At 43.6% G+C, this 226,909-nt stretch overlaps 4 protein-coding genes, 1 non-coding gene and 1 pseudogene across 15 annotated transcripts; 4 read left to right on the top strand and 2 right to left on the bottom strand.

Annotated features, from left to right (window-relative positions):
• The first annotated feature begins 1,572 nt into the window (after window positions 1–1,572).
• On the top strand, window positions 1,573–24,642 carry NEK3 (NIMA related kinase 3). The gene is given in 17 exon segments (XM_066234745.1): window positions 1,573–1,709; window positions 3,609–3,779; window positions 5,666–5,759; window positions 5,847–5,944; window positions 8,945–9,028; window positions 9,644–9,711; window positions 9,804–9,847; window positions 9,850–9,889; window positions 14,741–14,795; window positions 15,100–15,300; window positions 15,982–16,054; window positions 18,736–18,785; window positions 21,425–21,527; window positions 22,266–22,379; window positions 22,611–22,745; window positions 23,511–23,640; window positions 24,090–24,642. Coding segments are annotated over 16 exon segments (1,506 nt in total). The 5' UTR covers window positions 1,573–1,709; window positions 3,609–3,662; the 3' UTR covers window positions 24,190–24,642.
• Window positions 24,643–28,065: 3,423 nt separating this feature from the next.
• LOC136309359 (protein YIPF5 pseudogene) lies at window positions 28,066–29,470 on the bottom strand (annotated as a pseudogene).
• Window positions 29,471–29,492: 22 nt separating this feature from the next.
• On the top strand, window positions 29,493–116,315 carry NEK5 (NIMA related kinase 5). Its single transcript, XM_066235401.1, has 23 exons — window positions 29,493–29,559; window positions 30,925–31,063; window positions 36,657–36,753; window positions 43,393–43,490; window positions 45,515–45,598; window positions 45,689–45,759; window positions 46,640–46,726; window positions 51,798–51,852; window positions 60,487–60,687; window positions 60,767–60,848; window positions 64,736–64,869; window positions 77,514–77,698; window positions 82,136–82,202; window positions 83,034–83,147; window positions 84,094–84,180; window positions 85,815–85,907; window positions 88,031–88,111; window positions 88,353–88,421; window positions 98,279–98,405; window positions 105,551–105,661; window positions 107,537–107,683; window positions 108,574–108,685; window positions 115,558–116,315. Exons 2-23 carry the CDS (start codon window positions 30,947–30,949, stop codon window positions 115,664–115,666), a joined length of 2,328 nt encoding a protein of 775 aa, XP_066091498.1. The 5' UTR covers window positions 29,493–29,559; window positions 30,925–30,946; the 3' UTR covers window positions 115,667–116,315.
• TRNAA-AGC (transfer RNA alanine (anticodon AGC)) lies at window positions 107,070–107,145 on the top strand. Its single transcript has one exon. It is a non-coding gene; the product is annotated as a tRNA-Ala (tRNA).
• Window positions 116,316–120,830: 4,515 nt separating the features above from the next.
• On the bottom strand, window positions 120,831–135,022 carry ALG11 (ALG11 alpha-1,2-mannosyltransferase). Of its 2 annotated transcripts, XM_066236019.1 has the most exons (5): window positions 134,916–134,942; window positions 132,741–132,892; window positions 130,443–130,673; window positions 127,858–128,789; window positions 120,831–124,066 (listed from the first exon to the last, which is right to left on the bottom strand). In XM_066236019.1, exons 2-5 carry the CDS (start codon window positions 132,824–132,826, stop codon window positions 123,795–123,797), a joined length of 1,521 nt encoding a protein of 506 aa, XP_066092116.1. In that variant the 5' UTR covers window positions 132,827–132,892; window positions 134,916–134,942; the 3' UTR covers window positions 120,831–123,794. The 2 variants fall into 2 exon arrangements, with proteins under 2 accessions (XP_066092116.1, XP_066092117.1); XM_066236020.1 differs by lacking the exon at window positions 132,741–132,892 and having other exon boundaries at window positions 134,916–135,022.
• A 229-nt stretch (window positions 135,023–135,251) lies between these two features.
• On the top strand, window positions 135,252–222,308 carry ATP7B (ATPase copper transporting beta). Of its 10 annotated transcripts, none has more exons than XM_066234585.1 (23): window positions 135,915–136,023; window positions 138,411–138,552; window positions 139,276–139,325; window positions 180,321–181,548; window positions 187,761–188,018; window positions 189,567–189,730; window positions 192,829–192,990; window positions 194,581–194,657; window positions 196,086–196,260; window positions 197,883–198,116; window positions 198,752–198,843; window positions 206,668–206,795; window positions 206,908–207,062; window positions 207,263–207,343; window positions 209,679–209,873; window positions 211,624–211,806; window positions 213,218–213,383; window positions 214,597–214,740; window positions 216,166–216,308; window positions 218,031–218,234; window positions 218,330–218,447; window positions 220,453–220,555; window positions 221,744–222,308. In XM_066234585.1, the coding sequence occupies exons 2-23, from the start codon at window positions 138,456–138,458 to the stop codon at window positions 222,051–222,053; spliced, it is 4,467 nt and encodes a 1,488-aa protein (XP_066090682.1). In that variant the 5' UTR covers window positions 135,915–136,023; window positions 138,411–138,455; the 3' UTR covers window positions 222,054–222,308. The 10 variants fall into 10 exon arrangements, with proteins under 10 accessions (XP_066090681.1, XP_066090682.1, XP_066090676.1 ...); XM_066234579.1 differs by having other exon boundaries at window positions 216,166–216,374; XM_066234581.1 differs by having other exon boundaries at window positions 207,263–207,397.
• The last annotated feature ends 4,601 nt before the right edge of the window (window positions 222,309–226,909 follow it).

Raw genomic sequence — 226,909 nt, 5'->3', positions numbered from 1 at the left:
CTAGGTTACACTCAACTTTTTAATATGTACACTGTATAACAAGTTTCATTTGGGCCTGACCTGTGGTGGCGCAGTGGATAAAGCATTGACTTAGAACGCTTAGGTTGCCAGTTTAAAACCCTGGACTTGCTCTGGCCAGATAGCTCAATTGGTTAGAGCATCATCCTGAAGCACAGAGGTCGCTGGTTCAATCCCTGGTCAGGGCACATACCAGAACAGATTTATGTTCCTCTCTCACTCTCTCTGTCTCTTTCTCACTAAAGTTGATAAATTAAAAAAAAACAAAAAACCCTTGACTTGCCCAGTCAAGGCACATACAACAAGCAATCAATGAACAACTAAAGTGAAGCAACTATGAGTTAATACTTCTTGTTCTTCCCCCCTTCCTCTCTCTGTAAAAATCAATAAATAAAATCTCACCAACAAAAAAATGTTCATTTGGTCATATAGCACACCTTAAAATACCTCTGAAGGAACTTGAGATGAACTTCTGTATTTGGACAAGTTTCATTGTGTTTTTGCCCCTTCCTTAACTGAAGGAAAATCTATCTTCAGATAGTCCTAGTTCTTTTTTTATTGAATGTATTGGGGTAACACTGGTTAACAAAATTATATAGGTTTCAGGTACACAATTCTATGACACATCTCTACACTGTATTGTGTGTCATCCCCCCAACTCAAGTCTGTGTCCATCAACTGATGAATGAAAAATTGTATGCTATCTCCACACAATAGAGAATAAGAAAATGGAAATAAAGAAAAGGACTGATAAAACAAGATGAATGAATCTCAAAAACACTAAGAAACCAGACAAAATTATATCAAGTATGATTATGTGAAACTTGAAAAGCTAGAACTGATATTGACAAAGGAGATCAGTAGTTGCCTAGGGCATCAGTCTGTTGTGGGGAGGGTGTGCTTTTAGGAATTTTTATGTTCAGACAATCCTATGCAGTTACTCTCACTCTGGGTTTGTAAGGTCACCGTGCAGGCCTCTCCTTGAGCCTGTCAGGTTTAATATATGGCCACTTTTTCCTCCACACAGTGATAACATTGGGCTTACACGATAATGCAAAATAACCACCATTTTAAAGTTGGTTGATAACCTTAATTCTATCGGCAAGTTTAATTCTCCTTTGCCATTTAACACAGGCACAAATTTCAGGGAGCGGGATGTGGACATCTCTAGGGAGCATTTTTCTGCCTCCACACATTCCCCAAACAGCCAGTGAGCTGAGCGCTGCGTCCTTGGCACACGGCTCTTCGCTTGAAGTGGAGACAAAACCGATGTCACGGGGGAACACTTCCCTCAACACTGTTGCCATTGTTCTAGAGCCACGTGGAACTAGTTTGAACCGCTCCTGTCGCGGGCCCGCCCACCTGAAGAACAGCGCCTCCTGCCGGAGCAGCGGAAGCCCCCGCGGCCTGCCCCGCCCCCCGGAAGCGCGGGCCGGGGGCGGAGCAGCTGACTTCGGGCTGGGAGACGGTGAGCAGTCTGGGCCCGCAGGGGGGAAGCGCAGGGGTGGTCGCGGTGTAGGCCCTGCGGGGCAGGGGGGAGTGGGAGACGCGTTCAGGAAGCCCTCTTTCCGCCCCCTGGGGGTCCGCTACGGGAGCAGGGATTTGGTCACGGGTGAGCTACATGGCTGCTGACCATGGTGTGTTCACCTGCTAGCACCTTCTCAATCTCACCTATTCCGCTTCTGGCATTTGTAAGTCGCTTTATTCGTCTTCGCTTACCACGGGCACACGAGGGACACCTTTGTCACATTCTGAGTATATGCAGTCTCCTAGTGATCATGTGGGTGTAATGTTGAGTAGCAGCAAATGTGGGCAGGGAGGAACAAGTGTGACCTCCAGCTAAATGTCAGTGGTTGCTGTATTTATATCAGTTACTGTCCATTACATAGAACAAAGACCCCGAAGAAAAAAGCGTAGGATATGAGGAATCTTGGCTTATTTGGTAAATCGTGTAATACCCAGGGGTCACTTAAATGAGTGGCAATGAACTTTTTTCTGTCAGGTCCCTAGATACACTGAAAGAAAGACCTAACTGTTCTTGAAAAGTTGTCTCGGAGACAATGCCTCTGATTTGGTTATATGGAGAAATTATTTCTAGAGTTTCCTGGTGATTCTAAGATAAACAAGAATGCAAATGAAATTTTACAGGTGGCTATATACTATTAATATATAGGTTTTGGTTTGTGATTTTTGCTTTACCTGCCTTGCTCCCTGTGCCTTATATTTCCTTGTGTGATTTAAAAATAAGTAAGTAAATAAATAAAACACTACAAGTAAGCTTTCTGAAAATGAAATAAATTCATCCAGTAATGAAAAGAAGCATCACCTTTCTAAAGTTTCAATGATAATAGTTGCCGTTTACTGGGACCAGCTGTGTATAAAAGTATAAGGAGTTTTCTATTCATTCTCTCTTATGTGTTAAGCAGTCCAACTAGCTGCTTCATGCTAGAAGTATAGAGGGGGAGACTGAAGTTCAAAGACCATCTTTTTGATATCTCTTAGTCCCAGGCACCTCCAACTCAATATACTTTTCCCCATCCCTGTCACATTCCCACAGAAAAATTAAACAAAAACCACGCATACAACTATTGTGTCTTTCCTCTCTTTGGGGGAAATGGCATTGTTAACTCAGTTTACACCAGGAACCTGGAATCCACCTTTTCCCCTTCTCTCTATTTGTCCTTCCTAAATCCATCATCAAAAATCCTACCACTTCTTTCTACACATTTCCTTTCCATTTTCTTTAGCCCCATTGCCATCAGCCTATCCCATTCTATCATTTCCCTGCCTTTTCTGTGATTGGAGTCTCCTCTCTGGCCCTCCTGCCCCCTCCCCTGTCCAGTTCATTCACTCTGGAGCTGGAGTGAGTGTTCTAATATGCAGATATAATTGTATTGCTGTCATGGGCTCAGTGAATAGAACGTCCTCTCCAGGTGCTGAGGTCACAAATTCGATCCCCAGTCAGAAGAAGCAACCAATGAGTACACAACTAAGTAGAACAATGAGTTGATACCCACCCCTCTCTCAAATTAATACAAAACAAAACAAAACCAAAAGAACCATCATAAACAGCCCGTTAGTTACCCTAAGGGTAAAATCCAGCAACCTGAATTTAGCTTACGATGGCCTTCAGAAAGGCACTCTGTTTTACCAGCCTGTTACAGCTCTCTTTCAATAACTTGAACTGAACACAATCTCTTTGCTTTTAAAATATGTACGTAATTTCCTTTGCCTCTATCATTCTTTTCCCCCTCTTTGCCTAGCCAGTTTCCATTCAGGCTTTAGCTTAAATATCATTTTCCTAACTCCTCTGGATATTTCTGCTTGATGCCAGCCTAACTCTATCTGTAAGACTCACCACCCTACATTTGTTGAGGTCTGCAGTCCCATCTGCATTGAGGCATCTGTGATGGCAGGGGCAATGAAAGATTTGTGAAGGATTATAAAACCTGGCAAAGGTGTTCAGTGTCAAACTGTTAAATGAATAAAGAAATAAATTGCTGTTGTCCTATTGTGGTGATTAGAGCTACTTTGAATTCTGCCTTTTGAAACTGAATGTAATTCTCAAATGTTTTTGTTTTTGAATATAGTTGAGGAGCCCATGGTGACCGTGGGAGTGGAGCCAGGCTGCCTGGGTGCCCAGCATGGATGGCTACACAATCCTGAGAGTGATTGGGGAGGGCTCCTTTGGCAGAGCCCTTTTGGTTCAGCAGGAAAGCAGTGATCAGATGTTTGCCATGAAAGAAATAAGACTTCCAAAGGTCACTGCTAAAGAAATTAGCTCATGTTGCAAGTATACATGCAACTTGTATGAGAGAACAACTCCTTGAGTCAGTGTGAAATTGCTCTTGGTGCAAAAGATGTAATGGGCCTGCCCAGTAGTGGTGCAGCGGATAGAGCATCGACCTGGAACTCTGAGGTCCCAGATTTGAAACCCCAGGGTCCCTGGCTTAAGCACAGGTTCCTTGGCTTGAGGGCTTGAGCACAGATTTGCCAACTTGAGCATGGGGTCACTGGCTTGAGTGTGGGATCATCATCATGACCCCAGGGTTGCTGGTTTGAGCCCAAAGGTCACTGGCTTGAAGCCCAAGATTGCTGACTTGTGCAAGGGGTTACTGGCTTGACTAAAGCCCCCTGGTCAAGGGAGGCTTCATATGAGAAGCAATCAGTGAACAACTAAAGTGAAGCAACTATGAGTTGATGCTTCTCATCTCTCTCCTCCCTCCCTTCCTCTCTCTCTCAAATCAATAAAATTCTGAGAAGCAATCAGTGAACAACTAAAGTGAAGCAACTGAGTTGATGCTTCTCATCTCTCTCCTCCATCCCTTCCTCTCTCTCTCAAATCAATAAAATTTTTAAAAAAAGATTAATGGGTTTCCTCATTAGCTTTGCAAGGTCTTAATATATTCTATGTGGTTCTTAGAATATTATAATTAACAAAAAGGGAGAAAAATAGTCAAAGGCGACTATTGCTATTTATTTCAATGAGAATACTTTGTAATAATTTATGATTTTGTAAACCTAGGGGTGTAGGGGATCTTTGCCAAAAACAACTCAGGTGCAATATTAATGGAAAAGGAACATAAAAATACAATGAAGAGCAAAGACCTAAATTAACCTTTGGTGTATGTGAAGCTATTTTCAGTTTATAGGTTTTATTTCCCTGTGTGATGAGGAAAGTGATGATTTATCACTATTTATGACTGTATCATAGTTGCCATAAACAATAATCCATGCCATGGAGGCTGCTTAATACTGTTTTGGTCAATGTTTTTTTAAGATTCATTTTAGAGAGACAGAGGGAGTGGGGAAGTATGCATTTGTTATTCCACCTGAACCTTGGTGTTTTGGGATGATCTCCGACCAACTGAGCTCTAACCACCTGCCTAGCAGGGCCTCAGTTTTTTAAAAAACTACATTTTAATAAAATCCCAAAGTGCTGTTTTTCCCTCCACTGCATTATTGATCTTAATTAATTAGTGATTCTCAAATTTGAGTGGACATCAGGATTACCTGGAGGGTTTGTTAAAGCACAGATCGCTGAGCCTCACCCCCCAGTTTCTGCTTGAGGAGGTCTGGGTGAGCCTGGGCGTTGGCGTTATTCCAAGTTACCAGTTAGTTGGTGCTGGTGTTGCTGGTCTGAGAACCCTTGTTTTTTAATTGTAAGAAAGTCATTCAGAATTTCATCCTCATAGAATAAGTTAGAGGAGAGACAGTTTTGAAAACTATTTGTATGTGGTCCTTGTTCATCTATGCTGTAGTAATACACCAGTATATTCTTTTTTTATCGGGACCAGTGGACAAACTGATGTAGACAGTTAAACATTAAGTCTCTAGTTTCTCTTTAAGGGTGTACTCTTGTTAATGGCATACTGGTTCTCAAATCAGGCTATGCTTAGGCTGATGTTAAAACTAGTTTACATTCTATACTTGTAAGGATATATCAGTTTAAGCTACAGAATAAAGCAGCAGTTGAAGTGTCACCATATGTTGTCAGTTTGGTGAACTGAAGTTGGGTCAAAGAGCAGTGCCGCAAAACTGCCTCTGGCATTGAGCTATCGTATACATAAACCCTGCAATGTTACTGTGAAGCTATCTACTTTTCAGTGAAGTATTACACTTACACTTACTTAAAATCTTCTTCTAGTCTTTCTCTGCTATACAGGATTCTAGGAAGGAGGCTGTTCTGTTAGCCAAAATGAAACACCCCAACATTGTTGCCTTTAAAGAGTCATTTGAAGGTAAATATGAGTTCTCCCAGATACTTGCATTTCTGAATTTGAATTATGGTCGCTACACTTTTCTAAAGAGTCTCGCATTTGTTTTAGCTGAAGGACATCTCTATATCGTGATGGAGTATTGTGATGGAGGGGACCTAATGCAGAAGATTCAATATCGTAAAGGAAAGTTGTTTCCTGAAAATATGGTAAGAGAGTGACTTTCTTGGTGTTCCTCAAGATTTAGGGGCAACTTTTCTCATAAAATCTGTGTTGAGATAACCACAGTGATACCTGTGATTACTTGCCATACTAGTTAGGAAGGCCTCATTTCCGTATTCATGCTTACTGTTGTCAGGATGTAGCTGCCTGAGATATTCTTAGGAAGTAAAATAGATGTAAGTTTCTATAACACCAAGGAATAAAATTTCTATCTTTAGAACATATTCAAAATTCAAAATTATATTACTCATCAAATTTTGTACTAGAGATTTAAATTTTTTATTTTTGCTGTATTTAAAGTTAGACAGATGAATTTGTTTTGTATTTCTAGATCATGAAAAAAGTGAAGCCCACATTTCTGTTTCTTGGGAGTACCTGTTCTCAGTCTTTTTCCTTCTAAAGTTTGGCATATTTCCTAAAGTCTAGTACCACCGCCTTTTTAATGGAAAATTGTATATTAATGTTATTTGAATGATTCAACTAAGGAAACTAAATAAACAGCTTTAATAGGGTTTTATTTGTTTTAGGGTATAACATGTTATAAAACTGTATTGGTATGGTCCAGTGGTCGGCAAACGGCAGCTCGCGAGCCACATGCGGCTCTTTGGCCCCTTCAATGTGGCTCTTCCACAAAATACCACGTGTGGGTGCTACCTCGATAAGGAATGTACCTACTTATATAGTTTAAGTTTAAAAATTTTGGCTCTCAAAAGAAATTTCAATCGTGCTGTTGATATTTGACTCTGTTGACTAATAAGTTTGCCGAACACTGGTATAGCCTGACCGGGTGATGGTGCAGTGGATAAAGCATCAGACTGGGAAGTGGATGACCCAGGTTTGAGACCCTGAGCCAGCTTGAGCATGGGCTCATCTGGTTTGAGCAAAGCTCACCAGCTTGGACCCATGGTCGCTAACTTGAGCAAGGAGTCACTCAGTCTGCTGTAGCCCCCCAGTCAAAGCACATATAAGAAAGCAATCAATGAACAACTAAGGTGCTGCAACAAAGAATTGATGCTTCTCATCTCTCTCCCTTCCTGTCTGTCTGTCCCTCTCTCTGACTCTCTCTGTCTCAGTCACAAAAACAAAACGAAACAAAAAAACACACAACTGTATTGGTATAAATATTTTTTACTTAAAAGTTGTTTTGTTAAAAATATGGGTTCCATAGGCCCTGGCTGGTTGGCTCAGTGGTAGAGCATTGGCCTGGCGTGCAGGAGTCCCGGGTTCGATTCCCGGCCAGGGCACACAGGAGAAGCACCCATCTGCTTCTCCACCCCTCCCCTCTCTCCTCCCTCTCTGTCTCTCTCTTCCCCTCCCACAGCCAGGGCTCCATTGGAGCAGAGTTGGCCCGGGCGCTGGGGGTGGCTCTATGTCCTCTGCCTCAGGCGCTAGAATGGCTCTGGTTGCAACAGAGCAATGCCCCAGATGGGCAGAGCATCACCCTCTGGTGGGCATGCTGGGTGGATCCCGGCCAGGCACATGCAGGAGTCTGTCTGACTGCCTCCCTGTTTCCAACTTCAGAAAATTACCAAAAAAATAAAAAATTAAAAAAAATATATATATGTATGTATAAGTTTAAAAATTTATATATATATGGGTTCCATAGAAGAAGGTCAACCTTTGCTTCAAATGGATGAATCTCCATAGTAAAAAGAAAAAAATTAGTCTGACATTTAATGGTAGGTATCTGAAAATTCTGGGTGGTATTAACTGGGGATTTATAAACAGAATACTGACCTCAAAGGATTGTTGACAATACAATTAAATCTTTTAATGTTTTATTAAATTAATTTATTGTTTTATTCAGTGAGAGGAGGGGAGGTAGAGACAGACTCCTGCATGTGCCCTGGCTGGGATCCACCTGGCAAGTTCACTAGGGAGCGATGCTCTGCCTATTTGGGGCGTTGCTTCATTGCTCACCAACTAAGCTCTTCTTAGAGCCTGAGGCGGAGGCCATGGAGCCATCCTCAGCACCCAGGGCCAACTTGCTCCAGTGGAGCCATGACTGCAAGAGGGGAAGAGAGAGTGAGAGAGAGAGAGAGAAGCAAGAGGGAAAAGAGTGGAGAAGCAGGTGGGCGCTTCCTCCATGTGTCCTGACTGGAAGTCAAAACTGGGATATCCACATGCCAGGCTGATGCTCTACCACTGAACCAACTGTCCAGGGCCAAATCTTTTAATGTTAATATAAGAATAGTCCAAAAAAGGAAATAAAAATCTGATGTAATGATTGCACTATAAAATCATAGCAGGTTCATTTCTAAGTTGTAAACTACCTTTATCTGTGTGTTTAAGAAATGTTTAATTGATTGAATACAAGAAAAATATAGTGGGAATTTTATTGAAATAAATTGCTGTTTGGATCATACAGAAAATGACGAGCCCTGGCTGGTTGGCTCAGCGGTAGAGCGTCGGCCTGGAGTGCGGGGGACCCGGGTTCGATTCCCGGCCAGGGCACACAGGAGAAGCGCCCATTTGCTTCACCACCCCCCACCCCCTCCTTCCTCTCTGTCTCTCTCTTCCTCTCCCGCAGCCAAGGCTCCATTGGAGCAAAGATGGCCCGGGCGCTGGGGATGGCTCCTTGGCCTCTGCCCCAGGCGCTAGAGTGGCTCTGGTCGCGGCAGAGCGACGCCCCAGAGGGGCAGAGCATCGCCCCCTGGTGGGAAGAGCGTTGCCCCTGGTGGGTGTGCCGGGTGGATCCCGGTCGGGTGCATGCGGGAGTCTGTCTGACTGTCTCTCCCTGTTTCCAGCTTCAGAAAAATACAAAAAAAAAAAAAAAAAAAAAAAAGAAAATGACGAAACATGGAATTCCCAGTTTTTCTGATTTTCTCCAGTCAACACTGAATATTAGTTGAACTATGTCATTTTTAGTTCTGTTTACCTTATGTAAAACCCAAATCAACTGAGGCCTAGAGATGATTCTTTGGAATTTGGGGTTAATGTAAACCAGTTTTTACATTCTTGCAGATTTGCATGCTGTTTTCTTACAGATTCTTAATTGGTTTACACAAATGTGCCTTGGCGTAAATCATATTCATAAGAAACATGTGTTGCACAGAGATATCAAATCCAAGGTAAGTGGAATACATTTTGAGGCCCCCAAACTCCCCCAGAACTATTTTACTTAGTTTCTTTTTCTATTATCATAGCCTTTTTTTCTATTATCATAGTCTTTTTTTCTATTATTGTATTTCCTTTGAGGACATTTTTATTTAGTTTAGAAACACTTGTCAACATAGTACTCATACTAGCCAAATAAGCCACTACCTCAGAAAAAGTCACTCAGTCTGTTCAGTAGTATATATTAATGTGTTTCAAACTCTCTTAGCAACTGCTAACTAAGACTGTATGTCCTCAGATGTAAAATGACTGAGGTCTGGGCTGCCACATGGAGTTATACTGACACAGGCCCCCAATCAGCTGATCAGGGTCCCCTGATACAACCTGAAGCTCGATTGTTAGGTTTCTAAGCAGTCATCCTGAATTCCCCAGCCAGGAGCTGTGTCCTTGTCAAGAGACTATCTTGCCTTTCATGTCCCACTGAGGGACTCAGCTCTCATCGTTTCCTGCAGCACGTCCGCCCTTAATCTCCGTCATCGGCAGGCTTTGAAAGGCAGCATCTCTAGAGATCTCTGCCTTGTGTCTGAATACTGGAAGACATCATCTGAGCTCTTCTTTTTTTAATGCAGAATATCTTTCTCACCCAAAATGGGAAAGTAAAACTGGGAGATTTTGGATCTGCCCGTCTTCTCTCCAGGTGTGTTTATCTGTTCTATAATAGTGACAGTAAACAAAGTGTCTGTTACCCAGGATGCTCTGTGCTCATTCCCTGCCTCTCTGTGGTTTCAGTCCCATGGCATTTGCTTGTACTTACGTGGGAACCCCTTATTACGTACCCCGGAGATTTGGGAAAGCATGCCGTATAACAATAAAAGGTAAGTGATGTATTTATTTGGTGCAAGGGCAACTGTTTGGTGACAAGCATTGTAGCCTACAAATGAAGTGTAGTGTTGTTTTTTTTAAATATACCTGAAAACAGTGTCAATCTGAATTTCCAGGCTTCTAAATGAAATCATAGTTTTCTGACTGCTCTAATCAGAGTTGAGAGGAGCTTAGTGTAAATGCAGAAAGAAAGGTACACATTTCTAGAGACAGTATGAATTATGCCACTGGTTCTTAAACTTTGCTATTCCCATTTTTGAAAATCCCAAAGTGCAGGCTGCAGTCATGCCAGTGAAATCAGAATGTCCGACTTGGGAAGCAGCTAAGTAACTTGCTAGGATCACCAAATTATTCCAATGTGCAGCAAAATCTAGCAACTGCTGGATTATGTCATTGAGTTAACATTTATAGGACTAGATAGTAAGCACTTGACTGATAGGTTAATTGATTGCAAGAAGATAGCATGAAGACCTTATGATTTAAAACTTGAGTTTTGTGAATATAAGTACTATGTGCCCATTGAATGAGTGGGTGAGCAGGGGGCATTGGAAATATGGAGGTGTACAAGAAAGGAAATGGCCATCACCCACTTTTTCACTGCTGTTAATAACATTTTGAGCCCTGGCCCATTGGCTCAGTGGTAGAGCATCGGCCCAATGTGTAGCTGTCTCGGGTTCAATCCTGGTTAGGGCACCCATCCGCTTATCCACCTCTCCCCCTCTCACTTTCTCTCTCTCTTTCTCTCTGTTCCCCTCCTGCAGCCATGGCTCCATTGAATCGGAGTTGGCCTCAGGCGCTGAGGATGGCTCTCATGTGAGGCTCTGCCTCAGACGCTAAAAAATGGCTCTGGTTGCAATGGAGCAAGGGCCCCTGATGGGCAGAGCACCTCCCCCTAGTGGGGTTGCTGGGTGGATCCTGGTTGGGGTGCATGCTGGAGTCTGTCTCTCTGCCTCCCCTCCTCCACTGAATAAAATAATAATAATAATAATAACATTTTGGAGTGTTTTTCATCCATTCATTTTTCCCCACCCCCCCAAACTAGTTTTTTTTTCCAACCTAGTTTTTGTTTACTATATCAACTTTGATATCTCGCTTTTTGTCACTTTATATTATATCACATTCATCCCATATTTAAACTCTTCATAAATATTGTTAGTGGTTGCATAATATTTTACTACATGACTCTTCCAAAATTTACTTCACATTCCTCTGTTTCCAATTTTCAATGTCATGAACAGTGCTGTGATTAATACACCTTTTATGTATAAACATGCCGTTGTTCTTTATCGTTTTCTTGGCATGAGTTCCTAGAAGTGGAAATACCTAAAGGCTCTTGTTGCCTTCTGTCAGGTTGCTTTCTAAAAAGGGGTATGATAATTTGTACTAAATAGGTTCCTTAAGAGTAAAATTGAATGAATTGGTGACAAAACAGCTAGAAAAGGGACTTTGTGAGACAATTGGGAAAATTTCAGTTTTACAGAAGTGTTAGTTATATAATGAACTCAGGCTGCATTTCTTCGCTGTGATACTGGCATTGTGTTTATGAGGGAGAGCACCCTTGCTCGTGTGTTTATGAGGGAGAGCACCCTTGCTCGTGTGTTTATGGGGGAGAGCACCCTTGCTCATTGTGTTTATGAGGGAGAGCACCCTTGCTCGTGTGTTTATGAGGGAGAGCACCCTTGCTCGTGTGTTTATGGGGGAGAGCACCCTTGCTCGTGTGTTTATGGGGGAGAGCACCCTTGCTCGTGTGTTTATGGGGGAGAGCACCCTTGCTCGTGTGTTTATGGGGGAGAGCACCCTTGCTCGTGTGTTTATGGGGGAGAGCACCCTTGCTCGTGTGTTTATGGGGGAGAGCACCCTTGCTCATTGTGTTTATGAGGGAGAGCACCCTTGCTCGTGTGTTTATGGGGGAGAGCACCCTTGCTCGTGTGTTTATGGGGGAGAGCACCCTTGCTCATTGTGTTTATGAGGGAGAGCATCCTTGCTCGTGTGTTTATGGGGGAGAGCACCCTTGCTCGTGTGTTTATGGGGGAGAGCACCCTTGCTCATTGTGTTTATGAGGGAGAGCACCCTTGCTCGTGTGTTTATGGGGGAGAGCACCCTTGCTCGTGTGTTTATGGGGGAGAGCACCCTTGCTCATTGTGTTTATGAGGGAGAGCATCCTTGCTCGTGTGTTTATGGGGGAGAGCACCCTTGCTCGTGTGTTTATGGGGGAGAGCACCCTTGCTCATTGTGTTTATGAGGGAGAGCACCCTTGCTCGTGTGTTTATGGGGGAGAGCACCCTTGCTCGTGTGTTTATGAGGGAGAGCACCCTTGCTCGTGTGTTTATGAGGGAGAGCACCCTTGCTCATTGTGTTTATGAGGGAGAGCACCTTTGCTCGTGTGTTTATGGGGGAGAGCACCCTTGCTCATTGTGTTTATGAGGGAGAGCACCCTTGCTCGTGTGTTTATGAGGGAGAGCACCCTTGCTCGTGTGTTTATGAGGGAGAGCACCCTTGCTCATTGTGTTTATGAGGGAGAGCACCCTTGCTCGTGTGTTTATGGGGGAGAGCACCCTTGCTCGTGTGTTTATGAGGGAGAGCACCCTTGCTCGTGTGTTTATGAGGGAGAGCACCCTTGCTCGTGTGTTTATGAGGGAGAGCACCCTTGCTCGTGTGTTTATGAGGGAGAGCACCCTTGCTCGTGTGTTTATGGGGGAGAGCACCCTTGCTCATTGTGTTCATGGGGGAGAGCACCCTTGCTCATTGTGTTTATGGGGGAGAGCACCCTTGCTCGTGTGTTTATGGGGGAGAGCACCCTTGCTCGTGTGTTTATGGGGGAGAGCACCCTTGCTCGTGTGTTTATGGGGGAGAGCACCCTTGCTCGTGTGTTTATGGGGGAGAGCACCCTTGCTCGTGTGTTTATGGGGGAGAGCACCCTTGCTCGTGTGTTTATGGGGGAGAGCACCCTTGCTCGTGTGTTTATGAGGGAGAGCACCCTTGCTCGTGTGTTTATGAGGGAGAGCACCCTTGCTCGTGTGTTTATGAGGGAGAGCACCCTTGCTCATTGTGTTTATGGGGGAGAGCACCCTTGCTCGTGTGTTTATGGGGGAGAGCACCCTTGCTCATTGTGTTTATGAGGAAGAGCACCCTTGCTCGTGTGTTTATGGGGGAGAGCACCCTTGCTCGTGTGTTTATGGGGGAGAGCACCCTTGCTCGTGTGTTTATGAGGGAGAGCACCCTTGCTCATTGTGTTTATGAGGGAGAGCACCTTTGCTCGTGTGTTTATGGGGGAGAGCACCCTTGTTCATTGTGTTTATGAGGGAGAGCACCCTTGCTCGTGTGTTTATGAGGGAGAGCACCCTTGCTCGTGTGTTTATGAGGGAGAGCACCCTTGCTCATTGTGTTTATGAGGGAGAGCACCCTTGCTCGTGTGTTTATGGGGGAGAGCACCCTTGCTCGTGTGTTTATGGGGGAGAGCACCCTTGCTCGTGTGTTTATGAGGGAGAGCACCCTTGCTCGTGTGTTTATGAGGGAGAGCACCCTTGCTCGTGTGTTTATGGAGGAGAGCACCCTTGCTCGTGTGTTTATGGGGGAGAGCACCCTTGCTCGTGTGTTTATGGGGGAGAGCACCCTTGCTCGTGTGTTTATGGGGGAGAGCACCCTTGCTCGTGTGTTTATGGGGGAGAGCACCCTTGCTCGTGTGTTTATGAGGGAGAGCACCCTTGCTCGTGTGTTTATGAGGGAGAGCACCCTTGCTCGTGTGTTTATGGGGGAGAGCACCCTTGCTCATTGTGTTCATGGGGGAGAGCACCCTTGCTCATTGTGTTTATGGGGGAGAGCACCCTTGCTCGTGTGTTTATGGGGGAGAGCACCCTTGCTCGTGTGTTTATGAGGGAGAGCACCCTTGCTCGTGTGTTTATGGAGGAGAGCACCCTTGCTCATTGTGTTTATGGGGGAGAGCACCCTTGCTCATGTGTTTGGGGTGGAGTGTTTGATGTCTGAAGCTTTTTTCCAAGAGCGTGAGATGTAGATGGAGGAGGGACCCAGCACGCAAACCTGGTGGGTGCTAATGATTGGGGTTAATGACTGGGGAGGCTAGGAAGGAGAGTGTGTGCATTTATAACTTTACTGCAGGTTCCAAACTTTAAAAAGTTAGAATTTGTGGGAAACGGTTGCAAAAAACCATTAGTTAAAATAAAAAATATTATCTATAAAAAGTCTGGAGGATGACAACTAGGAGGTGAGAATGATGAAGAAGAGTGAATGTACAGGGAAAGTTATAGAACCCTTTTTTTTCTGAAGAGCTCTTCTGTGGGAGAGTGAGTAGTCTGGTTCTCCTTGTTTTAGAACGTAGAGCTAACACAGGGTGGAGAGAATCCTCAGAAGACACATGCTGGCTTGTGATGAGGTAGAACCCTGTCCCTTAGAGCCATCCGACAGGGACACACACCGTGCCCGAGGTGCATTGCTGGCCATCAGAGGTGTGATCAAAGGGCTGGTGCTATGCCTGGTGGCCTGGTGTAAGCAGCACTGGATGACTTCTACAGTCCTTTCAACAGTGATAGTTGGAGTCCATAAAGATTCCCTCTTGCACCAAATACTATTGAAACAATACCTGGACCACCCTGATATGGAGGGTTAGATATTGGGGAGCAGAGAGTTTATTGTGAGCATTACTGTGAGTACCTAAGTATTAGACAAAAATTACTAATTTATTTTATAAAATGGTATTTTATTTTAATAGCTAGAAATTACGTACAATTTTGTTCTTATTATAAGTAATCATTTGTCTCTTAATATAGGAAAGTCCATATATTTTCATATGATAACTCATAACCCACATTGCTTCTTTATGTTTCCAGTGACATCTGGTCCTTAGGATGCATTCTGTATGAACTCTGTACCCTGAAGCATCCGGTAAGTATGGTGGACAAAATGGAAAAGGCAGCCTCTTGTCATGACTTGCTAGTCATAAGTCATTGCCGAAGTCCAGTAGACAGTTTGCTTCCCTAGGATGTACTCATTATAAAAGTTTTCACGCTCAGTGGTGGTGGTACAGTGGATAGAGCATTGACATGGAACACCAAGGTCGCTGGCTTGATCGGGCAGCAGATAACGTTTATAAAATTGAAATAACTCGGGAATTCAGTTCGGCTGGTATTTTTTTATTTCCATTCTCCTTCCTTGCACCTACTTTTACTATTCAATTTTACTTTTTTAGTTTCAGGCAAATAGTTGGAAAAGTCTTATCCTTAAAATATGTCAGGGGTCCATGAACCCACTGCCATCTCATTATTCCTACGAGCTTCAGCATCTAATCAAGCAGATATTTAAAAGGAACCCTTCCGATCGTCCCTCAGCTACGACACTTCTCTCTAGAGGCATCTTAAATAGGCTTATCCAGAAGTGCTTACCCCCCGAGGTATGCTACATGTTGGATTGTCAGTATTCAAGTGTATGGTAAAATGGTTTGTTATCTTTTAAACACAATTATATGATATACATGCTTGTAAAAACTCTAATGAAGTATATAAGAAAAACATAAAAGGGCCTGACCTGTGGTGGTGCAGCGGATAGAGCATAGACCTGGAACACTCAGGTCGCTGGTTCAAAATCCCGGGCTTGCCCGGTCAAGGCACATATGAATACTTCTTGCTCCCTCTCTCTCCTCCAAGTAAGTTAGAGTACCATCCTGATACGCCAAAGTTGTGGGTTCCATCCATAATCAGAACAAATGCAAGAATCAACCAATGAATGCATAAATAAGTGGAACAACAAATTGATGTTTCTCTCTCTCTCTAAAATCAATAAATCAAAAATTAAAAAAAAAAAAAACAAAAAGTTAAAACTTCCTTTCCGTCCTCTTCTCCTTTCCACAGTGCTGTTTCCCAAGTGTAATTACAGCTATAGTTTTGTATATCCTATCAGATTTTTTTGTAGACATATATGTATCTGTGTGTCTAAATTATATATTTTTAAATGGCATTTTTTACTTTCAACGTTTAATATTATTGGGGGGAGGAATGTTGATAATTAAATGATATGGCAATGTCTAAAGAAAAGTATATCAGACATCTTTAAATTCTCTGCTTAAAATTTTTAGATCGTCACAGAATACAGTAAGCAGATATTAAAAGAAACCAAAAAATCTAAGCATAGTACACCAAGAAAAAAAGGTAAGAATTTTGGAAAGCTTACTTTTTGTTAAGTTTTTTTTTAAATATAGTATAACAAAAAAGAAAAATGTAATTTTCAAGTTTTAGAGACATTTTTCAGAGATATTCCTTAGATCAAAATTTTCTTTTTGTTAATGGAAGACATAATTCTGAACTGAGTCTTATATTTGGTTTGTCAGGGATCAGAAAGCTTAATCTGGAGATTTTAGTGATGTTCTCTTTTTTATTATTACAAGCAGTCTCTGGGTTATAGACAGGATACGTTCTGTAGGTTTGAAAATGTTAAAATATTTTTATGCACAGAAAGGTAAAAATAAATGCTATAATAAGACAAAGCTCGGTCTTAGTTCTTTCATTAGGTAAGTGTACCTGTCCCAACTTACATACAAATCCAGCAGACCTACAGAACTACCTCGGTCGCAGCCTGAGGACTACCTGACGCACCAGTATTTGCTCTGGCTTGTTACAAGTAAGGTAGAAGGCGTCTGTGGGCTAGCCTGGAAATCTAACCATGAAAATATGTTAAGCTTATTGAAATTGTGTCCCCCAGTTCCCAAAGAACCATCTTGTAAACAAAATTTTTAAAAACAAGCCTTTACAAAAGTTGGCACTGTTCACATAATAGCTGCAGAAAATTTTCATGTATCTCTAGTCAATCCTGAGCACATTTCAAATAAATGGTCTCTTTGGAAGTTGTCATCTCAGTTTTTTCAAAGCTATTTTCGTCCCTTTTTGGTTGTCATTAGTGACTCAGATCTTCCCCCTGGAAAGCTCCCACAAAGACAGTAGGTATGCCCAGAATAAGAGAGCCGAGTTAGGACACGCAGATCATCCACTGTGGGGATGTGCTGAAGTCCTCCATTGTGTGCTGCCCATTATGTTTGTGTTATGTGCTACAAGAGAAACACTTCGAAAATTGTGCTGTTTTCTTAAAGTTAAATTTTAAATGTTATTTTTGTGGAATTTATAAACGCTTCAGTCTTTAAATTCAGCCTTTTCTCCATTATGTAAGAGGCAGTCAGTTAGCTTTGTTTCACCAGTTTGTTTCAGTGTTAATTTTACTGTAGGTACTGCTTTGTAGGTCTTGTTCAGATCCCAGGATACTAGGAAATTAGCTTTCAAATGCTGAGCAACAACCACAACAAAAACAGTCTAAGAAAACTTTCAAGATAGTTTGGGAAATTCCTAGAAAAGAGAAATAAACCAGCCTGACCAGGCGGTGGCACAGTGGATAGAGCGTCGGCCTGGGACGCTGAGGACCCAGGTTGGAAACCCCAAGGTTGCTGGCTTGAGCACAGATTCATCCAGCTTGAGCACGGGGTCACCAGCTTGAGTGTGGGGTCGCTGGCTTGAGTGTGGGATCATAGACATGACCCCTGGTCACTGGATGGTCACTGGCTTGAGCCCAAAGGTTGCTGCTGGCTTGAAGCCCAAGGTCGCTGGCTTGAGCTCAAGGTCACTGGCTTGAGTGAGGGGTCACTCGCTCTGCTGTAGCCGCCCAGTCAAGGCACATAGGAGAAAGCAGTCAGTGAACAGCTAAGGAGACTAAGGAGCTGCAACGAAGAATTGGTGCTTCTCATCTCTCTCCCTTCCTGTCTGTCTGTCTCTGGCTGTCTGTTTGCCTTTATCTTTCTCTCTTAAAAAAAGGAAAGGAAAGGAAAGAAAGGGGAGGGGAGGAGAGGGGTGGGGAAGGAGAGGGGAGGAGAGGGGAAGGAGGAGAAGGGAAAGGGAAGGGAAGGGAGGAGAGGGGAAGGGAAGGGAGGAGAAGGGGAAGGGAAGAGAAAGCAAGGGAAGGGAAGGCAAGGGAAGGGAGGAGAAGGGGAAGGGAAGGAAGGAGAAGGGGAAGGGAAGGGAAGAGGAAGGGGAAGGGAACCAGTGGTGTGGGGCCAGGGCCATCATTCCAGGGCCTTATATCTAGTGATCTCCCCTCTATTCTGTAGACAGAGCAGAACAGTGAAAGCTTTGTGATGGCAGGGTCCGTGTCTCATTTTCTCACACTGTATCCTCAGTACCTGTTATCAGAGTTGCTTAATAGCAAGTTTTGGTTTTTTAAAAATATTTTTAAAGACTTTATTCATTTTAGAGAGGAGAGAGAGAGAGAGAGAGAGAGAGAGAAAGAGAGAAAGAGAAGGGGGAGGAGCAGGAAGCATCAACTCCCATATGTACCTTGACCAGACAAGCTCAGGTGTTTCGAACTGGTGACCTCAGCATTCCAGGTTGTTGCATTATCCACTGCGCCACTACAGGTCAGGCAATAGCAAGTTTTTAAAGTATTGAAAGAATGAGGAACACATACTGCAGACCTCTCCCTGAGGAAAATCAGGCAGGGGCCATCCTTACCAAAGGAATCAGTTGTCATAGTATTTTCCCCCGGCTGCTCAACTGCTCGAGGTGGTAATGACGTAAGTGTAGAAGGTATCTCTTACTGCCTAGTACCTAAATGGGTTGGCATAAGTAAGAGGTTTTGACTTTCAGACTCTAACTTTAGGAATAAAAGAGCAGGAAATAGGTGTGGTATATTACTAGGTGGCTAAAGCTTGATAATCACCAGTGAGGCGGATGCTTTGGTTCTTTGACTCTAAAATATTCCTTTGTCTCTCAAGCTTTATGCAGATTACATGAGAAGCTAACAATGTGTGCCTTTACATACATGCTTTCTCTTTTTCTTTTTACTCTGCAAGCAGACCCCAACAGAATCAGCATTGCTTCAGAAAAGGAAGCAAGCAAAGCAGTAAGTGTTGTAAAACTAAATTTATGAACAACCATTTCCTGAATACCTGTTGCCATTAGGTGTTTTGAGATATTTGAAAGACTGTGACCTGGTCCCTCCAGTTTAATAGTTTGTCATCTTTTGGCATGTGAAGTAATTGGTGGCTATTGTCCTATACTGCCAGCTAAGGCACTTTAGATAACCTTTTATTTTGTTCATTTTTATTTCATTTTTAATTATTGATGACAAGTGGTTTCAATATAGATGTGAAAGGACTTTGTCCAACTTTCAGTCAAGAAAATTTTGTTTTAGCCTGACTAGGCAGTGGCACAGTGGATAGAGCTTTGGCCTGGGAGGCAGAGGACCTAGGTTCAAAACCCCAAGGTCGCTGGCTTGAGCTCGGGCTCATCTGGCTTGAGCACAGGGTCACTGGTTTGAGCGTGGGATCATAGATATGACCCCATTGTTGCTGGCTTGAGCAAGGGGGTCACTGACTTGGCTATAGCCCCCAGTCAAGGCACATATGAGAAAGCAATCAATGAACAACTAAGGTGCTTCAACAAAGAATTGATGCTTCTCATCTCTTTCTCTTCCTGTCTGTCTGGCCCTCTCTCTCACTAAAAAAAAAAAAAAAAAAAAAAAGAAAAAGAAAATTTTGTTTTAGCCTGGCTTTTTGCTTGTTTTTTATATTGGTAAAATATGTAACATAAAATTTACCATGTTAGCCATTTTTATGAATGCAATTCAGTGGCATTAATTGCAGTCACAGAATTGTGTAGTATAACATCACCACTATCTGTTTCCAGTACTTTTTCATCATCTCAAACATGAACTCTGTACCCATTAAACAGTAACTCCCCAATCCCTGGTAGCCTCTATTCTACTTTCTATCTCTGTAACATAATTTGCCTATTCTAGATATTTTGTGTAAAATGGTATTATACAATATGTGTTCTTTTATGTCTGGCTTCTTTTGCTTAGCATAATATTTTCAAGGTTTACCTATGTTATAGCATGTATCAGAATTTCTCTTCTTTTAATTTAGATCCTATTTTCATATAGACATTTTTTTGTTCAAAACCTCTTAGGGCCTCCATTTGTCCCATGAATCAAGTTGTCATTTTTCAGCCTGGCAAACATGGTCCTGTTTGTCTCATTTAGCTCTGGGCAGCTGCTACAGGAAAGCTGCGAGATAAAGTCATGCATAGTAACAGCTGACCCACTTCCTACTGTTGGCAAAGCCCTGAAATTTTTCTGTTTATGGAATATACTAGTAATTAAACTTGTAAATTTTTTGGAATGAACCTTAATTTGTAAACAATAACAATATCCCACTATTATGTTGCTAGTAATGGAATATATCCTGCCTCTGCACTTTTTTTTTTTGCATGGTAATATCTGTGTTTTTGCAGCTTTACTGAGGCATAAGGACTAATAAAATGTACTCATTTTTTGTGTACAGTCATATAATAACCACCATAATCAAGGTAAATAAATCCCATGTCCCAGAAAGCTTTCTTGTGGTTCCTTTGTGGGTGACCCTGCCTCTTGACTCAGGCAGCCACCACTGTGATTTTAATACCACTTAGAATAGGTGTAAGTCAATATGTTTTCACAAAATGATTGTAAACAGAATGGAGAAGGAGGCATAAAGTAAGTCAGGTAGCAGCGGAATTGAGGGAGGATGAGAATCCTGGGCAGACCCACAAGGAGCGATGGGCGTGTAGGCAGAGCTGCGAGGTGCTGGGCCGGGTGGGGGTGGTTTGTTGGATGCTACTGTCTGTTGGGCAGTGACTTTGAGTGGGGATGGAAGATGAGGGTCCCCTATATATATTTCATTTATTCATTTTGAGAGAGAGAGAAAGGGGGTAGAAGACCAGGCAAGCCCAGGGTTTTGAACCAGCGACCTCAGCGTTCCGGGTCCATGCTCTATCCATTGCGCCACCACAGGTCAGGCCTCCCCTGGCATCTTTTAAAAACTGCTCATCACAACCACCTCTCCAAGGTTTTGATTTTTTGTCTGTGGGAGAGACCTTTGAAATCACGTTCTCTAGATGTGCTGGGAGAGAACTTTGAGAACCACTATACAGAAATAAGAAAACGACATGCCAGCTACAGCCTACTGTTTAATTTACTGATTCATTCAAGAAGTCATTGAGAACCTTTGTGTTGGAGACTGTTGAGGCAGTGGATATGTATTTCTCCTCAAAATACATGCAGACTTAAGCTAGGATAGTGTGTTGGTATACTTCATGGAATCAAGAGCTTAGGTAATTTGGAAAAGTACTAAATTAAGTGGGAATATTTTGGCCATAAATAGCAACTTTATAAAATTTCTCACTTTGATATTTCCAGTATGGAAAGCCCAATATAGCAAACCATATTGAAAATTTTTATTACTTATCTTCTTCATATTTGCAGTGATTGAAATTAACAATCAGTAATGTCTGACTGTTAATACATATATGAATATGATTTTAATATATATCATATGTATAATATATATAGCTATTAATACACACTTGTGCATAGGGTTCTATAGTTATTAATATTTTTAATTTACTAATCTTTAAAATTAAAATAGCTGACTTTGTATAGTTGTTTACCTTTTTATAGCAATTCAAGCATTGATTAATCTGTATTTTTTATCTCTTTTAAAGCAAGGGGAAGAACAAGGTAGAATGTGCACCCGCACTGATTGGGAAAGCATTAGTAAAAATTCAGCTGCGAGTGCATTGGGGAGAGTAAACAGAGAAGAGAAAGGTAGGTTCTTCAAATTCTGATCATTGTGTAAGTGAGGGGCTAGGAAATGCAAAAGGAATACCAGTTGTTTGCAATACTAGGTTATAGGTGTCAGAAGCAAGTGGAAATGCAAATTTTTGTTTGTTTATCCAGTAATTTATTTCAACAGTATCTTATTTACCCATAAAAAAAGAGAGAACGGAGTTTATTAATAAGAGCCTTTAGAGAAGCTAGGATTTGTTATGCTCTCCACAATAGAAAGCATGGTCTATCTAAGTCCTCTCAGGGCCTCATTCTTGCACATGTGTAATATGTAAATATATACTTATTATTTTTTTAAATTCCCTTTAATGATTTGTTTTGCCTTGTCATCTGTATTTTTAATTTTTATTTATTAATTTTTAGGCAGGGGGAGGAGGAAGAGAGGGAGAAACATCAGTTTGCTGTTCCACTTATGTATGCATTCATTGGTTGACTCCTGTGTGTGCCCTGACCAGAGACTGGACCCACGACCTTGGCCTGTCTGGATGATACTCTAACCACTGAGATACCTGGCCAGGGCCTGGATTCCCTTTTCATTTCCTTTACTGCTTAGCCTTGAACAACATTGTTGTTAGACCTGAGTTTGAAAGAGAAAAGAAATATTTCTGTATTGTTGTTAGAGAAATACCTGTATGGATATAAAGAAGTAAATAAGAGTATTGGCCTTCTTTATTTACATTTTAAAACCGGATAATAATTGTGTTTACCCGAGAAAAGCCAGTTCAAGTCCTCTCCGGCGACAGTGGGAGAAAGAGGTATCCAGTTCAGTGCTCACAGCTTTGGAAGATGCAACCATCCTCGCCTCCAGTTTAACTTCAGAGGATGATGGAGGTGAGTAGTCAGATGAGTACTATTATCATGGGACATTTTCTAATAGTTCTTTAATGGGCTGGAGGTTTTCTTTTTGTAATGTCACTCTGTGATGGCTATTTGATGTCACTCACGTAAGTGAACTAAAATTTTAGTAGGAGTAAAATATAATTAATTTTGCTTACAATATGACCTGGAAGTTACATGATGAAAATCTTTGTTTGGCCCTCATTTTTATCTTTTCACAACTAGGTGGTTCTGTAATAAAGTACAGTGGAAGTCATCCCCGTAAGCAGTGGCTCAGAGAGACTCCTGAGACCTTGTTGAACATCCTTAAGAATGCTGATCTCAGCTCAGCGTTTCAAACATACACGATATACAGAGCAGGTGATTCGTGTCTGTTACATAATCATTGGAACCTTTGAATTGTTTTTTTTTAATTGTGATATACATAACATAAAATTTACCATTTTGACTATTTTTAAGTGCACTGTTCAGGGGCAGTGAGGACATTCACGCTGTTGTGCGGTCCTCACCATCCATCCCCAGAGTTTTTCGCATCTTCCAGAACTGAAACTCAGGACCCGTTAAACAACAACCTCCCATTCCCACCTCCCAGAAACCTTTTGATTTTCAAGTTATAAAGTGACTCGTAGCATGGTAGTTTTAGGTTTTCTTGAATCTCTGATAGGTAGTCTTAAAATTTCCTAGGGAGCTTTATTACTTCTGTTTACTCATTTGTTTGCTTATTTTAATAATCACATGACAAGTTTCTTTGCAGAGTAGCTCATTTTTCCTATGTAGATATACAGGTGTCTTTATAGTTCAGACTTCATCAGTAAAAAACTGTAATCTAACTATCCAAAGATAACTTTTAATACTTTAAATTTTTATATTTGAGGGTTTTAATTGCATCCTGAATTTTTTTTTTAAGAAAGTAGCATTTTTAAATTTAATACACATACTGCTGTTTCCTGGGCCTGTTTTACAGCAGAAATCAATCTGGCTGATGTGGGGAGGTACCGCAGAAAAAATATAGAACATGAGTTGTCCTCAGTTAGCCAGCAAGCTCTTGGGGATTTTCATCCAAAGTGGAGGAAATCAATAAGTACTATTTAGATTTGCCTGATTTCTATTACTATTCCTCCAAAGGTTCAGAAGGATTCTCCTTGAATGGTCCCCTGTCTGCAGAAACAGCGGCATCAGACACTGTTGATGGAGGTTACAATTCTGTCATTTTGGATCCAGAGAGACTCGAACCTAGACTGGACGAGGAGGACACGTGCGTTGTGATACACTTAGAAAGCTTAAGTTGTCTGTGTGTGTGTGTGTGTGTGTGTGTGTGTGTGTGTAATATACATTATACCTGAATAACTTCAGGTTTAATAGCAGCTGGTTCTATTATTTTACATAATTAATGAATATATCACGATCTTTTGTCTGGGATGGGTATTGCGCAATAGTAATTACTGAATTCCTGACTAAACCATATGTTTGTACTTGTTCAAACTTAGTATTTTTTAATATATTTTTTAATATATCATATTTTATGCTGAAAATATTATTGAAACAGTGAAAGAAGTGATCTTTGGAAGAACTGATAATATTTTCTCTGTTTGATCACAGTATGGAGCTTATTTTTCAAAACTGGAAATATTGTTGCTCTGCTTTGAACAAATACTTACAGAACCCCTAATTCTGACGCGTGACATCCATGTTGCTTTTTCACAGGGACTTTGAGGAGGAAGACGACAACTTTGACTGGGTGTCAGAACTGAAGCTCCGGACTGGATGGCAAGGGGCGTCTGACGCGCCCGAGGAGGTGCCCTGAGTCACATTAAGTAATGTTCACGTGAGGAATTGACCCTGGGTAATGTTGGCTCAAGAATGTATATTTCCCTTAGAAACAGAATAAAGTGGGAGGAGCCTATGAATATTTAAAAATGTCCCTGGTTAGTATTATAAGGTTTAAAAAAATCTATACTTGTGAGTTTTTGAACTCAAAAGAGAAGGTGTAGAGTAATGATGTGAGCTTTGGGCTTTGCAGTTTAGATAGAACAGAAAATCACTGTTATGTGATTATAGGAAACTACTAGACCTCTTTGGGCCCGAATTTCCTCAATTATAACATGAGAATAATAATGCCTGTCTCACAGGGATGCTGACCATAGAGAATGACAGCAGCCCACAGTGTTACTATTACTATTTGTACTGTTATGATGTGTTTATTACTATGTAACTCTTTTTACATTTATAAAGACGTGAGAATCTAAATATATTTAATTATAACATAATAATGTGTGCAATTTTTGAATAAGACCTATCTCTGAGTAGTGATCAATGATCTTCAAAGACCTTCACTAACTACCAGCTGTCCTTAAATCTAGCCCCTCACAGGACACACAAAGAGCCCAGGTCAGAGGATCTACCCTGGAAGAGTCAGGTAGGCTACACATCTTGTCAGAAGTTGTCAGTCCTGTACACGAGAAAAGAATAGGGCCAAAGGTGAGAAGTCAGTATGGAAAATACCAGAAATTATCATATTGTGGAGCTAATGGAGGGGACAGGATCCTGTATGGGTCACCATGACACACTGTGCTGGGTCCTGTCATTTAATTCTGTGCTCCTTGAGTGAGAATAAACAGCCTGTTCCCAGGGGATCCCTCAGGGGCAAGTGTGGAAGCAGCTTAAGCATGACCTGGTAAAGGGAACAATGCTTAAGTAAAGAATAAGAGGAAAACAGTTGTGCAACTATAGTAGGATCACTAATAAGGATCTGCTAAAATATGGAATATGTACATCTTTTAAAGATTTAAATAATTTTTTATCTTAACATACAAAAACTGGTACAGACCTTTACCTCCCCCACACAATATATTTATATTCTAACATGTAGTAGTACTTAGTCTACTCTGGTCTCTGATAGTTTCTCAGTCTTTCCTTATTTTTCAGGACCTTGACATTTTTGAGGAGTACTGGTTAGGTATTTTGTTAGGTATTCCTAAATTTGGGTTTTTAAAGGATATTTGCAGATACTGAGCTTCTATAAGTACTATGTGCTGTATCTGTATCTCTTAGTCGTCTCAAATCTTAGCATTACCCTGGTGTATAAACATTTCCAAACCACCAAACAAAGGGAACTTGAATTATGTATAGTTATTAAGAAACGGAATGAGTATTGGTGAATGACAATGAATGCGAGCAACATTTTGAAAGTCCAATGGTTTGCAGGGTTTTGCTGTTAATAAAATTTCAAGAGATTCAACAGTTAGAACCATATTTAGTGATAAATTACTATATGATTCCTTACATACAACTAGGCAAGAATTGAGGGACTCAACAAAACCTCCAGTTCCTATTTTCTGATATTAATGTGTTTTAGAAACAGAAAAAAAGAAAAACACAAGAAAATCAATGTTGGATCTTGTCTGTTCCAGCAAAAATTGAGCATTCTTCTATAGATGCTAATTAATTAATTAGGAGGGAGGAAGAGGAAAGTCCATTCAGGCCTTTAAGAGCTGAATTTCTGATACAATTTTGCTTTTTATAATTCATAAGCATCAATATAATTTATTTTATTTTGATCAGTTGTGTACTAGTAATTTTTTAATTTTTTTTTTTGCGAGGGAGAAAGAGGGGGGGGACAGACAGACAGACAGGAAGGGATAGAGATGAGAAGCATCAACTTGTTGCAGCAGTTTTAGTTGTTCATTGATTGCTTTCTCATATGTGGCTTGACTGGGAACGTCCAGCTAAGCCAGTGAAACCTTGCTCTAGCCAGAAACCTCTGGGCTCAAGCCAGCAACCATGAAGTCGTCTGTGATCCTACGCTCAAGCCAGTGGCCTCAGAGTTTCAAGCTTGGGTCCTCAGCATCCGAGTTTGATGCTTTATCCACTGTGTCACTGCCTGGTTAGGCACTACTAGCATTTTTAACAATCCAATAAAAAGCCTATGATCAGGAAATAGAAATTTCCATCTTTATAATAAGGTGATCAATAAGACTTTGAAGCATGGAAAAATTACGTATGGAGATGGGAATTCAAAGAAAGAAAGGAATAATATACACTTTCTGATTGTTAAAGAAGAACTTTTTTAATTAATTGGGAAATTTTAAATTAATAAGCATGAAATGCATGCAACATTGATAACCACAATACTGAAACTGTGACATTGAAATTTTTTCTCTAAAAAGGTTAGTGATTTTCTTTTTTCTGGGAAACAGCAATCCAACTTGAGCATTAATGTGGCTAATCCAGGTCACTGTGCCTTATAATGCTCATATGTAAACAGGTATTCACATTTCACATCAACAATAAAGTAGACTGTGAACTTCTGCATTGCTGAATTTTAGCAAAATTTTCATGAGATACTTTAAAGGAATGTCAAATTTTTGAAGTGTAAACTCATAATCTTGACATTAGGATCACTTTTCTTTGCCTGAAGTATATCTAACTTAAAAATACAAGTGATTTTTGCCTGGCCAGGTGGTGAGGCAGTGGATAGAGCATCAGCCTGGGATGCAGAAGACCCATGTTTAAAACCCTGAGGTTGCTGGCTTGAGTCCTAAGATCACTGGCTTGAGACCCAAGGTTGTTGGCTTGAGCAAGGGGTCACTGGTTCAGCTGGAGGCCCCTGGTCAAGGCACATATGAGAAAGCAATCAATGAACAACTAAGGTGTCAAAACGAAGAATTGATGCTTCTCATCTCTCTTCCTTCCTGTCTGTCACTGTCTGTACCTCTCTCTGACTCACTCTCTCTGTCTCTCTGGTAAAAAATAAAAATAAAAAAAAGAATACAAGTGATACTTTTTTCTTAATTCCTTGGAAAAATTTTTTCTGTAATAAGTCTTGTGTCTTCTTTATTATGATTGGGTTGTTTTTAAGAAAGATGATCAGTTCTGTGGTTAATTACCCACAGTTGATAAAAATCTATCACAAAGATAATTTGCAAGGAAAAGGTTATTTTTCAAAGGCTGCAGGAACAGGAAAGAAATAACACTTCTTACTTGTATAAGCACAAACACCTAAAGCTAATTCACTGCAGGTAAGTCCAATATAGTATTAAAAAGTTCTATAGGTCCTGGCCAGTTGGCTCAGTGATAGAGCATTGGCCCGGCATATGGAAGTTCCAGGTTCAATTCCCAGTCAGGGCACATAGGAGAAGCACCCATCTGCTTCTCCACCTATCCCCCTCTCCTTCCTCCTTGTTTCTCTCTTCCCCTCCTGCAGCCAAGGCTCCATGGGAGCAAAGTTGGCCCAGACGCTGAGGACAGCTCTATGGTCTCTGCCTCAGGCACTAGAATGGCTCTGGCCTCAACAGAGCAACGCCCCCTAGTGGGCATGCCGGGTGGATCTCAGTTGAGTGCATGTGGGAATCTGTCTGACTGCCTCCCCGCTTCTAACTTTGGAAAAGTACAGAAAAAGTTCTATAAAAATGAACAAAAGATACATCTTCACTTCCATTGTTCCAGTAGTCAAACATTAGATCTGCGTGGAAGTTGCACTGCAGCAATTTGCTGATCCAATTTGAGTTTGGAGTCCTTCCTGTATATTTGGCCCAATGATGTCCACATCCCAGATAAATTAAGTTAAAAAAAAAGTGAGAATTAGGGCACAGAGTCCATATAACAAAGCACAAGGATATATATGATATATATATATATATATATATATATATATATATATATATATATATAAATAAATTAGAAGTTCCTGTCTTTCCATACCTAATACAGAAATAAAATTTTTGGAGGCAGAAAAACTATACCTCTAATAATTCCAGCATTGAGAAGGATTCCTGCCATTCCTTGCAAAGAAGATATTACCACACAAAGCTAGAAAGTAGGATCATGTGAAGAAAATAGTACCTAAGCACACTTCGAAGCCACACAACCAAATGAAACACCTGCTATACTATTAAGGGTAAGCAAAACATTCCTAGACATCCAATTGTATTGATCTCAGATATACAGCCAAACTAGATTTTGCCAGCCAGTAACAATATAGTTCCAAAGGCAGGGGATAAAACAGGGGTCCCGCCAGATTAGTCTCATGGTGCTGCCATCTATCTACTACTTTTAATGGATGTAACACTGTTAAGTGTTTTATGCCAAATGCGGTAAAAATTGATTCCTGAATCCTCTAGTAAAGGTGGCTCATCCTTAAAGTTGTTTCTGTAGAATGGCTGAGATGTCATTGGAATACATGCTTGAGTGTGTGGCTGTTGGGGCTGCATCGTGTCTGGAGGGACAAGTGGAACTTGCTGTGAGTATTCATAGCCAGTATACGGTTTGCAACAGGGTCCTCCATTCCCTCCATTATTATAGGACTGCTGTGTTTGGTCATCAGTGCTGTAACTTGTCTGGTAGAAATCCGTGTTTTAAGTTATTAAAGCCTGACACTGCAAACAATCAAACGTGGAACAGCAGTAGCTCCAGCAGCCCCAAATGACTGCCCTGCCCAATTCAGTTTTCAACTGGCCCCAATTCTACATATCACAGGCCAAAGAATGGTCAAGATGTTTTGTTTTGTTTTTAAGTAAATGAAGGTGAGTTTCAAATTGCCATGATATTTAGATTCCGTTGGCTGTTTTCTTTGTGTCAGTATTTCTAATTGCTGGAAATTACATCCTTTTCAACTACTAAACATGCATAAAATGTTTTAGACAGCTGCTTGATATGCAATCTGGAATGATGGCTGATGGGGGGAGGGAGAAGAGAGTGTTTGCAGGTCACTGACAGCAGCCAGTTTTGTAAGAGGCTCCCACGGGAGGCCTCCAGGTGTAACCTGAAGAATAGGACTTAGTTCCAAGCTTCTATCCCTTGACAGTATTTTAGACCCTGCACAAAAAACTTAATATCTCAGTTTAGCTCATTTATAAAGCTGGGAGTTTACTACCTTGCTGGGTTGTTGTAAAAAATAGAGATAATGTATGCAAAGCATCTGGTACATGTAAACAAGAACAGGAGCCATATGCTTGCTGAATGTTAGCAAAGGAGTTCCGACCTAAGGCAAAGGGAGGTGACACAGACAGGTCTCCCAACTCCCCTCTTGCAGATGGAGGGTGAGAACCAGTCCTCTCTCGCCCTCGGCCCCGCCCACGTTCCCTCATGGCTCCGCCTTAGTGACCGAGAAGAGCGGTGGCCTCGGGAACCCACGTCCACCGGGGCACTTCTCTTCCCCGTGGAGCCGGTGGAGCAGGTATGCATCGGGCCGGCCACCCTTGTCCTCACCCCGAGCTGCCCCTCCCTCCCCCCGCTTCTGGAGTCCCAGAGAAAGGGAAAGAGCCCACTGTCCGGGAGACTCGAGTTGCAGGGAAGCTGTCTCCCGCGCGTCAGTCTCCATGGCAACGCTTGGAACTCTCAGTTCCCTCGCTGCAGCTAGAGCTGGGCCGCCCACCCGCTGGCCACCCTCAGGAGTGTTAAGGGAGAGGGATTTCCCCAAAAACCGGGGGCTTTCACCCGCTGGTGCCACCTGAGCGGGAGGGTCGGAGTCCATCAGTTTCCGCGCAAATGCCCTTGAGTTTCGATTCCGTCTGCTTCGCTCAAAACTCGGGTGTCCGCAGCCTCTGGGTGCGGAGCTGGTGTCCACCCCATCCCACCCAAGCGTCCCCCCTTCCTACCCTGACACAAATTACTCAAAAAAGTGGCATATGCCTGCTCATGCAATGTTAAAAAGTCAGCATTATGCTGAAACTTAAAGGGGAACTCCAAGAAAACAATATTATAAAGTCGTATTTACATCTGTAAATGCTTGGTGCTGCTACCCTGCAACAAGCACCAAATGAGCCGGTGCTCACGCCCTGGCAGGGAGTCACCTGACCGTGACGGTCCCAGCCACCGGGAGCCGTGTGGCCAGTGGAGGCGTGCCTTCCAAAAACGGTGAACAGTTTTAGGTCAAGTTCCAAACAAAACAAAGTGCTGTCAGTCAAGTCTTGATTTGTGTGTAATTGCATCCCTCAAAAATTCTTAATTAAAACCGTGTAAAAAAATACTTTGTATTTAGATGTAGAGTTGGGTTCTAGCTTTAGGGAGACGGATTTTTCTAGGGACATGAATATGTGGGAGACTTTCTCATGTTGTAGGGCCACGGGGTAACCCTTTATTGTGCGGAACGTCCCTGGCACCTCGGAATCTTGGTATCCTGTGTTCCTGCGGCTTCTAAAGGCCGCGGTGCCTCTTGATCTCTGCAGAGAATAAACGAAAAACCCCCGCAAGTTTCCAAAATGTCTCCCAGGGGGCAGTCCACCGTTGAGAATGGTTGGACTGTAAAACTACACAGGCGTAAGGATATGGCGACTTCATAGAAGTGGCAGTGCTCAAGCTCACAACACTGGAGTGTACTGGAAACTGAACTACAACCCAAATCTGATCTCGGAGACCCCAGAGAAGCTGTCTCACTTTGGTTGTTACCTGTCGCCACCAGGAGAGTTATTTGACTGTCTTTGTTAAGGTTGGAAGGGAAGTTTTAGAAAGAATGAGTTCTTTTACGTTTTAGTAGTCAATTTTCCGACTTTGTTAACATTTATGAAAAGTGTGCGATAAAATTTCATTTCTCTAATTTCAGGAAATTTCATGCATTGGAGACCATGGATAAATACGACGTGATTAAGGCCATTGGGGAAGGCGCTTTTGGGAAAGCATACTTGGCCAAAGGGAAATCAGATAGCAAGCACTGTGTTATGAAAGAGATAGATTTTACAAAGGTAAAATTAAGAAGTTAACATTCCTGCCTGACCAGGCGGTGACAGGGTGAATAGAGCGTTGTACTGGGACGCGACGGACCCAGGTTTGAAACCCCGAGGTCTTCTGCTTGAGCGCGGGCTCACCAACTCGAGCGAGGGATCACTCGCTTGAGCGCAGGATCATAGACATGACCCCATGGTCGCTGGCTTGAACCCAAAGGTAGCTGGCTTGAGCCCAAGGTTGTTGGCTTGATAAGCAAGGGGTCACTAGCTCTGCTATAGCCCCTCCCCCCAAGGCAAATATAGAAAGCAATCAAGGAACAACTAAGGAGACCCAGTGAAGAATTGATGCTTCTCATCTCTCTCCCTTCCTGTTTGTTCCTATCTGTCCCTCTCTCTCTGCCTGTCTTTGTCACACACAAAAAAAGTTCACATTCCTGTTCATATTCAGTGGTATATTCAGCTGGTTTTCTTAATCCAGTATGAAAAGGAAACACACTTTTTTTGTTTTGTTTTTACAAGTATGAAGGAGCTGATCCTTGTTCATATAACCTCCTATATCTATTGTCCAAACAGCAACCAATGCTTTTATTTTAAGGATAAATAAATTAAAGAAAAGAATTCACATCACCCTAGCTCCCGTGGCACTCCATAGGGTGGCCTGCAAAGCCTGAGAGATACCTTGCTCTTCTGTTGCTGAGTTTTTTGTATTGCCCTAGGGTGGTGCACTTTCTCTGACTGTCTTATTTTATTCAGGTCACCTCCACAAGGAGGCCTTCCCCAAAACCCAACTTCAATCACCCCTTATCACACTGCCTAGTTCCTTTTCTTTTCTTTTCTTTTTTCTTCTTTTCTCTCTCTCTCTCTCCTTCCTTCCTTCCTTCCTTCCTTCCTTCCTTCCTTCCTTCCTTCCTTCCTTCCTTCCTTCCTTCCTTCCTTCCTTCCTTCCTTCCTTCTGTCCTTTCCTTTCTTTCTTTTTCTTCCTTCCTTTCTTTTCTTCTTTCTTTCTTTCTTTCTTTCTTTCTTTCTTTCTTTTTCTTTCTTTCTCCTCTTCCTTTTCTTTCTTTCTTCCTTTCTTTTTTCTCTTTTTTTTTTCTCCCCCTCCTTTTTTTATTGTTCAAGGGGTAATTACTAGTCGCATGTAGCCATGAAACACTTGATATATGGTTAATGTGACTGGGAAAATGAATATTTACTGGCTTATTTTCTTAATAGGATTTATAAGGATTTGGAATTGCTTTGCTCATTTCTTGCATGTAACATGCAAGCATGCATGTAGCACAGTAGAATGCTTGCTCTATCTTAATTATAGCCCCTGTATCTCCCATGGCCTCAGGCTAACAGCCCCATCTATACATATGCTATTTAACTAGGGGAATCCTGCTGGAGGCTTGAGATTTTGCAAAATCAGCCCCTTGTCAAAAGGCCCTATGGCCCTCATCACCTCTGGCCTAGCCTGTCCTCCCTTGCTTTGACAAGTAAAAGACTTCTGAATTCAGGCTCTCTTAAGATGGATTTGTAGAAACCATAAAGAAACCCATCTTTTCAAGCTGGACTTTTCCAATCCATAAACCTTTCCTTACTCCAAACTATGATGGTTTTGAATAATGGTATTTTTTTTTTTTTTTTTTTTAAGTATCAAGCACAAGAAACTTGTACCTGAATGTGCAGAACAGTGCTTGGCTTAATTGAATTCAATGAATGAAGGAAGGAAAATCATGTATTATTATTATTAGTCTAATGGTTTTGTAGAATAATTAAATAAGTTTCATTAAAAAGGAATCAGTTTTTGCTACATTTCCCTAGTCAGTGTTTATATCCTCTCTCTAGTGATATGTTCATTTCAAATTATACTCAGACAAGTCCACTGAGTGCTAGAATTCATTTTAAGGCAAGTCTTGTTGGTTGTTTTCTACTGTATTTATAAATGAGAGTAGCAGGAAAAAAATTATATATAATGTGTAAAAAATGAACTACTCAAATTGCTTAATGTGAATATACCACTGATTTATACACCTAAAAATGGTTAAAATGTTATGAATTTTGTAGTATTTATCACAATTTTAAAAACAGCCTGCCCTGGCCGGTTGGCTCAGCGGTAGAGCGTCAGCCTAGCGTGCGGAGGACCCAGGTTCGATTCCCGGCCAGGGCACACAGGAGAAGCGCCCATTTGCTTCTCCACCCCTCCGCCGCGCCTTCCTCTCTGTCTCTCTCTTCCCCTCCTGCAGCCAAGGCTCCATTGGAGCAAAAGATGGCCCGGGCGCTGGGGATGGCTCTGTGGCCTCTGCCTCGGGCGCTGGGGACGGCTCTGTGGCCTCTGCCTCAGGCGCTAGAGTTGCTCTGGTCGCAACATGGCGACGCCCAGGATGGGCAGAGCATCGCCCCCTGGTGGGCAGAGCTTCGCCCCTGGTGGGCGTGCCGGGTGGATCCCGGTCGGGCGCATGCGGGAGTCTGTCTGACTGTCTCTCCCTGTTTCCAGCTTCAGAAAAAAAGAAAAAAAAAATGCAAACAAAACAAAACAAAAAAAACAGCCAAAAGGGCCTGGCAGGTTGTCTCAGTGGTTACAGCATTGGCCTGGTGTGCACACATCCCGGGTTTGATCCCCAGTCAGGGTACCCATGAGAAATGACCATTTGCTTCTCTTCCCCTCCATCTCCCCCTTCCCTCTCTCTTCTCCTCCTGCAGCCAGTGGCTTGGTTGGTTCCAGAGCTGGCCCTGGGTGCTGAGGACAGCCTGATTGGGCTGAGCATCAACCTCAGGTGCTGAGGATAGCTCAGCTGATTGGAACATCAGTCCTAGATGAGGGGTTTCCAGGTGGATCTCGTCCAGGTGCATGCGGAGTTTGTTTCACTATCTCCCCACCTCTCACTTAAAAAAAATACATAAATAAAATAAAATAAAATAACTTTCCTCTAAATGCCTAAATAACTAACACAGTATCATCAACCCAAATGTACTTTTAAAAACATTTTTTATTTTTTAATTACAGTTGACATTTAATGTTATATGAGTTTCAGATGACAGCATAGTGGTTAGAAATTTATATAACTTACAAAATTATAACCTTGATGATAAGTCTTGCACCTGGCACCTTACATACTTATTACAATGTTATTGACTATATTCCCCATTCTGTACTTTACATCCCCATGGCCATTCTGTAATAACCAGTTTGTATTTCTTAATACCTTTCCCTTTTTCACCTAGTCCACCCCCAACCCTGCCCACAGTCTGGCAATCATTAGTCTATTCTCTGTATTGATAAGTTTGCTTCTGTTTTGTTTGTTCAATTAGTTTGTTTTTTTAAATTCCACATAGAAATGAATTCTGTTATTTGCCTTTCTCTGGCTGACTTATTTCACTTAGCATCATACCCTCTCAGTCCATCCATACTGTTGCAACTGATGAGATTTCATTCTTTTTTATGGCTAAACAATTTTTCACTATATGTGTACCACATCTTTATCCATTCTTCTTTTGATTGGATCATTTAATCCATTTACATTTAAAGTAATTATTTATAGATATGTAGTTATTACAATTTTATTGTTTTCTGATTGGTTTTGTAGTTTTCTGCTCCTTTCTTACTCTTTTGCTCTCTTGTATGTTGTTGCTTCCCTTAAGTGTTGTATTTGGATTTCTTTTTCTTCATCTCTTGTATATCTCTTATAGGGTTTTAGTTTGTGTTTACCATGTGCTTCATATATAGCAAACTATGTTTATAGCAGTCTATTTTAAGGTAATAATTGCTTAAGTTTGAACATATTCTAGAATTTTTTTCTTTTTTTGAAAGAGAGGGAGAGGGACAGACAAGAAGGGAGAGAGATGAGAAGCATTAACTTCTTGTTGTGGCACTTCAGTTGTTCATTGATTGCTTTCTCATATGTGCCTTGTGGGGAGGGGAGGCTCCAGCTTAGCCAGTGACTCCTTGCTGAAGACAGCAATTTTGCTCTTAATATAGAGACCTTAGGCTTTAAGCCCACAACCTTTGAGCTCAAGCTGGTGAGCCCATGCTTAAGCCAGCAACCTCAGGGTTTTGAACCTGGGCCACCAGTGTCCCAAGATGTCATTCTATCCACTGTGGCACCACCTGGTCAGGCCATTCTAGAATTTTTTTACTCACCTCTTCACATATATGTTTTTGCCATTATTTCTTACTTCTTTTGTGTGTGTATGTGTATATCCCTTAATTTGTTGTATTTATACCTGATCTTCCTAAATTTCTCTTTTAACCTTTGTACTAGCTTTAGTACTACTTTATTGATTGATGCACTGCTTTTATTATGCAATTGCCTTTGTCAGTGAGAATTTATTTTCTGTCCTGGCTGGTTGGCTCAATGGTAGAGTGTTGGCCTGGCATATGGATGTCCTGGGTTCAATTCCCAGTCAGGGCACACAGGAGAAGTAACTGTCTGCTTCTCCACCCCTCCCCCTCTCCCTTATCTCTCTCTCTTACTTTTTCTCTCTTCCCCTCCCTTAGTCATGACTTGGTTGGAGCAAGTTGACCCTGGGTGCTGAGGATGGCTCCATGGCCTCGCCTTAGGTACTAAAATAGCTTGTTTGCCGAGCAACAGGGCAACAGCCTCAGAAGGGCAGAGCATCACCTGGTAGGGGGCTTGCCAGGTGGATCTCAGTCAGGGCACATGTGGGAGTCTCTCTGCCTCCCTGCCTCCCTGCTTCTCACTTAAGAAAAAGGAAAGAACCTGACCTGTGGTGGTGCAGTGGGTAAAGCATTGACCTGGCACACTGAGGTAGCCGGTTCAAAAGCCCAAGCTTGCCTGGTCAAGGCACATATGGGAGTTGATGCTTTCTTCTCCTCCCCCCTTCTCTCTCTCTGTTTCCTCTCTCTAAAATGAATTAATAAAATCTAAAAAAAAAAGGAAAGAAAAAATGAATTATTTTCTTTGTGATATTTTCTTATTCATAGTTTCTTCTTCTTAAAGAAAACCCTTTAACATTTCTAGTAGTACTGGTTTGGTGGTGATGGACTCCTGCTTTTTCTGGTCCAATTGAACTTTTTTTTTTTTTCAGTTTTTTTTTTTTTACAGAGACAGAGAGTGAGCCAGAGAGAGGGACAGACAGGGACAGAGAGAGATGAGAAGCATCAATCATTAGTTTTTCATTGCGCGTTGCAACACCTTAGTTGTTCATTGATTGCTCCCTCCTATGCGCCCTGACTGCTGGCCTTCAGCAGACCATGTAGCCCCCTGCTGGATCCAGTGACCCTGGGCTCAAGCTGGTGGGCTCTTGCTCAAACCAGATGAGCCCGCGCTCAAGCTAGTGACCTCGGGGTCTCGAACCTGGGTCCTCCGCATCCCAGTCTGACGCTCTATCCACTGTGCCACCGCCTGGTCAGGCTCCAATTGAACTTTTAATACAGAAAAACTTCACTAGAAATATTTATTCTTTTGTTTGTGATTTTCAGTGACAAACCATTGATGTAGGACACTTTGCTAATTCTAGAAATTATGTTTCCTGATGTTGAGAGATTAGTTTCAGAAGTTCCACTAAAAGCCAATGAAACCTTGGAGAACTTTAGATAAGAGTGAGCAGGAAGCATATTCTGGAAAGCAAGTTAACTTTACAGACTATTCTGTCTCTTAATATAATTTAGATGCCCATCCAGGAAAAAGAAGCTTCAGAGAAAGAAGTCATTCTTCTGGCAAAGATGAAACATCCTAACATTGTAACTTTCTTCAGTTCATTTCAAGGTTTGATTTTCTAGCATTCTTAAAGTATTTTAATAAAGTATTGGCATGTAGATGTCTGTAAAAGATATGTTCCTGAGAACTGTGTATAGCTTTTATGAATGGACTCATTTTCCCATTTATTTAAATTGTCATATGAAACATAATCTTTACTTCTTCTCTAGTGAATTTTTGTAGATAGCTTTCCTAAGTTTTACCATCTCTCCTTCATTCTTACTTCCTCAAATAGTTAATAATTAGTTGGTGTATTAGCTTTGCCAAAGTTGGCCAGATTTCTGCGGCCTACAATAATACACAACTATTTCTCACTTGTCCATATTGGCTGTGGGTGGACTGGGGTCTTAAGTCTGGCTGATGGAGCAGCCTAGATATGGAGCACACTGTTCTTTTGAGCAAAAGAAAACAGCAATACCCAAGCACTCACCACACCATCAGTCTCACAGCCCTGCTAGGTGTGGCACGGACCTCATTCTCCTTGTGGGTTCACATTCTTATTGCGAACATCCGTGCATCTCACCTTGATAATGGAGTTGGCGGGGGGATGGAGGGATATACTTTGCCCATGGCAGGCTCTGAAGTTACTGATGCAACAGATGGGGCTGGCTAGTCCTCTCACAGACAGGCAGCTAAGAGGCATTCAAATGGCAAAAACAGAAGGGAAAGCTGTAAGGATGCAATCCCTTCATTTGTACACCTGAATAAAATATAAGACCTGCTCTATCTCCATCTATCACTCTACTCCAAAGGTAGGAACAAAACAAAACAAGCAATCAAACAAGAAAATATCATTAGTCAGAAATCATTTACTCACTTAACAAATATGTATCCAGTGCTTACTACATGTTCTAGGTGCCAAAAATAGAGCTAAGAGCAAGCAGGTGAACATTGCTGTCCTCGTGGAACTTGTGTTCTAGTGGGAAGAGACAGACAATAAACACATACATAGTATGTGAGATGTTTATAGGCTGTAAGAGGGCTGTGTGTGCCAAGTTCACCAAGGGGTATTCCCCATCTCAGCATTCAGCACTGAGGGTACTCAGATCCACAGGCCGTAAGTATATAATGGAACAAGAGTGTCATCTAGTAATCTTCAAGCACCATCAGGGGCTAAAAATCAGTAAATAAATAAACACAGACACTATATTTTGAGCTTTTACACTGTACAGGGCACCATGTTTCTTATAAATTAAAACCACTACATTCAAAACAGTTCCCTGTGTGTAGCACATCTTCAACTACTAGGTACCATATTTCCTCATGTATAAGATGCACCTTAATTTTAGAGCCTGAAATTTGAAAAAAAAATGTATTACATAAAGTTATTGAACTCAAGTTTTATTCATCATAAAATTCATACAACTCCTCATCACTGTCAAAACTCCCAACCCTTCTTACCAATAGTTCTGTTACTTGGGACATCAAATCACAGGAGAACTTTGTCCATATTTGCAATCCGTCCCAACTCAAACTGATGTGTCTTCTGACATTGCATGACAAAACAATGAAATTCAAGTCCTCCTCTGTGACTGATAACAAATCCCCCCCCCTCTCTATATATATATATGTATATATATAGCTATATACCTATATATATATAGCCTCATCCTCAGTTCCATCTATGGCATTTGAAATGCCATACTTCTTAAATGAGTTGACAATTACCTCAATCTTGATATTATCCCAGGATCTTTTCACCCAGGTACAAATTTCTCCTATAGTTTGTTTCTTCACTTTTCCTGCTGGTGTCAAACTGTCCCCAGAAGACTTCATCCATTGGTTCCATTCGTCTCTCTGGCAGATTTGAAGGGTTTGTTAATGCTGACATCAAGCAGTTGGAGCTGGGATGTCGAGCCTCCAGGTATGACGGCAAGTTTTTGTTTTGTTTTTGTTTTTTTTTGCTCTGCAGCAATCTTCTTTGTGTTTTTGTTATGTGTGCCCTGAACTGATCAAGCACCAATAGGGCAGGTTTGCATAAGAGCCCACCTGATCTCCTTCTCCAAACTGTCTCAAACCAGATCTTCATCCCATCCTGATCCATCCAACCCTTGTCATGAATGTGAACAATCACTCCTTGAGGAATGTCTTCTTTTGGCATTGTTTTTCATTTGAAAATCAGCATAGGAGGCAGCTTGGTTCTGTCGGTACAACAAGCTAGAACAAGTGTATAATGGCTCTTTTCATGTCCACTTGTCTTCACAGTTACAGTTTTCACTTCCTTCTTACCAACAGTTCTGATACTTGGGACATCAAATCGAAGGGGGACTTCGTCCATATTTGTAATCTGTCCCAACTCAAACTGATGTGTCTTCTGACACTGAATGACAAGATGATGAAAATCAAGGACCTTCTGCTCATAGCTTTCAGGCGTCTTTTGGGCAAGTCTGGTGCGTGTACGCATGCTTAGTCCATTCTGTTTCATGAACCGGAAGCACCAATTGTGTCCTCCTTTGAAATCAGTAACTTCTTTTTCATCAGCAATTCTTCTTGCCTCATGCTGAACCACTTTTGTGGACACAGGAATTCCAATTGCCCTTCGCTCTTCAATCTGTATCTTCAATTCCCTCTCTAAATCAGGCCATTTTGCTGACTTGCCTCTCCTGGCCTTCTTCTGCCGTGGTGTTTTCAGTAGGGTTTCCTCTTCCTGTAGCCAGCCTTGGATTGATTTTTCAGTTGGAGGAGGACCACACTTACATTCAGCAGCACTATTTCCATTCACTTTTGCAAACTGAATCACTTTTAACTTGAATTCAGCACTGTACAAAAATCTTTTCTGAGCCATTTCTGGGCAGACGTGACAAAATGTAACCTACTGTAATATACTGGTAACAAGTGTGAAACAATGAGCACAAAGACAACAAGCTCGAAAAAGCGGGAAATGCAAGTAAAAAAATCTACAACTGCTGTATAAAACGCACCCAGTATTTAGCCCCCAAATTTTTTGGAAAATGGTGCATCTTACACATGGGGAAATACAGTTTTTAGATCTCTAAAAAAATTTTCTTGATTTTTTTAGAGAAAGTAGAGAGACAGAGAGAAAGGGTCAGGGAGGAGGGGCGGGAAACATCAACTCATAGTAGTTGCTTCTTGTGTGTACCTTGACTGGGCAAGCCTGGGATTTGGAACCTGCGCCCTCAGCGTTCCAGGTCGACACTGTATCCACTGTGCCACTACAGGTCAGGGAACTACGAGGTATTTAAAAGAACTCCTCTGAGGGCTTTCTAGGAGATGAGCTATAGGCATAAATGGAGGATTCAGTTGTATCAGAAACTTTTAAGGGGCAGGCACTAGTAAAGTGACTACATTCCTAGTCATTGATTTCTAATAACAACACCATAAGATGACATTTATTGTCCTCATTCTTTGGGTTATTATTGTGGCTCCCTCCATGTGGCTACCTCTACTTATCCTCAGGGCTTCTCTGAAATCACAATTCAAATTATAACCCCCTCTCCTGATCTTGCCTAGTACTTTGTACTTGTATGCATGTGTCTATTTACATAAGCAATTACAAGTTGGTTTAATAGTTGTTTCCCTTTTAGAGAAAATTTAATGGATTCTTTTGCTCACCATTTGATCCTCAGCATCTAGCACATAATAAGGGTTTAATACATGTTTACTGAATAAGTGCATGGACTGGACCACTTGAATAGATTGGAGTATGTCTTTATACCATGCAAAATGGATATTTATGGGATAGTATTTCCCTGGATACTGTTCTAAAAATAGAAGTCTTTAAAAAAATTTTTTTAAGACCTTATTCATTTTTAGAGAGGAGACAAAGAGAGAGTGAGAGAGACAGAGAGAGAGAAAGAGAAGGGTAAGGAGCAGGTAGCATCAACTCCCATATGTGCCTTGACCAGGCAAGGCTAGGGTTTTGAACCAGCGACCTCAGAGTTCCAGGTCGTTGCTTTATCCACTGTGCCACCACAGGTCAGGCTGAAGGTAATTTTTATAGTATAAAGTACCTCTGCTGAATTTGTTTATATTATAAGCTTAAATTTTCTTAAGACACCTCTTCTTCTTTTTTTTAATTTTTAACTTATTTTTTATTTTTTTGTTAAAGCACCCCTGTGTTTAGAAAAGCTAGAGCTATTGTGATGACTTTGAGTTTGCCTGGAAGATTGTTGAGACTCAAAACACCAAGCTTATCTGAAAGCCCCGAATTCCCTAGAACACCTAAAGCCTTTGCTTATCCTCAACAACTTGTCTCTGAACAAAACTCCAGCTCTAGCTCATTAAATATTTGTCTGTTGAGAGTATGCAAGTTTTACAAGTTTGAAGCAACATACAAAATATAAGGAAAATGTGGTGAGATGTTCCTAAAGCTAAGTTCATTCCATTTAAATTCCTTCAGTAAATATTTATCAAGTACCTATTATATACAGGGCAGGTTTTAGGTCTCAATGAGCAAAACAGGCACAAATCCCTACGCTGTTGTTTTCTGTTGCTGCATAACAGTGACCACAAACTTAGTGCCTAAACCCAACACCCACTTATCAACCAGCTTCTCTAGGTCAGAAGTCTGGGCTTGGCTTAGCTGGATCTCATCTGGGGCCCTTAGTTCTCTTCCATGCTTATCGAGGTTGTTGGTAGAATTTATCTACTTGAAAGTCGGACTGAGGTCTCTGCTTTTTGGCTGGCTGTTAACTGGAGAGTGGTTCTCTGCTTCTAGAAGCCAAGTTCTCTTTCCTGACAGGTGGCCCTTGAGTAGGCCCTCGCCCACTTGTAATCTCTCACTTCCTCTGTTTCTCACACCTATAGACAGATGTAAGTGGCTCCTGTGATTAAGTCAGGCCCATCTGGATAATCTTTTCTGTCAACTCAAAATCAGCTAACTTTCACTGTACCAGCAAAATCCCTTTGCTCACATAACATAATCCTGGGAGTGACATTCCATTATATTTGCAGGTTCTGTCCTCACTCAAAGGAAGGAGTTATACAAGGTGTGTACACAGGGCTATCTTAGAACCTTCTTGTTACAGGTGTGGAGTTTATGTTTTAGGAGGAAAAAGTGGGAAAAGACGACAATAAATGTTAACATAAATGCAATTTTAATGGTAGGTTAGAAGGTGATGAGTGCTATGGGAAAATCAAATAGGATGAGGCAGGACTGGAGGGGACGATTTTAAAGAGGGGGGTCAGAATAGGCCTTATTGGTAAGGTGACATTTGAGCTAAGACTTGAAGAGTCATGTTAATGTCTGGAGAAGAGCTTCCTAGGTAAGAGGAACAGTTACTGCAAGGCATGAGGCAAGAACACATTATAAGTCCTCTAATTGGAACACTGAGTATTATTTTAGGTAGGCTACCCTCATTTATAATCCCCTCATTTATACATTGTAATAATGTATAATTTCCTTTTTTTTAGAGTTGAGTAAGAATTTACAGGTGCTCTATGTACACACAATCCTCACAAAGCTTTCCCAGTTAGTTTCCACTTGTCCCAGCCAATATTCAACTCAATGACTTTTTTAGCTGTCCACTTTTACCAAGTCCTCCAAAGCATTGAATGTATATAGTTTTTGTGGAAATAATCACATCTTTCTTTTCCCATTCACATTTCACCAGTTATGTAATAATTATGATAGCAAGTATAATGGCCATAAACATATTTGGGAACAAGCACAATGATCTTGGTGAGAATCAGTGGGAGCAGAGGTTCCTGGGAATACTATAGTCTCACAGCCACCAGTGGTAACCTTCAGTGGGCAAACAGAGTGGAGCATGCCCACTAATCTAGTGAGTAAGTCAGAGGAGGGTTTATTGTACTCAATAATATGGTTGAAAAAGTGTCATATAAATAAAAGTTTATACACATATTCAAAAAGGGTCTATTTATTCTTTCTGGGGTGTTTGGAAAGACTCACAGCTACTATTTTATAGCAGATTTCTAATCTCTCGAAGGAATGTATTAATAATAATACTTAACACTTATTGAACTGTCATTATGTGCAAGCATTGTTCTAAGCATCTGACATGAATTAACTCAATTAATTATGACAATCCTAAGAGGAGTTTCCATGTTATTATATCCATTTCATAGACAAGGTAATGTGGCACAGAGAAATTAAACTATGTTAGAGTCACAGAGCTAAGAAATGTAAGTGATAAAGTAAGCTTAGAACCCAGTCCATCTTAATTCTACAGCTTGAGATTTTAACTATACAGGATGTCCTCGGGTTATGACAGTCTCGACATAGGACATTTCCTATGCCTATGGTAACAATGCTCACTCCCATAAAAACTTTAAAAAATTGAGACGTGAGTGTTTCGGCTTACACCGTTAGCATGGTATTTATGGACTACGTGGGCGAATAGTTTGGTTGAGCGCTGTGGGAGAATACACAGTAATGTGGCATTTGAGTGAGGGAGTTAGCATCCCTCAGTATACTTACCTGTGCCATTTTCAATTGTTAAAAGCATAAGTGTTCCATTTGTGTTAGGCTAAGGTGTGTTTCAACTTATACCAAAATTCACGTTACGTCACTGTTGTAGAAAATGGAACTGTGTCATAACCCAAAGAGCCCTTGTACATATGCTACTTTTTTTGCGTATTATATTCCCCCTCTTCTAGAACTTGAAAGGCAAATGACTAGTAAATAGCTGAAATGTTTTCAGAACCAAATGTTGCCTTTTCTTACAGAGAACAACAAGCTGTTTATTGTGATGGAGTATTGTGATGGTGGAGATCTCATGAAAAGAATCAATGGACAATGGGGAGTGTTATTTACTGAAGATCAGGTAAAAACACTTCTAATTTGCATTTTAATTTATATGAGGAGTATTAAAACCACAAGTAGTAGACTGTTTAGATGAAGCATGATTTTCTGGTAAAGAATTCGAACTACAAAATAGTGATCAATATTGATAGATTTAGTCCAGAACATGTTTGCAATTGAACTTAAATTGAATCTCCTTTTGAGAGTGAAGTTTGCTTGAGAAAAGATAGTGTCTTATTTTGGCATAATCTCACGTAGGATGACCCTGAGACAAATTTTCATGGCTAAAAAACATCTGAATGTGGATGTTCCTTGGCCATTTTAAATGTGACATATTTATAGGTTCACTCTTCTTCTAACATTTGGGCCTCCGTGTTAAAATAGTCATCCCCATTTGTAAGTGAGCTTCTATAGAAGCTATTCTTAGCAATGGCTTTTCAGTTTTATCGGTAATTAAGAAAGAAGAGCAAAAAGGTAAAGAATAATGGCCTCGCTTCTCATTTTCTCTCTGCACAAAGACATTTTTTCTATACTCTGAGCTTCCTTTGGAAACTTCTTGGGAGTTGTACTCATGATGGACACAAGTATGTGTGTTGGGGAGGAATGCAATCAGGCCTGTGTGATTGTTGGGAAAAGTCACTGTCTCAAGCAGAGCCAGGAACGGCCTAATGTCTTTTTTTTTTTTTTTTTTTTCATTTTTCTGAAGCTGGAAACAGGGAGAGACAGTCAGACAGACTCCCGCATGCGCCCGACCAGGATCCACCCGGCACGCCCACCAGGGGCGATGCTCTGCCCATCCTGGGCGTCGCCATGTTGCGACCAGAGCCACTCTAGCGCCTGGGGCAGAGGCCAAGGGGCCATCCCCAACGCCCGGGCCATCCCTGCTCCAATGGAGCCTTGGCTGCGGGAGGGGAAGAGAGAGACAGAGAGGGAAAGCCCGGCGGAGGGGTGGAGAAGCAAATGGGCTCTTCTCCTGTGTGCCCTGGCCGGGAATCGAACCTGGGTCCTCCACACGCTAGGCCGACGCTCTACCGCTGAGCCAACCGGCCAGGGCCCTAATGTCTTTTTTTAGACCACTGTTTCTTTTTCTTATTGCAGCATTTAAGAGCATCATGCCCATAATAACTTTTTCTTAGAGTTGAAATGTAATATTTTGAAAGTATAAATGATTAAGGAGTCAGCATTTCTAACCTCTGTAAACTTAAGCATTTTTCCTACACTCATTTACATTGTATTTTGAATTCCATATTTGTAGAGGCCCTGTATTCTTCCTATGTATTATTTTGCCATCTTTAATAAAAAATACTTGTCTCTACAAAATTTAGAATCATATTTCCTTTTGTTGGATGAGAACTAAAACTACAACTGAAATTTGGTATCTGGTATATAGCTTTTTTTCTTATTGTTTTCCTCTTTCTGTATAATTTGGTGGACAAAGAATCAATGAAATTTCAGAATAGTTTAAATAAATCTTTATAGGCATAGCACACATTTTGCTAAAAAAGCTCATGGCCAGCTAAGGTGAATAGTCATGACTGAGAAAATTAAGCTTCAAAAAGTTTAAAAATAACATTTTTGTTTTTATATTATATATATTTATATTGATATTTCATTAAAAATTTTAATAATCTCACATGTCCATTCCTTTCTCTTTTTCTCTATCCTCTTGACATCCTGCTTCCACTGGGGGAAATCAAAAACAACCCAAAAGAACAAAAAGCAATGATTCCAGGGTTATCAAGAAACGGCTGCTTGTCTGCTGTCCCGACATAGTTAGCAACGTAATGTTAAGAAAAAAGAAAATTGTCAACTGCCTTCATCTCTCTTGTGCTTTTATTTGTGTTTTATGTATGTGGAGTTAACTGTAATTTCACACATTTGGATCACTTTTAGCACATCCATTTTTATGGGTGATATATCTATTAGCTTCATTCATATAAACACACATACTTAAATATGTTGTTTTCCGCTTTTTGCATGTTATCGTGAAGGCATTTCAGTGACCACCAGACTACTCATAAGTTCTGTTTCATGTTCCCTCTACAGATTCTGAGTTGGTTTGTGCAGATTTCTCTAGGACTAAAACATATTCATGACAGGAAGATCTTACACAGGGACATAAAAACACAGGTAACAGCTCAGAGAGAAGACAGAGACAGAACTGATCTTTTGTTTTCTTGAAATCTCTCAAACAACATAACATTTTTTTCCCATTTATAGAACATTTTTCTTAGCAAGAATGGAATGGTTGCAAAGCTTGGGGACTTTGGTATAGCAAGAGTCCTAAACAAGTAAGTACTTTTTAAAATAATTTTTTCTATTGATAAAAGCCCACATATATATTTAAATATCATAAGTTAAGACATTAAAGGCTTGGTTCCCAAATAATTTTATATAATTATTTATATAAATCCTGAAGCATTCAGATGAAATAAAAAGATAATAAATCATTCAGATGGTAGTTTTGAAACCAAAAATAATTGAGTATGGGCTGCCTGTCACCATTTTAGCCAATTAAATGGAGACAGGGATTGAATCATTTTGGTTACTTTATTCAGGTGACCAGCAATCTGAGGAGGCAAGGGTTATGTTCCCCTATCTTCAGCCAACCTTTTTAATAAGGGGAAGAAAAAAGTAGGTAATGGTTTTGGAATTTCAAGGAAGAGTTCATCAGATCTTAGTTAAAGTTCATTGGATCATAGTCAGAGTTCAGTACTTGGAGCACAAACTGCTTTGCTTGCAGTCCCCTGGGGCACAAAGGTAGATCACTCATAGATCTCTTTACATCCCATAGATCTGTTCAGGTATCTCAGTTCCTGGAACAAAGCTTTCACTATCATTAACCGTTATGCCCACTGACCATAACAAAGCCACTGTTACTCAAGCTAAATTTAAACTCTGGATTTCGCCCTATCAGTAAAATTATGGATAATTTCTTTCTTCATTATTCACTTTTGCATTTTCCAAATTTAAATTATGAGATTATCTTACTTGATAATTGGAAAGACAGAATTCTTCCTATCTCTGGGAAATTATGACTTATCAATGTATGTTTATTTTAATAAGTGCATGCATCAAATTTTGTACATTTTTATACCTTTTTCTTGCATGTTCATATCTTAAGCCTGTTCTTATTGCAATAATAAACCCCATTATGTCACTGTTTCCTAGTTCCATGGAACTCGCTCAAACTTGTGTTGGAACACCTTACTATCTGTCTCCAGAGATCTGTCAGAACAAACCCTACAACAATAAAACGTGAGTGACTGACTATTGATCTGAAATTAAAATCTGATGCTTCTCTCTTTCTTATGATACTTTTGTCATTTCATTTTCTTCGTGTGTGAAATTAGTTTCCCGGTGATTGCCTCTGGCCACTTCAGTGTTCCCAAAAGCTTCTGAACCTATTTAGAAAAAAGCAAACTCTCTTTATTTAAAGACACAAGTGAGAGGCCTGACCTGTGGTGGCGCAGTGGGTAAAGCGTTGACCTGGAATGCTGAGGTTGCTGGTTCAAAACCCTGGGCTTGCCTGGTCAAGGCACATACAACAGTTGATGCTTCCTGCTCCTCCCCCCTTCTCTCTCTCTCTCTGTCTCCTCTCCCTACAATAAATAAATAAAATCTAAAAAAATTTTTTTAAAGATACAAGTGAGGGAAAGGATAACATTAAAAATTGCAGTCATGTGATGTCAACTTTGTATATGATTTTCATATTGTTGGGAAGGAACAAACTTTACCCTCAAAATTCTTCTGGTTGGTTTAATAATCAAATGAACATGAAACAGGTTAGCAAGAGAAAATAACCAAATTTGATACCTACGTCTGTATGGAAATTGTGTATATATGGAAGAGACCTCACATGCAGGAGAGGTTCAGAGATAGAAAGGGAACATGGGTATAAAAGACATTCTGAGCAAGGGATGAGCTAAGGTCTTTTAGGGGTTTCAAGTGGTCATTGCAAGATGACAAGAACAGACTTTTAGAAATAGAGAAATAGATGTTTATCCCCTGCCCTATAGATAGGTCAAAAGTTGTTATTTCTGATAATAGCTTATTATGGGCTAGGCTCCTAATTCAAGTTTCTAAGTGGTTAAAAGGAGGGGCAGAAGTTTCTCTTGAACCTTTGGCTAAAGTTACCTTTGGTTTAAAGTAATCTGAATACCACTAAATCACATGTTGGGGCTGTTCATTCTGAACCCCCACAATGCCTTCTAAGCACTGTTTGCATTGCTGCAGAAAAATGTTGTAGGTGAGAAGATAGAAGGCAGTGTGGTCGGTGTCAGACCACCACTAGAGTGGGAGCTCGGCACCCTACTCTTCTGTAGGAGCTCAGAATGAGTCACCTCAAGGTGTGCTGTGTGGTATGTGGGCTATTTTTGAGCTAAAGGCAACCAAGACCCTGTGGGCTCCAGAGTAACTTCTGCTCCCCCTTAATTACCTAGAAGAATTTAAATTAGAGGCCTTGCCTGTAATAAGAAATTATCAGAAATAACCTTTTTGACCTATCTATAGAGCAGGGCAAACTTTTTTTTCTTCTTTTTTTAAAATTTTTATTTAAGTGAGAAGCAGAGAGGCAGAGACAGACTCCCGCATGTACCCTGACTGGGATCCACTTGGCAAACCCCCTACCAGACTATGCTTTGCCCATCTGGAGCCATTGCTCCATTGCTTGGCAACCAAGCTATTTTAGCACCTGAGGCAAGGCCGTGGAGCCATCCTCAGTGCATGGGGCCAACTTGCTCCAATTGAGCCATGGCTGCAGGAAAGAGAGAGAGAGAGAGAGAGAGAGAGAGAGAGAGAGAAGGGAGAGGAAGAGGGAGAAGGAAAGGGAAAGGGAAAGGGAAAGGGAGAGGGAGAGGGAGAGGAAGAAGGAGAGGGAGAGGGATGGAGAAGCAGATGGTTGCTTCTCCTGTGTGCCCTGACCGGGAATCGAACCCGGTACATCCACATGCCAGGCCGATGCTCTACCACTGAACCAACCAGCAAGGGCCCAAGACAAACTTCTAATTACTCAAAACCTGTTCTTATCCCACAGTGACTTTCCTCCCCTTTGAAGCCCCAAGATACCTTACTTCATCCTGAGCTCAGGATGTCATACATACTTCATTTTCCCTTTGTCTCTGAACCTCTTGTGAGTGTGGGGTTTCCATATGTCCATATGTAATTAAATTTAATTATTTCCTCTTGTTAATTTGCCTCTTGTAGATTTAATTATTAGACCAGCTGAAAGAACCTTGAGGAGAGAGAAATGTTTCTTTCTTCCCCACGCTTCGCTCTGTCACCAGTTTGACCCCATGTGTTGACCTCTGTGAGCCTCAGTTCTCCTATCTATAATGACAAGAGTGTTGGCTAGGTCATCATTAAGGTGTGCTCCACCTTCAAAGCCTAGCTAGTTTTTGTGTATATGATACTAGAGCCTAGTTCTCAGCAGTAATATTAATATACTTAGTGATAATAGATGAAGATGAGGTAATTTTTACTGCAGTATCAGGAAAAGGAAAAAAAAATCACTTTTCAAAGCTTGGCTGTCATTTAAACCAGCTTGGCTAACAGGAAGACTGTATTCCTTTTGAGAGTTAATTGTCCATTTGTTTAGAAAATTCCCAAGGGATAAGTAACTGTATAATTTTGAAAGATAAATGGACTACAAAAACCAGTTAGTAGATATTTACAAAAATAATAGTAATTATCTCTCTGCATGATAAAAGAATACGCACCAGAGGGTCTGGCCAGCAGCTGAGCGGACCGCAGCTAGCGCAGGGCTGGGGAGACGGCTGGCTGTCCCGGACAGAGTGTAGGTCTGCTGCCCGCGGAGCGCCCTGGGTTAGCGCACTGTGTTGTTTACTTGTACCGTTTCTTAAAAATTTGGGTCAACATTCAAATATATTGATTTGGTGCATTTGATAATTAGATTTTAGCAATAATTAGCTGACCCGTCTAGAAGGAACCCTTTCAAGGTTTGCCACAGTCCTCAAGCCCTGGCTGGTTCAGCGGTAGAGCGTCGGCCTGGCGTGCGGGGGACCGGGGTTCGATTCCCGGCCAGGGCACACAGGAGAAGCGCCCATTTGCTTCTCCAACCCCCCCTCCTTCCTCTCTGTCTCTCTTCCCCTCCCGCAGCCAAGGCTCCATTGGAGCAAAGATGGCCCGGGCTTTGGGGATGGCTCCTTGGCCTCTGCCCCAGGCGCTAGAGTGGCTCTGGTCCCTGCAGAGCGACACCCCGGAGGGACAGAGCATCGCCCCCTGGTGGGCAGAGCATTGCCCCTGGTGGGCATGCTGGGTGGATCCTGGTCGGGCGCATGCGGGAGTCTGTCTGACTGTCTCTCCCCGTTTCCAGCTTCAGAAAACCAGAGAGAGAAAAAAAAGACACCGAGGGAGGCATAAGGCCTGCCAGGGTTCCCATCCAATGATCTACTAAGGGCTGTCTGGGACAGAGGAGAAGTTTGGACCCAGGAAGACCAGGAAAAGACAAAATTCTGTGTGATGGAGGAAAGTAGTCAGCATATTTCTAGAAACTCTGGAAAAAGTCTATAAACCAATTGGAAGTTGTTTTCTACCTAGTCTGTGCTCATACCTTTAGCCCAGGGGTCAGTAACCTTTTTGGCTGAGAGAGCCATGAACGCCACATATTTTAAAATGTAATTCCGTGAGAGCCATACAACGACCCATGTACGTTATTTATTATCCAATAAAAATTTGGTGTTGTCCCGGCGGACAGCTGTGATTGGCTCCAGCCACCTGCAACCATGAACATGAGTGATAATGTAATACATGAGAACGAAATGAATGGATTGTAATACATGAGAACATTTTATATATATATTTTTAAAGTGGGTTTGAGACTGACCAGGCTGTGGCGCAGTGGATAGAGTGTCAGACTGGTTACCGAGGACCCAGGTTCGAGACCCCAAAGTCACCGGCCCGAGTGCTGGCTCATCTGGGTTTTTTGTTGTTGTTTTAAATTTTTCTTTTATTAATTTTTAGAGAGGAGAGAGAGAGAGAGAGAGAGAGAGAGAGAGAGATAAGGGCGAGGGAGGAGCAGGAAGCATCAACTCCCATATGTGCCTTGACCAGGCAAGCCCAGGGTTTTGAACCGGCGACCTCAGCGTTCCAGGTCGTTGCTTTATCCACTGCGCCACCACAGGTCAGGCACGTTTTATATTTTTAACGTTATTATTTTTTTAATTAAAAATTTATCTGTGAGCCAGATGCAGCCATCAAAAGAGCCACATCTGGCTCGCGAGCCATAGGTTCCTAACCCCTGCTTTAGTCTCTCTCTCTCTGCTCCTCCTGCACACAACTCAGAGGAACTGTTGCTGAATAGTGGAGCAATTTACCTCACTTTTCTGAATCCTTCTGATTTTGACTCTTTTACTACCTTCTTGTTTCCTTGACTTCTCATTGTATATTTTTTTCTTAAAAATATATATTTTTATTTTCTTATATATATTTTTAATTTTCTTAAATTTATGCTTTTTGTTCTATATGGCAGTGGTCCCCAACCCCCGGGCCACGGACTGGTATCGATCCGTGGGCCATTTGGTACCGGTCCACAGAGAAAGAATAAATAACTTACATTATTTCCGTTTTATTTATATTTAAGTCTGAACAATGTTTTATTTTTAAAAAATGACCAGATTCCCTCTGTTACATCCATCTAAGACTCACTCTTGATGCTTGTCTCAGTCACATGATACATTTATCCATCCCACCCTAAAGGCCAGTCTGTGAAAATATTTTCTGACATTAAACCAGTTCGTGGCCCAAAAAAGGTTGGGGACCACTGCTATACGATAACTCCTTATTAAATCCAATCACATATAAATGCTAAGCCCTATAGAGCAAGTCTCTAGTAAGCACATTTATTGCATTATATTGTAAGCACATTTTCCTAATTTATTGAGTACCAGATACTATATTCATCACTTAATATACCTTTGGCTCTGTCAACAGCCTTGAGTAGAATATACCTTGCTAAATCAACCAAATTGTAACTTTTGAATCAAAACAAATTCATGTTTCAGTCCTGCTTCCCTCCACCAAATACTCAATATTTCATGCACATTTTCTTTGAGCACATGATGTTGAAGTAAATATTGAAGAATCAGATGGTAGCAAGTTGATATACCTTTTCTCTGTTAAGATTCTGACATACTACAAATTGCTTTTATTTTACTTCATATGTTAGTAAGAATAAGATTTGATAATGTATATGAAAATGTTTCTAAAACTAGTCAGCCTGTATAAAACAGTAAAAATAAGGCCCTGGAAGATAAGGCTTTTATTAAGAACTATGTATATTTTTTAGTATATAAACTTTTATCTTCTCCAGGGATATTTGGTCTCTTGGCTGTGTTTTATATGAGCTCTGTACACTCAAGCATCCTGTAAGTATGTTAATCATCAGATTAATATTGAATTATTGAAACTGCATAAATTAACTTCTCAGAAGAAAAGGTTAATGTTTGGTTTTATTCGACTGTTCAAAATTATGTGGACAAGTTATTAAGAAAAATGATAGGCCCTGGCCAGTTGGCTCAGTGGTAGAGTGTTGGCCTGGCATGCAGGAGTCTCGGGTTTGATTCCCAGCCAGGGCACACAGGAGAGGTGCCCATCTGCTTCTCCACCCCTCCCCCCTCCTTCCTCTCTGTCTTTCTCTTCCCCTCCCACAGCGAGGCTCCATTGGAGCGAGGTTGGCCCAGGTGCTGAGGATGTCTCTGTGGCCTCTGCCTCAGGCGCTGGAATGGCTCTGGTTGCAACAGAGCAATGCCCCAGATGGGCAGAGCATCGCCCCCTGGTGGGCGTGCCAGGTGGATCCTGGTCAGGCACATGCGGGAGTCTGTCTGACTGCCTCCCCATTTCCAACTTCAGAAAAATACAAAACAAAAAAGAAAGAAAGAAAGAAAAATGATAGATCTATATATGCTGACATAGAAATATGTCCAAGCTACATTATAAAGTAAAAATTCCAAGTTGTAAAATAGTGTATGTAGCATATTTCCATTAAAAATAAGTAGTGTGCGAGAGAGAAGATGGCAGCGGAGTAGGCGGATGCACAGACACCCAGCTCTCAACACCAAACTGGAATACAAATCAATTTAGAAAAAATCAGCATGAAAAACCAACACTGAACTGCAAGAACAGCTCTCAAAAACCAAGGAGCAAAGAGGAAGCCACAATAATCCTGGTAAGGAGTGCCTGAATCTCCTCTGCTTACAGGAACGGAGGGGGGGGTGAGGCTGAGAGCCCAGAGAGGATTTCACAGAGGAAAGAGCAGAAACTACTGCTCACAGCCACTTACCTGGCGACCAGGGAGCAAGGTGGGTTGAAAAGACCAGCTTATCTCCCAAGTGGAAAAGACAGGGAGAGGGACAGACTGTGAGGGGCTAAGGTATGCAAGAAACAAAATAAAAAAGCTGACTCATTCGTGCTGGAGGCGGCCATAGCTGGGGGAGGGACTGAACCTTTCACAAAACAGAGCTGAAGTGCTTCCGGATCAGAGATCTCCGGACATCTATCCAGCTCCAATCAGCACAACAAGACACAGCTGAAAACAAGAAGTGGGGAGGAGGGGCAGTAACTCAGGTCTCCATGGAGATCTGAGATACACCTCCCCCTACTGAAGCTGAGAGAAAAAACCCTGCCCCCAGTGAGATTAGTTGGAGGAAGAGACCTTCAGCGTCTCAGGTTACACCCACAGCATTCCTGGATACAGTTTCAAGGAAGCCCCCTGCTGAGATCAGTTAACAAGACTATCACCTGTTAAGAAAACAAACAAATCAAGACTTCAAAGCTGCCCAAATCCCAAAGTGGATTACAAATAATAGCTGATACCAACCCACGAAGACCTAAAAATAACACAACTGAAAACTGGAGGCAGACAACACCAAGCCTAGACTCAATCAACTCTACAAATAAAAAAAAAAAAAGAAGAAGATGAGAAAACAAAGGAGTGCAATCCAAATGAAACCACAAGAGACACTTTCGAGAGATGAACTGAGTGATATGGAAATAATCAAACTTCCAGATGCGGAGTTCAAAATAATGATTGTAAGGATACTTAGGGATCTTAGAACAACAATGGAGGGGGAGTTTGAAAACCTAAATAAAGAAATAGCAAGTATAAAAAAGAATCAGTTGGAGACGACAAATACAATATCAGAAATAAAGACCACAATGGAAGGAATTAAAAACAGGATAGATAGAGCAGAGGATCGAATCAGCGAGTTAGAAGACAACTGGAATGAAGGCATGAAAGCAGAGAAGAAAAGAGAAAAAAGACTCAAAAAGTCAGAGGAAACTCTTAGAGAGCTCTATGACAACATGAAGAGAAATAACATCCGCATCATAGGGGTTCCTGAAGAAGAAGAAAAAGAACAAGGGATAGAGACTTTGTTCAATCATATCATAGCTGAAAACTTCCCTAAATTAATGCAAGAGAAACTCTCACAAATCCAAGAAGCACAGAGGACTCCATTAAAGAGAAACCCAAAGAAACCTACACCAAGACACATCATAATTAAAATACCAAAGCTAAGCGATAAAGAGAAAATATTAAAAGCTGCAAGAGAAAAAAAAGTTATCACCTACAAAGGAGCCCCCATAAGGATGACATCTGACTTCTCAACAGAAACACTTGAGGCCAGAAGGGAATGGCAAGAAATATTCAAAGTAATGCAGAACAAGAACCTACAACCAAGACTACTTTATCCAGCAAGGCTATCGTTTAAAATTGAAGGAGAAATAAAAAGCTTCCCAGACAAAAAACAACTCAAGGAATTCATTACAACCAAACCAATGCTGCAGGAAATATTAAGGGGCCTGGTGTAAACAGATAAAGTGGGAAAAGAATACAGAAAAAAAAAAAAGAAAAAGGAATACACCTTTAAAGAAGAAAATGGCAATAAACAACTACATATCAATAATAACCTTAAATGTAAATGGATTAAATGATCCAATCAAAAGACATAGGGTAGCTGCGTGGATAAGAAAACAGGACCCATACATATGTTGTCTACAAGAGACACACCTTAGAACAAAAGACACACACAGATTGAAGGTAAAAGGATGGAAAAAAAATGTTTCATGCAAATGGAAATGAAAAAAAAAGCTGGGGTAGCAATACTTATATCAGACAAATTGGACTTTAAAACAAAGGATATAGTAAGAGATAAAGAAGGCCACTACATAATGATAAAGGGAGTATACCAACAGGAAGATATAACTATTATAAATATCTATGCACCTAATATAGGAGCACCCAAATATATAAAGCAGACTTTGATGGATTTAAAGGGCGAGATCAACAGCAATACTATAATAGTAGGGGATTTCAATACCCCACTAACATCACTAGATAGATCCTCAAGAAAGAAAATTAACAAAGAAACAGCAGACTTATTGGAAACACTACATCAACTCGATTTAATAGATATCTTCAGAACCTTTCACCCTAAAGCAGCAGAATATACATTCTTTTCAAGTGCTCATGGTACATTCTCTAGGATAGACCACATGTTAGGGCACAAAAGTGCTCTCAACAAATTTAAGAAGACTGAAATCATATCAAGCACTTTCTCCGATCACAACGGCATGAAACTAGAAATGAATCACAGCAGAAAAGCTCAAAAATTCTCAAACACATGGAAACTAAATAGCAGGGTGTTAAATAATGAATGGATTAAGAATGAGATCAAAGAAGAAATAAAGAAATTCCTAGAAACGAATGACAATGAGCATACAACAACTCAAAATTTATGGGACACAGCGAAAGCAGTGCTGAGAGGGAAGTTCATAGCACTACAGGCACACTTTCAGAAGCTAGAAAAAGCTCAAATAAACAACTTAACCCTGCATCTAAAAGAATTAGAAAAAGAACAGCAAGTAAAGCCCAAATGTAGTAGAAGGAAGGAAATAATAAAGATCAGAGCAGAAATAAATGACATAGAGGCTAAAGAAACAATACAGAGGATCAATGAAACTAGGAGCTGGTTCTTTGAAAAGGTAAACAAGATTGATGCACCTTTAAGTAGACTCACCAAGAAAAAGAGAGAGAGGACTCAAATAAATAAAATTAGAAATGAGAGAGGAGAAATAACAACTGACACAACAGAAATACAAAATATTGTAAGAAAATACTATGAAGAACTGTATGCCAAAAATCTAGACAACCTAGATGAAATGGACAAATTCCTTGAAACGTACAATCTTCCAAAAATCAATCTGGAAGAATCAGAAAACTTAAACAGACCAATTACACCAAAGGAGATCGAAACAGTTATCAAAAAACTCCCAACAAAGAAAAGTCCGGGGCCCGATGGCTTCACAACGGAATTCTACCAAATATTCAAAGAAGAACTAACTCCTATCCTTCTCAAACTATTTCAAAAAATTCAAGAGGAAGGAAGACTTCCAAACTCCTTTTATGAGGCGAGCATAATTCTGATTCCAAAACCAGGCAAAGACCACACAAAGAAAGAAAATTATAGGCCAATATCTCTGATGAATATAGATGCTAAAATCCTCAACAAAATATTAGCAAACCGGATCCAACAATATATGGAAAAAATCATACACCATGATCAAGTGGGATTTATTCTGGGGAGGCAAGGCTGGTACAATATTCGTAAATCAATCAATGTGATTCATCACATAAACAAAAAGAAGGAGAAAAACCATATGATAATTTCAATAGATGCAGAAAAAGCATTTGATAAAATCCAGCACCCATTCATGATCAAAACTCTCAGCAAAGTGGGAATACAGGGAACATACCTCAACATGATAAAAGCCATCTATGAGAAACCCACAGCCAACATCACACTCAATGGGCAAAAATTAAAAGCAATACCCTTAAGATCAGGAACAAGGCAGGGGTGCCCCCTTTCACCACTCTTATTTAACATAGTCCTGGAAGTCCTAGCCACAGCAATCAGACAAGAAGAAGAAATAAAAGGCATTCAAGTTGGAAAAGAAGAAGTAAAACTATCATTATTTGCAGATGATATGATATTGTATATAGAAAACCCTAAAGTCTCAGTCAAAAAACTACTGGACCTGATAAATAAATTCAGCAAAGTGGCAGGATATAAAATCAATACTCAGAAATCAGAAGCATTTTTATACACCAACAATGAACAGTCAGAAAGAGAAATTAAGGAAACAATCCCCTTCACAATTACAACCAAAAAAATAAAGTACCTAGGAGTAAACTTAACCAAGGAGACTAAAGACTTGTACTCGGAAAATTACAAAACATTGATAAAAGAAATCAAGGAAGATACTAACAAGTGGAAGCATATACCGTGCTCATGGTTAGGAAGAATAAACATCATTAAAATGTCTATATTACCCAAAGCAATTTATAAATTCAATGCAATACCAATTAAAATACCAATGACATACTTCAAAGATATAGAACACATATTCCAAAAATTTATATGGAACCAAAAAAGGACACGAATAGCCTCAGCAATCTTAAAAAAGAAGAATAAAGGGGGAGGTATCACACTTCCTGATATCAAGTTATACTACAAGGCCATTGTACTCAAAACAGCCTGGTACTGGCATAAGAACAGGCATATAGATCAATGGAATAGAACAGAGAACCCAGAAATAAACCCACAGTTCTATGGACAACTGATATTTGACAAAGGAGGTAAGGAAATACAATGGAGTAAAGACAGCCTCTTTAACAAATGGTGTTGGGAAAATTGGACAGCTACCTGCAAAAAAATGAAACTAGATCACCAGCTTACACCACTCACAAAAATAAACTCAAAATGGATAAAAGACTTGAATGTAGGCCGTGAAACCATAAGCATCTTAGAAGAAAACATAGGCAGTAAGCTCTCCGACATCTCTCGGAGCAATATATTTGCTGATTTATCTCCACGGGGAAGTGAAATAAAAGACAGGATAAACAAATGGGACTATATCAAACTAAAAAGCTTTTGCACAGCTAAAGACAACAAGAACAGAATAAAAAGACAAACTACACAATGGGAGAACATATTTGACAATACGTCTGATAAGGGGTTAATAACCAAAATTTATAAAGAACTTGTAAAACTCAACACCAGGAAGACAAACAACCCAATCCAAAAATGGGCAAAAGAGATGAATAGACACTTCTCCAAAGAGGACATACAGATGGCCAATAGGCATATGAAAAAATGCTCAACATCACTAATCATTAGAGAAATGCAAATTAAAACCACAATGAGATATCACCTTACACCAGTCAGAATGGCGCTTATCAACAAAACAACACAGAATAAGTGCTGGCGAGGATGTGGAGAAAAGGGGACCCTCCTGCACTGCTGGTGGGAATGCAGACTGGTGCAGCCACTGTGGAAAACAGTATGGAGATTCCTCAAAAAACTGAAAATCGAACCGCCTTTTGACCCAGCTATCCCACTTTTAGGAATATACCCCAAGGACACCATAGAACGGCTCCAAAAGGAGAAATGCACCCGCATGTTTGTGGCAGCATTGTTCACAATAGCGAAGATCTGGAAACAGCCCAAGTGTCCGTCAGAGGACGAGTGGATTAAAAAACTTTGGTACATATATACTATGGAATACTACTCAGCCATAAGAAATGATGACATCGGATCATTTACAATAACATGGATGGACCTTGATAACATTATACGGAGTGAAATAAGTAAATCAGAAAAAAACTGAGATGAATCCATACATAGAAGGGACATAAAAATGAGACTCAGAGACATGAACAAGAATGTGATGGCAACAGGGGCGGGGGGGTTGGGGGAGGGGGGAGGGGGTGAAGAAGGAGAGAGGGGTTAGGGGAGGGGAGGGGCACAAAGAAAACCAGATAGAAGGTGACAGAAGACAATTTAACTTTGCGGGAGGGGTATACAGCACAATCAAATGTCAAAATAATCTAGAGATATTTTCTCTCAACATATGTACCCTGATTTATCAATGTCACTGCATTAAATTTAATAAAAAAATATTAATATTAAAAAATAAAAATAAAAAAAAAATAAAATAAAAAAAATAAGTAGTGTGAATATATATAATCAGCAAAGAAAAATCTGCCTGGGTGAAGTCTGTAGGAAACCAGGCACAAGCTTCCAAGAGCCTCCCCCAGTAGACTCACACAGGATGAGCTAATTCTTCCAGCAACAAGTTGTGACAATATGTGTGAAATGTTATGTACCAGGGAAGCTCATTAGAGACTCCATGCCCCAGTTATTTAGCAGACTGGTCATGTAGGTGCCCTCTGTCTGGCATGTACCAAACTTCCAGATTCCTAGGAAGAAAGCAGGTGTTAAACATAAACATATTGTTTACATAAACAGTATAGGCAAAGAGAGCCACTCTGAGCATTTAAGGAATGGTGGGAACTCTCCTGAAATCTAAGTTCCCAGATATCAACCAAGGGCCAATCTTATCAGCAGGCCTTTCTAAGGATAGCAGTCATAGGCCTGCTGTGTTGACTGTTTTCTACAGAGCTGTTATCATCATCATCATCATCATCATCATCATCATCATTGTCCAAGGTCACACAGCTAGTAAGTATCTTACCAACACCTGCAACTTTACTGCCACACTTTGATGCTAAACATGATTATTACAGTCATGCGTTACTTAACATCAGAGATACATTCTAAGAAATGTGTTCTTGAGTGATTTATTTGTTGTGTGAACCCTGGAGTGCACTTACACAAACCTATACGGTACAGCCTACTATACACCTAGCCTGTATGGTAGGTATATAGCCTATTGCTCCTATTATAAAGAATAGGCCATTGTAACACAATGGTATTTGTGTATTTAAACATTTAAACATAAAAAAATACAATAAAAATAAGACATGAGAGATAAAGTGTGTGTACCCATGCATATGTGTATGCCAGGATGGGCATGAGTGGGCTTGGGGTGGGCTCCCATGCTACCTTCCTCTCCAGCCTGCACCCCTTGCTCCATCACCAACCTCAGGCCCCAGCCAAGGCAGGGCACAGGGCGTGTGGACAGCACTCTACCTATTCATCTGTTTAAACTACCCAGAGCTAGTGATAAATTTAATACTGTAGATGGGTCCAGCCTTTTCTTTTCTTTGTTGTTTATAATCTATTACAGTCCTGTTGGACCACTGTTGTATGTGGACCATGGTTGACTAAAACATTCTTATGTAACACGTGGTTGTAAGTGTAAATAACTGGTGATTTCATACAATGGAAGATTTTCTTGTTTATGAAAATTTTGTGGAAATGTTTGTTATGTTAATTTTTTTTAAAGATGTAAAATTTCATATAATTATGTCCTCAACTCTATAAAATAGACATTACTTTTTAAAAAGTCTAGGAGGAACTATACCTCTGGGTGGTAAAATTATACATATTTTACCTGCCTATTTATAACTTCCTGTACCTTCCCCTTCCAGTTTTCTAGAGTGCACAAATATTATTTTGATAATAAAAAAGTAAAACACAAAATATTGTTTTAAATAACATGGGATTTTGCCTGACCAGGTGGTGGCGCAGTGGATAGAGCGTCAGACTGGGATGCAGAGGACCTAGGTTTGAGACCCCGAGGTTACCAGCTTGAGTGCGGGCTCATCTGGCTTTAGCAAAAGCTCACCAGCTTGGACCCAAGGTCACTGGCTCAAGCAAGGGGTTACTCGATCTGCTGAAGGCCCACGGTCAAGACACATATGAGAAAGCAATCAATAAACAACTAAGGTGTCGCAAGGAAAAACTGATGATTGATGCTTCTCATCTCTCTCTGTTCCTGTCTGTCTGTCCCTATCGACCCCTCTCTCTAACTCTCTCTGTCCCTGTAAAAAAAGAAAAGAAAAAAAGAAAAAAAATAACATGGGATTTCATTGAATTACTGCCTACAATATCTACTTATGAACTATTAGTTGATGAAAACAATTTAAGGTGGATCATGGTGCTTCGAACTGAACAGTAAACATTGTTTTGCTTCTTGATATTACTTTAAATAATAGTATTGAATTTTTCCCTAATTGAATGTTATTGTCCTTTCAGTTTGAGGGTAACAACTTACACCAGCTGGTTCTGAAGATTTGTCAGGCATGTTTTGCCCCAGTATCTCCTCGGTTTTCCTATGACCTGCAGTCCTTGATATCACAGCTCTTCAAAGTATCTCCCCGAGATCGGCCGTCTATTAACTCAATTTTGAAAAAGCCTTTTCTAGAGAATCTTATTGCCAAATGCTTGACTCCCGAGGTGAGTTCCGAGTTGATTCTGTCTGGGTTTTGGTAGAAGTTTTGGTCAGCTGGCCCTCGACACGCGTGCTCAATTTCAGGTCATTCAGGAAGAATTCGGTCACGCCCTGACGCCTAGCACGGGAGTGGCAGCTCCTCAGTCTGCTGGGAAGGTGGTCCAAGGTAAGAACGACTTCACTGTCAATCAAAAACAGTATATGTGTCTCACATGAGTTATAGTATATGGCTGACAATATTAGCAGGGAAATGTCACCCATTATATTGAACGTGGACATTTAAAAAAAATATGAGCAGCCTGACCAAGCAGTGGTGCAGTGGATAGAGAGTCGGACTGGGATGCGGAAGACCCAGGTTCGAGACCCCAAGGTCGCCAGCTTGAGGGAGGGCTCATCTGGTTTGAGCAAAAGCTCACCAGCTTGAGCCCAAGGTCGCTGGCTCGAGCAAGAGGTTACTCGGGTCTGCTGAAGGCCCGCGGTCAAGGCATATAAAAAAAAAAAAAGAGCAATCTACCCAGGAGAAAAATCGTCTTGTCCAAGGGTGGCTAGTGGGTGTGCCTGTATATCTAGCTCGTGTTACCTGGAGGAACCATCTCTTTTCTCTTTACTAGGAAAACTGCATGAGGCAGTGGATTTACTAATACAGAGATGCTTGAAGAGGTAGAACCCAACTTAACTTTTGTATAGAGGAGGTATGGAGAGTGAGAGAGGATTCACACACAGACATGGGTTGATGACGTAAAGCTTGTTTTTGAAATAGAGGGGAAGAACTGGCCATTAAGAATTCTCTTGGGAAGTCCCATTGGAGCTGAAGTTAGGATCTTGGACCTGATCAGTAACAGTAGAAGCATAACTATGTGACCCCCAAAGAAAGCTGGTGATACTTTATGGTAATGTTAAGCAAAAAAAATTTTAGTGTCAGGAATCAGCTGATGACATGAAGTGCTCCGTGTGTGAGTGTGTGTGTGTGTATCAGAGAGAGAGAGAGAGAGAGAGAGAAAGAGATTAGCAAAGGGAAAATACTAATTCAATCACTGGGGAACAATTTTTTTTTCATTTTCTGTTGCGTGAGGTTTTAGAACTGTTTCTGTATATTTCTGCATCACTGATTCCAAATCTGAAATCCATTTTTTGGTGCACGCTCTAGTTTTTATGCAATTTTAATTTCTTTTTGTTACAGTTAATGGCATGCACTGGTTTTTAAATTGGAGTTAAAGGGCAATGACTCTTGGATTGAACATACCACAAGGCAATTAATGTTTTACAAACATCACTTTTACATAATTGTAGTTGTTTTTAAATGTAAAAAATTATTATCTGATAAAAACATACTCTTATTTTGTTTTAAGATTGAATCATGGCTTCTTTGAGTAGGCGTAAATGTAAGAATAGTCCTGACACCTTCTGTTATATATGTGGCTGTTACACACTTCAACGTCAAAGGCACAATATTTCATCATTTGTGACATATGCATATATTGCCTATTTTCAAGTTCCCTTGGGCGATCAAGACAATAATTGAGCTCCTCATATTGTGTGTCATAATTGTGAGGAAATGCTTCATGACTGGACAAAAAGAAAATGCAAAGGAATGCCTTTTGGTATTCCCATGGTTTGGCATGAACCTAAGGACCACAGCAGTGACTGTTATTTCTGTCTGATCCATACAAAGGGCATCGGTAAGAAAAAACGGCATATGATCACATATCCTAATATTCCTTCAGCAACACGACATATCCCACACTCTGAGACACTCCCAGTTCCAGTTTTCAATGGTTTTAGTTCTTCTAAAGACGAAGAAAGTAAACATGGTAATCAAGTATATTTTGATAAGATGCATGAGGAAATGGTTGTAGAATCTGAAGGGTCTTATTCTGATGCCAAGCAGTCATTAACCCCTCAGCAGTTTAGCCAACCCGAATTAAATGACTTAATAAGAGATTTGGGTCTATCAAAGAGAGCAGCTGAGTTATTAGCCTCCAGGTTTCAAGAAAAGAATGTACTTTACTGATCAGCTAAAGTATCCCATTTCAGGAAGCGTGAACAAATTTTTGTGAACTTTTTTTCCAAAGACAAACACTTTGTTTACTGCCATGATATCAGTACTCTTCTCAGCCAGCTAGGTGTTACCACTTACAGTCCAACAGAATGGCAGCTATTTCTTGACAGCTCTAAACAGAGTCAGAAATGTGTTCTCCTACACAACGGTAATGTTTATGCAGCAGTTCCAATTGGTTATTCAACTCATCTGTGAGAAGATTATAATGACATAAAAATTGTCCTCAACTTTCTGAAGTATGAGGAACATAACTGGATCATTTGTGTGGATCTTAAAATGGTAAATTTCCTGCTAGGACAACAGAGAGGTTTCACAAAGTATCCTTGCTTTCTGTGTTTGTGGGACAGCCAAGCCTGGAAGAAACACTGGACACAGAAGGAGGGGCCAAAACGTGAAGCTCTGGAAGTAGGGATGCAAAATATTGTGAATGAACCTGTAGTTAATCAAGACAGAATCATTTTTCCCCCACTTCACATCAAACTTGGCTTAATGAAGCGGTTTGTTCAGGCTTTGAATAGAGAAAGTGAATGCTTTCAGCATATTATTTCTGCTTTTCCTGCCTTGTCTTTCAAGAAGATAAAAGCAGGTGTATTTGATGGACCTCAAATTCGAAGCCTCATATGTGACGAAGAATTTGCCATGAAGATGAATAAGGAGGAGAAAGCAGCATGGCAGTCTTTTGTGGCAGTTACAAAGAACTTCCTTGGCAACAAAAAAGCAGAAAACTATGAACTTCTGGTTCAAAGGATGCTGTTGGCTTTCCGTGACATTGGATGTAACATGAGCATTAAGATTCACTTCCTGAACAGTCACCTTGATAAGTTTCCCGAAAATCTTGGAGCTGTTAGTGATGAGCAGACTACTGCCAAAGCATCAAACGAGATTGTACTCAACAAGTACACAAACGCAAGAGCTACAAACGCAAATTTTTGCCTGAATAGAATTTAAATAAGTTTTCTGCAAATTTTATGATTAAAATATGTGTTTTAATGTTCTATTTTGAAATTGTAGACAAATTCTGATGCAATTATATCTTCTGGTGTATTAGTGTATTTACTGCATTATATAAATTATTATATTTTCACAAAGATGATGCCCAAGAAGATATTCTACTTCATTATGTTAAACTAAATGTTGAAAATTTTACAATAACATGAAAACTTAAAATCTTGAATTGCAAAAAATCTGTATCTTACAGAGAAACACTAATGTCAGATTTGAGATCAGCACACTTGAATTAGGTAAGAACAAGTGTTTTTGTGAATGCAACAAAAGTTTTGTTCCCTAGTGTATTGTGAAAATAAGAGGAGCATAATTGAGCCAGAAGAACATCTGAATTTGAAGAGTGAGGGGGACTAGGAAATCTCTCTCATGACTCAGTGATAGGGAAATACTATCCAATGTGGTAGAGAAAGTAAAACTGAGGAAAGTCATAAAGGGAAAATGAATGAATTAACCTCTTTGCCATGTTTAATTTGGTTTGGCACCATTATGTATTGGTTTAGATTGAGAACGTTTAGAAAGTAGGTAAGTAGAAAATGAGACAAAGTGCATTGTCCACTGCTCTAATATAGGAAAGACAAAAAAAACAAGAACAGATTTGAATGGTGACGAAGAAAACATATTAGAACAACATGGTTCAAACAACAATGTGACGTGGATGTTGTGTCCTGATACTGTGTTTAATTTAATTATTTGTGATATTATATTATGCATATTGTTTCTGTAAATGTTGACATTAATTTTTAATTTTTTTAAAAGCGGTATTATACATTACTAGAAATATGTAAAGGAACCTTGGAAAAACAGCTTTCTCCATTCAAAAAAAGTGCATAATAATTTTCCATCAGCACTTTTCTCACTGGGAATAAATGTCTCTGGGTAAAAACTTACTGTGCTATGAAATGTCCCATATGTTTATACTCTCACAAGCATTAATATTAAAGATGTGAAAAAAAATTTTAATTGAAGTTCTTTTATTTTGGTTAAATAAGATTCTAAAATACAGAAAGTGCGATTCCAGGGGAAGTGCCTACCAAGATCAAGAATATCAGTGCCAGTTAAAAGGAAGAATATAATATATAGAAAGGAGTGGAGACCATCAGCTGGAGCCTGGAAACCCATATCTGTAAGTTGAACTTAGCCCTTTTTCTGTTTTCTTCAGCAGATGATATATTTTACAAACCTACTTACATATATTCATGTGATACAAGTTCATTACTTTGGAATCCACTAGTTTTGTACTTAATAATAAAATTTTTCTGTAATGAGCATTAGAGTGGTACTTCATTGGACAACTTCTGATTAAGATATCTTAAAACATTGATATATTTTCTTAAAAGTATTCTGTACATTAATATTAGTTTTCTTTTTATAACTAAAATTTTTAAAATTTCTTAAAATAAGATTTTCTTTTTAAGACAAGTAAGTAGCATAGTAACAGAAAACATTATGCATTTTATACTCTTCAATCTGACATCATTGAGAATTTTTTTATTATGTGATCATTGATCTTCGAGATTGTCTATGTGTAGTCATTTGAATACACTTCAGCAGAAGTGTCAAATCTTTTAATTCATGCTAGTGAAATGCTTCTGGTATAAAAATAATAAAATAGCTATTGTCATTTAATTGAAGAATTGTATTTTAAAGAAGACTCATGGTATAATTAGAGGATCATTTGGAAATACATTCACTAAGTGTTTACTTGAAATATAGACATTTTAGAAAATATGTTGGTGTATAAATAGATTTTTGAAACTATTAGTTAAATCATTGCTCTTCAACACTAGAATCTATGTAAACACAATAAAATAAAATCAATTAAAAAAGAACTATTTAAAAAAATCATTGCTCTTCATTCTGCTTGAAAGGGGCTTAACTTTATTAAAGAAATTTAAAAAGCTTATTGTGATTTAGAATACTCTGTCAAAGACCTGTAGGAGAGAAAAACATCTAAAAGCTCTTTTTTTAAAAATAGATAATGGTTTATTTATTTATTTTTTAAATTAATTTTACTAGGGTGACATCAATTAATCAGGGTACATATGTTCAAAGAAAACATGTCCAGGTTATCTTGTCAATCAATTATGTTGCATACCCATCACCCAAAGTCAGATTATCCTCCATCACCTTCTATCTAGTTTTCTTTGTGCCCCTCCCCTCCCCCTTTTCCTCTCCCTCCCCCCACATAACCACCACACTCTTATTGATGTCTCCTAGTCTCGTTTTTATGTCCCACCTACGTATGGAATAATGCAGTTCTTGGTTTTTTCTGATTTACTTATTTCACTTCGTATAATGTTATCAAGATCCCACCATGTTGCTGTAAATGATCTGATGTCATCATTTCTTATGGCTGAGTAGTATTCCATAGTGTATATGTGCCACATCTTCTTTATCCAGTCTTCTATTGATGGGCTTTTTGGTTGTTACCATGTCTTGGCCACTGTGAACAATGCTGCAATGAACATGGGGCTGCATGTGTCTTTACATATTAATGTTTCTGAGTTTGGGGGGTATATACCCAGTAGAGGGATTGCTAGGTCATAAGGTAGTTCTATTTTCAGTTTTTTGAGGAACCACCATACTTTCTTCCATAATGGTTGTACTACTTTACATTCCTACCAACAGTGAATGAGGGTTCCTTTTTCTCCACAGCCTCTCCAATATTTGCTATTACCTGTCTTGTTAATAATAGCTAATCTAACAGGTGTGAGGTGGTATCTCATTGCAGTTTTGATTTGCATTTCTCGAATAACTAATGAAGATGAGCGTCTTTTCATATATCTGTTGGCCATTTGTATTTCTTCCTGGGAGAAGTGTCTGTTCATGTCCTCTTCCCATTTTTTTATTGGATTGTTTCTTTGTTTGTTGTTGAGTTTTATGAGTTCTTTGTATATTTTGGATATTAACCCCTTATCTGAGCTGTTGTTTGAAAATATTATTTCCCGTTTAATTGGCTGTTTATTTTGTTGTCAGTTTCTCTTGCTGAGCAAAAGCTTCTAAGTCTGATGTAGTACCATTCATTTATTTTTGCCTTCACTTCCCTTGCCTTTGGAGTCAAATTCAAAAAATGCTCTTTAAAACCAAGGTCAGTGAGTTTAGAACCTATGTCTTCTTCTATGTACTTTATTGTTTCAGGTCTTATATTTAGGTCTTTGATCCATTTTGAATTAATTTTACTACAAGGGGACAAACTGTAGTCGAGTTTCACTCTTTTGCATGTGGCTTTCCAGTTTTCCCAGCATCATTTGTTGAAGAAGCTTTCTTTTCTCCATTGTGTGTTGTTGGCCCCTTTATCAAAAATTATTTGACCATATATATGTGGTTTTATTTCTGGACTTTCTATTCTGTTCCATTGGTCTGAATGTTTATTTTTCTGCCAATACCATGGTGTTTTGATTGTCATAGCTCTATAATATAGTTTGAAGTCAGGTATTGTAATGCCCCCAGCTTCGTTCTTTTTCTTTACAATTGCTTTGGCTATCAGGGGTTTTTTATAGTTCCATATAAATCTGATGGTTTTTTGTTCCATTTCTTTATTTTTATTTTTTTTATTTTTTCATTTTTCTGAAGCTGGAAACAGGGAGAGACAGTCTGACAGACTCCCGCATGCGCCCGACCGGGATCCACCCGGCACGCCTACCAGGGGGCGACGCTCTGCCCACCAGGGGGCGATGCTCTGCCCATCCTGGGCGTCGCCATGTTGCGACCCTCCTGGGTGTCGCCATATTGCGACCAGAGCCACTCTAGCGCCTGGGGCAGAGGCCACAGAGCCATCCCCAGCGCCCGGGCCATCTTTTGCTCCAATGGAGCCTTGGCTGCGGGAGGGGAAGAGAGAGACAGAGAGGAAAGCGCGGCGGAGGGGTGGAGAAGCAAATGGGCACTTCTCCTATGTGCCCTGGCCGGGAATCGAACCCGGGTCCTCCGCACGCTAGGCCGATGTGTTCCATTTCTTTAAAAAATGTCATTGGAATTTTGATGGGAATTGCATTAAATTTATATATTGCTTTGGGTAATATGGCCATCTTGATTATATTTATTTCTCTTATCCAAGAACAAGGAATATTCTTCCATCTCATTGTATCTTTTTCGATTTCCCTTAACAATGGTTTGTAGTTTTCGTTATATAAGTCTTTTACATTCTTTGTTATGTTTATTCCTAGGTATTTTATTTTTTTTGTTGCAATCATGAAGGGGATTATTTTTTTGAGTTCGTTCTCAAATGTTTCATTGTTGGCATATAGAAAGGCTATGGACTTTTGTATGTTAATTTTGTATCCTGTGACCTCACTGTATTGGCTTATTGTTTCTAGTAGTCTTTTTGTAGATTCTTTGGGGTTTTCGATGTATAGAATCATATCATCTGCAAAAAGTGATACCTTTACTTCTTCTTTTCCGATATGGATGCCTTTTATTTCTTTGTCTTGTCTGATTGCTCTGGCTAGAACCTCTAGTACCACATTAAATAAGAGTGGAGAGAGTGGACAACCCTGTCTTGTTCCTGATTTAAGGAGGAAAGCCTTCACTTTTGTGCCATTTAATATGATGTTGGCTGATGGTTTATCATATATGGCCTTTATCATGTTGAGATATTTTCCTTCTATACCCATTTTGTTGAGAGTCTTAAACATAAACTTGTGTTGTATTTTATCGAATGCCTTTTCTGCATCTATTGATAAGATCATGTGGTTTTTGTTCTTTGTTTTGTTGATGTGGTGTATTACGTTAACCATTTTACGTATGTTGAACCATCCTTGAGATTCTGGGATGAATCCCACTTGATCATGATGTATTGTTTTTTTAATATGATGTTGTATTTGATTTGCTAGTATTTTGTTTAGTATTTAGCATCTGGATTCATTAGAGATATTGGTCTATAGTTTCTTTTTTTGTGCTGTCCTTGCACGGTTTCAGTATGAGGGTTATGTTGGCCTCATAAAATGTGTTTGGAAGAATTGCTTCTTCAATTTTTTGGAAGACTTTGAGTAGAATAGGAACCAAGTCTTCTTTGAATGTTTGATAGAATTCGCTAGTATAACCGTCTGGGTCTGGACTTTTATTTTGGGGGAGGTTTTTAATAGTTTCTTCTATTTCTTCCCTACTAGTTGGTCTGTTTAGGCTTTCTGCTTCTTCTTGACTCAGTCTAGGAAGGTTGTATTGTTCTAGGAATTCATCCATTTCTTCTAGATTGTTGAATTTAGTGGCATAAAGTTTTTCATAGTATTCTACAATAATTCTTTGTATATCTATGATGTCCGTGGTGATTTCTCCTCTTTCATTTTGGATTTTGTTTATATGAGTTCTTTCGCTTTTTTCCTTGGTAAGTCTTGCCAAGGGTTTGTCAATTTTGTTGATCTTTTCAAAGAACCAGCTCCTTGTTCTATTAATTTGTTCTATAATTTTCCTGTTCTCTATTTCATTTATTTCTGCTCTGATTTTTATTATCTCCTTTCTTCATCTGGTTTTGGGTTGTCTTTGTTCTTCTTTTTCCAGTTCCTTAAGGTGTGAAGTTAAGTGGTTCACTTGGGCTCTCTCTTGTTTGTTCATATAGGCCTGAAGTGATATGAACTTCCCTCTTATCACTGTTTTTGCTGCATCCCATAGATTCTGATATGTCGTATTGTCATTTTCATTTGTCTGTATATATCTTTTGATCTCTGAGCTTATTTCTTCTTTGACCCATTCATTTTTTAAAAGTATGTTGTTTAGTTTCCACATTTTTGTGGGGGTTTTTTTCTCTTTTTTGCAGTTGAATTCTAGTTTCAAGGCTTTGTGATCAGAAAATATGCTTGGTACAACATTGATTTTTCTGAATTTGATGATATTGTTTTTGTGGCCCAATATATGTTCAATTCTTGAGAATGATCCATGTACACTGGAGAAAAATGTATACTCTGTCACTTTGGGATGAAATGTCCTGTAGATGTCTATCATATCCAGGTGCTCTAGTGTTTTGTTTAAGGCCAATATATCTTTATTGGTTCTCTGTTTGGATGACCGATCTAGAGCCATCAGTGGTGTATTGAGGTCTCCAAGTATGATTGTATTTTTGTCAGTTTTTGTTTTAAGGTCAATAAGTAGCTGTCTTATATATTTTGGTGCTCCTTTGGTGCATATATATCAAGAATTGTTATGTCTTCTTGATTCAGCATCCCCTTAATCATTATGAAATGAACATTTTTGCTTTGAGTACTTTTGCTGTCTTGTAGTCAGCATTATCAGATATGAGTATTGCTACGCCTGCTTTTTTTTGGATGTTATTTGCTTGGAGTATTTTCAGCCTTTCGCTTTGAATTTGTTTTTATCTTTGTTGCTTAGATGAGTTTCTTGTAGGCAGCATACAGTTGGATTTTCTATTTTAATCCATTCTGCTACTCTGTGCCTTTTTATTGGTTAGTTTAATCCGTTTACATTTAGTGTAATTATTGACACTTGTGAGTTCCCTATTGCCATTTTATACATTGCTTTCTGTTAGTTTTGTGTCTTGTTTGATTCTTCTCTTTTGTTTTTCTATCTTTTGTTTTTGTTTAGTTGTACTCCATACATCTTTCCTCTGTTCCTATCTTTTTTAAATCATGTGCTTCTGTGGTGGTTTTTTCAAAGGTGGTTACCATTAAGTAATGAAAAGGGTTCCTACCCTGTTCATTGTAGTGCACTATCTTGTGAGTACTTTTGTACTCCATCGTCCTTTGCTACTGTTAATCTCCGTCCCCCCCCCCTTTTTTTTGTTGTTGTTGTCACAGCTTAAATTGGTTTTATTGTGTTCTTGGTGGAGCTTTTACTTGTGGTTTTGTTTTCTTTTGTTCTTTTTATCTGGTTGGAAAACCCCCTTTAGTAATTTCTGAAGTGGGGATTTTCTGATGATAAATTCCCTCATCTTTTGTGTATCTATGAATGTTTTTATTTCTCCTTCATATTTGAAGGATAGCTTTGATGGGTATAGTATTCATGGCTGAAAGTTCCTCTCTTTCAGGACTTTAAATATTGGGGTCCACTCTCTTCTAGTTTGTAGAGTTTCTGTTGAGAAATCTGATAACATTCTAATGGGCCTTTCTTTATATGTTATATTCTTCTTTTCCCTGGCTGCCTTGAGAATTTTTTCTTTGTCATTGGTTTGTGCCAATTTTATTATGATGTGTCTTGGAGTAGGTTTGTTGAGGTTAAGAAAATTTGGAGTTCTGTTTGCTTCATGAATTTGAGGCTTTAGTTCTTTCCACAGGCTTGGGAAGTTCTCATCTATTATTTGTTTGAATATATTCTCCATTCCATTTTCTCTCTCTTCTCCCTCTGATATACCTATTATTCTTATGTTATTCTTTTTGATGGAGTCAGACAATATCTGTAGGGCTTTCTCATTTTTTAAAAATTTTTGAGTCTCTTTCTTCTTCTTTCTGTTGTGCCTCAAGTTGCTTGTCTTCTATTTCACTAATCCTACCTTCTATCTGGCCTGTTCTATTAGCTAAGCTTGTTACCTCATTTTTCAGCTCATGAATTGAGTTTTCATCTCTGTTTGATTTGTTTTTAGAGTTTCAATTTCCTTGGTAATATATTTTTGGTGTTCATTGAATTGTTTTCTGAGCTCCCTAAATTGCCTTTCTGTGTTTTCTTGTATATCTCTGAGTATTTTTAAGATTTCTATTTTAAATTCTCTGTCATTTTGCTCCAAGGTTTCCAATATATTAAATTTTTTCTTCATAGATTTTTCTTCATCTATCTGTGCTACCTCTCTGTCTTTTGTATCCATGATATTCAATTTCCTTTTCCTTAATGGCATCTGAGGGTGGTTTTGTTGATAGTATTAATGAGAATTAATAAAGAATAAAAAGTTTAAAAAGTTTAAAAAAAATAAAAAAAGAAAAATTATTAATCCCCCCCCTTTTTTCTCTCTCCTCTCCTCTCCTCTCCTCCCCTCTCCTCTCCTCTCCTCTCCTCTCCTCTCCTCTCTTCTCCTCTCCTCTCCCCTCCTTCTTGAGAAAATCTTGTGGTGAACTGTGAATTATATTGTGCTAAATAGAACAAAAACTACCTATAATGGAAGGCCTGAGTTTGGCAGAAGTAATAAAGGGGCAAAAAAGGGGGTATGGACCCAAAAAATGCAAAAAAAAATTGAGTCAAGAATAAAATGATTTGCTTTTAGGTGATGGTTGACTAAGAGATATAATGAGAGGAATAAGAGGGAAACAGGAAAAAGGGGGAAAAATTTAAAAATTACTATTGCATTTAGTGGAGCAAGATTTAGATAAAGTGGAGAGCCAGGGTTGGGAGCACTGCTAGTGAGTTTAAAAAGCAAAGTAAAAAAAACCCCAAAGCGCCACAAAGAAAAATTTGAGTCCCAGATAAAATAATTTGTTTGTGATTGAGGATTGAATGAGAGGAAAAGTAAAGGAGAAAAGAAGAAACTAATATAGAGGGAGAGAAAAAAAGAAAGAAAGAAGAAAACACAAAAATAAGAAAAAAGAAGAAAAGGAGAGAGAGAGAAAGAGTTAAGCATTTTGGAGTGCAACCCTCATAGAGAGAAAGGAAGAAGAAAGAAAAGATAATGGGAGATGTAACACTTATGGGTAGTGTAGTTCAAGGAGAGGAGAGAGTAAGACCGGCAGAGAATTAAACGACCAAATTGGAAGAGGAAGAAAATATCAAGACAAGAAGATAAGAGAAATAAACAAACAAATAAAATAAAATGGGATAGGTTATAAAGTCTGCATATTATTCTTGATTTTGAGAGGTTCTCTTCTTGCTTTTTCTTTTCTCTCCCTCTTCCTGGTCGGTGACTCTGTACCCAGGTTCTGCTCCTGTGGCACCCTTAGGTAGAGGTTTGCAGTTGATAAGTCTCTATGGCGATGTCATATATTGGGCTTCAGTCTCGTTGGCAGTTGAGGCTCATTAGCACTTGCAGGCTCCATTCGTGTTCCCGGAGCCTCCCTCCTAGTCTTTCCTTCCTGAATTAGTAGCCTGATGATCCAGCTATGGGGTTGCTGCTGCCTCTGCCTGGAGAGTAAGAGGCTCAAAGAGCTGGCAAATCCCCACCCTATTCCCACTCGGCACAGGTCTCTGGGTAAGGCTCAATCAGTCAGAGTCCCTAGCATAATCAAGTGGGGCTTCGGCCCACACAAAGACTTCTGACTCTGCCCCTCTGTCCGGGAACATGGGCATCCACTCCTGGGGGTATCTCTCACCCACTATCTGTGCTCGCCAACCAGGATATCTGGCCAGCTGCCTCTCACTCCCGGTGAGGTGCCCTGCCTGCACAGAAAAGTTTGAGCATAGGGAATTTCGCTCCCACTCACTCCCCACGTGCTGCTTTTCAGGGCGCAGGGGTGACCTCAAGACTCCGGTTTTGGCCCACACAAAGGCCTCTGACCCTGCCCCTCTGTCCGGTAACACGGGAACCCACTCCTGGGGCTCTAGGAGGAATCTCTTGCCCACTATCTGCGTGCGCCGACCAGGAGATGGGGCAGATGGCTGCCCCAAGTGCCTTTCTTCATCTGGATTTGGCACGAGTGTTAGCTTGTGTTGACTGAGTTGCCACAAGCACAGTTTTTCCTCGGCTTGGATGTCCATTCCACAGCCTGGTTCAGACGTTTGTGCCACAGTCTGGTTCTATTCATACCCTATGCCCGCCTTAGTTCCTATACTCTCAGTTCCCAGTGAAAGCAGCCCTTATTTAGGTTAGTGAGGAAGGCGGAGTGTTTCTTCCTCCTTATTTCCTTTGGGGTTGATTATATATTTAGTCAATTTTTTGCTCGATCATACCTTCGCGTTTAGTGTGGAACTTCTGGAGGCTCCAAGGATAGATTTTTCTGTCTCTGATTGAAGATCTTATTGAATTTTGGGGGAGATTTATCGGTATCACTCCTTACGGCGCCATTTCTCTGACCTAAAAGCTCTTAGTAAGGATTATGTTAGGAGAACAAACTGACATTTTTCTAATCCTTTGCAAGCTTCTGATAATATAGGGAAATGAAAGAGCCACCCAGGAATCATCTCTGATTCTTATTACCATTTGGAATTTTAGAGAGAATTCTAAAGAAGCTGTTTATTTCCTTTCAATATTTTTCTTTATTTCTAACTATTTTTCAATAAGTAAGTAGTGGTACCTTTTTTTTTTTTTTTTTTTGTATTTTTCTGAAGCTGGAAACTGGGAGAGACAGTCAGACAGACTCCCGCATGCGCCCCACCGGGATCTGTCCAGCACGCCCACCAGGGGGCGACGCTCTGCCCACCAGGGGGTGATGCTCTGCCCCTCCGGGGCGTTGCTCTGCCATGACCAGAGCCACTCTAGCACCTGGGGAAGAGGCCAAGGAGCCATCCCCAGTGCCTGGGCCATCTTTTGCTCCAATGGAGCCTTGGCTGCGGGAGGGGAAGAGAGAGACAGAGAGGAAGGAGGGGGGTGGAGAAGCAAATAGGCACTTCTCCTATGTGCCCTGGCCGGGAATCGAACCCAGGTCCCCCACACGCCAGGCCGATGCTCTACTGCTGAGCCAACCAGCCAGGGCCAGTGGTACCTTCTTTTGATTTGTATATAGGTACAATTATAAAACTAAGAAAACTATTTAATACTTAATTTTTTTTCCTTTTGACAGAGACAGAGAGAGAGTCTGAGAGAGAACCAGATAGGGACAGACAGACAGGAAGAGAGAGAGATGAGAAGAATCAATTCTTTGCTGTGGCACCTTAGTTGTTCATTGTTTGCTTTCTCATATGTGCCTTGACCCAGGGGTGGGGGTGTGGGGTTATAACAGAGTGAGTGACCCCTTGCTTAAGCCAGGCCTGGATGCAAGCCACGACCTTTGGGCTCAAGCCAGCGAACATGAAGCCATGTCTATGATCCCATGCTCAAGCCAGCGACCCCATGCTCAAGCTGGTGAGCCCATGCTCAAGCCGAATGAGATCACACTCAAGCCAGCAACCTTGGGGTTTCGAACTTGGGTCCTCCATGTCCCAGTCCTATGCTCTATCCACTGTGCCACTGCCTGGTCAGGCAATATTTTGAAGATTTAAAAGAAAAGATTATAGTTATTGATTTTAGAGAAGAGAGAGAGAGAGAAATGGGGTGGGGAGAAACAGGAAGCATCAAGTCATAGCAATTGCTTGTCATATGTGCCTTGATTGGGCAAGCTTGGGGTTTTGAACCAGTGACTTTAGCATTCCAAGTTGATGCTTTATCCACAGGTCAGACTAAAGATTTTAAAAATAGGCTCTGGCTGGGTGGCTTGGTGGATAAAGCATTGTCCCAGAATGCTGAGGTCATGGATTTAATACCCAGTCAGTCCAAGTATGGAAAGCAACCAACGAGTGCACAACTAAATGGAACAAGTTGATGCTTTTTTCTCCCTCTCTCTCTCCTTCTCTTCCCACCCCATATGTGTGTGTGTGTGTGTGTGTGTGTGTGTGTGTGTGTATATATATATATATGGTCTGATGAAAAGTTCTGTCTGTTTTTGGAATAAAACAAAATACAAATTTTTCTTACCATCAATAAACTTTATTAAATAATATAAGTGCCATTATTATTAATGATTTCTTGCCAGTGTGAGGGCAATTTGTATATTTGTATATCCCATTTTTGAAAAATGTTTTATCTTTTGATGCAAAAAATTGAACCAGTGCTTATTTGATATCTTCTTCATTTTTGAATTTTTTGCCCTTCAAAAAATTTTTTAAGGACAAAAACAAGTGATAGTCAGAGGGTGCTAATTCCGGGGAATATAGTGGATGTGACAGACATGCTTCTGTAGCATTTCCTCCTTGTTGAAATTTGTAAAACGTACAGTGGTGTAAATGAACTTTATCAGTAGCCATGGGTACACTATCGCTTCACACATAAGACTAACATGAATCAACTTTGTTTTAGTTAATTTGCTACATCAGTATGTATACATTAAGTGATAAAAATAGAGAGGCACACATGCGCCAAATAAACATGTGCTTACGTGTCAAAACTTGTGATAAAAACGAATAGAACTTTTATATATACACACACACATACATATGTAATTTATGTTTAGACTAATAAGTCAAATTTAATGTTTAATATTTAAATAGGACTATACGAAAGTGCCATTTATAGTACTGGTTTGGTAATACCAAACTCCTTTAATTTTTTCTTTTCTGGGAAGCTATTTATTTTTTCTTCAATTTTAAATGATAGTCTTGATGGGTAAAGTAGTCTTTGTTTTAGGTCCCTGCTTTATATCACTTTGGATATTTCATGCCAGTCCCTCTGGCCTGAAATGTTTCTGTTGAGAAATCAGCTGACATTCTTGTGGGAGCTCCCTATTAGGTAACTAATTGTCTTTCTTTTCCAGCTTTTAAGATTCTTTCTATGTCTTTAGCTTTTGCTGCTTTAATTAATTATATAACAGTGTGGGCTTCTTTGGGTTCATCTTGTTTGAGACTCTGTATATGCTGGACTTGTCTGTTCATTTCCTTCACCAGGTTAGGGAAGTTTTCAATCATTATTTCTTCAAATGAGTTCTCAATCCCTTCCTTGCCCTCTCTCCTCTGGTACTCCTATGATGTGGATGTTGGTATGCTTCATGTTGTTCCAAAAGTCCCTTAAACTATTCTCATTTTTTAAAAATTATTATTGTTATTATTATTATTATTTTGGTACTCTGCTTGGGTGTGTTCTGCTACCTTGTCTTTCAAATTGCTGATTGGATCCACTGCTTCATCCAACCTAGTGTTTATTCCTTCTAGTGTGGTGTTCATTTTAGATACTGTATTCTTCATTTCTGACTGGTTCTTTTTTATGGTTTCCATGTCCTTTTTCATGCTGCTATAGTTCTCACTAAGTTCTTTGTCTTTCTCATTAAGTTCCTTGAGCATCCTTATAACCATTGTTTTGAACTCTATATCTTGTAAATTGCTTGCCTTTGTTTTATTTAGCTCTTTCTCTGCAGATTTCTCCTGTTCGTTCATTTGGGGCATATTTCTTAGTCTCCTCGTTTTGGCTGCCTCTTTATTTCTATGTATTAGGTGGATCTGCTATGACTCCCAGTCTTGGCAGGGAAGCCTTCTGTAGTAAGTGTCTTGTGGGACCCAGTAGCACAGTTTCCTTGATCACTTGCACTGGGTACTCCAAGAATGTTCCTTGTGTGGGTTATGTGGACCCTCCTATTGTAACTGAGTCTTAATTGCTATTGGTGTGTGTGTGTGTGTGTGTGTGTGTGTTCAACCCTCAGGCTGGCTGACTGTGAGGATCAACCCCAACCACAGTGTATGAGCCAATGTGCAGGTGTTGACCACATGAAGTGGAATTCAATTCTCTAGGATCTGGTGCCTGCCGAGATTTCTCTTTGGATATGCCCCTTGTGAAACTAATTGGATCCTGCTCTGATGTTGTCTAAGGCTGGATAGTAGGTGTATTGGTTTTGAGGCCTCTTGGGCCAGCCAGTTTAAGACACAGTCTGTGACTGGCCCTGGGCAACCTATTTGGAGCTACAAAGTCATTCACAGTTTGTGCCTGCCTCTGTGGAGCTTGGGTGTGCACAGGAAAGATCAAACTGCACACCAAGGTTGATGAACTTTTACCAGTTCATCAAAAGTCCCAAGGAACCCTGAGATTTACTTCTGTCTGCCTCTGTAGGCTAAAATATTTTTTAATTCTAGGATTTGGAAATTCTAAAATTATTTAACCTGAAAATAATCTTGAGCAAAAACAACAAAAATATACCTTTAATGCCTTGTCTTACCTATTATCACTATAAAACTGTCAATTATTATTAATTTGTATTTTTAAAATCTCTCTTATTAATCCCTCAGATAAAAATGATAGAAAGACCCAAGCCTGCTGAAGTGTGTTCCCACTATGATTATTACTATGCTCAGCTTGACTTGTTGAGGAGGAGAGACCACGAACCAAGTTACCACTGTGTTCCTCCAAAAGCTACCAGCGTTAAGGAGAACTGTAGTGAGGAGGAGAGCCGCAGTCCATCACCAGGTCAATGGTAAGGTGATTGTCTAACTTAAACTTTGGTCCTCTGAAAACATCTTGATACCCTGACCAGGCAGTGGCACAGTGAATAGAGTGTCAGACTGGGATGCAGAAGACCCAGGTTCGAGACCCCGAGGTCACCAGCTTGAGCGAGGGCTCATCTGGTTTGAGCAAAAAGCTCACCAGCTTGGACCCAAGGTCGCTGGCTCGAGCAAGAGGTTACTCCGTCTGCTGTAGCCCCACAGTCAAGGCACATATGAGAAAGCAATCAATGGACAACTAAAGTGTCGCAACAAAAAACTAATGATTGATGCTTCTCATCTCTCTCCGTTCCTGTCTGTCTGTTTCTGTCTATCCCTCTCTCTGACTCTGTCTATGTAAACAAACAAACAAAAACCCCAAAAAACATCTTGATATATCAACATTCTTTACTTTGCAATTCTTCCAAATTGTCCTAAAACAATAATCTAAGAGCTTTCTTTTTTTATTTTTTATTTATTGATTTTAGCCAGAGAGAAAGGGAGAGAGAGAGACAGAAACATCAATCTGTTCCTGTATGTGCCCTGACTGGGAATTGAACCAGAAACCTCTGTGTTTGGACCAATGCTCTAATCAATGGAACTATCCAGCCAGGGCTCTAAGAACTTTCAAACTCTTCATGTCAAATACCTAATTCACTGTTCCCTGGACCTTTCTATTTTATAAAAATTTCTTTTTCTTTCTGAAGTGAGAAGCAGGGAGGCAGAAAGACAGACTCCTGCATGCGCCCAACCAGGATCTATCTGGCATGCCCATTAGTGGGTGATGCTCTGCCCATCTGGGGTGTTGCTCCATTACAACCAGAGCCATTCTAGCACCTGAAGTGGAGGCCATGGAGCCATCCTCAGCTCATGAGCCAACTTTGCTCCAATGGAGCCTTGGCTGCAGGAGGGGAAGAGAGAGACAGAGAGGAAGGAGAGGGGGAAGAGTGGAGAAGCAGATGGGAGCTTCTCCTGTGTGCCCTGACCTGGAATTGAGCCCAGGACATCCACACGCCAAGTCAATGCTCTACCACTGAGCAAACTGGCCAGGGCCATGATTGGATATTTCTATAACTTAGAAAGTGACCACCTCAATAATTCCTTGACCTTTTTTCATCTCAAGGCTGATGGAGTCTATCTTCTTATTCATGCAGCCATTTAACTATGGCCACAGATACATATTCTTACATTTTTAATATTTTTCCTTCTTTAGAGTCAATTCCACTGCATGGGACTCATGAAGATAGTTGTATATGTATCATTTTCCAAAAAGCTTATTAATATTCATCACTAATAATTGAATTACAACTAAATTATCATTTGAGATATATTGGAAAGTGAAATATATTTTATTCAGCATTTATATTGTTGGGATTTTTCAGAATATGGTTGTATTAAAAAGAAAACTTAAACTGCTCTTATGGGAGACTTTCAAAAAATTTACTCCATTACAAATTCCTGCATATCTACAATATTTTCCATTGTTTATTTTACACCAGTGTCAGTATGCCTGTGTTTAGAATAATTGACACCCATTCATAGTCCTGAAGACCTAAGTCTGAGAATTATTTTTTTTAAATGTTGTTGTCATCACATATTTTTCTCTCAGGGGTGGGCATTTAGTGACATTTGGTGACTGTGGTTATTAATCATTGTTGAAATTTTAGATGAATGGTGAAAAATATGAGAGACTGTGATGGTAAGCCCATCAGATAGCTAATGAAAAGAGTAGCTGTGGGAAAAGTAGGTGTTTTATTTTTACTTTTAAGATTTTATTTGTTGATTTTAGAGAGAGGGGGGAAGAGAGAGAGAGAGAGAAAGAGAGAAGGAGCAAGAAGCATCAACTCATAGTAGCTGCTTCTTGTATGTGCCTTGTCCAGGCAAGCCTGGGGTTTTGAACCGGTGACCTCAGCATTCCAGGTTGACGCTCTATCCACTGCACCAGCACAGGTCAGGCAGACATTTATTTTATTATTATTTTGCTTTTGTGACAGAGACAGAGAGAGAGACAGAGAGAGGGACAGATAAAGGACAGACAGAAAGGAAGAGAGATGAAAAGCATCAGTTCTTTTTTGTGGCTCCTTAGTTGCTCATTGATTGCTTTCTTATATGTGCCTTGACTGGGGGAGCTACAGCAGAGTGAGTGACCCCTTGCTCAAGCCAGCGACCTTGGGTTCAAGCCAGCAACCTTGGGCTTCCAACCAGTGACCTTTGGGTTCAAGCCAGCAACCATGGGGTCATGTCTATGATCCCATGCTCAAGCCAGCTACCTTGCACTCAAGCTAGTGAGCTCGTGCTCAAGCCTGATGAACCTGTGCTCAAGTTGGTGACATCAGGGATTCAAACCTGGGTTCTCCACATCCCAGTCTGATGCTCTATCCATTGCATCACCACCTGGTCAGGCCAGATGTTTTATTTTTAAAGATAGTGAATGCTGTTATAGTTTTATTCATCTTCATAACACATTTTTAATTACCTCCATGATCATCAAAAGTTGTATTTTTTACTAGTTTGAATTACAATATTCATATAGGACTTAATAAATGAGTGATACGCATTTTAGATAGTTGAAGCTACAGAATTCCCTTGCTCTTTCTCAACCACTGGGAAAATATTTTCCACTTTGTCTAGATGTGAGAGCTGTCAAACTATTAGCTATTTTGTTTATAGATGATTTTATCTTGTATATAGCATGTTAGGAAGGTCCTTCTCTTTCCTGAATGCCGCTGCCCAGTCTAGGCCTTATTCTACAGTATCCCAGGATGCCTGTTGGATGACTCGACTAGCAACCCCTTCTCCTTGTCCTTCCAGGCCTCCATCCCCAGCTTTCTTTCCATCTGAGCTCTGATTCCATGGGAATCAAGTGTTGATATACTTGTCTGGAGGAAGAGGAATCAGTCTAGGGCTGAGGTCTGTGTGTGTATGTGCATGTGTGTGTGTGTGAGACAGACGGAGACAGAAGGATATAGAGAATTATTTTGGACAGCCCTTGGGTGACTGACTAGTTTTCTCATGGAGATATTGTTATGCACACCGCTTAGGTTTCTGAGAGAGCTGAACCTGCAGGTTAGCCCCCTTTGATTCCAGTACTCTATGTTTCAGACATTAGCCAGGCACTTGAACAGACCTAATCTCCTCTCGTTTTCATATCAGCTTCGATGAGATAGGATTGCGTACGTTTTATATATGAGGAACAAAGGTCCAGAGACCTTAACCAGCTGTCATTTCATCCTATTTCTAAAGGACCAACTTGTTACCTTGACTCTTCCTACACTGGGGACTGATCACTACGATGTTCCTAAAGGAGTTATTTCTGAAATGACTGTTCTGTCTCTGGAGCCCTAGAACTTACTGGTATTCCAACGAATTTATCATATAGTTCATACTGTGATCTGAGATGTAGTAGTTTTTATCTAGCAATCAAGAATTACAGAAATTCTTAGCAAGAAATTCTTCAAAAAAAAAGATAAATATGTAGAGAACATAGATATAAAACTAAAAATGGTTTGACCAGAATTTGACTGGGAAAATACCTTAAATGTTGTGAGAGACAGCTAAAGCCTCATTCTTTTTATTTTTTTAATTCATTACACATTTGTGTGCCAGCATAAGGAGTAGAGGTACAGTGATGGGTCACTGTCCTGCTCTCAGGTTAGCAACCATCAGCCGAATCAGGGTGACAGGAAACAGGTTAGCAACCACCAGCCGAATCAGGGCAACAGGAAACAGGTTAGCAACCATCAGTCGAATCAGGGTGACAGGAAACAGGTTAGCAACCATCAGTCGAATCAGGGTGACAGGAAACAGGTTAGCAACCACCAGCCTAATCAGGGTGACAGGAAACAGGTTAGCAACCATCAGTCGAATCAGGGTGACAGGAAACAGGTTAGCAACCATCAGTCGAATCAGGGTGACAGGAAACAGGTTAGCAACCATCAGTCAAATCAGGGTGACAGGAAACAGGTTAGCAACCATCAGTCGAATCAGGGTGACAGGAAACAGGTTAGCAACCATCAGCTGAATCAGGGTGACAGGAAACAGGTTAGCAACCATCAGTTGAATCAGGGTGACAAGGCTGTAGATTAGAGACCTGCCCAGAGGACGGGGAAGATCCTGATACGCGTTTGTTTATTTGCTCCAATTTTTACCGACTGTGAAAGGACTGAGTCCTTCCTGGATCAGAATATTTTTCTGTTTCATTCTCTCCTGCATCCCCAACTGGTACTATTCTCTTTATCTCCTTTTCTTCTGGATTCCAAAAGATCTTTTCTAGTGTGTATATTTTGAAACTTTGAGCTACTTCTTGAACTCAGAACTTCAAGTCACAGGTGAATTGTGCATCTCATTCTTAAGCTTAAATTCCACTTGTCAAATTGGTGACTAAGACTAGTTAAAATTATTACTCAAGTCAAACATTTTTATTTCCTAAGGCCTGCTGAATACCTTCAGAGGAAATTTGAAGCTCAACAGTATAAGTTGAAAGTAGAAAAGCAATTGGTGAGTAAAATATTATATATGAGAGGCAATCAGCAATTTCCTAATAGTGTCTCTGTTCACAACTATTCATGGATACTCAAAGTTCATTCCATATAGAGGAATAAGACTAGCCCTCCACCTTCCTCAGTTTTTAAGAGCTTAAAGAAGAATAATGGGTATAGGTTTGAATTGGGAAATCCTGGTTTCTCTCTGGCTCTATCACTTGCTGTGTGACTTTAGGTAAGCCATGCAACCTCTCTGAGCCTCAATTTCCTGTTCTACAAATGACAGTTTTAGGATAGATGAGCTTCAAGTTCCCCTTTAGTGCTGCAATTCTTTGATCCTATTCTATTAGAATTCTATACATTTAAAAAAAGTAACTACTGTTTATTATTTGAAATAAAGTTAACCTTTACTGTTAACTATGGTGGCAAAGTTTTGGGGCTGAGGGGGGCTAGAAAGGCATCCTATTTGTATCGCTCTTATTTTGAACTGCTAAAAAGCTCCAGTTCTATTCCCCTAACCTAATCTCATTCTCCAGGGGTTGCTCAACTTTTACTGAATTTTAATTTAACAATTACAGTTTGCCAGTTCAGAAAATGAATCCAGGTGTCTCATGTGTTAGCATAAAGTATCGATTGTTTTGGGTAAACAGCACAAATATTTTTATGAATTTTCTTTAATTTTTAAAGTTTTGCTCTTAAGAATATTTTACTGCTCACTCTAAAAACCTTCCAAAATACTGAATTTAATGGTGATATAATTCTTGTTTGAAGGAAAAGGTCAAAGTCAGATCGAAATATGTTTCCCAAATGCAAGTACGTTTTATAAATTATTTCATTGAAACAATAGGGTCTTCGTCCACCTTCTGCTGAGCCAAATCACAAGAGACAAGAGCTAAGAAGTTATGGAGAAGAACCCAGACTCCAGGAGCTGCCGATCGGGAGAAACAAAATGAAGGAACAGGTTAAAAACAGGCTGTTACATTGCGGTCTTTTGTACTATAATAGGGTATTACTTTTAATGTCTGCAGTACATGCCTGAGAGAGCCTGCTGCACAAATCCTTGTTGGATGTGCTTGTGTGAAGCACCATACTGGGGCTGTAGGTGATACAGACATATATATATCTTCTCTTCTCAGAGAATGCAACATAGTTCGTAAGGCTTTTTACTTTGGATTCATGAAATAATTGCCATTGTTAACAGTTTTGAAATTTGTCTTAGTTACCTAGGGCTGCCTTAAAGTACAGAAAATGGGTGCTTAAAAACAGCAGAAGTTTATTGTCTCACAGTTCTGGAGGCTAGAAGTCCAAAATCAAGGTGTTGGCAGGGCCGTGTTCCCTCAGAAACCTATCGGGGAACCCTTCTGAGCCCTTGCTAGCTTCTGGTGGTTTACCAGCAATAGCTGCAGGCCGCTGTTCTCTGCCATTGTCTCATGGCATTCTCCCTGTGTGCCTGTCTTCACATGGCCATCATCTTAAAAGGACACCAGCCATACTGGATTAGGGGCCCACTCTACTCCAGTGTGACCACATCTTAGCTAACTACGTCTGCAATGATGCTTTCCAAATAAGGTCACATTCTGAAGTACTAGGCATTAGGACTCCCATAAATCTTTTCTGAGGAGAGAAAATTCTACCTGTAACAGGTTCATATATAAAAGTAGAATATATAAAATAACTCTATGTCACAAACTCATTTAAGATCATATGTAAAAGTGGGATTACCCCAGGCCACTGTCTTACAGGGTGTGAGTTACCATAGTCAAAGCATAAGGTGGATTATCTTTAGGGACAGCAGTTTTCTCATTCTGATCATATATCACACATTTAAACACTGTAGGCTGTAAAGAGACTATTTTGTTAAGTTCTTCACGGACATTAAACATTTTTGGTTTGGGATTGCTTTCCAGGAATATTGGAGGCAGTTAGAGGAAATACGCCAGCAGTATCACAGTGACATGAAGGAAATTAGAGAGAAGATGGGGAAGGAACTGGAGGTAAATCAATTCATCCACCTAAATGAAACATCGTATTATTGGTTTAGAGCTGACTAAATGGAGCAGGCATTAAAAGTAATGATCTCATAGAAAAGATAACTTTTTATCATACAAACTCTTTTTTTTTAATAAGAAAGCTGTCAGATTTAATTGAAGCTTCACTTTGTTGTAGTCTACCTGAGGCTACACGGATGATGAGGGTATCTGCCACTCTCAGTTAGGAATGGTGATTAGAAAAACGTTTGTTGCTTGTCTTTCTCATGAATCAGTCAATAGCTGTTGGCTGAGCAGCTGTGCTGCCCCAGAACTGGACTAGATGCCTTAAGTGAAGTCATGCCATGAAGTGGGAAAAAAGACCAGCATTTACTGAATTTACCTATTGGAGTAGTCTCACATGCAAGTGTAAGGGTCTAAATTTCATATAAGACAATATTTGAGTACAGCTAAGATGGTTCTTGAAAATCCCTTAAAGGCATTATATTGGAAACTCATTCTTCTCTATTTTAGATTACTGCTTTTTCAGTTGAATTTCTGATGAGATAGCTGACCTGTGTTTGAAGACCACATTATATAAAACGCACATGATATTTAAATATAAATACTAGCAAAACCCTCTGTGCCGTGGAAAGCTCCTCCTATGCGAGGCCTGTGGGCTCTGAGACTGGACAGGACACAGCTGGGCTCCCATCTCACCTGTGCTTGGCTGCACACTCACTGAGCAGAATCTCCGCCTGCTGAAATGGATCTTTCTCTCTCTCCCCTCCTCCCCACCCTGAGTGCCTAGAGATGTGTCCATACAGGTGACATAGACATGTGGTACAATTCAGCTATCTGTACTGGGGCTTCACGTGCTTTATCTGATTTTCTCCCTTTACAGAGAAGCTAAGAAACTCATCCACACAAGGCAGATGAAATAAATACCAGACTCTAAAACAGCAGTTCTCAACCTGTGGGTCGCGACCCAGGCGGGGGTCGCGACCCAGAGGTTGAGAACCGCTGCTCTAAAACCTCTACTATTTCCAATATATGCTTTTCTACTCATAGATAGTTGAGAAGAGATGACACACAGGTATAAAGCAGTTTTCGAATAATACTAAATATAGCTAAGCTCTGCAAGTGCATAGGAATAAGGATGAGCAGGATGAAGGTTCATGTGGAAGGAGAAAGGTGGAGCCTAAACTGGATGTGAGAAGGAATAGAGGTCAGAGAGTCAGAGCCAAGGAAGAGGAAAGAACCAGGTAAAGATTCAGTTCGAATGGGGGACTGCATGTGCTGGGAGGGGTGGGGTGGAGGTGGTTCTCTTCAGAGCAGAGAGGCTTGAGTAATGGCCAGGAGTCTCGTGCCACTGTCAGCTTTATTTTTAAAGTAGACCTGCGATGGGAAATCTGAGTCCAGGACATTTCTAGAGAGACTGTGAAATATCTGCTTGGGGAACTGGGGAACTGCAAGGCAGCTATAGGGAAAAGGAGGCCTAAAGAGGGCTCTACTCAGCCACCACCATTGTTTGTCCCTGGGAAAGCAGGTGGAAACATTTCCTCTCTAGATCTCATTCAAACCCTGGCCGAAGTTCATTATGTGGTCTTCAGAACTGACACAGAATTGATCATGTTGACTGTGTATAATTTGTGTTAAAGGAAGACTCAACAGTAAATCATAAAACCTATCTGGTGAAGAGGAGTAACCTGACCGTCCACCAGGAGACACCTGAGGAAGAAGCACCTGTGCAGGTGATGGCATTGTTAGATGTTTACATGTTTCCCAGTGAGCTTTCCCTAGTCTGATGGTTCTTAACCCTCATAATGCTGCAGAACCATGTGCAAGGTCTTTTATCTTCAAGGGGCCTCAGGGCTTGAGTAAGGGCAGGTGAGAGGAACCAGGGTTGAGTGAAGGCTGAAAGGCCTCCCTTTGTGGAAGACCTCGGGACCTTCACATGATGCCCGAGGGATCTAAAGTGGACTGGGGTTGAATTTGCACCCAGTGAGGTTGATGGGACTTAGGGTTCTTAGGTGTATTATAAGAAAAATAAACCAGTATGATACTTCTTGTACAATTGAGACAACCAGACCACACATTCATATTAGATAGCCAACTTAACAAATATAAGTAAGATTCAAAGTCACAGTCCTGTTTCAGAGTTCATAAAATTTCAAGGCAGAATAATATCCTTCTCAAGGTTGCAGGACAAGCAAGCCAAAATTATTCAAATGGACACATGCTTCATGCGAAGTATATACAAACACTATCGTGATTCAGATGAAGCAGTAGTTGATTCTAAGGGAGAGATGATAGAGGCCTACTCTACAATGATGGAGAGAAGAGAGCCTTGAAAATACAACACAATGTCCCTGGCCAGTTGGCTCAGTGGTAAAGCATTGGCCCCAGCATGTGGGTGTCCAGGGTTCAATTCCCGGTCATGGCACACAGGAGAAGTGCCCATCTGCTTCTCCACCTCTCCTCCCCTTCTCTCTCCCTCTCTCTCTCTCTCTTTCCCTCCTGCAGCCATTGCTCAATTGGTTCTAGTGCATTGGCCCTGGGCGCTGAGGATGGCTCCATGGAGCTTCTACCTTGGGCACTAAAAATAGCTCAGTTGTGAGCATGGCCCCAGACGGGGGTTGCTGGGTGGATCATGGTCAGGGCACATGCAGGGGTCTATCTCCCTCCCTCTCACTTAGAAAAGAGAAAAAGAAAAAAAATATATATATACACATACACCGAGGAGAGTCATAAATTTCTGGCTTGAAATGGATAGTACTATTTCTGAAGATGAGGAAGAGAGTGGGGAGTGAGCTTGTGGTGGGGGGTAATTGAGAATTCCCTTTGGACATGTTGATTAGAGAATGCCTGAGATTGCATACCTGCTTTGAGGCCTTTGCCCTGCTGCTCCCTCTGATGGAACACACTGTCCCCAGACCATCACCTGTCAAGACCCAACATCATTTCCAGGGCTTAAAGCAAAGACCAAATACTCTTTTCCTGCATTACTCTCATCCCCTACACAACACTATTACCCTATTTTATTTCTTTTAGCACGTTTATCACTTTCTGAAATTATGTTGTTACTTTGTTAATTCATGCATTACCCTGTCTTACTTACTCCAGTAAGTTCCGTATCAGCAGGGACTTTTCGGTCACATTCACTGCACTAGCCTGTTGGACAGTGTCTGGCGATAGTGGGTGCTCCATATGAATTTTTGAAATGAATATTGGAGTGAAGGTAATGCTAAGTAGCCAGTTGAATATGTGAGTCTGAAGCTCAGAGAGGAGGGGAGATCAAACCTGCAGATACTCAGGTCATTGCATAAAGATGGCTTTTAAATCTATAGGGATTACTTAGACCCTCTTGTACTGAGAAAAAAAGGGACAGATGGCCCAGGACCGAACCCTGGGAAAGCTCAGCATTTCAAGTTTACCTCCAAACTCTTTCTCTGAAATCCATGTAAAGTTTTAGAGCCCTCTCCTTCTTTTATACTGTAATGAGCTGCACACTTTTCTTGTCTTCCTCATTAAGATCATAAACCTCTTAAGGAAAGAATCTTTTTTTTTTTTTTGAAAGAATCTTGTAGTCAAAATTACATTTTTGAATTCAGCTAGGTTGTACAGGAATGGACTGGCATGATAGCGTTGTTACATTAGAGAATTGTACCCACTGCGATGCCAATGTTAAGTATATTAATATTTTGAGTTAATGGACACTGACTGTCCCCAAGTTTTAATGAATTATTACTAATGGCATGTTTTTATCCAGAAATTAAATATTGTCAACATATCATGCTGTGATGTCAGGGGGTGTGAAAATCTAATTGTTTGATCAATATTAAATGCTGTATTTTAATTCTTTATAAACTTTCAGGATATTGAAAGAGACTTGAAACAAATTAGACTTCAGAATGTAAAGGAAAGTAAAATTCCAGACCAAAAATATAAAGCTAAGGTAATAAATATTTTCTTCCAGTTTCATATTAAGAAACTAGTGGGGGTGGGGGGTTGTCCATATTTTGCAGTCTGGATTTGCCTACAGAATTTTTTCTCCTACTATTTTATGGAATTGCTTTATTTTGAAATGTTAGAATATTTGTTTTTTAAGTATCTATGATGTCAAATAGGGAGGAATCATTTGAAGGTTTTTACTGGATTGCTGAACTAAGATTTTGTTTTGTTTTGTTTTCTTCTAGAGAGGGGTAAAGTTTGAAATTAATTTAGACAAATGTATTTCTCAAGGAAATATTCTAAAAGAGGAAGAGGTATGTCATTACATCTATATTTCCATTGGTAGGCATGAGAAAATGAGTGTCTTATTAGCATGTTTCATGAAGTTTTTCTGTAGGGATATGGGGAATTTTCTTCAATCTTCCTAGCAGGATCTCTGGTGTTCAAATGAGTCTTCCAAAATACTTCTTATCCTCCCATTCTTTTTTTAGTTGGAGTTATTCCCTTCAATGGATTATTCCAATTCAATTTATTTTTTATAAAGTATCTATTTTTTCTGTAATATTAACCTATAATCATAGCCAAATTAAAGTAGAAGACATAATACATAGTCAACAATATGCTTACCAGGAAACCGTGCAAATTTATTTTAGGCCTTTGTGTAAAGCTCAATTATGCATTTAGGTGCTCATGGAAACAGCAACAAATGCACGATTACAGCAAGCTCAAACCTTATTTTATTACCTGAGTTCAACATCTTTTTTAATCCTACTTTTTATTAGACTTACTAACAAATATCAAAATTGACTGGTGTGTGTTTCCATTTTATTTTCTCTAAATTTACTATTTTATTTATTTATTTTTATTTAATTAATTGTGTTTACATAGATTCTAGGGTCACCCTGAATGCCTCCCCCCTCCCCCCTATTCCCCTCAACATCTCTCTTACCCCCCTCCCTACAGCGTCCTCCCCCTTTCCTTCAGGTTTATCCCATCCTATCATCCCCTTTCCCTCTGTCCTCTTTTCCTCTGATCCCTTTGATCCCTCCTCTGTCTCAATTTCGTTCCTCAGTTCTCATTATTCCTTGGATTCCTCAAATGAGTGAGGACATATGATATTTTTCTTTCTCTGCCTGGCTTATTTCATTCAACAAAATAGTTTCCAGGTCCCTCCATATTGTTGCAAAAGGTAATATTTCCTTCTTTTTCATGGCCCCATAGTATTCCATTGTATATACATACCACTACTTTTTAATCCACTCGTCCACTGACGGACACTTGGGCTGTTTCCACATCTTCGCTATTGTGAACAATGCTGCCATAAACATGGGGGTGCATTTCTTTCTTTCAGTCGGTGATATGGTGTCCTTGGGATATATTCCTATCAAGTAGGATGGCTGGGTCAAAGCACAGTTCTATTTCTAATTTTTTGAGGAATCTCCATACTGTTTTTCCACAGTGGCTGCACCAGTCTGCATTCCCACCAGCAGTGCAGGAGAGTTCCCCTTTCTCCACATCCTCGCCAGCACCTATCATGTGTTGTTTTGTCAATGAGTGCCATTCTGACTGGTGTGAGGTGGTATCTCATTGTGGTTTTAATTTGCATTTCTCTAATGATTAGTGATGTTGAACATTTTTTCATTTGTCTATTGGCCATTTGTGTGTCCTCTTTGGAGAAGTGTCTATTCATTTCTTGTGCCCATTTTTTGATTGGATTGGTTTTTTCCTGGTGTTGAGTTTTACAAGTTCTTTATAAATTTTGGTTATTAATCCCTTATCAGACGCATTGTCAAATATGTTCTCCCATTGTGTGGTTTGTCTTTTTATTCTGTTCATATTGTCTTTAGCTGTGCGAAAGTTTTTTAGTTTGATATAGTCCCATTTGTTTATCCTGTCTTTTATTTCATTTACCTGTGGAGATAATTCAGCAAAGATATTGCTGTGATAGATGTCGGTGAGCTTACTGCCTAAGTTTTCTTCTAAGATACTTATGGTTTCACGATTTACATTTACATTTTTTATGCATTTTGAGTTTATTTTTGTGATGGTGTAAGTTGGTGGTCTAGTTTCATTTTTTTGCAGGTAGCTGTCTAGTTTTCCCAAAACCATTTGTTAAAGAGACTGTCTTTACTCCACTGAATGCTCTTACCTCCTTCGTCAAATATCAGTTGTCCATAAAGATGTGGGTTTATTTCTGGATTCTCTGTTCTGTTCCACTGATCTATATGTCTGTTCTTATGCCAGTACCAAGCTGTTTTGAGTACAATGGCCTTGTAGTATAACTTGATATCAGGAAGTGTGATACCTCCCACTTTATAGTTCTTTTTCAAGATTGCTGAGGCTACTCGTGTTCTTTTTTGGTTCCATATAAATTTTTTGGAATATTTGTTCTATATCTTTGAAGTATGTCATTGGTATTTTAATTGGCATTGCATTGAATTTATAAGTTGCTTTGGGTAATATAGACATTTTAATTATGTTTATTCTCTTAGGTGATGGGTATGCAACATAAGTGAATGACAAGATAATCTGAACATGTTTTCTTTGAATATATGTACCCTGATTTATTGATGTCACCCCATTAACATTAATAAAAATTTATTTTAAAAAATTATGTTTATTCTTTCTAACCATGAGCACGGTATATGCTTCCACTTGTTTGTGTCTTCCTTGATTTCTTTTATCAATGTTTTATAATTTTCTGAGTACAAGTCTTTAACCTCCTTGGTTAAATTTACTCCTAGGTACTTTATTTTTTTTGTTGCAATAGTGAAGGGGATTGTTTCCTTAATTTGTCTTTCTGACAGTTCATTGTTCATGTATAAAAATGTCTCTGATTTCTGTGTATTAATTTTATATCCTGCCACCTTGCTGAATTCGTTTATTAGGTCCAGTAGTTTTTTGACTGAGACGTTAGGGTTTTCTACATTGAGTATCAAATCATCTGCAAATAATGACAGTTTTACTTCTTCTTTTCCAATTTGGATGCCTTTTATTTCTTCTTCTTGTCTGATTGCTGTAGCTAGGACTTTTCATACTATGTTGAATAAGAGTGGTGAAAGGGGGCACCCCTGCCCTGTTCCTGATTTTAGGGGAATTGCTTTTAATTTTTATTTATTAATTATAATGTTGGCTGTGGGTTTGTTATAGATGGCCTTTATCATGTTGGGGTATGTTCCCTGTATTCCTACTTTGCTAAGAGTTTTGATCATAAATGGGTGCTGGATTTTATCAAATGCTTTTTCTGCCTCTATTGAAATTATCATGTGGTTTTTCTCCTTCCTTTTGTTTATGTGGTGAATCACATTAATTGATTTACAAATGTTGTACCATCCTTGCCTCCCTAGAATAAATCCCACTTGATCATGACGTATGATTTTTTTTATGTATTGCTGGATCCGGTTTGCTAATATTTTGTTGAGGATTTTAGCGTCTAAATTCATCAGAGATATTGGCCTATAATTTTCTTTCTTTGTGTTGTCTTTGCCTGGTTTTGGAATCAGAATTATGCTCGCCTCATAAAAGGAACCTGGAAGTATTCCTTCCTTCTGAATTTTTTGAAATAGCTTGAGAAGGATGGGAGTTAGTTCTTCTTTGAATGTTTGGTAGAATTCACCAGTGAAGCCATCAGGCCCAGGAGTTTTGATTTTTGGGAGTTTTTTTATAACTGTTTCAATCTCTTTTGTTGTAATTGGTCTGTTTAGGTTTTTTGATTCATCCAGATTGATTTTTGGAAGATGATATGTTTCAAGTAATTTGTCCATTTTACCTAGGTTGTTTAATTTTTGGCATACAGTTCTTCATAGTATTTTCTTACAATATTTTGTATTTCTGTTGTGTTGGTTGTTATTTCTCCTCTCTCATTTCTAATTTTATTTATTTGAATCCTCTCTCTTCTTTTCTTGGTGAGTCTTGTTAAAGGTTCATCAATCTTGTTTACACTTTCAAAAAACCAGCTCTTGGTTTCATTGATCCTCCGTATTGTTTCTTTAGCCTCTATGTTATTTATTTCCGCTCTGATCTTTATTATTTCCTTCCTTCTACTACCTCTGGGCTTTACTTGCTGTTCTTTTTCTAGTTCTTTTAGATGAAGGGTTAGGTTGTTTATTTGAGCTTTTTCAAGCTTCTTAAGGAATGCCTGTAGTGCTATGAACTTCCTTCTCAGGACTGCTTTTGCTGTGTCCCATAAATTTTGAGTTGTCATTTGCTCATTATCATTTATTTCTAGGAATTTTTATTTCTTCTTTGATTTCATTATTAACCCATTAGTTATTTAATAACATGCTATTTAGTTTCCATATGTTTGAGTATTTTTCAGTTTTTCTGTTGTGATTGATTTCTAGTTACATGCCATTGTGATCAGAGAAAATGCTTGATATAATTTCAATCTTCTTAAATTTGTTGAGACTGCTTTTGTGTCCTAACATGTGGTCTATATTAGAGAATGTACCATGAGCACTTAAAAAGAATGTATATTTTGCTGCCTTAGGGTGAAAGGTTCTAAAGATATCTCTTAAATCAAGTTGATCTAGTGTGTCCTTTAAGTCTGCTATTTCTTTGTTAATTTTCTTTCTTGAGGATCTATCTAGTGATGTTAGTGGGGTATTGAAATCTCCTACTATTATAGTATTGCTGTTGATCTCACCCTTTATATCCATCAAAGACTGCTTTATATATTTAGGTGCTCCTATATTAGGTGCGTAAATATTTATGATGGTTCTATCTTCCTGTTGGATTGCTCGCTTTATCATTATGTAGTGACTTTCTTTATCTCTTACTATAGTCTTTGTGTTTTTTTTGTTTTTGTTTGTATTTTTCTGAGGTTGGAAATGAGGAGGCAGTCAGACAGACTCCCGCATGCGCCTGACCAGGATCCACCCGGCATGCCCACCAGGGGGCGATGCTCTGCCCATCTGGGGCATTGCTCTGTTGTGACCAGAGCCATTCTAGCACCTGAGGCAGAGGCCATGGAGCCATCCTTAGTGCCCGGGCCAACTTTGCTCCAATGGAGCCTTGGCTGAGGGGAAGAGAGAGACAGAGAGGAAGGAGAGGGGGAGGGATGGAGAAGCAGATGAGCACTTCTCCTGTGTACCCTGGCTGGGATTCAAACCCGGGACTCCCGCACACCAGGCCGACACTCTACCACTGAGCCAACCGGCCAGGGCCTTATAGTCTTTGTTTTAAAGTCCATTTTGTCCAATATAAGTATTGCTGCCCCAACTTTTTTTTTCAGTTTTATTTGCATAAAATAGTTTTTTTCCATCCTTTACCTTCAGTCTATGTGCATCTTTTGTTTTAAGGTGTGTCTCTTGTACAGGTCCTGTTTTCTTATCCACGCAGCTACTGTATGTCTTTCGATTGGATCATTTAATCTATTTACATTAAGGTTATTATTGATATGTAGTTGTTTATTTCCATTTTATTCTTTTTTAAAATTTTATTTATTTATTTGTTTATGTTTTACAGGGACAGAGAGAGAGTCAGAGACAGGGATAGATAGGGACAAACAGACAGAAACAGAGAGATGAGAAGCATCAATCATCAGTTTTTCATTGCAACACCTTAGTTGTTCATTGATTGCTTTCTCATATGTGCCTTGACTGCAGGCCTTCAGCAGACTGAATAACCCCTTGCTCAAACCAGTGACCTTGGGTCCAAGCTGGTGAGCTTTGCTCAAACCAGATGAGCCCACACTCAAGCTGGTGACCTCGGGGTCTCAAATCTGGGTCCTCTGCATCCCAGTCTGACGCTCTATCCACTGCGCCACCGCCTGGTCAGTTGCCATTTTATTCTTTTTTTTTTTTTTTTTTTTCATTTTTTCATTTTTCTGAAGCTGGAAACGGGGAGAGACAGTCAGACAGACTCCCGCATGCGCCCGACCGGGATCCACCCGGCACGCCCACCAGGGGCGACGCTCTGCCCACCAGGGGGCGATGCTCTGCCCATCCTGGGCGTCGCCATATTGCGACCAGAGCCACTCTAGCGCCTGAGGCAGAGGCCACAGAGCCATCCCCAGCGCCCGGGCCATCTTTGCTCCAATGGAGCCTTGGCTGCGGGAGGGGAAGAGAGAGACAGAGAGGAAAGCGCGGCGGAGGGGTGGAGAAGCAAATGGGCACTTCTCCTATGTGCCCTGGCCGGGAATCGAACCCGGGTCCTCTGCACGCTAGGCTGACGCTCTACCGCTGAGCCAACCGGCCAGGGCGCCATTTTATTCTTTAAAGCTGTATTCCTCTTTTGTTATATTATTTTAATTAATTAATTTATTTTTAGAGACAAAAAGAGTCAGAGAGAGGGATAGACAAGGACAGAAAGACAGGAACAAAGAAATGAGAAGGATCAATCATTAGTTTTTCATTGCGTATTGTGACACCTTAGTTTTTCATTGATTACTTTCTCATATGTGTCTTGACCGTGGGATTCAGCAGATCAAGTAACCCCTTGCTCGAGCCAGCGACCTTGGGTCCAAGCTGGTGAGCATTTTGCTCAAACCAGATGAGCCCGCGCTCAAGCTGGCGACCTCAGGGTCTCAAACATGGGTCTTTGGCATCCCAGTCTGACACTCTATCCACTGTGCCACCACCTGGTCAGGCTGGTATATTCTTTTCCCATTTTGATCTGTTTAGAACAGGTCCCTTAACATTTCCTGCAGCATTGGTTTGGTTGTAATGAATTCCTTGAGTTTTTTTTTTTTTTCTGGGAAGCTTTTTATTTCTCCTTTCATTTTAAATGATGGCCTTGCTGGATAAAGTAGTCTTGGTTGTAAGATCTTGTTCTGCATTACTTTGAATATTTCTTGCCATTCCCTTCTGGCCTCAAGTGTTTCTGTTGAGAAGTCGAATGTCATCCTTATGGGGGCTCTTTTGTAGGTGATAGCCTTCTTTTCTCTAGCAGCTTTTAATATTTTCTCTTTATGGCTTAGCTTTGGTATTTTAATTATGATGTGTCTTGGTGTAGGTCTTTTGGGGTTTCTCTTTAATGGAGTTCTCTGTGCTTCTTGAACTTGTGAGACCCTTCCTTGCATTAATTTAGGGAGGTCTTCAGCTATGATTTGATTGAATAAAGTTTCTATCCCTTGATCTTTCTCTTCTTCTTTAAGAACCCCTATGATGCTGATGTTATTTCTCTTCATGTTGTCACAGAGCTCTCTCAGAGTTTCCTCAGACTTTTTGAGTCTCTTTTCTTTTTTCTGCTCTGCTTTCATGCCTTTGTTCATCTTGTTCTCCAACTTGCTGATTCAATCCTCAGCTTCATCCATCCTACTTTTAATTCCTTTCATTGTGATCTTCATTTCTGATATTGTATTTGTCACCTCTGACTGATTCTTTTTTAATATTTCAATGTCCTTTTTTTTTTTTCTGTATTTTTCTGAAGCCGGAAACGGGGAGAGACAGTCAGACAGACTCCCGCATGCGCCCGACCAGGATCCACCTGGCATGCCCACCAGGGAGCGATGCTCCACCCACCAGTGGGCGATGCTCTGCCCCTCCGGGACATCGCTCTGTTGCGACCAGAGCCACTCTAGCGCCTGGGGCAGAGGCCGAGTAGCCATCCCCAGCGCCTGGGCCATCTTTGCTCAGTGGAGCCTCGGCTGCGGGAGGGGAAGAGAGAGACAGAGAGGAAGGAGAGGGGGAGGGGTGGAGAAGCAGATGGGCGCTTCTCCTGTGTGCCCTGGCCGGGAATCGAACCCGGGACTTCTGCACGCCAGGCCGACACTCTACCACTGAGCCAACTGGCGAGGGCCTCAATGTCCTTTTTTATACTTGCTCTTTATTTAGTTGTTCGTAATGACCATCCATTATTGTTCTAAGATCCCCTATAGCATCCTAACAATCATTATTCTAAACTCTGCATCTGGCAGATTGGTTATTTCCATATCACTCAGTTCCTTTTCTGGAGATTTCTCTTGTGGTTTCATTTGGATTGCACTTCTCTGTGTTCTCATTATGTCTGTGTGTTTGGGTGTGTTGTTTGTAGGGCTGGTTGAGTCTAGGTTTAGTGTTGTCTGCTTCCAATTTTCAGTTTTGTTATTTTTAGGTCTTCTTGGGTTGGCCTCAGCTGTTATTTGAAATCCACTTTTGGATTTGGGCTGCTTTGAAGTCTTGATTTGTTTGTTTTCTTCTCACTTATAGTCTTGTTACTCCTCTCAGCAGAGGTCTTATTTGAAACTGTATCCAGGAATGCGGTGGGTGTAACCTGAGACTCTGAAGGCCTTATCTGCCAGTAACTGTCTCTGGGGGCGAGGTGCTTTCTCCTCTTCAGTAGGGGGAGGTGTATCTGAGATCTCCATAGAGACCTGAGTTACTACCCCTTCTCCCCACTTCTTGTTTTCAGCTGTGTCTTCTTGCAATGATTGGACTGATTGGAGCTGGAGAGATATCTTGAGATGGGTGACCCGGAACCACTTGTCTTGTGTTATGTGGAAGCATCAACCCCTCCCTCAGCTATTGCTTCCTCCAGCACTGAATAAGTCAGCTTCTCAGGTCCTCCCATGCATTCCTCTGCCAGTCACCATCTATCTGTCTCTCCCCCCTTTCCTTTTGGAAGATAATCCAGCCCTTTCAACACATCTCGTTCCCAGGTCCCCAGGCAAGTGGCTGTGAGCAATATTTATTACTCTTTTCCTTGGAATGAGAGCCCTTCTGGGGCTCCCTACCAGGCTCAGTGTGGCTTCTTCTTTGCTCCTTGGTTTTTGAGAGCTGGTCTTGTAGAGTTGGTTTTTCATGCTGATTGTTTCTAAATTAATTTGTAATTTAATTTGGTGGTGTGAGCTGGGAGTCTGTGCATCTGCCTACTCTGCTGCCATCTTCAGGTCTCTCTAAATTTACTATTTTAAATGACCAAAAGTTAAATATGTATATATATTCTATATCATACCTGACAGCCAATTTCATTTTTTCACATTGTTCATTAGTTTAAAACTTTTTAATGTTATTATTTATTTCATATTTGTGTGTGGTGAAAGACCAGTTTTTGTTGTTTTGGTTATTTTTTATTGATATTAGGGAGAGAGAGACAGGAACATTGATCTGTTCCTGTATGTGCCCTAACTGGAAATCAAACTGGCAAGCTCTATGCTTCTGGACAATGCTGTAACTAACTGAGCTATCCAGCCAGAGTCAGTTTTTTGTTTGTTTGATTTTTGTTTTTTTAAATAGACTCTCATGTTTTAGACCTGTCTGCAAATTGAGTGGAAGATATAGACGAAGATCTTCCATATATCTCTGTCCGCACACATGCACAGCCTACCCCTCCATCAACGTCATCCACCAGAGTGGAATATTTGTTAGAATTGATGGGCCCTCATTGACTGACACATCATTATCACCCAAAGGCTGTAGTTTACATTAGGGTTCACTCTTGGTGTTATACTTGCTATGGGTTTGGACAAATGGTACAATTACATGTATCTACCATTGTAGTATCATGCCAGGTGTTTTCACTGCCCTAAAATCCCTCTGGGTCCCACCTATCATTCAGACTTCTACTAGCATTTGCTACATAAGACTTCATTAGAGTGGTGATAGTGCTCACCTCTGTTTAATCATTAGGACTTTAAGTGTCCTGGTGCTGTGAGTATCAGAGAAGAGCAGGTATGAGGACAGTTTCTGGGTTGGAACCTGAGGAGTTATATACCCACAGGGCTTCTGTGAAGTGAGGCACGAACACTGGCCACTAGAATGAAAGAATAGAGTAAAAAATGTATGCCCTACCACAGTGCTCATGCTTTATTATTATTCTACACTTTGAAATGCTCAAAACACAGTGATCATTATTTTATTGATTATGGAGTATTAGGAGCAGTTGTAGGAACCCAATTAGGAATATTGTATACTTAAAGCAGGGTGTGGAGGAGATAAGCTTGAGAATTCTGTAGAATGACCTTGAGAATGCAGTAGAATAATACTGAAGGCAGGAAATCTGGATAAAAGTAAATTGCCATATGATCAGTGCTTGTCAATATTGACAACGAAAAGAAACGGAAACATTCTTGTTTCTATCTTGTTCTGACATAGTTCGATATTTAAAAAGACTAATTTATTTCTTTAATACAGATATATTGAATATTTGCCTTATATAGTATCTTGATAACTGTTGTTATTGGGAATATAAAAACTATTTTTTTTTTCAAACTATGGTTTATTTCTTTTGAAACACCACTCAATTGCTTTAGGCCATGGATATGCTAAATGAAACTTTGACCTTTGAGGACGGCATGAAGTTTAAGGAGAACAGACACATAAAGGAACATGAGGGTTACACAGACAAAGCATCTGAAACACTCTGTTCTTCAGAAGCAGGTACGCGTACCTTGAAAACTGCAGATGACAAGAAACTGTCTTATTAGCAACTAACTCATCTCAAACTCTGCCACAACTCCGCTGTCACCTGTCCCTCTTGCTCTACCTACCTGAGCTGGGCAGAGACCTGGCCCCACTGCCTCGGCCCAGCACCACGGGGTCCGCACCCCCCAACCCGAGACTCAGCTCCTCTCTTGCTCCATCTGACTGGCCCAGCACCACGGGGCCTGTGCCCCCCCCCCCACGCCAGACTCGGCTCCTCTCTTGCTTCATAACCGACCGTCTCCTTGGCAATTTCAGCGCTCCCTCTGCCTCAGTCCTCCCAGCCAGAAGTCCACATGCGGTGTGCTTCTCATATCTGCAGGAAAGCTCCCTGGACAAGCCCCACTAGCATCTCAAACACAGCAGGCACGCAAACTTCAGAGCTCTTTCTTCTTCTCAGTGACGCCGTCCCCAGGCTGGCAGTTCCAGCCGCTCAGGGTGGTTTCTGCTCTCGGATGTCTCTGAACTCTTCCTCCCCTTTCATTCCCTCTGCCGCTGGTGTGGGGCCCAGTCATCTCCAAGCAGTGTGTGTCGTGGGAAATGCATGGGCTTTAGGGACAAGTGGGAGTTTGAATCCTAGCTGGCTGGCACTGCCGCTTTCTGATGTGTGGCCTCTCAGAAGTCCCTTAAACCCTCTGCATCTCAGTTTCCTCCAAGGACCAGGGGATAATAGTACCTGCACACCTGCCACAAGGGCTTACTGTGGGGACTAAGGTGAATTTTGGCACATAAAGTACCTGGCACATGGTAGGTGCTTAATGCGTGCTGTTCCTTCATTTTTCCTTTCTCTTCCCCCTACTGAATTGCCTGTGTTCTCCTTTTCTCTAGTATTTCCCTTTCATTCTTTAAGCAATTGCTAGTTATTGTATTATTACCTGACTCAAAAAATTTTTTTTATTCTGATAATGCCTGTAAGAATATAGTTCATTCCACGTAGTGTCACATTTGACACCGAGTGGCCTGATCCTGTGGTGACCACCTTTCCTATGCCAACACCCCCTCTTTCCTTCCATCGATGATGGGATCCATAGATAGCTATGTGAGCTTTTACACACCCTGGCTCGGCTCAACTTCCACTCTCTAGAACACACTTTGCCATCTAGAAAAATATATTTTTTTTTAGTGAGAGAGAAACAGAGAGAGAAGGACAGACAGAAAGGGAGAGAGATAAGAAGCATCAACTTGTAGTTGTGGCACCTTAGTTGTTCATTGATTGCTTTCTCATATGTGCCTTGACTGGGGGGCTCCAGCCGATCTAGTGACCCCTTGCTCAAGCCAGTGACCACAAGGTCATGTCTATGATCCTACACTTAACATGGCGACCCCGTGCTCAAACTGGTGAGCCCACACTAAAGCTGGTGACTTTGGGGTTTCGAACCTGGGTCCTCAGTATCCCAGGCTGATGCTCTGTCCACTGTGCTACCACCTGGTCAGGCCCATTTAGGAAAATCTTTATTCAATTCAGCAGGCATCTTATTGATAATCTCCCTTGTGCCACCGACTATAGTAGGTGGTAGGAATCTCAAAGATAGATGAGAGCTCAGTCACAGAGGTGTTATGAGCCAAAGAAAGGAGGAACAAAGCATGTGGTCTGAGTCCAAAATGCTGATTGTTGTTGGAGTGTGAGGTCTGGAGACTCAGAGAGGCACCCTCTCCTATATAGCTTGGCATGCCGAGAAGCTTGAGCTTTATCTTTTGTGATGATGCTCAGTTCAAGGGAATGAAATCCTATTTGTGCTGGAGAGAGATCACACCGGTTGCGGTGTGAAGGGTGGTGTGGAGGGGCGGCTTGGAAGGCAGGTGAAGAGTCCAGGTGGGAGGCAATAGGTGCACAGGCCAGGGCAGCGCCGTGAGAATAAACACCCGGGAGAACCACTGGGCATGGGGCTTGAAGAAGAGAAGAGGGTCAAGGATCATCCCAGTTTTCTCGTTAAAATGAATGAAGCTGTCACCAACTAAATAGGCCTATATAGAGGTACTGCAGGCTCAGTTACAGACCAACTCAGTAAAACAAACATTATCATAAAGCATAATTTGCTTTTTAATAGAGTTCAGGGGTGCACAGCCAGTTCCAGGAACTGTGTATCAGGATGTAGCTGTTGTGGGTTAGCCCAGTTCAAAAGTTCAGTTTCACAAGGAAGGGGTGAGTTATCTCGTTTTCCATAGTGCATTCAGCTCCCTTTTAATTGTTCTCTTGACAACATCAACTTCATTTGCTGTCTTTTTTAATTTTCCCAGTCTACATGGAAAACCTGTGTTTGGTGTAGCCACCTCCACTAATGGTCTCAGCTAGTCCTCCGGACAACTTGCTAAGATTCTACTTCAGCACTTGCTTCACCTGTGTTTTTATGTTACAGACAGCTTCTTTTCTTAAACCTGATGAACCAAACTCTGCTAGTTCACTTCCTAATCTGGGTATAATTTGTGGCACTCCAAAACAACTAATCATAACATCAAAGATCACTGATCACAAGTCAATAATATTGTGACAAGTTTACATGATGACCAATGATTACTAGACTTAGTGTGGTGATCACATTTTAAGGTATATAAACGTCAAATCACAATATTGTATGCCTGAAACTAATAAAATATTGCATACCAACTATACTTAATTTTTTTAATTTTTAAAAATTATGATTACAAGTCACCATAACAAATAATAATGAAAAAGTTGTAAATATTGTGTGAATCACCAAAATGTGACACAGAGACAGGTGGTGAACGATGCTACTGGAAAACTGGTGCCGACAGGCTTGCTGACTCAGGGTTGCCACAAACCTTCAGTTTATCAAAAACACAGTACCTGCCAAGTGCAGTAAAGCTAAGTGCAGTAAAAGTAGATATGCCTGTGCATCATATACAGCAAGGTCGGTAGCGGTAATGTAATGATCTAAATTTGGAACATATTGAGGTTTAGGCAGTGGTAGGATTCAGCCAGTTTGCACCAGTTTGGCAGAACCGACACCTAATTTTTTGTTGAGTTTGGCAAACCGGTTGTTAAAATGGCACTTGTAATCAGGGTTCTCTCTAAGGTGGGCGCCTGGACAGCCACCCAATGTGGGAATCACAAATTTACATTCTTTACTCTTTTTTAACGTTCATCTGAGCAACAGCATGTTCTAAGCACCCATAGTAATATTCATTCTGCCCATAGGGGAAAAATATGACAGAACTATGCTTGTAATATTTAGTTACTTATTTCATAAAACACATTATACCTTTGATGAAATACTACATTTTAATTCCCTCACATTTGTTACTTCAGTAAACAAACATATAAGGTAAAGAGAAAAAGTGCCAAACAACCAGGGGGTGACAACTTGTATTATTTTTTGTCAGGTATTATTTAATATTTTTTATTAATATTTTAAAACTTTCTTATAATCTAGCTTATATACCTCTTTTATTGTTCTTATTTAAGTGTTAAATACATGAAATAATAAACTACCTTTCAGTATATCTTTTTTTTTTATACTTATAACGGTCATTAGGGCAGAGAGCCGATTGTTAAATTATTTGAATCCTACCACTGGGTTTAGGTCTTTAAGAACATTAGCTGGAGATGTTTGGAAGACACTAGCTGTGTAAAATGTAAGCCCTGGGGCTAATCTGGGCTTCTTTCGCCTATACACAGTATTTCAACCTTGAGGATGGTTGGCTTGGCAGAGGCTCTAGTGTGAGAAGGAAATGGAGCTTAGGAAGATCCTAGTAATAGTTAGATAGTTTTGAGAGAACCAGGAAAGTAAATAAATACAAAGAGGGAGAGATTATTCTAGAGGGAGATGGAAGGGTTGGCAGCACTAACTGGAAGAGAAAGGGAAACTGAAAATAACCTGCATGGGATTTGGCCATCAGGAGCCCTGAGTACCCCAGGAAAAGCAGTTTAGTGACAAGGATGTATTCAAAGTTACTCTTGGCATAATTTGCTGGGAAGAGAAGAGAGTGGGTTGTCTGTCTCAAAAGACATACCTGCCCTTCTCTTTTTTGAAATTACAAAAATATAAACTGCATTCCTGTAATTATTATCAGACTGAATGATTTGTTCATGTTTATTGACCATCTATATGTCTGTTGTGAATTATATACTCATGTTTCTTGTTCATTTTTCTCCACTGAAAGTGGCATTTTTGTTTTTTCTTTATTAGACATTTACATCAACCTTCTCCTGTAATATGTATTGCAAATATTTTCCCTCATTGGGTCTTCAAATCTGGTTTGCAGTAACAATAGCAAGTGTGTGTGTGTGTGTGTGTGTGCATTGTGTGTACATATAATTTAGAAATAAACTTTACAAGAATTGTGCAGAGTATATGAAGAAAGTTGTAAAATTTACTGAGGTATTTAAAAACCACTAGAATAAATGAAGGGGAATAACATTATATATTGAAAGTATTCTTTCTAAATATACAGATTTTTGTCAATTTCAATAAAAATCACAATATGATATATTTTTTTCTGGTGTGAGGAGATATTGACAGATTGGAGAATCTTGGAAACTTTTAACTAGCTGAAAAACTTAGAAAAAAAGAGCAGTGAAGGGGTACTAACCTTCCAAATAACAAAATATGTAAATTATAGTAATTAAGACAATGATACTAGCACCAGAATAAATAAAGTAGTGGAAAGAATAGATTAGAAACAAGCCTTCATATGTTTCATAATATATATAGTGTATGCTAAAGTCACCTCACAGGTCAGTGGGGAAAGAAAAGATTATTCAAATAAATGCTGCTGGGCCAATTGGTTAACAACTTGGAGAAAATTGTGAAACAAAGCAAATTCCAAAAAAAATAAATAAATCAAAGAATTTATATGTAAGGAAAAAAAAGTTGTATACTAGAAAATTAAATTAAAAAATATAGGTGAGCATTTCTTTTTTTTTTTTTTAATAGAGAAGAATTAGCTATTCAAAATACATGGAAAGGCCCTGGCCGGTTGGCTCAGTGGTAGAGCGTCGGCCTGGCGTGCAGAAGTCCCGGGTTTGATTCCCGGCCAGGGCACATAGGAGAAGCGCCCATCTGCTTCTCCACCCCTCCCCCTCTCCTTCCTCTCTGTTTCTCTCTTCCCCTCCCGCAGCCAAGGCTCCATTGAAGCAAAAGATGGCCTGGGCACTGGGGATGGCTCCTTGGCCTCTGCCCCAGGCGCTAGAGTGGCTCTGGTCGCGACAGAGCGACGCCCCGGATGGGCAGAGCATCACCCTCTGGTGGGCGTGCCAGGTGGATCCCGGTCGGGCGCATGCGGGACTCTGTCTGACTGCCTCTCCGTTTCCAGCTTCAGAAAAATACAAAAAAAAAAAAAAAAAAATACATAGAAACAGTTACAGAATAAATTACTAATATATTCAACTTCAACAATGAAAAGTTTTGGTAGAGCAAATAATACGAGGTGTTAGAATAGTCACTCAATGATGTATAAAGGGTAAATAAATCATAAATGTTCACGCAAAAAATTAGCTACAGCCTGACCAGGCCGTGGCACAGTGTATAGAGCATGGGCCTGGGATGCTGAGGACCCAGGTTCAAAATCCAGAAGTCACCGGCTTGGGCTCAGGATCGCCGGCTTGAGCATGGGATCATAAACATGACCCCATGGTCACTGGCTGGAGCCCAAGGTCATTGGCTTGAGCAAGGGGTCATAGGCTCTGCTGCCCCCCCCATCAAAGAAGGCACTTATCAGAAAGAAATAAATGAACAACTAAGGTGCTACAACAAAAGATTTACGCTTTTCATCTCTCTCCCTCCCTGTCTGTCCCTGTCTGTTCTTCTCTCTCTCTCTCTCTCTCTCTCTCGCTTAAAAAAAAAAAAGCTACAATACAAATGAGTTCCTTATAGTCTTATTTAAAATAGTGAAAAATATATAGAAACCTAAAAAAACAGCCAAAAAAGTAGCTAAATTATTACATGTGAGAGAGTACTATGTTTGCTTTAAAATGGTTATATAAAAGAATATTTAACAATCTGGGTATAATATGTTGCTAACTGATAAAAGCAAGCTATGAAAGGGTATGTGATATGTGGATGTGACCTTTTTTGTTTCAAAACAAAGCAAGAACTATATGCTGGAGAAAGATTTTGAACTTTTAGTGGTCTCTGGACAGTGGGATTATGGGTGGTTTTAATTTGCTTCTAATTATTTGATTTTTAAATTTCTTGTAATAAAATATATGAATAAATAAAAAGATTAAAACAAGTTATTTTAAAAATTGAGATAATGGCACAAAACACATTTCCATGAAAACTGACCAAAGTAAAATGTTCATAAATGCCTCCAGGAAATTGTCCATTCGTGTCACTAATATTTCTTTAACATTTAAATATATTGGCTAGTCAGTCAAATGTTATTGACAATTATGAAGCAATTTTAATCCTGTTTACAATTTGTCTTATAAATATGATCTATGTTGTCTGATCTGTAATGGATAAAGTATCGACCTGGAATGCTCAGGTCACCAGTTAGAAACCCCAGGCTTGCCTGGTCAAGGCACATACAAGAAGCAACTACTGAGAGTTGATGCTTCCCGTTCCACCCCCACCTTCTCTCTCTCTCTCTCTCTCTCTCTCTCTCTCTCTCAAATCAATAAATTAAAAAATAATAAAATAAATAAATAAATAAATATGATCTATGTCATGGTCAGTCCAGGCTGCTTTAGCAAAATATCATTAACTGGATGGCTCAGAGTTCTGGAGGCTGGAAGTCTAAGATCATGGTGCTAGTAGATTTGGTGACTGGTGAGGGCCCACCTCTACCTTTGTACTGTCCACACATAGCATAAAGGGTGAGGGAGCTCTCTGAGTCTCTTATAAGAGCACTAATTCTGTTCATGAGGGCTCTACTCTCATGTCCTAAACACCTCCCAAAGGCTCTACCTCCTAATACCAGCACACTGAGCAAAAGGTTTCAAAATATGATTTTTTGGGGGGAGACACAAATATTTAGTCTGTAGCATGTCTATTAGAATGACAGTGGTGATTTCTGTTTTTGAATGTACCAGCTGATGGACTGCCTCCAGATTTCCTAAGAACTGCTTCTTGCAACTAGTACACTTTGGCTGTTTTTAAATTAGTGAGTTATCTTCTTATACCTGGAGTTGTTCCTTCCAGCGGCTGCTGCTGCAGAACACAGGCGACAGTGGGAGGCCAGGGCTCCTCAGGCTCCGCCGCACATGATGGCAGCAGCTGGTGTCACCTCCACCTGCTCCAACAGGCCCAGAGGTGAATTATTTTTTTATTTATTTAAAGAGAGAGAGAGAGAGAGAGAGAGAGAGAGAGAGAGAGGGAGGGAGGGAGAGGAAGGAGGAAGAAAGAAAGAGGATGGGGGAGAGAGAGAGAGGAAGAAGGTAAAGGAGAAGGAAAGTGAGAACCATCAACTTGTAGTTGCTTCACATTAGTTGTTCATTGATTACTTCTCATATGAGCCTTGGGGTGGGGGTAGCTCAAACTGAACCAGCGACCCCTTGCTCAAGCCAGCAGCTTTGGGCTCATGCCAGCAACCTTGAGATTGTGTCAGTGATCCAGCGCTCAAGTCAGTGACTCTGTGCTCAAGCTGGCAACCTTGGGCTTTTGAACCTGGGCTTTAGCATTCCAGGTCGACGTTCTATCCACTCTGCCACCACCAGTCAGGGCCGAGGATGAATTTAGATCAGTCGGCATAAATCGCCAGCAAAAGGAGACCAAGGCCACAAATGCAGCTAGTGCTCACCCTGGCCTGAGAGTTCTCACTTTTCAGACAATCACTATAGATATGGCATCAAAAGCCTTCCAAAGATATTGTTTTGGTTCCTCCTCTACTTCTAGAGAAACTTCCCTGCTAAGTCTCCTGGACAATGAACACCCGGGCTGTGAGAATGTAAAGGAGGAAAGATTCAGAATCCCCCCTTCCTCACAGCCAGAGAGAATGTACAAGAAAGGGCAGTTCACACGCTAACACAGTAACTTTGTTACATTTTTTGGAGGGTTGGTTTATTTAATACATATAGAATTAAAATAATAGCTATCCCACAAGATCTGAAGAGGTAATAGTGCAAAGACAACATTTAAAATTGTTTTGTAAGCCAATGTTTATTTAAATGTTAGGCGTGTTTATTATGTGAGGAAACTTTCCATCTAAATTTCTTCATTTACATTTGAGCTCTGGAGCGGTCTTTCCTTAGGAGAGGTTTACAGCAACATCTAGGTGTTACCTTTATAGGTGGTGAAGAGTTTTATTACTTATTTCCTACGTACCTCTTGATAGCATGGGGCTGGGGGAGAGCTAAAATTTATAACTGTATTATAAGTTGAAGTATGTAAGTATATCACTGAAATTAGTAATTATAAGTATATAAAATGATATATGCTATTAAAAATACTCAAATCATCAAACTTTCAAAAGTTTTACCAATTAGTATAATTTAAACCACTCTAAACCAATGAGTCAATAAGAAGGGAAGCCTAATTTAAAATAAACAAATAGAATAGAAATTTTAACATGCCAGAATAGCCAGTTTACAGAGTAAAAAGTGACTCTCCTCCCTATCAGCTACATAACAATACATCACTAAACTTTTCTGTGTCTATTTTCTTACTAAAAAATGAGAAGTGGGATAGGGTTACCTCTAAGTTTAAAAATAACATTCTGCGAGCCCTGGCCGGTTGGCTCAGCGGTAGAGCGTCCGCCTAGCGTGCGGAGGACCCGGGTTCGATTCCCGGCCAGGGCACACAGGAGAAGCGCCCATTTGCTTCTCCACCCCTCCGCCGCACCTTCCTCTCTGTCTCTCTCTTCCCCTCCCGCAGCCAAGGCTCCATTGGAGCAAAGATGGCCCGGGCACTGGGGATGGCTCTGTGGCCTCTGCCTCAGGTGCTAGAGTGGCTCTGGTCACAACATGGCGATGCCCAGGACGGGCAGAGCATCGCTCCCTGGTGGGCAGAGCATCGCCCCCTGGTGGGCGTGCCGGGTGGATCCCGGTTGGGCGCATGCGGGAGTCTGTCTGACTGTCTCTCCCTGTTTCCAGCTTCAGAAAAATGCAAATAATAATAATAATAATAATAATAACATTCTGTGATTTTCTAAAAATTCAGATGAAGAAGCATTTTTCTTTTCAATAACAGTCTCCTCTTCAGATGGCCAAGTGATGGTGATCAAAGGCGTTCCCGGAAGTAGGAAACAGTGGCAGCGTGAAGCTCCAGCAACTTTAATGAGTGTTTTGGCTGCGGCACATCTAACAAGTAACTCATTTTCTTCTAAAAAAGAATTTGGTATGTAGTTTATTTATTTGTTTATTTGTATTTTTCTGAAGTGTGAAGCAGGGAGGCAGAGAGACAGATCCTGCACATGCTGACTGGGATCCACCTGGCATGCCCACTAGGGGGCAATGCTCTGCCCATCTGGAGCGTTGCTCCATTGCAACCTGAGCCATTCTAGCACCTGAGGCAAAGGCCATGGAGCCATCCTCAGTGCCCTGAGCCAACTTTGCTCCAATGGAGCCTTGGCTGTGGGAGGGAAAGACAGAGGTAGAGAGAAAGGAGAGGGGGTAGGGTGGAGAAGCAGATGAGTACTTCTCCTGTGTGCCTTTGCCAGGAATTGAACCTGGGACTTCCACACACAGGGCTGACACTCTACCACTGAGCCAACTGGCCAGGGCCAGAGGGGTCATTTTCTTTAATGTGATCAGTTGAGAACTGATGAAAAGTTAAGTAAGGAGGACTAGTGGCTTTGTAGATGATGAAGTAGCATTGCTTAACTCTACCTGACATAGTCAATTTATTTCTGAGAGCTATTCAGCGGACTCAAATTATGATCCTGTAGACAATAAAAATGTATCTTAATATGTATAATGTTTTTTACAACACAAGATTAAAACATTTTTTTAAAACAATCAAAATATCTGCTCATAAAATGGGAGTATCTTGTCTCTTTGTGACTGATCTTTAGTTCTCTCATTTTTTTCTTGTCTTTTTGTGTTGTCTACTAGCTTTAGTACAATACTGAAAATTGTTGGGGTGCTAGTTGTCATCCTTGTCTTATTTGTTTTAAAACCTTTCAAAGGTTTTACAATTATGGTTGATGTTCACTATAGGATTTTGGTACATACCCTTTATCAGGAGTATGGGCTGTGATGTTTTAATCTCTGTCATTTCTTTAACAGTGGAAACATTAAAACAATGTCTTCCTAAAGAAAATGAGGGGAAGGTGGAAATGACCTCTGGCATTGAAGTAGATGAAGAGCAGCTAGAACCAAGATCTGATGATGATGATACGTAAGTAGGTCAGAATCCAGATGCCTAGATGAAAGTAGAAAGCTTAAAATGCTGTTGTTGAGACATAGAAAATGGCCTCGGAGACCTAGCTAAGAAGACCAGGTTTTATTATATACTGCTCACAAAAATTAGGGGATATTTTATTGCTTCATATTCATTTTGAAATATCCCCTAATTTTTGTGAGCAGTATATTTATGGGCTTGTTTCTGCACTCTCCATTAGTTTCCAATGGCATTGTTCTCTATCTCTACTTCAATATTCTGTCTTAATTACTATGGCTTTATTATACATTTTGGTATCTGGTAGAGCTAATCCCCACCTTCTTCTAGTCTCCACATCTTCTTTAAACTTATTTTAGCTGTGCCCTGTGTAGCTGAAATGCTCAGTTGGTCAGAGCATCATCCTGGATGGTCAGTTGGTCAGAGCATCATCCTGATACACCAAGGTTGCAGGTTTGATCCCTGAAATCGACCAATGAATGTATAAATATGTGGAACAACAAATCGATGCTTCTCTTTCTCTCTCCCACCTTCCTCTCTTTCCCCTTTCTCTCTCTCTAAAAATCAATCAATAAAAAAAATTTAAACTTAACTTTGTTGCCCTTTACTCAACATATACATCTTGGCATTCTCCTGTAAAGTGTCATGAAAAACTTTGTTGGGCTTTGATGAGAATGACAAAGAATGACATCTTTGTGATTATAAGTTTTAACACCCATGAATATAGTAAGCTCTCCATCTGTCTTCTTTTTATATTCTTCAGTATTTTTGTAGTTTTCTTCATGGTATCAGTGCCACTTAATTTTTGTTGTTGTTGCCATTATTAATGGGGTCATTTTTCTTCTACTGTGTTTTCAATTTGGCTACTGCTAGCATATAGAACACTATAGATGTTGTATCTTGTAACCTTACTGAACTCTTATTAATTCTAAAATTAGGAGTCCTTTGAATTTTAAAAAATGTATGATAATTTACTTTTATATTTATTGATTTAAAGAGAGAGGATGTGAGTAAGAGAGAGAGATAAACATCGATTTGTTGTTCCACTCATTTATGCATTTATTGCTTGCTTCTTGTATGTGCCCTGACCAGGGATCAAACTCACAACCTTGGTGTATCAGGACGATACTCTAACCCAGTGGTCCCCAACCCCTGGGCCGCGGACCAGTACTGGTCCATGGGCCATTTGGTACCTGTCCGCAGAGAAAGAATAAATAACTTACATTATTTCTGTTTTATTTATATTTGTCTGAACAATGTTTTATTTTTTAAAAATGACGAGATTCCCTCTGTTACATCCGTCTAAGACTCACTCTTGACGCTTGTCTTGGTCACGTGATACATTTATCTGTCCCACCCTAAAGGCTGGTCTGTGAAAATATTTTCTGACATTAAACCAGCCCGTGGCCAAAAAAAGGTTGGGGACCACTGCTCTAACCCAACTGAGATATCTGACCAGGGCCTTATTATAATTTACTTTTAAAATAAGGAAAATATACATGTGGTTCCAAATTCAAAAGGTATACTTTTTTCGTCTCGTTGCTGTCCTAACTCAGCCAATTCCTCTTTCCCAGAGTCACCAATCTAATTTTCTTGTGCATACTTCTCCTAGGGAATTCCATTAAAATGTAAGCAAATAGGTATGTCTTATGTATTCATATATATATATATATATATATATATATATATATATGGACAGATTTCATAGTGTGTATGATATTGTGAGACTTCCTTTTCTCCCCCTTAGCAGTGTCTCATGAATGCACATCATCATATACACAGTAGTAGTAGTATATATACTATAGTATATATTGTCAAATTGCCCTTCACAGAGGTTCCAGTGATGAACACTGACAGTGTATGGAAGCTCTAGTTTTTCCATGTTTTCTTGCTGTGTGTATTACCAAACTTATGGATCATTACACAATTAGGTTAAAAAAATGGCATTTCAATTTAGTTTTAATTAGTTTTCTTTTTATGAAAGAAGTTGAATTCACATTTGCTTAATATCCACCTTTAGTTCTTCCTGTGGGAACAATTTATTAAATGGCCTTAGTCATTTAAAAAATTTAGGCTATTTAACTTACTGATTTGGGGAACTTTTTGTATTTTAGAAAATTAGTATTTTTTATCTGTAATATGATTAAAAATATTTTCCCATTTTTTTGTTTGCTTTTTGATTTTATTTACAGTGGCTTGTGTCATGTAGAAGTTTCTTATTTTTATCTAGTTAGATTTATCAATTATTTCATAAAAAGTATGTCAGGATTTTTAAAGAACATTTATGATTTAATTTTCTATTGAGTTAAATATTTTATTCATCTTCAATTTTACTCATATTACAATGTGAAGGATGGCTCCAACTTATTTTTTCCTAAATAAGTCCTTACTGTTCCAATACCATTTACTGAAAATCTTTATTTTTGCTACCAATTTGAAATGCCACTTTTATAATCTACTATGCTTAGATTGCATATGTATTTGCATGCAATTTCTATTCTGTGTACATAGTCTAATTGTTATATTATAAATGTAGTATTTATACTATGGATTATTTTGTTTTGGGAGTATGGTTCCCCTAAATACTTTCATTTTTCAGGGTTTTCCTGGTTAGTCTTGTTTATATGATTTTCATATAAACATTATAATCAACCTGTCTAGAAAATAAAAGGAAGGAAGGAAGGAAGGAAGGAAGGAAGGAAGGAAGGAAGGAAGGAAGGAAGGAACTTGTTTCCATTTGCATGAAATATCTTTTACATTCCTTTACATTTATTTATTTGTTTGTTTATTATTTATATATTTATTTATTTAAGTGAGAGGGAAGGGAGATAGAGACAGATTCCAGCATGTGCACTGACCAGGATCCACCCAGCAACTCCTGTCTGGGGCTGATGCTGGAATCAACCAAGCTATCCTCAGTGCCTGAGGCCAATGCTCGGACCAGTCAAGCCACTGGTTGTGAGAGGGAGAGAGAAGGGGGAGAGGGAGAGGAAGAGAAGTAGATGGTGGTTTCTCATGTGTGCCCTGACCAGGGATCAAACCTGGGACCTCTGCAAGCCAGGCGAAGCTCTATCCACTGAGCAAACTGGCAGGGCCTATTTTTTTTTTAATAGTTAATTTTTAAAAAAAATTTATTGATTTTAGAGGGAAGGGAAGGAGAAACATTTATGTTTCTTGACTGTGGGTTGAACCCATGACCTTTGTGTATTGAGAAGATACTCCAACCAACCAAGCAATCTGACCAACGCCCATCCCTTTACTGTACTGTATGTGTTTTTTTATCTGAAGTGAGTCTCATGTAGACAGCATATGTATGAATCTTGTTTTCTTAATCATCCAGCCACCCTATTTCTTTTGATTGGAACATTTAATCCATTTACATTTAAAGTAATTGTTGATAAGTATGTAGTAGTTGCCATTTTATTATTAATATTCTTTATCTATTTTTCCTTCTTCTTAAAGTAGTCCCTTTAACGTTTTACTTTATTCTGAGAACTTCAGTTCTGACTTTCTTTACTTTTAAAAAAGTTTTACCTATTTCTCAAATACTCCTTTTCTTATTTCCTCCATTTCGATTCTCCAGTCAGATATACTCTGGAGCTTCTCAATCTGCCCCTAGTAACATCTAATTGTACTTTCCTATTTTTCTTTTTCTCTTTTTCCACTTTTCCAGAAAGAGTGGCTCTGGAGAGCTAGTGTGGGGTATGATGTCAGGCATCCGGGTGCTCCTTCCTTCATCTCAACAAACTAGGGGACCAGGCACAGAGCACCTCTGTTCTTTAGGGGAAAGAGTGGCTCTGGAGAGCTAGTGTGGGGTATGTCTCTGCCACTTTCCCTACCCCATGAGGGGAGGGAGGTGGGATCTGGGAGGCTGGGTTGCACTTTTTATTTTTATGTCTCTCCGAGTGTGGGCTGCAGGCAAACAGTGGGATCACTGGCAGTGAACCCATGCTCTGCTGCTTTGGTTCAGTGTCTCTCCAAATTCCCCGCAATCTCTCTGCTCCTCCTGGCAGAAGACCCAGTTACTCCAGGTTTCTCCCCTTCCTGGAGTCCTGATAGACAAATGCCCAGATATTCTGGGTCTCTTCCCTCTCCAAAGCTGACCATAAGTGCTTCATATCTCCCGCCCTGTTTTCATACCTTTCGCACCTTTGGTCAATTTTGTGCACAGATCTTTCAGGCACGCCTGTGAGTGTGGGAGACTGCACGCTGGCAAAGCCTCGCAGTTTAAGGCTTAGCCAAAGGCTAAGTTCTTCCCCCACACCTCCATATTGGCTATGAAGCTGAGTATTTGTACTGGTCCCATCCCCCCCCCCCCACTTCATTTGCTTGTTTAAATTGCTAGAAGCAATTTACATGCCCTTCTTCTCACCCTTTGTTCTGATGTTGGTTGATTTCAGTTATGCAAGGTGGAGGGTTTTCTGCACTTAGGAGAATTCTTGGGTTGCCTTGGAAATGTGACTTTGTATCAAGAGATATCTTTGATTTGCTAATGACTTGACTCTGCCCTATAAATAAAGCGTTTTGTAGGTGGAGACTCGCTCTTGCAAGCTAAAGGCATTGCAGAGGTCTCCCGATCCCATCCTTTTCCTCTTTGAGTTCATGTCTTCATTCCACACCATTCTCACTCAGGACCTGGACAATTACTAGCCGTGTGGTCCATGGCATGTGAGCCCACCTGGAGTTCCTTCCCTGTGTTATAGCTGTTCAGTTTGTTGAAATTTCAAGGGGAGAGATCAAGGGTATCTCTCATGTCACCATTACTCTGATGTCATCCTTCCCCCATATTTTCAATGTCTAATACCTACTTTCTCTCCATATATAAACATGCCCATAACTCTCTCATCTTGAAAAACACCAAAAAAAGCCATTGCCCCAATATTCTGGAGATAATGCTGTCTTTTCAGAGCTGGGACCGCTCAGAGAAATTTAAAGTCATTGGTACCACTTTCTTACCTCCCATTGCTTTCTTGATAGCTCCTGACTCATTCTGACATACTCTCACAAAGTTTTTTTATTATTTTGAAATTGCCAAATCTGATTGTTATTTCCCAGTCCTCATCCTATTTGGCTGCTCCCAGTTTCTGGAAACTCCGTTCCATTCGTGGGCTTCTGTGATAAACAAGCTTGGCTCTTGCCAGCTCTTCCTGTCTTGCTCATTTGCCACTTAGAATGCTGGTGATCTTTGAGATGGTTTTCTAGGTCTCTTGCCTTCTTCCCTTCTAAAAGTATCAGTGTTGCAGTCTTAGACACAATTTCAATTCCTACGCCTATAATTAGTAGCTGTGAGACCTTGAGCACATTTTTTAAACCTCTCTGAGCCTAATGCCTTTATAAATTGATGATAATGTCTGCCTTAAGTTTTGTTAGTATTAGATGAACTAGAGCAGGGGTCTCAAACTCAACTCAGCATGTGGGCCGCAGAGCAAGATCACAGCCATTCGGCAGGCCGCACTAGGTCTACAAAAGGCAACTGTTACGCAACACTTTTCTCACTGCAGTTGAAAACAAAAAAAAAATCAGTACAACAAGCACAATCGTACATGCAGTTTACTCAGTGTCACAAAACGACCAGAAACTGTAGTTCGCATCACAACTGCTGTTAACTAAGCTAATATCTAGCTAGGATGCTAGAGAAATGAAAAATACAAGTAGGCCCCTAGGCTTACTTAATTTTATCCAAAATATTTTGAACTTCATGGATTAGTCTGCGGGCCGCACAAAATTGTTCGGCGGGCCGCAAGTTTGAGACCCCTGTAAAGTGCTCTAGGTCTGTGACGGGCATATAGTAAGGGCTCAATATATGGCATGTTTTTTCCTTTTTTCTCACTTTTCTTTTACACATGAGATGGGTATTAATAAATATAATTAAGGTTGTTGAACACAAGCCCAGCTAAACAGAATACTGGAGGCCCTGGCCAGTTGGCTCAGTGGTAGAGTGTCCACCTGGTATATGGACGTCCCAGGTTTGATTTCTGGTCAAGGCACACAGAAGAAGTGACCATCTGCTTTTCTACCACTTCCCTTCCCCTTCTTTCTCTCTCTCTCCCTCTCCTGCAGCATGGTTCATTTGAGCAAGTTGGCCCTGGCTGCTGCTGATGGCACTATGGCCTGCCTCAGGTGCTAAAATAGCTCGGTTGTCGAGCAACAGAGCAGTGGCCCCAGATGGGCAGAGCATGGCCCCATAGGGGGCTTGTCCAGTGGATCCTGGTCAGGGTGCATGTAGGAGTCTGTTTCTCTGCTTCCCCACCTCTCACTTAATAATAAAAAAAAAGAAAAGAGAAAACCAGAATACTGGTTTTCCTAACATTGGTTATCTAAGAAAAACCAGACTAGTATGATAAATAATTTACTACCTGGGTAAAAACACAACTTTCTTTTAATTTTTTTTTTTTATTTTAGTGAGAGGAGGGAAGGCAGAGAGACAGACTCCCATATGCATCCCGACTAGGATCCACTGGGCAAGGCCACTAGGGGGCGATGCTCTGCCCATCTGGAGCCGTTGCTCCTTTGCAACTGGAGCCATTTTTTAGCGCCTAAGGTGAAAGCCATGGAGCCATCCTCAGTGCTCAGGACCAACTCACTTGAGCCAACTGAGCCATGGCTGTGGGAGGGGAAGAGAGAGAGAGAGAGAGAAGTGGGAGGGGTGGAGAAGCAGATGGGTGCTTCTCCTGTGTGCCCTGCATCTGAATCAAACCTGGGAGGTCCACATGCCGGGCTGACACTCTACCACTGAGCCAACTGGCCAGAACCAAAATACAACTTTCCTATTACTCAAGTGGGGGTGGAGCATGAGAAGGGAAGCTAATTTTCATATGTATTCTTCAGTGTTTTGATATCATGAAGTTAATTTTTACTGTTTATTATTTCAGAAATTTTGAAGAATCTGAAGATGAGTTGAGAAATGAAATAGTAGAATCGCTGGAAAAACTCACTGCTTTCAAAGAGGAGGAAAAGGAAGAAGAGGCTTCCGGTCCCTAGTCTAAGGACATTGAGAAGTCGGGAGAAAGGGATATGGATGCAGAAATATGCAGAATTAAATGAACGTTTGGGGAACATTTCTATTCCATATAACTGCAAAATTCATATTAATGGTCAGGGAACATCAACAACCAGTCAAAATGTGGTTATTGTACTTTTTCTTAAGCAATAAGTTAGTTTGTGTACAAATCATAATACTTATTTTATGGCTTTTCTAGTAATCCCAAGGATTTACTAATTTTTCTCTCTAAATTTGGACAATAGGGTTAATTTTGAGAAATGAATATATTTTCTTTAAAATTCCTATTAAGATATATTTTAGGTAATATATGTGCTAGTCAGGGTAATGTGCCTCCCCCTTCCCTACTGTGAATAGACAGGGGTAGGCAAAAGTAGGTTTATAGTTGTTTATAGGGAAAATAATAAATAATAATACAAGAATAAATTCTGTTTCACATACTCATAACTGCAAACCCACTTTTGCTCACCCCTGTATTATGTTCAATGCAAAGGGGAATTAAAGTTGCAGATGGAATTAAGGTTGCTAATCAGCTGATCTTAAAATAGGGAGGTTAGCGTGGATTATCTAGGTGGGCCCAGTGTAATGACAAGAGTCTTGAACAGGGCTAGAGGAAGGCAGAAGAGGCTCAGGGAGATGGCAGCATGGGGGGGGGGGGGGAGTTGGCCTGGTGCTTTGCAGACAGAGGAAAGGGCCAAAGCCAGAGAAAGCAGGCAGCTTCTAGAACAGGGGTCCCCAAACTACGGCCCCGCGGGCCACATGCGGCCCCCTGAGGCCATTTATCTGGCCCCCGCCGCAATTCTGGAAGGGGTACCTCTTTCATAGGTGGTCAGTGGAGGAGCATAGTTCCCACTGAAATACTGGTCAGTTTGTTGATTTAAATTTACTTATTTTAAATATTGTATTTCTTCCCTTTTTTTTTTGTTTTGTTTTTGTTTTTTGTTTTTTACAGAGACAGAGAGAGAGAGTCAGAGAGAGAGATAGACAGGGACAGACAGGAATGGAGAGAAATGAGAAGCATCAATCATCAGTTTCTCATTGCGCGTTGTGACACTTTAGTTGTTCATTGATTGCTTTCTCACATGTGCCTTGACTGTGGGCCTTCAGCAGACTGAGTAACCCCTTGCTCGAGCCAGCGACCTTGGGTCCAAGCTGGTGAGCTTTTGCTCAAACCAGATGAGCCTGCGCTCAAGCTGGTGACCTCAGGGTCTCGAACCTGGGTACTTCCGCATCCCAGTCCGACGCTCTATCCATTGCGCCACCGCCTGGTCAGGCTTCTTCCCGTTTTGTTTTTTTACTTTAAAATAAGATATGTGCAGTGTGCATAGGAATTTGTTCAGTTGTTTTTGTAGTCCGGCCCTAGATCCAACGGTCTGAGGGACGGTGAACTGGCCCCCTGTGTAAAAAGTTTGGGGACCACTGTTCTAGAAGCTGAGAAAGGAAAAGGATTTCCCCCAAAGTCCTGTTGACACCTTGATTTTAGGCTAGTGAAAGCCACGTTAGACTGCTGATCTACAGAACTCTAAGGTAATAAATGTGTGTTGTCTTAAACTTAGTTTATGGTAATATGTTAAGACAGTGATAGAAAACTAATACAAACTCGTTCTTTTAAAATAACGAATCTGACATTTAATAAAACTCTGATTTTGAAATCACTTGTTATATTGAGTACTTTTTTTTTTTTTTTAAAGATTTTATTTATTCATTATAGAGAGGGGGGAAAGAGAGAGAGAGAGATAGAAGGGGGAGGAGCAGGAAGCATCAACTCCCATATGTGCCTTGACCAGGCAAGCCCAGGGTTTTGAACCGGCATCCTCAGTGTTTCCAGGTTGACGCTTTATCCACTGCGCCACCACAGGTCAGGCTATATTGAGTACTTTTTTGAAGCTGATGTTGACATGAGAATAAGGCAATTGAGCAAGGAGGCGTGTTGTTAATTACATGCCAAATAATCGTTTTATTATATTTCATTGAATTTTTGATAGTTTGAAATGTATAGGTTGTAAACTCTTATAATGATCTTTATATATATATATATATATATATATATATATATATATAGTGCTTAGCACAGTGCCAGAAATGTTTCCTGAATGAGTAAATAAATGCTAACACAGTTTCCTCAGTAAAATTGCAAGCTTTTTGTCAGAAAACTAGACATTTTTGTATTGATTGTAACAATCCCAGTGTTGAACACGTGCCTGGAGCTTAATAGTGTTGATTTATCTGCTGCTATGAAGGACAGTGTTGTGGTATTTAAGTGGTAGAATTCTGCCTGAAAGATCTGCTATACAATAAAAAATAAAACACGAACTGCACACTGATACACTGCTGAACCAAGACAACAAGGATGAGGAGGGCTCGGTCCGATTATTTTTAAGGTCTGCTTAGTGTTTCCATTTGGTATTATTTTATTAACTGTGTGGAATGCATGTCTCAGGGTTCCTCGGTGGGATGCATCCAGTCTTTTATGCCCTTATTTTCCTGGTGTTTGTTTGAAGAGCTGTTCTTTACATTTGGTATATAGAGTGAGAGTTTACTCTTTTAGGGAGTATGTTCAGTAATAGTCACATCATGAAGCTGAAAGTATTTAAAAATCTCTCACCATTGTGTTAATTCCACACTAGGTAACACACACCCTGAGGGATTGGAGCATCAATAATTCCATACCTCTTTTAGTGGTCAGTGTGTACATATTTACTTTTAAAACATCATCCAGTTCAGACATGTCTAATCTGCCAGTGTCTTCAGGTAATCTTCATTCTGTCTGAACGGAATTTGAAAGAACTGGAAATGCAACACAGTTCCTGAAAACCCCCCAAATGCAAAGAGCAGTCAATTACAGTGTGCAGGAAAAAACAAAGGAATGAATGTTTAAGGTCAATATTTCCAGATAAGCATATTAGGTTGTTTCCAATGACAAGATGCTTGGCTAAAGTCTCCTTTAGGTAACAGCCATCAAGACTGATTAGCATTCATTCTAAGATTTTGAGCTCTTAGCTGTAAATTAGAAAATATTCAGTGTGATTGAGATACATACCTGCAAGGTTTTTCAACCTGCTTCAGCTCCTAGTTCACTTACCCACCTACGCACACCATTACCTAAATCATGTTCTAGAGACACAGCTCTGATTACTTTTTTTTCTGATTTTAGGCTTGGCTGCATCTGTTAAATTGAAATTATTGATCAGACCTGCATGCAGACCTTTTAGAATAAATTTTATTAGAAAAATCATGTATCTTTATGAAAGCTATCAAATTGATCATCCTTTAAATGGTACCAACAGGTGTATCAAGCCTTAACTTCCCTTCTAAGTGTCTTATAACATCTATATCTAGTCCAAGTGAGCACACTGCACTACAGAATTAGAACTGATACTTCTCCAAAGCCAAAGGTAGCCTCAGATTTAGGGTGGGGAAAGAGGAAAAAAGGTAGTAGAGGAACAGGAGAGGTAGGGTAAATTATAGGGGTATAATTGATTCTAGGATTTGCATTAAGTTCTTGTGGTTTAACACAAGAATGGGGAGGAATAATCTTTCCTCTATCCTTCAAGGTTTTTTCAGCTGGTTTAATAATTACATCTACGAGACAGATTAGCAAGAGAAAATAACCAAATTTAATTACATACATATGTATGGGAACCCCACATACAAGAAAGGTTGAGACAAAAAGGGAGAAAGGGGTAGAGACTAAGGACGCAGAAAGCCACCCTGGTCTCAGAGGGGAGGAAGGTCACCACAGGACGTAAGAAGAGCAGATGTTCAGTAATGAGAAGTTTGCCTGCCCTACAGATAGGTCATAAAAAGTCCTTCTCGTGATGATTCTTGAGACTTGTTTGGAGGTTCTAGCAGGGGAGCGCAGCTACTCGTATACCCTTGACCGAAGAACGGTCCTCTCCTCTAGCGGGGAAGGTCGTCCTCTTCCATCGAGCGCGCAGCTTCGGGAGGGAAGCACATGGAGCGGTGAGGGAAGAAGGGGACACCCGCCTAGCCAGCCAGATCAGCCGAATCAACCCTGGCGATCAACGGGGTGACAGATGTCGCAGCCAGATCGCCCTCACATCCTCGTGATGATTCTTATTATGGGCAAGGCCCCAGGTTTAATTCTTTTTTTTTTTTTCTTTTAATTTTTCTGAAGCTGGAAACAGGGAAATAGTCAGACAGACTCCCGCATGCGCCCGACCGGGATCCACCCGGCACGCCCACCATGGGGCGACGCTCTGCCCACCAGGGGGCGATGCTCTGCCCATCCTGGGCGTCGCCATGTTGCGACCAGAGCCACTCTAGCGCCTGGGGCAGAGGCCACAGAGCCATCCCCAGCACCCGGGCCATCTTTGCTCCAATGGAGCCTTGGCTGCGGGAGGGGAAGAGAGAGACAGAGAGGAAGGCGCGGCGGAGGGGTGGAGAAGCAAATGGGCGCTTCTCCTATGTGCCCTGGCCGGGAATCGAACCCGGGTCCTCCGCACGCTAGGCCGATGCTCTACTGCTGAGCCAACCGGCCAGGGCAAGTTTAAATTCTTTAAGGGAGAGGTGAGTTTCTTGTGGGCCTGCAGGCTCTCAATTGCCTTCATCTCAAAATCATTCACATACCAAAGTAGCACATCTTGGGGAGTTCTGCTCTGAATCCCTGCAGTAGTAACTTTTTGTATCTACTAATTGATTTGGCACAGGCATACTTTCATTTATTTATTCATATCCTAGTTCTGGAGTCTAGGGTACATTTACATAATTGAACACAAATATTCTGAAAGCATTGGTAATCATACTGGCCTCTATTGCATAAATTTTTCTATAAGATGATTTTGACTCTGAATATTATTAAAGTATATAAACCTCTGCTTCACAAAAATGTTTTTGATAGTTATGTCTGAACTATTCATTTAAAAATAAGTTATTAGCTCAGTTGGATAAAGCATCATCCCAATATGCTAAGGTTGTGGGTTTGATCCCTGGTCAAGGCACATCCAAGAATCAACCAATGAATGCATGAATAAGGGGAACAACAAATCTATGTTTTTCTCTCTTTCTACCCTCCCTCCTCTAAAATCAATAAATGAAAATATTTAAAAAATATAAAAAGTTATTATAATAATCTACCAACCTATTCTTCTTGGCTATGAGAGACAAAATGCCTTTTGCCTTGCCTTAAATTTTTTTCCTTTCTTTAAAAGAAAATTTCTTGGCATATGAAGCTTGAAATATTAGTAGATAATAAATAATTCAGAATTGGGACTTTACAAGAGGGGCATAAATGTACCACACTGAGAAAAGTATCCAAGATAATGAAAATCACTTTAGATCATATTTAGATACAAATAGTGATTTTTGTATCTATTAAACCTAAATCAAATTTAGATACAGACTACTATACAAAGAACCTGCACAACTAGAAATAAGAATTTGAATCATCACTGCTGTGGGTTGGAAAGACAGCCCATTCAAAAGCAACGTCTTCTAGGAATTTCTCCAGACAGTAACTGGCTTACTGCTTTGACACTTTTCATGGTATCAGTCATTCAGAGAAAAAGAAAAATGTAATAATACCACATTAGGAACATCAAAGTAAACATTTACCCAAATTATATTTTCCAATGTTTGTGATAAATAACAATTTTTTTGAAGAAACAAACTTAAAAAATGTTTTATGGAATCTCAGCATCCTTTCTTGCTTACTACATCCTCTACTTATGCTCTATTTCAATTTATATCTGGCCCATGATTTTCTTTGGGTAGATGGGTATCTGAGTGGACACCGGTATGACTCTACCTCAAAGACTAGGTAGGTGCAAGAGAAGAAAAACTGGGAACACTCTGGTTATAATCCTGATTTTATCATTAAATAGCCTTGTGATACTGAAGGATCTAATTTTTTTAAACAGTTCTTGTCTGTAAAGTTGCAAATAAAAGAAAACTGAACTAGAAAATTCGCAGCATTTCTTTCAGCTCCAATTTCTACAAGTCTTGCCTTTCTAAACATAGTAATCTCCAATACAAAGCTATGATGGCGTGTCAGAACGCCCTGGGACTCGGTTGTGTTGCTTTTTGATCTGATGACGGTAGATGGCCTGCAGACAAATTAACAATGTAATTGGAAGTAGATAATAAAATGGCTAGATTGATGCATGGTGAGGAGATTGGAACAGAAAAACATACCTCTTTAACATGCCCCTAGCACAGAGGCATCAGATGGGAGTCATTTCACTGGACTAGGGGGAACTGACCACGTGTGCAGCAATGACAAAAGCTGTAGGTCTCTACAGCCATACTACTGCACGTGCATATGTTCATTTTCCATGCTAGTGACTCAGGACAGGAGTCCTGCTAAATTATACTGATTCCTAGCTAATGGCTTAGACACCAAGAATCTATGTAGGGTCCTAAAACAGTGATAAAGGTGGGGTTACAGAAGACATTTACTATATTATAGTTACCTTTAATCAAAGTAACTTTCATAATTTTTCAAGTACTTTCACATGCTTTCCATGTTAGTATCAGACTGGAAAAGGCAGTGAGGACAGGCATCACCATGTCCAGATTATAGAGAAAGAGTTACAGATGAGACTCAAAATGATTAAAAAAAGTTTTAATGTTAAAAGATCAGACATTTGTAAGTGAAGAAGCTGAGGTCAGGCCCAGGTACTCTTAACTACTAGCCTAGTGTTCTTTTTAAAATGCCACCATGCCTGGCCGGTTGGCTCAGCAGTAGAGCGTCGGCCTAGTGTGCGGAGGACCCGGGTTCGATTCCCGGCCAGGGCACACAGGAGAAGCGCCCATTTGCTTCTCCACCCCTCCACCGCGCTTTCCTCTCTGTCTCTCTCTTCCCCTCCCGCAGCCAAGGCTCCATTGGAGCAAAGATGGCCCCGGCGCTGGGGATGGCTCTGTGGCCTCTGCCTCAGGCGCTAGAGTGGCTCTGGTCGCAACATGGCGACGCCCAGGATGGGCAGAGCATTGCCCCCTGGTGGGCAGAGCATCGCCCCATGGTGGGCGTGCCGGGTGGATCCCGGTCCGGCGCATGCGGGAGTCTGTCTGACTGTCTCTCCCTGTTTCCAGCTTCAGAAAAATGATAAAATAAAATAAAATAAAATAAAATGCCACCATGTCATCTTACAATGCACGAGGCTGATCATGGGGACCATGCACGTGGACCTGTATGTTACATCATCACTACCAGAAAAACAACTGATTGTGATGTTTTTACTCAGATCTCCTGACTGACTTAAAGCTGATCTCCAGCCTCTGAGATGGGATGATGAAAGACCCATACAAATGTACTGGCAGCACTAAACAAAAACCCATATTCACAAACACCTAGTTATGGAAAAGATTACCAGTAGTCTATGCATGCCCAAAGAGCCATCATACCGGTTCATCTTTTGACTACATGGTTTTAGAATATGAGTAAAAGCCTGCTTAAAGTTCCTTTTTTAAGAAACTCATTAGATATATTTAAAAGGTCATTTACAATATTGCTTAAAATTTAAATGTACCAGAATTTTTCTGTGTTCCAAAAATGTCAGAACAATTTTAAAGTACTAATAAATTATTTTCTAGTAACTTAATTTTCTAAAAGGAAATTCCTTCCTGGTTACAAAAGTAATTTGACAAACGGGGATTTGAAAAATGTGAATTATACCAAAATTAAGGTTGTTCTTTCAGATCCATTTTTCAGATTTTGAGACCAAATTTTTACATTTAAACATATTTTTAAAAAAATTTTTGATTTTCATTTATTGATTTTTAGAGATATGGGGGGGGGTGAGAGAGAGAGAGAGAGAGAGAAGAAGCTGGAAGCATCAACCCCTAGTAGTTGCTTCCTGTATGTGCTTTGACCAGGCAAGCCCAGGGTTTCAAAATAGCGACCTCAGCATTCTAGGTTGACACTTGATCCCCTGCACCACCACAGGTCAGGCTACATTTTAAACATTTAAGGTTACTTTTTCCATTTATGTAATATTTTGCCCCTTTTCTTTGAAATAAATATCTTGCTTATATATCTACAGAGCATTGCTTAGGCAGACTTTATTATAAGAGGGAATGAGTTTAGAAAAACTAACATGAAAATGTTTACCCATTTTATATAAAACATCTTTAATTTGTACAGATATGGCATTATTTAAATAATTGCTCCACAGAAGACAGGAATGTCACTTCGAACTCCTGATCAGAGAATCTGCTTACAGACGCACGTGCCCTGTTTCTGATTTGAAGTCTCTTTTCCTCAGACAAGGAGAGAATGTACGCCATCGTCTCAGCATAGCCGTCTTCAGTGTCGGCCAGAAACCCAGTCACCTCCCCTTCGTGAGGAACGACGATGTCCAGCTTTGGGCCCCCTGAATTGTGTGCAAGGATGATTGTGCCAGCAGCCATGCACTCCACAACTCCTGAGGAAGAAACAACATCATGGTGTCTTTCAAATGTGTAAATGTGTTTACAAGAACACAAATGAGCAGAAACCTTTAAAAATTTTAAGAGACTTGTGATGAGAAATTTAAATAGATGTCTGTGTATGTATAAATTCAGTTATTTTAACTTCCATGGTGAAAAATAAGATAATTTTAAAGTTTTCAGTTTTCAAACCTTCACAATAATGCTGCTTTGTTCTTAATTAAAACAGACCAGTAGATCGAACAGTCTATATCCAATAGGTATGCTATAAATCATAAAATAAAGTAGAAGACTAGAGAATGTTAGCAGGATGGTAGGAAATTAATGGATACTGAAAGACAAAAAGGGGTAAAAATATATGAAAAGCAAAATATAACAGTTCAAATGACAGCATCAGGAGAAAAAGGGAAAAAGGAAGCCATCTCAGCGAGACACACCATTGCTGACGCTGACATTACTGCCCGGATTTCTGACACATTGGAGACTACTGTGTGCCCAATAGCAGTGAACTAAATGAAAGTTTTGGGTTAGTTTCTGCCAAATATAGTAGGTGGGGATATAAATTACTCTAGCCAGCATTTCCTAACTGTTTCTAGAGAAAATTAAGCCCTTCAGAAAGTGATTTAGGTGACTACAGAACTGATTATCCTAGCTGTGCAGGGAAGCAGTGAAATTCTTACAACTGTTTCTTCAACACTGGTGAAAGCTCTATGGAACAGAATTTTCTGCTCATGTTGTAATTTGAATTCTTATTTGAAAAATGTGGATTATACCATAATATTCTGTTCAAGGCTGGATCCATTTCTCTACATTTTCTCTGCTACTTCACTCTAATCAATTTTACCCCCTCCCTCCACCTCTCCCTCTCTTCAGTCTCCTAAGGAAGTAACAAAGAAAAGCATGTGTGCACCAGCTCTCTCTCTCCTTCTAAGTCCCCCCTGCTATTGTCTCTTCTCTCACCTCTTTTCCACACACACACTTCTGAGCAGTGTGGGAGCACTAATTCCACTTGCTCGCCTGTACGCAATGCTCAAATCACCACAATTCAACTCTCTTCCTCCTCCTCCATTCAGCTGACTTGCCCAGGTCTTCAGTGACTTCCACGCCTGGCCGGGCACCTGGGGAGCGTGGGAACTTGCTGCCCTCAGCTTCCTTCCCACTCTTCCCTTGGCTTCCATGACGCTGCGCTATATTGGTTTTCCTCCTCTTTTATTTCTTCTCTTCTTTGCTGTCCCTCTTCTTCTGCCCCCTTCTGAACTGTTACTGTTTTCAGCAGTCTGTATTATGGGCCTCAACATACTTTCCATAGACAATTGATCCCCACCCACAGGGGCTGCAGTAACTACCTGAGCAACAAGCCTTGCATCTGTACTCCCAGATCAGGTCCCTCCCTGCTCTTCAGCTCACATATATAATGCCTACTGGACACACACAGTACATGTCCCTCAGACAATTCAAACTCTACAACAGGGGTCGGGAACCTTTTCAGCTGAGAGAGCCATGGACGCCACATATTTTAAAATGTAATTCCGGGAGAGCCATACAATGACTCATATACGTTATTTATTATCCAATAAAAATTTGGCGTTGTCCGGAGGACAGCTGTGATTGGCTCCAGCCACCCGCAACCATGAACATGAGCGGTAGGAATTGAATGGATTGTAATAAAATGAGAATGTTTTATATATATATATATATATTTTTTTTTTTTTTTTTTTAATTTTTTTATTTTTTTTTTATTTTTCTGAAGCTGGAAACGGGGAGAGACAGTCAGACAGACTCCTGCATGCGCCCGACTGGGATCCACCCGGCACGCCCACCAGGGGCCATGCTCTGCCCACCAGGGGGCAATGCTCTGCCCCTCAGGGGCGTGGCTCTGCCGCGACCAGAGCCACTCCAGCGCCTGGCACAGAGGCCAAGGAGCCATCCCCAGCGCCTGGGCCATCTTTGCTCCAATGGAGCCTTGGCTGCTGGAGGGGAAGAGAGAGACAGAGAGGAAGGAGGGGGTGGGGGTGGAGAAGCAAATGGGCGCCTCTCCTATGTGCCCTGATTGAACCCGGGTCCCCCGCACGCCAGGCCAACGCTCTACCGCTGAGCCAACCGGCCAGGGCCTGTTTTATATTTTTAACGTTATTTTTTTTTTATTAAAGATTTGTCTGCGAGCCAGATGCAGCCATCAAAAGAGCCACATCTGGCTCGTGAGCCATAGGTTCCCCTGCTCTACAAGCTTGAAACTCGGTTCGACTGCTTCTCCTCCTGGATCCCCTCTCTAGATGAAAGCCATTGCCATTCACACAGTTGTCCAGAAAGCAAACCCTAGGTAGGTGTCTCTGACTCCTCTTTGTCCCCAGTGTAACACACCCAGTTAATCCCCAAGTCCTGCTCAATCCTTCTTCAGACTCACTGGCATGTTCAACTAGCAAGTTGAGAGTGCCAACACCTCTCATCCACGTTGCTGCAGCAGCCCAGCTCACCTTCCTGCCTTTCGATTCCTGCTCCACACCCACCCATTCCCATGCTGCAGCCACAGTGAACTTTAAGAAACAGAAAGCTTTAAAATCCAATACTAAGTAAATAATAAATATAAGTAAAACAATACTTAAAACCCTTCTGTCTTTCCCTACTGACTTCAAATGGCTCCAGGCACTTCTCCAGTGTCTGGCTGCTCCTCGTCAGGCTCCAGGCACACTGAACTCCATTCCCTGAGTGTGCCTGCTAATGCTCCTACCCCTTGCGGGCTGCTAGCCCCACTTCTGCATGGCTAACTTCTAACTGCTCAGGTCCCAGCTGAAGTGTTGCATCGTCCCCAACCCCACGAGCCTGTGCCAGGTGCCCCAGCACAGCACTCGGCACATGGTACAGTTCGTGATGGTTTAACTGGTCTGTATCACTCACAGAGCTGTGAGCCTCTGAGAGGAAGAGTGGCTCCCACTTCAGTCACGCCCAGCACCTGCCCAGTGCCTGGCACAGCAAGTGCTTAATAAGTATCGGCAGAAGGAAGCACGGGAGGTCAGGTTCCGTGCAGAGAGGGTGTACCCACAAGAACCTGCTGTATGTCTAAGCTTAGTACTGTGCTAGGTACTAAGTACTTAGCTTAGTACTGTGCTACTAACCAGGAACAGAAATGAGTGTAAGAGAAATGGTAGCCTTAGCATAGGGGACTTCACTTATGTTTTTCTATTTCCCCCTAACATCCAGCAGTATGAGGTACAAATAGGCACTTGAGACATATGAACCAAATTAGACACAAAACAGTACTTGATTTTATACCAAAATATGTACATAACAGGAGGTCAGAGAAGAGAGAGCAATCAGTGCCGGGATAAATAAGGGCAAGGAGATTTAAGCTGAACACTTATAAAGGGATTTGGCAGAAAGAAAAGGAGAGGCCATTTCAATACTGAGAACAGAATTTAATAAAAGAACCAAAGACTTTCAGTGAGAAGGCCACCTGAAGCCAGCGATCCTCAGCTTTTAATGCACAACAGAAGCACTTAAGCTTTACTGAAATACCTAGGCTTTGACCGGTCCTTCAGCGCGACCAGAGTAGGTCCAGGAGTGCACCAGCACAGAGGTGGGTGTGGGGGGGGAGAGAAGCTGGTGGTTAAGAGCAGGGGCTCCCTGGGTTAGAATGTGGGCTCTACCTCTCACTGTGACTGAACTTGACCATGTTCTAAACCTCTCGTTTGAGATTTACAAAATAGAAAAAACTTCCCGAGTATCACTTTATCAAAATAACCTAGACTGTACATCTAATAGCATCAAAGAAGGTAAAGGACAAACTCACCAATCCCAAAATGTTCATTCCACATGGTATGCAGACCAATTGTTCCTTCAGACAAGTAATGCTTTAATTCATTGAATGGAATATTTATTTTAAATTCCACATTTTCTTGAACTCCTAGCTCCTCAGAAAGCCTTCTCAGTTGGTTCACCCTAAGTTCATCATCTTGGTTACGACAACCTCCAATGAGGACAAGTTTAAGTGAAGGAAGGGAATCAGCCTTCTTCTTATTCAACAATTTAGCAAATGCTCTGATTTGCAAAGGATGATTCTTTTCAGGCCTGAACTGGCCAACAGAGACCAGCAAATGTCCCGGAGTCGTGTTCTTCTCCAGTAAAGGAATGTCTAGAAATGTCTTCACATCACAAGGTGGATAGACAACGTTAGTACAATGCCCAACCTTCCACAGTGAGAGAATATGGTTTAATGTCCAAGAAGAATTGACCATGACTACATCACTGCAAGAACCCACACATCCATAAATAAAAGCAAACAAATGGTAATAGATGAGCTTTACTTTGCTGAGAAAAGGATTCTTGGAAATAAAGGCTGCATTATTAAATCCGACATTTTGATTCTTCACTACAGAAAGCATGTCCGTGCTAATAGTGGGATAATGAACATAGCTTCCAACTCGGCAGCCACCTAAATACTTAAACAGAGGAAGGGTGAAAGCGTAGCCCATTGAGTCGATGTAAACATCAGGAACACACTGCGTCAGAGCTTCCCAGCCAAGGAAGATGGACCCTAGACTTTGGCCCAGCAGTGTGAAGTGAGGGTAGAGGGAATCTTCCACGAGGTAGCGCTTTCTTAAGAAAACAAACTTCACTGGGTGCATTAATCTGATGTTAAATCTTCTGAAAGCACCTTCTAGTATTTGTTCACTGCTGACATTAACATCACCAGTATAAACAACATAAGATGCTGAAGGATACCTGAAACAGAATAAAATAGTTAAGAAGTTCATTAGTTTAAACCTCTAGTTCATCAGGTTAAAACCAAGCAAAAATATGTATTTCCGATGGCTTTAGGCGATCCCTGTGTTTTGGTCGTTCAACCCCCGCCGGAGTCGCGGCCCACAGGTTGAGAACTGCTGCCTTAAAGAATGTCCCTAACTGCTCAATCTAAAGTATCCAGTCACACTCATATTATTCTATTTTAATTTCTTATATAGCACTTCTCACCATTTGATTTTTTTTCTTATTATCTTGTCTCTTTCAACTAAAAGTTAAGGTCTGCAAGAGGAACTTGATCTATCTTGTTTACCATTTACTATCAACTCCTTTTACAGTTCCTGAAACAGAGCAGTAACAGAAACGGCTAGATCAAACAAGAGTATACTGTAGCTAACGCTAAGCCAGGAAAGACCTGCTGAGATTAATTGTAACTGAAGAGAAAAAGATTATTTCAGAAAAAAGGGGATGCTATATGAAAAGGCAAGGAATCTGAAGACAGCATGATGTTCCTAGACAGTATGCTGGAGCAAAGTATGTGAGAAGGAGCAGAGAGGATGAGAAATAAATGTTGCAAAAGCAGGATAAAAATGTATCTTCTGTGTCATACTAATTATTTAGATTTTTTTTTTTTTAGCTGAGTTAGGAGTAATAAGGGTTACTGGGGAGTATGTGCACAGATATAAAATTTGACCACTGCCCTCAAGATATTGTCGGTAGGGAGAGACAACAGTAATACATAGAGTTATGAGAAGAAAAGTACAGATCAAGGTAGGGAGGGCTTCAAGGAGGTGGGAATTAAGCTGGGATTTTAAAAAATGCTTTGAATTTAGGCACTTATGGAAGATGGAAGAGGAAAAATAGGGGTGGTGTCTGGAAGCCAGGATGGGCCCAGAATATGGAAATATAGAGCTAAGGGAATTAACTGTGAAGGCTTTGGAACTAAATGAGGAGCCTGTGCCAGGAAGCAGAATGACCATGGAAGGTTAAGTTTTCCTTATATGTAAAGCAAGAATGGAACCTGCATTTTACTATGTTTTTTCCTTTCTAAAAGGGAATCATAAATATTTTTGGGATAGGGGTAGGGAGAAAAAAAGCTTAAAACATTAAATGATCTACGACACCGCATTCTTTCTAACAGGGAAACTTACTTAGGCTGCCCAACTAACAATGGTATCAGAATTAGATCAAATAGCTGCTTCATAAAGATTATTTCAGGTGTGACACCACTGTTAAAAAATCCACTGAAATTTCTGTTTACTATCCATCTCGTCCACTCACCCAGGGTGACTGGTTTAAATTATGCCACAAAAGGGCAGATATTTTCCCTTTCTGTTTCTTTATCATAGCAACTAAAATTCAATAGGATCCTGCCTATTGAGAGGAGTATTTCCTTGTTGAAGAATAGTTAAAAATGAATTCCTGGCTATGAATAAGCTATTAGAGAAAGATGAATCCTAGGTAAGGATTAAAAAAAAATGCTAACAAGCCTGGCCTGTGGTGGTGCAGTGGATAGAACTATGAGTTAACTTCTTGTTTCCCATTCCTCTCTCTCCTCTTTCTGTAAAATCAATAAATAAAATCTTTAAAAACACTAACAATGTAGCAGACTAGTGAAGAAAGATGCATACCTACTTTTTCTGCAGGGCCCTTATTGCACACCATAATACTCTTTCTCCTCCTCCGCCGGCACTGCAGTACGGATGAAAAAATGCAATCACCATTTGATCTTTTCCTTTTTTGCCAGTTGATGCTGAGTTTTTCTTTTTCTGTAGCTGCACTCTGATTCCCCACAGGATAAGGACCAAACACAAACATAAAATTCCACATACAATTAGCCCAGGGAAGAATAATGAATAAAAAAACCTGAAAAAAGAAGGAAAAGGTGAAATTAATAGAATACCTACTAAACAAAAATAGGAATACAAGTAAAGTCTACTTTTATATATCTACCTTGTGTTTTGGTAGCAAAGAGAAAATTTTTATAGCTTGTGAGTCTGCTAATGAAATACTCAATTAAAATTCTAATGCTCTAAAACATCCAATGACAAAAGTGTGCCTTTTATAGATTTTTAAAATTCAATTTTCAGAGAAGAGAGAGAGAGAGAGAAAGAGAGAGAGGAGGGAGGAGCAGGAAGCATCAACTCCCATATGTGCCTTGACCAGGTAAGCCCAGGGTTTCGAACCGGTGACCTCAGTGTTCCAGGTCGATGCTTTATCCACTGCACCACTACAGATCAAGCCAGTGCCTTTTAATTTCAAGCTCCACAGTAATGTTAGTAATTTATTTTTTCTTTTTAATCAACAGTAAAAATCAAGGTTGAGCCACCTTTCTCCTAACTCAATATGTGTTAAAGGATTAAAACAAATTTAATTATTAATCTCAACAAGACATTTGTAATAGCATCTGACCCTCAAAATGACAACACATTACCCCCCAAAAATGTCTTCTTGAATGATCGATATTTCATTAGTTAAGAGCTTGGTGAGAGAGTAGTAAATCATCTTGATTCTCTCACTTCACATCAAGTAGAACAATTTCTGGGGTAAGAGGAATGAAATAGAAATGTCTCCATTTCTATTTCGAGGTCTGCATTCGACGTGTCTATGACCCTAAAACCATGATCTTCCCTTATTTGCCTCTGAATGAGTTGCCAAAAACCCAGTAATGTTATACCTCATGCACATCAGTAAACTCTGCCATACTCACTGCTAAAAGTTTCAACTGAAGCCCTGCAAAGGCAGAGACCTATGCATGTTCACCACCATATCCCATAACACCTGGTGCAGAGAAGTCATCCAATAAACACACATTGACTGAATGCAAAAGTTTATTAGCTGCTCTGATGTCTCTTAAATTATGTTGGAATAATTCCTCAAGTTATGCTCTTCTCTCAAAGTTGGTACCTCACAGTATTTGTAATACCGTGCCTACCCTTTATAAAGAATTTGAGAGGCTTATAAGTCACAAAAACAATAAAAATACTAAGACTTAAATAATAAAAAGTCAGGGGCCAGGAGAAACAAAGTTAAAGTATGTTGCAGGGGAGAGAAGACAGGCTGGCAGGGAATAGATATGCAGGCTCTAAGTCTGTGCATAGTAATGAACAGCAGACTGGGTCTGGGCGGCTTACTGATCAAAACAAATATGGGCATATACTGTGCAGTTACATAGGTTTCATTCTCCATAAGTAAAGAGAGAGCATGCAAATTCTTTTATCAATAAAATAAATTTTATTGGGCCCTGGCCGGTTGGCTCAGTGGTAGAGCATTGGCCTGCCGTGCAGAAGTCCCAGGTTCGATTCCCGGCCAGGGCACACAGGAGAAGCACCCATCTGCTTCTCCACCCCTCCCCCTCTCCTTCCTCTCTGTCTCTCTCTCTTCCCCTCCCGCAGCCGATGCTCCATTGGAGCAAAGATGGCCCGGGCGCTGGGGATGGCTCCTTGGCCTCTGCCCCAGGCGCTGGAGTGGCTCTGGTCGCAACAGAGCGATGCCCCGGAGGGGCAGAGCGTCGCCCCCTGGTGGGCATGCCGGGTGGATCCCGGTCGGGTGCATGTGGGAGTCTGTCTCTCCCCGTTTCCAGCTTCAGAAAAATACAGAAAAAAAAAAATTAAAATAAATTTTATTGATAATTAGTTTTGAAACACATTTCTCATGAGGAATTTCCTCATTGTGATCAAGTCCATTACTTGAAGAAGTAATTCACTTATTAAAATACTGTGGTCTCAGGATAACTTGAAACTCTTAAAATGAGTTCCCCATACAGCTTTTGTTTACATCAGGTTTTCCCAACCTTGGCACTACAGACATTTTGGACCAGAGAATTCTTTGTTGTGGAGGCTATTCCATGCGTTATAGGACATTTAGCTGCATCCCTGGCCTTGACCCACTGGATGCCAGTAACATCTGTTAATAATTGTTTTCAGGCCTGACCTGTGGTGGCGCAGTGGATAAAGCGTCGACCTGGAAATGCTGAGGTCGCCGGTTCGAAACCCTGGGCTTGCCTGGTCAAGGCACATATGGGAGTTGATGCTTCCTGCTCCTCCCCCTCTTCTCTCTCTGTCTCTCTTCTTCCTCTCTCTCTCCTTTCCAAAAAATGAATAAATAAAATAAAAAATTAAAAAAAAAAAGCTTTAAAAAAAATAATAATTGTTTTCAGACACTGCTAAATGTCCTGCTGGGGCAAAAGCACCCCTATTGAGAACCATTGGTTTACAGTGATTATACTAATATTTAGCACATTGGAAGTAAAAACTGAGGAGTTAAAAAAATCTTGTGAATTCATTTAAAAATGACAAATCCATTACAAGTTAATGTATAGCTTTTATTTTAAAAACCCTCTATTTTCCAAACCAAAAAAGTAAAGTTAGTTAAGGTGTTGCTGTTTTAGTTTTGCAAATCTCTTTGATGTTTGGCTTAACAGAAGATAGTGGCTTCTTGTATCTGCTTCTGCATTCAATATGTTGTTTTATTTAAAGTATGTGAAGAAAATGCAGACTCATTCAGATGTATTCAGGAAAAGAGAGTCTATGTTGATAACCTTTTCAGATAGTTGGAATATTTCTCTGTGATACTATACCAAATTAAAAGAGTGGACCATTCATTTAGCAAACATTCATTTAGCCATTATTATGTGCAACATGTTGAATTAAGGACATTTCAAATAGGGATTATTAAATAGAGAAAGATATGAAGGCTCTGAAAACAGACTTTGCTGTTCAAAATGTTTTATTTTTATTTATTTATTTATTTTTGGTGGCAGAGACAGAGAGAATCAGAGAGAGAGACAGATAGGAACAGACAGGAGGGGAGAGAGATGAGAAACATCAATACTTCATTGCGGCTCCTTGGTTGTTTATTGATTGATTTCTCATTTGTGCCTTGACCAGGGGGCTACAGCAGACCAAGTGACCTCTTACTTGAGCCAGCGACCTTGGGTCCAAGCTGGTGAGCTTTACTCAAACCAGATGAGCCCACATTCAAGCTGGCAACCTCGGAGTCTCGAACCTGGGTCCTCCGCATCCCAGTCCGACGCTCTATCCACTGCACCACCGCCTGGTCAGGCTGCCGTTTGAAATGTTTTAAAAAGTCATCATAGAACTTGAAGTAGAAGGAACAGAAATGATCAAACAATACCTGAATTTTAGCAAGACTACGTCAATACTGCTACTCAGGATGCTATTTTGTTAATTATAAATTATCAAACAGAACAAAATGGGTGGGGCAACAGTAGATTACAGTTGTAAGTATGCAAACACAGAGTTTATTCATGTATTGTTACTTATTGTATTATTTTCCATATGAACAACTGTAAACATACTTTTGCCCCATCCTGTCTGCAGGTGCTAAAAGAACTGGTTAGGGAGAAGAGACTAGGTCTTTCTGTTTTAATCAGTGTAGGGCAAGACGATTAAAATACAGTACTATTTCAACAACCAATACGGGAAAACTGTCTATTTTCACCAAAATGTTAATATTCATCTCCAGATGGTAGCAATTCCTTGTGCATCTTCATTTCTGCTCATCTATTTCCTAATTTTTCTACAAGAAACAACTTATTACTTATGTAATAAGTGTAAATAACAGTATTTTCTATAACAATTCTTACTCTAACCAAAAATAAAAATCAATGGACGACCAAGAAGCAGAGGATTCAACATAAGCTTTATATCTAAGTGACTTATGTTGACAATAGTTCTAGTGAGTGAAAGAGACTAAGGCATGGAGAGGGAAGATCCAGTTTTTTCTTCACCAAAAAGACGTGACAGATTGCAAAAATGACTCGTAGGTCAACCATGAAGGAAAATGAGGAATAAATATGAATAACTGATGAGAGATTAACTGGAGGGAAAGAAAAAGCTGAAACATGGAGGGAAACGCGATCCTCCCCAGCAGTGAGGCAGATGAGGAACAGGCGATGAACTGAGTCTCTAACCCAGTTGGCTCCAGTCTAACGAGAAAACCCTCAAGTGAGAGACAGAGCGCTCATTGGCCTTAAGAAGACAGCTTAGATCCGTGCCTAGCCCTTCCTCGCAAACTGTAGTTGCGCAGCCGGACAAGTCCCACCCTGATACAGAAACCCGTGAGCCCTCTGCACCCACTCCTCACCTCAGCCCCTCACAAAAGCACCAATCCCTCTCGGCAGCCGCCATCTTCAGTCGACACTGGGACGCAGGAAGAGCTTCCCTATTTCTCTTCTCTATTGGCTACTGAGGAAGCGTGCCACCGCCCCCCCGACTTCACGGGGCCGTCGGTGCGTTCCAATTGGTTGACGGTAGTAGCTTCCCACGGCCTTCCAGCCAATAGAATCTTCTGAGGTGTAGACAAGTTTTCGGCTTGTCATACACGGGTTCCGCGGCCCGTGGACCGGGCTGTAGTGGGAGGTGCCCCAGGGGGGGCGTGGCCTGTGATGGAGAACCGTTTCTCCCGCCCTTGGCCCCTCATCCCCACTGGAAGCCTGGGCTGGGGCGTCCGGCCCCCAGTCCAGAGCCTGCCACCCGCTGGAGACCAATGGGAAGCCCTTGCGCGTCTCATATCGATTTTCCTGGGGCGGAGTTCACTTCTGAGGCTGCTGCGGCGTCTGGGGACCGTGGTGCCCCGGAGTCGGGCGTGGAGCCAGAGTGCGGACCCCACGCGGGTTCCCGCTACACAGCACCACCCGCCGCGGTGGGCGAGCCCCGGGAACTGCATCAACCGCCCGAGCCTGCGCGGCTCGCCCGCGATCCTCCTCTCCTCGGCGCACGCTGCAGCTGAAGACCGAGCTCGAAACGCCCCAGCCCGAGGTAGCGGAGACGCGGGAGGATGGGCACACGTAGGGATCCCGCTGGACTGCAGACCCTGAGGCGTCCGCAGGCCGGCCTCCTGGTGTGGGGAGGGTCCGAGGCCCACGCACCCCTCGCGGTCTCCTGTCCGCGCCCCTAAGGGCCAGGGCTGTGGTGACCTGCACCTTTGAATTAGTCGGTGGGGTGAGGACCGCTGATCCCAACGTTCGTAATGCTGGGGCCGGCTCCCAGACCCTGCCTCTGTTTAGAGCCTACAGAGATGCAGTCCACACCCCGCTCCTCTTCTACCTGGGCTTTAACACCATGCTTCCTTTTCACTAACCAGGGGACCTTTGGGCTCTGCACCGAATCACAGAAGAAATTGGTTTCTCCGGGAGACGCTGATGTCTGAGCAGGAGAGACAGATTACAGCTAGAGAAGGGGCCAGCAGGAAAGTAAGTGCCCTTCCCCCAGGGTGTGTGGGCACACCACTCCGAGGACTTTCCTCCTTCACCTGCCCACCTGCTGTCCTCACACCGCATCTGAAGGTGCGCGAGACCCCACCTCCAGAAGAGTCGTGGTTTTTAAGGGCATGCCATTACAGTAACCGGTTTTCCGGAACAGTTTAAACCCCTGCACTAATATGTTCATCTTTATGGTGCAGAGGTAAAATGAACGCTGAGTTGCTGTGTAAGAGCCTTAATTGTTCAGGACGATTAAATTAGTTACCTGGAGAAGTTACTCAGAGTTGGTGCATAGACCCCTTTATGATCTATCCAGCTCCTGAAACATTTTCTAAAAGAACTATTTCCAGTTCATTTTAATTATACAAGTAATACATTAATACAATCTCTTTAAAATGCAGACAGTACAGAAATAGTATGAAAAACAAATCAATTTTCTAATCCTTTTGTATTTGTGCACATATATCTTCATTCTTTCAGTAAATATTTAATGAAAACTTAGTAAGTTTCAGGCAGTGTTGAAAAGCTGCAAATGCACAGTAGATAAATACATATTATGTGTATATATACTGCTCAAAAAAGTTAAGGGATATTTTAAAATAATATGAAATGAAAAATATCTCCTAATTTTTTTTGAGTAGTTATATATATATGCCCAGAGAAATCTTCAGATTTTGTATGTGTATGGTTTTAAATTTTTTGGTTTTACATAAACTAGATCACATGGTTCGTATTCTCCAATCTGTTTTCCCCCAGTCTAAATACTATACATAGTTTGGAGATTGTTTCACATTAGCACGTAAGCATCTGTCCTATTCAGTTTAACCTCTACACAGTATGGATGCTTCATTGTGTGTTTGTTACTTCCCTAGGTGGACATTCTGGTTTCTGATTGCTTCTTTCTTTCTTTTTTCCTTCACAAGTCAGGCTGTAAAAGACATCCTTGTGCATGACATTTGAATATTGCTTTAGCATACATACCTAAGCCTGGTTTGCTGGTCTGAAGAGTAGGCTGTGCCTTTTCTATTGTTTTCTGAAATTAATTCAAAATTATTGCATTTCCTATTGCAGTGAAATTCATCTAGGCTTTGGTGGTGTGGAAATGAAAGTAGTGGATTGATGGATGGGCAGTCTGGTCAATAGATGATTCTTAGTGTGACTTTGCATTTAAATGGAGATGTGAGGAGAACACTTGGGGTAGGGTGGCTGGTACACTGGGGAGAGCCTTCTAATCTCCTGCAGTGCCCCCACCTCGCTCCCCACCAGAAAAATTGTTATCCTTCCAGATCAAGCCTAAGACCTGCCTCTTGAAATTTTCTGTAACTGCCTCTGGCCGTGTTGACCTCACCCAGTTCTGGATTCCTTTGATAAGATAGCATTAGCCAACGTTCCTGAGCTTACTGTGTGCTAGGCACTTTGTTGAGCTCTTTATTTTGCTTTTTGCGTGCTCTCTCATTTACTCTTCACAAAACCCTTGGGTGTAGTTATTATTTTCATGTTGTCACCATTTATTTGACCAATATATATATTTTTAGTATCTATGTGCTAGGAATTCTAGCTCTGGGGATCCAGCTAAAACCAACCCTACCCTTAAGGAATTTATATCGTAGAAGAAGGTACAGAAAAGAAAGAGAAGCCTGACCAGGCGGTAGCACAGTGGATAGAGCATTGGACTGGGACTCAGAAGACCTAGATTCAAAACCCTAGCTCTTTACAGATGGGGAAACTGAGGCAGGGAGAAGGTAAGTAACTTGTCCAAGGCCGTACAGTTAGTAAGAGGCTCATTTGGGATTGAGTCCTCGCTAGGTCTGTGTGACTTTATCAAATATATATTTTCTTCCAAACTTACTTGATACTTGGTCATAACATCTTTTCTGAGTATAGCTTTTCTTTGCAATTTTTTTTCTTAAAAGTGAGGATCAGCCTGACCAGGCGGTAGCGCAGTGGATAGAGCGTCAGACTGGGATGCAAAGGACCCAGGTTCGAGACCCCGAATGACGCCAGCTTGAGCGTGGGCTCATCTGGTTTGAGCAAAAGCTCACCAGCTTGAACCCAAGGTCGCTGGCTCCAGCAAGGGTTTACTCGGTCTGCTGAAGGCCCGCGGTCAAGGCACATATGAGAAAGCAATCAATGAACAACTAAGGTGTTGCAATGCGCAATGAAAAACTAATGATTGATGCTTCTCATCTCTCTCCGTTCCTGTCTGTCTCTCCCTGTCTATCCCTGTCTCTGACTCACTCTGTAAAAAAAAAAAAAAAAGTGAGGATCAGGTTTGCATCATTTAAAAAATATGCACGACAGTGCTTAATACATGTACCATAATTGTTCTTGAATGAGTGATTTATAGTATGATTTCCCCCTCATTTTTTTCTTTTTAGAGGCCTCTCCATGGGGCAGCAGTGATCCTGGAAGGGAGGTGATCCATGACCTGGATTATTCAGCCTTCAGTCCACAAACATTATGGAGCGCCTTCTATTTGCCTGGCTCTGGGCCCAGCAGGGGGCTGCAAAGATGATAGAGGTCAGCCCTCATGCTCTCGGAGCTGCCAGGTACAGGTGCTAGAGCAGAGGTGTGATTACACAGTATAGCACCCCAGGCGTGAATTATAGGTTCGATGTTCCCTGGAGGAAGGGATGCAAAAAGAGCTTCAGCAGGAAATGGGACCTGAATGAGGTCTTGAGGGAGGAGCAAGCATTGGCTGGGCACACAGTTGAATGCAGGCAGAGGCAGAGATGAGCATGTGCAAAGGCCCAGGGGATGGCAATGGAAAGATGTATGGTAAGGAGAGGGGGTATGAGGGGCTTTACAGGCTGGAAAAGTGATTGCAGAAGGCCCTGTTTTTCAGGCTGGGAGTTTAGACTTTGTCCCACAGACTGGAGAGTTTGAGCCTGGGAAAACAGTCTGAAGTTCTCCTCCCCAAAGAAGAGGGCAAACAGGCAATGAGATTGCTGGAGATTTGCTACAGGCCTTTGACAGTGACCGACCCTGTTCAGACTGAAGGTGGGGGAAAGCCTTCGAAAGAACTGGAGTCTGCTCTGTGGTGCCTGATTCCCTGCGGAGTTCTTTTCTCAGTAGAGAGCATTGACTCTCTCGCCTCCTCAGTGTCCAGCGTCAGAGTCCAGTGACAGTCTTAACCACAGCACAGGGTGTAGTTGTTGGTACGAGTAACTAGGTGATAGACCTGTGGAGGTGAGAGAGCTAGATTTTAATGGCTTCTCTACCATTTTTTGTCTCCTTTGCAAGGATGGAGGTGGCCCAGGAATATATTCCTCTTCACTGAGTCCATAGTACAGGTATCTAGAAGTGTTCGTGTTCAACTATGTGCAGTTTTGTTTTCATCTATAGGATGGGAATTACTGCCAAGTGAGATTCTGGAATGTTTGTGTGGGTTTTTTTTAAACTAAGTTAAAGGAGAAGATCTGAACAGATCAAAGGTCAGTGAGATAAAATAGAGGACAAAGCAGAGACTGATGTAACTAACATAGCAAATAAGACTTTAAAAACAACAGCAATTGTGAAATCAGTGCTTTTAGAATGTAAGTTTTTTTGAAGCCTCAGTCCCTCCAGAAACTAAAAATTACTCTGCATTGAGCATTAGAAACATTGAAAGCCGCTTTTATAAATTATTATTATAAATGCAAGTTAATTCCATCACAAAAACTTGAAAATAAAGACCAAAGGGAGAAAACTTATTTTTATTTTTCATTTTTCCGAAGCTGGAAACGGGGAGGCAGTCAGACAGACTCCCGCATGCGCCTGACCTGGATCCACCCAGCATGCCCACCAGGGGGCGATGCTCCGCCCCTCTGGGGCGGAGCTGCTGGAGGGGAAGAGAGAGACAGAGAGGAAGGAGAGGGGGAGGGGTGGAGGAGCAGATAGGCGCTTCTCCTGTGTGCCCTGGCCGGGAATCGGGAATCGAACCTGGGACTCCCGCACGCCAGGCCGACGCTCTACCGCTGAGCCAACCAGCCAGGGCCAAAACTTACTTTTATTTCAACCATTCTTAGGATGACTGTTAGGATATTTGTGAACTTTCTTCATTGTTTGCCTTTACTGCATCTAGTTATTAATTTTTAGAAATAAAAAATATATTCTTGCAATTCTAAGATAACCAAAATTAACATCGTTGACCCAGTGTGTTTCTTACCTGTCCCGGAAGTCTGTGTCCCTGTCCTGCTGGGCCAGGGTCTGTGCTGCAGACTGCCTTTCCTGCTCCTACAGCAGGGACGGAATTGCTACGGAAACGCAGGCGATCGTGTGATTGGGACTGCTAGCCATTTCTTGTTTCTGATTGTCCCTGAAAATGCCTTGCTCTTGTCCTTTGTCAACTTCCTGTGACTATTGCAAACCATCACCACTTGCAGACAGCCCAGTGCTCAATCCCAGTCTTCTCTTATTTCAGCAAATAACTTCAATTCTTACTGCAAGAAAAGTGACACCATTGTGTATGATTTTCTTCAACTTTCTGCCTAATTCTACCCATCTTCTCCCAAAGTTTTACTTAGATGTACGAACTATTCTCACTTCCGTAAGTTTCTTTGCACCTAAATGCTGCTGGTGAATCATACAGTGCATGGACAACATTTCTGTATGTGCAACACTCTTTATTTTAGCAACTATCCTTGAGTGATGTCCAGTCATGCTTGCGGCACCATCCATGCACACTCTGACACACTTTCCCGAGCCTAAGCCCTCTACTTGAAAGTACTCATAAAGATCATTAAATATATCTGAATTAGTGGTCTGACCAGGTATAGCAAGACAACAGAGCAGGGCTTCCCTAAAGTCTTTTGTGTGTGTGTATGTGTGTGTGTGTGTGTGTGACAGAGAGAGGGACAGATAGGGACAGACAGGAAGGGAGAGACATGAGAAGTATCTATTCTTCGTAGCGACACCTTAGTTGTTCATTGACAGCTTTCTCTTATGTGCCTCGAGGGGGGGGAAGGGGTGGCTACAGCAGAGCAAGTGACTCCATGCTCAAGCCAGCAACCTTGAGCTCAAGCCAGCGACCATGGGGTCATATCTATGATCCCACACTCAAGCTGATGAGCCCATATTCAAGCCAGATGAGCCTGCCCTCAAGCCAGTGACCTTAGGGTTTAAAACCTGGGTCCTTTGCATCCCAATCCAATGCTCTATCCACTGTGCCACCACCAGGTCAGGCTTCCCTAAAGTATCATCAGTATACCACACAAAGCAAAGTAGAATAGTTTGGTTACTCACATCAGTTGATTCATCAAGTAGAATTTCAATTTCTTTACCCCCTCTACAATTTGCTCTTCAATATTGTTGACTCTATCAACAATTCTCTGAATGGTCAAAAAGCAGTATAGCTTTAAATTTTTGTGTAGCTAGTAGACCCAAAGTTTCCCAAGTGACATCTAAGATGCAAGGCTTTACTAATTCTTCACAAATAATGAATTATTATTTTTTTCATTTTCAGTATTCAAAGGGCAGCTAAATAAGATACTCAAGGCAGTTATTGTCACTAGATTTTCTTCATTTGAGTTTTGACTTTTCATTTGGTTGTGTAATCTTCCAAAAAAATCTGGTGGCTACTTAATAAGATCACTGTGCTTCGAATGCAGCTGATAAGTAAGTTTGGAAGGTTTCATTGCATCATTTGTCAGAATTTCAGAACATACCACACACAGGACCATGGTGATAAGTAACCACCAGGTGCTACAGTTAAAACAAGTTTTAAATACTCCTTATCATACTGCCTAAAAAAGTTACCTTTTTTTTTTTTTTTGGTTTTTATTGCACCTTCCAAATTAACACATTTCTTTTTTATTGTTTCCTTTAAACTTGAAGCACTAGTACTTGATTTACTTTTGCTAAACCGTGGTATCATGTCTATGATCCCACGCTCAAGATGGATGAGCCTGTGCTTAAGCCATTGCCCTCAGGGTTTCGAACCTGGGTCCCCGGCGTCCCAGGCCAGTGCTCTGTCCACTGCACCACCGCCTGGTTAGGCACATGGTGCATCTTACGAATGTTAAATATTTGTCTGAAAGTTTAGTGTTTTATGACACAGATCATATTCTGATCTATTTTTTATAGAATGTAAATTAAGTTTTTGTTAGATATGCTCTGTCATTGATTCGTTTAATAAATATTTATCGAGAAATTTAAGAATAAGTGCTATTTTAGCATAACCTCTGGTGGCAAAGTGGATGAAGCGTCGACCTGGAGTGCTGAGGTTGCCAGTTTGGGACCTGGGCTTGTCTGGTCAAGGCACATATGGGAGAGTTGATGCTTCCTGCTCCTCCCTGCCCCCACCCTCCCCCTCTTTCTCTCTGCCTGTCTCCTCTCTCAAGAAATAAATAAAAATATAAAGAATAAGTACTATTTTAGTGCTGGGAATTCATGTGAGTGAAGAAAATAAAGAGTTCCCGCACTTGTGAAAGTTATATCCTAATTGGGAGACAGTAAACAAATAAGTAAAATATATATACTGTATTAGATAGTTGAGTGTTCTGGAGAAAAATAAGCAGGAAAAGATACAATAGAGAGAGAGGAATGTTTGAAATGTAAGCAGGATGATTAACGAGGAGCCGTTGAGATTTGAGCAAAGACCTAAAGGAGGTGAGGAAATGAGCCATCTAGATGTGGGGTGTTGGGGAAGGGTATTTCTGAAGCAGGGAGCAGCCAGTGCGAAGGCCCTGTGACCTTCAGAGTGGTTGTATCAGAGTGACTGAGGATGGGGAGTGTGAGGAGTGTGAGGATAGGCTGAAAGGTAATGGTGGCAAAGACTCCGTAACTTCTCTAGGTCATTTTGAAGAATTTAGGTTTTACCCTAAGTGAAAGAAAATTAACTGGGCGGTTTTTAGAGAAAGGTCCTCATCTGACTTCCCTTTAAGGCAGGGGTCTCAAACTCAACTCAGCATGTGGGCCGCAGAGCAAGATCACAGCCATTCGGCAGGCCGCACTAGGTCTACAAAAGGCAACTGTTACGCAACATTTTTCTCACTGCGTAAAACAAAAAAAAATCAGTACAACAAGCACAATTGTACATGCAGTTTACTCAATGTCACAAAACGACCAGAAACTGTAGTTCGCATCACAACTGCTGTTAACTAAGCTAATATCTAGCTAGGATGCTAGAGAAATGAAAAATACAAGTAGGCCCCTAGGCTTACTTAATTTTATCCAAAATATTTTGAACTTCGTGGATTAGTCTGCGGGCCGCACAAAATTGTTCGGCGGGCCGCGAGTTTAAGACCCCTGATTTAAGGGCATTCCTCTGGTTTTTATGTTGAGAATATACAGAGTGAGAGCAGGAGGCAGGGGGTCGCTTAGGAGATTATTTTAATGAAGGTGAGTTATCCTGGTGGCGTGTAGTGGAAGTACTGAAAAGTGGTTGAATGCTGGAAATATTTTAAAGATAGAACTGACAGGATTTGCTGGACATTTACACATGTGGTTTAAAAGGAGGTGATTCTTACCAAGGATGAATGCAAGACTTTCCTGGGAGGAGTTGCCGTTTACTAAGATGAAGGAGCAGGGAAGGGTAGAATATTGGAAACTCAGTTGTAGACAAGTTAATATTTGAAATGCATGTTAATCCCTGACAGGAGGTGCTGTTTGAGCATTTGGGAGTTGTTGAGTGTGGGCGGTGTTTCTACTAGACTGAGTGAGATCACCAAGGACCGAGGAGGGAAGGGTTAGATCCAGGGGCTGGCCCAGAGCACATCAGCAGTTTGGGGACGAGAAGGTTCTTTTGAAGGACTCTGAGAAGGAGCTCTCAGGAGAGTAGGAGAAAGCCCAGCAGGGGTGGTGTGTGGAGGCTGACCTTGGGCGCAGGGACAGCTCCCTGGGCGGGGCGGCCCTCCTTCAGGGGGTGGCTGAGATGCTTTCAGGGTCTCTGCTTCCGTTACTTCAGCGCAGCAGGGAGCGGGCTCATCTGTGCGGGCTGAGGGGTAGCGGAGTGGGGGTCTGAGGAGCGGGAGGTGTTGCGCAGTCCAGGAGAATGAAGAGGACTAGGCAGAGGTATTGGGACTGCTGGAGGCACCAGGGCCCTCTCCAGGTTAGTGGTCGTGAGTTAACACGGCTGGCCAGCCGGCCTGAGTGTGTTTTGTTACTTTTGTTCAGCTGCAGGGCCATAGACTTGGAGTCTATTTGAAACAAAATATTACCATTTATGCTGCCGGTCACCACTCAGTCAAATAAGTAGAGAGAGAGATCGAATCTTTTTTTTTTTTTTTTTTTTTTTTTTTTACAGAGGCAGAGATAGACAGGGACAGACAGACAGGAACGGAGAGAGATGAGAAGCATCAATCATCAGTTTCTCGTTGCGGGTTGCGACTTCCCAGTTGTTCATTGTTTGCTCTCTCACATGTGCCTCGACCGTGGGCCTTCAGCAGACTGAACAACCCCCTGCTGGAGCCAGGGACCTTGGGTCCAAGCTGGTGAGCTCTTTGCTCAAGCCAGATGAGCCCGCGCTCAAGCTGGCGACCCCGGGGTCTCGAACCTGGGTCCTTCCGCATCCCAGTCCGACGCTCTATCCACTGCGCCACCACCTGGTCAGGCGAGAGAGATTGAATCTTTATGGGCATTTTCTTCAGATGGTCTGCGATCTGAGAAGACAGAGGTCATGTACCCCCAACTATCTTAATATCCTATGCTGAGACATCCTTTTTATAAGGGTAGGTAAGGGGTTTTGGAATTTCAAGGGAAAGTTAATTAGATCGAAGTCAGAGTTAATTGCATGATTGGGGTTATTCCATCCTTGGAGCATAAAGTCTTTGCATGCAGACCCCTGGGGCACAAAAGTGGATTGCTCATTGTTCTTCTTAAGCCATGTAAGCCCCTTCTGGTGTCCCAGTTCCTGGGACAAAGCTTTTACTTGCATTAACCATTAAATCTATTGATTATAACGAAAACCACTATTACTCAAGCTAAAATTTTAACTCTTGAGTTCCTATCATATTGGAACAGTATTGGCCTTGTGCCAAATGGGCACCAGATCAAGAGGACAGTCGGGAACATCGAAGGTACATATGTTTAACTGTGGAATCAAAGCATTGGCTTAATTTACACTTTGTTGATCTCAGTCTCTCTGTGGCCCTGCCCAGTCTCTTAATAATTTAGAGTCATTGTAATTTTTTTTTAATTCTAGGCTGTTCATAAGTGCAGTTTTATTTAAGAATACTCCCTCTAGTGAGCTTGCCAAGGTGTTCTTTTTCTCCTGTTAATATCCTGCTGTAAAAGTCATGCAGAGCTAGCTGTTTCAATCATTTTTTTTTTTAAGTGTGAGGAGGGGAGACAGTGAGACGGACTCCTGCATGTGCCCTGGCCAGGATCCACCTGGCAACACCTATCTGGGGCCGATGCTTGCATCAACTGAGCTATTTTTAACACCTGAGGCTGACACACTCAGACCAACTGAGCTATCTTCAGCGCCCAAAGCCAATGCTCAGACTGAGCCACTGGCTGCGGTAGGGGAAGAGGGAAGAGAAGCAGGTGGTTGCTTCTCATGTGTGCCCTGACCACGTATAGAACCTGGGACATTCATATGCCCGGCCAGCGCCCTACCACTGAGGCAACTGGCCAGGGCCTTTTCTTTTTTTCCCAATATATGGCTGTTTCAATCTTAAAGTCACCAGTTCCTGAGGGTGTGAGGAACAGCCACATAGACCTCTAGGCCCACCAGTCCTCCCCCTGGCAAGTCTTTCTGGGTAGCTCTGAACAGCGCAGTCCCTTCCATATCCGAGCACCTATTTTGTTAGTTTTTCATACTGTCCTCTACTCTTCTAGCTTGCTAGTAAATTCCTGTGGGCACAAAGTATCTTCTTTTGTGCATGGCACTTAAATATTTGGCTCTCAGGCTCTAAATTATATTTATTTATTAATATTCTGCCTCTGTTGTAAAGGAGGGGCTGTTTGTCCTGCTCACGTCCGCTGTATGGGAACCTTCTGGGCCACTGCTTCCCAGTATGCAGCTTAGTGTCAGGTTCTGTCATTCCGTCCTGTCACAGGATCCGGGACTCCTCTGCTTGTCTTGGGAGAACTGACTGGCCCAGTGCTTTTTCTGAGCCCTGCCCAGTGTTAGCCTCTGGCTGGGTTGAGCAGGTAACCTTTGTGAGTGTTGAAATATTTGAATCCGATGTCCCTCCTCCAAATAGGGTCCTTTGTCCTGGAGGTTTGTGGTAACATGAGCTGCCCATCTGCCTTTGGGTCTGGGCTGCTCAGGTTGCAACAGGATTGTTTAGGACACCAAGGGATTTTTATTTTTTATACAGAAAATTTTACAGAAAATGAGAAGGTGGGTAGGAGATAAATAAGATAGATTTTATTTTGGAAAATACAATTTACATATGTGGGAGGCAAAATAATTTAGTACAGGGGACACTTGAAGACCTGTAGTTCTAGGAGGAGTGTGAGAGACTGATGGAGTTTGTCCTTGCATTGTGATATCAGGGGGACTAAGCACCATGCAGTTCTAAGTAGAAAGGACATTCTGATCTGTCTCTAGTTCAGCTCAGCAAGTATTGGTTTAACATCTGACATTTGTTCATCACCTTGTTAGGTCTGTGGGCAGATAAGACGTAAGAACCTTGTCTCCATTGCATCAGTGATAAGTATGGCCTGATCTGCGTGCAGCCTCAGTGGAGGGAGAAGCTTTGTTCACCAGTGTCCATCACGGCTGCCTGCCTGTGTGTGACCTTGAGAGCAGTAACACTGGGATTCGGACGGGGGAGAACCCGGCGAGGGCAGAGGCGCCTCTGAGGAGGGGCAGGACTTAAAGGATAAGGAGGATTAGATGGGGGGTGGAAACCTTGGGGTCAGGTGTGGGGAAACGGGAAGGTGCCAGAAAGGAGTTTGGACTTGATTCTCTAGCCTATGAAGGTGTCTGGAGCCCTGGATGTTGCAGGCGTCCCCAAACTGTGGCCCGCGGGCCGCATGTGCCTCCCTGAGGCCATTTATCTGGCCCCATGCCACACTTCTGGAAGGGGCACCTCTTTCATTGGTGGTCAGTGAGAAGTGCACTGTATGTGGTGGCCCTCCAACAGTCTGAGGGACAGTGAACTAGCCCCCTGTGTAAAAAGTTTGGGGACCCTTGTTAGGACCTGTAGGAACATAGGAGAATCCACCGTTTTCACCCCTAGACACGCTTCTCCTCGCCTTCCCCCTTCTGCCTTATCTCTGCCAAACTGGAAGAGGCATTGTCATCCTCAGGTCTCTCTTCCTTGCTGTGATCAGTTGATACTACACCTGAGGACCTCTTTATTTGTTTAATTCCACTCTATTACTAATTTCTTTACTTCCTATAATCCACCTCCCCTAAGTGTTCATTCTTCTGCCTGCCCAAACTGTTATTTCTAAATCACAAATATAATCATGTATCCTCTGCCTAAAAACTGATTATTCTTGCCCTGACTGGGTATCTCAGTGGGTAGATTGTTGTCTGGAGCGCCAAGGTCGCAAGTTTGATCTCTGGTCAGGGCACATATGAGAAGCACTGTCCAATGAGTGCACAGCTAAATGGAACAACTAAATGGAGCAATGAATAGATGCTTCTGTCTGTCTCTTTCCTCTTCTCTTTCTCTCAAATCAATGGAAAAATTTAATAATAATAATAAAAAGCCCTGGCTGGTTGGCTCAGTGGTAGAGCATCGACCTAGCGTGCAGGAGTCCCGGGTTCGATTCCCGGCCAGGGTACACAGGAGAAGCGCCCATCTGCTTCTCCACCCCCCCCCCTTTCCTCTCTCTCTCTCTCTTCTCTTCCCACAGCCGAGGCTCCATTGGAGCAAAGTTGGCCTGGGCGCTGAGGATGGCTCTATGGCCTCTGCCTCAGGTGCTAGAATGGCTCTGATTTTGGCAGAGCGATGCCCCAGATGGGCAGAGCATTGCCCCCTGGTGGGCATGCCAGGTGGATCCCGGTTGGGTGCATGCGGGAGTCTGTCTGATTGCCTCCCTGTTTCCAGCTTCAGGAAAATAATAATAATAATAATAATAATAAAAACAACAATCCTGATGATTCTCTACTGTCTACAGGACAAAGTCTAAATTTCATGCCCTTTATAACCTGGCCCCTGCCTCCTCCTTCTGGCTTTGTTTTGGGTCTGAGTGACCATTTAGGATAAATAAAAGTACTTTACAGTAAAGTATTTAAATTTTTCATACAGTTCACAGTGCTAACAGAGTAGACTATTCAAAAGCACTTGATACATATGGTGCCAACCTATTTTCCTCAGTAACTATTCATAGCTATAGCCCAGAGCATTTTTACCTACAGTGATCTTATATCACCAAGGAAAAGTTGAAATAAGGATGAGAACTCATTTTCAAAGGCAGTAGAGCCTGACCAGACGGTAGCGCAGTGGATAGAGCATTGGATTGGGATGCGGAGGACCCAGGTTTGAAACCCTGAGGTCTCTGGCTTGAGCGTGGGCTCATCCCTACCTTGAGCAAGGGGTCACTCACTCTGCTGTAGCCCCCCCCCCCCTGTTCAAGGCACATAAGAGAAAGCAGTCAATGAACAACTAAAGTGCCTCAAAGAAGGATTGATGCTACTTATCTCTCTCCCTTCCTGTCTGTCTGTTCCTCTCTCTGTCTCTGTCAAAAGAAAAACGGGCAGTAGAAATATAAACGAGCCTGACCTGTGGGGGCGCAGTGGATAAAGAAAGCGCTGACCTAGAATGCTGAGGTCACTGGTTCGAAACCCTGGGCTTGCCGGGTCAAGGCACATACAAGAAGCAACTATTACACGTTAATGCTTCCCACTCCTCTCCTTCCTTTCTCGCTCTCTAAAATCAATAAATAAAATATTTTTAAAAAAAGTTTGTTTAAAAAGAAAAGAAATATAAATGATACTTTTGGAGAGGTTTCTACTAAAAAAGGCAAAATCAAAATTTTTTTTAATGACAAAAAGTTTTTTTAAAAATCTGGTGCTTAAAGAGATAAGCCTCAAGTATCTGGAAGACCTACTTACCATGCCCAATAGAGGAAATGTGCAGTGGACAGTAGGCGTACATAAATCCTGACCGATCCTATCAGGAAACAGGAAGGTCATAGGTAAGTAAGCAAGGAAGAGTTGAGTGATCACAAGAAAGAAATCACACATGCATGATGGCTTCTGTGTGGGGTTGGAACCTGAGGCTCTTAGCATCAAATATCCCTTTCAGATCACTGATTTGACTGGCATTTCTTGGAAATGGAAGCAAGTTCTTTCTTGGCTGAGCATGTTACTGGAATGGGGACCTGATCCTTGGTAGGTCTGCCTAGGGATGTTTGGTAATGTGTAAGTTCTTAACTTTGTGCAGGAAAGAAGCCACAACGGAAGACGAGTCCAGGTGATTTTGAGAATACATTTATTAAAGCTGGGGACAGTGAAACAAGGGTAGAAGAAGCAACAGGAGAGCCTAGGCGGAGCTTTTGGCTCTTTGGAAAGTCAGTTCTAGAAAAGGGGGCCTTTTTGACAGGTTCAGGGGTTATCCTGGGACAAGCTGCCTCTGCCCATTCCTCCCCTGGTTGCAAATGTGTCATGGTGTTCCTTAGAGTTCAGGAGATGCACGCCTGTGGGGAAGAAGAGGGGGAAGGGAAAGGCACTGGAGTGCTCCAGGGAGGGAAAGCATGCTCTGGGACATTATTGAAATTTTTAAAAATCGTTTTAAAATTTTTAAAAGTTGTTATTTACAGAGGGAGGAAGGGAGAGAGGGGGAGAGAGAAACATCAATTTGTTGTTCCACTTATTCATGTATTCATTGGTTGATTCTTTTTATTTATTTATTTGTATTTTTTGTATTTTTCCAAAGTGAGAAGCAGGGGGGAGGCAGACAGACTTCTGCATGCACCTGACCGGGATCCACCCAGGATGCCCACCAGGGGGCGATGCTCAGCCCCTCTGGGGTGTTGCTCTGCTACAGCTGGAGCCATTCTAGCACCTGAGGCAGAGGCCATGGAGCCATCCTCAGCGCCCGGGCCAACTTTGCTCCAGTGGAACCTTGGCTGCGGGAGGGGAAGAGAGAGGAAGGAGAGGGGGAAGGGTGGAGAAGCAGACGGGTGCTTCTCCTGTGTGCCCCGGCCGGGAATCGAACCTGGGATTTCCACTTGCTGGGCCGACGCTCTATTGCTGAGCCAACCCGGCCAGGGCCCACATTGGTTGATTCTTACATGTGCCTTGACCAGGGATGGAACCCACAACCTTGGTGTATCAGGATGATGCTCTAACCAACTGAGCTACCCAGCCAGGGCTGTTTAGAGGTTTTTACAGGCTAGGAGTTCAGGGGAAGTCTTAGGGAAAATCCCAATAGAACATTCATCAGCTTTTCCAGGTGTGCCCTTTCAGAGTCATGCTCTCTACTGGTCAGTGCTAGGGCAGGGGGTCATTAGTCACTTGCCGCTAACCAGTGTGAGTAGTAATTGTCCAGGTCCTGAGTGAGAACGGTGCGGAATGAAGAAATAAACTCAGAGAGAAAAAAGAATGGGATCGGGAGGCCTCTGCAAGCTGATGGCAAGCCAGAGCAAAAGCATAGCCCAGGTTTGCTTTATTATGTAGTGTAGAGCCATATGCAAATCAGGAAATCTCTGATACAAAGTCACACATGTGAGGCATAAAGGAGAATCCTCATAAGAGTGCACCACCCCCACCATGCAACAGTCAAATGTGTGGGGAAAAGCTTAGTCTTAAAAAGGGTGCTGCCTGACCAGGCGGTGGCGCAGTGGATAGAGCATCCAACTGGGATGCAGAGGACTCAGGTACGAGACCCAGAGGTTGCCAGCTTGAGCGTGGGCTCATCTGGTTTGAGCAAAAAGCCCACCAGCCTGACCTGTGGTGGCGCAGTGGATAAAGTGTCAACCTGGAAACACTGAGGTCGCCAGTTCAAAACCCTGGGCTTGCCTGGTCAAGGCACATATGGGAGTTGATGTTTCCAGCTCCTCCTTTCTGTCTGTCTGTCTGTCTCTCTCTCCTCTCTAAAATGAATAAATAAAAAATATTAAAAAAAAAAAAAAGCCCACCAGCTTGAACCCAAGGTCGCTGTTTCCAGCTAGGGGTTACTCGGTCTGCTGAAGGTCCGAGGTCAAGGCAAATGGAAAGCAGTCAATGAACAACTAAGGTGTTGCAACGCGCAATGAAAAACGAACGATTGATGCTTCTCATTTCTCTCCGTTCCTGTCTGTCCCTGTCTATCCCTCTCTCTGACTCTCTCTCTGTCTCTGTAAAAAAAAAAAATTAAAAAAAAAACCAAACAAACAAACATAAAAAGGGTGCTGAGAAGAATTTTAATCTTAGAAGGGTGTGGGGAAGATCGTAGTCTTAAACTAAGCCCTGTAAGGACTTTGTCAGCTTGCAGCTTGTCTCCCGCAGTCACTGCAGTTGGTTCTGATGTCAGCCTCCCAGTTTTGCTGCTTTTCTGGGCCTGGAGCTGAAGTACAACTGAAGTTCTAGATGTTATCTCTAGGCGGTGACCTTTTGTATCTGGCTGTAAATTGCTTGGCCAGTTTGTTCAGCTGCCCATCTTGGTTTCCCCATTCTACTTGCCAAGGAATTTTCCTAGTTTTTTACTGTCCTGCCTCAAGCACATGGAATATAGGAAGCCAACCCAGACACATTTTAGAGTTGGCTGCCCTGAGTGTGTCCCAGAAGTAGAGCAAACAGGTGGGCACATCCCCACAGAGTAATGGGGGCAGTAGAATAAGGAAGTCACTGAGGACCGGTGGTGAGTGGACAAGTGGGGAGGCCACCTTCCATCAAAGAGAACAGTTCTCTTGGTTGGGAGTTTTTGGGGAGGAAGGGTCATTGTAGGCAATCCTTAAAGAGGCAGAATCCTCACTGCCCTTGAGTAGAAAGGGCTGTGTTTGGAATGTCCTCATTGGGTGCACACCCCTGTGACACCGCCTCCCCCACAGCACATTATGAGGGTAGAGTAATGCAGAAGGACAAGAGTGACTGCCTTCCCACCTGGCTCGATTCAGTCCTCAGTGTGGAACTTGCTCCAGTAGGTGTTACCCGGATTAGTGGCTGGTGGAGCTTTTCTTCCCGTGGGGATGAGGTCACCTCCTTCCCCTTCTCTGTGAGGGAGTGGGAGTGGGCATGGGAGGGCTACAGTGCTGCTCAGAGCAGGAGCCTGCGCGATTACCACTCTGTCTAGTGTCTCCTCTTAATCCTCCTGTGGGACAGTGGGCAGCCTGAGAAGCCTGAATTGTGTGCTAGCTCCTGGCTGTTCCGCCACGTATAAAAAACAGATAAGACTTGTTGCCCAGTGAGTTTCCGCAGTCAGTTCTCACTGAGGTCAAGCCATTGGCCAAGGGAAAACAAAGCTGCAGGAAACACGGAACTTTCTTACATCTTAAAATGCAAGTCATGTCACCCAGGAAATACCTCTGTCCCCTGGTGTTCTGTGCACCCCAGGCTGGAGCTATGGAAGGGGCAGCGGAGGTATTCCAGGAGAGTGCTGGGAGTTTGGTAAAGAAAATGGCTTTTCATTAGGCTTCTAGGTGCATTTCTGGAAGTGCACGTGGCCAAAAGGAGAGCTTGCCAGCTTTGGGAGCTGACTGTGCTGGGCGCCTGCACCTGCCTCCGAGTGTCCCAGCAGCCCGAGGGGAGGATGTGTGCTGGCCCTGGGCAGAGTCCCAGTGCTGAATGCAGTGTGGTGACTGTGCCGGGCGCCTGCACCTGCCTCCGAGTGTCCCAGCAGCCCGAGGGGAGGGTGTGTGCTGGCCCTGGGCAGAGACCCAGTGCTGAGTGCAGTGTGGTGAGTGAGAAGCTTGCCAGCTTTGGGAGCTGACTGTGCCGGGCGCCTGCACCTGCCTCCGAGTGTCCCAGCAGCCCGAGGGGAGGATGTGTGCTGGCCCTGGGCAGAGTCCCAGTGCTGAATGCAGTGTGGTGACTGTGCCTGGCGCCTGCACCTGCCTCCGAGTGTCCCAGCAGCCCGAGGGGAGGGTGTGTGCTGGCCCTGGGCAGAGACCCAGTGCTGAGTGCAGTGTGGTGAGTGAGAAGCTTGCCAGCTTTGGGAGCTGACTGTGCCGGGCGCCTGCACCTGCCTCCGAGTGTCCCAGCAGCCCGAGGGGAGGGTGTGTGCTGGCCCTGGGCAGAGACCCAGTGCTGAGTGCAGTGTGGTGAGTGAGAAGCTGCCAGCTTTGGGAGCTGACTGTGCCGGGCGCCTGCACCTGCCTCCGAGTGCCCCAGCAGCCCGAGGGGAGGATGTGTGCTGGCCCTGGGCAGAGACCCAGTGCTGAATGCAGTGTGGTGAGTGAAAAGCTGCCAGCTCTGGGAGCTGACTGTGCTGGGTGCCTGCACCTGCCTCCGAGTGTCCCAGCAGCCCAAGGGGAGGATGTGTGCTGGCCCTGGGCAGAGTCCCAGTGCTGAATGCGGTGTGGTGAGTGAGAAGCTGCCAGTTGGTTGGGAGGGTGTAGACAGACGAGAGCAAATATATGTACAGTGGTGTGCATTCTGCTTCAGTTTCTGAGGCCTGCATGCCGGGTGGATCCCGGTCGGGCGCATGCAGGAGTCTGTCTGACTGCCTCCCCGTTTCTAACTTCAGAAAAATACAAAAGCAAAACAAAAAACCCCACAAAAAACAAAAAAAGCTTTTCCTTCTCAGGTGACCAAGTCTAGTGAAGGGGAACTGCTTTAGTGGAGGTGAAGGTGTGACCCTGGACATAGCAATGCAGAAAGCTAGGACTGAGACGTCCGGGAGCCCTGAGCAGTCCTTTCTGGCACCTCCTTGTGACTCACAGGTGGCTGTGCTGTCTGCCTGCAAGTGGTGGTGCCTCAGGAGGGGCCCTGGGGCCAGAGGTCTACCAGACCGATACCTTCCGAGGAGGAAGAATTGTCCCAGAAGTTTGTGAATGAAACAGAAAATCAGTTCCAGTCAGGTCAGCACAATTGTAGAAGGGCTATAAAAAGCCAAGAGGGGGTTGGGTCTGGTTTGTAGATGGAAGTTTCTTCCATGTCTTACATATGAGGAGGGGGCAGGGGTGCAGGTCTGGGGCGAGAAGTCAGAGTATGAACATAGCACTGAGACCCAGCAGTCAAGGTGACTTCTCCAGAGGTTAAGTCCATGGTGGATAAATCTTGGGTTTCATTATTTACTTTCAGGGTATTTTGTAAGTCATAGAGCAAAAGTTTTCCAAATGCAAATCAAACAAAAATGTACCTGTGTGGCCAGTATCCACGGCCACCATCACAGCCGCCTGGCCCATGCAGGTTCACATTGAATTCAGACAGTCAGTAAAGAAACAGCGGAGCCCAAAACTAGTGGGCCATCATCTTTAATCCTAGCTTGCACCTGGCGGGCAAGTAAAAATACACACTGGGCTCCAAAACCCACTCATTCAGTGCTCACAAAGCTACTGACTTATCCAAGTTTTCCTAGAATCAAAGGTTTCTAGCTCACCAGACTTATTCGCCTCTGTTCCCCATCTCCTTCCTTATCCCAAATACAAACTCTACACAAACTGGCATCTCACTCAGCACTCCACCATCTTGGCTGCTTCTCCTGGCCTCCTCCACGTGGCCTTTCTCTGCTGTCCTTTTCTGCTCTCTCTAATGCTAATCTCCAGAGCAGGGGTCCCCAAACTACGGCCCGCGGGCCACATGCGGCCCCCTGAGGCCATTTATCCGGCCCCCGCCGCACTTCCAGAAGGGCACCTCTTTCATTGGTGGTCAGTGAGAGGAGCATAGTTCCCATTGAAATACTGGTCAGTTTGTTGATTTAAATTTACTTGTTCTTTATTTTAAATATTGTATTTGTTCCTGTTTTGTTTTTTTACTTTAAAATAAGATATGTGCAGTGTGCATAGGAATTTGTTCATAGTTTTTTGTTGTTGTTGTTTTGTTTTTGCATTTTCTGAAGCTGGAAACAGGGAGAGACAGTCAGACAGACTCCCGCATGCGCCCGACTGGGATCCACCCGGCACGCCCACCATGGGGCGAAGCTCTGCCCACCAGGGGGCGATGCTCTGCCCATCCTGGGCGTCGCCATGTTGCGACCAGAGCCACTCTAGCGCCTAGGGCAGAGGCCACAGAGCCATCCCCAGCACCCGGGCCATGTTTGCTCCAATGGAGCCTTGGCTGCGGGAGGGGAAGAGAGAGACAGAGAGGAAAACGCCGCAGAGGGGTGGAGAAGCAAATGGGCGCTTCTCCTATGTGCCCTGGCCGGGAATCGAACCCGGGTCCTCCGCACGCTAGGCCGACGCTCTACCGCTGAGCCAACCAGCCAGAGCCTAGCTTTTTTTTTATAGTCCGGCTCTCCAATGGTCTGAGGGACAGTGAACTGGCCCTCTGTGTAAAAAGTCTGGGGACCCCTGCTCCAGAGCAAGCTCCTGGTCTGCCTCACTTAAATGTAATGCAGAAATCAAAACCTTTAATCCAATATACAAAATGGAGAAGTCTCTAATACAAAGTCACTTATCTGAGGCATGATAGGATTGTACCACCCCACATCAGAAAGGGTGGGAAAGGCTTAGTCCTAAAACCAAGCCCCAAGCTACAAGGATCCTGCCTGCCCACAGCCCACCCCCAACACACATTAATATAATCACACCCATCCCAAGCAATCACCTGGGCACAGGCTTCCATGTGGGCAGTGCCATCTTTAACAAAGTGAGCATAATATATTTTATCTGCCCAACAGTACCTTTCCCCTCTTTTTTTTTTTTTTAAATGTGTAATCCAGGGCCACCATTGTGGCCATTCACATGCAGGTTCTCGCTGAATTCAGGCAGAAGGTAAAGAAACGGTGGAGTCAGAGGATGGTGGACCATTCTGATTATTGGTATCTCACTAAGACAGGCAAGCCACAAGAAAAGCCTGTGGAGAGCAAGGAATCAGGGAGGCCTCTGCAATGGTGATAGCAGGAACTGAACCAAGAGAGTGCAAGTCCCCTGTCTGTCCCCATTTTACAGTGTAGAAATCAAAACCTTTAATCCAATATACAAATAAGGAAGTCTCTGATACAAAGTCACTCATCCGAGGAATAAGTGGGATTCCTCACAAGAGTGCACCACCCCCCATCATGCAACAGTCAAGGGTGTGGGGAAAAGCTCAGTTTTAAAAGTAAGACTTAGGCTATAATGACCCCCCCACAGCCTGTCTCCCACACCCAAAGCGAGCAAACATATATATATCATATTCAAAAACCCATTCGACCAACATTCCACCCCTTTTGCGCACTTTACAGTCTAAACCACAGGTATCTTCCATGATGGCCACTGTGCAAGGAGTGGGGTACATTGCATAAACAGAAACAGTACAAACTATAGCAATAGGATTAACAAATCAAAAGCTATGGGCGAAATCAGAGAGCTGTCAGCGGCACCAAGAGAGGCAAATCTTTTCCCTCTGGCAGAATACAGTCCAGAGTTTTGTCTGCAGACAGCACTGTAGCTGGTACCAGAGGCCGCCCTGAGCGGGCATACCAAACCTTATTGGCCAATACACCAGCATCTGCTGGTTCTATGTGTAGTAAAATAGGAGAACTCATTATTGGTCATAAAGAAATTATGAAGGTGCCCTTCATAATGCTGTCCCCCTGAGCATTCAAGGGATAATATACTTCTACCTTAGGTGGCCAGGTGCTGGTTGCCCAAGGAGTTAACTGGAGGTCCACCTCTAGCCCCTTTCCCCATGGTGCCAACAAGGCTACCCATCTCAGATGGGGGACGTGTATGGTCCAGGGCCAAGTCCATTGAAGCCATTGTCCTTTAAGGAGGGCTGTTGGAGCAGGCAAGAGCACGTTGCCCTGCTGTCTGAAACCTGGCTTCAGTAAAATGTCTTTGGTGCGTATCTGCAACTGAATGGGGGCAGCTACTCGATGCAGGAGGGCTTCCACTGGAGCTGAGCTTCCCCATCGAGGTCTTTCATTTAAAATCCGTAGTACTGTCCATAAGCGGCGTGTCCACCCAGTAAGGGAGCCGGTGCCCCCCCCCCCCGTCGCAGTCCCTGCTTTAAGAGTCCATTATACCGCTCAGTGATACCAGCACCCTGGGGGTGGTAGGGAACATGGCACTTTAGTCCACCCCCAGCTCTTTTTTTTTTTTTTAATGTTTTTATTTTTTTACAGAGACAGAGAGAGAGTCAGAGAGAGGGATAGACAGGGACAGACAGGAAGAGAGAGATGAGAAGCATCAATCATTAGTTTTCCGTTGCACATTGCAACACCTTAGTTGTTCATTGATTGCTTTCTCATATGTGCCTTGACCGCGGGTCTTCAGCAGACCAAGTAACCCCTTGCTCAAGCCAGCGACCTTGGGTCCAAGCTGGTGAGCTTTGCTCAAACCAGATGAGCCCTCAAGCTGGCTACCTTGGGGTCTCGTACCTGAGTCCTCTGTATCCCAGTCGGACGCTCTATCCACTGCGCCACCGCCTGGTCAGGCTCACCCCCAGCTCTTGAGCCCATTGCCTCACCATTGAACCAGTGAAATGGGTACCATTGTCACTTTCAAGGACACCCGTATGCCGCACTCAGGTGGTCCAGAGCCTGTATGACTGCCCTATGGTCAGGGTTATGGGCAGGGTAAGCAGCAAGCAGACCGGTGGCAGTATCTACACAAGTGACTGAATACTGGGACCCGTCTGACTTTGGTAAGGGTCCCATGATGTCTGTCTGCCATTGTGTCAGTGGAACATGACCCCTCTGGATCTGTCCAGGTGACACCAGTGGTCTCTGAGGGTGATCCTTGAAACATACTGCACATTGCTCACCGGCTGCAAGTACTTCTGTATAGGACACAGGCAAGTTCCTCGCCTTAACTGTAGCCCATATAGTTTTCTGTCCTGCATGGAGCAGGCCCTGGTGGAGCCACTGCGCCATGTCACCTGCAGGTGCAGTCTCCAACCATCGCGCCCTTGCCTACGTATCTGCGCCTGCTCATTCCAATCCCAGCGAATCCCCTTCTGAATAAGGTTGTACAAGGGGCGTAGTAACTGAGCCAAATGGGGTATGAATGCCAATACTTCAACAAACCTAAAAATTCCTGTAACTGTTTTACCATAGTGAACACAGGGTATGCTTGGATCTTATTTATAACTGCATCAGGGATAACTTTTGTCTTACCCGACCAGACAGCTCCCACGAATTTAACAGATAACCCAGGTTCTTGTAATTTGTTCTCATTGACTGCCCAGCCACATGCTTTCAAATGGAATAGCAGGGTAGGGACTACTTGCTCCAATTCTGGAAGAGAATCACTAGTTAGCATAATATCATCAATATAATGATACATGTGAACTGCCTCTGGCTGTTTCCATTTAGCTAGGTCAGCAGCCACCAGCCCATGGCACAAGGTGGGGCTATGCAAATAGCCCTGGGATAATACTGTCAATGTCCATTTTCTCCCTTTCCAACTGAAGGCAAATTGGTCTCGACTCTCTGCAGCTATATCAATAGAGAAAAAAGCACAGGCCAAGTCTGCCACAAGTGGTTTGTCCCCAACTCATGGCTTAGCTGATCCAACATGTTAGATATCAAGGGAACAGCAGCGTGCAAAAGGGGAACAACTTTATTAAGTCTCTGTAATTTACTGTCATTCTCCAGGTTCCAACTGGTTTGCGCACAGGCCATACTGGGGAGTTGTAAGGACTGTGTGCTGGCTGGCTGATCCCCACCTTTTCTAGTTCGAGGATTGTCCCTGTGACTTCTTCATAACCACCTGGCAGGCGATACTGCTTGGTGTTAGTCACACACTGGGGGATGGGTAATTGCAAAGGGGAATGTGATGCATGTCCCCACAACACTGCCTTCACAACCCTGATCCGCAACCGGAACTCCCTGGCTGTAGTTTCCAACCACAGTCCTTGCAAGACATTTACCCCCAAAATATATTCAGGAGTAGGAGATACATACACCTTATATCATTGGTCCGCAACCTTTTTTGAGCCACGGACCGGTTTAATGTCAGAAAATATTTTCACGGACCGGCCTTTAGGGTGGGACGGATAAGTGTGTCACATGACTGAGACAAGTGTCAAGAGTGAGTCTTAGACTGATGTAACAGAGAGAATCTGGTCATTTTTAAAAAATAAAACATTCATATTTAAATATAAATAAAACAGAAATAATGTAAGTTATTTATTCTTTCTCTGTGGACCAGTACCAAATGACCCACAGTCCAGTGCCAGTCCGCGGCCCGGGGGTTGGGGACCACTGCCTTATATGGCTTAGGAGGCAGTCTTCCTATCCCCAATGGAATAGTTATTGGCTTCACTTGAACAGTTTGGCCCCCATAACCGTCAATGGCCACTGGGGTCCCAGCAAACCACTCTGGGTTCCCATAGAGGAGGGAACATTCTGCACCTGTATCCACCACGGCCAACACCCGTTGTACATTGGAAGGGGACCAGTGGATAGCCAGTTCCACGTGTGGCCTCCAGTCCCTGCCCATCCCTGTTAGATGGATCCCTTGGCCCTTTTCCTATTCAAACTGGTTCAATGGGTCTTGGGAGTTCTCCTCTCCCTTGGCCGTCTCTATCATATAATCTTGTAACCGAGCTGTGCACGCACCAAACGTTTTATTGGTAGCTGCTGGGGCCTTTCGTCTCAGTGGCTGGAATTTCTGTTCTGGTTTAAGTTGCCACCAAAGCTCCAAAAGAATTTTATTAGACTAGCCATTTAATTTTTCCTTATCTGCTCCAGCCGCAATCAAGTCTACCCACATCTGTGTTCGAGTAACCTTTACAGGCCCGTTTCCCTTGTTAGATGGGGGCAACATAGGCAGCAGCCCTCACTGCTTTACGATCCTGAGCGGCCTCCAGCTCTCCCAAACTGCTACCATCTGTGTAACTGCATTGATGGGCTGCCCCACATAGGGGCCCAAGATAGCCACAAGTGACCCAAAAAGGGCTTATAGGGTGCTAGCAAGGATAAAGTCCCTCATTTTTGCTGTAAACACTTCCTCATCTGGCCCATGGGATCCAGGGTTGAAAACCGCATTCTTCATACCTAGTTCCTGAAGGACCTTTACTAACTCACTGTAACACTGCCACCAACTCACTGCCATTGGCAATTCTTCAGCATTCTGCCAGACCATAGGAATGGCAGCCATTACCCATTCTAATAGGGCAGGGGTCGGGAACCTATGGCTCGCGAGCCAGATGTGGCTCTTTTGATGGCTGCATCTGGCTCGCAGACAAATCTTTAATAAAAAAAAATAACATTGGCCTGACCTGTTGTGGCGCAGTGGATAAAGCGTCGACCTGGAAATGCTGAGGTCGCCGGTTGGAAACCCTGGGCTTGCCTGGTCAAGGCACATATGGGAGTTGATGCTTCCAGCTCCTCCCCCCTTCTCTCTCTCTGTCTCTCCTCTCTCTCTCTCTCTCTCTCTCTGTCTCTCCCTCTCCTCTCTAAAAAAAAAAAATGAATAAAAAAAATAAATAACATTAAAAATATAAAACATTCTCATGTATTTCAATCCATTCATTTCCTACCGCTCATGGTCATGGTTGCGGGTGGCTGGAGCCAATCACAGCTGTCCTCTGGGACAACACCAAATTTTTATTGGATAATGCTTAACGTACATGGTTCATTGTATGGCTCTCATGGAATTACATTTTAAAATATGTGGCATTCATGACTCTCTCAGCCAAAAAGGTTCCCAAGCCCTGTAAATAGGGTATGGTCTCCTGGGTTGCCATGGCAGTTCTGAAGACGCTGTCTCAAGGAGGAGTGTGTGGTAATGGTGACCAATTTCTCCATCTCTGTTCTGGAGAGCATGATGCCAGCCACCCCTTTGTCCCATAATTGTAGTAACCAGGCTACCAGGGATTCAGTAGGTTTCTGCCTAAATTGTGCCCCCAATTCCATCAGCTCTGCTTGGGTATAGGGCCGGATCACAGAGTGTTCCATTACCTGGGAAGGAGGCTGTGGCTGCCCCTGAGGGACTCTTTGTTGCTGGGTTTTTACCTTCTTGGTGACCACTGGTCAGGCTCTCAGTGTGCGCATAGCAGCTTCAGCCTGAGCATTCTCATCCTCAGAAGAGGAGTTGCAAGCGCCTGCTCCCGCTGACTCAAAGCCAATCCACCGGCACGGATGTGCTGCTCCTTTGGCAACTGTTTAGGCTCCTGTGGCTGCTGGCCTTTTTGCCAGAAGCTGAGACTCGAGCTCTTGAATCTGCAGTTGTTTCTCCAACAACTGCTTGTGCAAACATTCAGCTTCTAGGACAAACTGCAACTTGTGAACTCATAATTCCTTCTCCAGTGCTCACTCCAATTCCAGCCTTTTCTGCCATTCGATTTGCAATTCATACTGAAGCCTTCGACCTCGGGCAACTTCTTGCACAGAACTCCTGGTTTCCTCTTGAGTAAAAAACATACAGGCCACGGACCCTAAAAGGACAGCCATGGGGAGCCAGAGCAGCAACCAGTCCTCTACCCCACCCCTTGAGGGTGGCAGCCCCATACCGATCTCTGAATCCTGCCGACTACGCCAGTTGTAAGGCCAGGGGCCGCCAGCGTGGCCATTCACATGAGGGTTCCCGTTGGATTCAGGGAGAAGGTAAAGAAACGGCGGAGTCAGAGGATGGTGGGCCATTCTGTTTACTGGTGTCTCACCAAGACAGGCAAGCCACAAGAAAAGCCTGTGGAGAGCAAGGAATCAGAGAAGCCTCTGCAATGGTGATAGCAGGAACTGAACCAAGAGAGTGCAAGTCCCCTGTCTGTCCCCATTTTACAGTGTAGAAATCAAAACCTTTAATCCAATATACAAATAAGGAAGTCTCTGATACAAAGTCATTCATCCGAGGAATAAGTGGGATTCCTCACAAGAGTGCACCACCCCCCATCATGCAACAGTCAAGGGTGTGGGGAAAAGCTCAGTTTTAAAAGTAAGACTTAAACTAGAATGACCCCCCACAGCCTGTCTCCCACACCCAAAGCGAGCAAACATATATGTCATATTCAAAAACCTATTCAACCGACAAAATGTGTACCTTATTTTGTTAAATTTCACTTATCTACTCAGTAAACATTTTGAAAATGTTGCTGCAAAATGAAGCAGCTCTTGCCTGACTGGTGGTGGTGCTGTTATAAAGTATATTACCTTAATCCACGGGTTACATAGAGACACCAAGGCAGGATACAGAAGAAGTTTTAGGAGGAGATTTATTAAAAGCCGGCTACATATGACTTACACGGGGTATAGCTAACCCAAATCGTGTAGCCTCGAGTATAGCTCTGAGGCTAGTTATATAGACAGGTTGGGGGGAAAAGGAGGGGGAGCATGACACAATAGTCATTTACTGATAAGCTTATAACAGTTATCTATAGGATCTATTAAAAGGAAAAAACAAAGGCTCTGGCCAGTTGGCTAAGTGGTAGAGCGTTGGCCTGGCGTGCAGGAGTCCTGGGTTCGATTCCTGGCCAGGGCACACAGGAGAAGTGCCCATCTGCTTCTCCACCCCTCCCCCTCTCCTTCCTCTCTGTCTGTCTCTTCCCCTCCCACAGTGGAGGCTCCATTGGAGCAAAGTTGGCTCAGGCACTGAGGATGGCTCTGTGGCCTCTGCCTCAGGCGCTAGAATGGCTCTGATTGTGGCAGAGCGAAGCCCCAAGATGGGCAGAGCATCGCCCCCTGGTGGGTGTGCTGGTGGATCCCAGTCGGGTGCATGCGGGAGTCTGTCTGACTGCCTTCCCGTTACCAGCTTCGGAAAAAATACAAAAAAAAAAAAAAAAAAAAACCAAAAAGAAAAATAAAGAAACATGGCACAGGAAAAGACTGAGCTCAGTAAAGGTCTGATGCTGTCATCTGCAAAAAAAAAAAAAAGGAAAAAACATTCCTACACATTAACTATAAGATAACACAGTAGTGGTAAATGTTCTACATACCCAACACAGTATGGATAAATGTCGTTTTACCTATCAACACAGTAGGGATAAATATCGTTTTACATATCAAAGACATTCCCAAATCTTCTAGGGTTGTTGCCACAATAGTGAAAAATTTTAGCTTAGGATAAGGAAATTACCTTTGCTGAAAGTGTTGGGGCTAGCTTTAGTTTACAAGTTTTATACATACAAAGAATTTCAAGAGGGATGATTATTAGAAAGCATATAAAATGTTACAGAATGCAGGTTTTTCAAGCAAGGGTCTCGTGATCCCTTTGTCTAGATCAGTGCTGGTCAACCTGGTCCCTACCGTCCACTAGTAAGCGTTCCAGCTTTCATGGTGGGCGGCAGCAGAGCACCCAAAGTATAAATAAAAAGATAGATTTAACTATAGTAAGTTGTTTTATAAAGATTTATTCTGGACTCCCTTGAACTGCTGGGCTGTGGTGGCCTCGTCGCTGCCAGGCTGCAGGGATGGAGGAGGAAGGAGAAGGAGGAAAGACGCCGGTGGCTTAGCCTGTGCGGTGCGGTCACCTCCTCCCCAGTGCAGCAGTGGGTGCAGAAGGCCGGACCGCTTACGCCTGAGACACACTACAGAGCAGCACATCCCGGAGGTGGAAGTCCAGGTCCAGCGCAGGAGGACAGCCTCTGAGCAACCAAGAGTGCCAGCTCCACCCGCGGCGCTCTCCCCAGCAGCAAGTGCCTGTGGTGGACTTCCAGGCCGCACGGAGGCAGGCCTTTTTAGCAGAGACCCCAAGAGGTGGTTAAAGCTACATTGGGTGATTCCCCAGGTTCCTGGTTCCTAGTGCAGAAAACAGCTGGAAAATGTAATAAAGACATGATCTATGGTTTAAAAAAAAAAAAAGATTTATTCTGCCAAACAGTGAAAATCTGACATAAAGTACTTGGTATGTAATTGTTATTATATGCTTTAACTAGCTGTAACTGCTTTATAAATTTTATGAAGTAAACTTACTTTCCTACTTTATAAATCACCATTACTGTGGAACTGGTGGGTGGTTAGAAAATTTTACTAGTAACAGAGATACAAAAGTGGGCAGTAGGTATAAAAAGGTTGACTACCCCTGGTCTAGAGCAGTGGTCCCCAGTCCCTGGGCCGCGGACCGATACTGGTCCATGGGCCATGTGGTACAGGTCTGCAGAGAATAAATAACTTAACATTATTTCCGTTTTATTTATATTTAAGTCTGAACGATGTTTTATTTTTTAAAAATGACCAGATTCCCTCTGTTACATCTAAGACTCACTCTTGATGCTTGTCTCAGTCACGTGATACATTTATCCATCCCACCCTAAAGGCCGTGAAAATATTTTCTGACATTAAACCGGTTCGTGGCCCAAAAAAGGTTGGGGACCACTGGTAAAGAGTATATGTCACTCTCAGGACTCCAGGAGGGAAGGAAGAGTTAAAATTAGTGTAGGATATGTAAACATTGTCTCTTAAAACAGTGGTCCCCAACCCCCAGGCTGTGGACCGGTACCAGTCTGTGGGCCATTTGGTACCAGTCCACAGAGAAAGAATAAATAACTTACATTATTTCTGTTTTATTTATATTTAAGTCTGAACGATGTTTTATTTTTTAAAAATGACCAGATTCCCTCTGTTACATTCGTCTAAGACTCACTCTTGACGCTTGTCTCAGTCATGTGATACATTTATCCGTCCCACCCGAAAGGCCAGTCCATGAAAATATTTTCTGACATTAAATCGGTCCGTGGCCCAAAAAAGGTTGGGGACCACTGTCCTAAAGGATCTTATTGAAGGGGAAGAGGAAGTTTTCAGATACTAACTTTTGCCCCTTTAATCTCTTTCTCTGGGTGTTTTTTTTTTTTTTTCTTTTCAGAAAGGAGGGGTAAGGGGCCCTGACTCTTCCTTTTAAAATACTAATGTTAATTTTTGCAATTCTTTCGCCACCTATCACAGCACAGTGGATAGAGCGTGGGCCTGGAATGCTGAGGTCCTAGGTTCCAAACCCTGAGGTCACTGGCTTGAGCGTAGCCTCATCTAGCTTGAGTGAGGGCTCACCAGCTTGAGCACAGGGTCACTGGCTTGAGCGTAGGATCATCAGTATGATCCTATGGTCACTGGCTTGACCCCAAGGTTGCTGTCTTGAGCAAAGGGGTCACTGGCTCAGTTGGAGCCCCCTGATCAAGGCATGAATGAGAAGCAGTCAATGGACAATTCAAGTCCCACAGCTAAGAGTTGATGCCTCTCATCTCTTACCCTTCGGTCTGTCTGTCCCTGTCTCTCTCTTAAAATAAAAATATGAAGCTGCTCTTAAGCAAATGAAAGTTTTGTTAACCCAAAGGTCTGGTCATATTTAAAAGTAAGATGGTGTAACATTTTGTAAAAAACAGTATCTTTTAGTAGGAATTCCAGGTGGGACTGGTGGTCTGTAGGGGGTCTTGTCATTGTTCTAGGTAGCTGGGGGGAAAAAGAATAGTTAGATAGAAAGGAAAGCTTTCGTAAGTACTTTGCCCCTTTAAGAGTTATTTTTGCTTTTTCTAGTGTTAATCACTTTAAAAGTCCTCAAAAGTAAAGAAAATTGTATGAAAAGAGATTTTTGAATTGTACTGTGCAGGAGATTTACATAGAAAGAGGCTTATGAATGTACATTTATGCAGTTCATGGTCAGCTTTTATATTTTTAGTTTAGTGTCTAAGAGAGAAAAATAGTAAATTTTTTTTTTTGGAAAATGCTTGAGAGTGCTTCATTTAAATGTCCACACTTCTATATCTGAGGAATTTGTGGACTGTTCCAGTGAGTTTTAATGACCAGTAGTAGTCTGACATTGCCGGGGAAACATTGGAAGCTACTGGGAGAGGCTGTGGCTGCCGTGGTCTCGAACTCTGCCGTTGCCGTGGTCCCGAACTCTGCCGTTGCCGTGGTCCCGAACCCTGCCGTTGCCGTGGTCCCGAACCCTGCCGTCGCCGGGCTGCAGGGCCTCGCAGGTGAATCTTGGACCCCTCTAGCTTCGCGTGCCTAATTGCCAGGGAGTGATGAGTCCTGCCGCATTGGATTCTGAAAGCACTTTGTAGAGTACTGTATAAATGCAAAATGATACGGAGATGTGTTTGGTTCTTCATGGATGTCTGGTAGAACTATGCCAGCCACTTAATGTCTGAGCACAGTTTTACCTATTTTTTTCTAAATCTCTGATTATATTGTAATGCATGCTTATTATGAAAAATAAATTTAAGATGCGTAATGTAGAAAAGAGTAAAGAAGAAATTGAAGGGAATCTAATACCCCAGCCATTTTCCTATTGTATCTGTGAATATGTGTGATTATTTATGAGTTTGTGTATGTGTACATACATGTATTACTATTGTTTACAAATGTTATATATACCTTGTATTATTTTACTTAGTATTTTGTAGAGAGTTATACACATAGACATCTATAACATCAGTTTTATATATAGTCCCACTTTAAAATTTGACATTTTTAGAAAGAATATAAATTATCCTCAAATAGGGGAATTTTTGTATCTGGTTTATGATGATAAAAGCCAATTAAACGTCAGTTACAACTGAATACCTACTCACTGTTAACGGTGGATTGACTCAATCAGTGTCTGTTATAAATCGAACTTCGGATCTCTTTGAGAGCTAACTTACTTAGCGCTTGGTGTGTGGAAGGGCCCGTGCTCATGTCACTTCATTCAATCATCATCTCCCTTTCTCAGACAGAAAGCTGCGGTGGAGACGTTAGGCCGTTTGCCAAAAGGATTTAATCTTAGGTCTGCCCCTTGCTTTTCTAATAGGACAGGAAAGAGTATTATTTAATATACTAGGTGAAATACAGTTTTGAAATTTTCTGAGTATGGGAGAGTTGCTAATAGCTTGCAGGTAAAGCATCATTTACAAAGATGAAGGTAGCTACTATGAATAAAACATTCAAAGTTGTGGTTATGGTTAGTGGTTTTATGTTTCACTTTTTAAAAAAATTTGAGAGTCCATTTATTAAAGCTGGGGACAGTGAAACAAGGAAGGGCTTAGGAGAGAAGCAACAGGAGAGAAGCTAGGCTGGGCTGCTTTGCACTCTAGAGATGTGAGAGGAAAGAAATGAACCTGGACAGAGCTACTTTGGCTCACTGGGAAGTCAGAAAAAAAGGGGGCTTTGGAGACAGGACCAGGGGGTTAGGCCAGGATGAGCTGCCACTGCCCACTGCTCCTTTGTTGCAAGCTTCCTGGGGTCCCTTAGAGCAGTGGTCCCCAACCTTTTTTGGGCCACGGACTGGTTTAATTTCAGAAAATATTTTCACGGACCGGCCTTTAGGGTGGGACGGATAAATGTATCACGTGACCGAGACAAGCGTCAAGAGTGAGTCTTAGACGGATGTAACAGAGGGAATCTGGTCATTTTTAAAAAATAAAACATCGTTCAGACTTATATATAAATAAAACAAATAATGTAAGCTATTTATTCTTTCTCTGTGGACCTGTACCAAATAGCCCACGGACCGGTACTGGCCCACGGCCCGGGGGTTGGGGACCACTGCCTTAGAGTTTAGGAGATGCTTGCCTGTGGGGGAAGGGGGGAAAGGGAAGGAGGGCATGAGCTTTCTCCCTGCAGGGGAAGTACACTATTGTACATTTATATGGTACAATTTAGATGGTCAGCATGATATTGAGCAAGCTGTAAGTTTCTTCTGTGTTTTGGATCAGCAGAAGGGGAAAAATGGATTTTAAGTCATAATTGTTGAAAACATGACGTCTAGAGAGGGCATCCCTTCTTCTCCCTGTGTCTTAGCAGGCTCAGAAGGTTGGGCTAAGCCTGGTGAGGTTCTGAGAGAATTACCCCCTTTACCCCAACAGGAGCAAGCTGATCAAAGAGAGCTCATTGTTATGGAATCATCATTAGCAGCGCTCTAATATTATTTGCTTTTCTAGAGAACTTATCATTTATTTAATTTAGTTTTCTTTAAAATTATTATCTGCTGATAAACATCAATAACATTATAACAATGTAGATTTGTTTCTTCTCTGGACAAATAGGGTATACTGTATACTCACACATTTCTGCACCTTTTCCCTCTGTAATCTGTCATGGATAGCTTTCAATGTCAATAAATGTAAATTTACATTTAAAAAAAATTGCATAAAGTTCTTCGGATGGATACTTTACATAACCAAGATAAAAGACTAGTTAGATGGTTTCTAGGTTTTCACTAGCCAGATGTAACAGTGAACGTTCTCATGCAGCTGTGTCTATATGAGGAAATTCCCAGAAGTGGAACTACTGGCACAAAGGCAATGGGCATTTAATATTTTGATTGATACTAAATTGTTCTCCAGAAAGGTTGTCTAAATTTATTTTCATACAAATAGTGGTTGAGAGTTATTTTTCCAGGAACTCTTACTTATTGAATCATCAAATTTTTATTTTATTTTATCCTTGAGAGAGAGGGAGGGGGAGAGAGAAGGGGGAGAGAAAGAGAGAGAGAGAAAGAGAGAGAGAGAGAGAGAGAGAGAGAGGGAATCAGCTCCCTTTTCCATGTAATTATGCGCCCACACCCCTTGATTGCTTCTCATACATGCCCTGACTGGGGTTCAAACTTACATTCTTGGGATCCGGCCCTGATTGGGGAGAGCTCAAACTGGTGACCACGTGGTGGAGCCGACACCCTGGGATTGGGCCGGTGACCCCGGGATGGGGCTAGCAAGCCCAGGCTCCACCTGACAACTTCTGTGCCCCAGAGGGCACTCTATCTGCTGCACCGCTGGCTCATCAAACTTGAATTTTGCCAGCCTATTGGGTAAGAAGTTATATCTTTCTTATTTATTTATATTTGTATTATATTATTACTTTTCCTTCTTCTTCCCCAACCAGTTTTATTGAAATACAATTTACAAACAGTACTGTATAAGTTTAAGGTGTACAACATAATGATTTGACTTACATATATTGTGAAATGACTACCACAATAAGTTTAGTTAACATTCATCATCTCATACAGATACACAAAAAAGGGAAAAAAATAAGTTTTTCCTTGTGATGAGGACTCTTATGATTTATTCTCTTAACATTCATATATACATATAATAGTGTTAGTGTTTAACTATAGTTATCATGTTACACATTATATCCCTAGTACTTATTTGTCTTATAATTGGAAGTTTGTACCTCTTGACCATCTTCATTCTATTCCCCCATCCTCTCACCCCCAGCTTCTGGTAACCACAAATCTCATCTCTTTCTGTGAGTTTAGTTTTTTCTTTTTGTTTTAAATTCCACATAACAGTGAGATTATACAGCATTTGTCTTCTCTGTCTGACTTATTCCACTTAGCATACATAATGCCTTCAAGGTCCATCTGTGTTGTTGCAAATGGCAGGATTTTCTTCTTTTTTATGGTTGTACAATAAATATCCTAGTGTGTGTGCATATGTGTATCACATTTTCTTTATCCATTCATCCAGCAGTGGACTCTTAGGTTGTTTCCATAACTTGGATATCGTAAATAATGCTGTAATGAACATGGGGGTGCAGATCTCTCTTCAACATAGTGTTTTCATTTCCTTGAGATAAATACCCAGAAGTGGGATTGCTGAATCATATAATAGTTTGTTTTTAACTTTTTCGAGGAAACATCATACTATTTTTTGTAGTGGTTGCACCAATTTACATTCCCCCCACAGGATACAAGGGTTCCCTTTTCTTCACATGCTCAGTAGTAGCATTTGTTATCTCATCTTGGTAATGTATCAGAACAGCGAGAAACAGAGGTCTTGCCCCATACACAATTAAGTAGCCAAATGAAGGACTCTTTAATGCTGGCATGACTGCATGGAGACCTAAGTCGTTCAAATTAATGCGGCCCCAAACACAGTTTGGGGCTAGCTTTTAAAGACAAAATTACATACTGATTGAAGAATGGGGAGGAGAGGAAGTATAGCAGTAAAACAAAGCAGTGAAACAAGCTCTCTTACAATGTTCATCTATAAAGTTAATTCAGGGAGAAACATTCTGGGAACATCTGCAACCTTGCAGAACTATCCAAGGCCTCAGCCTGGGAACCCATCCTCAAGGCCAGGGGTAAGGAGTCTTTTTAGAAAAAGTAAGTTCTGCTAAAAGTCTCTTTGTTTTAGAGAAAGTAAGTTCTGCCAAAAATTATTCATGCTAAGAGCCTTTCTTTTCTATATTTCAGTAATAACCATTCTGACAGGTGTGAGGTGAGATAATTCACTGATTTCACTGTGGTTTTGATTTCGTTTTCCTGATGATTGGAACATTTGTTAGCCATTTGTATGTTTTTGGAAAAATATCTATTTAGTTCCTCTGCCTATTTTTATTTTTATTTTTTTATTTTTATTTTTCATTTTCCAAAGCCGGAAACGGGGAGGCAGACAGACTCCCGCATGTGCCCGACCGGGATCCACCCGGCATGCCCACCAGGGGGCGATAGTCTGGGGCGTCGCTCTATTGCGTCCAGAGCCATTCTAGCACCTGAGGCAGAGGCCAAGGAGCCATCCCCAGTGCCCGGGCCATCTTTGCTCCAATGGAGCCTCAGCTGCGGGAGGGGAAGAGAGAAACAGAGAGGAAGGAGAGGGGGAGGGGTGGAGAAGCAGATGGACGCCTCTCCTGTGTACCCTGGCCGGGAATCGAACCTGAGACTCCTGCACGCCAGGCCGACGCTCTTATCGTTGAGCCAACCAACCAGGGCCCCTCTGCCTATTTTTAAATTGGACTATTTGTGTTGTTTTTTTTCTATCAGGTTGTATGAATTCTTTGTACATTTTGGATAGTAACCCCTTATCAGAGAAATGGTTTGTAAATCCTATTTTCCATTTGTAGATTGTCTTTTATTTTGTTGTTTCTTTAGCTGTGCAGAATCTTTTTAGTTTGATATAGTCCTACTTGTTATTTTTTATTTGGTTGATTATGCTTTAGGTGCTATTTGTAAAGCTTTGTTGTCCATAACTGCTTGTCCTTAGAAACCTGCCTGTCAGGAAAGGGAGATTCTGAGTATTTTTTGCTACAAACAAATAAATAGCTTCCAACACTTCTGCAAACCCTTTTGGCAGAAACATAGAATCAGTAATCCAGGGGTTAAGAGCCAGCATTGTGATTTGGGGTTTGTTGAGTTGTCGTTAGACCTAAGACCAAGAAAAATAAATTGGGTAAGGATTTATTTTTCCATCTGACTGTTGATTGAGGGTTATGTCTTGTGAAAAGGCAATTTGTGCTTACTAAGATACCATATTAAAGTGAATGTCCTTGGATAGTTTCTTAATTTTTTCTTCATTTTTTTTCAGTTAAACAACTATTAATATCAATTACAATCAGATTGGTGTTCTGGATCTCCTTGATGCTCATGTTATTTTATTTTAATTTTTTAATTAATTATGAAAACATGTATTGCACAGTAAGTAATTCTTCCTTCCCACTCCTGTACCCTGGCCACCTGATCCCTCTACTCACCCAACCCTCCTTGAACTCTGCACCAGTTCCTTATCTGTTCCCCCAGAGATAGTCCACGCACGACGCACATATAAGCATCTCTGTGTAATAGCCTTTCTCCCACACAGATGATGCTAGCATACTGTGATAGACTTATTTTGGTGGCCCTCCCAATGAACTGTACACCTCCTTGGATAGATATTTTATTTATTTATTTTTAATTTTTTTCATTTTTAAAAGATTTTATTTATTGAATTTTTGAGTGAGGAGAAAGGAGGGGGAGGGAGTGGGAAGCATCAACTCATAGTAGTTGCTTCTCTCTTTTTTTTTAATTTAATTTTTTAGTAGTAGTTGCTTCTCTTATGTGCCTTGACCAAGTAAGTGGTTTCAAACCAGTGACCTCAGCATATTAGGTCAAGGTTGTATACACTGCACTACCACAGGTCAGGTGACACCTTCCTGTATTTAAGTCGTTTTGTAATTCCCTCCCATATTGAATGAACTTGGCCATGTGACTGGCTTTGACCAGTGGTGAACTATAGTGTGAGGCTAAGTGCTGTTTTCTGGGAATGGTCACTATTGTGACACACCCTCTCAGAACCCACAAACCACCAGTTGTGAGGTACCCAGCCTAGCCAGTGGAGAGGTTCCATGGAAGGGAACTGAGGTTCCTGCTAACAGCTTCTGGGTAGCAGCTGGCATCAACTTGCCATGTGATGAATGAACCATCTTGGAAATAAAACCTACAGCTCCCTGCAGTCTGCTCCAGAAGATACAGTGTGGCACAGACACTGAGCTTTCTTTACCAAGTGCTGTCCAGATTGGAAACCTGTGAACATTTGCTGCGGACCAGCGCAGCTCCAAATAACGGTGCGGAATAAGGAAACACACTTTGTCAAAACAAAACCGATGGGACTGAGAGGACTCTTCAAACTGCCTGGCAGTATCTGAGTGCCTCACAGCCCCAGTTCGCTTTATTATATGGACCTATGCAAATCAAGGACCCTGATACAAAGTTGCACATCAAAGGCTAAGACAGGAACTCTCCCAAGGCAAAAACAGGATAATTAGTGAAATTTACAAACATCTGAAACAAACAGAGTCAGAGGAAGGGCATGTATATTGCTTCCTGCAACCCAAGGAAGAAAGTGGAGTGGGTGCAAACACTTAGCATCAAAGCCAAATATGGAGATGGAGGGGGGAGAACTTAGCCTTTTGCTAAGCCTTGAATCTATAATGGCTTCCTGCCATTAACGGTCCACAACAAACATTCATTATAAATCACTAAATTTTGTTTGTTATGCAACAACAGATAACTGGGCTAGTATATATTCTGTGACTTGATTTTTCCACCGAATTATATATTAGGTATCAGTTTATTTCAGTATTTACAGAGTTGCCTTATTCTTTTTAAGAGTTGAATAATATTCCTTTGTATGACTGTGCAATAATTTAATTGCTGATCCTCTTACTTATGGACATTTATATTGCTTCCAGTCCTTTGTTGCATGTTTCCTTTTGCATATAAACATACATGTTTATTGACCAAATTTTTCAATATAGAATAGCTGGGTCAAAGACAATATGAACTTATAATTTTTTATTTTTATTTTTATTTTTATTTTATTTTTCTTTTCATTTTTCTGAAGCTGGAAACAGGGAGATACAGTCAGACAGACTCCCGCATGCGCCCAACCGGGATCCACCCGGCACGCCCACCAGGGGCGACGCTCTGCCCACCAGGGGGCGATGCTCTGCCCATCCTGGGTGTCGCCATGTTGCGACCAGAGCCACTCTAGCGCCTGGGGCAGAGGCCACAGAGCCATTCCCAGCGCCCGGGCCATCTTTGCTCCAATGGAGCCTTGGCTGCGGGAGGGGAAGAGAGAGACAGAGAGGGAAAGCACGGTGGAGGGGTGGAGAAGCAAATGGGCACTTCTCCTGTGTGCCCTGGCCGGGAATCGAACCCGGGTCCTCCACACGCTAGGCCGACGCTCTACCGCTGAGCCAACCGGCCAGGGCCTAATTTTTTTTTTATAAATAAATTTTTATTTTAATGGGGTGACATCAATAAATCAGGGCACATATATTCAAAGACAACATATCCGGGTTATCTTGTCATTCAATTCTGTTGCATACCCATCACCCAAAGAGAGATTGTCCTCCGTCACCTTCTATCTAGTTTTCTTTGTGCCCCTCCCCCTCCTCTCCCTCCTTCCCTCCCCCTGCCCCCCATAACCACCACACTCTTGTCCATGTCTCTTAGTCTCGTTTTTATGACGCACCAATGTATGGAATCCTGTAGTTCTTGTTTTTTTTCTGATTTACTTATTTCACTCCGTATAATGTTATCAAGATCCTACCATTTTGTTGTAAGTGATCCGATGTCATCATTTCTTATGGCTGAGTAGTATTCCCTAGTGTATATGTGCCACATCTTCTTTATCTAGTCTTCTATTTTTTTTTACAGTGATTAAAGCCTTTAAGCAAACTCTTGGCCAATACAGCAAGAATCTATAAAAGAGTAGTATCCTTAACATGTTCACCAAGTCCAAGTTGGCCCCAACACCATGCCAAACCCCTGAAAAATGCAACCCAACCCCAGTTCAGTCTGTTAGGAGCTGTCACAAGGAGCAGGAGTCCAGGAAAAGTCCACATCCAGGAAAAGTCCGCATGGCACTGGAATTGTTGTCACAATTCTATACTTTGCAGCTCACGTCCAAGTCCCAATGACCGCTGCTTCTAGCTGGTAATGATTCAGGTAGACTGGAAAAGCCATCTGCAGCATGTGTGGAGATGGAGCCTCTGTTCTCCTCTGCCTGGAGAGATGAGACCAGGTTGCCTTTCCCTGGAGCTCTGCGACTGTGGTGTGGTAAAGAGAACCTTGAGATACACTAAGCTGGGTGGCAAAGGTACATTCATAATACAAGTTGGCAAAAGGGGGAAAGAGAGCTCTAAATTAGGAGTAGGTCTCAGCCTGAAATATGATGGGACATTGAGGTAGGAGGAATAAAGGAAACACTATATATTAAACAAAGCAGCAGAAAATAGGACTATCAACACCCACAACAGAGATCTTCGAGGGAAGAATAAAAAACCTGACTATTCAGGCAAGACAAATTAAGTGGCCCTTGTGCAAATGAGATCAGTTTACCTGCTTCTTGGAAGAAATACCCTAGGCTTGTCCACAGTGTCATAGATGGGGCTGATGGCCCTGGGCACCTTCAGCCTTCAGTGGCAAACCCCAGCTTTCTGGGCAAGGTTAGGTCATAGTTGGCTGGAGCAGGGCTGGAAGAGACTGAACCCTCCCTTAGAGGAGCGAGGGGGAAGCCTACTTTCCAGTGTCCCTGTTTCCTCACAGCAGAGGCATGTAAGTCTGGGAGGCTTTAGCTCAATGACCTTCCTTTCTACTATTGAAGCAGGACCCAGATGGCATCCTATGAGACCCCTTTGGGGCGTTGGAGCCTGTAAGGGTGTATCCTAAAAGCTGGTAGTTCCCCTGATCTCTATTGGCTTTTTCTGCCTCTTGGTATCTTAAAAGCCATGCTCAGAAGATCTCGCTGAGGGGTTTGAGGATCCCCATCCGCCTATATAAATCTTTCCCATATATCTGGAGCTATTTGGAAAAAGACAAAACAGTGTTATTAGCTGGATCAAATAAAGAAGGTAGTAGTTTGCAGGTGAAAAAGATTTGGCGTCTCCTGTTCATCAGCATTCAAAAGAAATTTAAATTCTTTTTTTTAAGTAAAAAGCATGATATGGTAGACCCATAGGAGTTCCAGGATATGACTATCCCCTTTTAAAATTTTTTTTAATTGACCTTAAAATATTTGCTGGGTACACTTTAATAAGCCCTTAACTTTAAAGATTGTAAGAATGACAAAATACAGTAAATGCTTTTGCTCCATATGCAGGAGTATTTTCAGTTTAACCAGTTTAGGAAATCCAATAATAGACCAATGCATACAGACAATGAGCTATAACATGCTTAGCAGCCTCTTCTGTTCTGACAGAAGTTACTATAAATCCAGAATATGTATCCAGTGTAACGTGGACATAGGACTGTTTGCCAAATATTGTGCTGGTAGGGGTCCTTGAGGGTTAACTCCAAATGAAGGGGCAGACCCCTTGGACAGGATTTCCCAATCTGCCATGCTGCTTCCCGAGAAAGTTGAAACTGTTTACACAGGGCTGCAGTGTTCTGGTGATGAATAGTATGAGACTGAATTGCTCAATCTGTCATCGTTGCTCCAAATAATTTTCTTTTGGGTAGCTTGATCAACAAGGGCATTCCTAGGCCCTGGCCGGTTGGCTCAGTGGTAGAGCATCGGCCTGGTGTGCAGAATTCCCAGGTTCAATTCCCGGCCAGGGCACACAGAAGAAGCGCCCATCTGCCTCTCCACCCCTCCCCCTCTCCTTCCTCTCTGTCTCTCTCTTCCCCTCCCTCAGCCAAGGCTCCACTGGAGCAAAGCCACCCCAGGCGGCACTAAGGATGGCCCCGTGGCCTCTGCCTCAGGTGCTAGAATGGCTCTGGTTGCAACAGAGCTACACCCCAGATGGGCAGAGCATTCCGCCCTGGTAGGCGTGCCGGGTGGATCCCAGTCGGGCGCATGCGGGAGTCTGTCTGACTGCCTCCCCATTTTCAACTTCAGAAAAATACAAAAAAAAAAAAAAAAGAAGAAGAAGAAAAGAAAAAAAGGGGGCATTTCCTTGTGCTAAAGCTCCAGGAAGCATGGAGTGAGCTCGAGTATGTCCTATGAAACATGGAGCTCTATGTTGACATACAAGCCTTTGAAGAAGGAGGAACTGCTGAAATAGTTCATCAGCAGTTGTCCCTAAGACAGCAGTCTTTATAGTGGAAACACCATAAGTAAATATTTGCTGTCTGTAAGTAGATTAAAGGGGGAATATGGCAAATGCTGAAAAGCCATGATAATGGCATATATTTTAAGCTGATTTTTTTTTTTTTTTTTTTTACAAACCCTTGTGTCGTGGGCTGACTTTCAATAGATCGCAGCGAAGGAGCTGCTCTGCTATGTACGGAAACCCCGACCCAGAAGCAGGTCATCTATGAATGGTTTAGCACAGGGGTCTCAAACTCGCGGCCCGCGGGCCGCATGCGGCCCGCTGAACAATTCTGTACTGATTTTTTTTTTTGTTTTCAACTGCAGTGAGAAAAGTGTTGCGTAACAGTTGCCTTTTGTAGACCTAGTGCGGCCCGCCTAACGGCTGTGATCTTGCTCTGCGGCCTACATGCTGAGTTGAGTTTGAGACCCCTGGTTTAGCACCAGGTTCCCCACAAACGTGCGTTGCGTGACGGGCGAGGGGGCGGCCCCCTTTCCGGCCGCGCCCCATTTCCCAGGACGAGGGGCTCTCCGCACCGGATCCTGGTCCCGACGCGCGGCGGCCCGCCGGCGGGGACGGCGGGGGACCGGCTATCCGAGGCCAACCGAGGCTCCGCGGCGCTGCCGTATCATTCCAAGCTGATTTTAAATGGACAGTTTCAGTATAAAGTTGTCCATTGATTTGCAAGAGCGATTTGCCATTTAGTGGAAGTTTCCCAGAGCCATTGTTGTTGATCCTTTGAAAAAAGGAACAACAATAATTTTGAGGCTCAAAACCTATAAGCTGTAAGGGTCGCCTATGCACCTTGATAATCCAGGAGGCCACAAGATCAAAAATATGGAAGTGTATTCCATGGGCTATTAGATGGTTCAGTGTGCCCAAGCTGTAGCTGCTCTTGTACCAATTGAGCAGCTGCCCAAATTTCTCCTGAGAAAGGGGCCATTGGTCTACCCATACAGGATTATCTGATTTCCAAGTAATTGGGTCTGCACAATGCATTTTTGGGGTAGCAGGAGCTACCAAGGCCCCTATGCTAAATTTTGATATCCTAATCCACACCTTCTGGTATTGGGTGCCTCTTCTATGGGGGTGAGAATTCCTTGCTGTTCTTTCCCTAGTCCCTTGGTGGGCAAAAATCCCTGATCAGGCATCTGAGTACTGACTAAACCATTAGGACTGACAAGCAACACTCCCATATTTTTCAAAACATCTCTACCTCACAAATTAATTGGCCATCCAGGGAGCACATAAGGCTTAAAGAATCCAGAATGACCTTCTTAATCTTCCCAATGTAGAAAACTAGAACTCTGTTGAGGGGATTTACTCTGCCCTATACCTTGTAATTCTGTGGCTGCTGCATGAGTGGGCCAGGAAGGAGGCCAATGTAGCTTAGCAATAACAGATACATCAGCTCCAGTATCTAAAAGTCCTTTAAATTTATGCTCATGTATTGTTAGTTCCATTTCAGGGCGTTCCTGACCTATTTTTTTTTTTTAATCCAATTGACAAAATCAGAGGAGCCAAATCACCAATTTGCTTGGGGCCCCTTTTGCAGGATGTGGCCTGAGAAGCAGAATTAGCATCCTTATACTATTCTTCCAACTGTCTGAATTAGCCATGAGACACATTCTTTTGAACTTGTAATGTTAGTAGGTGTTGCCAAGCTGCATTTCAGAGAAGTGACACTGCCACTCGCTCTGAGGAGTGTGTCACGGGTGCCAATGTGAACGGTGGAAACTGTGCCACAGGGAGGTCGGAATGTTACATTTCTCCTCTCAAGTTCTCTATTTATTAAAAATTTATTTGCATTTCCTTTTTGATGAGCTGCCTTGTTTTTTTCTATTGGATTGTTGGCCTTTTTCTTCCTTGAAGGAGCTCTTTCTGTATTAAAGAAATTAGTTCATCGTTTGCTTAATGTGAAGCAAAGCTTTTTTTCTGTTTTTCATTTATCATTTTTCGCCTTTGTTTGAACAGTTTTTCCCTTATTATAGTAGATTGATCAGTGTTTTCTTTCCTAGCGCCTGGGTTTTCCGGGTTGTTGTTGTTGTCATGCTCGGGCTCTCCTAACTCTTGATTGTAATGGGTATTCCCCTATATTTTCTTCTAGTATTTTATTATTTGTTTTTTATATCTTCTTTTTTAATCTACCTGAAATACCTTTTGACAGAGGTTCCAAATTTATGTTTTCCACTTAGTTTTCTGAGTGGTTATCCGGTTGTCAATACTGTATGGCATGTCACCCTTATGTACTGCGTTTTCATACGCCAGGTGTACTTGCAGCAGATTCAATTTATTTATTGAATCTCTTTTGAGTTGCTGTCCCTTGCATTACTTAATTATTCTTCTTTTTTCTATATTATTTTAGGGAATGCTATAGTGAATATTTTTAAAAACGATTCTTTATCATTATCAATCTCAAACTAGCTTACGATGCCCTCTGAATATTCAAATGAAAACGTAGTCCGTTTTTTTTGTTTTGTTTTGTTTTGTTTTTTTTTGTATTTTTCTGAAGCTGGAAACGGGGAGAGATAGTCAGACAGACTCCCGCATGCGCCCGACCAGGATCCACCCGGCACGCCCACCAGGGAGCGATGCTCTGCCCCTCCGGGGTGTTGCTCTGCTGCAACCAGAGCCATTCTAGCACCTGGGGCAGAGGCCAAGGAGCCATCCCCAGCGCCCGGGCCATCTTTGCTCCAATGGAGCCTGGGCTGCGGGAGGGGAAGAGAGAGATAGAGAGGAAGGAGAGGGGGAGGGCAGATGGCGCTTCTCCTGTGTGCCCTGGCCGGGAATCGAACCCGGGACCTCTGCACGCCAGGCCGACGCTCTACCGCTGAGCCAACCAGCCAGGGCCGAAACGTAGTCCGTTTTAAAAGTTATTTAAACTTTCATCTTGTTAAGCTGCTCAAAAGCTGAAGTTGGAAAAATCAGGCGTTTTATGCATGCGGATGTGGAGATCCATCCATGTAATTGAGATTCATTTGAAGATAAGTAGGATTATGAAGTAGAAGTGACATGCCTTTTTTATTTTAATCATGTACTGTATATAAAAGCCTGTTACCAAATTTCTACAATATGTAATAGAACTGGTATAAAAATATATCTAATAAGAGAGTGCTGAGGCAGGATCCCTGTGAAAGAAAATTGTCAGGTTAATAGAATGGCCGAGGGCACATTTTTATAAGAAACTGAGAAATTACACCTGACTATGTATGACACATTAAGAAAATGGGTCCATTTAATTTGGCGACACACTTGTAATTTTATTATCGCTGTCCTGAATGCCCAGGAGGGCAGTGACACTCAGCGAAGGCAGAGCTGAGAAGTTCTGTTAAACTCAACTTCCTGCTTCTCCAGGTTTTTCCCTTGCTGCCCCAGTTGGCCAGTCTCAGGTGCCCTGACCCAGGGCTCATACTTCCAGACCTTTTTTCACTGGCATAAGGTCTGACCATGTGGGACCTGGAAGGTCAGCGTATGGGACATGTGCCTGGTGGTTGTTAAGGATAGTTAAGTCCTGGTAAGAGATTGAGGAGACACTTCTAGAAGAAGATGCTGAATTAAGGTGTTACCAAAGTTTTGTGTTTGCATTGCAGCAGGACCCCTAAACTTTGAGTTGAAAGGACCGAGTTCTTTGTGGGGAGAGGGGGCCCAGGTATCAGCCAGTGCTGGGGGATGCTCTTTGGGGACAACTGTGGGCTGCTGTGCTTGCTGCCTCTGCCACGGGCTTGCATGCTTGTTCTGTTCTTGTAAACTGCGCCACGCTCCCCTCCTTTCCTGCACGTTGTCTAGATAAGGAAAACATCTCACTAAGGTGGGCAAGTGGACTTCTAGGTTTGGATCACAGAAGGTCAGAGCTGAAAGGAACCCATCTGTGAACCTTCATTTGATCACAGCTGTTGACCCTGGAACAACACAGATAAATGAACCTGTGCAGTTCAAACCTGTGTTGTTCAAGGGTCAGCGTTTTAGATCTGGAGTTGGGAACCCGAGGGTGTAGAGCACCAGGTGTTCTGTTATTGTGAAGTCAAAGTCACATGCAGATTTGGACTGTGCAGGAGTTGGCGCCCCTCACCCTGCGTTGCTCAAGGTCACCTGTAGTGTCTAGAGCTTTCTTTCCCTGTATTTTATGTGCTTGTACTCTTGGGATGTTTTGACACCAGTGGCATTATTTTCCATTTTCTCAGTGTCAGACAAGCTGGGATATTTCAGAAAAAAATTCATTTTAAGGATAAAAAATGTTATTTCTTTCTCTTTTAGATTCTGTCTAAGCTTTCTTTGCCTGCTCGTGGCCGGGAAGCAGCAATGAAGCAGAGCTTCGCTTTTGACAATGTTGGCTATGAAGGTAGTCTGGATGGTGAGTGCCCTTCGCAGACGACCACCAGCACCCTCAGCATCCGGGGCATGACGTGCCAGTCGTGTGTCAAGTCTATTGAGGACAGGATCTCCACTTTGAAAGGCGTCGTGAGCATCAGGGTTTCCCTGGAGCATGGCAGCGCAGCTGTGAAGTACGTGCCGGCAGCTGTGAGCCTGCCACAGGTGTGCTGGCACCTTGAGGACATGGGCTTTGAGGCCAGTGTCGCAGAAGGAAAGGCTGGCTCCTGGCCCTCAGGGTCGTCGCCACAGCTGGAGGCCGTGGTCAGGCTTCGGGTGGAGGGCATGACCTGCCAGTCCTGTGTCAGCTCCATAGAATGCAAGATTGGGAAGCTGCAGGGAGTGGTGAGAGTCAGGGTCTCACTCAGCAACCAAGAGGCGGTCATCACATATCAGCCTTCCCTCATTCAACCCCAGGATCTCAGGGACCACGTAAACAACATGGGGTTCGAAGCTGTCATCAAGAACAAAGTGGCTCCCGTAAGCCTGGGCCGCATTGATATTGGGCGGTTACAGAGCACCAGCTCAAAGACACCTTCAGCACCTAACCAGAAGGTCTGTAACGCTCAGACCTTGGGGCACCAAGGGAGCCAGGTGGTCACCCTGCAACTGAGAGTAGATGGAATGCGCTGTCAGTCTTGTGTTCGGAATATTGAAGGAAATATAAGCCAGCTCCCAGGGGTTCAAAATATCCAAGTGTCCTTAGAGAACAGAACTGCCAGAGTACAGTACCGCCCTTCTTGTGTCTCCCTGGGGGCCCTGCAGAAGGCCATCGAGGCTCTGCCACCAGGGCACTTCAAAGTTTCTCTTCCTGATGGAGCAGAAGGAAGTGTGACAGATGACGGGTCTTCCGCACATCACTCCTCAGCTCCTGCCCAGAGAACCCAGGGGCAGGGCACGGGCAACACCGTGGTGCTTGCTATTGCTGGCATGACCTGTGCGTCCTGCGTCCAGTCCATCGAGGGCGTGATCTCCCAGAGGGAAGGGGTGCAGCAAGTGTCCGTCTCTCTGGCTGAAGGCACTGGAACGATTCTCTGTGACCCCGCTGTTGTTAACCCAGAAGAACTCCGAGCTGCTGTAGAGGACATGGGATTTGAGGCTTCGGTCATCTCTGGTACGTAGTCCCTACGGTTGATGTGCACCCGGGATTGTCTCCTTTATCTTTTTGCCGTCCGGCATCCTACCTGCCCGGTTGGACAGGTGAGCCACACTCATGCCTCACCTGAGCACTGTGCAACTCTCCCTATGTGTTAAGTTTCTCAGGTAGAGGAAACAATTTCCAAGTGTTCAGATTTTGCCTCTCCTGTAGCTGGGACTAAGATGCTGAGGTCCTTGGATTCTGGGCTTCTTTTCTGAGCAGAACTCTGATTCTGTGTTTGTTTGTTTTTAAGAAGATGGATGTGAGGGCGATTTGGCTGCAACACCTGTCACCCCATTGATCGCCAGGGTTGATTCGGCTGATCTGGCTGGCTAGGCGAGTGTCCCCTTCCTCCCTCACCGCTCCATGTGTGTCTCTCCCGAAGCTGCACACTGGGTCGAAGAGGACGACCTTCCCCACTAGAGGAGAGGACCGTTCTTCAGTCAAGGGTATACGAGTAGCTGCGCTCCCCTGCTAGAACCTCCAGACAAGTCTTAAGAAGAGTCCAGTAGGAACTTCAGGCCCTTTTCTGACCAAAGGGATCAGCCTTACTTCTTCTGTAGATTTCTCTGCCAAACAAAATAAAATCATAAAAATAATGTAACATTAGTCTCACCACCCAGAACCTGTTCTCTTGTAAGTAGGAATTAAGGGAAAGATTTAATGGTGTATTCCTTTGCCCCCCATGATGGCTGTGAGAAGATGGGTGTGGTGACAGTCTCCACAAAGCAAGATGTCCACATACCTTATTGCCACCTCATTAGACAGAGTCTCCAGGGTAGTGGCCATCCCTGTTCCCCCTTCTGTTTACTGACTGTTTACATGCCGATTTCCTCACTTTCTGTGCACGGGAGCCCAGTAAACACAGCCTCCTTTCTGCCACACGGCAGACCTCTGTGAGCCATGGGCTCCTGAGTGATTGCCGCCCTGTTCCCCCTGGCAACTTCCGTGTCGTGAGGGGCTCTGAGAGGTGGAGACCGCTGAGGGTAGCAGGACCCGTCCTGCGCATCCTGGGCGAGGGCACCTGAGCCAGGCTCCTCTGAGGGTGAGCGGGCATGAGCCAGTGAGGGGCTGGGGGCCGGGTGCGGCCGGCTATGCTGGTGATGGGAACAGAGCAGCCTGGGCAGTGACCTGGAGGCCTGAGCTGCAGCGCAGTGTGCTAGGGAAGCTCCAGAGCCGAGGACGGTGCCCTGCGTGTGAGCACCGGGAGGTAGACTGTGGTTGGGCACCTCAGGTGGGGCCCTGGAAATAAAAAAGGAGGGTCCAGAGAGGCTAAGGCTTAACTTGGAGGAGGCCATTGGCAGGAGTCGCTCACTGCCTGCACACTGGTGAGGAGGGGCAGACCTCGGTGGCTCAGACCCGGCAGGGACGGAGGTGGGTAGAAGATAGGGACGGGGGTTGAGGGAGAGGCTGAGGGAAGGAAGAAGTGTGGGACATTTAGTGAGGGACAGCTGTGTGGGCGGTAATGCTGTTACTGTTTAGATCCCAAGATAAAGGCCCTGGGTGTCATTGCAAATAAAGGATGGACTAGGACGTAGGCAGTTTCTTCGGTCTCTGGCTGGGGCTTCATCAGGGACAGGAGAGGCTGGCTCGTCACCAGAAAGAGCTTATGGGCAAAGCGCATTGGCCGCACTCAGGGCCATGGGACCTGAGTCTTCCGCTTCCGTTTTCCAGCTGCCATGATGTAAAGTGTTTCTCCTTGGGAAGCTTTCTCTGTTGTGATCCTTGACTGCTCACACACACCCTTAAAGGGAGAGGCTAAGTCAGGCAGAGTGACTTGGCCCCATCTGTACTTCGTCTTTGTACCAAGTTTCAGGAAGTAAGTAGGGCTTATTTTATTTGTGTGTGTGTTTTAAAATAAAAATCAATAAGGAAAACCAATAGAACAGTAAATCCTGTACTCAGAAATTGAGAAATGTAGTGTGGAGTCCTCATTAAAGTCGTTCAGCAGTGGAATCAGGTTGCTGGCAGTCAGAGGAAATTTGCATTGAACTACATAATCCAGAATAATTGGATTTGATTAAACCTAAAAGAAAAAAAAAGAACAGCGATTTGTCTTGGCCAGAGTTTGTGAGAGTTATTTTTATACCAAGAGGTGTTTAAGGTATTGGATTTACCAAGTAAAAATATAGGATACCTAGTTAAATTTGAATTTTGGATAAATAACAATAATTTTTTAGTATAAGTATATCCCAAATACTGTGTGGGACATACTTATACTAGAACATTATTCATTGTTTATCTGAAATTCAAATTTAGCTGGGCATTCTGTATTTTATCTGTCAATCTTAGTTTAGGTTAATCTCTAAGTGTGCTGGTGACAACGTAGCCACTTATGCTAAAAGGGCATCATTTGTATTTGATTATTCGTTCTGGGTTGAATAGGAACTCCTTGAGGACCATCTTCACTCATGTGATTTGTTTCTTTGACTCAGTAGCACCCAGCACAGTAGGTATTTGTGAAGAAAATCAAAGCGAGGAAAGAATGGGCCACGCGCAGTAGGGTCACAAGGTAGCTCAGTGGAGGGCTTTAATCCAGGAACTATTTATGGGGGTTTTAGGGAGCTGAATAGGAGGAAACCCAAGCACCCTCAGGCAGGTGGGTCTGAGGGAAGAGGGTGTTACAAAAGCCGGAGCCAAAGTCACCTGGTGGCAACTTGTGCCTCTGGGACTAGGACAGGAGAGGCGTTGGCCGTGAGCGGGGGTCACAGGAGGCAGATGGGAGACACTTTCATTCTTCCCCTTTGTGTACTATCGTCTCCCACCTTTTATCTCCTGTGTGCCACGTTTAATCAGAAACCGGTTGACAAGGGAGCCTGAGAAAAGTGGTTTTGCAGGAGTCAGACCCCTTGATAATGAAGCAGAGGAAGGAAAGGGAAGCTTCTGGGAGCACACAGGAGGTGACAGGCTTTGAATTTCACTCTTATTTTGCTACTGGACTGATGCTTGCACACATCAAAGGCCAGAAAGACGTGCCCAGGAGTTTTCAGCCCAGAAGTAAGGATTTATTAAGGATTTATTAACTCGTTGGGTAGTACGAACGTTCGTGTACATCCTCACTCAAAGGGTTAACAAAAAACTCACTACTCAGAGGGTTAAGGATGTGGTACCATGCCCGGAGTCACAGATAGCACATGCTCATGGCTGCCAGGGGATGGAGTATGTAGGGAAATCAGTAATCATAGTGACTGAGGGAGTCGGGGTCATGGTCTCTGGTTGGTGCTAGGGTAGGGATGATTGGTCATCCCATCTGATTATGATGTCAGCCCTGGAGTTGCTCCATCCAATTTTGCAAGGATTGGTTCTGTGGGATTGTTCCACCTTCTTACGTCAAGAGCTAACACACAACTGAGGCCAAGCTATCTGTAGTTGGACTGAAAACTGTCGCTATAGTCAGTAGACCCAGGACCTTGTTCCTAAGACTACTGGTTGCTGACCAGACCACTTTGGCCTGAGGGCTTAATGAATAAGTGAGGAAGAGAAAAGCTAGTGAGTCAGGGCACTGGGTGAGGCCAGTTTGGGTCAAAGGAAAAAGAAGTAAAAATAAATGTCCAGACAAAAGAAAATATGGTCTCTATGCAATTACAATTTGACAGCTCAAAGTACCTGTCCTGGTTTTTATCTAGAAGGCAGCCCAGCATCTGTTCACTGATTTGCATGGTGACTGTTTTTTAATGAATTAATTAATGGGTGGACAGGTGGATGAAGAGTCATCTGTTATGTATAATGTGTTCCTCTCACTGCTGTAAATGGGTAATGCCACTTTAAGGGCACAGCTGTCTCATACCACATGTGTTGAGGCTCTTCTGGGTCCAGGCACTGTGCTGGCTGCCCTGAAGTGCTCAGAGGCAGTCTAGCACCTACCTGCCTGTGCATGGTTCATACAGGGTCACAGATCACAGACACCCATCATCTGAGGCCACGTGAGAATAATTGCAACAAGTAAGGTATAGGTGAAGTCTCTTGGGTTTAAAATATAAGGAGAAATGCCAGCATTTGGTTGTGGGGCTCCCAAAGTCTTGATGGAAGAGGTAGTGTTGGAACAGGGCTTGGATAGGATTTCATCAAGCACTGTGGGCGGAGGAGACACGAGCACAGGCTTGCAGGCAGGAGGCCTCCAGTTATATCTTGAGAGCAGTCTGGCTTGATGGGGCATGGGTATAGGTGATGAGAGATAAGGTTGGACAGGTCAGCACACTGGTCATCTGTCTCCTGGACCCTGGAAGAGGCTCAGAACTGGTGCCTCTGCTTCCTGGCTCTCAACCTTGCAGTGTGTTCCCTGCCCGGCATCACAGAGAGCCTGTTATTTTGCCAGTGCTCCAAAACCCTCCTGTCTCATGTTAGAGGAAGGATCCTTATGGTGGCCTGACAGCCCCCTCCTTTATCACTGCCTTTCTCACCCCTTGTATTCCTCATATCAGGCTCGTTCTCACTTCAGTCAGTGTCTTGTGCTTGCTTGTCCTCTTTGTCTGGAATTCCCTTCCCTCACAGTCCACAGTCTATGGTCTTGTAGACTTTTCCCAAAGCACGTATAATTTATACTCAAAATATGTAGGTTTGTATTATACATAGTTTTGTAATCATTTCCGTCCCTGCAGTTTATCGTAGTCATTCTTACAAGTTCTAGCACATGTCTGCAACACCACACGTTCATTGGTTGCATAGCTTTCCCTCATATGGATACACTGTAACTTAGTCAATCAGTTTTCTCCTAGACTGTTCTGATCTATTGTCTTTGTAGGTGATTACAAATAATTCTGATGGACATCTTTGAGGCTAAATCTTTGTACACATACTTAGTTTTAAATATCTGAAAGTGTAAATGCTGGGTCACAGAATATAAACATTATTTAATTTCATCACAAATATTTATTTTGCCTCTAGTAAGTACAAAGCAGTTAGAGGTACTGTTTTTTTCTTTTTTTAGTGAGAGAGATAGAGATGGATAGAGAGACAGAGATAGGGATAGACAGACTGGAAGGGAGATAGATAAGAAGTATCAATTCTTCCTTGTGGAACCTTAGTTGTTCATTGATTGCTTTCTCCTATGTGCCTTGACCTGGGGGCTACAGCAGAGTGAGTGACCCCTTGCTCAAGCCAGTGACCTTGGGCTCAAGCCAGTGACTTTTGGGCTCAAGTCAGCGACCATAGCATGTCTATGATCCCATGCTCAAGCCAGTGAGCCCGCGCTTAAGCTGACAGCCCCGGAGTTTCAAACCTGGGTCCTCTGCCTCCCAGGCAGACGCTCTATCCACTGTGCCACTGCCTGGTCAGGCTAGAGGTACTGTTTTTAATAATGCATATCGCCAAGTAGACTTCCAGAAAGCCTTATTAATTTATATGTACACTTGTAGTATTAGCATAGATGAATAAAAGTCCCAGTAGCATTAGCTTGTTTGAGTTTTTGTAAATTTATTTTAACTTTCTTTAGCAATCTCCAGAAATCCAGAATTTAGTTGAATCACACCTCAGTGTTAAAGAATAGCAATGTGTAAATTGCAGGTTGCTCAGGGTATGAAATTCTCTGTAATAGCACAAATATTATTGAAATCATTGACCACAATGTTCGGATAGAAAGGCAGGTGAATCTAGGAAACAGGTGATGGAGTGGGAGATGGGGAGGGTTGATGAGTACATAAGGCAAAGTGTTAAGAGGTGGCCGTAGAATAGACTTTGTGAGCTTGAGATTCCAGAGATGGAGTCATTCTGCACAGTAATGAAGTCCGGGATGTAAACCAGTGCTGTTGGGTAAAGTGATAGTCTGTGTGTTAGCACAGTGGGGATCCCAGAAGGCCGGTGTGGGAGGGAACGGAGGGGCCGACCATGTAGATCAACTGTACTCAAAGGAATCTTGGTGGCATTTACCACATAGCTATTTTAAGGTTAGAGGAGGTCACGCATGTGCTCAGCAGAGTGCCTGAAGAATTCTTATTTGTTGTTATCCTCATCTAATTAGAGCATTCATCTAGCCAGACGTTCCATTTTCGAAGTATTGGCATATTTTCATGTGTCCGCAACTGTGTGACTCGTTCGCTGATTGTGGGGAGAGACAGGCAGTGATGGAAACACCAACCCTTGTGGCCTTTCCAGACTTTCCTCTGAATGTTGTCAGGCTTACACACCCCCTGCTGGGAAGAGAACCTCAGCAATTTCTTGTAATTTGAAAGGTTTCTGACATTTTATTCCAGCAAACTGTTCTGGCAACCACGTTGGAGAGCACAGTGCGGCGAATTTCACAACGCAAACCACAGCTGGCCCGCCTGTGTCTGCAGAGGAAGTGGCTCTCCACACCGAGGGTCCCCCTGAAATCCACAGCCCTGGCTGCTCAGCGAAGTCCCCACAAGCTTCCACAACTGCAGCACCACAGAAGTGCTTCGTACAGATCGCAGGCATGACCTGTGCATCCTGCGTGTCTAACATAGAGAGAACTCTGCAGAAAGAAGCTGGTAAGAGACCTGCCCCTGTGTCACACTGGGAGGGCCGCTTCCGGACTGTCCAGCATGGCAGTCAGCCGACGGGGGCACCGTGCTCTCCCCTCACAGCCCCACGCACTGCGTTTATCAGGAGCCCCGTTGTCTGGTCGCAAGCCACTGTATGATAGTACAGGTGTCTGCCTGCTGCTTGTGGGCAGCTAGCGTCTCTTTTTCAAGAAGGATTTAGTGTGAGATAAAATGTGTCTCTGAGTAAGGTAGCCATGGGAAAGCCAGTTTACAAGTCATGGCACATTCCATAGGCAGCCAGCCTCTCAGTCAACTTGTCCCAGTCGGACCTTTATCTTTCCCAGATTCCATCAACCTCTCACTATCAAGTGAACAAATAGCCTGCATCTTGTGAAGTTCCAATTTCAATATTTCGTCCTGTTATCCTTGTAGAGTGCCAAAATCTTGTCCTCTAAACTACATTTTCAGTATTCTTTTAAATCGGAAAGTGCAACAGAAATCCTGTCCTGATTTTTTGTTGGGAAAATGGTTTAACCATGACCTTCCCTTGGCATGAGAGTTAGAAACCTTTTCTCTGTTCTCCAGTGGCTTCATACGTCTTTCTAATCTGTCTCCCTGGCCCGTAGAATCAACCCTAAATTAGGGTGATACTTTTCCTAACCTCTTTTTAGCTTCTGGGAGCTTAGAATGGCCATCCTTAAATTGAGGTGTTGCAGAACTTCCTTTGTCACCCGTGGACTGGCTGCCCATACAGTTAACTGTGTCTCACAGCACCTGTGTTCCTGCTCCTGACTGCAGTCTCTTGTTTTTATCCCTGATGGCATTTTTTTATAAAGCACATCATTGCTTTCATCTGTTTGAATGAACTTTTTTCACCCTTAAACTAACACAATCATGTTAGCAAGATAGTCTGTGGGATTGCTTTTTCACCTCTGAAAGTGATCAGAAACTGAAAAAGAGGATGGAAAACCACTTTTGAATATTATTTTTCTTTCTGTGAAAGTGACGGAAGAAGAAAGTACATCTTGTAAGGAACAGTAGTTGCTAGCTGCAGACGAGAGCCCTTGTTTTGAGGTGCATGCACCCACCAGTGTCTTTACAGAGCCTGACTCTGAATGCCCCCCCCCCCCAGGCTGGCAACACAGGCAGAACCTCGGACGCCACCCTTGACAGACTGACCGGAATCTGTTGTTTAGTAAGGGCCTCATTAAACACACCTGTGCCCACTAGCGTATGAGAAACAGTGTCCTAGAACAGCACTTCTCACACTGGGCTGTGCACTAGAATTTACCTGAGGAGCTTAAAATAAATGCCTGGCACTTACCTGAAGACTCCGACTTAGCTGGCCTGGGTTAAGGACCAGGCACGGTGGGGACTGAAAGCTCCCCACGAGGTCCTAATGTGCAGCCAAGTGTGAGAACCACTGCTATAGATACTCCGGACGCAGACAGGTTTTTTTGTTTGTTTTGTGTGTGTGTTTGTTTGTTTTTGCCGATTCTGTTGAGCTCCCAGAGACCCTGCCTAGAATGTTACAGCTGTAGCTTGATGTTTCAGGTGTGCTCTCCGTGCTGGTGGCCCTGATGGCCGGGAAGGCAGAGGTTAGGTACAGTCCGGCAGTCATCCAGCCACTCGAGATAGCTCAGCTCATCCAGGACTTGGGCTTTGAAGCAACGGTAATGGAAGACTGCGCGGGCTCAGATGGTGACATTGAGCTGGTCGTAAGTACAGTGACTGGGCTAGAGCTGGGGCTAGAGGGCTGCAGGCCTCTGACCACCTGCAGATGTGTTCTGACAGGAGCCACGGCTGTGGCCACCCGGCTTTCCCATTTGCATCTATCCTGTTTCTGTTGCTGGCTGTTTTGTTGTTGTTTTGCATTGAAGCCAAACAGGGGTGTTCAGTTTGTGAAGGAATGTCCCATTGTGTCAGAAAGTCAACAGGAGTGACTCTCACTGGGCACATTCAGGGTGCTAGGAGGAGGAGGTGGAGAGAGAACTGGAGGAAGGTGAATTTAATTAAAATGGCGACGGTCCTGAGTGGGTGGTGTGAGGGAGCGGAATATGAACATACTCCATAAAAGCCTGCCCAGAGGGGAGCTAGTAGTCAGCGGTGTCTGCGGCCAGAGGAGGCAAGTCAGCGTGCTGCCACGCCATCGCAGGTGGGGAGGGCGCACGAAGGCGCAGGGGCAAGTCAGCGTGCTGCCACGCCATCGCAGATGGGGAGGGCGCACGAAGGCGCAGGGGCAAGTCAGCGTGCTGCCACGCCATCGCAGATGGGGAGGGCGCACGAAGGCGCAGGGGCAAGTCAGCGTGCTGCCACGCCATCGCAGGTGGGGAGGGCGCACGAAGGCACAGGGGCATCTGCAAGGTAGCTGCAGATTGACAAGACTGTTCTGAACTGCTGTCTGAGGTGAACACTGAAGGTAGTTGCTGTTCACAGGGTGGTTGGGACAGGGTGGGATGGTGGTGCTTCCTCTCAGTCCATTTTATCAGCTGCATGTGTCAACCAGTCATTGAAAACAACAACAACATTTTGAATATGCTGTTTTTACAAGCACTTATGTACAAAGCTTGTTTTGCGTAAGAAAGCAGATGTAAAAGAAACACATGAGGAATGACTAAGGCTGTCTTAGGTGAAAGGGTCTTTTCTTCCTTATGGTGCTTAGTACCTGCCATTGATGGTAAGTAAATGTGGGTTTTTTTGTTTTTTGTTTGTTTGTTTGTTTGTTTTTCTGAAGTTGGAAACAGGGAGGCAGTCGGACAAACTCCCGCATGCGCCCGACCAGGATCCACTCGGCACGCCCACCAGGGGGTGATGCTCTGCCCATCTGGGGCGTTGCTCTGTCGCAACCAGAGCCACTCTAGCGCCTGAGGCAGAGGCCACAGAGCCATCCTCAGCGCCCAGGCCAACCCTGCTCCAATGGAGCCTTGGCTGCGGGAGGGGAAGAGAGAGACAGAGAGGAAGGAGAGGGGCAGGGGTGGAGAAGCAGATGGGCGCTTCTCCTGTGTGCCCTGGCCGGGAATCGAACCCGGGACTCCTGCACACCAGGCCAACGCTCTACCACTGAGCCAACCGGCCAGGGCCAAGTAAGTAAATGTTTGAAGAGAGAATACTAAGGACATGAACGGCACTGGGCTGCTGGTCAGTGGAGTTCTTTGTGGAGCGAAGTGTTTGCTGTGGCTGGGCCACAGGTGGTGCTCACTGGGGTACAGCCCACGTCGGCCCCCATGCTCAGGGCAGGGCCCCTGCTGCCCACTCAAACCACCGCTGTGGGAGAAGTTGAGTCAAAGATACTGTTGGGAAAGGTGAATCTTCTTTTTGAGCCATGCGTTCTATTATAGTATTTTTTGTTTGTTTGTTTTTAACTAAGCCGTATCATTAGTTCTATCATCACATGTTTAGACATTGCATGTCTGGATGTAACGGGATTATGAGAAGTGCTGACCACTGGTACTTAGAAGAGTGAATTGTCCAGTTTGCCTACTCCGTATGACAGGGATGGAATGCCCCATTCCTGTTTCTCAAGTCAAGGCACAGGGCATGGTGTGGTCGAGGGCACGCTTTCCCTGGGTTTGAATTCAAGCTCTGCGCTGCAGGGCTGTGTCAGCCTGGTCTGTGACGATCGCCTCATGCTGTGCACAGACTCGGCCAGGCTCCGGTGCCACCACTCACTGCTGTGGACTCTGGACACGTTTCTACCCTCTCGCTGCTGGGGGACTGAGACCTGCCTTGCAGGACTGGCGTGAGCAGGATAGTGTCTAGGGCAGTGCCTGGGAAGTTGCAAGTAATAAGTGTTACCTATTATTAATTACTACTCGAAAGTAAAACGGGAGCTTAGAAGCACCAATGAAATATTTGTAGACTCGATAAAATTCTATTTGCACAGCTGCCCATGAGCCAGAAGCTCCTTGTCTTTGTGACGGGCCTCTCCTTCCCATCTTTCCCTTGGGTCCCATGCCAATGTCACTGTGTTCTGATTACAGATGAGTTTGCCTTTTCCCCCTCATTCCATGTGGCTCTCTCCCATCTCTTCTAATACTTGATTCTGGGATTACTGACACAGATTGCAAAGTGCGGCTCTAGTCCATTCTGGTGCTCATTACCCCTCCGTGACTTGCCATCAAGTGCTGGCTTAGAGGCTGTTTCTAGTTGGGTGCTCAGGGGTCTTTCTGTGGACCAGCATGGCCGGCTTCCTGCTCTTCCTCCCTTGCTCGTCCTGTGCCCGGCCATGGGGCCGCCTCACATCCCATAGCCTTGATCACTCACTTTAGAAAATCCCTTTTTCCCGTCAGTAATGAGCGATTGGCATTCTTACCTGCAGCTACAGACCAGATGCCAGCAACACTCAGGATCATGGAGAATTTCAGGAGCGCAGAGGGTTTGTGGGGCTGCACCTCTGTACCCTTTTCAGGCAGAGCAGGTGCCTGTGTTATTATTCTGGTGTTGCTGGTGAGATCACTGAGACAGTGTAGGTGGCTTACAAAAGCCCATCATTAGCAGAGCTGGAAATAAGGCCTCCGTCGTTTGCCATCTGCTTAGCAGATTGGTTGCATCTCCTGTACTAGAGTTGGGGAAGAGCCACTGTTTATACCCTTGAAGCCAGGGCGAAGATGCCGCCCACGGGGCTTGGAAGGGCGGTGTGCAGAGTCTTAGGGAGGGTGCTGTGGGAGGAGCGGCTGCAGGCTGGGCTGCCCACGGGGCTTGGAAGGGCGGTGTGCAGAGTCTTAGGGAGGGTGCTGTGGGAGGAGCGGCTGCAGGCTGGGCTGCCCACGTGCCTCCGGACCCTGGGTCAGCAGGACTTCTGTCATCTGTGCTGCAGATCACTGGGATGACCTGTGCTTCCTGTGTTAACAACATAGAGTCCAAGCTCATGAGGACAAATGGCATCATCCACGCCTCCGTGGCCCTTGCAACAAGCAAAGCCCATGTGAAGTTTGATCCTGAAATTATTGGTCCACGGGATATTGTCAAAATTATTGAGGTAAGTCAGTCATTTAAAAGAATTATAACCACCTTTTTTTTAGTTATTTTTATTTATTTATTCATTTTAGAGGAGAGAGAGAGAGAAGGGGGGGGGAACAGGAAGCTTCAACTCCCATATATATGTGCCTTGACCAGGCAAGCCCAGGGTTTTGAACCGGCAACCTCAGCATTCCAGGTCAAGGCTTTATCCACGGTGCCACCACAGGTCAGGCTATAACCACCTTTTAAAAAACTAATAATCATTGTAAAAAAAAAAAAGAGAAATACAGCTAAGTAAAAAAAAAGAAAGTCACTTAAAATCCTTCAACTTTTTCAATGGAAATAAAGTGAAGTTAAGTGAATATCAGCTATAAGGGGAAAAATCCATGAATTGGTAAGAAAATGTTGGGGGAAAAAGACATTATTATTATTATTTTTTTTTTTTGTATTTTTCTGAAGTTGGAAACTGGGAGGCAGTCAGACAGACTCCCTCATGCGCCCAACCGGGATCCAAGAGAGGGTAGGTTAAGTACTTTGCTCACTAATACCCAGCTAAAGGTTTCTACCGCACTAACAGTCTGTAACATGGCCTCAACGAGGCTAAGAAGTCAGGCTGATGCTGAGTAGTAGGAGAGTCAACGTGGCACTCTGCACATGGCTCAGGCCCTTCTCGTGTACAATGTTCCTGCTGGCCTCCACCCGGCTCGCTGAGCGTGGCATGGCCCCTTCTCTGTCTTCCCTTGAAGAATTCTGCCAGCATTTGTCCTCCATTCTTGTTATCCTGGACCATCTTTTCCTAGTGTGATTAGGCCAGTGTTAGTTGCCACAGAATTTTTCTTTAGTCAGTCTTGGGTGCTCTTTCTCCCACCATAACTAACTTTTGCATAAAACCCCAACACCAGAGTTCTGGGTCCCCTCTTTATATTGTGCTGTCTCACAGCCTTTTCTGTGTATATTCATAAAGGATATCAGAGACTTTATGATCAGGTCAAATAAGTCAGAGAGAACGAAGGAGAGGCAGTGAAGGAAATGCTTGAGTTAACCCCTGAAAACAAGACGAGCCTGAGGCGCGGTCGCCGTCTGCTCTCAGTGGGAGCTGCAGCCTGCAGGTACGGGAGTTGCTGTGGTCCGCCTGGTGTGAGGGGCAGGCTGGGAGCCCGGCCAGGGCTCTTATGTACCTGATGTACCTAGGTCCTCTGATAATGCTGTGCCTGCCGCCCCTCCTGCAGAGCATGGCAGCTGCCGACCACTCTGGATTTGGGATTCCTTAACTCAAACACCCTGAGTTTATATCTCAACACTAGTCAGCTTTGGGGCACCCTGATGTTGTCTCCCAGAACCTGCTGCCTGCCAACAGGGGGGACAGGAATTGCGATGGAGGCACCTCCTTGGGGATGACTCAGCCTTAAGCACAGACGCTGCTGATCCTCTGACAGGATTGGTGGAGCGATTTGAATGAAGAAGTTGTGGGAGGAAAAACTGGTACCTTCCTCTGACGCAGTCTTAGCTTAGCTTTCAGATTTCAAAAGATGTAAAATGCTGTCTACCACTGCGGGTTTTAACCGAGGGCCTCCCTCCTTGCCTCCTACCCTCTCTGTTTAATAACAAGGAAGTCGGCTTTCACGTGTCCCTGGCCCAGAGGAGTCCCAGCGCTCACCACTTGGACCACAGGGTGGAAATAAAGCAGTAAGTAAAACAGAAAAGAGAAACAGGCTCTGGCTCCATCTCCCCAGGCCCTACCCTGCCTTGTTCTGTGCTTCTCCAGTCCCTGCTGCCCTGGCTTCCCCGGGGCCGTCTGCTCGGATTGGTGTCTTCACCCTTGTAATGTCAACCCCCAGTGCTGTCCACTGGAGCTTTGACTGTGGCAGGAGTGTTCTGTGTCTGCACTGCCCAGGATGGTACCCTTGTGATGTCAGCCCCCCAGTGTTGTCTACTGGAGCTTTGCCCTGTGGCAGGAGTGTTCTGTGTCTGCACTGCCCAGGACGGTAGCCACTAGCTACTGAGGACTTGAAGTGCAGCTAATGTGACTGAGGAACCAAATTTTTAATTTCCTTTCATTTTAACTAATTTTAATTTAAATATTCACCCGTGGCTGGCTAACAGATGGAACAACAGCACTTGAGTTGGAAGAAAGGAAGCGTGGATTCTTTTTTCTTTTCTTTTTTTTTTTTCTTTTTCTGAAGCTGGAAACAGGGAGAGACAGTCAGACAGACTCCCACATGCGCCCGACCGGGATCCACCCGGCACGCCCACCAGGGGGCAACACTCTGCCCACCAGGGGGCGTCGCTCTGCCACGACCAGAGCCACTCTAGCGCCTGGGGCAGAGGCCAAGGAGCCATCCCCAGCGCCCGGGCCATCTTTGCTCCAATGGAGCCCTGGCTGCAGGAGGGGAAGAGAGAGACAGAGAGGAAGGGGGGGGGGTGGTGGAGAAGCAAATGGGCGCTTCTCCTATGTGCCCTGGCTGGGAATCGAACCCGGGTCCCCCACACGCCAGGCTGACGCTCTACCGCTGAGCCAACCGGCCAGGGTGATTCTTTTTTCTTTTACAATATTTTAAGACTTTACTTGAATGGGTTTTAGAACTAGGATCCAAGGACAAGAATCATGGAAAGAATGGCCTGGGAAGCCGGAGGCCTGAGTGCATTTATTGTTTCAGATGTTCACGTTTGTTCAGTGAGCATAAGACCACTGCTGTGTGTGGTGCTGTGCCAGGTGTAGGGGACAGATAGGACGGCCCTACCTTTGCGGGGCCCGTGCTCTGGCTGGGGAAGGGTGGGTGGTTCAGGTGAGTAGCTCTGGCCTCCAAGGATAAGTGGAAGTTTCCTGGCCTCGGTTGCCTCAGCTGTAGGCTGGAGGTAACAGGTCAGCCATGGGCAGGCGTGAGCTGGTTCAGAACATCTTCAGAATGTCCTCGCAGCACAGTTTAGACTCTCAGCTGCTCCATCAGATGACCTATGTCAGGGAGAGAGCCTTTCTCTTCATTTTAGCCCTTGGCGGTCTGTCCCACACATGTGACAAAGGCAAGTCTTAAGCTGAAACCTCAGGGGGGTGCTCAGCCATAATCCAAGTGGCAGGCGGTACCTAAGCTGTTGGTGTTGCTTGTTGCTTCCCAGGTGGAAGAAGTCCTTCCTGTGCAGCCTGGTGTTCGGCATCCCTGCTATGGGCTTAATGATCTACATGTTGATACCCAGCAGTGAACCCCACGAGTCTATGGTCCTGGACCACAACATCATTCCAGGGTTGTCTGTTCTAAATCTCATCTTCCTTATCCTGTGTACCTTTGTCCAGGTGCGTATGAGAAGGAGGGTCCAGCCTCTGTCCTTCATGCCTGTGAGTGACCAGCGCTTTGTTGCAGCTTTCCTGACCCACCCAGCCAGTTGCTGCGTTTTTCGTGTTGTGACCAGCAGTGGGGTGTCCTCTAACACAGAGGACTTCCGAGGACCTGGTTTCACTGTCAGTTTCACTGTTGATTGCAGGTGACTGACATCTCCTTGGCATAGCAGCCACCTTGCTATAAGAATCAGTGAGCCAGTTGGCTTCTGTTTGCTTCCTGTGTGGCTTCATTGATCTTCGTTGTGAGAGAGCAGTGGTCGGATCACCAGGGAGCTCATGCTTCTCTTTAATGTTTTATCCTGAGTGGCCAAAATGTGGTCCTGAAGAAATAATAATTTAAAAGAGACAGGCTGCCCTGGCCGATTGGCTCAGTGGTAGAGTGTCACCTGGGCATGTGGATGTCCTGGGTTTGATACCCGGTCAAGGCACACAGAAGAAGTGCCCATCTGTGTCTCCACCCCTAGCCCCCTCGCTTCTCTCTCTTTTTCCCTCTCTCTCTCTCTTTCCTCTCCTCCTGCAGCCATGGCTCAATTAGAGCAAGTTGGCCTTGGGCGCTGAGGATAGCTCAATGGCCTCCACCTTAGATGCTAAAAAATGGCTCCTGTTGCAACGGAGCAAGAGCCCAGGATGGGCAGAGCATCGCCCCCTAGTAGGCTTGCTTGGTGGACCCTGGTTGCGGTGCATGTGGGAATCTGCTCCTGCCTTCTCTCCTCTCACTAAAAAAAAAAAAAGAGAGAGAGAGAGAGAGAGAGAGACAGGCCTCACAGAACTTGTAGTCTGGGCCAGTATGAAGGAACTAGCTGTGTTTCTATTGGGAAGTGTGGCCTCCATACATTGTAGAATATAAAATAAAACTCCTGACTTAATACTAAAATGTTTAGAACTTTCCAGGGACAAGTAAGTCTTTGCTGGCTGAATCATTTTTTTCTGTATTTTCTTTTTCATTCCAACTGTAATATACATTTATTGTAAGCAATTCAAGCCATCCTGAAATATAAAAAGAAAAGAGGAAGATAATCTTTCATTGCTCATACCCAGTGCCTTCCCCAGGGTCACCTGACTTTTATTGCTGGTTGGGTATGTATCTTCTATGTACATAGACAATATTTATGTGTCTGTATATGTGTATGTACATGATCACATGAGGCAGGCAACACATCAGACATACTCGTTTATAGCTGTCTTCTCCACTTAATCATAAATATGGATGGACATCTTTCACTCCACTGGTTTGTACATCTGGCATTCTCCTCAGAGACCGCATACATAGCGTTGGCCACAGTGTGAACAGAGTGTGATTTATTTCATCATTGTCACTGTTTTCCTATCTATGGACATTTAGGTTGTGTGCTCTGAGTTTTAAAGGCTTCAATGCCCTTGGTTATCTGTTTCTGTGGCCATTAGCCCTCCGAGTTGGGAAGTATTTTTCAGAAACATTAATTACAGAGGGAAAAATGTCAAAATTGTGGATGAGCCTAGAGTACTTGGCAGCCCAGCGGGCCTCCGGGCCTTTGTTTGCTCCTTGAACACTACGTCCTGCTCATCCCAGCTACCACTGTGCTTTGTCTGTCTTCCAGTTTCTCGGGGGATGGTACTTCTACGTTCAGGCCTACAAATCTCTGAGACACAGGGCTGCCAACATGGACGTGCTCATTGTGCTGGCCACCAGCATCGCCTATGCCTACTCTCTGGTCATCCTGGTGGTGGCCATTGCCGAGAAGGCCGAGAGGAGCCCTGTGACATTCTTCGACACGCCTCCCATGCTCTTCGTGTTCATTGCCCTGGGGCGGTGGCTGGAACACGTGGCAAAGGTGACTGCAGCCTCAGATTAAAAGATTTGTTCCTTTAGTAATACAAACCTTAACTCATCTGAGCACCATGTTTAGGATTACTAATTATACACAATGCAGAGAAAGACTTAAAAGAAACGTGAAACCTACATATAATTAGGTGCTTTTATCACTAATCTCTAGATTGGCTGCTACTTCTGCAGTCCCAGCTAATCTGGTTAATTATTAGAACCTTTTGTCCAGGTGAGTCATGTCATGGAAAGAGCCCTGAATTTCAGGTCAGAGGTCACACCGTCTATTTGTACCTGACTGAACTATGACTTACTAGTCTAGACATCCGCATTCAATAGTCTGCCTTGTATTCAGCGTTTTAGCTTATTTTATAGACAGATGGGCCACTGGCCCTGCGAGAAATGGATTGAACCTGAAAGGGAACTATCAGTGGGTAGATTGGTGTTCTTCTTAGGTCTGAAATATAATTCTTTGAACTAAGTGGCATTTGAGCATTCAGTGTGGTGATGTCATGGCTGCGTGTCGATGGGTGTGTGTCACACCATTTCTTGAGAACCCTTTGGCGTGCTGTGTGAAGAGAACAGTCTTTTCCTGCCAGTGTCCATTTATGACAGTTCTTGTCTTACATTCTGGTTATTTTTTAGAGCAAAACCTCAGAAGCCCTTGCCAAACTCTTATCTCTCCAAGCCACAGAAGCCACCGTTGTGACCCTTGGTGAGGACAACTTAATCATCAGGTGGGTTATCTTCATCCAGAGTCCTTGATCAATGCATGGCCTTCTGGGAAATAAATATCAAACTCCTCTCACGCATGTGACATCACACTTGACCACGTGAAGGTGGGCAAAGACGTGTACAGTCAGATCCCTCCTTCAGTCCAGTTTTGGCATTTAAATACCAGAAGATAAGCATGGGCTCACAGTGGCATGTGACTGCTGAATGATATGAGAGGTACAGATGGTTTACAGCCCTGGATTTAGAGGAGGAGGGCTTGCAGTCAAGAAAAGCTTCCCAGGGAACATGGAGTGTGAGCTGGGCCTGCCTTGTGAGACCTGGAGGACTCAGGCAGGCTGAGACAGGGGCTTCCAACTTGCCAAAGAATAAAAAAGAAAGTAGTATTTTTCTTCTTCACAAGGTTGACAGATATTAAAAATAATGATTGTTTTCATCATTTTTGGAGGTTATATAGCATTTACTGTTTGCCAGACACTGTTCTAAACTCTTTGTATTTAATCTAACAACAACAACAAAAAGCATTAAGGAAGGAACTGTTAATACCCCTATTTTAAAGATGAGGAAACTGAAGTTCAGTCTAAGGAAGTGGCCCAGGGTCACACAACATTAAGGAGCTGAATTGGGATATAACCCAGGTTGTGGTTTTAGAATTCATACTCTTTATTCTTGTATATACTGACTCTTTTTTTTTTTTTTTTTTTAATTTTTTTTTTTTTAGATTTTATTTATTCATTATAGAGAGGGGAGAAAGAGAGAAGGGGGGAGGAGCAGGAAGCATCAACTCCCATATGTGCCTTGACCAGGCAAGCCCAGGGTTTTGAACCGGCAACCTCAGCGTTTCCAGGTTGACGCTTTATCCACTGTGCCACCACAGGTCAGGCCTATACTGACTCTTAAAGTGTATTTAATAGTAGAGACATTTTCACAAATTTGCTTCTGAATTTCCCTGGTCAACTTCATTTTTATATTCTAGGCAGTGGTTATTTATAGGCCTTCGTTACATTCCTGAAACCCACCACTTTCCCGTTAACCTGTAATCCCATTCCTGACTCCTGAGACCCATCAGTTTCCTGCCATTCAGCCTCCACTGCACCCTCCCGCCTGCCCCTATGGAGGAGGCTCTCTCCCCTGAGCCTCTGTCCAGGAGTCCTCCTCTGCCGAATTCTCGTTGATCTTCAGTGTCTCTGTCTTTGCAGATTCTTACCATCCAGTATGACATATACTCCGGACTCTGTTGTTTAAACACCCTGTGCCCCGCTCCCACTGTGCCATTGCCCATGCATCACACTGCCTCCTCTGAGGCTGCCGCGGGCCGTGGCCTCCCAGTGGGGCTCTCTGTGCGTCTGCATTGAGCACATGCACCAGTGAGTGAGATGTGAATAAATAAGTTAGGGAGGCACTGGCTGACTGCAGCCTGGGTTTTGCCTGGATGCTGGCTTTTAAATACTAATCAGAATTATGGTGATGATAGCTGAGATTTGAGAACTTACTGTGTACCAGGTACACTGCTTAGCACTTTGCACAAATTATCTGATTTAACCCTGATACACCCTGTGAGGCAAGTGCTGTCATGATCCCCATTTTGTTGGGGACGTGAAGTAACTTGCCCAGAGTCCACAGCAGGTGAGTGGCAGAGCTGGGGCTTGAGACATGGAGCCCCCCTCTCTGCCACCGCCCAGCTGTCTCCGACGGGAGGGCCCTGTCAGGCAGCAGCTAGCACTCTGGGCTCCCGTGTGCCCTTGGTTGCTTCTGCACTAGTAAGACCTCTTGGCTACATTTTTAAAATATATATATATAAAGTATCAATGAGGGTTTCTGAAAAGTGAAATCATTCAGATGGGAAATAAAGGCATTGGCAACTGCACTTACTGTCTGTTTCATTTGGAAGTGCTTCTGAAGGCGTGAACTACCATTGTGGGGACAGCTCCACTGATTTGAATGCAGGAGACGTGTACCTTTGCCAGAAGGCGGAAAGTAGTTGAAATGCTGAAGGACTGTGGGGCTATACACCTGTCATAACTCAGTTCTTTTCCAAAGGTGGTGATTAGTTTTTGGCTGCAGACACATGGGCACAACAGCTACCATCGTGGTGGTACCTTATTTATTTATTTATTTGACAGGAAGGGAGAGATAGAGAGATGAGAAGCATTGTAGTTGTTTCACTTTAGTTCACTGATTGCTTCTCATATGTGCCTTAATCAGGTGTTCCAGCCGAGCCAGTGACCCCTTGCTCAAGCCAGCGACCTTGGGTTTCAAGCCAGCAACCTATGGGCTCAAGCCAGTGACCATGGGGTCATGTCGATGACCCCTCACTCAAGCTAGTGACCTGTACTCAAGCCGAGGAGCATGCACTCTAGCCATTGACTTTGGGGTTTAGAACCAGGTCCCTTAGCATCCTGGGTTGACACTCCATCCACTTTGCCACCACCAGTCAGGCAGTGGTACCACTTTAAGGTAGGAATCCAAAGACCATTCTGGCTTTGCCATAGATGAGCTGTGTGCTTGGAGCACATCAACTAATACCTATTTTGCACAATTCCTCTCTGTCAGAGAGGAGTGCTTCCTACCCCACTTTCCTGACAGGGTGCTTGGGATTACTGGGAGGAGATGGGTCCATGGTCACCCCTTGCTCTCTTGGGGTCATGAGGCATGCTGGTGCCGGGCCTTCCTGCGTGGGGCCTGTGCTGGTAAAGACAGGGCTGCAGCGCCTTCGGGAGGAAGCTCTTGAAGGCCACTAGAACTTCCCGCCTCAGCTGGCTCCTGTCTGCAAGGCCCTCCTTCCTCTTTCTCTCCCTCCCAAGTCTTAGGTGACAGGAACATCTGCATGGAGGTCACTCTGGCATGTAACCATTTCTTAAGCTGCTGCCTGTGTCTCCTTCATGGGCTCTCTTCACTCTCATTCCTTAAATAACCGTGAATCCTGGGCGTTCAGTGTTGGCCCTGTTGTCTGTTGTCTAGGTGTGTGAGACTGTTGCTAGGGTACCTCTTTTTCCCCATGTCTCCGTTCTCAGACCTGCCTCAGCTGTCCTGTTCACCTGCCTGTTGAATCTGTCACTTGGGTGTATGTTAAGACTCAAAGTCAACCTGTCTGATCTTCGCCCCGGGCCCCTCCCAGGTGCTTCCTCTTCCCCGTGTGCCTGTCTGTCTCTGAGTGGCCACACTGCACCCAGCCCCTGAGGTGAGGCCGGGCGTCTCTGTGACTCCTCCCTCAGGCTCACGTCCAGCCTCCGGCCTCTTCTGGCTCACAGCCCCTGGTGGTGGCCTCGAGCTGCAGCCACTCCTCACTGTTCAGGCTGCCACCTGCCCTCATCTGAAGCACTATGATACCCTCCTGTTGCCCTCCTGCCTCCAGCGCCTCCTTCCTGATACTTCCCAGTGATTGCATGACGCTGTAGCTGAAAATCCGCGGTGGTTCGCTGTAGGACTTACGCATTCCTTACCACACGTGTGAGCCTCAGCAGCCAGTGTGCCCCTTGTCCTGCCCTTCCTCCTCGTTCCAGCCACCGCCAACGGCAGGCCCCAGCATGAGGCCTCTCCTGCCTCCAGGCCTCTGCGCACTGCCCACGTCACCCCTGCCCCTGAACCCTTTCTCTCTTCCCTTCACCTGGCCCCTTGTCCTTCAGGTCCTGGTTCAGATGTCGTGTCTCCCAGCAGCCTCCCTTGTCCCAGGCCTGGCTTGGTGGTCACTCAGTGCTCTTGGACATACATGTGGTGGGTGCTCAGATACTGACTAGTTGAATGGATGAAACACTGTCAAATGTTAAATAAATTACACGTGTCCATATGCTTGATGTCAAAAGACCTGCACAGCCTGGTCCCGTCTCCCACATTGAAGTCTTTTGTTTCTTACTATTGGGAAAACAAAATTACAAATTTTATGTAGGCCAGTGGCTGTTCTAGATGTTTTTTCTGTCTCTTTATAACCTGTGTTAGATGAGGAAGGAGATGGATGAGGTCAACAGACTGCTGACAGAAACTCTTGAGGCTGAAGAAACACTGGGGTAAAAACTGTTAATTTTTTAACAGTTTTAACAGCTGTGAGCAGGCACAGTGTGTCTGCTCACAGCTCTGCCTGTTGGAGGGCTTAGTGTCCGAAGGAGAAATGCCCCTGGGAATTCACTAGAGGGAGCCACCTTCACCCCCATAAAAGGCTGTTCACTTCAAGTTAAGCTTTTTAGCGTTAGAAAGATTGGTTAATTTAGATCAAAGGAGAAATTCAAAGTTGGATTAAGCCAAGATTAGCATTACTAACAGAAAGGCACCCATGTGGACATGTGGGCAAGTATCACTGTATAAGCCTGGCCGTTATGCTGTGGGGAAGGAAAGGTTCTGCCCCCACAGTCCTCTTTTCTGAATGAGCAGCTGCTCCGTCTCCTGACAGCCTCCTGTTGCCAAGTGGAGACGGCTGTGGGGTGTGAGCTCGCCCGGTTCACCCGGCTATGGGGTGTGAGCTCCCCTGGTTCACCCCGGCTGTGGGGTGTGAGCTCCCCCGGGCCGCCCCGGCCGTGGGGCGTGAGCTCCCCTGGTTCACCCCGGCTGTGGGGCGTGAGCTCCCCCGGGGCGCCCCGGCCGTGGGGCGTGAGCTCCCCCGGGGCGCCCCGGCCGTGGGGCGTGAGTTCCCCCGGGTCGCCCCGGCTGTGGGGTGTGAGCTCCCCCGGGTCGCTCGGCAGGGCGGCGCGGAGCCTGGTTGTCTCCACCAATCATCACAAGCCTTCAGAAGAGAGCAGAGAGCATTCCCTCCTTGCAGAGGCCTTCCTCTCCTCTTGCTGGCCCCTGCCCAGCTGCCAGATTGGCACCTCTGTTCCCAGCGCTCAAGACTTCATTGTGCTGCCCACTTTTCCTCGAAAGGTCTTCTTTTCAAAACTCCCTTTACTCCCTTGCGGTCTTTATTGAACTTGCCTGTACGAGTCTGCTTCCAGCGGCTAGGCTGCACACCTGAGAGGAGAGGAAGGCTCTCTGTCCTGTTCATTACCAGCCCGAACACAGTGACTGCTACACAGAGCCTGGTCGACAGTGACCATGTCCATTCGGTGGTAATAAAAGCTGCCAACAGTCACTGGCCACTTAGTTAATGTCAGGCACTGTGCTAGCACTTGGGACACCTGTCACCTTAGTTACCTAGGAACAAAATCGTCATGTGGAAGGGAGTACTCTATGGCTTTGATTTGACCCAGATCATACTGCTGCTCCGTGACAAGGACTCTGAGCTCCCAAGGTCAGGACCACGCCTGCCCGCTCTCTGCTGCGTCCCCAGAACCTGGCTCACACAGTGACACATGTGCCCTTAGTCTCAGGTAGGCTTCATGTGCTAGCACCTGCCGCAGCGGCCCCGACGGAGCAGGGTGCCCTCAGCCTTGCAGGAGCAGCAGGCAGTGGGTGGAGCTGGACCTGCGGAGTCAGACAGCACGGAGTCCTCACTACAGAAGACGTTCTTAAGTTTATTTAAGAAGAAAATAGTGATGTAAATCTGCAACATCTGTCTGTGCAACCTGGTTCCTAAGTTTACATTTGTACACAGCAACATTTCAAGAAATGGCATGTGTGTTTAATTTTGTGCCTTTGTCAGGTTTTTGTCCAAAAAAGCAAAAAATTCCAACATACCTCATATGCTGCTCAGAGATTTAATGAGATAAGACACATAAAAACCTAGTACCATACCTACATTCAGTAAATGTCTATTTTTCTTTCTCACATAAATAAAGTGGCTTTTTATACATTTCTCTCTGGTAGTTTAAGTGCAGTCTTTGTAGAAGGAAGGGGAAATGTAAAATAGCCGCAGAGTTCTGCTTGTGGTGCACACCTGCCTTTCTGACTTGCCCACCGTGGCTCACAAGCCAGTGTCATCTGTATGAGCAAGTATACCTGGCCCGTGGAATGCCTCTGGAGAGATGCTGCCACAGCCACCGCGGTTCCCTGATGGCCTCCCTCGCCTTCTCACCCTGTTCCTGCCAGTCCTCCTCGTGCTCTCTCTCTATTTCTCCCTCTCAGACCACTCCTACCAGCATACAGTTCACACATGTGTGCAATTCATGATTTCCTATCTTAATTCATTCCCTCTTCTGCTATTTTTCTCTCCCCTTTGACAGCAAAACTCCTCTGGAAGCTGTCTTCAGCTGCTTTGTTCCTTCACACTCTTGTCTTCAGCTCACTTGCATTGGGCTTCTGCCTCCACCAGTTTCTGCACTAGTCTTTGCCAAAGACATCGAGTAATCACAACCATTAGTCCTCACTTCATCCTCTCACCAGCAGTTTTAGTGTTAATGTCCCTTAAATTTTTTTTCCTTTTTCATTAATGCATAACTTACATTCACTGAAGCATACAAATTCTAAGCATGGTGCATGATGAATTTTTCACGTTTGTGTCTGTACAACTACACCTGCAGTATTGATAGGACGGCTGGGCGGCTCCTCTGTCGGGTCCTCTCCCTCCTCTCCCTTCCTGTCACTGGCTGGCCCCTTGCATCTCCCTTGCTGGCCCTGCCGCTTCTGCTCAACCTCCAGATACTGGTATGTCCTGGGCCTAGTCCTAGGCTCCTCCTCTGTCCCTGTTACTCTTCTGGGTGAGCGCATATCAGTTCATGGTTTTAAATGCATTTCTATATTGTCAGCTCAGATTGTACCTCAAGCTCTGACCTTTTCTGTCAGTGCCAATCATATTTTCAACCTCCTACCTAACGTGAAGTCAGATAGGCATCCCAGACCCCACAGGTTACAATAAAGGTCTTCATTTCATCTCCTCTCCTTTTCCTTCTCCCTCCTTCAGCTGCTTCTCCATTCAGTAAGTGCTTTCTTGCCCACCCAGTGGTTCACGCTGGAAATTTAGAGCTCCTCTTTGATTCTCTCCATGTGCATTTAGTGCACCTGCCCATCTTACTGATGCAGGCCCTAAACATCCTTGGTATTTCTTCATTTCTAGCCCATGCCGTTGGTGTCTTTTGCTTGGGTGGCTGCAACGGCCTTAGTCTTCTCTCAGCTTCTGTTATTGTTCCTACTCTCATACATCAGCCAAAGGAATGGCTTGACAATGTGAATCAGATTACATCACTTTCCCACTGAAAACCTTACATTCAAAGCATTAAGCTTTGCTCTGCAAGATCCTACATGGTCTGCAGTCCGCCTGCCTCACTTCCCTCCCACAGTGTGCCGCCCTCCTGTTTCTGAAGGCACTGGCCCTGCCCACCTCAGGGCCTTTGCGTTAGCTGTAATTTTCCCCCTGAATGTTCTCCCTCCCACCCCTTACTTTGGGTCCTCTTGTCATCCAGGTCTCAGTGCTAATGCCACTGTCCAAGCGAGGCCTTCCCCTGTTTCTCTCTGCCCCCACCCCTCACACCTAAAGAAGCCTGCCAGTCTACACCTTCATCACAGCACTCATTACCTGGAGCTCTTGTTGGTTGTCTGTTTCATCTGCAGAATTTGTCTTCATGAGGGTCCTGGTCTTCCCAGCACCAGTGCAGTGCCTGGCGCTTTGCGGTGGCACAGTAAATGTTGACTCAGTCTGTAACTGACAGGTGAAAGGAACACTGTGTACCCAGTCTAGCAGTCCTCACAGAACTGGACCTGGTGACACCGCGAGAGCAAGCTCCAGTGAGTGTGTAACTTTTAAAAAAATATATTTTTAAGACTTTATTTGTTCATTTTAGAGATGAGAGAGGGGAACAGAGAGAGAGAAGAGGGAAGAGCAGGAAGCATCAACTCCCATATGTGCCTTGACCAGGCAAGCCGAGGGTTTCAAACTGGCGACCTCGGCATTCCAGGTTGATGCTTTATCCATTGTGCCACCACAGGTCAGGCTAGTGAGTGTGTAACTTGAGTGGTGTTCATTGCAGAGAGGAGCAAGTACCCATGGAGCTGGTGCAGCGGGGTGACGTCATCAAGGTTGTTCCCGGGGGAAAATTCCCAGTGGATGGGAATGTCCTAGAAGGCAATACCATGGCTGACGAGTCCCTCATCACAGGTTGGGTAACTTGTTTTGGTTCCTTTGGGTGGGCCTCAGCACAGTGGCCAGGTCCCGTGAATGCTGAATGGGGCTAGGTGCATGACAGGAGGTCTCTCTGCTCCGCCTGCAGGAGAAGCCATGCCAGTCACTAAGAAACCCGGAAGCACCGTGATTGCTGGGTCTATAAATGCACATGGCTCTGTGCTTGTCCATGCCACCCATGTGGGCAAAGACACCACTTTGGCTCAGATTGTGAAATTGGTGGAAGAGGCTCAGATGTCAAAGGTAATGAAAAAAATTTTTAAATAATATTACTTCTGCTTTCTTATTTTAGAAATCATTCCAAGAGTTCCATAAAATCAGGCAGATATTATTGAGTTCGGAGTTACTGAGGGAGCTGAGAATCCCAGGCCTCTTCCATTCTGTGGTGCTGGATTTCTTGGTAGATTGTAATTTCCCGTGGTCTTGGTGTTTTCTTTTCATAGGCACCTATTCAGCAGCTGGCTGACCGGTTCAGTGGATATTTTGTCCCATTCATCATCATCATTTCAACTTTGACGTTGGTGGTATGGATTATAATCGGTTTTATCGATTTTGGTGTTGTTCAGAAATACTTTCCAGTAAGTTGAATGATGTGGGCTGTATGGTTGTGTTTTAGATCGTTTATTGCCATTAATCAATCCTGTTCTCTCATGTCTTAGACTCATTGAGTTTTAATTACTCATTACATTTTGTTTGCTTGCTTTACTTATTGGCAGTAAAATCTTAGCCAGGGTACGGCCATCAGCCACTTCACTTCTGCAGGTTTTCATTAAAGATGGCCTTTGCTTCCCAGTTAGATAATTTTGCAGTTGGCTCTCAATTGCAGTGCTTAAAGCATTTACATGGTACAGTATTGTCATCCACTTTGGGAGTTCTGAGGCACACACCGTAGAAGAGAGCTCACTCCAGGTTTTGATGGCATGAAAATATTATTTAACAAATTCTAAGAAAAATACATATTTTTTTTGCTATCTATGTTCATGAATACCATCTTTGACTTTGCAGCTTCCCAAGCAATGCTAATAGCTTTTTAGTAAATATTTATTAAACATTATATAGATGAGGCAATGGAATATATATTTTTGAGTTTAAAAGTAGATGAAGAATACTATCTTAAGATACGTAGTTTTATCAAACTTTTAAAAAGGTGGAAAATACAAAAAAAATTTTCTGCTTTAGAAATCAGAACTATATCACTGATTCACAATTGGGGGTGGTTTTGTCGCCCTGAGGACATCTGGCCATGTCTGGGGACATTTTTGGTTGTCATGACTGAGGAGGGGATGCTACTTCTTCATGGGAAAGAGACCAGGGGTGCCGCTAACATTCCACAATGCACGGGACCCCACAACAGGAATTATCTGGCTCCAAATACCAATAATGCTGACGCTGAGAAAACTTGATAGACACAAAAGACTAATGGCCTGCATTAAAGTAGTAGTGAGTAGAACAATGTTTTATCTCATTTAAAAAAATATCTCATACTTTGCCCAGTGTAATGTGTATTTTACCTTAGAGGCATGGAGTAAGAAGCTGCAACTATGGAACAGATAACGTATTTTTAAAAACGTTTTATCCAGCCTGACCAGGCGGTGGCTCAGTGGATAGAGCATCGGACTGGGACGCAGAGGACCTGGGTTCGAGACCCTGAGGTCGCCAGCTTGAGCGCAGGCTCATCAGGTTTGAGCAAGGCTTGTCAGCTTGAGCCCAAGGTCGCTGGCTCGAGCAAGGGGTCACTTGGTCTGCTGTAGCCCCCCAGTCAAGGCACATATGAGAAATCAATCAATGAACAACTAAGGAACCGCAATGAAGAATTGATGTTTCTCATCTCTCTCCCTTCCTGTCTGTCCCTCTCTCTGACTCTCTGTCTCTGCCACAAAAAAAAAAAAAAAAAAAAAAGCAAAATGTTTTATCCGGAATTAAAAGGCATGCCATATTCTTGGAGTGCATGTCATTCACTAATATGTCATTTTTCTCCCTCAAATTTTGTATCATAAAATGAAAAATGTCTTAAGTTATACATTTTCTGACATCTGACTCCTCAGTGCTTTTAAGAGTGACCTGTGACTATATTCCTGGAATTTGCCACTGGCTACTATGGCGCCTGCTTGCCTAAAATTTCTGCTTCTGTGGGAGCTCAGCTCCTTGGCATGTGGCTGGGGGAAACGCAGTCCTAAACGAGCTGGAATGTGTGGGTTCCTGCTGCTCCCTGCCTTTCCGTCTCACTGTGGCTTCTTCTGTTTTATCTGCACTATCAGGGAGGATGCTGGCAATGAGGTACTGCATGTTCCTTTAAGATTCTGTTACTGCTCTGCTGCATAGAGTCATTGCGGGGACAGGTTCATGTCCACTTCTAGATGTCACCCAGTCTCTTCAGAATGCCAGGTGTTATTTTGATAAGAGTTACTGTTTTGTTTCGTTTTTTAAAAAATATCTTAACCTCTAAGAATTGCAACATGTCCCCTTACCCAAATCCACCTATTCCTATGAAAATTAAATGACCCTTTAATAATGTATCTTATTTTAGAACCCTGCCTTTCAGAATCAAAGAATAATGGGTAGGCGGAAGCTAACGAGATTGTGGTCTATATCCACGATTTAGAAAACATGATTTTTATTGCAATCAAGGGAATATAGTATCTCCTGATTATACTCTAGAGACATCAGTCATTTAAAAAAAATAAACCAGGACAACTCAAGATGTCAGAACGCAAATAATAATAATGCCAGTAGGTGCCACCATACCTGTAAAGGGACCCGTATTTTGTGTGCTTTGGGTTTACAAAGAAGACAGCTGTGATCAAGATTGTGAGTAATGTCTCAGTTCCCTCTCCACCTGCCTCTCTTTTCTCTTTTCAGACCCCCAACAAGCACATCTCCCAGGCAGAGGTGATCATCCGGTTTGCATTCCAGACGTCCATCACAGTATTGTGCATTGCCTGCCCCTGCTCCCTGGGCTTGGCGACGCCCACGGCGGTCATGGTGGGCACTGGTGTGGCTGCCCAGAATGGCATCCTCATCAAGGGAGGCAAGCCCCTGGAGACGGCCCACAAGGTCGGCCAGCGCTGCAGTGCTCCCAGCCATCCTTGGGGTTCTTGGCTGGGGTGATTTTATAGCTGTTTTCTACGTGATTTTTTTTTAACTTAGTGAATCTAGTGAAAACAGTATCTTGTTTAAATTTTGCATTAAGAGAGAAAGCTGGAAGAGGCCCAAGGATAGCACTGTTAATTATGTAAAACAGGAAGCTGGGACTGGAGAATTGATAGCAGCAGCTGACAGTACAGAATTAAACTTCATAAATATTAGTTGGTTTAATCTAATCAACAGCCTTGGGTGCTTCCTTAACCTTCCATTGGTTTATTCGGTATTTACTGAGCATGTGCCATGTGGTCCTGTGTGTGGTCCTGTGCGTGGCCCCGGCCCTGCCCTTGGCTGTGAAGGATGGGGAAGGACAGGGGTGAAGGCAGGGAAGATGCCCTGAGGTCAATTTAACAGGGCCTGCCCTAGACTGTGTGCGCTGGGCTGGGCACGAGGGTGGTACAGGTGGCCGGGGAAGGAAACACAGAGGTTAATCAGGGCCCCAGCGGTTGAGTGAGTTAGGCAGACAGTGAAGGTTGGGAAGAGTGTTGTGGCAGTGGGAGCAGCACGTGGAAAGGGCGGGGCTGAGGGGAGAGGAGGGACGGCAGGACCGCTGCCCCCCAGATGCGCTCCTACCGTCATGTCCCCAGCACCTTGCCCAGTGCCTGGCACATTCCGCACACATAACAGGTGTTTGCTGAATGATGAATGAGGAACTGAAAGAAAATCACTGCGGGGAGAGCAACTGATAGGAGAGCAGGCTGCTGAGGGAAGGGGGGGGGGGGGAGAGAGGGGCCTTGGAAGGCCTTGGCGGTTTATTAACGGATTCAGAACTTAATCCAAAGAACGGCACGGGGCCATGGAGGGGTTCAAAGCACGCGTGTGATGTGACTGATCACTTGTTGGGAAGATCAGCTACAGAATGAAGCGTGGACTAAAAGGAGGCAGGACTTGTTGGTATCAGGCCAGTTGATAGTGTTGAAGAAGCCAACACTCAGCAGCAGAAACAAAAAGCTGAGTCTGTGATTTGCTAAGTAAGGAAGAACCATGCTTGTGGGACACAGTCTGCACACAGCAAGCAGATGACTTTCTCTGGGGCTTGGGATGGCCTGAGCCCAGGGATTGGTCTCTGCTGTGTAATCACAGGTACCAGTGTGGCTGCTGCTGAGTGGCTGAGCCCCCCGTGGAGACTGGTGCAGAGCTTCCACTGGCCGAGTGGGGCAGGTCTGAAAGCTAGCTCCGGTGGCTCCTTGTTGTGGCTAAAGAACATTCCCTTCCGTGACCTTGGAGTCCAAGAGCTTTATCCCCAGTAGACTTTTGCACTTTGCAGGCCAGGGAAAACCGTGCGTGGCTCAGCAGATGGCAGCAGGTAGGGAGACAGGCCACCTCCCAGAAACCTGGCTCCTGATCTGACAGGAGAAGTCTGCCGGTGCTCCTGTAGGATGGTGGCATGCTGTCTCCTGTCACATCAGAGCGAGTTTCCGGCGCAGCCTGGCTAAGGTTAAGCCACAAAGTGGAATTTGTTGACTGGGCAGAGAGGGAAACAGTGTTTTTTGCAAGGGAGTGGTTGAACCTTGGGATGGATTGCAGACAGTTATGTCATAGAATAAAGAGTGTTGTCTGCTTAAAGGAGTTTGAATAAAGTTCTGCCTTAAGACGGTGCGGGGGTCAAAGTCTCTTCCACCTGTATTTGTGGTAACCGAGATGTGGTTGGTTGTTCTGGCAGATAAAGACTGTGATGTTTGACAAAACTGGCACCATCACCCATGGGGTCCCCAAGGTCATGCAGGTCCTCTTGCTCGTGGATGCAGCCACGCTGCCCCTCAGGAAGGTTCTTGCTGTGGTGGGGACTGCAGAAGCCAGCAGCGAGCACCCCTTGGGCGTGGCTGTCACCAAATACTGTAAAGAGGTGCGTAGACCTGGGCATCGCTCCTCCCTCCCCCCTCCGCCCATGCCCTCTCCCGCGCTGAGGCCGAGGCCCCAGCCTCTGCATTCTTCCTGCTGACAGGCTTTCCTCCCTGCTGCCGCTGGCTCTGGAGCTCACTGCCTTCTAGAAGGTCTGGGCTGGTGGGATCTGGAAAAGCACTTAGCAGGCACCCTGGAGCCAGTGGAGGTGTGGCTCGCAGGGTTGGTCCCTTTTCACATTTCCAGATCATCCCCAGAACAGCTCCATGTTAATAGTCATTTATGGAACATTTACTGAGCATTTGTACTCAGGACCAGCTAGTACGCTGGGAACTCGGCCCTCTGGGAGCTACTGGCTGGTCAGGCGGAGAAGACAGATGGTGCATAAATTCAGTCCTTTATGAGTGCTTAGTGGAAAGGGACACAAAAACTAATAAGAGTCTTGAGGTCAGGAGGGAGACCCCAAGTCTCCTCTCAGTTGGGAACTGAAATGGAAAGGAACCAACAGAGAGAAGGAAGCTGAGCACCCGGTGGGTTCTTGGCACAGTTAACAGGGACGCATTCATCTTTGATCTTTCTGGATAAAAGGTCCTATTTAATTTTCTCTATTTTCAATCTGAGTATAGAAGGAGCAGAATGTGCCAGAACATTGCCCCCGCCCCCGTGTTTAAGTGGTGTGAGCAAAAACGAGTATCAGTAAATGCAGAAGGCGACACGGATACCTTTAAACAAGTTGGCAACTCTTCCTGGGCAGGGAACCTTCCAGAATCTCATTTTGTGTGTTTGTCCTTCATGTAGGGTCAGACAGCCACCACTTCCCCTCTCACCTACTGAGGGGCAGGAGGAGTTCTGCTCACCCTCAGCCCCCCGCGTGCTGCGTCGTGAACCCCAGTGAGAGCCGAGCCTCACTTTCCCTCCCGCCCACCGCCCGCCCCAGGGCTGCCAACGAGCCGTTCTCTCGGTAGCCGCAGAACAGCTCTGTTACCACTTGCCCATTCCATCATTTTAATGAAATTACTTGGGACATAAAAAGAAAATCTTCCCTCTCTCTGGCACCTCTATACCACCCCCACCCTTAATTTGAGGGGTCTGATGTGCTTTGCCTTTCTCCTTTCTGGACTGCAGCCTGTCTGGTACTGTGAGACATCCACCTAGGGAGAGAGTTTAGGCCCTCTAATTTTGTTCAGTTTAATGGTTATAATGTCTGTGTCAGCGAAGAGAAAGGAATTGCTGAGTTCATGGTCAGTTTTCTCACCTTCTCCTGCAATTCTACTCCCCATCCCTCCTCTCCTCTTCATTCCTGGGTGGGGCTGCTCTCTCCCTGGCCCTCGCCCCTCTGGGGACTCTGCCCTGCCTTCTCTCACCTCCCCCTCTCTGTTCCCGGGTTCCTCCCCCTGTTCTCTTCCCGCACACAGGAACTTGGCACAGAGGCCTTGGGATACTGCACAGACTTCCAGGCTGTGCCTGGCTGCGGGATTGGCTGCAAGGTCAGCAGCGTGGATGGCATCCTGGCCCACAGCGTGCCCCCAAGCCAGCAGGCTGCTCATCCGAGTGGGGTTGGCAGTGTCCCCGCAGGAACAGGTATCCCTGGCCTTGGTCTCTATTGCTCAACTGGACAGGAATTGCATCCAGCTGGGTCAGGTGGCAGCGTGCCAAACCACAGAGAGTACCATGCCAGGCATGCCCCCTGGCTCCCCCGCCGTGGGGAAAGGTGGCTCACAGCAGGTGTGCTGCACACCTTCCTCCCCAGGAAAGCCTACAGTTTCTCTTGTGCCCTTTGAGACCTCTGAATCTCCATGCCAATGGTAGACAAAAGCGGCATACTGCAAATCTGTAGAGTCTCCTCTTATCCAGAGTTAGCCTTGCTTCTCGTGAGCTACAGAGTTGACAGATGGGGATTCTTTGTTCTTCCTAAAAAGGACACTCTCCATGTGGTAAAAACTCTGATGGGAACGTTTATATTTACAGAGCTGGCAACGGTCGGGAAAGCCAATGGATGTGGTCATTCATGCTAAGAAGGGACACTGGAGTGACAGCTGCTTTTGAGTAGTGGCCATTCTTATTCTAAGGATAGCTTGGTGGCCCTCAGCATAAGAGTGTGGAAACACCCTGCTCCCAAAACCAAAAAACAAACTGTGTTTTCTCTTAAGTATGTTAGTACTGAATTTCGATTGAGACTCTACTGTTAGAAGAAGCCATCTTCCTGGCTAGAAGCCCGCTGGTAGAAGCCATCTACCACCTTCTAGCAACTTAAAGCCCCGCAGTGACCTTGCCATTTAGCGTCCAGGGATTGGTCCATGCCGTGATGCCTAAGTTACTGGCACACATAGAAGGCAATAGGTGAAGGACTCACCTGGCCATTTAGGAGGTATAGCTTTAAAATATTTCGTAGGAGCAGATGAACTGTGTACTGGTTCACCTTGGGTCATCTATACCAAGCGTGGTGAATCTTGTCACCACGTGCTTTGGTGCTGGAAAAATGACTACCTGAAACATTAGCGGCAGATCCCTCTGAAGGCAAAGTACACCACATAATGTGTGACATGTTTGCAACATTTTTACAACCCGATTTAATTCATACCTACATGTCTACACACGAATTATACTTTGTCTCTTGGTCCCATAGCTGGTGTTCCGAGAGCTGCATACTAGGTTACAGTTTCTCAGAATGGTTAAACAGGTATTTTGTTCTTTAAAAGCATTCTACTGTTTTTAATAACTTTCCAGCTGTTTTTAATAACTTTCCAGCATGAAATTGCACTATTTGGGAATAACCACAGACTCTATTGAACAGATGATGCCCTCCAGACTTTCTCGGTGCTGATTGGAAACCGGGAGTGGATGAGGCGCAACGGCTTAACCATTTCCAGCGACGTCAGCGACGCCATGACAGACCATGAGATGGAAGGGCAGACAGCCATCTTGGTGGCCATTGATGGTACCTTTCTGCTCATGTCTTTCTCTGCTCTCACAAATGACGTTTCTTGGGGATGTCAGGCAAAAATAGATTCTGACTCTTTAAAACAACAATAAATCATCCTCTCTCTTAATTTCATTCTACTGTGTGAAAGGTTGCCCTGCCTTCTTTTTCACTTCATTCTCAGCCCAGGGCCTGTCCTGCCCTCTCACCTTCGCCCAGGGTCAGCTCTGGCCTGGCATCGGCCTCCCTGCTCCTGGAATTCCGTCTTCGCCTTCGCTGCCTGCTCCTCGCCACGCTGGCCGCTGCGAGTTGTGCCTCCCACTCAGCACCGCAGACAAAACAGTTCACTTCCCACGAGCTTTAACTCTAGCATGCCTTACGCAGTGACATCCCTGTGACTTTCCTCAGAGCCTCTCAAAATTGTCTCTTAGCCCCAGCTCTATCTCGGGTTTTGCGTTTCAAATAGATTAGAGTCTTACTTTGTTCGTGTTATTTTCTGCTACTAGAAGGAAAACTATGTGCGAATAGGAAGTAATTTATGTTGCTGTATTTTGGATGACCCAGCCATGTGTGTCCTCTTTCCCGTTCTCTTTTTTCTTTCCTCCCATCATCTGACTGCCTCCCAAGTCCTTGCAAACCCACAGTCCCCTCAGCTGGTCAGGCCTGTAGTGGCTCGGCCGAAGGAGCCATGCCCCCTGACCCACCACTCCTCGGCTCGTCAGGCCTGTAGTGGCTCGGCCGAAGGAGCCATGCCCCTGACCCACCACTCCTCAGCTCGTCAGGCCTGTAGTGGCTCGGCCGAAGGAGCCATGCCCCTGACCCACCACTCTCAGCTCGTCAGGCCTGTAGTGGCTCGGCCGAAGGAGTCATGCTCCCTGACCCACCACTCACCCTCCCTCTGCTCCTGTCACACCTCAGGCCTCAAAAGCCTTCCCGCTTCAGGATCTCAAAGATTCACTAAAAATAATAATAATAATAATAATAATAACAACAATAAATTTTATACAGGTGTTTTTTGTCATAAGAGAAAAAAAGGAAACATTGATTTTCTTGCTATTTGGACATTCATCACTTTCTTGTACTTGTTAAGTTTTTTGCATATTTTAATAGCTAATGTGTATTGAGTTATGAGCCAGATGCTCTACAAAGTAATAGATGTGCCTTGTGGAAAGTGTGGAAGATTCTGAGACCTGTAGAAGAAAGTGGAATCACTCCTTATCCTACCCGTCCCAGAGCCACTGCTGACACTGGTAGACCTTCCAGATTTCTGTATGCACCTGTCAGTGTATCTAAATTTTTTATAAAGGAATCAAACCATATCATATTCTATAATTGGGTGCTTTGTTTCTGCGTGGAACGTGATACCATGGAACCTGCCCCCCTTCCAAAGTGGGCCTTGCTCCTCAGCACCCGCTGCTGACACTCACTGCGGCGTCCCCCCAGGCGTGCTCTGTGGGATGATCGCCATCGCAGACGCCGTCAAGCAGGAGGCCGCCCTGGCCGTGCACACACTGAAGAGCATGGGTGTGGACGTGGTGCTGATCACGGGAGACAACCGCAAGACTGCCAGAGCCATTGCCACCCAGGTACGGGCCGGGCCCTCTTCCCGCTCTCAGAGGATCCTGAGTTTGTGGAAGCAGTTTGAGAAGAAAGTAAGTGGCGGTCCGTCCAGCGCTCAGCTTTGTGTCTGTGACCCCCAACCCCTGCTGGGCGCTTCCTCCCCACCACCCCCTTCCATGGCCATGGAGCCTCCCACAGGGACCCTGCGGCCAAGGTCACACCCTGAAGACTGGGGCTGGGATTCATGCAGGACTGGCTGCAGCCGTAAAGAGGCGGTTCCTTCATACTCTGTTTCCCAGTCTTCCCAATGAACAAAAGAAAATATCCTGGCTTGAGGGCTGACATAAGCACGTTTGTGGTCTTTCTGTTGAAGGAATATCTTGCTAGCTCAGCTCTTTCTCCTCGTGTGCACCAGATGAGTGATGGATTCCGGGTGGTTCCCCGGCAGCCCTGGGTTCTGGGTCTGGGCTTTGAGGCAGCACTGTGCATGCTTGCCTGGCCCACTGCACTGGTTGGCTCCAGTGCAAATTCCTGAAAAGCATATAAACCCCTCCTCCTAAAAATGTATGTAAAGTTGTATGCTTTTAAAACGAATTGCTCCTTACAAGGGAAGCAGCAGGACCTCTCTTTACTGGGCATTTCTTGCTAATGATGGACTTATTGAGTTACCCTCTTTTCTGATTAAACAATTTATCCACTCAGCAAGCAATGATTAAGCACTGCCCCTGTGACGACAGGCTACAGGAGTGAAGAGGCCACCTGCTCTCAAGGGGCTCCCGTCCTATAGGGAGGGTGGGCCAGTGACTGACTCTAAGTTGAGAGCTTGGTACTTCAACAGAAGAGTGCCCAGGGCATGTGGGAGCTGCCAACTCACCCCGCAGCCTGGCAGGGGCTGGTGATGCCTCCTGGGGAGGGGGTGCTTGAGTCAGGGGCGGTCTGATGGAGAAGAGGGCCAGCCAGGATGAGGGAAGACATGCTGTCCCTTCCCGGGCAGAACAGGCAGCATGAGCGCCGCCTGGGGGCACACAGTGGCCCCGAGTGGGAGGCTCAGGGAACTGGGTGGGCAGGGTTCGCCGTCTGCCTGCTGGGCCAGAGGCAGGGAGCTGGGGGGCAGGGGCTGGAGGTGGGTGAGACTCTTGGGGGCTCTTGGGAGGCTCAGGGAACTGGATGGGCAGGGTTCGCCGTCTGCCTGCTGGGCCAGAGGCAGGGAGCTGGGGGGCAGGGGCTGGAGGTGGGTGAGACTCTTGGGGGCTCTTGGGAGGCTCAGGGAACTGGATGGGCAGGGTTCGCCGTCTGCCTGCTGGGCCAGAGGCAGGGAGCTGGGGGGCAGGAGCTGGAGGTGGGCGAGGCTCTTGGGGGCTCTTGGGAGGCAGACCAAGGAGTTCAGATGTCATCCTAAGGGCACTGGACTCCACTAGACAACTTTGAGCAGGAGAGTAAAATGACCAAATGATTATTGTTCTTGGAAAGATCCTGGGACAGCATACGGAAAAGACGGTTAGGAGGCCGGGACACCATTGAGGGCCCCAGCCTACTACTGCCTGGCCTTGGGGTGGGGTCAGGGCATACATTTGGCATGTGACCTGGAACCTCTAGGGCTTGGCAACTGGTGCCATTACTGGGCCTAGAGGCCAAGGTGTGGTGGGCAGGATGGCTTTTGGGTTTCTGCCACTCTTCCTGTGCTTCGCCCACACCCGGTGTTGTCACGTGTCTGTTTCCTTCCTGACTGCTGCTTCCTTTCCTTTCAGGTTGGCATCAACAAGGTCTTTGCAGAGGTGCTGCCTTCTCACAAGGTGGCAAAGGTCCGGGAGCTCCAGAAGGAAGGGAAGAAAGTCGCCATGGTGGGAGACGGGATCAACGACTCCCCGGCTCTGGCCCAGGCTGATGTCGGCATTGCCATCGGGACGGGGACTGATGTCGCCATTGAGGCGGCTGATGTTGTTCTCATCAGAGTGAGCCGCCATGTCTCCTCTGCCCCACCCCGGCGGTGGGAGTGGTGAGGGCTGTGCGTCACCGCTCCTGACTCACCCAGCGCCCTCTCCCACAGAATGACCTGCTCGACGTGGTTGCTGCCATTCACCTCTCCAAGAGGACTGTCTGGAGAATACGGCTCAACCTGGTGCTGGCACTGATTTATAACCTGCTCGGGATCCCCATCGCAGCAGGTGCGGTGGCCCTTGTGCTTCATTACCTTTGACCCCAGCTCTCTGCCTGCTTGGTTCCTGCCAAACTTACGGCCAGCATTTTAAAAGGAGTTGAGTATATTATAGTCTCTGCTTGCTAAATCTGTAAAGGTAAATGAGAAACTGCAGACAGCCCAACCCATCATTCACTCTGGCTCTCTCTGTGAAGCTGTGCTGTGGTGGACTGTTTATTTACTGTAGCCCTATTTTCCGAATCATTTAGTATACATATGTTCTGGAAAAATCATTATTAATAGTTACGCTAGGTGCTAGGCGCTGTGATTGATGTTTTAGAAACTTACCTTAACAATCCTGCCCAAGGTTTACTCTGTCTCACAAAGTGACCATGGAAAGAGATGGGGTTTTTCTGCTCTGTAACTCCTCTTTTTCCTGTGGAATATGTGTTACCCAATAGGGAAAGGTTCAGACACTTCTGCAGGGAAAGGCTGCTCTGTGAGCTGAGAACTAAAATGTTTAAGCATGACTTTCCCACTCAGGCCCCCCGTTGTGTCTGAGGGGCTAACAGGAGACAGACTCACATAATGGGTTAGGAGTAAGTAGCCTGTCCCCCTCAGCCTCCTGTGCCTGGGGTTGAGGGGTGGGGGGTTGGGGAAGACGGGGGAGTAGGTGGTAAGGAGTGGGGTCAGGTGTACCTTCTGCTCCTGGAGCTGGCCAGGGTGCTGATCCCATCCCGTGTGGTGCCTCTGCCACAGACCTTTCCCTGGATGGGTACTGAGTCTTCTGGCTCTTTCCTGGGTCCTGACACTCATTGCCCTTTAAAGCAGTGGTTTCCAACCTTTTTTGGGCCACAGACCGGTTTAATGTCAGAAAATATTTTCACAGACCAGCCTTTAGGGTGGGATGGATAAATGTATCACGTGACCGAGACAAGCGTCAAGAGTGAGTCTTAGACGGATGTAACAGAGGGAATCTGGTCATTTTTAAAAAAATAAAACAGGCCCTGGCCGGTTGGCTCAGCGGTAGAGCGTCGGCCTGGCATGCGGGGGACCTGGGTTCGATTCTCGGCCAGGGCACATGGGAGAAGCGCCCATTTGCTTCTCCTCCCCCACCCCCCCTCCTTCCTCTCTGTCTCTCTCTTCCCCTCCCGCAGCCAAGGCTCCATTGGAGCAAAGATGGCCTGGGCGCTGGGGTTGGCTCCTTGGCCTCTGCCCCAGGCGCTAGAGTGGCTCTGGTCGCAGCAGAGCGACGCCCCGGAGGGGCAAAGCATCGCTCCCTGGTGGGCAGAGCGTAGCCCCTGGTGGGCGTGCCGGGTGGATCCCGGTTGGGCGCATGCGGGAGTCTGTCTGACTGTCTCTCCCCGTTTCCAGCTTCAGAAAAATACCAAAAAAATAAAAATAAATAAAAATAAATAAAAAAATAAAACATCGTTCAGACTTAAATATAAATAAAACGGAAATAATGTAAGTTATTTATTCTTTCTCTGTGGACCGGTACCAAATGGCCCATGGACTGGTACTGGTCCACGGCCTAGGGGTTGGGGACCACTGCTTTAAAGAGTTGTTTTGAGCCTTGCAGGAAGACCACCCATGCAGACAGGTCTGTGGTCACAAGCAGTGTGTGGTATGAGTGCTCACACAGTGCTGCAGCGCCTCAGGACAGCTGGCTCCCCTCCCTGCTGCTCTCCTGAGGCTTCCCCAAAATGGTGATGGCCCAGCAGGGGTGGGGCAGGCGGAAGACCCTTGGCCCCTTGCCCGTGCCCTCTACTGCCCAGCTGCCAGACAGCCTGCCTTGGAGGCTGTGGACATGTGGGCACCATGCCACGGAAGGGCCTTCTGAGCCTGGCTGAAGGACCGTCTCTGTGCTCCGTCCTCTGAGCTGCAGTGAGTCTTGTCCCCCCCTTGGCAGGTGTCTTCATGCCCTTCGGCATCGTGCTGCAGCCGTGGGTGGGCTCAGCGGCCATGGCGGCCTCCTTCATGTCTGTGCTCTGTCCTCTGGGCTACAGTGAGTCTTGTCCCCCCCTTGGCAGGTGTCTTCATGCCCTTCGGCATCGTGCTGCAGCCGTGGATGGGCTCAGCGGCCATGGCGGCCTCCTCCGTGTCTGTGGTTCTCTCGTCGCTGCAGCTGAAGTGGTGAGTGCCCACACGGCAGGAGCACGTGCCCAGGCAGGGCTGTATTCACTAGGCCCTTTCACTCCACATGCACAAGACAGACTGGGGCTGGCTGTTGTGCCTCCTGGGCTAGCAGTGGGTGTGAGCAACGCTCAGATCCCTGATTCATTCACCAAGGCCAAGACCAAAGGGACAGTCTTGCGTAGAGCCAAGTGTGTGTTTTTATTATGATTTATTAGCACCATGAGCAAATAATCTATCACTTAGCCGTCATCACGTGCTGGCCTCTACTAGTTATTCTACTCAAGGGCTGCTTGTATAGATACAGGCATGCGCTGCTCGGCTGTAGGGATGTGGTTAACCAGGGAAATGAGTCACAGTTTTGTTCTTTCGTGAACATCACTGAATGTGCTCACACAAACCTAGATGGTATAGCGTATTGCACATCAGGCTTTATGGTATTAACTGTTGCTCCCAGGCTGCAACCCTGTGTACAGCATGTTACGTACGAAACAAAACAAGAACAATTCAAGCACAAGAGAAAAGGATGCAGTCAAGAGATGCAGCGGACAGCTGTGGGGGTGCTGCCGTGTAAGATGGCGTAGTGTTTTCCAGCAAACGTTTTTTATTACATGGAAAGGACACATTCTAACAATAAAAGTATAGTGTAGGTAAATACATAAGCCATGAACATAGTCGCTTATTATCATTATCAAGTATTATGTACTGTGCTAATCGTTTGTGCTATACTTTTATACAACTGTCAGTACAGTGGGTCTGTTTATACCAGCATCACCATAAACATGTGAGTAATGTGATGTGACATGACACTGGCTAGGACATCTGTAGGTGACAGGGATTTTTCAGCTCCATTATAATCTTATGGGAGCTCTATCATATATGTGGTCCGTTGTTGACTGAAATGTTGTTTTGAGGCCTAAGATTGTATTAGACATAGGATCCCTGTGTATTAACATTTTCTCTTTTTAAAAATAGATGTTTATTTACTTATGCTTTTATTTAACAAAAGTTAATGACAACCTATTATGTGCCAGGCATTCGGATAGGAAATTTCTAAGTTGTGCGAAGTTTACCTGACCCGCAGGAGTTTAATACTGCATGTTATTGAAGGATGTGGATGAGAGGCCTTCATCATGTCTCAGAAGCCTGTGTCCAGAATGGTTCTAATCTCGGATTCTTGCTTTGCAGCTATAGGAAGCCTGACGCGGAGAGGTACGAAGCCCAGGCCCAGGGCCACATGAAGCCCCTGACTGCGTCCCAGGTCAGTGTGCACATCGGCATGCACGACCGGCGGTGGGACTCCCCCAGGGCCACACCCTGGGACCAGGTCAGCTACACCAGCCAAGTGTCTCTGTCCTCCCTGAAGTCCGACAGGCTGTCTCGGCACAGCGCCTCAGCTGACAGCAGTGGGGACTGTGGGGACCTCGAGTTAGGAATAGGCCGGAGGCCCTTTGGACAGAAGTCCATTCCCAGGACAGAAGTTGAAAGGTTTTTCTGACGACCATGCTAAATACGTACGTGCTGAACACAGCAGGAAGAGGTCAATAAATACTATTGACAGGGGCACAGCCCCCAGAGCCAGTGTGTTCCTTACCCTCCGCCTAACCCCCTGAGCCCTGCCTTCTTTTACTTCCTTAAAGTTGTTTATTTCTGCTAATAAATGTCCGAGCAAGACTGCGGTCGGGCTGCCGCCTGGATCCTCTCTCTGCAAGAGGTCTAGCTGGAGCCTCCCCTCGGTCCCTCGGTGCAGCTCCTCCGGCCTCCGAGTAGTCGTTGTCTTCGTGACAGGGGACAAGTGGTCTCTGCTTCTGAATGACAGGGACGAAGAGTAGTGCCTCTGAAAGCTGCAGGCCGGAGCCGACCCAGGGCCCCTCTCGGAGCAGGTCAGCACTCAGCCCCATGGGCGGAGCCGACCCAGGGCCCGTCTCCGAGCAGGTCAGCACTCAGCCCCATGGGCGGAGCCGACCCAGGGCCCGTCTCCGAGCAGGTCAGCACTCAGCCCCATGGGCGCAGTGCCGACCCAGGGCCCGTCTCCGAGCAGGTCAGCACTCAGCCCCATGGACGGAGCCGACCCAGGGCCCGTCTCCGAGCAGGTCAGCACTCAGCCCCGTGGGCGCGGAGCCGACCCAGGGCCCGTCTCCGAGCAGGTCAGCACTCAGCCCCATGGACGGAGCCGACCCAGGGCCCGTCTCCGAGCAGGTCAGCACTCAGCCCCATGGGCGGAGCCGACCCAGGGCCCGTCTCCGAGCAGGTCAGCACTCAGCCCCATGGGCGCAGTGCCGACCCAGGGCCCGTCTCCGAGCAGGTCAGCACTCAGCCCCATGGGCGGAGCCGACCCAGGGCCCGTCTCCGAGCAGGTCAGCACTCAGCCCCATGGGCGGAGCTGACCCAGGGCCCGTCTCCGAGCAGGTCAGCACTCAGCCCCATGGGCGGAGCTGACCCAGGGCCCGTCTCCGAGCAGGTCAGCACTCAGCCCCATGGGCGCAGTGCCGACCCAGGGCCCGTCTCCGAGCAGGTCAGCACTCAGCCCCATGGGCGGAGCCGACCCAGGGCCCGTCTCCGAGCAGGTCAGCACTCAGCCCCATGGAGGAAGCCGACCCAGGGCCCGTCTCCGAGCAGGTCAGCACTCAGCCCCGTGGGCGCGGTGCCGACCCAGGTCCCGTCTCCGAGCAGGTCAGCACTCAGCCCCATGGGCGGAGCCGACCCAGGGCCCGTCTCCGAGCAGGTCAGCACTCAGCCCCGTGGGCGGAGCCGACCCAGGGCCCGTCTCCGAGCAGGTCAGCACTCAGCCCCATGGACGGAGCCGACCCAGGGCCCGGTTCCGAGCAGGTCAGCACTCAGCCCCATGGGCGGTGCCGACCCTGGGCCCGTCTCGGCGCAGGTCAGCACTCAGCCCCATGGGCGGTGCCGACCCAGGGCCCGTCTCCGAGCAGGTCAGCATTCAGCCCCATGGGCGCGGTGCCGACCCAGGGCCCGTCTCCCAGCAGGTCAGCACTCAGCCCCATGGGCGGTGCCGACCCAGGGACCTTCTCCGAGCAGGTCAGCACTCAGCCCCGTGGGCGCGGTGCCGACCCAGGTCCCGTCTCAGAGCAGGTCAGCACTCAGCCCCATGGGCGGAGCCGACCCAGGGCCCGTCTCCGAGCAGGTCAGCACTCAGCCCCATGGGCGGTGCCAACCCAGGGACCTTCTCCGAGCAGGTCAGCACTCAGCCCCGTGGGCACGGTGCCGACCCAGGGCCCATCTCCGAGCAGGTCAGCACTCAGCCCCATGGGCGGTGCCGACCCAGGGACCTTCTCTGAGCAGGTCAGCACTCAGCCCCATGGGCGCGGTGCCGGCACCGCAGCAAGGTGGGTGAAGCCTTGGACGCTTCTACTCCCTGGACATTTTAGATCATTCCTGCAGCGTGTGGTGTTGTGCAGATGGGTCTCCTGGGTGGGACCACCCTTCCTGGATCGCACAGGCACGGGGTGAGGCCTTGTCCACGCTGCTGGTGTGAGCTGTTGGAAACTGTGCGGGACTTTAGAATGGGGAGGACCGCCGGCCCTCCTCGCAGCCCTCTGCTTTAGTATTTGGGATGACTACTTGTGAGATGAGCAGGTTAGCTCAGCCTCCCCATAGAACTCATGAACGACCTCAGTGTCAGCTGCTTTCCGACAACGCCCATGAGCATCATGCTCTAAGACAGGGGTCCCCAAACTACGGCCCGCAGGCCACATGCGGCCCCCTGAAGCCATTTATCTGGTCCCCGCCGCACTTCTGGAAGGGTACCTCTTTCATTGGTGGTCAGTGAGAGGAGCATAGTTCCCATTGAAATACTGGTCAGTTTATTGATTTAAATTTACTTGTTCTTTATTTTAAACATTGTATTTATTTCAGTTTTGTCTTTTTACTTTAAAATAAGATATGTGCAGTGTGCATAGGGATTTGTTCATAGTTTTTTTTATAGTCCGGCCCTCCAACGGTCTGAGGCACAGTGAACTGGCCCCCTGTGAAAAAAGTTTGGGGACCCCTGCTCTAAGACCACAGTTGACCTCAAGTACGCCCTGCAGAGTCTGCTGCTGCAGTCTCTTCCTTTTCTGTCCTTGACACTGGGCATGGCCCTCATCATCTCTCTGGGCACGACTGACGTCCTGGTGGCCCCTGTGCTCTCAGCGTGTGCACTGCTGCCGGAATCGGCTCACACGCCGGCCGGAGCGCTGACCGGAGCGCTGGCCAGGCTTCTCTTCACGTTTGGGAGCATCTGGTCTTGCCTGTGAGCCTCTTCTCCATGGAGTCAGCTTCTCACTCTGCAGACAGTTGCTGCCCAGCAGAGCCTGAGACTGGAGAAATCTGGCTTCCTGTGGGATCCAGGTGCATGAAGCAGGTGTCCTTGGTGGGTGGGGCTTGCAAACGAGAGGAAGTTGCACTCTTCTCCCTGAGCCTCTGCACGCTGAGTTGAGGTGCTGTGGGAAAGGGGTGGGCATAGCTTCCCAAAGGCGAAGTTTTTCTTATCTTTCAGCGGCTCTTTGTGACTGCTTGATATTGGAGGGACAGGAATGTGGCTAGGTTTAGACTTTGAAGTTGATGTTGATTGACAGGCCATGTGGGAATAGACTAGTAGAATCAGAATCTTAGACTAGGCAGAGCAAAGCCCATTCTGAATTCTAAATGCTCTGCTCATTCTAAATTCTAAGATGAATCCCTTGTCACACATACAAGATAATTTTATTTATCGGGTTACAGTCATTTTACAAGGCAATGTAAGTACTTTGTATGAGTTAGCCCTAATCCTCCCAACAAAACAGCAGGGTAGACACCATTGTTCACCTTTCACAGGCCGGGAGCAGGCCCCAGCCCCGGCTCACGCAGCCAGTGTACAGGCCCAGACAGGGTCTAAATCCACGTCTGCTGACTCTGGAGTCTCTTCTTGTCTCTGCCCCACCTTGAATATTTTCTTGATAAGAGTAAACAAGAAATGTCCTTGCTCCTGGAAGAACCAATAGGCCAGGTGGTGTATTCATTGTATCACTTGTAATGAAATCTGATTGGGAGGTCATCTCATCTTTCCTTGGATGGTTTATTTTTATTTTTGCATATAATTTAGTTTTTGCTGGATCTTACCCTCTAAAATCCGAGTGCAGGGTTTTGTTGTGTTTTTATTACCCTCAGTCTCCCTTTTGCCCCCACCCCATACTGCCATGTGGGCCCAGTTGTCTGTTCTTGGCTATGCTTGGGGAGTGCTTCTTGTTTTCTAACTGGGTTAATCATTTTCTAAAGACTAATTATACTGATTTCTCAAGAAGTTTTTAGGACCATAAGCATCATGTTTATATAGACATGAAAATATTTATATAATTGTACAGAAGATCACCTGTGAGATGGTCAAAGTGTAAGAAATTTTTTTTTTTTAGTTAGATAAGAACAATTCCTACTTGAAAACCTTTCCTTGGTATAGTAGAATAAAGTTTCTTTTTATTCATCCTAAAACCTGCTTTTGGCTGGCCCTATCTGCGTGAGGAGCTGGTAGGCTGTGCAGCACTGTTCGCGTGAGCACGCGTGGGCTTGCTTTGTTCTCCGTGTCTCTTTGGGGTTGAGGGGTGACATTTCCACAGTGGAGGCCTGGAGGGGGCAGCACCCTCTGAAGAGTCGTGCGTGTCAGGGCGGTTACCCTGCAGACGCCCTTCTCTGCAGCTGTCTACAAAAGGCCACTCTCGGGTGCACGTTTTAATGCAGAGGGCTATGTTTTGGGTTTCTTGGTCCTGAAAAAGTTTGGGTGGGAGAAACAGAGAAAGTCTGGACCAAGAGGCTTTGCTGGGAAGGCTCTGTGGGCATCTTGGGGTGGCAGTGTGGGTGAGGGTATGTCCAAAGTGAGTTACACTGGAAGGTGAGGTGACAGGGTCGTTGATCATCCAAACCAGGAGGCTAAAGAATGAAAGGAAGGGCTGCTAATTATGCCAGGACTGCTGGCCTACACTGGACTATCCATGCCGACGGGGACATGTGGGCCCCTTCCTCAGATGAGAAATAGACATTGTGAAGTCATCACTGACACAAACTGTGTCACTTCAGAACTTTGATTATGTCACCAGTGGTGACAGTCGTTCATGATTGTTCCCTTCTCTCCATTCTGACACCAGCACTGCTCTATAGGCTCGCTGAGGTGACTGTCTTGTGGGTCAATCTGACTGCATGGCTAGAGAGTCTGTGTGTGTTTATATCATTTGTCAGAACCTTCTGGTGTCCTCTGCGTGCCCTGCGTGCGCTGCCGGCAAACTGGACTTTCCCTGGATGCCAGGTATGGGAAGTTCATGTTGCATGTGGTCTTGTTGTGGAAAGGAAGGGTTGATACCACTTTAGGAAGGGATTGTTTTTTTT

Source organism: Saccopteryx bilineata, chromosome 6, assembly GCF_036850765.1.
Source record: "Saccopteryx bilineata isolate mSacBil1 chromosome 6, mSacBil1_pri_phased_curated, whole genome shotgun sequence".
NCBI lineage: Eukaryota > Metazoa > Chordata > Mammalia > Chiroptera > Emballonuridae > Saccopteryx > Saccopteryx bilineata.
Note: the sequence above shows the minus strand (reverse complement) of the source record. Positions and strands in the feature narration are given on the sequence as shown.

What these genes read in the sequence shown, in the direction of transcription:
- NEK5 (XM_066235401.1), top strand. Translation starts at nt 30,947, where the DNA reads ATGGATAAATACGACGTGATTAAGGCCATTGGGGAAGGCGCTTTTGGG. An exon ending in AAACCCTACAACAATAAAAC is followed by an intron (nt 46,727 to 51,797) that starts GTGAGTGACTGA and finishes TATCTTCTCCAG; the next exon opens with GGATATTTGGTCTCTTGGCT. An exon ending in AGATCTGATGATGATGATAC is followed by an intron (nt 108,686 to 115,557) that starts GTAAGTAGGTCA and finishes TTATTATTTCAG; the next exon opens with AAATTTTGAAGAATCTGAAG.
- ALG11 (XM_066236019.1), bottom strand. Translation starts at nt 132,826, where the DNA reads ATGTGCCTTGACCAGGCAAGCCCAGGGTTTCGAACCGGCGACCTCAGC. An exon ending in ATAAGGGCCCTGCAGAAAAA is followed by an intron (nt 128,790 to 130,442) that starts GTAGGTATGCAT and finishes ATTCTGTTTCAG; the next exon opens with GTATCCTTCAGCATCTTATG. An exon ending in GAATGAACATTTTGGGATTG is followed by an intron (nt 124,067 to 127,857) that starts GTGAGTTTGTCC and finishes TTTCTTCCTCAG; the next exon opens with GAGTTGTGGAGTGCATGGCT.
- ATP7B (XM_066234576.1), top strand. Translation starts at nt 138,456, where the DNA reads ATGACCTGGATTATTCAGCCTTCAGTCCACAAACATTATGGAGCGCCT. An exon ending in TCACTGAGTCCATAGTACAG is followed by an intron (nt 139,326 to 180,320) that starts GTATCTAGAAGT and finishes TTTCTCTTTTAG; the next exon opens with ATTCTGTCTAAGCTTTCTTT. An exon ending in CCCTGGAGACGGCCCACAAG is followed by an intron (nt 209,874 to 211,623) that starts GTCGGCCAGCGC and finishes TTGTTCTGGCAG; the next exon opens with ATAAAGACTGTGATGTTTGA.